A 288,358-nucleotide genomic window follows, 5' to 3' on the forward strand; every position below is an offset into this window, starting at 1 on the left:
TTCTACCTTCTGTCTAATCCATTTACTATATTCCTATTTCATGTTGAGTATATAATGTTCTACCATTTTAAATTCCTGTATACTCTTTCTGCTCTGCACTTGGCTTCAACTTCTTAACTCTCTTGCTAACTGGCTCTTTTCACTTATGCTGGCCCCTCCTACCCACACTGTCTGATAGTCAGCTGTGGGGCCTCTGGCCAACTGGGTGTTGAATGGAAGATTGAGATCTTTGAGAGTGGCCTCTCTGGCAACTGTTCTGGGCTTTTACTTGGGGGTGGCTCAAGATGGTCTGCTGTGTTTCTGATGCTGCTCTGTCTCACCAATCCATGGCTTCTCACCAGAGCCCAGGTTTTCTGTCAATGCCTGGGGCTTCAAAGAAAGAGGCTAGAGCTTAGACTTCTGCTCCTTGCCAGCACCTTGGGTACTGTGGAACTGCAAGAACTTGGGCTGCACTCAGGAGCTTGGCTGATGTCCTCCGTTCTGTTGTTACTGATGTCTCTCCTACCAAATGTCACCTTGATTAGCCTCCATCGTTTAGCTCAGGTCCAGCATCTTTGGAGCTTTGCCCAAAGTCACACTTCTTGCTTCCTTCTTGTCACGCCAAACAAATCTTAATTGCGTTCTTTGATAAAGTGACTAAATTAGCAAACCAAGGAAATGCTGTGGACTTAGATTTCAGTATGGCATTTGATAAAGTAGACCACAGCCTACTACTTAGTAAGATAGAACAGTGTGGGATAGCCAATATCACTACCAGATGGATTTGCAGTTGGCTGACCAACCATACTCAGCATGTGGTCCTTAATGGAACTACATCTACTTGGAGGGAAGTACACAGTGGGGTAACTCAAAGTTCTGTCTTGGGCCCAGTGCTCTTCAACAACTTCATAAATGACCTAGATGAGGGGCACTTATAAAATTTGCAGATGACACAAAGCTGGGGGGAATTGCTAACACTTTGGAATATAAACTCAAGATTAAGAACCATCTTGACAGACTTGAGCATTGGGTCCTATCCAACAAGATGAAGGTCAGTGGTGAGAAATGTAAGGTCCTACAAGAAAAACCAGATGCCCAGGTACAAGATAGGCAGTACCTGGCTCAACAGTAGTGCCTATGAGAGGGATCTAGGTGCCCTGGGGGACCACTGCTTAAGAATGAGTCAGCAGTGTGCTGCGGCTGCCAAAAAAGCCAATGCAGTCCTGGCCTGCATCAACAGAGGGATAGTATCAAGATCATGGGAAGTGATAGTACCACTCTAATACTGCACAGTATTCCACAATTGGAATACTGTATCCAGTTCTGGTCATCACAATACAAAAAAGTTGCTGAAGCCCTAGAAAGAGTGTAGAGAAGAGCAACAAAGATTATAAGGGATCTAGAGGCTAAATCCTATGAAGAACAGCTAAAGGAACTAGGTATGTTTAGCTTAACAAAGAGAAGACTGAGGGGAGATACTTGAAGGGCTGCCACAAGGAAGAGGGCATCAATTTATTCTCCATAGCACCTGAGGGTGGGACAAGAAGCAATGGGTGGAAGCTTGTCAGAGGGAGATCCAACCTGGAAATAAGGAGGAATTTCCTGACAGTGAGAACTATTGAGCTGTGGAACAGCTTGTCTCCCGGGGTCATGGGTGCTCCATTGTTAGAGGTTTTCAAGAAAAGATTGGACAATCATTTGTCCAAGATGGTATGAGGATTCCTGCCTTGGGCAGGGGGTTGAAGACCTCCAAGGTTCCTTCCAACCCTATGATTCTACAATTCTATGTCTACATGGTTTTCTATCTGAATGAGGATATTGCCAGAATTGGTCTTCCTTATGGAATATGTATTGTACTAAGCTGTTGAGCTGTACCAGCTGACATTGAAAAACTGGCCAATGGTTTAATGCAAAGTATGCAGCAGTATGGCTTAGATTCTGTTAACTGGAAAAAAAAATCTATTTTCTTCCATTACCATCAAAATGATCTATACATTATTGTAAGAAGCTGAGTTTTATGAGTTGCTTGGATTGTATAAAATAGTAGGAACTATATTTTCCCCAAATATCTGAAAGTACATTGAATTAAATATGTCTATATACATATACAGGATTATATTGGATAATTGGTCAGAATTACCTTTGAGTCTCTGGGGTAAGATTAATGTAATTAAAATGAATATAACCTCTAGACTGATGTACATCTTAAGAGGGATTTCTATGTCAATTCCTATTAGATATTTTACACAGGTAGTTAAAATATTGAGAAAGGTTTAGTAGCAGCACAAGACCCCTCAATTCACTCTGGCTAAATTGAGATTGACTTATGAGATGCTGTATTTAATCTCCCAGATTTTAACTTTATCATTGGATTTTTATTTTAATATCCAAAGTCATGTGGAATGAACCTTTTCTTGATTATTATCCTTTCTGAGCTCATTAACAGAGCCAGTATGTGACTCCTTTGAAAACTTGAGAAGTTCTTGGGTCAACTTACATTAAGCAAAACCTAACTTTCCCAGCTTCGAAAGCTGTTACACATTTCTGCATTAACAATAAAGCGGTTAAATTGTAATTCAGATTCACATCAGAAATTGGCATTATAGAAGATAGGATTAACACCTTGAATCAATTGATCAATGATGAGTATTTTAAGAATTTTGACAGATTATGTTTTGAATATAACTTATTCATTTACCTAGCAATATAAGCAATTAAAGCATTTATTGTTAGAACAGCATGGCCTGGATGATTTAGCAGCTTCAGAGGAACCTAAAATATTTGTATGTTTAAGAGATGCTGTATTTGAAATAACACTGGTAATTCATTTTTATGCAAAACTAAAACATATGATAGTTTATGTTACGATCTGTGAAACAAGGAATATACAGTCTTGGAAAATCAATAGGCACAAGAATTGTTAAATGCACTTGTGATTTAAGAATGAAATTAATTCATCAGAAAATTTTATTTTCTGTTTATTGGTCTCCCTGAAGTATGTATTAAAAAAAGACGGATATGGGATTTTGGGGGGTGTCATGTTCACCGTTTCAATGTGCTTGGTACATCGTAACGTTTCGCATGTCATTAGCCTGATACGTGTTTCATCTTTGCAGGTTCCGGCTGGGAGTATGTTTATCTCTTGGCTGCGAGCTTGGAATGTATTTGGGTTATCTCATGTGTTCAAGGTTGCTTTCCCAGGCTAGAAGAAATGACGGTTACCAGCACCTGGGACGGGTGGCTCTGCTGGTAGGGAGGCGGGGTTACGTTTGCAGCGAGGGTTTTTAGTTTGTATTTGGCGCGCTTTCTGTCATTCTCAGCTTTCTCTGTATTTGTCACAAGTTTCCTAATAAATCAGATTTCATTTAGCAACCTCTTGTGAGTCTGAGTATTTGGACTAGGCAACCATTACATAAAGCTGAGAATCATAGAACTCGAAATTCCGCTGGCCCCTTTCCAGGAGAAGACAAGGTTGTCCGACCCTGTGAGGGAGAATGCTAGCGATGACCGAACCTGACATCCTGCTAGTGTAAAGTGAGGAGTCGAGTGAAGGGGAACCGGACTTGACCGTGATGCGCCCCGACCGGCCTCCCCAACTGGGTGAGCTCTCAGCAATTCGAGAGGAGGCGAGTTCAGGGTCGGAGGGCGAAGCAGCGGGCATGAAAACCACGGTGGAGACCACCGTAACCACCCCGGGTGAATTAGTCACCTGGGATGAAACCCGGGGGGACGTTTCGGTGGGGGGGGGCCGTCCTGGAGGCAGAGGTACCCGCTATCCCCTACAGTAATCCAAGTGCCACCGAAAGGGGACTCTCCCACTCTGGACCGCATCCGAGTGCTGGAGTCAAAAATGGACTCTTTGGAACTTATCCTGAAACAGATGAGTCTGGACCTGAGTTCGCTGAAGGAAACGCGGGAGGGGTCAAGCCAGCGGCATTCGACCCCTTCGTCCCATGGGCAGTCCCCTGAGCGGAGAAGGGCAGCACGTCCAAGAGAAGGGGACCAGGCTGTCCGAGTGGAATTAGCGTCGCCGCCCGTAGCGTCGCCGCCAGTCCCGGAGCGGCGGCAGACAAGAGAGGTCGGACCCACCGAAACCTCAGTGGGGGGGCGCAGCCCGTCGGCGGGTGGATTGAGGGACTTCCCCGTCAAATTCGATAGGGACCTGACAAAACTCTCATTCTTCCTAACAAATGCCAAGGCATACATGGAGGAGTGGGGGTCGCTCTTTCGCTCGGAAAAAGCGAAAATTATCACCATTGCTACCAAGCTTAAAGGGAGGGCGGCAGACTGGTATGTACAGATGTGCCAGTCGGAAGCGCCCGAACTGGAAAAATTCAACGAATTCCTCTGGGCTCTACGGCAGCACTTCGAGGATCCCTTAGCGAAAGAGCGGGCGAAGCGTGCCCTGAGAGAACTCAAGCAGGGATCGAGATCAGTGGCTGATTATGCGCTGGAGTTTAAGGCGTTGGCGGGGAAGGTGGATGATTGGTCTCAAGCAACCATCATCGAGCTGTTCAAGGATGGCCTGAATACAGAGGTGCTACGCTGGTCCTTAGGACGGGATGACCCGTACAGTTTGTATGAGTGGATCCAGCTCGCTGGGAGGGCTGAACACGCACATGAGGTGTTCGCCCAGAGGAGAGCAGCGAAGTCGGGGCGAGATGGGAAACCTAGTTGCCCGCTGGGCACCGGGGGAAGGACCGGTCAAAGATCCTGGGAAGAGGAGAAGGAGAGGTGATATGCGAAGGGGCAGTGTCTGCGATGCGGTAAAGAGGGACATCGTGCAGCGGCGTGCCTGAGGGCGAAGGGTGATGAACGACAGGGGAAGTCGACGGCGAAGTCTCCTTCCCTGCCGAGGAAAATGAAAGCAGCGGTGGCTGAGAGTGAGGTGGACAGCGTACCGTTCTATGAAGACGAGGGGGAACCTGAATTATTGCAGCCGGCGGGAAACGCCAGCCACCTGCTTTAAAGGGCGCCGCAGGGCAGGTGGTGGAAGAAGGGCGCGAGCCTACGTCGGTGAGTGGCAGTTATCGCATTCTCACGGTGAAGTTAAAGTTGGGCTCCCGATCTAAGACAGTAGAAGTGTGGGCCATGATTGACTCGGGGTGTTCCCGGTGTTTGATGCACCCCGATGTGGTAGTGGCCCTGGAGCTACCTACCTTTCCATTGCAACGACCCATTGCGTTTACGCAATTGGATGGGTCCATGGCTGGTGGAAAACCGGTCACGCATTTCACTGGGCTAGTGGCCTTACAAATGGGTAGCCATCGGGAAGGGCTGTCGTTTGTGGTGGCTCCGGTGGGGGGTCCCCTAATGGTTTTGGGAGTACCCTGGTTGGTCCAGCAAAATCCCCAAATAAACTGGGTTTATCGAACTGTCACCTTTAAGGATGGATTTTATCAAGCACCGGAGGGAAGGGAATCCCCAGAGGAGGTGGTGGGGGTAGCGGCAGCTGTGACTCCGCATTGCCCGGCCCCTCCTTTGGAGGGCCTGCCGGTGGACTACCAGATGTTTGCTGATGTGTTTGGCGAGAAAGAAGCGGATCAACTGCCCCCTCATCGGAAAACGGACTGTGCCATTGAATTGGTGCCTAACACCCAATTACCTAAGCCAAAAATCTACTCAATGACGCAAAAAGAATTAACTTTGCTTCGGGAATTTGTGGACAAAAACTTGGTTCGTGGGTTCATCGAACCAGCCAACTCTCCGGTGGGAGCACCGGTCCTCTTCCGCCCAAAGAAGGATGGGACATTAAGACTCTGTACCGATTTCCGGGGGCTAAATGCAGTCTCAATATCCAATAAATATCCCTTGCCTTTGATAAAAGACATGTTGTCTCATCTGGCCAAAGGGAAAATCTTCTCCAAACTAGATTTGAGAGAAGCCTATTACCGTGTAAGGATCAAAGAGGGGGATGAGTGGAAAACGGCATTCAATTGCCCATTGGGAGCATTTCAGTATAAGGTTTTGCCTTTTGGTCTGGCTGGGGCCCCTGGGGTGTTTATGCAATTGATCCATGAGGTACTCCATGAACATCTGTTTAAAGGGGTATTGGTGTATTTGGATGATGTATTGATTTATACTGAAACTATGGAAGAACATGTATCTTTGGTTAAACAGGAGCTTCGCAAGCTCAGGAAAGCTGAGTTGTATGCCAAACTGTCTAAATGTGCCTTCCACCAAACACAAATTGATTATTTGGGGTATAGAATCTCAGATAAGGGCATTGAAATGGATCCTGCCAAGGTCCAGGCTATCGTGGATTGGGAAAGACCCCGCACCCGCAGGCAACTTCAAAGTTTCCTGGGGTTCAGCAATTACTACAGATTATTCATAAGGGGGTTCGCTGAGATTGCCTTGCCATTAACGGAATTACTTCGAATGAAAGGACTGGGGGATACTCGAAGAGTAAAAAATCCAGGTGCGCTGCTGCGGTGGATGCCGGCTTGTCAGGCGGCGTTCGATCAGCTAAAGGTGTCCTTCACCAAGGAGCCAATCTTACAACACCCTGACCCCTCCAAACCTTTTGTGGTTCAGGCCGATGCCTCTGATTATTCCATTGGTGCATTGTTGATGCAGGCTGATGGGGCAGGGTGCTTAAAACCATGTGCCTACCTGTCCCGTAAATTCTCTGAGACTGAAAGACGTTGGCATGTATGGGAAAAGGAGGCGTTCGCAGTGAAAGCGGCTTTAGAATCTTGGCGACACTTACTGGAGGGGGCGAATCACCCTTTCGAGGTGTGGACAGACCATAAGAACCTAGAAGCCCTCAGCACCCCCCGCAAACTGAGCCCGAAACAAGTACGTTGGGCTCAGTTCTTCAATCAATTTAATTTTCAATTGAAGTTTATTCTGGGGAAAAAGAATTTCTTGGCGGACGCTTTGTCCTGGCAACCTCAGGACTCCTGCGCAGCACCCGAAGTAGTCAGCACTCTGTGGACAACGCCACAACTGGGAATGCAGGCTGTGACGTGCAGCCAAACCCGTGCGCAGCAGCCAGCCGCCGGGAATGCGGGGCTGCCAAGCGCTTTGTCAATTCCCTCTCAGTTGCAACAAAAGTTTCTAAAAGAACTAAAAACTGATACTTGGTTGCTGGCCAATAAAGACAATGTTACATTTGACCGGGGTTTCGCTTGGAAATCTAACCGTCTCTACGTCCCTGAGAATTTGCGAAAAGACGTTTTGCTCCGTTCACATGATGACAAGCTTGCGGGACATTTTGGTTTTGTAAAAACCTTGCACCTAGTATGGCGGCAGTTCTGGTGGCCCACCTTGCACAAAGATGTAAAGGAGTATGTCACCTCTTGTCCTGTGTGCGCTATGTCAAAGCGTAAAGTGGGTAAACCTCAGGGACTCTTGCAACCCGTGGCCAGTCCAACTTGCCCTTGGGATGAGGTTTCCATGGATTTTATTGTGGAGTTACCTCCTAGCCAGCGCAAAACAGTGATTTGGGTTGTAAAAGACTATTTTTCTAAACAAGCCCATTTTATCCCATGCGTGTCAATTCCTTCCGCCCGCCAGTTGGCCCGCCTTTTCCTGGTACACGTGTACCGGCTACACGGATGTCCTTCTCGCTTGATTTCGGATAGAGGCACACAGTTCACCTCTCAATTCTGGCGGGCGTTCCTCAAACTTTTAGGGACTAAGCAAGCCCTGTCCACGGCGTGGCATCCACAGACGGACGGAGCCACGGAGGCGCTAAACTCCACCTTGGAGCAATATCTGCGGGCGTTTGTGAATTACCAACAAGACAACTGGGTTGACCTCCTCCCTTTTGCTGAGGTTGCCTACAACAATGCAGTTCATCAAAGCACCGGCCAAACCCCTTTTCGTACTGTACATGGCAGGGACTTTGTGCCCATTCCTGATCTCCCGCAGCCCTCCGTTGGACCGGCCTCGCCGGCCGATTGGTCTACACAACTAGCGGAATCCTGGCCGGTCATCCAGAATGCCTTAGCAGATGCACAGTCGGATTACAAACACTATGCTGACCAGAAGCGTGCACCTCACCCGGCCTTTCAAGTGGGGGACATGGTCTATCTGTCTACTAAGTTTATCAAGTCTTCTCAACCCTCTAAAAAATTGGCACCTAAGTTTGTGGGTCCTTTTCCCATTACCGCTCAGATAAACCCTGTGACTTTTAAGCTTGATTTGCCCCATAACCTAAAACGCTTACATCCTGTTTTTCATTGCAGTTTGCTCAAACCCGTTACCCGTTCTGACCGGTGGCATGATCAACCTCCAACTCCGCCCCCCATCATGATTGATGGTCAACAACACTTTGAAGTTAAAGAAATTTTAGACTCTAGACACCTTCGCAATACACTACAATATTTAGTTCGCTGGAAGCATTTTCCTCATCCTGAATGGGTGCCCATGACGTGGCTTCTCCTATCCTTGTTACCCGATTCCATTCCGCCTACCCTTCGAAACCGGGTCCCTAAATTTTTTTGGGGGGGGCGGTATGTCATGTTCACCATTTCAATGTGCTTGGTACATCGTAACGTTTCGCATGTCATTAGCCTGATACGTGTTTCATCTTTGCAGGTTCCGGCTGGGAGTATGTTTATCTCTTGGCTGCGAGCTTGGAATGTATTTGGGTTATCTCATGTGTTCAAGGTTGCTTTCCCAGGCTAGAAGAAATGACGGTTACCAGCACCTGGGACGGGTGGCTCTGCTGGTAGGGAGGCGGGGTTACGTTTGCAGCGAGGGTTTTTAGTTTGTATTTGGCGCGCTTTCTGTCATTCTCAGCTTTCTCTGTATTTGTCACAAGTTTCCTAATAAATCAGATTTCATTTAGCAACCTCTTGTGAGTCTGAGTATTTGGACTAGGCAACCATTACAGGGGCTGTTGTAAAAAAATTAACTCATACGATTTGATCTCAAGTTATTATATACATTAACAGAATCCTGGGGAAAACATAGTTGTTAAAAGTATAAAACATGATGCTGTTATTCCAAAAATGTGGGATCTGATGCTTTATGAAGAACTTTGGCTCTATTGAGCCAAGGAATTGGGTAAGAAAGCCATTGTGTGTGGGTGGAAAAAAGACAGTGCTCCTCATATCTGTTCTTCACATATCAAGAGCAGATATGGATCCAAGATATGTGTTCTTTGTTGATTTCTGAAATCCCTTTGTGTTGTAAATATAAGAAGATGGTTCAGTAGTTTCTAGATTTCATAAGAAGGTAAAGGATTAGGCTAGTTGTATATTAATATTACATTGATATTTTTCTTCTTTTTAAGTTTTAATTTATTTGCATCACTATTCTATATACTTGTTGGTTATATTGGCACTGTTGTAGTTTTGTTTATTTTTGTTAATTTTGGTAATAAAAAAACATCTGACTATGAGAAACATAATGCTGGATTTTTCTGGACAGCTGTTAGCTTGGTTCTTCTTGGTGTCTCTTAAGTTCTTTTCCACCTTGGTACCTCTTCCATACTTATTGCCATTAAAATAAACTAGATTGTGTTGCTTGTAATTGTGGCAGTCAGCAGAGATGACTGCCTGTGAAGATGCTTTATTGTACCTCTGATTTTAGAGTGGTACCTTAGTAAGTGCCAAAGATAATCAGTATGCATGCTTATATTGTATTAAGATAATTGTTTTTGAAAAAGTAGCAATTCAGAAAGTTCTTTTTTGAAGAATTTTTTAAAGCCTGAAACCTGCTATATGCCAAGTACCACATCTATGAAAGATATGAACTCATTCAGAACTAATGAGTTCTGAATATTTTTCTTTGAATACCATTTTGTGTTTATTTCCATTTTCAAGGATCAAATTGTTAAGCACCACCTATCCCCAATGTGGAGAAGCATCACAGATGAGATAGTATCAGCCTCTATGCATGCAGACTGCCATTGCATGGGAAATATACATGCAAAGATCAGATCTCTATTTGAAGGTTTTTCAGTATTACAGCTGAAATATCCAGATTTAATGAAAATTTCTAATTAGTTTGAATGGCAGTTTTTTTACATTACCCCAGATGAAATCATTTCAAAGTACAGCTAGAACAAGTAGAAACCATTTCTTAATTACATGTGTTTAAGTTAAACATCTGAAAAACCCAGATGCTACGTTTTTGGATGGCTCCTCTTCTATCACACAAGCCAAAATGGAATGTTTCGATCACCTATTTAAATAATTTAATTTAATAGGAAGAAAGCAGAAGATGATCAATACCTTGTGAAATAGGTTTGATCTAGTGAGCAGAAAAGCCTTGAGACAGCATCTGGTGAGACTTCCATTTTCATATTCTTTACAGATCCTCCTTACTGCCCCATCAGTGTTACAATCCAATCCCTTTCTTCTCTTTCTCTCTCTCCTTAAGGATCCAGTTGTGAGTCTGGACATTCCTGGTTCTCTATCATTAATCCATTATTGCTATGAAAAAGGGAATGCTTATGTGACAAGAAGCAACATTCCTTAAAAATATCTTGTGGCATCTTTAAAACTAACAGATTTATTATGGCATAAGCTTTTGTGCACTAAAGCCAAGCTTAATCAGATGCATCTGATGAAACAGTTGATATTTCAGAACAGACGTAATAGATGATGTTTTAGAATGTGAAACTGAAATAAATAACTAGATCTCAATTCCAGTTTTCAGTTGTCCTTTTATTCACCATTTCTGACCTTGATTATTTTCTTAATTGAAAACAGTTCTAGAGATGATAAGAGGTACTCTTTAGATCTTAAGAGTATTTTTAACCCTTAGCTTTTGCATGTCTAGTTCAGTTATACAGCTGAATAAGGTTTTGGATATTACCTATTCTGGCATGTAGTTTATCTACATCAAATATAGGGAAAAAAAGGAAATCTGGATATATTCTCTATCTGGTCAGCTTCCTGGGTATAGATGCTTTGTAAGAAAAATATGTTAGTTTGTCTGTTTTCAGATATATTCCTGAACTTCACACACATTCTGAGGTATAGCTGTTAAGAGACCATCAATATTCACATTGTGAATCCTGGCACATCACCAATGGCTCACATCTCCACCAATTTCTTCAGAAAGAAATTCATCCATTAAACACACCCACGAGCAACAATCAAACTGTTTGGATGATTACTTTTTTGGGGTGGGGGGATTTGTATATAAGTGTTTTAATGGAACCTGATCAAAGGTCATGTTACCGAAACATTTATTCAGTTACAGAAAAAAGTGGCTAACATCCTCACCTCTGCACTGGAATAAAACTTAGATAAAAACTTTCTTGGCGAGAGTACATGGACAGGTCCATGTTGTTTTCTTGGGAATAACACAGGAGTGGCTTACCCTAGCCTTCTTGCAGGACCTTTGTTGACTTCACAACCTAGTTTGTACTATTGGAATTACCTGCAGGTTTTTCATCCCACTACTAACCAGATCTAATCCTGTTTAGCTTTTTTGAGATCAGCCATGGTCTGCTAGGTGCTGCCATCTGCTGTGACTTGGACTGGTATACTACTTCTAAATATCTTAATATGAAAGAAGAGAAAGAAAATGGACACCGGCATGAAGGGAAAGGGATATTAGAGAAATAGTAGATTTGAGCAGCTATGGCAGTTGGTATGCTTGACTGCTGGTGAAAAATAAATGGGAAACAGTGAAGACATTCACAGATTTAGAAAGGAGAAACAGCAGAACTGGTTCAAACTATAGCTGAGTTTCTCACAAAACAGGACAAATAAAGAGGGAACTGTTAGAATGGGGGGGGGGGGGAAGAACCTCAAGAAAAATAGTGCAGAAACTGAAAAGTACTTTTCCAAGAATCCCGTTGGACCATTCAGAAAATGCAGCTGGGACACAGTAAAATAGCAGGGTGATGATCAAAAATTATACAGATGAAGGCTTCTCCTTCAAGCCAACCAAAGTTGCCCAAAAATAATTTAACCATAATGACCTCAATCTGAGTGTCCCAGAGAAATCTTTTCCCTGCATTTTCATTAACAAGTCCAAGCTCTTGTTAGGTTTACATCCTCAGTGCCCAATTGCTCATTCCAGAGGACTCTCTTTCAAAGATTCCATTGAGCAGTTAAGGGAGGTGCAGCTTGCAGAGATACTAGGAAAAGAATTCAGGGGTTGTTTTGGCAACCATCTCTCAGGGATAATGTCTCTGGGGATGATACTGAGAGAGAGAAGATTGATCTATTCATTAGAGAAAGTTTGCACTCAACATGCTAAAAAATAGCAATAAAGCAGTGGATATACTGGGGAATATACATGCATACTTAATAGTATTGATGCTCAGCGGTAGTAAACCGTGTGTGTGTGTGTGTGTGTGTGTGTGTGTAGAGAGAGAGAAAGCCAGTTTGTTCTAGTGGTTAAGGCAATGGGCTAGAAACCAGGAGTCTGTGAGTTCTAGTCCTGCCTTAGGCATGAAAACTGGCTGGATGACCTTGGGCCAGTCGCACTCTCTCAGCCCAACCCACCTCACAGAGTTGTTGTTGTGGGGAAAATAGGAGGAGGAAGGAGTATTAGGTATGTTCACCACCTTGAGTTATTTATAAAAATAATAAAGGCGGGATAAAAATAAATAAAAATTAAAAAAAATAATATATATATATACACACACACCCCTTGGTGGTAAAGGGACAATTCTAAATATCCAAGTAGGAATAAGGTATGTCTAAAATTAGAGAGTAGAGCACACCTGATCTCACATTGCCTGTGATCAGTGGGGCCAGGTGTATTTTCTGCCACTAATCATAGCTTCCATCTGTGAATTGATGCTGATGCTGATGGGAGTACAGTCTCTGAGTCCATGTGATCTTCCCCGAATGGAATTTAGGCAAGCACTAGGCCAATCTTAGTACTTAGCTGGCACTGGACTACACATGAAATGTGCTTAAGCTAGAAGGACAGAAAGACTGACAAGCAGTGTTTGGATTCACTGTTCCCAACAAGAATGACTTGGGCAGGGATGGAAATACAATAGTTTTTCATTACATTTCAGGACTCTTTATATCCTTGGGTGCATTTGCCAGCAGAGAGTGACTTTTAATCAGATTTTTCTTTATATCTTGTCTTAATCCATAGAAGAACTTTCTAGAAGCTTAACCAATCAAATTTTGCATCAAAATGTCAACATCAGTGAAATCAACAGTAATAAGAGAGTAATAAGTGTAGTGGTTAAGGTATCAGGCTAGAAATCGGGAGATTGTGAGTTTGACCCTGGGCCAGTCACTCTCTCTCAGCCCTAGGAAGAAGAAGGCAATGGCAAACCACTTCTGAAATCTTGCCAAGAAATCAAAATTCCTGGACCTTAATTCAGATTTTTCACTTCTGAGCTGTCCTTCCATAATAAACATGGAAACTAAAGGAGGACCTAAGCCAAGGTCTCTGAATGGGGGCAAATAGAGAAAAATACATGGGGATAGATTAACTGATTATGTGTCATCAAGTCAGTTGCAATGACTCTTAGTGACCACATATATTTTCTCCAGGAAGATCTGTTCCCAACACACACACATCACCAATGTAATTGAGTCCATCCACCTTGCTGCTGGTCATCCTCTTTCCATTGAGCTGGGTCATTTGTGTCTTGAGTGAGAACTCTGGCTTGATATAATTGAAGATCCATCTGCTTGGTTGTATATGGTATTTTCAGGAGTCTTCTCCAACACCAAAAGCATTGTCAATATTCTTTCTATCTCACTTCTTCAGACTTCTGCTTCCATAGAGTGTCCCAGGGAAAACCATTGCTTGCACTATTCTGATCTTTATAGATACATCCCAGCATCTGAATATCTTTTCTAAGGCCTTCACTGCTGCTCTAAGTGCTAATCTACAGTATATTTCTTGACTGCTGGCTCCTTTACTCTTGATTTTTTTTTTCTGTTCAATTGTGTCCAATTCTCAGCAACTGCCTGGACTAGTCCTTGCAGCTTTCTTGGCAAGATTTCAGAAGTGGTTTGCCATTGCCTTCTTCTTCCTAGGGCTGAGAGAGAGTGACTGGCCAGGGTCAAACTCACAGTCTCCCAATTTCTAGCCTGATACCTTAACCACTACACTTATTACTCTCTTATTACTGTTGATAGTTGATCCTAAAAGGCAAAAGCTATCCACCACTTCAATATCAAAACCTTCACTATCACCTTGCATTCAGACAGCCAGTATATCCAAGGTTCACTGCCCCTATTCTATATGTACATTTGAATTACAGTGGAAGCCAATTACCTGAAATAGAGGAAACTATCTCAAACAGCCAGAGGAAAAGTACTCATAGAGAATAAGCTGGATCGAATAAGACGTTCTGTGTTTCCTTGCTTCAACCAACTGTTTAATCCATCATTCATCTAAAACTGCACTCAAGTAAAGGGTAATGCTAAGTGACAGCAGTAATTTTGTGACATTTTCGTTATATATTACACTTTTATTAAATGCTATTTATATTGTAACACACTTTGTGAAGGCTTTTTTTCTTTTGAAAAGGAGGACATATATAAACAAGCAAGCGAATAAAATAATAGATATCTATAATAAAGACATCAAATCAGTTTAGTACTAATTTATATAAATAATTTACCACAGTAATAAAGTAATGCATAATAAAATCACAATATCTCAGAGCAATTAATTTCATAATTGTCTAATTCTTTTCAGTACAATATTTTGGCTTCTTAACTGCTGTATACACAGCCTCCACCATTCTTATTTCTTTGGCCTTTTACACAAGAATGATTGCTTATGTAGCTTGAACTTTATTTGAGTCTCTATTATACCTGCTAGAGTTGTGCACCTTATCTGGACAATCTCAAGGCAATTTGGAGTATTTCTAAACAGGCCATAATGTACCTGAGGTGGAATCCATGGTTCCAACTCACCCTCTTCTTAACAAAAATCCCTAAGAAGCTCTGCTCCTGATCTGTTGTTCCAAAATCTATTTTTTTTTAACCCATGATGGCCTTGCAGCAGCTATGCCTCCCCACCATTTATCATGACAGAGAATGATAGGAGAACAGACCTCCAGCCTAAGCTATTGATCAGATCATTGTTGGTCATTCCAGCCCATAATCCTTCTGACCAGATATCATGTTATAGAACATTGGCTTGCTAATGAATTCATGGGGAAAGGGGTTCTCAGGAGCTGACTGGCCAGTGTGGAGGCTTTTGGAGAGACTGAATAAGATCATGACAGGTCCAATTCTAATTTAAATCACCAGTACAAATGGTTATTAGGAAGAGTTGTGGGAAATGGAATTATTGGCAAATGGTTGCTAGACAAAACTCTCTCTCAGGAGTCTCACAAAAGTCTCATATATGACATATAGTTATTTTAAAGAACTTTTGCACTGGATTCATACTAAATCCTATGCCCAATTACTCTGAAAGTACTTATTATTTTATTCGTTATATTTATAGCCTGCTTTTTTTCCAGAAGCTCAAGAAATCTAACATGGCTATCTCTTTGCTTTTTATCCCCACAATAGCCTATTAGGTACAGTAGATTGGGCTGATAGTGACTAACCCAAAGTCACTCAGTGAATTACCATGACTGAGGAGGGATTGGAATTTAGGTCTCTACAATCTTAGTCCAACAAACGCAAAGTGGCGTTTCAGGATCCGAAAAGCAGACCTTGCGATAGCGGGAAAATGCTAGGAAGAAGAAGAAGAAGCATCTTAGTTCAACAAGATCTACTGAATTCAATGAGAATTCTGAGTGGACTCACATGGCATTGTGCTATTACAGGTAGTCTTCATTTAGCAACTGCCTCATATAGCAAACATTTGCAGTTATGATAGTGATGAAAAAGTAACTTTATGACTAATCCTCACATTTACAACCTTTGCAGGTCTGTAAAGCAAAGCTGAAATAAGATTGTTAGCACAGTCATGGTTTCACTTAGTGACCACTTTGCTTAACAACCAAGTGACCAATCCCAATTGGGGTCACTAAACAAGGACTACCTGTATGGGCTTGTGACTATGGTTGGGGCTCATACACAGCTTCCAAATTTGTCATCTTAGTTTTTTTTTTGAAGGAAATGCTAAATATAACAATAAACAAGAAAGAAATAACATTTGCACACTGAGTGATTTTATATATTTATGTCATAACTTTAATGGTTTTAATTTGGGATCAAGAAGGCTTAAAATGATAACTAACATTACGGTATATTGAATGTATCACAATTATGCTTATTTTTCAATTTTTGCTATCAAGCTAGCTTGCTTTTTGTTATGCTTTAGGATTATTTTATTATGCTTTATTTCATCCTGATTTTAATTGCAGATTAATTCCATTATGGTTGTATTTTTTTATGGATGCCAGAATTTTAGCCTATCCATTGTCTTTCTACCTTAGCCAACTATAAGGTACCTGGAAGTAAATATCCATATAGTGTTTAAAGTTACAGTGCTTGACCCTTCTCATTCTTGCCTATCATTAGTGCCATGGGTGGTTTCCAGTATAGATAAGGATAATCCATTTAACTTCATGTATTGGTAATGAGGAGGAAATCTACCATAATCTGCAATAATTAAAGAATTAATAATTAAAGTTGCTCTCCTACATTCTCTGGAAAATCCCATTAAACCCAGTAAGGCTTATTTCTAGAGCTACACAAAATTGCACTCGAAATGTATTTTCTTAAGAAAGTCCATTTTATTTAACACCACATTATAAGTTGCAAAAAAACAGGCATTTTTTTAAACATTTGAAAATGGTTTTTAAGACTCACTGCTACCTGTGGTGTTCATATTCATTCTGTTGGTCCTAATGCTGCCTCTGGGAAAAAGTTTTCTTTTTTAATGTAAAACTCTGAAAAATCTGGTTCCAAAGCAGTATTGTAGCTGCATAAAGTAAGCACACAAAAATTAGGCTGGTTTGGAGGTAATTGTAAGCAATGACCCCTACATAGTTCCTTCCTTTGGAAAGATGACCGATGAATATTTCAAACTGTACTTCTTAATAAAGTTAGGGAGAAACAGATGAAAACTGCATTTAACCTTGGTTTAACATTCCATACATGAATGCCCCTTTTCTTTTCTATTTTCTTCTTTTCTAAAACTGTTCTATTTTACCCACAGATGCAGTATTGTGAATAGTTTTTTAAAGTCTAGACAAGTACCAAAAAGCACAAAGTTTTATTGGCATTATTATTAGTTATGATATCTGTTGCCATTCCAATGATAGAAATTAGAAATTTAAATTTTATTTCTTTTTATTTCCCTCAAATAGTTTTTCTGGGATTTCTTTAACCATTAAGGACATTTGTTTCTCATTCTTCCAAAATCTGACTGGTCCAGTTTTTAAAGACTTGATAAATTTAGATTGGGATCCTCTGCCTAGTTACCTGAGAGTAAGTCCCTCTAGAGTAACATCTGAGTAAATATGCTCAGTATGACTATATGGAACACTGTATACAGTAGCTTAAAGGTCTGTTACTAGTTACAGTACCCCTTTTAGTAATGAAGAGATGATCAAGAAAAAGTCTTATTTTTAAAAAGTTGCTTCCTAACACACTTCACAAAAGATTGAGGATATGTATGACACTGAGTTATCCATTTTCATTCCATTCCATTCCATTCCATTCTGTTCCATTTTATTTTATTATTTAATTTTTCAACTGGGGTTTTGCAGAAATGCTCTAACTATCAGAGAGCAATTTGAGGCAGTCCTGTATACATCAACACAACGGGCAAATACATTTGCCTCTATATAAATGTATTTTCTCATCTGCTTACATAAATATATTTTGGCTTAGCATGTGTTAGTATTAATTTTCCTTGCTGTAATCCTCCTGCTAATATTACTTTTTAAAATGCACCTTGTTATATTTCTTGTAGTGGGGGGAGGGAACCCCACCATGGCACGATTAATTAAGATGACGACCTAGTGAGTGAAAAACATCGAGGCATTCTGATGATTTGCGCGCCTTGGGTCTCCTATTTAATTTTTCAGGAGGGCAAAAGATTCGCCGCGGTTCGGCAAGGGATGCTGTCCTTCCTTTTTGGCTGTGAGTGTGGCGGGGGGGGCAGTGAAGTAAGATTCAACAGCAGCAGGGAGGAGCTGGCTGGGTGTGCGCGCGTGTGTGTGTGTAGCGTGCGCGCGTTGGCAGCCCTGTTTCCTGGTGCTCTGCTCCCTGACCCCAGTGGCAGTCCTTACTCACTGCACTGTTCCCTTCCTTCTTCGCTCCTTTCTCTCCCTCTCTCTCTCTCCCTCCCTCCCTCTCTTTCCTTCTCGCTCTCCAGTTCAGAGCCAGGACTGCTCTTATTTTCTCTCCCCCCCCATCTTCTTTTCTTTTCCCTTCCTCCCTCCTCTCTGCCTCTCTCTTCGTTTCCCCTCCCGGGATCCTCGCGGGTCGAAGGTTCTGCCCTGCCTTACACCAGCCGCCCACCTATGCCAAGGTCTCCCTGGCTCTTTCGCTCTCTGTAGCCAGCAGCTTCTCGGCAGCGTCGCCCCCTCCCCTCATGGATCGGCTCCTTCCCCAGCACTGAAGGCATCCCTAGGAATACACCTCAACCTCCAGGAAAATAAAAAGAGGGAGAGAAGGTAATTCATCCGCCCCGCTCAGACAGAAGGGGAGAGGAATCCAATGGAAGAAGGGAGAGGAGAGAGAATTACTAATAACAAACACAAAGCGCTGGGTTAGAGGTGCCTTGTCATGTACAAGGAGATCAGAAAGGGCAACCACAGCGGAACAATAATCAGACTCAAAACTGACTGCTTATTTGCCATTCGCTGTGGGTACAACGGGGGGTTTAAAGAGATTTTTGAGAAGGAAACCTAATTTGCTGATCCGCGCGAGGGTCTGTTTCTTTGCCTCCTTCTTCCTCCTCCTTCCCACCCCCGCTTGCAATGCCCCCATCTCCTCCTCGTCCTCCTGCCCCCTCCCAGATTCAGCGTTCATTCTTGCCTTGCGGGGGGGGGGTGCGGGCGGCGGCGGCGGTTGGGGAATAGATTTGGCAGCGGAGATTAATTTTGCTTGCTGTTTACTAGAAAGTCTCGGGTGATCGGGGTTATAATGTTAGAGCACGACCGGGGGAGGGTAGGCCAAAGGGAGCATTGTGCTGTGCAAGGCTGCCGGAGAAAGCGAGGCGAAACGGTAGATCGAGGGAGTGAAATGCAAAGTATAGTTAGCCTGAAAAACTGAAACGTCTGACTGGCGGGAGAGAAGGACGGCGCCGGGAGGGGCGGGGGGAGAAATCGTTTGTTCTTGCCGTATTCCCCGCTTTCCAACAGGCATTTTTTTTCACCTCTTCCCCCCCTTCCCCAGTAATTTCCATAGGGAAAGAAAATCAGTGGGAGAAAAAAAAGTAGCGACTGCAAATGGGGCTCTTTACTATTCGTAGCTGGAGTTTTCCATGTTTCTTTCACATTCAAGACAGCTACATATTTTTCCTCTTTCTCTCCTCCCCCCTCGCTTCTTTTCCAAAACATACTTTGAAATCAATGATCCCTCGAGGCCTAAGCGCGCTTGGAAACCTTTGCATTTTATTGGGATGTATTCGTGTCGCAGTTTGCATGCTATTAATCGCAATTATTTTTTTTCCTCCCTTGCTGTATGATTATGTCATTCCCCCCCTCCATCCTCAACCCGACCTCCTGAAAGTGTTGTACTGTCGTGAGAAATAGGACGATTGTCTTGTATTTGCGGGGACGGGGGTAGGTTTTGGTCATTGCAGAGATCTGAGCAGAAAAAAAATATGAAAACTTTAAGCGCGCGCGCCCAAAGCCATACTCGTGCAATACACCGAAAAAGGGGTTTCGAGAAGAGGAGATTTCCCCCCCGCCAAAAAGAAACAATAGAGAAGTTGAACAATGTGCAGCTTTCTGCGGAGTGCGTTTGTTGTGGGTTACGGGATTTGATCTGGGTTATCGTGCCAGCTTGAAAGGAAGAGGAGAATCAGGTTGGGATGAATGACGTTGGGAAAGGGGGGGGGGCGATAGAAAAGGCAGGATGGTGCGCAGTCAAAGCTATTGGCCGCTGATCGTGATCAATCATTCCGAGCCCTGGCAAGAGGGAATGGGAGAGGGAGAGAGGAACCAGCCCAAACACCCAGCGTGGATTCAGAGGAGTGCAGCCACCCATCCTGGCAAGGAGGGGGGAGAAAGTCCACCCAGGGCCGCTTAGATGGGCACGGACTGACGGCCGACAAGAGGTAGTGCGTGCAACCTGGGACGACTTCCTTGCTCCCGGGTGCCTTTCAGCTAAAGGGGCCTGGGGAAATGCATCTTTGCAACAGAGGGAGAGGCTCTTCGCTGTAAGGGTTTCCTCAAGGGAAGGGTTCCCCAAGTGCTGCGGTGCGCGAGAGGGAGTAGCGGCGGTTTGGCTAGTGGAAGGGAAGCCTGACTTGGTTTCTTTTACAGGCCGGATGTTTGGGGTAACATTTTTCTTAATAGTTCTTCTGATGTAAGTCGTGATCCGTCCCTCCCCCAGTGACAGTTTACCTGGCATTAAGAATACAGTAGCATGCTGATTCTGATCCGTTGGTGTTGCACAAGATTGCAGTGAGAGGGTAAACTTGCGCTAGAAGAGGTGGGAAGTCAAAAAGATGTTGGGGAAGAAGATAGCAGCCAGCCACTTCGGTATCATACCAAGAAAACTTCATAGATGTGTCCCTGTGAGTCAGCAAGAGTCAAGTTGGACTGGAGGCTTCTTGGCTTTTTTTATACAAACACACGCCTTATTTCTCTGAGGTTATTTTGAGTTTAGCGGTACAGTTCTCAGAAGTAAGTCTCAGTTTAATGCATTGCTGCTTGTGCTTAAGCAAATGTGTATGGCATTGCAATTTATAGCATTGGAATAGTATATTTATTTTAACCTGCAGTCCTTACACTGATGATGGAGTAGGCTCCAATGAGAATGAGACTTGTTTCTGAGTAAACATGCATTGATTTGCACATTGTGCATTTACTGCTTTATTTTGTATCAGTATTAGAGGTAATTGATGTGAGTGTAAAGAGATCTAATATCAGTGTTTACTCTTTCCCCTTACCTCAAATATTTCAGGATTCTTCTGGCTAATGCTAGTTAAAAGTAAAGGAAAACTAATGCTCCCAGATGATGAATTAAATGATGGGTTTCTCTTTTCACTCATATTATGGATGTTCTTTTCCTATCAGCAAATAATGGGTTTGGGTGTTTTTTTTTTTTAATTTTCTCTCAATTTCTATCTTGTCATTGACAAAAAAAAAAGCAATAATATCAAAATCCTTCACAGTGCTTGGTGGTGTGAGGCAAAATTGCAATATAAATGTTATCAGTATCCTGCTTTTATAGACTTCAAACTGAAGTAAATTCATTTTTGCATTTTTCCATCACACCAACTTTATTATTGTAGGATGTTTATCATCTTTCTCAGATTCTCCTCTGAATTCTATAATCATATATGAGATAACATGGTAATTCAGGTTTTGTTGTTGTTGTTATACTAACTCCTGCATTGAAATGAATACCAAGGTCAGAGCTATTCCACAGTATGCATACTTCCTTCTTAAAGGAATGGTTGTTGTAAAGAGAATAAAAGAATTATATAGTTAAAACAAATCCTTGTGGGGAGGCTAATACCAGCACGCATGTGAAAGTTTTGAAATAGTTGGCTTCTGCTTTATATTTTCTTCAAAGAGTTCTTCATTAAAGATCACAGTCAGGCTATTTAATATGAGAGCTGTTTTGCACTAGAAAGATATTAAAAGAAAATAAAATAAGTAAAATCAGTCTCTTCTGACGTAAAATGTGATCTTTATTTTTGAGTTTGATAGTCACTGATGGACATTTAAAAAGTGGTATACAAGAAGTTAAATAGAATGAGAATATGAATGAAATGGTTCACTTTTTAAGATCTCAAAAGTGAAGTTCAAGATTTCTGCATGTGTATCAGTATTCTTAAGCTTTAACATTTCCCCCTTCATAGTTGAAAGTTACACAGAAAATAGGATTGAATTAAGATCTTTCATTTTCTTCAGTAAGCTTATTTTCTTTGGTTTTTATAAAATGTAATATTTCTGATTTCCCTCAGTTAATGAAAATACAGTGGCTTATCTTTTTTTTTAAAGGGCAGAAAAAGTACGGGATTGTATTTCATTAATGTTGTCTTTTATCCAATAGAATCTGCTTTGTGTGAGAAAAAAATTGCTATGCCATTTCAGCATCACTGCCTAATCCACGCCAAGACTAAAATTCTCACAATACAAAGTGTGATTTTTTCCCTCTGAGCTCTCAGGGCTAACATTCTTTTTTAATGACAGTCATTTCTCTAGCAGGAAGATGTTTTCATTTGTATTTACTTTTCAGTGCAGTGCAATTATGCAGCTCCACACTGCACACTGCCTTCATAGTTAGTATCTCAAAAGAGAATTACAGTCTTCACTACAGAACTGCAATTGGAAGCAGGTGTTGTATCTTACTGTTATGCAAAATAACAGTAAAATATAATTGTGGTGGAAATTAAGGAAACAGCTGCAAAGTTGGTATGGAGGCTCCTTCATTATAATTTGTAGGCAGTTATCTTGCACCAATAACTGGGCAAAGATTTTATGCACTCAATCTTATATATAGATATACATGCAGTCAGAGCTGAAAACAAAGATCTAACTTACTGAAATACATTAAAGTACATTACAGTTTGGTCCATACCTGATTGATAGGATTAGGACTTTATTTCATCATAATGGCTTTTCCTAATTTGCCACAAGCAATCCTGACTATAGAAGGAGAGTTGTGAGATTTCTTAACTTGCCTGCCATATGGAAGCCTGCATAGGCCTGAGGTTGTGGAACAATAAAAGGGAGCTGCCCATGGCAGGGCATCTGTCATTTGGAAATTTGTTTCTTGAATTTTGTGCTGAAGTGGATTTTAAAGTTGACTATAGGCTCTCACGCATTTAATTTTCTATTTGGATTCAAAGATAGCATCATTGCAGGAAAAGAGCCATACGGTGTACAGTATAGGGCTTTCTGGCTGTTTCCAACTCTAATCAGTTATAGGAAAGTCATATTTAAAGTCTGGAATAGTATAGGACTCCAAGCGTTAAGCCTCCTGCAGTTACTGAAAATGCACAGATATTTTGGGTGTTATATCTTAATCCTAGCCTAGAAGATTTAGGGTGGATTACACTGCTTCCGGCAACACTTTTTAAAGGTAATAGGATAATGGGTTTTTTTCAATTGCTAGATTTGGAATCAGAAAATGTTATCTTTTAGGTTTTGTGCTTGATTGTAACTTGGTTCAATAACCAAGATTGGAAGCAATTTGTTCTCTGATAGCAATGGGGAGAAAAAAAAAATTAAATATGTGAAGAACAGGATTTACAGAAGTATGTATGTAGTTGGGAGTAGAAGGTGGGGTGTAGAGAATGCATTATTATATTATAAGGTATCTGAATGCCCAACTTTATATACCTTTGAGTGGGGAGGATTATTTTTAATCAGAATGGTTTGGCAAAAATTAGGATAGAAAATACTGTTCACATCATGTTACCCATATTGACCTGAACAAATATATGTGAGGAAGGTATATAAGTGAAGTAAGCAGATATAAATGTATCATGTAGTTTAATTAATTTAAGATAAAATGGCTCATAGTAATAAATTACAGTTTTAATCTAGAGTATACAGTTGAGTGTTATAGCTTCCAATAGAAACATGTTGGAGGAACACGAGTGTAGGTGATAACAAATTTCTCCCATGCCTTTTAATACTTTTCATTTTGCATTAAATAATTAAAAAGAAGGAAGCTCTAGTAGGATGATAAAAAGTAAAGAGAAGTACATCTACCTTATACTCTACAGATCAATTCAACTCACATAATTCACCAACCATAGCCAAGTTAAGTCCAAAGCACCTGGAAGGCAACAGATGGATGAAAGCTGCTCTTAGACCATATGCATTGCCTTGACAGATGTATGGATCATATCAAGGTCCATCTGCTCCTTCAATCTGTTTCTAAAACTTGTCTTGGTACTTCTGTAAACTTGCAAGTGGTATATAATGAGAATAGCCATACTTGCTTGTTTTTCCTCAGTCTGGTATTGAAGAGCATATTACTTCTGAACATGGATATTGTGTTTAACTTAAATGACTGATAAACTGAATATTCTTATTTAACCTTTTAAAAGCCATTTTAGTGGCAGTCACTACAACTTAGTGTTATATATTACACTCAGAATACATAATGTTTGCCTGTCTTGGACTCCTTTCCAGTGCTTTTTCTGGAAATCTGAGTATTATCCAGTATTATAATCTGGAATTTGAGTATTATAATAGAGAGAAGAGGGCGAAAATACTCATTTTTTATCCTTTTTTCAAATTATAACTTACTAAATCTTTGCTACATTTATCATTAGATTTTTTAAATTAGAAAATTTTATTATCAACTTTTTTTGTGACAGATACTATATCTTGATCACTTTATTTGCTCCCTTTTTTAATTGCCCCATTTCCAGCTCTGTAGCAACTTACGAGATGGAGTCACTGAATCTGATAAATGGCTATAATTGTATATGTGAAATATGGCACATGATTCTGACAGTACATTATTAAAACATCAGTGTGAAATGTAAGGGAAATAAAAAATGAAGAGTATGGCTATGTTTTATTTGTTTTACTATAATGTAAGGTAACTTACCCGTAATGGAGTGTTTTGACGTTTGCCAAAATGAAACTATATTTGCACGGTATGTTTGAAGGAAGAAAAAGAGGGATGGATGACAACTGTTGAATGACAAGATATTTGTATGCTGGAAGTTTTAAAAAAATAAATAGTGCAGTTCTCATTAGAACTGTTAGATTTAAACGTACAAAGAACATGATTTTTAACATCAGTGTAAAAATACAATAATTCCCTAAATGTTTTTAAACAGTTCTGGGAAGAAACTTAACATTTTGTTGGAACTAGTAGGATATGCTAGTTGCAGCTTGGCGTACCAGCCAGCAAACCAGCCCTTTTGTAAGATACTCCATTCCATTTCCCTTCCTCCCTAATTTTCCATTATTTTCCCTAAGTAGTTAGTCTTCAGTCACGATCACAGCAACCAAGTTCAGTCTTCCTTCAGAAAGATTGTACTTTTGCATGCCTCCTGTTATATTTACGATGTGGACAGTTTAGTTTTTGCTTACATTAAGTATCCATGTTTGGAGATTGAAAATTTACTAGAGTATATATGCTAATGTGATATAAGGAAGAGATCAGTACATGCATCAAGGGAAATTATGGGGTTAGGTTGGGCTTAATATTTTTAAGTGGAATTTCAAAATGATAAATGTCTCCATATTGTTGTCCAGAATTCTGCAGAGTTCATGAGGACATCTTTGGCTTCTGACATTGGCTGAAACACAATGCTCATTCCTGTCCTTTGCTCTGGAAAGTTGTAAGTCGCTCATGTCTATAAAGAGGAAGCATGGCACATGGAATTCCTTCACAAGGCAAAGTTTCCATTTCTGTGGATGAATACAGCTCAAATCCAACCCAGGCTTTCACACACTACAATATTAACCAAAGTCGATTCCAGCCTCCGCATGTACACATGTAAGTACAGTTGAGCCATTCATGTTGTCAAACATTGTGTAACCACTTCCACTTAAATCAAGCGATTGTAAAAAATTATGTCTACTCTGCATTAGATTACATAATTTACCTACTGTATGCTTACAGTGAGGATATGGATTTTTCCAATAGATATTTTTCATTTACTTTTCAATATTTTAATTCATAATAGTTAACTAAGCTAGTCTAAATACAATGACTTAATGATCATATGAGTATTAAAAAACATAACTAATTGAGCTTTAAAAATAACTTGGCAGATTTGTAGCTTTTACCAGGATCATGCCTTCAGGCATCTTTGCAATGATAAGGACTAAAACACTTCTTCAAAAAAGAAAAAAGGTTGAAACATTAGGTATTACATTGTGTGAACTGCAACCAAGTTGTTTCCAACCCCAAGGATAGGCATGTGGCAATATTGTAATTATTATTGCCCTCTGCTATAAATAAGTTGTGCAAAAATGTCCAAAGTGGGTTACATGGTATATTGGATTCAAAGAGCTCCAGATGTCAGAGACTGGGTAGAGCTCAGCACAATTTTGTATGTGAGCTGCAGGCCTTGTAACTGACTTGTAGCTTTATTGATTTCACTGGAACTTGCCAGAGGGACATATTTCGTGAAAATGTGAGCACCCTTCCCCCACTCTCTGCACTCAGCTGCGAAATAGGCCTAATTGGGACTAATTGTCTCCTGATCACTGAATCCTTTGTCCTCCTTGTTGTAAGGGGAACGTGTGCCGCATGCTGCATTCTTCTGTCAAGAAAGACAAAGGATTCCAAGAGGGCTGAACTATTAGTCCCAAGAAATACAAATACTGCATTAAAATAATGTTTATGTCCCAGACTTAAACCAACAAAGGCAGAGCAAAAGGTCTTTTCCTTAGCCTGCTTTGGTTTTGGTACTGTGGCTTCGGAGATCTTGCTGACAGGAGAAGGACTTACACAGGCCAAGTGCTGTGTAGTGTTTGTGTGTGTGTGCCCCCACAAACACACACCCATTTTAAAAACTACATGAAGTCTTAAATTCCAGATTTCCTTCCCATTGTTTGGTGAATTGTGATCTTTATCAGGCATTTTAGCTAAGCTCCTTTTTTTCCTCTGGACTAATGGATAGGTTAAATTATAAAACAAAGGGGCACCTCTTGACCTCACATTGACCCAAAACGAATGGGGTATTTCATTGTGTGGATAACAGCTTTTGCATAGTGAGAATGCTAAAGCATGTTGCTACTTTGAACTCTGCTTGGGAGGAGGCACAAAATACCTGATAAGATGTTCTCTATTGAGCAATCTTCTGTTGCACTGAGGGTGGTATGCAAGGCTTTGAGAAATGCAGAGCTCTTCAGTAATTGGAAAGCTAGCATATTTTCACCCATACAAAAAGAAAGAAAAGGTCATTGCCAATGCAAATATTTTAAGCCCTTTAAAACACAGTTGCCTTTTCATGGATTGGTTTAAAAAGGGTTTGGGGCATGATGTAAAAAAGCATGTAGTAAGTTTCTACCTTAGGAGTATTTCTTCTATCTCTGGGGTAAGCTCTGTGACTTTTAGAAGCATTTGAAATAGATGTAGTGGGTGTTATTGGGGAATACAGTTCAAGAGAAAAAAAATCCAGCTTCTCTTCATGTTTTTCTTTCCACATGATTTAATAGTTTGTGCAATGAGAAAGAATTCCAGGTGTTATTTTAACAAATTACTCTTATCTGATTTTTGAATTGAACTGTAGCTACATTTGTTGCACAAAAACTGATAATTCAATAAGTTTTGCAGTTCATTTGTATTGTACAGATTTTACATGTGGTTTGTGGTGTTCTCTTTAAAGCTATGGAAAATACAGAATACTGAAATGTTGAAATCCAATATCATTTAAATAACTAGGATGCTATTATTCAGTGGAAGTGGAATCAGATCAATTTTCTCTATAATTAATTGCAAACTAACAATAAAAATCACATTTGTTTCTAGAAATTAATGGCGATTTTGATATATCTGTAAGTGACATTTTACAACTTTGGGGATAGATTTTTGTTTCTTTCAGGTTAATTAATGAAATCTGTTGAATCTTAGAAAAGGTGATTTGTCTAGTAAATTTCATGAAGTTGCTTAAGAATAAATAATTGAGGAAGACAAAATGTACAGACAATTTCCAGCAGAATTAAATAATATACTTTTTATAGCTGTTAGGGCTCTGAAGGTTTTCCATTTCTTTGTACATGCTTCTTTTTGCTTAACGGACATCCGTGCAGAGGTGCACATAAAGCAGTTGTGTGGCTGTGCTTTATTGCATTTGAGTGCAGAGCCGCAGGGCCATGGAACGCTGGTAGTTTTTGTTGCAGGTTTTCCTTCAGTGGCGTTCTACTGCCATATTTACAGAGGCACACAACTGAAACGCCAAAAGGGGCAAAGCAATGATAGATTAACAGAGAAATTGGTGGTGGTAAATGAAGAAAGCTAGTCAGCCTATTGTTCTACACAAAATAATTTCCTCCCAAAGCTGTATTAGTCTATAAAATAAAAGTCCAGAATTTGATTAAAAACGTATATTTTGCCCCTGCAGTGTTGCCCTGTATTCCAACATGCTTTCTTAATCCTAATTAAGTTATGGTAGTGGACTCAGAATTTGAAAAAAGCTGTTGCTTTCAAATTACAAGTGTTTTTTGGTTGGTTCCTCTGAATGTCAGCTGTCACCCCTGCTCTTTAGGTTTAAAAAGTCTCTTGTTTTTTAGTCTGTTTCTTAATTAATTCCATGAATTATGTATGAATTTTATCTTATTTTAGACTCATTCTTGTTGTTATTTCCATATTTACTCACTTATGTACAAAATTTATATCCTACATCTCCATTGCTAAAAATATATAAAATTAACTCACAAAGGCATAGAATTGTGTGGAAAAAAGATTGTAATACTGTGGGCTAGGTTTCTGTTGAGGCCTCGTGTGGTACAGAGTGGTAGGCGGCAGTATTGCATCCAAAAACTCTCCCCGTGATCCGAGTTCGATCCCAGCAGAAGCTGGATTCTCTCTCAGGTAGCCGGCTCAGGTCGACTCACCCTTCCATCCTTCCGAGGTCAGTAAAATGAGTACCCAGCTTGCTGGGGAAGGTGACGGCTGGGGAAGGCAATGGCAAACCACCCCGCTATAGTCTGCCAAGAAAACGTTGTGAAAGTGGCATCCCTGCAAAGGGTCAGACATGACTCGGTGCTTGCACAAGAGACCTTTCACCACCTCAGGTTTCTGTACTTTTTATTAGGTGTGATGGATACATGTGTGGATTTCCATAGAGATGCATATTGTTGTATAGTCTTGAGCAGGCTTGTTACAGTTGGGACCCATGAAACATACTGTACCCTACCAACTCTTTTGTTATAGATGCCTATGTTTGCTAAGACTCTAAATGCTAATGGTTTTCCAATTAATCAAAATTATGTATTGCTAGACTACAGTATACATCTTTAAACTATGTTGCCTTTTTAGATTAGTGTTTCTCAACCGTAGCCATTTTAAAAGGGGTGGACTTCAACTCCCAGAATGCCCCATTGCTAGCTGGGGCATTCTGGGAGTTGAAGTCCACACATCTTAAAATGGCTAAGGCTGAGAAACACTGTTGTAAGTTAATCATTTTAGTTTAGTCTAACCTATCTCATAGACTTGTGGTGGAGTTATTGCAATATCTCAGCCCATGGTTGCTCTAAGCCAGGGTTTATCAAGCAGGGTTCAGTGAAACCCTAGGGTTCCACAAGAGCTCTCTAGGGGTTCCCTGGGAGATTACAATTTATTTAAAAAAATATTTCAAATTCAGGAAACTTCACATTAAAGAGTTAAGTCTCATTCTTTATTTTTAGTTTAAGATCACTGTTAATGCATATATGCAGGGCTACACGTGAAATGAATATAATAGTTTTGTAACTTGTGGCCTATATGGAGCTTGAATACAGGGGTTCCCTGAGGCCTGAAAAATATTTCAAGGGTTCCTCCAGGGTCAAAAGGTTGAGAAAGAAGGTTGAGGAAGGCTGCTCTAAGCTCTTAAGAGAGGAAAACTAAAATAAAGGGCAATAAATACCCACTTAGTTTATTCAAATATAAAGCATTTTCATGTGCATGTGAATTTGGGTAAATTTTAGGAGAAGATATAATAATAAAAAGGTAGGCAATAAAGCATGCAATATGGGTTCTGTATGTTTTTCCCCCCAATTCCTTACCAGCAGTAGCTATAGAAGGGCCCTGTATTTTTTCTGCAGCAGATGAATGTGTTGCATATATGTATGCGTCTTTCTGCTGTTCATTTATGTTTTGCGTGTGTGTGTGTGTGTGTATAAGCAGGAAGGACAGTGTGAGAGCTGCTTATACTGTATTATGAATCATATGTCCAGGTTTGAGAGAGCTTTGAAAGGAATAGTCAGCAACATTCTGAGGTGTTATCAAACTGCCTCTTCCATAGGGATGCACAGGGGTAATGTTTTCTGGAATGTTTTTCTCCACAGCCTGTAGCCTGATCTGGCCCATTTTCAAACTTGGCCTTTCTTTTGTTAACTTCTCCCATCATAACAAATCTGATCCCTTAATGTTCAGTTTTGAGACAGTTGTGTGACAGACAAGAGTCCCAAGCACCTTTACATAAATTTCTTTTCAGTATTCTGTTGGGTTGGAAAAATATGAATGATAGAGAGACAGTGCACTTTGATTAGAAATTCTTGTATCTCATGTAAAAAAAATTAAAAAATGTTTTCCGAGGATGAAGCGATGCAGATAATGCAGTTGAACTTCAATCAAGGGTATTTCTCTCTGTAAGTATGCTTGTTCTGTACTGTCAATACTAGAATAATTTCACTGGTTCTGATGAGACATGTGCACTACCTTTTTCTTCTGTAGAGAAATTTCATGTTTTTTTTCTTTTATGATGAAGAATTTTGTAAAGATAATGATGAATTTTGTAAAGATAATACAAAATACTGAGAAATCAGCCACTATGTATATATTTGTGCTGTACATACATAGTATGCTGGATTTGGTACTGATAAATAGAGCAGTGGAAATAACTGTGTAAATAAGCAACACATGTGAGATTGATTCTTACATGGTTAAATGGTAAATATAATCATAGCATCTACTTCTCATAGGTCATATTGTAGTGTAGTTGCCCAAGCCTGAGAAACTCCTATAATAAATTTATTAATCTCCAGTGACTTTGAGATTAAGATAGTTATCAGCAAAAGATTGTGAAGCACTCAGTCCTGAAATTAGAAGGGTGATTTGACCTACTAGAAGTAAGTTACTATCACCACTGTTTTTACCAGTTGACAGCATTAGGAATAAATAAGTCATAATTCATGTCAAAAAAATTGAACTTCTTTAATCCCTTAAAAGTGTTCCACTGAAAAAGGAAGATCGTTCTACTTAAAGTGAACTAGAAAGATGGTTCCATTTGATAGGTTTGATGTTACTCTGTATTTTACTTCGCAGTTTGTATATTACTTGGTTATTTATGGCTGTCTTAGTATCTTTACTGTTTACACTATAATCTTCTTAAGAAAGATTTCAGTTCTATGTGCAATGAGAACAGTTTATGCTGGATGTTGGATATAATATATTCTGTGTTGTTTAAATTTTTGTACAATATTGTATTTTGTGTCAATTTGTTTAAAACTAGCATGTTTCTTCTTGTGCATTCACACTTTTTGAGTTTGCAGGTATTAGTGGAGTGGAAAGGTCATCTGACTGGTTTGTTGTGCACTATGATACATTTTTATTCATATTTTCCCTGCTTGTCATATTGTATATTTAAACAAGATTTGCCCACAGGGAAGAATCACCATATAGCTGTCCAAAATCTATGTGAGCATAGCTTGTATAGATTTTGTTTAAGTTTGGCTTTTAATTTTTGTTGGATATTTTTTTTTACTGTATTTTACTCTTCATCCATTGTGTCCACACTAAAAAAGGCAAGTAATGCCCTTAAGTAAGAATAATTCGAACAATATCCCTTATACTGAAATTAAATATCTTGCAATAACTTATAGATGAACACATCTTGCAGCTGAATGAGCTGAGGCCTTAATACATGTAAACTGTATATAAATGTTATCCTCAGCAGGTAACATCTGCAGGACAAGTTGTACCTAAACTAAGATAATTATTTTCTGTAGTCAGCTAGCTATTCTCAGTTAGTTGGCTCATGTATACTTCAGTACAGTAGGTTTTGTAAAATGATTTCATCCTTAATACTAAATAATCATTTCTGCTTTGGCTAATGCAGTGTAAAAGACGTGTGTTGCTAGATTATTGTGGCCTGACTAGCAGTAGATGAGCCTTTGATTCTATAGTATCTTTATAATATAATTTTGGTAAATATGTTGATGGCATTGAAGCTATGGTATACATAGCAAAAAACAAACCCAAGCTTTCTTCTAAGATTTTTGCTACTGGTTTGGATCTAACTGTAAACAGGCCTCCATGGATTTCAGTTCTCATAGAAGTCTTGCATCTTGGTTTCTCCGGCTTAGATATCTATGCTTAGAATATGCATATCAGGGCTGAGAAAACATGTTGGGAGAGACAAGTCTGCTACACTTAATGCTGAAGCTGGAGTGATTAAACATTGGGCTGGATGGAGTAGGGAGATTTTCCAAACAGCTCTATTCTATCCACTTGCCATTTTCATTTTCTAGTGATATCTCTGGAGACTGTGAATTCATTGTTGGTGCTATGCTTTGCAGCATTCTAGTTTCCCATTTATTTGTTTAATTAAGATAATTTTAAAAATGGGGCAGGGAATCCATAAGCATCAGGTTAGTGCCCAGAAAGTATTTAATACATTTTGGTAGAAAAAAGAGTACCTGAAACAAAAGCTAAGGACTACTGTTTTAAGACATATATAAAAATACTGGTATATTATCATTTGTGGGTGAGGACAAGGTTGTAAACCTCAATGGTGATGCGTGCTGTGGTCTCATCATGCAATACAGCCCGTTTTGGTGTATAACACTTACAATACTGGCCAGAATAGTGTTTTCAGAAGGCTTACCAGTGGACAGTGTTTTCTTCCAAAAGTCACATTATCTCACAGCTACTGTGAGATTACAAATGCTTAAAACAGGAGAAGTGGGAAGACCATAATTTCCTAATCTGTGACTCTTAAGTAGAAGATCAACTTGATTGGGGTTTTCTGGGCAATTGATTTATTTATTGATTGATTATGTGATACTAGATCAGTGTTGACTCTTAGAGACCACATAGATAGATCTATTATCTATCTCCTGGTCTTCCAGTGGTCTTCCAGTGGCCAATAGTTTAGTTTAGTCTTCTTTATGTTTAATCTTAATTGCATTTTTTTCATTGTGCTTCTTGATTTTCATTAGTAGAGCTTGCAGGTCATTTGCATTTCAGCTGTCATAGTAGTATTATCAGCATAGTGTGGGTTATTAATGTTTGTCCCTGCAGTTTTAAAGTCACACTCATCTTCTTCCAATCCAAGCTCCCTCAATATGTATTCTGTGCATAGATTGAAAGCATAAGAAAAGAGTATACTGCCTTGTCTCACTCCTGTGCAGACCTGGGCCCAGTATGTTTCATTGTGTTCAGTCTAGACTGTGGTTTCTTGTCCTGGGTAGAGATTTTTCATGAGGACAGTGAGATATTCTGGAATTCCCATTTTTCCTCGGACATTGTACAGCTTGACATGGTTGACACAATCAAAAACCTTTCTATAATCAGTGAAGCACATTCCTTGGCCTCCCCATCTTGAAATCTGGCATCTCCCTTTCCATATATGTAGGTCTCTAATCTATGCATTATTTTGATAGCATGTGAAATTATTATATTGTAAGACAGGGTTTCTTAATCAGGGTTCTGTAATCTATGAGATCCTCACTTAACGATGGCAATGGAGACTGCTGGGATTGCTATTATTAGGTGATGTGGTCACGTGACATTGCGCTTTAAGGCTACATTGCTTAACAACGGAAATTCCGGTCCAAAATACCATTGTAACCTCAGGAATATCTGTATATAAAACCCATGTACAACACCTGTATACAATAGCAATGAATAAATTTTTGGATTCTCCTTCATTTTGGTCTCCTTGGCCATACAATCCAACTACATTTTCCTCCGAATTTTTTATTTTTATGTTCCCACTGTAATTCTGTCTTTGCAGCATTGTATTTTCGTTTCCTGAATGACATCAGCAACTGGACGGTGGGAAAGGGAAGGTTTTAATTTAGGCACCTCATAGAAACCATTACTACTCCCCCAGCTTTTCCTCAGGAGCATGTTGAGTGCCATCAGACCTGAGGGGCCAACATCTGGCATTATATTTTCAGTCATTTTATACTGTCCATCCATGTCGTTTTATACTGTCTATTCATGTGTTTCTTTGTGAAATACAGTACATAAGTGGTTTACCATTGCCTTCTCCTGTACAATGAAAAGGTGCTTTTGCCATTGATACTAAAGAGATCATCTGCCTCCAGCATCGTCTTGTATCACTGGTGTGTGATACAGGTGCCTGTTTTCTTTGTCTGGGCAGCTGAGATGACCTTGACACCCATACACTCCCAGAGGGTTTTGCTGATCCCTCCCACGATCATCCCCTTTCCTGCCACAGTGAGGCAGCTTATCAGGCCTTGAGAGGATTCTTTGCAGTAGCTGTGTAGATATGTTCCTTTTCTTTTATGGATGTTTTCTCAGTGGCTATTTACTCTTTTGTAGAATCTAAAAATCAACTTTTTAGATTCTACAAAAGAATCTAAACTCAGCTTTAAAAAAAAGATCTAGTCAGCTTATGATGATCTCCTTTGTCAGTTTCTTTTATTATAATGTTAAAATTCTTTCAAGGAATGTGGATGGTGTTAAGCACAGCTGAGTTTATTTCCAGAGGAATATGGAAGTAATGAGTCTTGTGCCATTTAAGGATATTATTATTTAATTAAGGATATTATTATTATTATTATTTTAAATAAATTGGAACTTCTAAGATGCTTAATACATTTGATAGCCTGCAATATACCGTGAAGTTTTTGTTTTGACAGACAGCATGTGGTGTAAGGCAGAGTTCAAGTTTCTAATGGTGGTTTGGATTTTTACAGCCCATATCTAATAGCCATAATGATGTAGAATATATTATTTAAAAGCCTGTGTACGATGAAGTCTGCTAGATCATTGATTTGTCAGCACATGGTAACTTCCTTTGACTTCAGAGAGAAACATCAGGCATGAGTTGCCATTACTTCATTCTAATATGATTATATTAACTAGAGACTTCACATAACACAGAATTAAGAACAAAGGCCTTCTTATGTAATATGTGTATTCTTAACCAGGATTACTAGTGTTATTTTTTAACTAAACTATCTCAGTACTTAAAACCAGTCAAAGCAAAACATCCTTATGGGCCTTCCAGAAAACATTATAGAGGAATAAATTCCAGTGAGGGTGACAATTCCTAGAATACTCCTGTGTGTGCCAATGTGGTACATATTTCTGAACAGATGGTGTAGTCAAGAAAGCTGATTTTGCAGGTTACCGTTTGTTTGCTAACATGATGCTCACAGTTTCCTCAGAGCTCCTAGACGCTAAAGCATCCTGCCCATGCAAGTATTGTCGTCATCGTCATCACCATCATCACCATCACCTTCAGTGTATAGGAAAGCAAAGCACTACTCCTCAGCTGCTGCAGCATCCTTTCCTTTATTTTCTTACAAGGTTCCAGAAGCTGCCATAGGAGCAAGATGAAAGAAAACAGAAGGGTAGCATTGCAGGAGCTTAGTTTTCAGTCAGTCCGTAATTTCAGTGAAAATAAAGTTATTCACCTATACTGTTCTTCATTTGGAGGAGAGTAGTTAATAAAGGGGAAACCTCTTTCTCCTGGAAAAAGTAGATTCTACCTGAAATAAAAAGATGGGCCTATTTCAACTTCCATAAAGGAACATACACTCTTTTTAATGCTGATTATTCATCAGGCTTATTAATTTATGCCTGACTGAATATTTTCAGTTCTAGCATTGACATATTTCTGATTTTCTGCAGAGTGGATAAAATTGATCCCTATATCTGGTAGGAGCTGTTTGCCCTTAGTAAGGCTGACTTGAATTCCATTCTTAGAGGTCAAGTAGAATTGCATCTCTCTATTTTATAGTGCTTTGTGATGTAGTTTTCTGGTTTTGATCATACCTGTTTTTAATTCATTCAGATTTTGAAGTGTGAACAGCTGATATTTCCAGTATCAAGAACGTAGCCGGAGATTTGTCACTATAGATGACATCAACATCAAAGTCATGTTAAGTCTTGAGTACAACAGCGTTTTCTTGAGGAAACTACTCCCATTATTTGGGGGCAATTCAAAGTATTTAGTTTATGAGTGTAACTTTGGTAGAGGTTTTAGAGAGAGTACTTTGGTAGACAATATTAAAGATGGATAGAAAAGTTACTTTATTTTGCTGTTCTGTTTCAAGAGTTACAGCACTCACATTTGCCAATACTAAGCATTAGCACAGTTTCAAAATACTATTTCTCCCTGAGGGAATGAAAGAAGATAGTGCTTGAAAAAGCTCCATCCTTTAGGCCTGGGTAGGTTGCTTGAAATGGTTGAAATAGAATGGTGCATCTCTTGATTGTGTAGCTTGCAAGACTGCCGTTCATTAGGGATGTGCAGAACTTACCATTCTGGGCGTGGAACATTCCAGGAAACACTAAAGCAATCTGTTTTGCTTCCAGAATGTGTTTGGATCTGGCTGTTTTGGATGTAGTTTGGTAGATTTTGCAAGTAAAAGTTCTAATTTATGGCTGGAATACTTCAGATTGCTTCAGGTTGTAAATAATAAGATAACATTCAATAACATTGAATATGACATGTAACATTGGCCTATATTATTATTACATTACCTTGATTTTTCCCTTCCATGGGTCACTTTAGTTGTTCTGCTCTGATGATTATTTGGGTAGTCACTTTCTACAATTTAGCCAACTCTCTAGAACAGGCCTGCACAACATGTGGCTCATCTAGCAGCCTTGTGCAGCCCAGCAGTGTTTTTTAAAAAGTGATGAATTTGTTAAACCTCTCTCTCCATGTTTAGTAATTGGGGGCGCTATCACTGATCAGTTATTGGTTCAGGTGCCATTAATACAGGCTATGTTAAAATCAGAACTTTTGCCCTAAATCTGATTTATTTTATATCTGCTTAAATAGGAGCATATTTGCCAATTTAATGCCCATTGCTCCAGTTTGGAGGGCTTTTTGACACTCTTTGTTGTCTATATAATTATCCTAGATAGTTTACTATTACTTTCATCAGCTACTAAATTCCAAATGGTTTGATAAAAATATTTTTAAAAGAGATTAAATGTAATGTGAGGAATTAGAACTATTTTCTTTCTGAAGAATGGGGGAGAAGGTTGATTTGTTAGAGAATTTCAAGAGAGTTATAGTCATGACATAATAATAGTACTATGGAATTTCATACAATGGGATACTGTACAGAAGGAAGAAAGGCAGGATTCTGGAATCTTGAAACAGTGCTTGCTTATACTTGAGAACAGCTCTAGAACAGCTATCAAAATAGATTTTTTTCCCCTTCTGTTGAGCAAAGCACAGTTAGCATTGCTATCCTAGGATTATTCACAGTCAGACAAAAAAATTACGCTGAATGGAATAATAATACAAATGCTTAAGTCACTTGTTTAATTTTTTTTAGTAATTGTCTTAATTTAGCAGAATCCAGGATATCAGGGGAGAAGAAAATGAACAAGGCTGAAATTTTAAATTATGTTCAAGCAATAGACAGTGACCTCTTAACTGATAGCAGTGACCTACAACTTTCAAGGTATTACTTTTCTAGGTAAAATATTAATAATCCCATTTCAATCAGTCTTGAGGACAATACGTTTTGTTCTCCTTTTGATATATGATTCTTTCCCATGGTATTTCTTTATTCTGAAAAATAGATACTTTGAACTATTTGTTTAAAAAGAACAAGTATTCATAATTGACTCAGAGCAAAGCATTACAGTTCTGTCATTAAACACATAAATTGGATAACTCGGTGATCATCCACCCCCAAGCATATTTTATGGGTCATGGCTTAAAGAAGACAAAAGGTTTGTGGGTAGGAGTGTATTGGTAGGGCACATTATATTGAATACCTTTAAGAGAAGACCTTGCTGCTTTCTGTTTGTATGGTACCAAAAAAAAAAAAAATTGAATTAAGTGGGTAAGATCACCAAGGTCAGCACATCATTCTGAAACGTTTACCGCTGTATCAAGTTTGTGGGGAAGTAATAGCATTATCACTGTACATCGGCTTTCAGTCTATAATACGGAGACTACAAGGCTAAGCTAGCTAGTGTTGTATTGTTTTGCGGCTGAATGCAGTCATTGTGGTCTACCAGGTAATTGACAACTCTCTATCTCATTTTTGTAGACCTAGGCAGTCAGCAAAACCAGGAGGTTTTAATAGCCTCTTTCTGTTCTGCTAGCGGACCACGAGTTGTTCAGGCCTGGCAATGATATAATTCATCATAATACAATATTTGTGTGACTAGCCCAGATTTGCCACAAGCTTTTGAAACTAAACAAACCTGTTGAAGGTGCTATCTTTGTAAATAGAAATGTATTTTTTTTTGTCTTTGCCTTGAGGCATAGCTATATCTAGTTTTATAAACACTACTAGTAATCGGTAATTCAGGTTTATTGTTAGGATTCACTGAAAAAATTTCTGCAGAACCAATCTTGAAACAAGCAGTTCCAGGTATTTAACGAGAGCTCACACTGCCATCACAAGCTTTTGGATTGTCTGAAGATTGCAGTATATATTTGTATGAAGTATCTAAACTACTTTGTCTCCTAGCAATGCTGTCATTATAATGAAGCAGCATGAGTCAGATACAGCAGTAGAAATTTTTAGACACACTGTGAAAATTAAAAGATAATAATCCTCTGGAGTATTATTTTTTGCACTGTGACCTTTGATTGTGTTTTGCCAGACTGCTTTGCATTGCTGCATCTTAACACAGCCACAGTGTTAATGGGGGAAAAAAACACAGTCTTTGTTTATCTCTGAATTTGATATGTCAGCTTGGCAACAAAACGAAGACCTTTAACTCACAGTGTTGTCACTATTTGTTTTTAATTATCTGCTATTATAATTTCTGTGTCTTGAGGGAAAAAATACTATTTGGACACTTGTTCATAAATAAATACAATTTTTTACTGATGCGAAAGGAAAAAAATCAAGTCATTTGTCTTAAGGAAGTAGACTTACAAGTATGTTCAGCCTGGAGTTGGCTAAATCTCATTATTGGGAAGAGAATTGGGAAATCCCCTTAACAATTTTGGTATGGTCAGGATTGAAAAAAATGCATCTCAGTTTTCATATAAAATTTGCTTTATAATGAAATACTTGTGTGCCAGTCTTTAATGAGGAGTATGCATTTATATGACCCTCAACTTTTGCTTTGAGACAGTTTATTTCTAAAAAAAAATAAACTTAACATTATTTCTAATTTTAAATGCAATTGCTTCAGCTCTCTGTATTTTGTAAGATATTTATCTTGCTAAGGATAAAATTAAAGTGTTTGATCTGGAAGCCTTTGAAGTCAGTAAAATGTTGATGTTCAATGCACATTGTAGACAGAATATCTTTCGTGGAAATGTAAATAATTACATTTTCTTCATTTCTTGAAGGATGATTTCCACCCGGCGTCGCATTAGACAGAAATACAGCTGTTTCATTTGGTGGTGTGTGGAAGGGAATAGAAGCAGCTCCCCCCTCCTGTGTAATAAAACACTAAAAGAATGTAGTGAAATAGCAGGTGGACTAAGCAAGAAACAATATGAACAGAAAATAAAAGATTGAACAATTGATGGTAAAAAAAGAAGAAAACAACCAGTGAGAAAAGAAGCACTAAATTTAATGACCTACCCAAATTCTGGCAGCAGTAATTTGGGATTATTTTATTGCTTGTAAAGGAATCTGAAAACAAATATTTATTTATTTCTCACATTTCTGCACTGTCCATGTCGCAGGTGACTCTGGGTGGTTTACAATTCAATTGAAACAACAAGAGATTAAAATAATAAAAAACATCATAAAAATATAAATATAAAATATAAAAAATATTTAAAATTTATATAAAATATAAATTCCTTGGGGCTACATCACGGCACCTACCACCCCCATGATTGACTATCCCTCTCCCACCCCAAGCAAGGTGGCAAAGCCAGGTTTTCACTCCCTTTTGGAAGGCTGGGAGAGTGGGGGCTTGCCTCACCTCTGGGGGTAACTTATTCCAGAAGGCGGGGGCCACAGCAGAGAAGGCCCTTTTCCTGGACTCTGCCAATACACAATCTCTCATGGACAGGGTCCATAGCATGTCTTCTTTGCCAGACCAGGTGGGATGGGTCGATGCAATGGGGGTGAGGCGGTCCCTCAGGTAACCTGGACCCATGCCATGTAGGGCTTTAAAGGTGATAACCAACACCTTGAATTGGACCTGGAAGCAAACTAGCACCCAATGCAGCTTGCGCAGCAAAGGTGTTATATGTGCCATCCTTGGGACTTCTAAAACTGCTCGCGTGGCCACATTCTAAACCAGCTGTAGCTTCCGGATGCTCTTCAAAGGTAGCCCCATGTAGAGCACATTGCAGTAGTCTATATGGGAGATGACTAGGGCGTGAGTGACTGACCGGAGGGCCTCACGATCCAGGAAGGGATCGTAGACCTTGCAGCAGATCCTGGGTATAGCCCCAAGGTCCCTTTGGGACCCCATCGGGTCCATCAGTCGCCGTGGGCTGACCAATCAAATGTGTCCTGCCTCCCTGAGGACAGAGACAGCATAAGAGAATCTCAAGGACACCAGGCATGATCTGACCATGACAAAGGGGACAGATTTAACTCTTCCCCTCAGATCACATTGCCACTGCTCTGACAAGAAAACCAAGTCTGGTGTGAGGCCACTGTCCCGAGTCAGGTCCCGAATAATCTGGTACAGGCCCATGACCGCCATGGTGGCCATAAACTACCGAGTCACCTCTGAGGCATGCCCTAGGGACAGTAGGTTGAAGTCCGCCAGAACCATAAGCCGGGAAACTCAACTACCAACCCTGAGATGGCCTCTAGCAGCTCAGGCAGGGAGGTGGCTACGCGGCAGGGAGGCTGGTACAATAGCAACAATCCCAACTGTTCTTGGGAACCCAACTTCAGGAACGGTCTCACACCGACCATTTGCGGAACAGCGTCCCTGAAGGTCACCAGAGATGCCCGCATGACAACAGCCACCCCTCCTCCCCCGCCCTGGGATCTTGGCTGGTACTATACCATAAACTCAGCCGGGCACATTTCTGAGAGGGCTATCCCCCCTTCAGGGCCCAGCCAGATCTTGGTAATACATGCCAGGTCTGCCCCTCCTCATTGATCAAATCATATATAAGTGGGGGCCTTGTTAACTGACCTGGCATTCAAGAGCAACAGCCAAAGGCCAGGGCCTCCATGGGTCTGCTATCCAGGGCCTGGGTCTGCGTGTAGAGGGCTGGAACAAGCTACTGGTACCAAACACCGAGGGTGTCTTCCCCGAAGATGGCCTGCCCTCTGACTCCCCCCTGTCACCACCTGAATGGAGTACCCCCGCCAAATCCCCCAGAGCTCCCATTTTTATTTCCCCCCAATCCCAGCCCTCCGGATTCCCTGGTGAGGGGTCCCTCCATCCAACCATACAACAGCAGACACACACCAAGTAGTCATAGGTGTGTGTCTGTTGTTTACCTCCCGCTCTCAGCACTGCAGGCACCCAACCATCACCCCCACATCTACCATGCCCGCTTCACTGGCCTCTCTCACTAGCCGATGGGGGCACCCCACCCACTTCTGCTCCTTGACTCTCTCTCAAGGAAGGAGGATCCCCATATACATACCTCATCCACTCTTGGGCTCCTTCCCTGTATCTCACACTAGGGAGGGAGTGTCCCACTCATCACACTGGAGGGACCCCAGCAGGGCACTTGGCCCCTTGCTCCAGGGGGCTCACTGGCCCACTCGGGTCTTCACTTCAAGGGCTCGCTTGCCCACTCAACTCACTGTGGCTCTCTATTGTGGACCACGCTTCTGCTGCTCTGGGAGACTCCGTCCCAGCCTCTGCTGTCCCAAGGGGCTCTTTGGCCACCCCCTGCCAGGTCACTCCTGTCAGTTGTGGTGCTTGGCTCCATATTCTGGCGGGTTCATTGGCCTGCCTGGCTCCTCAGCCCAGGGAGTTTGCTGGCCCACCTGGTTCGGCCCGGTACTCAGTCTCTGGGCTGGGAGCTCGTGGGAGACTTATAGTCAACCTGCTGGGTCCACTGGGCTGCCCTAAGGGTTCACTGTCCCTCGACTGCTCTGGGGTCCTCCATGCTGGGCCTACTGGGCCACCCCAAGGGTTCGCTGCGCCACCCGGCTGCCGCGCTGCACCTCGTGGGTTTGCCGCACCGCCTGGCTACTGCACCATGTGTCTGCTGCTCTGGGGGGCTCTATCTGGGACCGCTGGGCTGCCCTCTGGGCTCCATACTGGGTCTGCTGGACCACCTCAAGGGTTCTTTGCAGTGCTTGGCTGCTGTGCTGTGCTTCCTGGTTTTGCTACAGCCATCCATGCTACTTGGCTGCTGTGCCGTGCCTCTGTTGCTCTGCCGCTCCGGGGAGCTCCGTGGGGCTCTGTCTCCTCCAGCCCCCAACACATTGACCATGGGGGCCGGAACGACCCGGTAAGGTAGGTGAGGAGGTGTCTTCAGGCACCTAACAGGCATCCCCCTTAACTCGGCAGTCAGCATCTGCTCCCAGTCACCATCTTGGATATTACACTTACGCCCCAATGCCAAATATGTCATACATTTGAGCAAGTGATTGTGGCTTAATATTAGAGACCTGATATTTAAACCTGACCTGATAGTATAATGTAAACTAATGTGGTTTTTCAGTAACCTATCTAAAAATCTGATACTATGTCATAAAGGAAACAGATATCTCAGTATATTGAACAGGCTGATATATTACTGATTCAAGATATGGTGACAGAACATGAGCTGACATTGCATGAGGTAACAACTTCCTGAACTAAGCAACTCGATTTTGGTAATTTCATCAATCTGAGGCCACTGGACAAATTTATGAACATGGGAAGATGCCATGTATTTAGGGATAGGTTTATCTTAGTGTTAAAACAGGGAATGCATTTCTTCTCCAAAGATGTCAAAACAGAATAAATTCCAAAACTGAAAATGGTGGCAAGGAAGATTGTATTGGCTCTACACACTTTCTTCACCAGGAAGATATGTAGATCTTGTGTAAGGCTGGCTTTTACTGCCAAGATAGACATCTTTGCATTTTGTCTGAATGAATACTTTATTAATATTAAAATTAGCAAACAAAATTATTAAGGCAAAGCTGTCTCGATGTATGTTTTTACCTCAAAAACCTCTGCAGGAGGAAGAAGTATACCTCTGACATGTTTCAGGTCCCGTGTGGAGCAGCTCTGGACCGTGTGGAATGTTGGAGCATTCGAAAATAAGTTCTTCATGCCTCTTCCACCAAGATTCACAAATTACTGCAGGATTGGGCATTAAACACCTGACTCTTGAGCAGCTTTTAGATTTAGTGAGGTACTTGAGCTTTCTGCTCTCCTTAATTTGGGGTTATGAAATTACTAAACTGCAGCACCATCAAGGAGTTATCACTCAAACTAAGAGTTCAGGGAGGTTAAATATAAAGCGGTAAAGTTCTTTGTTTCCTCATTCCCAGGTACTTTTGCTAGTTTGCAAAAGTGGCAGATGTAATTAAAACACTTAGTAGATGGGTAAGCATTTCCCCTAATGTGAGACTTTCCCCTTTGTAATGGGGAGGTTGTATGAGCCCACGTGTGCAATGTAAATGAGCCTGTGTTCCACTTATAAATATGCACTGGAAGCAGGAGAAAAAACCCTGCACACTCTCTCAGGATGCTGTTAGGGCCAAGCTGAATCTCATTAGAGATGACTTCAAAGTTCAGTTCTGCATGTCCATAAAAACAAGTGTAAATTATCTTATGTGAGCCTGCTGTTAGCAGTTGCACTGTTACATTATGCATGATTCCAGACTACACATAGTATAAGCACACTGCACTATGTCCCATTAGTGTTTTTCATTTTTATGCTAAGCCTTGCAGCTTAGCATTTTATTGGTATTATTTTGGTACAATACATTATTTCAGATATTATTTATTTACTTTTGCACTTGCTGTTAATATTGAAACTGTGCATATATAGGACCAGTAAGATTCCTTAGTGGTTACAATATTAAAAAGTAATAACTCAAACAGGGCACTCTGCTTTATTGACAGTTTGACCTACTTTCTCATTCCATTTTAAAGATTGCTACTTTGCAATGACTATGTTCAGGCTGAATCTAGAAATGCTTCCCTTGACACCACATTGAATTTCTTTTTGTATATTTATGAAATTAATAAAATAGCAGCTAGAAACTTAGTAATGCACATTTTAACTAATGTACCGACTGCTGTCCTTCAGTAACCATGGAAATGCTTGAAAGCAGAGTTCTTGAAATTAACATAAGCGTAGAGTGATTTTTAATGTGAAACTTTTAAAATCTGAAGTTTGTGGACCACACACACACAAACACAGATTTTTTTTTTCAGGCCTACCACCATTTTATTTAGCATTTTACCCCTCAGTGACATTTTTCTTGTATTTCTGAAACCCAAAGTCACACTTTATTTATTTATTTTAATTTTATTTATTTATCAAATTTGTCACCGCCCATCTCCTCCCATACTATATGAATAAAGCAATTTAAAACAAAATACAGTTTAGCTGTTTTATCCATATGTAATTATTTTTGCTTTATTTCCTTTTTCTCTTAAAGCACTAGTTGCTATACAGCTTTTGGAAAGCAAATTTATCTTAGAAGTGATGCTTTATGGCATTCTTCTCACAATAACTTTAAAAAGATTGGTCAACACATGCAGTCTTGCACATTATTTTTCTTATTTCTGATTGATGAATACACATCTATATTATTTATGATTAACAGATAGTTAACCATGTTATTCTGCTGAGTTTCCTCTCATTGCCATTTTAAATGTTTCCTCTTGGCTTGGTTTCCCAAAGGTTTCATTTAACTGAGGAATGTTTTTACTAAGAATTGAATGACCCAGGACAGAACAAGTCATACCTGTAGTTTCCCACCAGACCTACTGTACTGTTAGGAAACATAGAATCATAGGGTTGGAAGGGACCTTGGAGGTCTTTCCTCTGGAGCAAAAGAAGAACTCCCAGCCACTGTTTCAGTAGCCAGGGACCTCCTGAGATTGCAAATTTATAGCTGTCTTCTGGTTTTACTCTTGATTACGTTCAGTGCATCCTTATTCTTTTATATCTCGCTTGTTTTTTTTATAGAACTTTATTAAATTTCAAAGTATAGTTAAAATACAAAATATAGAATGCAGAAAAGCTTGAATACAGAACTAAAGAAAAAAGAGAAACAGTCAGAAACAGAAAATGTGGAAAGAGACTTCCAACACACATATAAGAGCATATTATAATGGTAATCTCTTACCATTAATTAAACCTTAAGTAACATTATTTCTATAAAATCAAACCATTTAATCATCAAAACCAGAGTTTCATTTTTCTCAAATACAAGCAAATAGTCCAAAAGTGGTTTCCAGGTGGAAACAAATCCAGACATGGTATTTTCTCTTACCAGTGCTGTTAATTTGGCCAACTGTGCCAGTTCCATTAATTTAACCATCCATTCTTCCATTGTGGGAATTTGTGGATCTTTGTGCGTATAAAAGTCTTGCTGCTGTTACCATGTATAAAAGCAAAGTCCCATGCTGCTTCTCAAGCTGTTTATCCATCAAACCCAAGAGAAACAGTTCTGATTTCAACTGTATATCTACTTTAAGAATCTTTTGGATAATAGCACCTATTTGGTCTCAGAATTTCTTGGCCTTTTCACGGGTCCACCAAAGATGATAAGTTCCCTCACCAAGAGAACACTTCCAACAAACATTTGTTACCCCATTATACATTTTTGACAACTTATCAGGTGTTAAACACCAATGATGCATCATTTTGTAAAAATTCTCTTTTGTAGACATATGTAACTTGGAAACTTGTGGGTTCTGCTTTTTGTTGTTTGTCTTTCAGATTTATATAGTCTTCTATATTGACAGCATTGATTAGAGAAAATACCATGACTGGATTTGTTTCTGTTTGTTTTTATAGAAATAATATTAGCAAAGATTTAACTAATGGTAAGAGATTAAGTCTGTATAATAAGCAGTTATATTTGTGTTGGAGAAGTTTGGAAGTCACCTTATATTTTCCTGCTATTTCTGCACTTTCTTGGTTTTCTTGTTTCTTTAGTTCTGCATTCAAGCTTTTCTGTATTCTTTATTTTATATTTTAATTGAAATGCTAATAAAGTTCTTACTGAAAACATTATTGTATAAAGAAGCATTATGTCTTTATATTATGAACCTAATAATAATATTGCTTTAAATGTTCAGACTTCTCTGGAGGAGAAAAATAGCGTGCATCTGTTTAGTCTGTGTTCGATAGAAACCTGTGATTGTGGATGGTGTGGTCAGGTCCCAAACCACTCAGATATTGAAAATTCAGTTTGTTGGACACTAGTGTTGCTTCTGGTCAAAACAAAGTATTTGTGGATTCCACTAATCATATTGAGTTACCTGGATCTGCAAACAACAGAAGGTATATTAGGATAAATGTTAATTTGAAATATTGAGCAGTAAATATAATAAGATGTAACAAATCCAAATGTAATGCGTTCTCTTTGTGGTGATGTCATGAGCGGAAGTAAGGGCTTCCAGTCTATTGAGATATAACATAAAGGGGATAAAGATTTTGGGGGCATGCTATAGAAAATCAACTACTTTTATTAGAGATAAGATAAATGGAGTAGATGACTTACATAAACAGAAAAATGCAGCCTTTGTTATAAATTCCATTTCTATTTTTGTCGTAACACTAGAAGCCGCAATTCCTAGAATAGCTCAAAAGAGGAAATAAGTAAAGTTTCTTAAATGAGTTTTATTATAAAGTTGTGGTAATTAGGAGTAGCAGGATTGATTTAAGTGATCTTTCCATTGTTATAAGACCAACTTTTAAAAAGAAAAATAAATGCACATTTGCTGCCTGACATACATTTTGAAATGTATGCTACTTACATACAGCAGCTCCAGTCATGCCAAGTGCCTCTCCCTGATTTTGGGGAAATCTCACAAGCCCACATATCACTGCCAACACTGTTGAAGAGGTTTCTTCGACCCTTGAGAGAAACTGCTGTGCAGGAAGGGGATGGACCATCTTTCCTCTGGAGTTGACTAGGCTTTGGCTTCATACCATCTAGAACTTGCTTCTTGCAAATAACAGTTGACAGAGTCGATCTTCAAATTACCAAAACTTCCATATATTTATGTCAAATAAATGCATATTCAGATTTATTTAAGATAGCTTAATTATGTCTTATGTGTTAAGAGATCCTAAGTATGTGTTTGGTATTTTATAAATGTCAAGTGTATCAGTGATCATGGACATTCTAGTAGAGAGAGAGAGAGAGACATAGACAATGCAAGACTAGTCAGCCTCCCCTTGAGGAAAGCTCATTTAATAGTAGATACCCACTAAAGTTATAAAATCTTACTTAAGGGCACAAAGCCCCTTGCAGAGATAGGGGTTTAATGTTTTTCAGAGTCCCGTGATTATACGGCTCAGATTTATTTATTTGGTCTAGATTTGGGGGGAGAGGAGAGGAGGCATTTACTTACTTACTTACTTACTTACATATTGTATAAGTATCAGATATGTTGTTCCAGTAGTTCAAGGCATTGGTGTAAATTATTTTTTCTGGGATAAACAAACATTGCAGGGTTTTAATGCAGTTCAAGGAAATCCCGACTTTTGTTCAGAAATTACTTCATCCAGAGAAGTTAAATATCAAAAGCTGACAACCAATATCAGACCTCCCGTTATTTAATGAGGGGAAAACACATAAACATGCTGACATCCCAAGACCAGTGCATATAGATATATGAATTTTCTAGATTAGGTGTATTTAGACTAATAGTGTATCTGTTTTGGTTGCCAGTCTGAATTGTATTGGGCTCATTCATAATTTTACTGTTTTATGAAACAACATATTACTAAAAGTGAAATCGCTTCACAGAAAAATAAAGTGTCTACCAGGTCTGTTATGTTACATATGTAAAACATCCTGTAGTATATTGATAAATACAGCACTGGATAGCTTTTATTCTTTATTCTGTAATTTAAACATGTTTTTTGATTCTATACAGATTTGTTCCTTTGTAGTTACTACTTTTAATATATTTCAGTGGTATTGTTTATGTCATTACATTAAGTAAGTCTGGAATAGCAAGACAGATACAACAGATAATACGTAGCTGATATATTGATGCTGTAGGATTGCTAACAGGGCATGAAATAGCATCTGGCCAGTGGACATTGGAAGTGAGATTCTCCACTGCAGCAATTGATTGAAACGTTCCTATTCCAGGTTTGGCAGGTCATGTGGCATTCGTGTCACACTGTCTCTGGGGTGATAACCCACGCAGTTGTAAAGTGATTCTGCTGAATGGAGGGTACAAAACTCACACTGTGCAACTCTTAACTTTCATTCATGGTATATATGTAAAACTTTACAAGTTACCTTGCAGCCCACTTATTGCTATGCATCCAGCATCCTTAGAACATTAATTGAGGACTTTTTGCATCCCAGGCTTATTGACAAAAATGTCCCCCCCACCCCCACCCCCCAGTGAGGCCTTTGTGACTGATGTAGTTCAGGCAACTTAGTACAACCTTTTTTATACTATTGGTTTTAAAAGTATCTATCCATCTATCCCCTATGATTGGGAGTGACAATCATGCATTGGTAAAATGAATTAGCTAAAATAAGATACATAGATATTTTGGGATTTAATCTTAATCTTTATGCTCTCTTTGACTGCATCAAAAACATTATCAAAAATTCTGAAGGCATTTGCAAGCAGAGCAAATGTGATTAGGAATTAATCAAATTTCAAAGATTCCAGTCAGAATTGTTCCCTGCTTTCTTCCTCTCCTGTCATACTGAAATAGCAATGTTAACTTTTTCCTAAACATTGGGCTTCTATGAGCATAGTAAGGCTCTGTGCTCTTTAATGTTTTCAGCTCAGTATGTTGCATGGCCATGCTCATCAGACAGGGAATAATAAGATAAAAAGTCTGAAACCCTTGCTATTCCACAGTCATAGTTTATTTATCAAAGGTCAAGGGGAAAGTAATGTACTGGATCATGTTTATATATATTCTGTCACTAGGCTCTACATGAGTAATTGTCAGGGATGCTGCTGGTGGTGGTGTACTCTAGTTAGCTGCTTGTAAAGAAGGCTTTATGTTTATTGCTGGCTGCAGTTAAGTGCTAGCCCATATTTTAGCAACCAAATAAAAAGTCTACCTGAAATTCACAGCACATGTGCAGGTTTTGAAATTGTCCATTGTGTTGCATATACGTAAGAACTAAATAAATTATATATCTTGGGAAATCTGCCACAAACCATGCAAGATTAGAAGAGTTTGGCATATATATTCTGTGGCCAACTGGGCTACATCTACCATACAAGTAACAGAGCTCCTCTTGTTTCCTATTCCCTTACCTCCTAGATACCCTCTGCAGGGTTCCTCAAGATTACAAAGCAGATTTGTGTAACCAATGGGGGGAGGGTACAAGTACAGGACTTGAAAGTTTCCATTCTGCTGGTGGATGGTGGTCCCTGAGTGAACAAACTACTGCATACATGTCAAGTGCCTGGATATTTCAGCTTTGTATTAAGGTGGTAACTTTCAGAAATATGCAATGGAATATTTGTATTACTCATATATATAGTCAAGTTTCAAGGCTAGTTTGAGTGGGTGTTCCTTTAATTTTTTCCCCAGACTTAGGACAGCTCATAATTTTTTAGGGTACTCATAACTTTGACCATATTTGTTGAGTATTTCTATCTAGTAGAAATCAAAAAGACTTCTAAAGGTGGCTGATTATTTTCTTATGCCACCCCACTCCGCAGGGAGGCAGGACTCATTCGATTGGTTCGCCCCCGGTGACTTATGGACCCGGCAGGGTTTCAGAGGGAACTGGGGGTTATACCCGGTGATCTGCTGCACGGTCCAGTGGAGGCCCTAACTGCAGCCTGGAATAGGGAGGCAGCCGGGACCTTGGACAGGATCGTTCCTGTGCGGCCTCTCTTGTCCCATCGAACCCGTCCCTCCCCGTGGTTTACAGAGGAGTTGAGGGTTCTGAAGAGGGTTAAGAGACGCCTAGAGCACTGCTGGAGGAAGACAAAGACTGAATTCGACCGAACACAGGTAAGAGCCACTATTAAGGCCTACCTTGTGGCGATAAAAGCGGCGAAACGTCAATACTTCTCTGCTCTTATCACGTCCACAGAATGCCGCCCGATGGCCCTGTTTAAGATCACTTGATCCCTTTTGGGGAAGGTGGGCTCAGTGACCCACCTACAGGGCCATGCAGAGGAATTTGCTGAGCATCTGCAGGACAAAATTGCTCAGATCCACTCCAAGTTAGATTCCAGGTGTGAGGCTTGGTCTGGAGAGATACCAGGGGAACAGGCTTACCCAGTTATCTGGGAGCAGTTTGATCCTGTTGGACCTGAGGAACTGGACAGAATTCTATGGACAGTAAATGCCACCATGTGTCATCTAGACCCATGCCTCTCCTGGCTAGTAAAAGCAGCCTGGGAGGTGAAATGTGGTTGGGTCCATGAGGTGGTTAATACATCCTTGGGAGAGGGGGTATTCCCGGCTGCCTTTGAAGAGACGCTGGTGCACCCCCTCCTCAAGAAGCCATTGCTGGACCCTACTGTTCTGGACAATTTTTGTCCAGTCTTTTTGGGAAAGGTGGTTGAGAAAGTGGTGGCTTTGCAGCTCCAGAGGGTCCTGGAGGAAACAGATTATCTAGACCCCTTTCAGTCAGGTTTCAGGCCTGGTTATGGGACAGAAACGGCATTGGTCACACTTATGGATGATCTCTGGCAGGAGCGGGATGGGGGCAGTGCATCCATCCTCGCTCTCCCTGATCTCTCAGCGGCTTTCGATACCATTGACCATGGTATCCTTTTGGGGCGGCTCAAGGAGTTGGGGGTGGGTGGCGTAGTTTTACACTGGTTCACCTCCTTCCTCCAGGGCCGATCCCAGTTGGTGTTGATAGGGGAGGAGAGATCGGCCCCACGGCCCCTTCTTTGTGGGGTGCCACAGGGATCAGTACTCTCTCCTCTCCTTTTTAACATCTACATGAAACTGTTGGGCGAGATCATCCGTCACCATGGGATGAGGTATCATCAGTATGCTGATGATACGCAATTGTATATCTCCATCCTGCGTGAAGTAAGTGATGCCATGACTACCCTCTCTGAGTGTCTGGGGACTGCGAGCCTGGAACAACAGGCTTCAACTGAACCCTGGTAAGACCGAGTGGCTGTGGGTTAATGGTTCTTCCATATCCAGGACATTAACATCTCTGGTTCTGGATGGGGTTGCACTGCCCCAGACAGACCAGGTATGTAACTTGGAAGTCCTCCTGGACTCACAGGTGGCAGCCATGGCCAGGAGAGCCTTTGTACAGCTACGTGCTGTGCACCACTTACGCCCCTTCCTGGATCGTGAGGCCCTTCGAACAGTCACTCATACCCTTGTTATCTCTCATATAGACTATTGCAATGCACTCTACATGGGGCTACCCTTGAAGAGTATCCGGAAGCTTCAGCTGGTCCAGAATGCAGCCATGTGAGCTGTTTTTGATGCCCCCAGAAGGGCACATGTAACACTGCTGCTGCGCAAGCTGCATTGGGTACCAGTTTGCTTCTGGGTCCAATTCAAGGTGTTGGTTATTACCTTTAAAGCCCTATATGGCATGGGTCCAGGTTACCTGAGGGACCACCTCATCCCCATTACATCAACCCTTCCCACCCGATCGTGCAGAGAGGGCATGCTGCGGATCCCATCTGTAAGAGAATTCCATCTGGTGGGGTCCAGGAAGTGGGCCTTCTCTGCAGTAGCTCCCGCCCTGTGGAACATGCTGCCCCTGGAGGTGAGATTGGCCCCATCGCTCCTGGCCTTTCGGTGGAGTCTGAAGACCTGGTTCTGCCACCTTGCTTGGGGTGGAGAGGGGAATAGATCTACATGGGGATGGTTGCTATAGATCACTCCTCCCAGACTTGGACTGTTTTAGATTCTTTCGCCACTTGGACTTTTTATCTTTACCTTTATTTATACTATTTATAATTGTATTTTTATACTGTGTGTTTTATGGTTGCTGTTTTTAATCGATTGTTGTAAACTGCCCAGAGTCCCCTGATGGGAGGAGATGGGCGGGGACAAATTAGATAAATAAATAAATAAAATTCACTGCTTATATACCTCTTTGTTTTGTAAGTGCAGCCGTTGAAACAATTTAGATTTCTCAAGTTGCATTTTTTTTTTTTTTTTGCTGACCAAGGAATGTCCAATATTCTAGTCTTTGGTTATTTGGAAAACTGCCAAAGAATTTTAGGCTTTCAGAGAATTCCGAATAGGTGATGGTTACTAAAATTGGATTTTTACACGATATCAAGTGATTTTATAAAGAGCTAAGCAAATAATCAGATGTCCACTATCTTGAAAAGAGGATTAAGCAGTTAAGAAATTTAGGACTACAAAGCTGCACCAAATAATATGCTGTCAAATATTGTAGAAATCTATATAACAGAAATACTTCAGTCTAGGTACAAGGTAACAGCACTGATCTACATTTTCTGATTTAATTTTCTAGAAAGCAACATAAATAAATTGACATATGTAGCAAAATGTATATAAAGTAGAGCCCTTTTAAAGGCATGAATGCATTGATACACTTACTAGTCCAGCATACAAGATCATTCTCCCACATCATTTCCAGAGTGTGGAATATATTCTCTTCTAAGCTACCATTGGGCTTTTAGATAAGATGTTAAGATACTTAAAGAAACTGGACTTTTAAATAATTGTTACAAGGCAAACCCAATTCTTTTATGTTGGGGAGTCTGAGATACCTTCAGGAAGTGAGGAAAGAACAACCCTTTTTTATTCTTTTTGTTTCATGGGTAGAGGGAAATCTGGTTAACAAGAATTCTCTGTAGGATTGGTGCTCATGTGCATGCATGGGAAACCTGTGGCTCTCCAGTTATTGCTGAAATGTAACTCGAGTCAGCTAAAGTTATCTTGGCAAATAGAAAAGAATGCTGGAAATTGTAGTTTAGCAATATCTAGAGGACCACATATTCCCCACCTCTGAAATTTGGCCTGCATTCATGAATGGATACATCCCAGAATGCTTTAGAGAATTTTCCATTTGAAAGGACTGGGCAATCCATTGAAGCCTCAGTTAATAGGCTTGCTCTTTAAATTCCTGTTCTATCCAGTAGAATGTAGTTCTGTCAAGAACCTTAGGGCTGTTAAATGTGAGATTCTGCTGCTCTTTGATTGAATAATGAAATATGACTATATTTAAATGTTAGATGGCTAGCTAGCAGAAAACCTCCTACAAAGACTCAAGAAGAAAGGAGGGTTAAAAAGGAAGAGATTATCTAGACGTTGAAGGTAAGTATGTACAAGACCTAATATGTTAAAAGACAGTGGTGGCCTTACGCTTTCTGAACATGCTAGAAGTAACTCACTGCATTCAGTGAGTTTATGCACATACATACATAGAATTTCACTCTAAAAGTGCTTGAGTAATTACCAACCTTTTTGATTTTGAATATAAGACAAAATCTCATTGGTTTCCTTCTGTTTCAGAAGAGGGGATAGCCATGATGTTTCCATGGTTAGAAATTGTATTTAAACAGATCCAGTCTTTTGTCTGAAAATGCAATTAGTGAGATTTTGTGGCAAGTAAATCACATAAATGAAATTACACTCCCTGCATCTCTTTCTGCATCATAAAATGTTATATCATACAGTTTTTCTCTCTTTCAGTCTTCGAATTTCTTATTTTGATAGTTTTCTTCCACTCTCTAGAGGAAGCGAATGCATGCTTAGTTTATTAGAGGAAAAAGTGATGTTTCTAGCTCATAGCAGCATCTTACTTGCAGACCAACAAAATGAGATTTGCAGAAGATAAATTCAGAGAACATTCAAATTTTCATATATTCAAAACCTCATTGGTGCTGTTTCATATGATTTCCTCATTAGGGGTAGCTTTTGCTCCATAGGTAGTAAAGCTTTAACTTTGATTTGTGAATGTATACAGTAAAACATTTCACTGAGGTTGATTCCCAAACTGGCTTGAAGTATAATTGCCAACTTTATTGGAGTGTGTGTGTGTGTGTGTGCGTTACAATACTGCGGGTGAAGATTTTAAAATTGACTTTTTGAAAATATCCTTAAGGCGCATTTTTATCTTGACTATAATTCATTTTTGTAATTCACTGAAAAATAAATGACTTAACAGAGAAAGAATAATTGTCAAAAGCATAACTGGTGATAAATGGATGAATGCCCAAGTATTTCCACTGAGATTTCTTTTAATACATTAATTTTTGAACATAGAAATATAGAAACAAATACAGGTTTGTGGAGAATCCAGAATGGCTGTCCATAAAAGTTCAATTTAATTAATTATCAATATAAAAATCCTTTTTCTTCATGCAGTAGATTTTTGTCACAATTCAGATGAATCACACTTTATAATGCTTTCTTCAAATTCTGTGGAGAAATTATAAAGTAGAATAGTGTTCATGGTAAAGTGTTACATTCTTATTTTATGCCAAGGAAATGCAGTTCTCAGGGTGTAATAGTGTGAAAGAGATTGTTAATAAAGTAATTGCTGCTTAAGGCTACATTATAGGACAATCTCAAATAAAGGAAGTGGTTTTAAAGATTTGATAAAATCAAAGAGGTGAATTTAGCATCACAAGGTACTTATTTCTGAAGTTTAAATGAAGATTTTACTGTCTATTCTCTTGAAAATTTTGTCTGTTAACCTGGATTTTTTTTTCTTGCATAGATATTCCATTACTTAGAAGATATGAACTGCAAAATTCTACATACTAATAGCACGGTATTAAGCAGATGGTACAACAGGTGCTGTATGTTATACACAGGTATAATGAAAACACTGGTACTAATCAAATAGGAGCTCTTTGGAAATAACTAGTTAAAATTCCCAGTTCTAAAAACTAATAGCCAGATGCCACTTTTGAAGAATAAGGATGCATGTAAACTAATTTCTTCAAGGTCTTATCTGTGGCACTTCCTTTCCAGAAGATTCTGTCAGGATTATATTGGCTTAACTAGCATTGTATTTTGACTCCATGAAGCGTTTGAGTTCAGACTTTTTTTTTGCAGCTTTGACATACATCAATATGGCATCAAGTATTCTTGACAACTATTAGTCTTAGCTAAAATAATGGTGTATTATTGAAAAGTTGAATTTTGTGATTATATGAAACTTAACTCATCCAAATGTAACGTTATTGTGATGATAGAATTATTATCTTAACAGAAGGATTTGTTTTTTAAGCCTTTTTGCTAAAAAAAACAGAGCTTCTTTTGAGTCTATTGTCTTTTTTTAAAGTTCAGGTAAAAAAAAAAGAATTAACGTAATAGATTTTATTGCCAACCTCCAGTTTTTCCAACATTCAAAAACTAAGGTATAAGTTGGGAACAATCCTATATTTCCTAGGAAATTAGCAGAAATGGAACAAGATGATGCAGGGAGGGGGTTCCTTCTCCATGCAGACAGTAGGGTGTGTCGACTTAAAGGAGGGTCTGCTGCTTGAAGTTTCTGGGATACGGTGCTAGAAAGGCCATGAATATTCTACGACCTTAAACTGCCTTATTCCCCCTCCCCCCTGGCCTAAAAATGGTCCCAGAGCTATACCATCTTTAAGGCGATAGAATAAATTTCCTCTCATTGGAGCCAGTAGGAGTGAGAGAAGACATTAAACAAAAGAAAAATAAAGCTGCCTCTAGCCTTGGTTATTTATAATAAACCACTGGGGCTTCATTTGCAGAGCAACTTAACACTTGTTTTTTGAGTATATTTGTGGTGGTTGATTGAATAGTTTATATTTCTTAAAAGTTTAGAAATATACAAGTAGCATAATGTGACAGTATAAAGCTGGCCACCCTAGGGCACAAGTGACTTCCCCCAAAGTTTTTGATTCTGTCCCTAGACTGCTGACGTTTATTTTTTACAGAGATAGGAAGTTATTGAATAGTTATCTGAATAGTAAGCATGGGGAGGGTCAAAAGATTTATATAAATTTGGAAGGACACATCTGCATATGATTTGTGGCAGTAGACTGCTGATACATGCTATTTGTAAACATTTAAATTTGTTTACAGCAGAGTGGGAAATACGAGGATTTTTGAGAATTGGCAAGGAATTTAATTTTCTGCCTTTATGAAATAAATATTTGCTTTTCTTAAATTTTAATTTGATTTCATGCTTTTGTCTATAACTATACACACAACACACACAAAGTAGAAAACTTGCATTCATAATAAGCAGGTTAATTAATTTCTTTGATACCTATCCTGTTACTGCTTTCTTTGTGCTGATCCTGCTCATTTTTCGTGGGTGTCATTGACATATCCCTTACAGACTGAATGTGGCCCTTGGTCCAAAAATCTGCGCATTTGTGGTATATCTCACAGGGTTATTGTTGTGGGCAAAATAGGACATGGGAGCATTATGGATGATGCCTTGAGTTGTTCAAAATATATGCAGAATATAAATATAACAACAACAGTGGATCACAATCACACATCCAAGGTTACTTTTACATAGGGAGTGTATTTACATATATAATGACCAAGGCTTTCTAGAGAAATACTGAAGTGAAGTATTTCCTGTGATGTTACCCCTCAAAAATTTTTTAGTACAACATATGTTAATTAGTAATTATATATAAATTAGTCATTTCATTTGGTAAACAAATCTGCCTTCCATTCAGTAAACAACTTTTTAAAAATCGTATGTTAATTTTATTCTTGCGTATTCTTAAGCATTTGTACTGAAATACTAGATTATAAAAATAAATAAAACATATGGCATAATTCTGTTTAGGCTATTTCATTCAGCAAGAAGTAGTGTATAAACTGAACAGATAAAAGTGTCTTTTCAAATATTTACACAATTCAGTGAGAATAAAACTTAGCAAATATGATAGCAAAACACATTTTAAAGGGTTTTTTTTCAATGTAATATTTGTGAGCATAATTGCATCTAGTTTACCACTTCTAATCCCAACTTGGTGCTCTCTAGATGTATGAAATCAGAGGTGCTGGCTGACATAACAAGAATTGTGAGGATATTTTCTGCCTGATGCAGATGTATATGCACTGCAAAGCAGTGTTAAAGAGGATCATCAGGATTTGCTTTTCCAGGTGTAATGAACAGATTTAAAAAAAGAATGCTTGATTTAATAATTTGAATTGTTATTCTATAACTTGACTTTCTGATTTATATAACCTGAAGATTTTTTTTTTATTCCACTGATGTGGCATTCTATTCTGTTCTGCATCGTAAGAAGTCAGTTGCTTGGATTAAATATCCCAATCTCAGTGGAGTTTACTGTATGTGTTGCAATGTCGCTTGTCAAGTATACACATGGTTGCTTTCTGATATGAAAACTTCCAGCCCAGGAAGAAAAATGAGAATGCCATTGGAAAAAGCTATGCTGATTTTTTTTTCTTTGGTGTGCTAACTTTTAACATGCAAGAAACTTTGTATATGGGTCTCATTCACAGTTATAAATTACTCTGCCATTTTCATTTAAAACAGTCTGGTGGTGGATTCAGTTATGAGCCTCCTAACTATATCAGCTCTAAATTTGATGGCCTTCTTATCACTCTGAGCTTTGCAATTGCCTGATTTTAATGAATGTTCCAAGAAAATTAATAGCCTGGTTTGGAATTACTTCCGAAAAAGAACATCCCAGTAGCATTAGAAGTGATATAGAGCCTGGCCTTTAGTTGTCTGTAGGCTCTGGTGCCATTGTTTCTTTTCTAATTATCTTTTCTTTTTGCCTCTAAAGCACAATATAGTTCGTGAAAATTGAAACTTTTAGTAAACCTCTGAAGCTTATCAAATGAAATTAAGCTTATTATCATTTTGATATGTAGAAGATATAGATTAGGATTCTAATTTATTAATCTGATTAGTTAATAATATTTTAAAAGTTTTTAATTGTTTACAGTAATTCCTTTGCAGTACAATGCATATTTCCATTAACATCTACAGTCAGTCTATAAATCAACCCCCCCAAAAATTGACGTATTGCTTGGAAAGTTGAACTTCCATACCTCTTTGTTGAAAACAACTAATATCAGCAAATCTGCACATCAAGTGTAAATTTATTTCCCATATTGTATGATCTTTAGCCATCTTCCATGCCCAAATATCCACAATTTTTCATCTGCTGATAGATTCAAAATAATGGGGCTACAACCTCATATAATTGACAAAAACATGATTGATCCTGTTAATTTTATCCCAAACTGGCAATAACAGGGGAAGTCCAGACCTTAGGAGTTAATATTCCTCCTCCTGAATTTATCTCTAGCAGCAAGGTGGTTCTCACCAATCCTTATTAAATCTTCTCTGAAGTATCTAGTATATACAAAGCAATGCTTTTGAGTTTGAGTTTGTGTTAAGTTTATTTTAAGAACTTTGTGTGTGTGTGTGTGTGCATGCGTGCGTGTGCGTGTGCGCGCGCCTGCGCGCCTGCCTTCAAGTCAGCTTTTGACTCCTGGTGACAGCCTGGACTAGTTCCTGTAGTTTTCTTGGCAAGGTTTTTTGGACGTGGTTTGCCATTGCCTTCTTCCCAGGGTTGACAGAAAGTGACTGGCCCAAGGTCACCCAGCATGGTTTGTGCCTAAGGTGGGACTAGAACTCACACTCTCCCAGTTTCTAGCCTGATGCCTTAACCACTACACCAAACTGGCTCTTTAAGGACATACAAATTTAATTTTACAGTGCTACTTAAAGCGAGCCCCTGCTCCCTCATTGCTTTACCAGGGCAGGAGTGTCAAGCTTGTAATTCTGGAAGTCACAGGAATGACTGATAAGGCTATGCCAGTTTTGAAAAGGAAAAGATTCTTAAGCAAACATGTTACACCTGCTGGCACTGCTGTAAATCAAAATTAAAGAGTTGCAGACAGGTGCAGTGTATGCAGTCCAACTCTCCTTTTCCCTTTCAATTCCAGATCACTGCACGTCTCAGGTAGCTACTATCAGTTGCATCAAGTATCTTCCTATAAAAAAAGATTATTAGCTTAGGAGTCACAGTTTATTCCTCCAAAACCTCTGACTACAGTCCATAGAACTAGAAGGCAGCAGTAGCATTTGGATGAAATAAACTAAATAACAAATGCTTACATTAACAAATGGTTAAGTCAAACTTCTAAGAAGCACACTAAGGTAAATCTCATTTCTCTAATAAGATAATTTGGAATTGTATTTCTGTCTTCAAGGCTATTTTGTGACATCTACAGATTTCATATGCATTTCTGCAAAATCTTCATCCAAGTTATCAATAAAATACTGAAGAATAGTAGCAATCCCAGGTCAAAAACTTGTGGTACCTTATTCTGTTTCTCAAATGTAATGGATAACCCCTGATAAATACTCTTTGAGGATGGTTTTAGAGTGAATCTACTAAAATCTGCTTTTTTGAAGTCCAAGGTATGTGCCTGATTAGGTTCAGTTTTAGTGTTTAGTAAGATCAAGAACTCCAACATTAAATCTCCTTGCCACTCGGTATTGCTGCTGTATCAATAACATTCTCTATCAAATAGTATCAGGCCAAGGGTAGCTGATTCCCCCATGCACCTTCTATTACCTTCTGAAAGAGAAAGTTGTTAACAAGAAAAACCAGGAATTTTCTGGGGCCGGGGGAGACATGCCTGGTAGAGTTTGTTCTATGGCATGACATTTACTGTAAACTGTCCAGTAACTATGGCTTAATACATTTTTGAATTATTTGCAGTTTGCTTTTAGAGTATTAGTTGGCAAGAAAACACCAGCATTATTATTGGAGTTACTTGTTTCTCTGCTTACTTTAACCAAGATACTTTCTGCCAGCACTGCCAAGTTTATTCATTTGGATTTTTTAGAAGGCATGGGTATTTTGAACATTCAGTTCAGTAACAACTGTTTTGCTATCACTTGTTTTCCTTTTGAACAAACTGTATCATTTAACTACTGTATTTCAGATATGGCAGTCAAGCCACTTGGTTTCTATTATACCCGCTAAATTTTATTTGCCTGTGCTGAGAGCTTGAGCTCATCTTGTTAATTCCCATATTGTGAGCATTAATGTACAGGTATTGAAGGATGTCTTCAGCAAAGGATCGTTACCTTGTCATGGTGCTGGAGCTTGAGCACCTCAATGATGCCATGAGCTAAACCGTGAAGGGCCACCCAAGACGGGAAGGTCGTGACAGAGAGGTCAGATTAAATGCGATCCCTGGGGAAGGTAATGGCAACCCACCCCAGTATTCTTGCCATGGAAACTAAATGGATCAGTACAACCAGAGATATGTCGGTATACCATTGGAAGATGAGACCCCCAGGTCGGAAGATGGTCAAAATGCTACTGGGGAGGAACAGAGGATGAGTTCAACTAGCCCCAGACGTGATGACGCAGCTAGCTCAAAGCCGAAAGGACGGCTAGCGGCCGACGGTGCTGGTGGTGAACGGCGAATCCGATGTTCTAAGGATCAACACATCATTGGAACCTGGAATGTAAGAACTATGAGCCAGGGCAAATTGGATGTGGTTATTGGTGAGATGTCAAGATTAAAGATAGACATTTTGGGCATCAGTGAACTGAAATGGACTGGGATGGGCCACTTCACATCAAATGACCACCAGATCTACTACTGTGGACAAGAGGACCACAGAAGAAATGGAGTAGCCTTCATAATTAATAGTAAAGTGGCTAAAGCAGTGCTTGGGTACAATCCAAAAAACGATAGAATGATCTCAATTCGAATTCAGGGCAAGCCATCTAACATCACAGTGATCCAAATATAGGCCCCAACCACAGATGCTGAAGAAGCTGAAGTAGAGCAGTTCTATGAGGATCTGCAACACCTACTGGACAACACGCCTAAAAGAGATGTTATTTTCATCACGGGAGACAGGAATGCTAAGGTGGGCAGTCAAATGACACCTGGAATTACAGGTAAGCATGGCCTGGGAGAACAAAACGAAGCAGGACATAGGCTGATAGAATTTTGCCAAGACAACTCAATGTGCATAACAAACACTCTCTTCCAGCAACCTAAGAGACGGCTTTATACATGGACTTACCCAGATGGACAACACCGAAATCAGATTGACTACATCCTTTGCAGCCAAAGGTGGCGGACATCTATACAGTCGGTAAAAACAAGACCTGGAGCTGACTGTAGTTCCGATCATGAACTTCTTATTGCACAATTTAGGATCAGACTCAAGAGATTAGGGAAGACCCACAGATCAGCTAGATATGAGCTCACTAATATCCCTAAGGAATATGCGGTGGAGGTGAAGAATCGATTTAAGGGACTGGACTTAGTAGATAGGGTCCTGGAAGAACTCGACAGAAGTTCGCAACATTGTTCAGGAGGCGGCAACAAAATACATCCCAAAGAAAGAGAAAACCAAGAAGGCAAAGTGGCTGTCTGCTGAGACACTAGAAGTAGCCCAAGAAAGAAGGAAAGCAAAAGGCGACAGTGATAGGGGGAGATATGCCCAATTAAATGCAAAATTCCAGAGGTTGGCCAGAAGAGATAAGGAATTATTTTTAAACAAGCAATGCGTGGAAGTGGAAGAAGACAATAGAATAGGAAGGACAAGAGACCTCTTCCAGAAAATTAGAAACATTGGAGGTAAATTCCAGGCAAAAATGGGTATGATCAAAAACAAAGATGGCAAGGACCTGACAGAAGAAGAAGAGATCAAGAAAAGGTGGCAAGAATATACGGAAGACCTGTATAGGAAGGATAACAATATCGGGGATATTGAGCTAGAGTGAGTCAGTGAGCTAGAGCCAGACATCCTGAAGAGTGAGGTTGAGTGGGCCTTAAGAAGCATTGCTAATAACAAGGCAGCAGGAGACGACGGCATCCCAGCTGAACTGTTCAAAATCTTGCAAGATGATGCTGTCAAGGTAATGCATGCTATATGCCAGCAAATTTGGAAAACACAAGAATGGCCATCAGTTTGGAAAAAATCAACTTATATCCCCATACCAAAAAAGGGAAATACTAAAGAATGTTCTAACTATCAAACAGTGGCACTCATTTCACATGCCAGTAAGGTAATGCTCAAGATCCTGCAAGGTAGACTTCAGCAATTCATGGAGCGAGAATTGCCAGATGTACAAGCTGGGTTTAGAAAAGGCAGAGGAACTAGAGACCAAATTGCCAATATCGGCTGGATAATGGAAAAGGCCAGGGAGTTTCAGAAGAAAATCTATTTCTGTGTTACTGACTATTCTAAAGTCTTTGACTGTGTGGACCATAACAAATTGTGGCAAGTTCTTAGTGGTATGGGGATACCACGTCATCTTGTCTGCCTCCTGAAGAATCTGTATAACAACCAAGTAGCAACAGTAAGAACAGACCACGGAACAACGGACTGGTTTAAGATTGGGAAAGGAGTACGGCAGGGCTGTATACTCTCACCCTACCTATTCAACTTGTATGCAGAACACATCATGTGGCAAGCTGGGCTTGGGGAATCCAAGGCTGGAGTTGAAATCGCTGGAAGAAACATTAACAATCTCAGATATGCAGATGATACCACTTTGATGGCTGAAATTGAAGAGGAACTGGAGAGCCTTATGATGAAGGTGAAAGAAGAAAGTGCAAAAGCTGGCTTGCAGGTAAACCTCAAAATAACCAAGATTATGGCAACCAGCTTGATTGATAACTGGCAAATAGAGGGAGAAAATGTAGAAGCAGTGAAAGACTTTGTATTTCTAGGTGCGAGGATTACTGCGGATGCTGACTGCAGTCAGGAAATCAGAAGATGCTTAATCCTTGGGAGAAGAGCAATGACAAATCTCAATAAAATAGTTAAGAGCAGAGACATCACGCTGACAACAAAGGCCTGCATAGTTAAAGCAATGGTGTTCCCCGTAGTAACATATGGCTGCGAGAGCTAGACCATAAGGAAGGCTGAGTGAAGATCGATGCTTTTGAACTGTGGTGTTGGAGGAAAATTCTGAGAGTGCCTTGGACTGCAAGAAGATCAAACCAGTCCATCCTCCAGGAAATAAAGCCAGACTGCTCACTTGAGGGAATGATATTCAAGGCAAAACTGAAATACGTTGGCCACATAATGAGAAGACAGGACACCCTGGAGAAGTTGCTGATGCTAGGAAGAGTGGAAGGCAAAAGGAAGAGGGGCCGCCCAAGGGCAAGATGGATGGATGATATTCTAGAGGTGACGGACTCGTCCCTGGGGGAGCTGGGGGTGTTGACGACCGACAGGAAGCTCTGGCATGGGCTGGTCCATGAAGTCACAAGTCGGAAGCGACTAAACGAATAAACAACAATTGAAGGATGTACACTTCAAGAACCAATTTTCTTTTTATTATCATTGACTGGTTTAGGAAGCCTTGTTTCAGCAACAGTTCTGTTGTCCACAGTGCACAAGTCTTTATGTGAGATCATTCACACATATACCTCAGATTCAACTAAAGCTCTCATTACCAGGATTACCATACTTTGGCCAAATAAATTTTTCCTAGTTTTTGGAGATGCAAGTAGTCCATCTAGTTAATTCAGACTGTTGTCCCAGAAACCATATGTTTCTCACTGATACCATTTTTTTAATCAATCATGTAACCAGACTTTTATTTACATTTCTTTCCTCTTCCATAGATTGAGTTGCCAGGCTTCCCTGAGCCCCTGGGGCCTTGGTTTCTTCTGAGATTTTCAAAGTCCATGGTGAAACAAAGCTAATGCATGTTATCCCCTCTCCTGTCAGCAGCTCCCAGTTCACCAAAATCTGTCAAAAATATCTCTAGTCAGGTAGCATCATATCTAATGTTAATGGTAGTCTGAGAGAGGAATCAATTTCTCAAGGAAATGGTGGGCTCTCCTTCATTAGAAATAGAGACTGGACAACCATAGTTAGGGACACTTTTAGTTTTGTATTCCTGCACCAAGCAGTTAATTGTATTTAATAAGTATAAGAACGGTGTTACTGCATTTATCACTTGCAAAGAATTGGCTCTTGAGGAGAAACTGAAAAGTTCACTTCAAAAGTTTGAAAAAGAAAATAAATATATGTGTGTGTAGGCTTTATTTCTTTGTCTTCTCCAGTGCACACAAGTTGTTGGGAAGCAAATATGAATGAATGCAATGTAGCATTTTCATAGTAAGAGCACAGAGACAAATAAAATTCCCATCAGCCCTGATTATTTGCCATGCTGGCTATGGCTGAAGTTGTCCGAAGCATCTGCTGAACATTCCTAGCCTATATAAATCTTTGTTTTTATTCAATTCGTAGTCTATTCAGAGGTTTATATTTCTTTTCCAGTTTTTCAGGTGGCAACAATAAACAATATATTGACTGCCAGAACTTTAGACAGTGCCTTCTATTCTTGCCTTGGCTGATTAGAAAGCTCTGTGCTGTACAGATTCCAAGGAGCTGTATACAGTACCACAGTGTCCCACATTCAAGAGCTTTATAGATGTTAAAATACAAATCCTAAAGTATGGCCATGCTAGTTTGGATGATGGAAGCTACAGTCATACCCTTCTAGAAGGCATCTAATTGTGGATGGCTGCTCTGGCATGTACATTTGGCTTTTCTATTGATTTATTATTTGATTTATATACCACCCTTTATTTGTATAACTCAAGGCGTCATGCATTATGCTTCCACCTCTTATTTTCCCCACAACAACAATCTTGTGAAGTGGGTTGAGCTGAGAGAGAGACTTGCTCTCAGGCCAGTCATTGTATTTCATGCCTAAGGGAGGACTGCAACTCATGGTCTTCTCTGATTTCTACTCCAGCACCTAAACCACTGTACCAAACCGTTTATCTTGGAAGATGCTGGCCATAGGTGTGAATTTCTGAACCTTTGGCCATAAAGAAGAATTTCTGAGAAATTATTAAATGAAATGTTCTAATCTTTGCTCTATGTAAAACATTTGTATACAAATTCCTGTTTAAAAAACCTCAGAGTGATTTTGGCGTAGTCCTAAACACTGAAATGCAAACTGGCATTTTCTCTTCTGAGTTATATTGGATTGTGTCATTAATATTTCCATTGCTGCTCACACATATAAGAAATCATGATTATCCAACATGGAGAAATGATAGAACTAGTGTTTATTATATGTTTTGCACAGAAACTGTTTTAATAGGTCCATGCTATATGCACAGTTGTTCACTAGCTTCAAACCCTCCTGCATAAAGATTTCGTATACAATCCTGTGCTAATTCTTAACTCTGAAATTTTAAATGATGATCTGAACAAGCTCTTATTATCACATCAAGATTATGAATTCTTTTGTCTTTTTATTATCCTCAGTTCTTTTGGTTTAGGGTACCAATTCTAGTGCCAATCTGTAATCAAGTAAATGAAGTTCAAGTCATAATCTTGAAGTCTCAATTTCATTTTATTTCTCTCATCAAGGCACTCTTATGACTGCAGTACTTACCAACAAGATGAGGGTTAAGTACTTGTCAGTATTATTCCTCTAGAAAAAGTTATCTTTTTCTTGTAACTTCTAATTACTTGATTCTAGTCATTAGAATAATATCAAAGATGAAAAAAATCTTCTTCAAAAATGTGATTTCATCTTCAGGTCTGTTGCCTGAAGAATTCTGTAAGTCTATGGGATATTTTTCAACTAATCTTTGTAGTTAATCAGGAAGGCATTGGCTGACCTAGTTTATAGTAAGAGAATAAGGATCACACTTATTTGATTCGGTTTCATAAAATCATAAAGGGGACCATTTGGGCTACCCTAATCAGGACAAGAACCCATCTTGGTAAGCTTTTTGTGTAGCCAAATTGATTTCTCCTTCTACCCATTTTTAATAATGGGAAAATAAGTTAACTTTTATACGAATCTGAAATGTGTTTTAATATTTAACTGATGAACATCAATCAACGTGATTAGAATTACTGCGTTAACATGTTAGTGTGTGAAGTTTTAATATAAAATTTTCATTAATAAACTATCATGAAGAACTTTCAGTAAAGATTTATTTATTGCCTTTCATTAAAAAATAATCCTGAAATAAATGTTACTTTTCTTTTGAAGGTAAAAATCGCTAACATACTTAAACTGAGTCACCAAGAAAAAAATGTGGGCTAACATTATTTCTGAAAACAGGAAACTCCCATATAAGAGTTTTCTGTTTGTGGTAGGTGTTCATGATAGCTTTTATCTAGGGTATGGCAGAGACACAGTCATCCTGTGTATGTGTAGTGGAGGAAAGATATTCTGGAATATTCACTTACTCTGAACAGTCTTGACATGACAATATTATCAGCATCCTTTCTACCTTCTGTCCTTCCTTGGGGGAAAAAGAAGTCTGGCCTTGGTCTTTTTTTACCTTTAAGGCAGGCTCACTCCTGTTCATTCCACTTGCCTGTGAGTGGAAAAGAACAGTGTGAAAGAAAGCAATTGACTGATTTCATAAACATGGAGAGGGCACAGTCACTCCGAGAACAATATAATTCCATGGAGGCAAGAATGATAGGAGGTATAACCTCCCTTGATGTTGATTCTCACCTGATATTTACTGACCTCGGTAACCACCCATCCACAACTTACAATCATAACTGTCCCATGTCTTTTCTTAATTTTTCCTGATTCCTTCCTGAAGGGTGCTTTTTGGGTGATTCTTTCCACTTTTCCTGCTTTTCTCAGTAAAGCAGAAAATGAAATCAGAGTTTGTCCTGAGTCCCCACACTTGTCTAAAGAAAATATCCTTTATAAAGATATAAACATTAGATTACACATTAGATTATTAATATATATATTTACATATGTATATATGTAATTTATATTTTCTTTAAATACTTATAGTTACATAAAATTTTAAAAAATCTTACAGGCCAGCACAATATTTACTTTTTGTTTCCATGTCTGCTGATGTCTCTTTCCATCCCCAACTTTCAGTGGTCATGGACTGCCAGTGCCCAGTTGTCAAACTGCTTATGGAATCCCAGTCCCATTGCAGGGGGAAAAAAGTCTCAGCCACACTGGAGTTGTAGCAATCCCACAGCCTCTCCAACAGTGTATTTTCCATTCTTTTTTTTCAAATTAACAAATAAGTCTACACAACAATCTTGGAACAAAATGCAGAATAAAACTCCACAGACATCTGAAGAATATGTCCGTTACTATTCCGAAGGCTCAAGAAACGAAACTACCTTGAAGATAAAAGTACAGCTGTGGAAAAGGGGAAATTCATGACCTGAAAATTCTATCTGTGACAAAAAAAGTAGTAGATTATGTATTTTCCTCATGCATATTTGCCTTGCCACAATGGGAATTATTTGCATGATTCCTAAGTTAGTAGTCACATCTCCTAAATTTTATATCTGCAGACAAGAATATTAAGAGTGTGTGTGTGCATGTGCATACCCACGGCCACATCCTTCTCATAAATATGTGAGAATTACTGCATTTTTGGCAATGCTGTCTCACTTAATCATTTTTGGTGCCTTATAATTGTATTCACAAATTTTGTGAAGTATAAACAAATATATAATTTTAAATATTTCACAGTTTCAAAAGAAAAAAAGACTCAGATTTTGTTTAGGTTAGCTGTGACACACAATAGAAAACTGACTGCACAGCTGCTGGTTTTAATATTTCCCTTTGAAAACAAAATAGCAAATATGTTGTGGGATAAGATGGAGCAAGTGCTGGATATATGGTAAAAGTATAGGTCTGATGAATCTGTTCATGCTTAATGCAGACAGGCCTCAGTAATATTCTTTCAGGCAAACACAGAAGCTCATTCTCTGGAGAAAGCACTCCTTGAAGCAAATTGAGAATGATATAACCACAAAGAACCATAGGCTAATACACTGATACTGTTTTATAAAATCAAACAAAGCACTTACCCTGGTACTACATCGTAAAGAAGAAAGTCACTAAATAAACATGTTAAATCTGTATACATCAGTGCAATTATATCTAGGTTGCCAATTCAGTTTTTGATGACACTGCTACTAATTTAAGAACACTAAAAGGAAAAAAAAAACTATTAATTGCATGCTCTCGCTAAGATTTTCTAAATGATGATAGGAGTTATATAATTCTGTATATTCATTATTTTTGTAGGGTTAAGTACAGGAATAAGCAAGGTTTGTAATAAGCATAGTTCATTCAGCTGGTGTCTGAATGGAAAAAGCTAAAAACCAAGTAGAAAAGTAAAAATGCCATCTCTTAATTCCCTTTTAAACTGTTTGCAATAATTGGTCTGCATACTGGTAATAGGGAAATGATTTATTATCTTTTATTTTTTTTAAATATTCTTAGCCTACCATATATTTATAGGTCTCAGGATGAATACAGTCAGTAAAACATAATGCCTTATTCAGCAAATCAACCATAAACATGAAGGTCTTCTATAAGCATGGAAGTGACCAGAATAATCATCAGCATGAAATGAATGTGTCAAAAGAAAATGCTACTAATCTCCACTCACAAAGATCTCAAAATCTGCATTTATAACCAGTTTTTTACGAGGTGCTGGAGCAAAACCAATTTTGGTGCAACTAGATATCTGAGGGAGAGAATTTCATAAGAAAGCTATCCGAGTGAAATTGTGTTTTCCTATATAATGCACAGTTCCCAGTTTTGGGAATAAGGCTGTTCAAATCTTTCAAAAAAAATGTTTCACAGCATATATGAAACACCTCTCTTTGAAACAATAAACCAGCTCTATCCTTTTCCATGCACACGTGGCTGTTTTGTAAACTGCTTTTGACTGTCTCTGCATGTATATGTATGCACAACCACTCACCTTTGCTGGGGAAGAAGTGAAATGAAATGAGACCTGAGAGGAACTTACTGCCTTATAGATGTAGAAAAAAACCTGTTTGCTTTATTGTTTCAAAGAGAAGTGCTTCATACAGATAGACTTGTGTAAAGCACTTTTTTCTTAAGCATTTGCAGAACACTAATTGCCAACCAGAAAAGCAGCCACGCAGAACATATATGGGGGAGGGGGAAAACAATCTTTTGGTGCAAAGATGCTTTATACTTTTTTACTGGAGCCATAGAATGAATTAGAATAACATCTCATGTGTGGATGTGTTCATTAGATAGGTCCGTCCTTCCACCTCTGTGATGTGCCTGTTACAGAGCTTGTACTAGAGCACTGGTTTTCAGAGTGTGGACTGGGGACCCCGGGGGTCCTGGAGATCCTTTCAGGGGGTCCACGAAGTCAAATATTTCAACATTTCTCAGTTTTAATTTCTCAGTACATATTGATAGATATAACCCACATAAACCAATGCTCTTTGGAGTCCTCAATCATTTTTAAGAATGTAAAGAGATCTGAGACCAAATGTTTGAGAACCACTATACTCGAGTTTTCATTGTTTGCCCCCATGAAATGGCAGGAACCTGGGCTATCCATTTTTAGCAATAGTGCTTAGAGGAAACATACTTTCTGCTGATATAGGCGTTCTATTCTGATCAATGAATTCCAAAATCAATCACTAATACTGGTTCTAGTCTTCCATCTCCAAGTAATAATTAACAAGCTGCCACACTTTGCACTAGCTGCAGTCTTTGTGTCATCCTTAAGAGTAGCCCCATGTTCTGTTTTCTGACCTCTTAGTGGTATATGTATATACAAGGAGAAAGCTAAGCAAAAATACAAGTAAGAATAATTTCAAGTGTAAGTGTATAATCTCACAAAGCTTCATAATTGTTTTTGCTTTAGCTTTTGAATATTGCTATGGCCATCATATTTAATATCTTCCTACCCTTTTCTGAAACATTAGTAAGTATTAAATCAGGCTATTCCTTCCTCTTCATAACAACATCTCTAGAATGCTTACGGACTGACTCAATATTATACACCTATGTTAAGATTGGAAGCCGGGGGATGACAGTACATTCGGTGTATTAAAATAGAGCTTTTGCATATGTAGATTAGAAACATTGTTTTAGTAGGCAAGTTAGTAAGATTACTCATGTAATGGTGTGTGATGATGATGGTACAGACTAGCTAGATGGCCAACCTTGTACAAATACGTGGACTGGTGTCTACTTATGCTCTTGTCATCCAGATGAATGGTACATTTTTATTCTCTTAATAAATGACGTCTTCTAATAATTGAAAAGAGAACTTCCAGACCTAGAGGTGACACTTCCAAAACTAGTATTGCCAATTATATATGTAAATATTGAATTAAACCATGAGTGTAATGCTTGAAATACTTTCATACCTAGTTGACTCATATAGATATATATATAAAGGTGCTCCATAAACAATTTACTCTGAGGTAAAATCTGCGAATATATTTAATAACCAAAACTCACCAAAATGCTAATCTTCTATTCTTTCTGAAGAATGCATTTGTCTTATGAATCTTTACATTTATCCTATTTATATATAGGCTGATGTACATAGAAACACACTGACACGTACACATAAATGCACACAGATTGTGCAGCTCTTTAGATTCAAAGGAAACATGGTTTTTTGAGTGTGCAGGGTGCTTGTCTAACACCTGATGGCAACTCCTTTAAGCTGCTGCATCTTTTCCCTAGGTTATGCAGCTGCCCTGCACAGTTCATGCACTACCTCAGGAAAAGACATTAAGCAGTGGGTGAGAGATGCTACATTTATACCCTCCGCGCTCCAAAACTCCTATTTTTCTTCAAAGCCAACTTGCTGCATGATATGTGTATGTGTGCGTGTGTGTGTCAATATAAGTATACCATTAGAACAATACATGGAAACAGATGATTGCAACAGGACTTTTGTCTTTGCTTATCTGTCAATGTATGTCATGTGTCATGTACATAGCATGATGCAGTCATATAGGAATGGAAAGACCATACATGCTTATTTTATTTATTTCACTTTGATGCTGCCTGACTCCAACCAACTCTTCCTATATTCCCATCTGTAATTCCTCATATTTTGATAATAAAAATTACCTTGTGTTAGAAGCATAATAACTTGTATTTGCCAAGATAGTTGACTAATAAAATATATGGTCTTCTCAGATCTTTATTCTCCTAATACCCAGTTGTGCTAAAAACAAATAAAAAAAAGAGTTTGTGTGTTACAAGGCTCTCTTTAAGACTGAAGATCTACATGTAAGTATACCTAATGCATTTAATGTATGTAGCAAGTTTAATTTTAATGGAATCTCTTACGTTTGTTTTAGGGTCGACCCTATTCCATACGACACCCCAAAACCAGCAGGCCACACACGGTTTGTCTGCATCTCAGATACACACTCCAGAACAGATGGAATCCAGATGCCTTATGGGGACATCTTGCTTCATACAGGCGATTTCACTGAGTTGGGGCTGCCCTCTGAGGTTAAGAAGTTTAATGATTGGTTAGGTAAGAAATCACTGCATTTTGATGACCCTAATTAACCTTTGCTTTCCAAGTGTCACTTACAGCCTCCTAATTGTGTTAGAGCTTTGAAAAGCATTCACCTTGCAACCTTGTCATCTTGTTATATACCCTGTGCAACCAAGATATGTTTCTGTTAATTAACATGGATTTATATGTCTGATCTTGTATTTTCAGCAACATAAGCTTTGTCTTTTGGCATCCCATGATGACAAAGGCTGAATAATTACTTGACCTAAAGGATACCTGAGTTTTGGGCCATTGCAAAATAGGAATAATAAAGATGTAACAGCTTTTTCTACAGTATGCAGTAGAAAATGTGGTTTGAAAAGGGCTGTGCATATCTGAATAACATTAGGAGATGGATATGTATTTCAGATAAAGGGGTACAGGCATATTAATACCTTGATGACTGAAAACTCTTTTTTACATAGTCTTCAAGGAGCAGAATATCTGTTTGCAGGGCTGAATTTTACTAAGCACATCCTAAGAGCCCATTAGTTAGTGAGCCATTAATAAGTTGATAAAAGCGTTCAACTAGTAAAATAAGAGACAGAAAGACATAGTTATATATATCACTGGCCTGCGTGAAATTTGAGAGCTATGGTATAGAGTTAGAAAAGGGGAGGGGAAGTTATTTAGAAAAGGAAGAACAGAATAGTAAGAAGATTAATATAGGAATATGACTCTAAGAGAACAAATTGGCCTTCTAAAAATTCTGGTTGTGTAAATGAAATTGCATAATTATATAAAACATCTTTTAAGGCATGGCTGTGACATTATTTACACAGACATCCATACCTATCCACAATGACTAATAATAATAACAACAACGTGTGTTGTGACGTTACAATGCAAACCCTGCCCTTTTGCACCGCAACATCAGATGCAGGTATGCAAATGATGAGCTTTGTGTCATGATGTCGCGATGCACATTTCATCACTCACCCTCCCTGAGGGTGTCAATGCACTCCTACAGTTTGTATAGTGACCATGTCTCTAAAGCCCCATAATGACACTGTTCAGATTCTCTTGGAAAAATACGTTATTCTTTTTCTTAGGGGAAAAAAAAAGTCTGTTTGGATGAGTGGTTTGCACTTTTCAGAATCCAACTCAATTTATGTATTTAAAGCAATTTGATCCTGAATTGCGTCCACTGTTAATCACAATAGGACATTGTTGCTCTTCACAGCTGCAGATTGAAAAAGTAATTAATCTTTCCATCATCTCCAGGACTCTCCAAAGCAGGAGTGAGCTTCTGTGCTGTTTCTTCCCAGATTCATGGGATGTATTTTGTCTGATTCATTCATAAACCGTATCTTTTGCACCCACCCCTGTTTACTAAAATATTTATAACTCATGTTTTGATCTAAAAAGTTTACAGTGTGGTTTTATAAATCATTTAAAACACACAACAAAAGAAAAACAGGAAAAGGTAGCAGTCTGCCAGAAGAAAGCAGAGACAGTGCCCAGCTCCCAAAAATCACAACACAAAACAAAAACAGAAAAACTACAGTTGATGAATCAGCTGCAGCAAAGTGAGCAAGGACAGCTTCAAGAAGCTGGTCCCTTCAAACGATAAGCATACTTGAAGGTCCCCACAATCTTTCTGAACTCTGAACTCTCAAGAATTATTTTAGTCCCATGTCTAAAAACAGCAGGAAATGGGATAAGCAAATTTCCCCTGAAAAGGAATCCCACAACCTGTTTTTTGCTGTATGCCAGATGACAAAGGAATCTGAAGTTTAAAGGACAGAGCCTGCATTCCTATTAAGTTTGGAAACCAGTTGGAAACCAGTTTATCCTAGGTTAACATCATAGGGTCTCTGGTTACTGTGGTCAGAATTCTTGCAACTGGATTCTGCTTTGGTAATCTAAGCCAGCTTTCCAACCCATCTTTTCCAACTCAGTCCCCTCTAGGTATGTTGAACTTCAATTTTTGTAGTCCCCTTTTGCAGATGAGCTCATCTTTAAATTGCTAGTTGGAAAGGCTGCTTTAATCTAATGTCAGACCTGAAAAGCAAGATGCATCTTAGAGCTAGCTTTTCCTGTTGGTAAAGAAGTTCCCATCACCTTCCAGGGCAATCATATTCACTGCAGACGGTTGATTCCACTGAACCACATTTTTATGTGGTTGCTCCTTATTTTTAGCCAAAATTTGCTTTTGCTAGAATTTTCAATATTGATTCTAGTCCTCTGGAACAACCAAGAACAAGTTTGCTCAGTATTTTTCATGAGAGTTTTTTCCATCGTTTTTTTCCATCGTTTTAAGACTACTAGTATTTTTCCCTTCATTTTCTCTTTTCTATGCAGAATATGTCCTGATAGCAAGAGATAGAACAAGAAATTAATGGGTGTGCATCTGAAATGCCTGTTTAAGTGGCTGAGTTTATCAAATGCTTTAAGACCTCACCTTCACTGTAACATACCCACACTAATTTTTGTTTTTCCCACTTCTGTATCCAAGTTTGTCTTTTTGCATTTTGCCTTGTGGTTTCTTTTATGCAGTCACTATCAGCTAACTTTTCCTGTGTGTGTGTGTACGTTTTTTCCTTGACTGATAAATTTTTATTATTGGTTTTTCATGGAAGTCATCTGGGCTTGTACACTGCCTGACCTTTGTGGTCACTTAGTGATCACACACGCCTGCTGGGGTAATTTATTCACTTTGTTTTGGTGTGAACATATCCCAGGGGTCTTGTAACTGCTGTAATCACTTGACCCTAGTGACTGTTAAATGCTTTAAACACAGTTATTTTAAATTTATAATTGTTTTCATTAAAAATCCCTTATAGTAACTTAACTGACCTTGCAATAAACACAGCATTACAGACTGAGCAAAGAACTAAAATTATGCGATGGCTAGTGTACAATACACATGTTTACTCATTGCATTCAGTTGTGTATAGAAGCAGAAACAGTACTGCATTTGGGCATAATTGTTGCAGATATTAGTTATATAAAACTAGCTGAAACTATTTGCATTTTGAAAGAATCTGAAATGTAAGGATTGTTTGTTAACATGAATTACAAGGGACTTTGAAAGGTGAAACTGTTACGTAATTGCAAAGACCAGATGCTGTGGTCCTTTATTAACTCCAGAGGATCACTAAAAGTATCTTCTGTGCAATTGGCTCCCCGTGGATACCTTTATGTAACCAAATACTGAAATCATTGGTATTGGGTAGATATCTCAATAGGAAAATGATCATTTCTGCTGTCGGTGTTTATATCACAATTTATTAGTTTTTCTGAATCGCAGGTTACTGTTCTGATTTACTTTACTGCCACAATTTCTGAGGATTGGCCAAAAAATGTGTTCCAAAAGTAATATCTTCTAAACTTACAGCTCATCTCTTAGATTACGCCCAACTCTGTTTACTCTCCATAAATACTTCTGCTGAAAATAAATGTTGGCATTGCTTGTACAATTGGGCCAGTCCTGAACTTTTTAGATCGTTATAGTCACTGCATGGGATGTTACTTGAAAGTCATTTAGATTCAGACTCAAGTACTTTTGCAGTACAGCTGTTTTGTATAATCTATGCAAGATGAAAGTACAGTGTTCCTGTAAAGGTAAATACTCCCTCAAGCCAAACTTGACTCCAGGTGTTTGCATAAAAACATCCATATAATTTTCCCAGCAATACAGAAGGAGTAGTTCTATATGCATACTCCGACTTGCTGAATAACAGGAAGTCTATACAATTACTTTTTCCATCAGGGCAATTGTGCTAAAGAATCAAGCCACTTTTCATCTTTAATTTTTGTCTTAAAATTGAATTTTAGATATATTTAGCAGTATCCTTTATCATCTTTGCCATAATCTGGGTATCCTGTTATTATCATAAATACGTATAATCTCTAGTAGATACGTGTAAGCCTTCTGCAAGATTTAGCTCATTTATAATGATTTGTACAACTTGATTATATTAAGTATAATGATGTTGTCAGATGTAACTCACGAGTTTTGTGTGTGTGTGAAATGTATTCATTTATTAGATTGACTACTACCACCCCTTTGATTAAATGTTAACCTTCCATGTTGGCTTTAGTACAAATGTGTTGATGTAAACAAAGGACAAAGCTGCTCTGAAATTATATTTCAATTGTGTACTTCAAAGGGAATTTAAAAAACGGTTGCATCTTTTGACTAACCTAAAGTAAATGATAGCATTCTGTGGTTTTTCTGTTTCCATCCTCATTCTTTCCCCCTTCAATATAGTATGTTTATTTGGGTTTAAAACTAGATTCTGTATACTAGAATATACTTTATGGGATGTATTTTGTTTATTTTATTTATTTTTCGGATTTCTTACTTGACTAAATGAAGGAAATGGAATGTATACATGTTTCATATTAAAAGAAATGTTGCTATAGATATTAGAAATGAATACTGTCTTTAGTGCATACTCAATTCATTTTGTTTATTTTAACATTTTGACCTGCATTTTTTAAGATACGAAATACAATATTTTGTTTTGTTCTAGTAGAGGCATCTACTTTCAGTAGGATCAAACATCTAACAAAAGTTTGTTTAATCCGTAACAAATATGGAAGACACTGTAGAACTGTGTATTTCATTTATGGGAAGTGATGAAAGGTCAGGTATCTGTGAAACTGTGTGGGGTTGCCCAAAAGTGAAGTGGGACAGTGATAAACAAGAAATTGCTCTTCAGGTCAGCATATCTACCTACTTCATGCTGGATTTTTTTTTAAAGTCCATATTCACAGAAAAAAAGGGAGAAATGTATTCCTACAATATTCCTAGTTGAGTTAAAGCTAATATCTTACAGTGAAATAAAGGACTTTTTTTTTTTTAAAGCAGGAGTAGTTTGATTTGTTTTCCCATTTTGGAGCTTACCATCTGGCACTTAATTTTACATCATATTGTTTCAGTTGTTAAGTCTGGAATAAAGATTTATTATAAAGAGCCATTTTCTACTTCTTGTTACATATTTTGCATGTTTTCAAAAGCTGTGATTGAATGAAAATGCTGATTAGGTTTAAATGTCCTGGGGGCCTTAATTAGTTTGGCAGCATCTTTAGGAACTGCCTTCTTAGCTTTAGGACTGGATGGAGGCTTTCTCACTTTGAGGACCTTGCTGTAATAATTGAAATATTTAATAGCCCTTTGCAACAGTAAGAATAAGAAAGGTACCAAAAAAAAAAGCCACCTTCCTTATTTCTTGACTCTGGAAGGATCTATATTTGTAGGTTAGCTCAGGAATGGAAATTCTCCCCAAACTGTTGTGTTTAAACTGCATTAAGAGGCTGCCTGCACATAATTCAGTTCTGCACATTTTCAAACATCACATTTGTATGTGCTCTATTTTGCTAATATTTGTTGACTAGCAATGCTCAACCAAAGCTATAAATACAGTGCTGTAACTTGGAAGCAATTAACTTCCCAACAGCATCTTACCTGTGTTCATCCACGACAAGTCTTATCAGTCAGAACAATAAGCCTGCAGAAAAAAGATTCTGCCTTGGAAATCTCAGATTCTTTTTCTACCTCTCGTTATGTGCCCCCTTCCCAGACTCATCTAGCAAGCAGAAGAGCAGTTGAATTATAAAGATGCCCTTCCTCTTCCCTCCAACCTGTCTCTAGTGACCTAGCTGTTTCCATGCTTCTTGACTTGTAGGGGGGAAAATAAATAAAATAATAACTTTTTAAAAGCTGAACACAAAATAGAGACTTCCGGGTGTATTTGTGCAATGTGACTTGTGGGCGTTTGTGGGTGCTGTGTTGCCAACCCCCAGTATTATGACTTAAAAAAGAAAAATCTAAATATGTTTGTTGAGTGAATAGGTATAAGGAAAAAATAAACCTCTATATTCCCTGAAAAATTTTATATTCCATTTTTGCCCATTAATGATAAATAGATGCCACTGAAAGACTTCACAGCTAAAATACCATATTCCTTCATTACACTACATCTGGGAAGAGAAATGCTGAGTATCTTTGCTGGATATATGCCTACCCATAGACAGTAAGAATAAAATAAGGAATAGTTTTTCATTTGTTACAGCATTTTCCAGGCAGGATAGCATAGCCTGAAACAGAGGAGTGTTGGACTGGCAGAGAAAGCACTGCAGATTTTAGCATAGTGTGTAGTGTTCAAAGTTAAACTTTAAAAGTTTAGTAGGCTGTGCAATTCAGTTTAGAATTGACTGGCAATGCCCCATCTATGACAGCTTTTTTATTTTATGTTGTCTATGACTATAAGGTCCATCTAGGTGACAGGCAATATTTAGGGCTCTCCTGTTGCTCCTGTTCTCCCCCTTTGGCTTAGCCATAATTGTGGGGGAATGGAAGCATTATGTTAGGGAAATGTTTTACTCAATTGAATGTTGCTTGGGCTTGTCTTGTGTGCTGGAAAATGAACTTTTTGTGGTCAGGCAATCACTGAGCAAAGGTCTGGTGAAACCATTTGCTGCAAATGTGGCTTGAGCCTCAAAACTCTGAGAAATGTTATCATTTCTTCACAGAACCAGGCAAAATACTTTGTCACCAAAAACCAATATGCAGCAACTTATGTTAATACGAGGGTGGCAGACCTTCACCGTAATGTAATTATCCAGACTAGATGGGTTAATAAAGGTTCTTAGAATTACTTCTTTATTTTCTTTATCTCAAGAAAAATGAGCAGCTTTCTAAGCCATGCTTCCTACGGACTATTAGCATCCTGTTTGACTTGCTCATTAATTCTTTGGTGCTGTTGGGCCAACAGCCAGCTTTAAAGTTCTGAGATTTTTGCTTTTAATGCTGAATATGCCTGATTTTTCCCCTAGGGTCACGGAAAAGTGATACAATACATCTTTTGTTTTCTACTGGATTTCTTAAAAATATTATAATTTGTGGAAATAATTTATTTTGAGCACATTGTAAAAAGTAGTGTTCGGCATTGGTGAGTTCTGTGGGAAACTTGTAAAAGGTTCCTTTTTAATTTCAGCTCATAAACAGTATTTCTTATAATGAATAATGGGAAATAAAAGTATCTGCATGGTAGGGCAAAGTGATATTCTTTGGGAAAATGTTGCTTTCCATAGGGAAGATTAAAACATACAAACACAAAGGATCAGGAGCCCGTAGGCTTAACATATTTATACCCTCTCATCGTTTAGTGACTGCATTCCATTCCAACAACTTGATCATGAAGTGAAATGGTCATTAACTGAGCACATGACAGAGAGAGAGGTGCTGCAAAGATCACTAGTTAGTGCCATCTCATTCAGATAAAGTTCTCTTGTGTGCAGTCTTCTGTGCCTGACCGGTTCTGTTCTTTTTCCTTTTGCCCCTTCGCAGGACGGAGAAATTGCTTAAACAAGCTATCTCTTTCTGAGCTGTTTTTGTCCTCAGTGCAGCACTTCCCTGAAAAGTGCTAACCACAAGTTAACAAGCTCAGCTCTGTGACCTTAATTAGTTGATTAGAACCCTCTGGCTGGCTCCCACTGTTGCCTGAGACTGACCAGACCGTAATCAGTTTTACACTGAAGTCTTTCCTTGTCATGCACAGGAAATTTAGTTGTGAATGAGTGCATTGATTGGAAAATGATTTTTTTTATTACTGTCATGTTTGTGAATGGTTGCTAAATGAGGAGTGTCTATATTATGACATATACTTTCATGGAGGAGATCTGCGTGTTCTGATGGTACAGTTATAGAGTGGAGAGACTGGGTCAATTAGAGTGAAATACAGAATATAGTCTGTATCAGGCGGGATCCTATCAGGAAGTTTAATGATTGATTTGATTTGAGTTATACAGCCACCCATTTCACATACATGACTCTTGGTGGCTGACTGATATTATTAATTGCTCGCATCTCCATATTCTGTACCAGCTGAAGCTTCCAAATACTCTTCAAGGGCAGCCCCATGTAAAGTATGTTGTAGTAGTCCAATCTGGAGGGCATGAGTGAGCAAGGCCCCCTAATCCAGGCATGAGTGCAACTGACACACTACCTGAAGCATTGCAAAGGTCCTCTTAGCCACTGCTGCTACCTGTTCCTCAAGCAGGAGCCACAAGTCCAGGAGGACCCTCAGATTGCACACTGGGTCTGTCTGGGGCAGTGCCACTCCATCCAGAATCAAAGATGGAACATCCAAGTGAGTTTTGGTTTACTGAAGACATCTCTGTGAACAGCAGAGATGACCACTGTGAAGAATCTCTCCAGAGAGGGAAAGAACAGGAAATCACCCACGAGCGCTCTGAATGGTGGCTCCTTGCGAGATGACCATAAAACAGCAGACTCCCATGGGTTTGAGTGCCAGGAACTGAGGGAGATGACATCTTTGCTCTCAGCAGCAGCAGAGCCTTTAATAAGGACACAAAGCCAGCTAAACTTGCTTTCTAATCACATTCAGAAATGTTCAATTTAACTACTTTATGGATAGTAGAGACCTTCAAAACAGTGAGCTTAATTTGATGCCTAGTGAGTTTTATCTTCTTTGGATTTAAGGAATTTTAAACAGAGATTTAGAAGTTTAAAATAATACACAATTGGTAAAAAGAAAAAAAGATTCTGATTTAATAAAGTTTTAAATGGATTGGGAGACCAGAGATATTTAGAATACTGGTTATTTTTGCTGTCAGATTTGAAAAATAAGTATCTAATTAAATAATATACTTGTGGGAAATGACTGAAACTGAACTAAACCCATATTAGGAACTGAGACTTGTTGCAAATGGACACTAGAAGGAACTAAAGGATCAGACAGAAAAGAGTTAAAATGGCTATGCCAGCTATAATTTTTACTTGTCTTAAAGAATCCTTCAAAAAATGGAATGAGACATTAATAACTGTTTCAAATTATGTGGATTTCAATGTTTAAACTTTTAGTAGATGATGAGAAAAATTTTAAAAAACAACTACACAGACATTATAGAATTTTAAGGCATAGAAGATAACAAAATTGAGATTACCAAAATAGAAATACAAAAGACAAATCAAGAATGGAACAGTTGCGACAAGAAATACTGGATGATGCCTCTTTATGGGATTTACAAAGTAGGCTGGTGAAAGCTTTGAAGACTCCTTTTGAACGTCAAAGATTGATGAAAGATCAAATCCTGTGATGCCATTGGAATGGTTTAAAGGTCAAGTTTGAGAAGAGCAAAAAGAAGGAATATAAAGTTAGACTATTTGATCAGGGATAAACTATTTGTTCGATATTTCTAGTAATTCCTAATGGACTTTTTGCTGAACCAGAATTGAAAAGATGACGATTCGTGGATTGTGCATAGATAAAAGTTAGGCTATTGGAAGAGTTTTTTTGTTTGTAATTTTAAAAGAGGGTGAAAAGTTACTACATTAGCTTTTGCTTGGTGTGATGAAGGTCCTTCTGAACTTTTACTTTTCTTTTTTGCTTCTAGTTTAGTTTGTATTAGTTTTTACTATATTTACTAAAAACTTCAATAAAATTATTAAAACAAAACAGAACTAAAGATGGAAGCTCCCTGGAACCAGGAAGTCCAAAAACCCAGAGCCACTTGGTCTTGCTTGGGTTGACCAGAAGTCTGTTCCAACCCATCCAGGCCCTCACAGCTTCCAGACACTGAGAACCTCCACGGCATCACTCAGGTGGCCTGGGGTAGGGATGTAAAGCTGAGTTTCATCAGCATAGCGATATCTCACCCCGAACTGTCGAATGAACTCACCCAAAGGCTTCATGTAGATGTTGAACAGGAGGGGAGAAACTACTGAGCCCTGCAGCACCCACAAAGTCTCTTTGTGCATTCCCCTCTCAACACCAGCCAGAACTGACCACGGAGGAAGAAGGAGAACCAGTACAACACTGTTGACCCCCAGCTCTCGGAGCTACTCCAGAAGGAATACTGTGATTGATAGTATTAGAAACAGATATCAAAAACAGATATAGCCTGTTTACACATAACTCTAGATCATAGTTCAGTTCTACATAGAAGACCATATCTCAACTAAGGAAGTGATAGGTATGCACATTCTGTTACTCTTTCCCTGAGGTCTATGCACTTACTAGAAGGAGCTAGACAGAATTTAGTTTCATTTTTCGTCAACTCTTCCTAGACTTGTCAGTATAGTGCCATTGTTTAATGCTTTTGTACCAATCAGTCCTACCTGACCTAAGTAGAAACAATAGTTTCTTCTTTATTACAAATGTGAACACAGCTGGAATATGTTAGATTTTTATTAGTTTGTTACAGATGATAATTGCAGTTCTTTCACTCTAGTCTCATTTTTTCCTTATGTATGAATACAAATTGAAGAATACAATACAATACAATGAAACACATGATGATAGGAAATTATTTCAGAATTCTAGGCAAATAGGCCAAGAGCACTTGAACACTGCCACTATATTATTACTATTACTAATACTCTTATTATTACTATGCGACCAGACTCCCAAAAAATTGGGCAGTTAGAAATAATAACATTCAAAGCAAAACTAGTAAAAATGGCAAGGATGGAAAAAAATCAGGAATGAAAAGGAATAAGCCTACACAGTGTAAGAGGCTTCACTCAGCCCTTCGAAACACCAGTAGGGTGGGGGCCATTTGTTTACTCAAGGGAACCTGGAGCATACCAACCCTGCCAGTTGAATCACCTAGGCAGATACTATGGGAGACAGGCGGTCCCTCAAGTAACTAGGCTCTGCGCCATATTATTTTCATCCCATAAACTTCCAAAGCATTTTGAAAGTGACTTGTAGTTGTCTTCAGTGTTGCCAACCACGAAGTAGAAGAAACATGTTGAGATTACCAATCAGTGAGTGCCCCTTCCACCTGACGAGCGAAGGAGAAAGCATTCAATGTCCTGTTGCTCAAGTGCTGAGAGACCTAGAGAAACAAAAATTTCATTTATCCTACCTAGCAAAAAAAAAAAGGGGGGGGAATAATAGAAATTGCCACTGCCACCACCACCCAAATCCATGGTGGTGTAATGGGAAAGAAGGAAGAAAAAAATCAGTCAATCTGAGCCACCTTGCCACCATCACCATAGTTTCCCCGGTATCTTCAGTCCTGCTGTGCCAACGAAAAGGGTAGATAAGTGATAAAAATGCAGAGGTTCCAGCAAGTCCACTCTATAGCCAGAGTTGATCCAGGCCTTTAAAACTGTTCTAAGTGCTTTACAGCTCTTTCCCTCTGCTCAGGGAAGCCCAGGCAAAACAAGCAGGAGTTAAATTGACAAAGAGGTCTGTCTGTGCACCCTTCTCCAGGGGGCATGCATAGAGTTGGAAGGGGGCATGTTGGTCATTTAATCCAACTCCCTGTTCAGTGCAGAGATCTAAATCATCCCCATCAGATAGCTGTCTAGTTTGCCCTTGAACACATCCTATGAAGGGGAGCCCAGTTCCTTTCTGGTTCTACTGTTGAACTGCTTTTTCTTGTTGAGAAGTTTTCTTCCTAACATTCAACCAAAATCTGCTTTCCTGTAACTTCAGCTCATAATTCCACATCTTGGGATGATACAGGACAAAGAATAGGGATCAGTTGGCATAAAAATGCTAAACATTATATTAAAAGACACATTAACACTGAGTCAAGTTTGTAGTAAAAAAGAGCTTTTGCTCAACTTCGAGCTGGGCACCAGTTACGCCTGTTCCTGGAGCGAGAAGCCCTCCAAACATTCACTCATGCCCTGGTCATCTCCGGTATAGACTGCTGCAGTGCGCTCTACATGGGCTATCCTTGAAGAGTATCCTGAAGCTTCAGGTGGTCCAGAATGCAGCCGCGCAGGCTATTTTCGATGCCCCTAGGTCGGCCCGTATAACACCTTTGTTGCGTGAGCTGCACTGGGTGCCAGTTTGCTTCCGGGTCCAATTCAAGGTGTTGGTTATGACCTTTGAAGCCCTACGTGGCATGGGATCAGGTTACCTGAGGGACCGTCTCATCCCCATAACATTGACCCACCCCACCCGATCACGCAGAGAGGGCATGTTACGGACCCCTCTGTAAGAGAATTTCATCTGGTGGGGTCCAGGAAGCGGGCCTACTGTGCAGTAGCCCCCACCCTTTGGAACATCTTGCCCTCGGAGGTGAGGCAGGCCCCTTCACTCCTGACGTTCTGGAAGGCCCTGAAAACTTGGTTCTGCCGTCTCGCTTGGGGCAGAAAGGTGGGTAGCCATTCTTGGGGGTGGCTCGCACCTTAGAGCCCTTCCCACCAGATTGGAATTTTTATAGCCACTTGGATTCTATATTTATTTGTATTGTATTTTATATTTGTAACTTGTTTTTATTTTTATGGGATTTTAATGTTTATTGTCATTGTATTGATTTTGTTGTAAACCGCACAGAGTCCCTCTTTTGGGGGAGATGGGCGGTAACAAAAATGTGAATAATAAATAATAAATAAATATAGGCATAAAAATAGGTTCTGTGTGCTGAAGAAGACTATTTCTTTCATATCAAAATGTTAGCATAAGACACTGCCTTTTTTCTCAAGGTAAAAAGTGAATATAACAGTGTTGCAGCATAATATAGCTGGTAAAATCTTCATGGATAAAATGTCTGAAAAAAATGCTTCAAAGATTGATGGATCCAACATAAAACCAAGTAAACCGTAAGGTTATTGTTCAGTTAATGCTGTTTCAAAAAAATCTAATTTTAACACAACAATCAAATTCTATATATGAAAGATCTATTATTATTTCTCTTGGGAATCATGCCAAATATTATTCTTCTTTTAGACTTTCCCACTAGACTGTCTGATTCTGCTGGAATGAGAATAAGGTTTTACCTCATCTACAGTATATGTTCTAAATAATTTTCAATAAATACTGGCATGGGCTTTTGGTAAGACAATATGTTTGGCACAAAACACTGTTTCCTTCCTTTCCTGGCTTGCTTTGGAAGGAAAGCAGCAGTACAAACTGGAGAATATCTAGTAACAGGAATGCAAGTTTTGAGAGCCAAAAAGTCACTATTATCTAGGTGTGCTTCAATAATTTTCAGAAGTTGTCTGAGTGACTAGAGAGGAGGACAGTAGTCTGCAGAGCTATTAATAAACAAGTATTTCCATAAGACCAGCTGTTAAAACAGTAATGGCAGCCATTGAGGTTAACATGGCAAAACTTTGCTGTTGAGAATGTAAGTAAGATACAAATGGGAAGGACTTCTGAAACGACTAAAGTCAGAATTATATTAACTTTCACAATTAGATATCAGTTCTTACAGTACTTGAGATTTGCAAATACATCTTATAATTTGAGTGTGTTGTTTTAATAAAACACGAACCAAGGTTTGAGTGACAAGTAATCACAGAAATCAAGGGTTACACAATTGGTTACTTATTGATAAGACTGCTTATTCATGACTTTAGCTTCAGAAACACTTTTACCATATTGCTTGGATATGCAGAAATTCTTGATAACCTACAACATGTGACACACTGCATTATAGATTGTGCAAAAGCAATTAAATATGCAAAAAATTATCACACCCAGTCACAGAATTAATACTCTATTTTAGCAACTTTCCTTTTTGTATATCAGCCTATTTAATGTTATGGGAAGAGGTCAAATTAAAAATATACTCGAACATTTATTTCATTTATTTTATAACAAAAATAGTTTGTAATAAAATATTTACACAGGAAAAATATACTGTTGAAGTCAGTATTAGAATATGGGAATACATTTTAGCGTCATTTTGTTTATTTAAACATCTGAGCACACACATGATGAATCAAATCTTTCTCTTAGTAAAGATTAGTATTGGTTGTATTCTTCTCTGAGAGACAACTAAGAAGCTAAGCTGATAAGCCCATTTTTGGTTACGTTTCATTTTTATTTCTGGGCTGAGCTGGACCCTGGGCTTTAACAGGATCTACAAATCAATGATATGCTATAGATTTATTTTCTTTAGAAGACAGTAATGTATATGTTCAGGCTAATATAAGAAGCTATGTATAGGAGGAGAAAAAGGAACAAAAAGACTTTAAAAGAGCCATGTGGGATCAGACCAAAACCCAACTTCCTCTCTACGTTGTCTCATGCAGTAGCATAGGAAATATCATTGGGAAGCCTACAAATACCTTAAGGCTCCAAAGCCTTTCCTCCTCTTGTTTTCCTGGTAAAGTGGTATGGCTAAGCCCGTGGGATGGTGGGATGGAAGGCTGAAGGTCTGGAAACTCCTCTCCCAGAACCCCTTGATTTTCATACCCTGACTGTGCCATTCTGCCTTAGTGGCTTGGTAGTTGCTGCTGCCACCACTTATATTCCAGGGAGTTCCTCACCTAGTCTCCCCCTGAACCAGGTATATGAGAGAGAGAGGGTTCCCTCAACCTTTGATGCATTACTGGTAATTAAAAATGTAATAATGGAGGGGAGGAAGTAGTGTAACCCCCTGACTACATAGCTTATAGACTTGTGACTAGACGTTTTAGCTCTTCATTGAGAGGTAGGCCAATATAAGAGATAAACAAAATTGAACTTTATTTTTAAGAATGCACACACAAAGAAAAAGAAAATGCATCAAATACAAAACCCCGTCTAACTTTAAGAGTAATGTATATAGCACACTATGTCATTTGGATGGATGGATGGACGGAAGGACGGATGGACAAACGAAGCTCATACTTACTGCAATATTCCTGGCAGACCACAAGAGGGCGAGGATCTCCTACAAATAGTAAATTCTCTTTTGGCAACGGAGGTTTTCTTTAACTGAACAATACAGACTACAGAAAGTTTTCAAGTGAAATTAATAACTTCATGCACAGTCTGAAGAAGCAATGAATGAAAGCTGAGATTAAGCATCTAACTTCCTAGAGTGTTGAAAAATAGAGAAGTATAGCAAAAAATAGGATTTGAAAAAAAATCTCAAAGGGCTGACAGAATTCTAGCACAATTTCTACAGAAGTAGAAGACCCTTGAGAAAGCTATCCTGCTGCTTCAGTTTATCTGGAAGTTCCTTTTCTGTGGAACTTCTACTTTAATCAAAGTCTGGTGCACACCTTCCTGTGTTTCTCTCAGAGTTCTGCCTCAGGATGTTCAGATGACTAAAGCTTTTTTTTTCCCCCCTCCAGGAGAGGGAAGAGCTGCAGGGAATCTGCCTTTCATATATGACAGAAAGAATATCTTTGCCTCCTGAGGAAGTGGATTCACCCTCAGCTATTTGCTATCTGTGAATGTGGGGGATTTGCAGCTTGCACGGTGACTATACTGAGGAACTGATATTATGATGTATTATGTAGCCATTCTGACTACTAGTCCAGTCATCCATAGCTTTATCTTAAACTAATTTGCTGATGCCCTTTTAAAGTCTCTGAGTTTGGGGTTATCAGCACATCTTGAGGAAGCAACATCAAAAACTTAACTATATGTTGTATGGGGTACTGTTTTGAACAAAGATAGGAAAATTGTAAATTCATTGAGTACACATGAAGTAGTGTGGTTCTCTCGCCTTGGTACACATAAATACAGTTTAAATAGTACATATTGTAGAGATCTTTTAAAATTTGTTTTACCAAATATTTTCATACTAATGTCATTATCTCAGAAATCCTTGGTGGGCAAAATGCTCAGAGTTTTATCTCTGCAAATCCAAAATCCCTTTCAAAGAATCCCCATCCATCCATTAATATGCACAGGGATACCTTATTTTCTATTGACAGAAAGTACTCAATGTGTTTGATGCATTAAATAGCACCAGAAAATATACACACATTTCAAATTACACATATTAGACTTCCAGAGCAGATCCACTGAAAAATAGTGTGATACATTTATGTAGTTTGTGTATTTATAGAGCATAGGCCGCTTACACAAAATGGACTTGAATTCACAAATAAAATGCATTATTTCTGTTGTAATTCTTGATGCAATAACCTGAAATTTTAAACATTCTGAAGAACATTGTACATCTTCTATTTTTACATACAGAAGCTCACATCTTTAGGATTTCTTTTTCTGTCCATGCATAATTGTTCTCTTTTATTAGAAAACATTTTCATATAACTCGGGGAAAATGGGGTGTGATTCAGCACTTTTTAATGTTTGATTCAAGGACTTTAAATGTAAGTGCCTTAAATAAAATTAAATATTCACAATACCCTCAAGTGAAATCAGTTTATCGCTCTGTTTCCAAGATTTTCATACAATTGTTCTTTCTGTATTATATTTCATAAGATTGTTTTCATCTCCACATTATTATAACAGATCAAAACATTAAGGTAAAGAAAACACTGATTAAAATTATTGGATTATATCAGTTGATTTTTATTTAAAATATTTTGTCAAAAACTGGGCACTCCATATTCAGTTTTCTTAAATAGTTCAATAAATCCTTGTAAATGTTGGTCCAATCTGCATTTTGCAAAACAGACAAGATTGTGTTTGAACAGTTTCTGGCTTTGATTTAGTCAGAGTGACTCACTTGAAACTCATTGATTTCAATGGGAGAGTTAAGCATGTTCTTGGCACTTTCCCACTTAAAGCAATAGGACACAAAAATACTTAACACTGCATGGATCACACCATCTGTTTTGGGACTGATCAAGTCCAAAACTCCCACCATTTTCAAAGCAAATGTTTCATGAATAAAATATGCAGAGTTAAAGCAGTACAGCTTTTAAATACATTCTAGCAGTTTCACTGATCTTTGAAAAGTCGTATTTACTGAACATTTATGATCATCCTTCACTGTTAATATGAAGGTGATAATTGGCTTAATTATGACAGAACAGTTGTTTCACAAGATGACCTTTCTTCTCTAGAAGTCTTTTATTTTCCTTTAAAATAGAAGAAACAGCTTCATTTTAGTTGTAGGTTGCAAAAACAAAGCAAGTAACACCAGAAGTGTAGCCAGTACAGTTTGTATTAGATTCATTGTGTTGGATCTGATATGTCCAAGCTTTGAAGTAGAAATGATTAAAGTTGACTTTATGGCTTTGTGCAAGGTAATTATTTGAAAGAGAAGATATTCACACTGATGATTCGGCTAGTGATTATTATATCAGAGTCAATTTAGTATAGTGGTTCAAGCTACCAGGCTAGAAACAGGAAGACCATGCATTCTAGTTCTGCCTTAGGCACAAAGCCAGCAGGGAGACTTTGGGCCAGTCACTTTCTCTCAGCCCTAGGAAGAAGAAGGCAGTAGTGAATCACTTCTGAAAGTGTCAAGAAAACTGTATGAACTTGTTCAGGCAGTTGCCAAGAGTCAAGAGTGACTCAAAGCCCCCCCCCCAACCTAACAAAACCACCTTCTCAGAAGACATTGGCATCCTCTTTGTTAAACTGAAAGTACAGGAGAAAGCCAGAATCTAATGGCCTTGAATTGCCTCTATAAAGAGATTGTGCACCTGAAAACAACATTACTTGCCAGAATATTTGTATTTTCACTTCAAGTTTTTCCCTACTATTAATTAGTCTGAGCTCAGAGAATTGTTCTTTGCTGTGCTTCTGCAGCCTGTGTTGTTGCTAGGGTAATTTGACAGTATCTGCTTCAGAAGTTCAAAATCTGGAAATTAGCTTGTATAGTGAATAAAGATTCTACAAAGAAATAGTTTTTTGTATTGTTGAGATAGTATTTGACAGCAATAAAATATCTTCTGAAATTCCATCCTACTTGGAGAAAAATTGAGTTTGTTTGCAGTAATTTAATTTCTAATCATTTAGTTTCTCACTTTCCAATATAAGTTAAGCCTTTAAACCTGTGATTTGGTTTTGCTCAGAAGCAAAGAATCATTTAAGTTGATTTGTGATGTGTTTCTAGAAAAGGCTTTCAAAGTTTTGAAATCTGGGTGAACGTGTTACTAGATTTTGGTAGAATGGGGACTCTTTAACTAGGGAATTGACCAAAATAATTCTTTTCCAATTTGGCCTTAAACTAATTCATGATACTTATATCTGTTTAGGCTTATTGGTGGTATGAATGGTGAGACTATTGTATAGACAGGGTTCGGTAAGAGAAACCTTTAAAATCAGATTGGAATTAGTAGTACAATTTGTCCTAAAATATCAATAGTAGATTCTGACATTCAAAGGGCAGCCCCTAATGTGCTCAGAGTTTACATCCTGGTCCTCCACTGTTTATGTGCTATGATATACACATGGAACTCCTGTTTATTTAGGCTTCTGTGGAAGACAGCTTGGGACACACATGTGCTTCCCCTTATGAAGTAAACACAAGGAAGATTTGGGACATAAAGAATCTTCTCTTTTCTCCCGTTTTAACATTTTTTAACACTGCCATTGAAATGTGATTTCTTTCTAAAAAATTGCCTCAGCCACTTGAGGGACTGTGATAAGTGAGAAGAAGAGTTTATTCCCAATGTACTGCCACTTCGACAAGAATCATTCCTCCAAAGTAGCTATCTGCAACTGAAGATGACAAAACTTTTCCATGCATGCAAATTGCAGCATGTTTAACACCAAATAAATTTAACTTTCTGACCCCAGTACTATACCAATGATACCAATAAAACCATCAGGGTAATATTCCAGTGTAATTTATTAATTGTCATCTGCAAGTAGTGCATTTCTGCTGCATAGATCAGTTGCTGTGCAAATGTGCCTTTTAAGCAACTTCGTCATTAGGTTCACTATTATATCTTCACTGTGGGACCATAGTGGAAGGAAATCCTCTGGAGTGTGGTGAGTTGGTTGTGGATATGTTGTTTGAAGATATGTATAGGTATTCAGAAGGCAACTGGAGCACCATGCAGACAGCTGCCCCTTGATGATTGGTGTGTTATGTGGGAGGGAGGTTAGTCAGAGAGCAGTTGTAGAGTGCTACCCCCTCCCCCTTGAATGTTGGTGGTACGGTGGGTTGTGCTGAGGTTTGATGGGCCCAAGCGGGGGAGGTTGAGGGGAGGAGGTTGAGTAAACTGAAAGATGGTACTGGTGGTGAGTATCTCTACAAGAGGCTGGGTTCTGTGGTTGCTCCAGTGTTGGATGCTGCAGTGCTTATTCTTCTTCCCTATGCTGTTTAGTGTTTTTATGAAGTACACCAATGATAGTCAGCCAGGCATGGCTAGGCCAGCGATGTTGTAGAAGGTTTGACCTGGTTCCTCAAGGCTGTCAGAAAGTGGACGGAAGAAAACAAACTCAGATTGAATCACAGCTTGGATGTGCTACTTGTCTGGAAAATCAGGGCTCTAGATTTAAATCTCTTCATTACTCTGGATGAAATGGCACTTCCACCAAAAGAGTTGCTTTGCTGGTCTCATGTTCTCCTAGACTCATGGCTTCTAGTCAGGAGACACTTTGCTCAGTTTAGGCTGGTGTACCAGTTGGAGCCCCATTTGGATCAGGATGTTCTGGTGACTGAGGTTCATGCCCTTATCATCTAGCTGTTTTGACTCCTGTAATGCACTCAGATGGGACTGTTTGAAGGCAAATTGGAAACTGTACAACTAGTACAAGATGCAGTGGCTCAGCTGTTCATGGATGAAAAACACTAATATAATACGTTTTGGGTGGCTGCAGCATTGGTTTCTGAATGCGCTTCAAAGGACTGCTTTATAAAGCCTTTTATAGCTTGGCCTCTGTTTTAGTGTTTGCTTCTAGAGGTGGGGTGTTTAAGGTCTTACCCCTGAGATCAAGGGGAAATGGAGTAAGAGGCAATCTTGGTGTGATGGCCTAAAGATTGTGAATGACCTTGACTCCAGAGGTTCACCTGGCTCTTTCCTTATTGGCATTTTGAAATGGTATCGAGATGATACCATTTGACCAGGATTTGGGATGATGGTTTGATTTGGACTAGGTGTTTTGATTCTTGGAAATGCTTATTCTTTTTTGCTCTTGGGCAGTGCTGGGTGGTTGTTTTTTATCCCACCTTGTAATTGATGATGTTTTTAGCATCAGGGCGCCATGTTGTTCCTCTGTTGCTATACTGTGCTATGTTAGGTTAACTGTTCATGGAATTTCTTTGGGAATTATTTTATGTTGTTTGTAAATTGCCCAGAGTCTTTGGAGCTGATTAGTAAAAAGATATACATAACAAATAAATAAATTTTATTTATAAATGAATTAGTTTATTTATAAGTTTATAAATTTGCTATACACTCATACACCAAATTGGTCTACCTTTGGTAAAGGCACTGCTTGGATTATTGACTTGCACACTGCAGTCATCAACTGGGCACTTTTTGTGGGCTCATCACAAATACATTTGGCATGGATGATCAATTCTGCCTTCTCTGTGATAGGGCTCTTTACTGAACAAATATCTATTGGAGTGAACCCATAACTCAAAATAGGTTTATTTAACCAGATTTTTTAAGGTTACTCTTTTAGGTTTGTGTTTTACATCTGTTATATTTTATGGTATCTTGATTAGCTGTTAAGGAAATGGCTAGTGTATGAAATAGTAACACTTGGAAATCAGCGAGAGAATATTACATATGTGTGATCCCAAAACCTGAAAATCACCATTCTTCAGCAAAAGAACTTCAAAGGAGCTTTAACCAGCAGATATGTGCTGAACTAGAATTTATCATCCGTTTCTGTATCTTTGGAGCGCAGTAGAAAACTCTTTAATTTAGTTAAATAAGCTTAAATAAACTATGGAATGTACGTCATCATCAGCTCCTAATGATGTGAATTTTCATTGTCTATAAGGATCTTAGCCTTAAACAAAAATGTTTTCTTTTATACTACCATTTCTCTGTGTGTGTGAGTGTGTGTGTGTGTGTGTGTGTATGCCTCCCACATGAAGAAAATCCTTCCCGCATCTGAGGAAGCACTTACACTCTACTAAAAAAGCATGCTACAGTCAATCTGCTGATTCTCCTTATGCCATAAGAGCTTTTGTTGTTTATTACAGTCTTGAAACTGCTGATTATGGAGGAAATTAACAGTGCTTGCTTGTAGCTGAACATTTTTTTTCTGTGCAACCATAATGCATAGGGAATAGCTGCCAAAAATTCATCCATGACCCAAATGGTATGTCATCCTTTGAGGTAGGCTAGGTCAGGAAAAAGAGGAACAAGAACTACTGGGACTCCACTGTCTTGTTGTAGGGTATTAATAACAGAATCTTGGAAAGCCTGACAGAGTTTCTCTGCCCCCAATGATTCTCTGGTATGGGAGAATCAAGATGGGATAATCTTGAGTTTTCCACCTCTTCCTCATTCTCAGAGCTGAGCTGGTGTTTACATAACTACTCTCGCAATCCTTCAAGGCTTTCTCTATACTCCTCTACACTGAAATATATTCTCATATATTTCCTTTCAAAATACTGACCTATTTAAAATTGTTCCATTTCCTTTAATTAAGTGCCTTTATTTGCATGACACACTTTATATCTATTTATTTGAATACTACAATCAGAAATTAGTTGGGTCTGCAAAATTTGCAAAGGTGGGTAATCTCTACTGGTCTGTTTAGTCTCATTTAACAGTGGTACAAATGGACTTTTGTAGTCAGTTGAAGTTACTTTCTCTTCTTTTCCCCTGGAAACATCTACTTATCTGATAGATTTTTCCCAAGGAACTCCCTTTCCCCTACAGAAAAGAGATTGCATTGGGAGGCTAATGTGGTCAATTGTTGAACTAGTGAAAAAATAACTTTGAATGAAATTCAAAATTTGACCTCATTGACCAACATCAAACACTGTTTAAAAGGTGGATTAGCTATTTATCTGTACAAGCTTTACCTTAAAATACTAAATATCTTTAAAATAAGCATACCATACCTTGTGAAAGTCTGGATCCTTGGTTTCAGGTCTAAAGTACCATTAAATCTTCTAGCACTGGTCTGAATCTAAAATTCCCTTTCTGTAATAAAAAAGAATCCTAGATTATTTCTGTTGGAAGGGAGACTTAAAAAAAGTTGATAAACTGGATAGAGTTTTATTCATTTTTTTAAAAATATGACTGGTAACAATATAAAATGCTTGTTAGATTATCAGGGGTCATTGAGGATTGAAAGCTGCAGTCTTATGCATGTTAACATATGAATAAGCTTCATTACATATACTCAGGCTTGTGTGGAGATAAACATGGACAATTGCTACATAAACGAAAGACAAATATTGAACACAATTGAAAATATATTGATGGAATCTTATTACAAATCTTTATAATTGATTAGAAAACCCATGATAAAAAGAAATAGAAATCATGTCAGAATTTTTGGAATAAAATAATTTCTCATTTATGTAATTTGCTTCTTGTTGCTGTTTAACAAAAGAAAAAGGGGTATTAATCACAAACAGTTACATTAGAATAATGTTATGGTTGAGACATAAATTTGGAGAACTAATTCCATTGCTAATTGCTATTGGAGCTTTAAATTAGCCCCCATGGGGCAGTGGATTTCCTGTCTCCTATTCCAGGTGGTGATACCAAGTTATGTAGATCTGAAATGAATCTGCCATTGGGCAGGTATGTATGCTATTGTAAGCCAATAGTTTGAGAATAACCTACTCTGGCATTGAGGACTCTAATGGAGATCAATATATGCCTTCGCCCATGCAGGCCTGTTAGGAATAGGCAGGGCTCCGTTAATTTCCCTGCTTTCATGGGTTTATGGCTCAACCTTGGCATTATTGTAACGTAGTTTTTTGTGTTTAATGTTTCTTAGACTTGGTTTTCCATTGCCAGCATGGAAGGAACCCTAATGCATGAGTTTCAGAGGAGAAAGTAGCAGTCTGAACCTGCTGTGTGGCTCGATCAGCAAGCGTGAGTATTAACGCTAGAGCTGTCAGGCCTTGTGAAAATTAATGAAGCCTGACGGTTACTCAGTGAAAGGTCAGAGGCAGAGCTTGCTTTTACGTAACATTTGTGTTTTGTTGTGTCTAACAACAGTTTGAACAAAGGACAGCTTTTATGCATGAGCCTTAGATTTATCACAGGACTCCATAGGTCTTGGCCTTCTCTTTTCCTTGTGTTGTAGCTTCATGTTTTCCTTGCATAAAACCAAAGTATTCAGCTGTTTGCTTTTTTGCCTATCTTGATTGATTTTTCTTAACTGTCTTTCCAGTCTCTGTCCAAATCTCTTACCACTTTTGAAAAGAGAGCAGTTAAAGTAGCAGCAATGATGAAAGTTTTGTTAATAAATTTTGAGGAATGCCTGATGTTAGACCGTGTGTATGTGTGTGTGTGTGTGTGTGTGAGAGAGAGAGAGAGAGAGAGAGAGAGAGAGAGAGAGAGAGAGAGAGGTTAGGGCCATCATACTGTTGCATTGCCTTTTTCAGTTTGAGATTATATGTGAAAGATGAGAATTACATTTGGCTAATTTAGAGAATATATCAATCATTTCATTGAATCAATAAAATGCTTCAAGTGGTTCTTGCTTTGCCTTAGACTCCTTGGTTGTATTCATCAGGAACTCTATTGAAGTCGAGCATGTTGAAAAGAAAGAAGCCTGAACAAACCATAGGAGGTGGATTAAAGAGAATAAACATTCCATTCCTAGCAATCATTCTGAATTCTACATATTGAGTATGTTGGGGATAACACTGGAGGGAATGGTTAAATTACAGAAAAGGAAGACCACTGAAATGAATGGGAAAGTTCTTAATCCTTAGGCATGTCAAAACATCTGCTTGTGAAAGAGTATCTTCTGTTGCTTCCTTGCTTGATGTCTGGTCTTAACCAAGTTACTTCACCTTTTTGCTCTTTTCTCACCTCCAAATAATCAGTCTTGTGATGTTCTGGGAAATCTTCAGCCCAATATTCTCTATTATGCATTTATCCACATTTGCGTAAAAGTTGATTTTTTTTACATGAATAGAGGCAACCTGGAGTTTATTTGTGGAAAATTAGACAACATTGTGAATGAAGTACTCTGGTGAGCAATAGTCCATGACTAACCATATCATCCAACCAGAGCCTTGTATTTAGTTCAGAATGAACTAATCGGAATATCCTGTCCTCACTATTTTTATAAAATTCTTAACAGAACTTTATATAAGATACTGTCAAGTTAAAAACACAGGCCAGTCCCTGCCAATATACAATCTAAAAAGTAATTCTTTTCCTTTCTTCATCATGGAAAACAACAAAGTGGTTTATATATCTCCAGTTATAGGCTCCATTCTTTAGAATACTTTGGTTACCATTGGATTGCGTGCATGTGCTGTAATGATCATTTCACTTTGAGCCTTTTTCTGACTTGTACAATTGCAGCTGCCTGGGATCATTCTTTAATTGTGTGTGGTACGTGTTAAAATGACCCAAATTGAAAATAAATTTATTATGTCCGTTTCCTAAAATTGGATGCCAGTCCGTAGGTTTTCTTTTTAATTTGCTTTTACAAGAATTTTCTGAGAGAAATGAAAAAGGAAATAATCCTAATAGGAACTGATAGGAATACATGTATAAAATAAGACACACAGACATACACATGCATGCACACAACACATACATACGCACACACACACAAACGTACATATATACCAATACAAGCAACAGAATACAGGAAGATAACCAACAAATTTCAAATAACCAAAAAATCTAAAACATCATGTGGCTAATATATTCTAATATACAGTTAACAATCAAGAGCATTCTAAGACATTTCATGCCGAGTTTCTAGTCAAAGCATATCTCTGTTGAACTGTAAAAAATTTTGGTTAACACAATTAAAATCAAAAAGAAGAAAAAGAAAAGCTATAAATAATAAACAGTATACTGAAAGAATAGTGTCAATAATATGTAAATTATATGTCAGATTAAAATATAAACTCTAGGACCCAAATTTGGAATGTGGCTCAATTCCATGTATAGAATTGTAGTCCAGAAATGGTTTCCAAATAAGATTGAATTGTACATCAGATTTACTTTTCAAATATGAAGTTATTCTACACATCAGAACACATTCCACAATTTAGGAAACCATTCTTCCGTAGAGGGGATCAAAAATCTTTTAGAAATAAAAGATTTTTTTATTAAAAATAAAAGGATTTATAAAATCCTTACAGCTGTTATGAAATGCAATGCTACTTAAGTATATACTGAAGAAATATATAGTTTAGTGAAGTTTAATAAAAATATATCAAGATAAGATGGAGTTATGACTTTCAAGATTTCTTCCATTCTGTGATGAATTGTTTTCCAATGTTGTTGAGCTTTACAGCATTACAAGCACATATGGAAGAAGGATCCAATCTGTTGAATGCATTTTCAGCATTTTGCAGAGAAGGAATTAATCAATTTAGCGATCATGACTGGAATAGTATATCAGCAGTAAAACATACCAACTCTTTCTAAAATTTTTAAACTGCAAAATTTGGGGCCAGTCTGAAGTCGACTTCACTAACATTCCTGTGGTTGTAGAAGTGATCCAAGCTGGTGTGGTATTACAGTGATAGCCTAAACTTAAGTGGCTATCTTGACATATGTATATAAATTGTTAAAGAGTAAAGTTTATTCTTTACTCTAAGCTGGTATTGATTAAAAAACCCCAAAGTTATTATTAAAAAGGTGAAGTATTCTAAGGGCTGACAAAAATGCATACCTAATGCAGCCCACCTGTATCTTTTTGGCTCAGTAATATTGAACAGGACTATGGACTATTTGAAATGTGCTTAAGAATGGGTCAGTGGTTCCTTCTGTTGGTCCATTTGGGTGACTAACCAAATTTAATGGGTTGTGTGGGATGATCCAATATATTAGACAGTGGTCCATTTTCATTTTATTTCCTTTTTTTAATGTTGAGATTGTAGTCTGGAGAAAGCAGTAGCAGTGAATTGTTGGCAGATCTTGCAAGCAAGGCAAACATGAGAAGAGGGGGTTCATGAAACTTCTGAAAACTTTTTTTTTCCTCTGAAAATGTGGATAATAAAAATCGTGATAGCAAATATGAAGAAGATTGGGGAGAGTACATAATTAAGAAAGAGAAAAAAGTTCATTAGAAAATATAAGGCAAGAGTTAACACAACAGATCACACTTTTACAGTATTAATCTGGCATAATGTATTGTTCTCCATTGCCATGATAGATTGTGTGCCATCATGTTGGTCTCTTCTCTTAGCAACTACATCGATGGGTTGCCTTTGGAAGGATCTGTCCCCAAAGTGGCCCTTCATATCTTCCAAAATTATACCTGTTGCTGTTATAATCTAGTCCATCCACCTTGCTGCTGATTGCCCTCTTCTTCTCTTTCCTTCCATCTCTCCCAGAATTACAGACTTCTTGAGAAAGCCGGGCTTGTATATAATGTGTCTAAAGTAGGCTAATTTGACCCTGTCTGCTGCCATATTCACAATGTTTTGTGGATAAATTTGCAAATTAGTGGAAAGTGCTCAGTTTCCTACTAAACTTCAGTTGAACCTTTCTCAATCTGATGCCCCCAAGATGTGGTAGATCTAGGCCTTTGGTCAGTTGGGGAACTGAAATGCCCAATAGATTTGGAGGGCACCAGATTGGAAAGGTGAGTCTGAACCATTAATGATTACAGCAAGGGCTGAATGCCATACATGGCCTTTAAATGGAATGCTGGAGGCCATTGTTCCAAAGATGGTGGAGCTGTCAGGATTTAGAGTGAAGAACCATGCTGAGACCAGAAGATCAAGCCCTAGTGTTTATCGTTCTAAGGTAAAGGTAAAGGTTTCCCTTGACGTAAAGTCCAGTCGTGTCCGACTCTAGGGGGCGGTGCTCATCTCCGTTTCAAAGCCTTGGAGCCGGCGTTGTCCATAGGACACTTCCGGGTCATGTGGCCAGCATGACTCACGGAACGCCGTTACCTTCCCGCCGAAGCGGTACCAATTAATCTACTCACATTTGCATGTTTTCGAACTGCTTGGTGTGCAGAAGCTGGGACGAGCAACGGGAGCTCACCCCGCCGCGCGGTTTCGAACCGCCGACCTTCCGATCGACAGCTCAGCGGTTTAACCCGCAGCGCCACCGCGTCTCTACTCTACACAAAAAAGCCCTGCTAAACTGAAAAGGCACTAGCAAATCCTGCTATAAAACCCCAGAAAGCTAAGGTGGTTCTCTTCTGGTCCTCTTGATTGGAAACCAGAGAGATTCAGTACTGCTCATGGGCTTTTCCCCCTGGAGAGGGCCCCCCTCCTCTTCACCAGCAATCTCCATAACAGGAGCAGAGCAAGGAACACTGAGCACAGCCGTGACAAAAAATACATTTGATTTGTTTTAGTTTAAATTTAAAGCTTAATTTCATCAATTATACATAATTAACATGATTACACCCTACATATTTAATAATTTTCCTGTTCTGCTAGGTTAATACTAACAAATTAGCAGTGAGTTTTGGAGGGACTCTTGGAGGGTGGTTGTGACTCTGGAGTCAAGGTTGCAACTTCTCGATAAAAAGATGTCCAGCCACATGAACTATTCCATAAACTCTTGCTCAATTCATCAAACGCCTTAATAATATTTGTCAGTATGCCTTTCTTTCACATGATTTTTCTGAACAAAATCTGTCCAATGTGAATTTAAATGTGAGGTCTATGTTTGATTTGGGACAGCAGCTTCTTGAATAATTAAATGCTCTGTTTCTGTATTGTTTCAGGAAACTTGCCATATGAGTACAAAATAGTGATTGCTGGGAATCATGAACTAACCTTTGATAAGGAATTCATGGCAGACCTTGTAAAACAGGATTACTACCGCTTTCCCTCTGTATCCAAATTGAAACCAGAGGACTTTGACAATGTTCAGTCACTTCTGACAAACAGTATTTACTTGCAAGATTCTGAGGTAACAGTCAAAGGATTCCGAATATATGGTGCCCCTTGGTAAGTGTAAAATTCAGCTACATATGAATAGATATATAATTAGTTCAGCTGTCTGTGAAGTTCTTATCTTAACATACTATGTGATTTCTACCAAAAAGGAAGGCATGTAATGGATACTCCATAACTCAAAATCTTACATGTTTGTTAGAAACTTGATGCTATGAGCAAATTTTGGAATAATCAATTATTTTGGATAATAGATTTGAAATTCAAAAGTCCTGGTTTTATTTATCTAATGGCTGATACTCCAGAAGTTGTAACAGATTTTGTGTGTGTTTTTAAATGATCTGAAGTGGCTTAATCACAGCATGCTAAGGTGGGATATATATTTTAAAAGAAATAAAATCACAATGAATGCTACAACAAAAAAGTCCCATAACTTTCTTATGTCAGAGTGTAGAGATTGAGTAAATGGGTAGAACTGCCCAAATAACATCCAATTAAGATTGATGCTGTTCTCTTTACTTCTTTGCGTCAGGTTTCATATGAAAGCTAAACTGAGCTCATTTGATTAGTATGATCTTTTCATTGCAAGGAAGAGAAAAGTGTTCTTTGAAAGACACTGTTAATGATGGTTATTGTAAGCCTGCTTGTTCTCACAGTTCTTTTGTTAGTAATCTGCTAATTAGATACTGCACATAGTTAAGATCTCTGATGTCCCTACCTATGTCTCCACTGATCATGCTAGGGTTCCTGTTCATTTAACTCCTTGTGCACTTAATAGCAAATGTTTACTACAAGGAAATATGACAGTATGCTAATTTTCTCAAGGAATTTTTAAGCTATAATTACGTTTTCCTTCTTTGTGCTTGCATTTTATTGTTGTGTAATTGAAGAAAGAAATCTACTTTTTCATACTTCAGGTCTATTTGAAAAACATTAGAAATATGCTGTATGTACACATAATGCACACATATATACACACATGCATAGCCAGAGACCAAGAATATGTTGCACGCACATGCACACACACACAGAGAAGTATTATCTCTACGTAGTACTTGTTTGATGTTCTTGGTCCAAAACATATCTGCATGATTTGGAGTTTAGATTATGTCATCATGTCTTGCAAATAACCTAAATGGAACGGGTCCATTAAAACATGGTTTTCTCATTTACATCCATACTAGTTAAAAAGGTATGAATCTTACTTTAAATGCAAAAAAGAATACAAGAGAAGAATTCACCTTACCTCTGGTGCCCTCCAGTTGTTTTGGACTTCACCTCCCATCAACTGCATGCCCAATTTTAAAAGATGATGGGAATTAATTCCCAAAGTTTGAGAAGTTGCTCTATCCCCATTTCTCATTTCAAACATGTTCCCAGAATGGTAGGGACTGTAGGGTCCCTCCCTGAATTTCATGATGGATAGCATTAGTTTCTTCACGAATGATGTTGGTGTGAAAGGGCCTCATTTTGTCCTACCATAAAAATAAAGAAGAATAGAGACAGATACATACTTCCGTGATTTTATGCATGGTGTTTTTTTTAAATAACAATCACAATATATACTATTTTATACAAATACATTTGAGTTTTTAAAAAATATTTAAATGCTTAACATCCATCATTATTGGAATGTTGATTTTAATTCACCTCAACAATCCTTTTCAAAGACATTTAACGTTAATGAAATATCTACATGTCATTTTAGTTAACAAAAAACACTGTCAGCCAAGTGGCCAAAGTGAAATGGTTTCATTTTACAAGTAAGTCTGCATTGCAGTTAAGTTTTTTTTTTTTAATAAATAATTCACTTACATTTACTGTCATATAATGATCCTCTTCATTTTTAAAACGTTTTGATTTACTAGAGATTTCTTTATCAGCGCGTGAAAAGGCTTCAGTATTGCAGCCCTCGAGCTAATGAATTAGTTCTCATGGGGCACTCATGATGGATTTGAATTTGAGATCCCTGAGGTGGAACAAAATAATTAATAGATTGGTCCAGGAAGTGGATAGAAAAACTCAAGGAAATTCCTGGACACAACTGAGTTTAAAACAACTTTCTTCAGGACCGGGTCAGTTTTTCTTTTACACTAAGTTTCTGTATTGGCTAGTTTATAAGAATTCTTGTGGATTAATTGGCTGCATGTTTGCTTGGTAATCAGACTGCTATCAGCGGTCCCTAGGTGTAACTAATGTGCTTAATAGGAAGCATGTAACTCTCTTAAATCAGTGGAAGAAATAAATGATTAGCTCTTTTTCACGCTTCCATGTGAGCATGGAAAAAAGATAGCTGCTTACATGGAAGTGGGAGAAAAGACCAGCTGCTTTAATAAACATCAGAAGGCCTGTGCTCTTTCAAAGTTTGAAGAATTTTTAAAATGTGAATAGCCCTACTAAAAACTCTGAATTCGGTCACTTGGAAAATCCAGTTTCAGCTAGTGGCTTTACACTAAGGGGAAAGGGCTTAACCTAACAATAATGGCCACAGTTCTTAGAGCTTTAGATTCAAAAGAGTAATTGCCACTGAATTGAAAAACTGACCATATCACATATATTTAGACGGTGTAAATTATCAGCTTGAGAGCCAGTCTGATGTAGTGATTAAGGCACCAGGTTAAAAATCAGGAGACTGTGAGTTCCAGTCCTATGTTAGGCACAAAGCCAGCTGGATGACCACTCTCTCCCAGCCCTAGGAAGAAGGCAGTGGCAAACTTGTTCTGAAAAATGTTGACAAGAAAACTGAATGGACATGTCCAGGCAATTCCCAGGAGTCATCACTGACTCAAAGGCACACACAAACAATTATCAACTCACTATGGCTATAATAAAGAAATATCAATCTGTATTCATGACTGGTGATTTTTCTTTATATATCTGAGGACTTTTTGAAGACCAGGATAAGAAGTGCACTGTAATAGAATTTGTACTTAGACAGTAACTTAGAACATACAAGAAAATTCATGCCTGTTTGCAGTTGGGATACAACAGTGCATATCTAACATATCTAAGGTATATAAAATGTAAAATTTGTTTGATATGATAATACTATTTAATGCCATGACCTGCAAGTTGGTGAAAATTGGGGAACAGTTCCTAAGAAAATGGAGAATCTCTGTACAATTAACTTGTAATGTATTTCTTTTCATTACATTGTATAGAATCAAAGAAACACTTAACACAAGTGTGCTTATTTCTATACATAATTTACTGAAAGATTGATCTAAAGTTGAATGTCTCATCAGCTTACATTATAGTTGGCTTTATGTTGGTCATTTGTATTACTTTACTCCTTATTGATCTATAAGCCATTGGGGAAGGCTTTCTGGCAGAAAAGCATGGGGAAAAATTTAAATAAACTGTATGTTGTAATGAGATTTTGTGGTAGGAATTTGTTTTTTGGATTTTTGTTCAGCTAGCTATTGTGGCTCTTATGACTAGCTGGACAGAAATATTTTGTATGTTGAATTACTTTCTTAACTATAAAATGAAAGACTCCACTGCATGGCAGCCACATGGTCAGTTCTTCCTGTACTATTCATAATATATACACACAAATAAAAATACACATACAAGTCTTTATCTAGATGAATTTGTATGCGTATGTCAGTGTGTACGCACACATGCACATATTAATTACGTAGCACATTCTCTTTGTAACAAGACTCACATTATGCATTGTGTAAATCAGGGATGCGCCATCCAGGGACCATATAAAGTCCGTAACTCCCTGTTTTTGCCTCCTGGCATCCTGAAAACTTGCTGCTGAAATTTGGTGGCAAAATGGACACATTTTGTAGCACTATTTTGGAATTCTTTTTGTTTTTTGGAAATGTTAGGTTATAAAAGGAATTTAGATCTGGGGATGGTACGAACAAAATGTTACAGAGACACTTGGAGAAGAGATTACAAAGTCCAGAGATAGAAGGAAATGTGAAAAAGAAATTAAAAATAACTCTGCCTTGATTTTATTTAATAAAACATGGAACAAAGAAAAACTTGGACTCATGCCCTGGTCATCTCCTGCATAGATACTGCAATGCGCTCTTCATGGAGCTACCCTTAGAAGAGTAGCTGGAAGATACAGCTGGTGCAAAATGAGGCTGCGCAAGCTGCATTGGGTGCCGGTTTTTTTCCCGGTCCAATTCAAGGGTTATCACCTATAAAGGCCTACATGGCATGGGTCCAGGTTACCTGAGGAACTGCCTCACCCCTGTTACATCGACCAGTCCCACCTGGTCTGGCAGAGAGGGCATGTAATGGACCCTGTCCATGAGGGATTGCCAATTGGCAGGGTCCAGAAAGAGGGCCTTCTCTGCCGTGGCACTCACCCTCTGGGGTAAGACAGGCCTCCACTCTCCCGACCTTTCGAAAGGGAGTAAAAACATGGTTATGCCACCTGGACTGGGTTGGGAGGGGCGACAATTACTCCTGGGGGTGGTTGGCCCCGTGAGGGTGCCAGGATAAAATCTTATTCTCATTTTGAATTTTTTATTTTATATCCAATATTTATACTTGTATCTATATGCTTTTATATTTATTTTTATTTTTTGTAAGCTGCCTGGAGTCATCATGTACGAGATGGACGGCAGAGAAATTGAGTAATAAATAAATAAAAATTCTTAGTAATGTTACTTGTCTGTGTAGATAGATAGTTAAGACGTCTTTGGCTCTTTTAGCACCTAACTTGTGCTAAAGTTTATTTCTCAACAGGAATAAAAGCATTGTTTAGAAACCATCAAACCACTTTTGTCAAGTTTACGTTACTAAGGTCTTAAGAACTCTTGCTTCCAGAAATTTAACCTACTGGGTCGTTAGAGTAAAATTTCTCTTGAGTTGAACTCTTGTTAGATTTATGAAGACTTCCATGTTGTTTTTTCCTGACAACAGTATAAACTTCCTGTCCACATAACAACCTAGTCCAGCCCTTCTTGGCTTCTTGAGACCAGTGAAGATTAGCTAAGCCCTGCCATCTACTGTAGGCATTGATAACCAGAAAACAATCAATAATTTACCTCTGAAATCTGCATTCTTTTTATGATGAACTTGCCTTAAAACAGAGCAACTGATCATAGGGATCTGGTACAAGTCACAATGAGGAAAACAGTGGCAAAGGATGTCCCAATACAAACCCCAGCCTTTTGTACTTGTGTCTCAACACTGAATGCTTTGCACCCTCAGGCAAGAACCATCAGCTTCCCAGCCTGCAGACACCTATGCAACCTATAATATAATTTATTTGCAATGTTGAAATACTTTGCAGCACAGATTATTTCAGCTATGGCTTTCAAGATGCAAGTTCTTTCTTTTTCCTGTTTTCCTTACTTTATAGCTTAGTCTAAAATGTCCAGTTTTGCTTAATTATTTGTCATAATTTTTCACATCATTTCTCATACTAGGAGCTAAACTAGAAGGCTGCAGTTTTTTCCTACTTCGTTTAAAATTACGTTTTAGTACAAATAGCCATAAAGTTGTTACTGCTTTCTGCTCTTATCTTTCTCTTTACACTGTCAGAAAAACATCATTTTTTTTCCAATTATAAATTGTGTAATGCATCATGGATTTTGCTGACAGTCTTCATGTTCTCGAAATAGAAAGCAAATTAACAGTAGATATTGAGTTGCTGGATTAGAAAAACCAATTGGCAACTCACACAGTATGGTTTCAGTTATACTTGATAGGGAGAACGGGTCCCCTCTCTTTTATTTTCATAGTCTTACTTGGCAATTAACTGAGGCCTTTTAAAATAGAAGCAGATATTACCAGGTTCAGCAATAATGCTTTTCATATCTGCTAATCTGAAGGGGCAAATAATGTTTCTTTACCACTTTGTCAAAAACTGGCATTCTTTAATAGAAATCAACAGTTCAGGAGAAAAAAGCATTGGGAAAGAATGAGGTCTTGTGTCTCTCTGTTAAACAAATATACATACACTCATAGCATAGTTATGTTTAAAGGCCCAGGGTCTTATTTCATTTTTCTTGGCTTTTGTCCTTCAGCCCTCTCATTATAAAATTGAAGATTGTTATTCCCTCAGGTCTAAAATTACCAGCATTTGTTGACATTTTTTTGCCTCTATGGGAATGTCACCGACTCCTTTTAAATCTTGCTGAGATCAGTTGACTTCTAACTTACCAGTCCTTCTATTTGAAAATGAAATGAAAATAGAAATTGTAAATAGATGTCTATTCAAAATATCATTCATCTTGGTCCAGGTTTTTGTATATCCTCTAGCGCATACGTCGACTTCTTTTACATATGCTTTGCTTTGATTAGAAGGATTCAGAGAAACACATACGGGGTTTGCATCCCTCATGGAGTCAAAAGACATGCATATTAGATCTCTGAAACAAAGTGCTTATTAGCCCAGTTATCATCATATGCTTAACTGGGAAATAGTGAGCAGTGGGGTACCTGTTCATAATTCCTGTGTTTACCCCAAAGGAAGACAATGCTGCTTTAAGATAGCCCCACCACTCTGAAATGTGGAGATTAGAGAGGAAAAAAATCTGCCCCCTTTACTGTGTGCTAGAGAATCTAACATCATTCTTCTGTTTAAAAGCAAATTATCTGGGGGAAAATATTTTCCTTTCAGGTAAATATGTATTATTAAAAACGACTTGAAATATATCTAGATTCACTATGACGAGTGTAATCCAGGTGGTGCCTCATAGGAACCATATGCATGAATGCAGGTCCAGATACATTGGGAATGAAGGCTGTCGCTAATCGGGGGGGGGGATCTCTGTTAGAACAAGGCAATTATTATCAATTAATACCATGACTTGACTGCTGTAGGAAAGCTCTCAGTCACCTCAGTCCAGATAGTAACTGCTTTATTATATTGTGACCTCTCCATGCTGATCTTTCCTTTCTTAAACATTTAAATTGCAGTCTTATATCATAATCCTTCAAGTAGGAAAAATCAGATATAATTCATTCCTGTCAGCTGCATAACAGTTGCTGTTTATTAACTTCTGAGTTGGATTGGGGTTATTTTCTCATCTTTTTCTTTTTGGAGGGGTTGGGGGGCCTTGAGTGGCTGAGTTCAGAGTGTACTGCTCTTTAAATATCTTGTTTATAGTATTATTTATCTCTGTTGTATTGTTTAAGGTAGCATCATATACAGATAGTCCTCACCTAACGACCATCGGTTCATTAGATGAGGACTGTTCAGTGACCATTCAGAGTTTCAGTGATACTGAACAAATGGTAGTTATGACCAGTCCTCGAAGTTATGGCCGTTGCAGTGCCCCCCCCCCCCCAGTCACATGATCAGAATTTGGGCACTTCACAGCCCGCCTGCATTTACAACCACAGCATGCACTTTAACTCCTCCACTCACATATCTCCCCCCATCTCTGCCCTTTTGGCCACCCTGCACTCTGCTACCCCCACCACCTTTGGCTGACCTTTGCTGTCTTGTTCCCGTTTTGGACAAGCCACGCCCGACCAAGGTAGCTACTGGCCCTTTCTGAGGCCTCCCCAATGCCTTCACACAGCCTCGCAAAGGGCCAGCAGCTGCCTTGGCCAGGTGCATCTCTTCAGCAGCAGGAGCAAGAAGATGGCAAAGGTCAGCTGGGGATGGCAGGGGTGGTAGAGTGCAGGGTGGCCAAAAGGGCAGAGATGGGGGGAGATAGGAGGGTGGAGGGAGTTGAAGCAGAGGCGAATGTGGCAGGGCAGGAGAAGCATGAAGTCCTTACCTCTTGACCACAGCTGGGACAACTGGAACTGCCACTGCTAAGCCGTGCAGTCACTTGATGTTTCACCTAATGACTGCTTCACTTAGTGACAGAAATTCCAGTCCCAATTAGGGTCATTAAAGTGAGGACTACCTGTATGGCTCCTCTGGTTTTTAAATTTCTGATAAATTGTAAATGTACAACACCTTTATTATACTTGATGTATGATAAAAGCAGATGGGGGAACTATACAATATAGGTTTTTTTAAAAATAAAAAATGGACAACTTTGTTTTTGGAAAATATAATCCAATACATGATATTGTGGCTGTTTTGAACTTTTAGAGCTTTACTGTGTATTACTTTTGGATTCATTTCTTTCTTTCTGTTCCTTCTCCCATCCCCTCTTCCCCTCCTCCCCCTGGCTAGGTTTTTTCTTTGGTGGGTTTTTTTTTTTGGCCTTCCTATAGACTCTTCTTTCTATTCTTTTCTTCATTTATCAGAACAATATTTCTTCTGCATTGATTCATTCAAACTATGTCTGGAAGCAAAGGCAATCAAATTAACTAATATTTTACTTTTGCATGAGATTAATGCTAATGCTTACAAAGAAGGAAATACACTGTCATGATTTAATTTGTATTCTCCAGTTGATTCTCAGTGATTTAATTTTGCAGAGTTTTGTCTCTCTACTTACTGTTTTTGGAGCTTATATTGGAGAAGTAGAGATTGAAAACTCCTATTATGCTGTCTTCTAAGTACTGAATGGTTCTCAGTACTATCATCTTAAGTGCTTGTCCATTCTAATTTTAAATAACTCAAGCAATGTGGCTATGTAATTTCCTCTTGGAGACTGTTGCTCTATATAATCAGTGTTACTGACAGGAATTTTCCATGATATACAGCCTACAATTCCTAGCTTTTAATTGGAGCCAGCTCTGGCCAGGATATGGGCTCCAAATGCAGTTCTGATGCTGTCTCTTCAAGAAGACAAAGTCCATCCAACTCCAGCAGCAATATCACATGTCAGTGTTCCCCAAAATGATTTCCAAATACTTACTTCATTTAATACTTAATAAAAATATTTCTAATTTGCCCTCAGAGCCTTCAATGCTATGTATAATGGGTTTTTTTTAAATTACTCCCATAGTACAATCAAATCTCAATTAAAATATGAAAAGGGGGATAAATCTTTAACACAGAATTCCCTGATACTGAGCATGTCTTCAGTGTCATTCTGCTGCTGTTTGCAATAATCAATTTCCTTGGTGTTTCCTCAGATACCTTGGTTTTGATATTTAATTCCTTTAAAATAGTTTATGCAGTCCTTTAAAACAATAAGGAAGGAGTATAAAACAATAATTACAGTGTAGATCAAAACCACATAACCGTATAGGGTGTCCAAGTACATATTTTTTTATACTCTTTCCTGAAAGTAGGGAGTGGAGACTTTCACAGTGCCAGTGTTAGAGTGTTCAACAATTTGAGAATGTCACAAGGGAAAACCCTTTCCCAACAACCTCTGGAATCAGGGAATTTTCAGAAGGGTCTGTCCTGCAGACCTTGCTCCAGGCAGGTTCATAAAACAGCACTGTCTGCTAACTTTGACCAAATCCTGTTACCGTTTCTGTGGATGTTTGTATTCCTTCTTCTAAATGTTGTCTAAGATAATTATTATTAATTTTATGAGGTAATCATGTTCCTGTTTTAATGTGCATGTGTGCATGCCATAGGCATTCACATACACCCGTAATAAGTAGTCCTTTGGGAAAAATCCATCTATTGTTATCACATGGCTTTCAACTTAATTTATGACGTTCTCTGTTTTCTAAGGTTCTTAAATAAGACTTGTTAGCAATACAGTATGTTTCCAAGGACACTGTTCATCTCTTTCTCATTCTATTGCAGTAGTTTTTTTCTTTCTGTTTTCACTTCATGTGATATTTGAACCTCCTAGCCAACCTGAGTTAAGCTTTCAAAGATAGTCTTCTGAGTACAATTTCAGAAGCTTGATAAACCCAATGCTTGATTTCATCCACTCAATTTCTCTTCCCCATAATTTTATTTTAAAAGTAATCAGATTGTATTTGTTGTAAACATATATACGCTTCACAAATCTATGTTCCTTATTGTGGCTGTCTTCTCTAGTTAATTAGGTGTAAGCTGAATTGGAGCATTATTAAATTTTTATTTGCTTAGAATGCGGCATTTCAGTTGTTTTGCGCTACCAGTGTCATAAGGCCAAGCCAGCATGGCCAGTTATGGACTATGGGAATTGCAGTCTAAAATATCAGAAGAGGTTACATATATCTAAGTTACTTACATATTTGTAAACCTTGAAGTGGGATGAGATTTAAGCCACAATTATACATGAAATTTGTTTAACACCATCCCAGTTGTATATGGATACTGATTTTTTTCCTGGAAAGTGTTGTGATTTAGCATTTTCCAGAAGATCCACATAATTATTTCATGCTCATTCATGCAGCAGTCATTAATATTCATTCATTCATTCATTCATTCATTCATTCATTCATTCATTCATATATAGGTTTGTATATATAATGGTTTGTATCCAGAGTTATATGGTTGTGCAATAGGGCTTCCCTACATCTGCTCTCCTCCACAGCTGCCTATGCCTTTCCTTGAAAGGATCTAAAGTTTGCACTAAAATTACTAGTTTGGAAGATGAACTCTGTTGCATTCCAGTTTAATCCAGTAACTTCCATTGCTCACATGAACAGGCGTTTATAGCCAGGAATCCTAGGCTGTGATAACTATTATACACTGTAAATGTTACTTCTTACTTAGAAAAAATGTTGATCTGAATTTTGTTAGCGATATCTCGAGCATATCTGGTAGTGGATGGACCAGGGAGCTGTTCGAATACAGCACCTGATAGGTGTAGTATAGTTTCATTTGTTAATTGAGCTAGTCAGCTGCTGCCATTAAATTAGAGCAAGAGTTTTATCAACACAAGGTGTTTGCACAAGAGCCCAGTGCATTTTTGCATTGTCATCTGCCTTAAATATTATATTTCACAAGGCAGACATGTACTATTGGTCATCTTTACATAATCAGCTTTTAGGCTGAAAAAATACTTCATTTTTCTTGTTCCATCACATACATAGAAGCCAAAATCTTAAAACTTTATATAAGTCTATAAAGAATGTTACGTTTCTGAATTTAATTAAAAGTGCTATATTTACAGTGATTTGTATATAAAGCAGGGTTTCTCAACCAGGGTTCTATGGGAGGTCACTGGGGATGCCCTGGGAGGTCATGGTTTATTTAAAAAATCATTTCAATTTCTTTATTTTTACATTTTTTCTTATAAGAATTTTATTAGATTTAAAGCAAAAATAAAAACTACAGAAAAGTAAAAAAAACTACAAGAAAAAACTAAAAAGGTGTGAAAGCACAAGAAAAAAAGAATTTTAAAGATTACATAAAGAGGTGACTTCTGACCTTTAACAACAAGAATATACAGCAACAATCCATAATCAATCCCATACTCTACATTAGACCAAAATCACATTATTTCTATAAATAATTCCATTTGTTGTTTATTTGTTCAGTTGCTTCCGACTCTTCGTGACTTCATGGACCAGCCCACGCCAGAGCTTCCTGTCAGTTGTCAACAACCCCAGCTCCCCCAGGGACGAGTCCATCACCTCTAGAATATCATCCATCCATCTTGCCCTTTTCCCTTGCCCCTTGCCCCTCTTCCCTTTGCCTTCCACTCTCCCTAGCATCAGCATCTTCTCCAGGGTGTCCTGTCTTCTCATTATGTGGCCAAAGTATTTCAGTTTTACCTTTAATATCATTCCCTCAAGTGAGCAGTCTGGCTTTATTTCCTGGAATATGGACTGGTTTGATCTTCTTGAAGTCCAAGGCACTCTCAGAATTTTCCTCTAGCACCACAGTTCCAAAGCATCTATCTTCCTTCTCTCAGCCTTCCTTATGGTCCAGCTCTTAGCACATTATAAATATCACTAAATGCAGTTGCTCCTTCCCCTTATATTAAAAGAAAAAGAAATATATAAACCTCCTAATCAACTTCCCCCCAAAACAACATCTATTTGTTTCCTTCCTACCATTCTGTACAAATTTGTCTACTATAATAAAAATCAAACTAAAAAACATATAAATTGTCTACTATAGCAATCTTAATTCTATTAAACCTAAAACCAGCATTTATTGTTTATATATGCTGCTTGGAAATGATGATATCCAGGCCTCCTGGCAGCTCTTACTGGATTAGCGCAAACACCGTTTGCAATTCTCTGGCTGCAAGTCGCCGTCCTGGAGGGCAGGTGGAATGGTTCCGGACATTTTCTTTATTCATGAAAACACTTCTGGGCTTCAGGAAAAAGCCTGCCTGAGCCCAAAAAGCCGCCGCATTGTCAGTTCTGTCCGCAGAGCCCGCGGGCACAGCTGTTCAGTCGGCCATGCCCCCACCGGACACGTTTACGTTTTTAACTTCCATGTTTTTAACATAGAAATATTGTAATTTGAGCTGTGTTTTATTTTCTAAATTTGTTATATCCTCAGTTTGGGATTGTTTTGAACAAAGAAAATATAGGCTATATATTTTGTAAATAAAATTGTTTCCGAAATAATATTAATGATATTAAACATATCTCCTGCCCTCTGGGTTAACTAGTCTTTGCCATTTAAGTTTCAAATGATCATCAGTATTATCTTTTTTGGCAATATCTAGTTGAACTAAAAGAAGCTATACAAGATAGGAAAAAGGGGAGAGCGCTGCTCCGTAGAATCACTGAGAATTGGACATGATTGAGCGGATAGCAGAATCCTCATCAGTTGATTTATCCTTGAAGTTAGCATAGCGTGCACACACACGCGTGCACACACACACCAAACAATATTTACATAAATCCATACTTAATTAAATGTGAATGTAATCTGAATCTTTCACCAGAAGAAAATGATCCAGTGTAACATTTCATCAGGTTGAAATACTTCCCCCCCCCCCCGATTCCTTGGTCGTCTTGAATCTTCTGTATTCCATTAACAGTAGAAACCCTCTGGAATAATGAGGGATAAGTTATTAGAGACTGAAGGCTGAAAGGGCTTTGGTGAAAATGGACTTCCACATCATCTGGCAGCAAAATGACATTTTGCTCTAAGTTTTTCCTGCTGATAGAATACAATTCTAGATCCAAATGATTGCTCTTGAAGGAGTATTAGTTTAACTTAAAAGTTTGGTTGGAATGTTTTTATTATTCTGTATTTAAGAGCAGTGCTAATACATGGCCATTTTTGTAGCAATCCTGTTTTGAAATACTAATTTGGCCAGGTTTACTGTATGTTTCTATCTAAGCATGTAATAGCAGCAGCTGATGTGATTGGTGTTCCAGTATCAATTGTAATGTATTGCTAAACTGAACTCCAATCAGGCTTACAGTTCAACTGTTTAGAGGTGGAAATGGACTCATTCATTCTTGTACATTTACAGTTCCCATATGCAGTCATATAAATAGCAAGCTTGTCGAATTTGTTTCTCTGGTTTGATGAAAGAAGCAAACCAGAATCCCCTTGCGGGGTTTTTGTACTGAATGGCTTCTTTCCCAAATGTTTCATTGAGAAAAGAACGTGATAGTCTAGGCAGTGAAAACCTACACTCTTCTTCTGTTTCTATCAAAGCCTCGCTGAGATGTATGGCCTGCTATTGTATGTTTATTCGGGCATCAATCACAATCAAGTCTCTTGCCAGTTCATCTGTAAGGGCATTGTAATCCTATTTTTATCAGTTCCTTCCTGTTCACCAGACAGTTAAAGTAGCATGAGCAGGAGTCAAAAATATCTTAATGGATTTGGTTCCCAGAGATATCAGTGGCCTGAGGAAGAGTTTTGTTGAAATTTCTTCCTGACCTGATAATTCTGAGGAGCAAAAAGCAAGGTGTAGAAAGAGGGCATGCAGTGCAAGACAGAGCATTGGATGGCAGATCCATCCTAGTGATGGAATGACTAGGCTTTAAAGAAAATAGGACTACTAAGAATAACATGTAATATTTGCAGCTTCATTATTTCTTTGAATTATATATTTGTTTGTTGTGCTTCTCTACTGTGCATTTACAGGCATTCTAAATAATAAATAATTTTATTTTTTATTGGCGTGACTTTATGTAAAGAATAGATTAAGGTTCTTGTTAAGGAGCTTTTGTTTAAACTGAAACTGTATGCTTATGGTAATCAAATATGTGTTTGCTGCACCCTCATTGTATATATAGAAAACTGCATTATATCAAGGGTAACTATTGGTGTTGTTGTTGTTTATTCGTTTAGTCGCTTCCAACTCTTCGTGACTTCATGGACCAGCCCACGCCAGAGCTTCCTGTCGGTCGTCAACATCCCCAGCTCCCCCAGGGACGAGTCCGTCACCTCTAGAATATCATCCATCCATCTTGCCCTTGGTCGGCCCCTCTTCCTTTTGCCTTCCACTCTCCCTAGCATCAGCATCTTCTCCAGGGTGTCCTGTCTTCTCATTATGTGGCCAAAGTATTTCAGTTTTGCCTTTAATATCATTCCCTCAAGTGAGCAGTCTGGCTTTATTTCCTGGAGGATGGACTGGTTTGATCTTCTTGCAGTCCAAGGCACTCTCAGAATTTTCCTCCAACACCACAGTTCAAAAGCATCGATCTTCCTTCGCTCAGCCTTCCTTATGGTCCAGCTCTCGCAGCCATATGTTACTACAGGGAACACCATTGCTTTAACTATGCGGGCCTTTGTTGTCAGTGTGATGTCTCTGCTCTTAATTATTTTATCGAGATTTGTCATTGCTCTTCTCCCAAGGATTAAGCGTCTTCTGATTTCCTGACTGCAGTCAGCATCTGCAGTAATCTTTGCACCTAGGAATACAAAGTCTTTCACTGCTTCTACATTTTCTCCCTCTATTTGCCAGTTATCAATCAAGCTGGTTGCCATAATCTTGGTTTTTTTGAGGTTTAGCTGCAAGCCAGCTTTTGCACTTTCTTCTTTCACCTTCATCATAAGGCTCTCAGTTCCTCTTCACTTTCAGCCATCAAAGTGGTATCATCTGCATATCTGAGATTGTTAATGTTTCTTCCAGAGATTTTAACTCCAGCCTTGGATTCCTCAAGACCAGCTTGTCGCATGATGTGTTCTGCATACAAGTTGAATAGGTAGGGTGAGAGTATACAGCCCTGCCGTACTCCTTTCCCAATCTTAAACCAGTCCGTTGTTCCGTGGTCTGTTCTTACTGTTGCTACTTGGTCGTTATACAGATTCTTCAGGAGGCATACAAGATGACTTGGTATCCCCATACCACTAAGAACTTGCCACAATTTGTTATGGTCCACACAGTCAAAGGCTTTAGAATAGTCAATAAAACAGAAATAGATGTTTTTCTGAAACTCCCTGGCTTTTTCCATTATCCAGCGGATATTGGCAATTTGGTCTCTAGTTCCTCTGCCTTTTCTAAACCCAGCCTGTACATCTGGCAATTCTCGCTCCATGAACTGCTGAAGTCTACCTTGCAGGATCTTGAGCATTACCTTACTGGCATGTGAAATGAGTGCCACTGTTCGATAGTTTGAACATTCTTTAGTGTTTCCCTTTTTTGGTATGGGGATATAAGTTGATTTTTTCCAATCTGATGGCCATTCTTGTGTTTTCCAATTTTGCTGGCATATAGCATGCATTACCTTGACAGCATCATCTTGCAAGATTTTGAACAGTTCAGCTGGGATGCCGTCTTCTCCTGCTGTCTTGTTATTAGCAATGCTTCTTAAGGCCCACTCAACCTCACTCTTCAGGATGTCTGGCTCTAGCTCACTGACCACACTGTCAAAGCTATCCCCGATATTGTTATCCTTCCTATACAGGTCTTCTGTATATTCTTGCCACCTTTTCTTGATCTCTTCTTCTTCTGTTAGGTCCTTGCCATCTTTGTTTTTGATCATACCCATTTTTGCCTGGAATTTACCTCCAATGTTTCTAATTTTCTGGAAGAGGTCTCTTGTCCTTCCTATTCTATTGTCTTCTTCCACTTCCGCGCATTGCTTGTTTAAAAATAATTCCTTATCTCTTCTGGCTAACCTCTGGAATTTTGCATTTAATTGGGCATATCTCCCCCTATCGCTGTTGCCTTTTGCTTTCCTTCTTTCTTGGGCTACTTCTAGTGTCTCAGCAGACAGGCATTTTGCCTTCTTGGTTTTCTCTTTCTTTGGGATGTATTTTGTTGCCGCCTCCTGAACAATGCTGCCAACTTCTGTCCAGAGTTCTTCCGGGACCCTATCTACTAAGTCCAGTCCCTTAAATCTATTCTTCACCTCCACTGCATATTCCTGAGGAATATTCGTGAGCTCATATCTAGCTGATCTGTGGGTCTTCCCTAATCTCTTTAGTCTGATCTTAAATTGTGCAAGAAGAAGTTCATGGTCTGAACTACAGTCAGCTCCAGGCCTAGTTTTTACCGACTGTACAGATGTCCGCCACCTTTGGCTGCAAAGGATGTAATCAATCTGATTTCGGTGTTGTCCATCTGGTGAAGTCCATGTGTAAAGCCGTCTCTTAGGTTGTTGGAAGAGAGTGTTTGTTATGCAGAGTGAATTGTCTTGGCAAAATTCTATCAGCCTATGTCCTGCTTCGTTTTGTTCTCCCAGGCCATACTTACCTGTAATTCGAGGTGTCATTTGACTGCCCACCTTAGCATTCCAGTCTCCTGTGATGAAAATAACATCTCTTTTAGGCGTGTTGTCCAGTAGGTGCTGCAGATCCTCATAGAACTGCTCTACTTCAGCTTCTTCAGCATTTGTGGTTGGGGCGTATATTTGGATCACTGTGATGTTAGATGGCTTGCCCTGAATTCGAATTGAGATCATTCTGTCGTTTTTGGGGTTGTATCCAAGCACTGCTTTAGCCACTTTACTATTAATTATGAAGGCTACTCCATTTCTTCTGTGGTCCTCTTGTCCACAGTAGTAGATCTGGTGGTCATTTGATGTGAAGTGACCCATTCCAGTCCATTTCAGTTCACTGACGCCCAGAATGTCTATCTTTAATCTTGACATCTCACCAATAACTACATCCAATTTGCCCTGGCTCATAGATCTTACATTCCAGGTTCCAATGGTGTGTTGATCCTTAGAACATCGGATTCACCATTCACCACCAGCACCGTCGGCCGCTAACCGTCCTTTCGGCTTTGAGCTAGCTGCGTCATCACGACTGGGGCTAGTTGAGCTCATCCTCTGTTCCTCCCCAGTAGCATTTTGACCATCTTCCGACCTGGGGGTCTCATCTTCCGATGGTATACCGACATATCTCTGGTTGTACTGATCCATTTAGTTTTCACGGCAAGAATACTGGGGTGGGTTGCCATTACCTTCCCCAGGGATCGCATTTAGTCTGACCTCTCTGTCATGACCTTCCCGTCTTGGGTGGCCCTTCACGGTTTAGCTCATGGCATCATTGAGGTGCTCAAGCTCCAGCACCACGACAAGGTAACGATCCTTTGCGGAGTAACTATTGGGCCATAAACCAAATGGACAAATTGTCAAATTTGGTATTTTCAGTGCAAGCGATACTCCACGTTCTCTGAACAGATGACAATAAGAGGACAGTGGAAAAGAAAAAAAGAAAAATGCATAGCATAGGAAAGAAAAAAGGTCTTTGTTATTCCTGCTGAAAGAATATAAATATTGGTTATTCTCACATTATCTGCTTGTTGATACCCTTATATACGATACTGGAATTTCTCTTATATTTTGTGATATGTATTTGGGCATTGCTATCTTTCATTCCTTTGAACAATTAGAGGAACCTAAACTAAGCCTATTAATTTCAGACTACATTGCATTGAAATATTAATAGATAAACCTTACTTCTTAGATTTGCTTTTTCTTACTGAATTTTGAAAATACTATTCTGAGCATGATTTGAAAACATATACAGTTGTGACATCTAAATGTGAATTTGTGTTTTTAACTTAAAAATATCTTGGCCATAGAGCTGTGAATTATTCAGATCCAAAGCTGAAATTTGCTGTACTTATTGGAGATTCCTTAAAGAAGGAGCTTCTTTTCTTGGGCTTGCAGAATAGCTGTGCAAGCCCAGGAAAATGGATGTTTGAGCTGAGGAGGCAGTGCAGGGTGGTGACATGCAGCCATGCCCTATTGTTGTCTCCTTATTGCCTCCTTAAGTCAAACGTGTATTTTTCTGGAACCCAGGAAAAGCCACGGCTTCTTTAAGCAATCTCCAACAGGGAGAATGAACACTCAAGCCAGAGCCAAAACATATTTCCTACTTGGGAGTCAAATAGTTCACAAGTCTAGTTGATTGTGTCACTAAACCTCATAGATTTCTTAGATTTGTTTAATTTCATTAGCATTATATGAACAATTAATTCACTTAAATATAATTATTTCCTGTTGACTGTCATTGAGGATATATGTTTATTTATCATGGAAACATAATTTAATTGGTTTTCAGTACTGTGTGAAATTATATTAATTCTTTACAGAATAGTCTATATTAAAATGAAAAATGATAAATTTATGTAGAAGGTAAGCTTAAACAAAAGGTCAAGGTATTTAACTTCTTTTTAATTAGGGACCATCTTCCTTTAATTTCAGTGAAGGCAGGTTTCACTGATGGCTAGAATTCAAAGGCCTTATGCTAGCCCAGTAGATTTCAAGGATTTTTTTTCTTCTTGTGAATAGGCTATTTCCAAGAAATACCACAATCTGTTTTTGAAACTATGTCTGTCTCAGAACAGTTTGTACTATTTTATCACGAATGGGTTGAGTTGGCTGCTATGGGAGAAACAATAAAACTAAAAGCTTTCCCACCTTTCTTTATATTATCTCCAAATTTAAAATACATTTAAACAAAACTTAAATTACATTTTAAATATGAAAAATCTATACATTTGACTCTTATCTTTACAATATATCAATAAAGCCAGCATGTATAAGAGCACAACTTAATTTGCTTTCAGAAGTGAGCCCTGTAAAACACAGCATAGCATAGTGTCCATGAGAAGCATCATCTCTCATTGAATCCAGGTTGATACCTTGAAGTTGATCCCTTATGCATTACATACTTGTGTGTGTATCACAGATTGCTAATGGTACTAAGTTCACAATCCAGGCCACGTGGGAGATGAGGTGGAAGTCTTGGCCCAGTATTTGGAAGCCATAAGGGTCTGGATGGGAGAAATAGGTTTAGGCTTAGCAAGACAGAATGGCTGCTGGTTCAGAGCCTGTTTAAGTCTGGGACAATACCAGTTTTAGCTCTCAGTGGGATCACTTTCCCCCAGAGAGAGTTGGTGTACAACCTTGGGTAATGTTTGGATAAGTGGAAGCAGATGGAAGCTGTGGCCGGGAGGGCTTTTATCCAGCTGCAGCTGGTGTGCTAGTTGTGAGCATTCAACAGCAGGAAATGCTTGCAACTGTCACTCATGTCCTTGTAACCTTGTGGCTGGACTACTGTAATGCACTGTACTTGGGACTGCTTTTGAAGGCCAGAAAGTACAGCTGGTATAAGATGCAACTGTGCATGTGCCAACTGGTTTAGACATATAACACTAATATTGCAAAGCTGAATTTGCTGCCAGTTTGTTTCTAGGTGCAATACAAGACCAAATTATCATCTTTAAAATCATTCATAAATTTCTATTTTCAGGAAGCTATTAAAAACCTGGCTCTTCCAGTGAGCATTTGGGACTGTGGAGTGAGAGGTAGTTGTACGTGAGGTAAATGTTGGCATGTAACTGCTGACTAAATAATATGGATGGAATTTACGTTATTTGTTGTAAATTTATTGCTTCTTTATATATCTATTTGTACATTGTAATTTTTTTTTTCTGTAAGCTACCTAGACTGATAGAATATGCATAAAAGCACCTGAAATAAGTTATCTCCCATTACTGCACAGATGTTATAGATCAATACAGAATGCATAAGTGATTATTTGTAGCACGATTGTTAAAGAATACATATATCATTATGTGAGACTTCCTTTTTAGTTGTAGCATTTCTTGTTACTAAAAATATGAGTTGCAAAGAGTAAGCTTAGTAATTTATGGCAACTGTTGATTCCCTAATTTTCATTCTTAGGACTGCGTTCTTCAATAAACATGTCAGTTTTTCAATACAGTAACCCTGAGGGTAGCTGAGAATGTTAGCTTCAAGCGGTACATCTAATTTGACTATTCTGTGTTTCCCACTGGAAATATTCTGTAGTAAGATACTCAGAATATGCTAGTCAGACTTGCATAAGTCCATGGAATTATATTTCAAGGCCCATTGTCCTCTGGTTTAGGATCCCAATAAGCAGTGAAATTGCAGTGTTTGTTGAGCTCAGGCAGGTTTAAAGTTAACACTACCTGTGGCATTATAATAAAGACTCACCTGAAGAAAGCCAAGAGGGAGGGAAAGTTTCTAAATTAAAGACGTTTCATTCTTTTCAGTTATTTTCATATTATTGCTGTAACAGAGCACAAGAGAATTTCCTGTTCTCTTGCACATGCTGCCTTCTTTAAAATATTTTACCATACTACAGCAAGACTAAATTCAAATAAGACTTAGATAAATGTTCCAAACAATGCTGGTTTGTGTGAAAATATTTAACATTTAATAATATATCAGTGGCCATTGCAACAAAAGTTTAAAAATAGTACACTCCGTAATTTTATTGCATGTACTTATGTAGTGCTAATATAGTGTTAATATTCCCAATTCATAGCCATAGATTTTGGAGTGGGAGAGAACTGTGAGATCATGCTCTCACCTCCACATAATCTCCTCATAATATAAATGGTATTTCTTCAATTACCAATGGTTAATAACTGTCCATATATTACCCTTACTCATGGTTAGGGAAGGCATGGGCAGGATGGCAAGGATTAGCAGGGGAAATAGGAAATATTCAGGGACAGGAATGGCCTCTGACCTATTCCTGATCCATTGATTCTGTAGGGGATATGTAATATTTTAATTTAATATTTTAATATCAAGCATATCCAACAATACTGCATCAAGTGTATTGCTGGGCCTGATTTGTGGGGAATGTATTCAATATGTTAAATACATATGAATGCACATCACACTGAAAGTAAGGAGTGTGCCAATGTCCACATTCTCTGTTTCATCTGGCTGTCAATAGATAGGCATTTAGAAGCTCCCTTCCTCTACAGTCTTATCTGTTTGACCCAGACATTCTTTCAGAAAAGAGAAAAACTCTATATGATGAGAGAAAGTAGTCTTATGTAATTATCCTTTGTTTCAAATAGAATATAAGGATCATCAGGCTTGACTTAGACAGATCCAGGTAGTTAATCAGTTTCCGGAAAAGTTCTCTCTTAGATATTGTCAGTGTTTGTTTCTATTTATCCAGCACCACATGCGTAGTATTTTTATTCCTGAGTAGAACTGAATCTGTGAGTGAGGGAGAAATGATAAATACCAAAGAGCCATTATAGCAACTGCTCTGACCGGAAGAAAACCTCACAGTTATTTTACTTTTTGTGATAGTAAGTAGATTAACTGCAGCACTGTATTACACATATTTACTTGCTTTTTTTGCCATTCTTCCAACACCTGAAAATATCAATTGTTTGCAATTTGGGGTATCTCCAGTGGAGCTTTCTTCTAGCTTTTTTTTTTTTTTAAAGTAATTTTAAAAGTCAGTTAAGACAAACAAAAAATAGAGAATGAAAGTACATCAGTATCATAGATTATTAAGTTAGCCTTACATAATACTAATATCATTGTATAATTCATTTGTTTATGTTTATGTCATTGTAACCTAACTTTAAAAGAGAGAAACAACCCCCCCCCCAAAACCATGTGGAAGATTATAGAGTAGTATATGCAGACCAAAATCTGAATAGTGCTTCAGTTGAGAATGCTGATTAAAGATACCTGAAATGCATTATTTCAGCCCATCTGTAGTATTTCAGGAAAACAGAAAACATGGACTCTTCTCCACAGTTCTCGTCTTTCACACCTATTTAATACAGTATATGCCTTTGTTAGTTTTTGTCTGGTCCTCTGATAACAATTTTGAAATTGTAAATTACAAACTTGTAAATTACAAAACTTGTTGTGAAGATCTGTATTATTCAGATGAATTTCAATGTCTATGATTTCTTAGATGGCAAAGTTCAAAAAGTTACATGTTTACGTTTCACATATTAGATTTGTAATAAAATTCATGAAAGTTTGGAGATCAGAAGTAGGCATAGTATCAGCTTTGAAAACAACTTGGGCAAGTTGCTATAATCCTCTACAAACACCGTTCTTGAAATTTACCCACCAAGTGACATGAGAGACAGATTATACTCTCTGTATTGTTTTTCAAAAATACACTCATAAGCTGTGGTGTCTGACCACCCATAATAAATTTTAAAAAATATATAAAGTGAAGGATAATAAATTCACTGTAATTATAGAGATTTTGCAGGATATTGCTCTGGACTTCTTTCAAATGGCCTTGCAAGGTGAAAATCTGCATGCAGTGTTGATCCTGATAGACTTCACAATTATTTTCTTCTTAGCACGCTTTTTATTTTTCATTAAAATCATGTTTAGTTCATACACTAGAGATTTAAGAATAAGAGGATCCCAGATCCTTTGCAAATGGTAAATGTTAAATGTTTTTCCACTTTTGCCACATTTCAGTCCTGAGAAAGGTTGTTTTCTTTGCTTTTACTCATCTTTCACAGTGGCAATATGCAGTGACATTTCTAACTGCTAGTATGGAAACAAGATAAAAAGCATTTGGGACAACTGGGAAATTTCATTTAGACAGAATGTCAGACCTTAGTCTCCAGTATAAATACTGTAGTTTTACCATGTCCAGTTTTATGATACCATCTTATATAAAACTATATCAGAGTCTGGCTATGAGCGGGAAAACTATGACGCTTGCTGAATAAACTTCCATTTATCCTATAACTTAGGAATTCTTTCTGCAGTTGCCATTTTATAATGTGTAATATATTTTAAAAGTTGTCTGCAAATATAAAAGCTCAGGGGCTCAAAAGAATGTTTTAAATGTCTGCCATCACAATAACTTTCTGAAAGTTGTGAAGGTCTTCAGCCAAAGTACATTTTGGCCCATTATATTCTTATAGATCAAGTTCATGCTACATAATTGCTACTTAGATTTGCATAGTAACCTAACACCAATACTTCAGGACAAACGGGCACCAGCATGGCCCCTCGATGAGCTAGCTACGCATATTCCTAAGCCATTCCATTCATTTCTCTGACATTAAAAAAGAGGGGGCAGGGGGAGGACAACTTTCATCCCACTGCCAACTCTTTTATCTTTAAAGCATTAGGTTTCAGGAAATCTTTCTGCCTGGGCACAGTTTTCAAAGACTTCTCAGGACTACTCAGAAACTTTAACAATTTTGAGTGGATGTTTCTTTTTCTCACAGAAAAAGAAAATACCTTAGCAAAAATGTTTGTATTCTGAGTTATTTTACTTCCTGCTATTGAGAGCTTTGCATTGTTCAAAAAGAAGCTGTGTTTATATACGTTATGGTTAGGGATATGTCCATGTCTATTGTTAAAAAATATTATGCAGCCATTTATCACAGTGTGTCAGCCAACCCATTGTAAAAATGTCTTAGTTAAATGAGACTTAGTTTGAATGGGATTATAAGAAAGAAAGAGTTTCTTTTATCATACTGTAAATAAAGGTTCCTATACTGATGTCGTTAGGTTAAGGTACAGGTTCCTTGACAGAACTATTCCTATACAACTAATGAAATAAGGGTACGACATATTTTTGGCAACAATTGTGAAGAGTGTATTACTTGCTCACATTAAGATTTCATAAACATCAAACAAAAAGATTACAAAAGAATGTGAATATACAGTCTGAGATACATTTCATCAGGCCATACAACCAATACAGCAGGGTTATTCCATATGTTATGTGCTTTTGGGACTGTAGAAAAGCTTGCTAGGAAGGGATTTAAATAGCTGAAGGCCATGCCTGCATTAGATGTTGTTACCTTACTTCCATAGAATCATAGAAGTGGAAGGAAATTTCTTTATCCTATCTATATGTCCATTCCTCCATCTATCTGGAATGCTTAATAGCATCTGAATAGATGTAGAGCCTCTGTAAGTGTACTTTAAGGACCAGGGGACACTGGGAAGTAGGCAGGAAAGACCTAAAGTTATGCCATTACATTTTTCTTTTCAAGGGGAACTGGGTTCCTCTCAAGAACAAAAACACTCTGAAAACAAAACAAAAAATGAACCAGAAAACATTTATTTCAAGAAGCCATGAAATGATCAAATAACTATTCTTGTCCCTATTAATCAACAGGGAACAACAATGAGTAGCACTGAACTTGGCAAGGATGATGCACAACACAATTCTTAGGAGGAAAGTATGGGAAAGAGATCATGGAATACATTTTTCAGGAGGGTTCATGCTCAATCATTATCTACAATCTTGGCCCCCAAAATTATTCAGTCAACCACTCCATAGTTTCAGAAAATTAGAAAGGCCAAGGAAAACACACTACAGTGTGGACAGAATAATCACAAAAGAAGTAAATAAAGTACCACAGAATTTCTCAGTTCGTTAGAAACCATACTAATTCAAATTAAAAAGGATTCAAGCTTTGTAATACTTTTAAGAATACTTCTGGTGACAGAAGAAGAAACTGGGACTCAAGTACTTTTAGCAGTTCCCTCAGAAATAAAATTTTCTTTCAAAATATGAATAATCCAGTTTGGTCTAATGGTTGAGGCACCAGGCTAGAAACCAGGAGACGGAGAGTTCTAGTCCTGCCTTAGGCATGAAAGCCGGCTGGGTGACTTTGGGCCGGTCACTCACTCTCAGTCCAGCTCACCTCACAGGGTGGTTTTTATGGGGAAAATAGGAGAAGGAAGGAATATTAGGTATGTTTGCCGCCTTGAGTTATTTATAAAAATAAAAAGGGATAAAAAATATTTAAAAAATTGTTTTCCCAACAATAGTAAATATTAAGAATGGACAGTAATATTAGGTTCTATCTGCAAAAACCTGTATCCCTTTATGGACACTGTATGCAAATATATACAAATCAGATAATTTGAATATTTGGGAGGAAAAAAATTGCCAAAGGGCCATAAGGAACATTTACTGGAAAATAAAAACTTTATAGAGTGTGACACATTCAGTAAGTTGTTAAAAAATAGTTCGTTTAGTTTATATGTTGAAACAATACATGAAACCTGCAAAGATCTTCTGAACATTTAATTTTCCTTAATACTTCAGTGTATCACATCATTGTAGCCAACATCTGTAAGCTCTTCAACGTTTTATTTATTTATTTACTTACTTACTTACTTACTTACTTACTTACTTACTTACTTACTTACTTACTTGCCCACCCACCCACCCACCCACCTTTATTTGTTGATCAAAAGCTTTACCAATCTGATATTTCACTTTCTGTTGCCATTGCTCTATCACCAATATAAAACATGGGATTTTTTAGTCATTATAAAAAGCTGTATCAAAAAAAAAAAAAAATTTCTGCAAACCAACCACATATACAGCAGTTCTAATCTCAACTCTTTAAGAGAATCCTCCAGATATAATTGGGCCTTTAAGTTTCCATTAACTTTACAGATACTTGATTCTGATCATCAATGCCTTACATTTCAGAAACCCTAAGTCTTCACGTTTGAATTATCTTGGACCAGCTGGACTGTATTGAGGACATACAAATATGTTTATTTTTCATCTTCTTGTAAAGGGTGTTTGAGAATTCTGCATTTCTGGGGATGAAAAAAATGTAATTTCATAGCCACTGAACCCAAAACCATTTCTCAACTAATGAGACGAATAAGGGTTTCTCCCAGACATCACAGTGAGTCTAGTCTAGAGAAGGGTAATGGTGCTTCCTAACATCATGCTGCTCTTTGGTGGCACTTGAAAGAGGCAATTCTCAAGAGGCCTCCACAAACTCAAGGAAAGCCTATCCTTCTCCTGAATCAACAGCCAAGGCTGATACTGCATTGAGCTTCAGAGAAACTCAGAAGCAATCTTCATGCTCTTTCCATAGTTCCTCTGATATTAAATCCAATTTAAGGAGGATGTGTTGCCAGTGCATTTACTTCAGGCTATTCTAGAAATATTATGTGTTTGCAATTTCTGTTCAACATTATCTTACTGCACCCATTTTCAGCTATTTACCTTGCAAACAGTGATAGTACATAAATTGCCATTTATGCCTTAGATAAAAGATCACCAGATTTGTGGTTTACTAGAAGTTTTAAATCAAGTAATTCAGCTGATACCTACAGATAAAAATAGGAAGATGTCTTAAGGAAAATGATTGTACAAATTGGACAAAAACATTAGCTGTGGTAGTTGAATCATTAAACTGTATAAAGGCAATTTATCATTATTTTTAACATTGTGAACAAGGATCCTGTATTATGGAGTTAAGGCCAGTCCACAAGCCACTGAGTAACACTACACAATCTGATTTGCACATTCAAATGACTGAGAAGGAGAGGAAGAAGCAGTGGTGGTGGTGATATACAAAGAACAGAAGTATTTACAAAAACAACCTGTGGCAATATTTACCAAACATATGTGCTTCTTCACACAGGATGCATTCATATTATTTCATATGTATGATGCCTAAAGCTGGATAGCATATATACATATGCAATATCTTTCATGGAAGGATAATGTGTTTATTATTTAAATAAATACTCTCTTTTCCACATGAAAACTTGAATACAGTAGTAGCTCTGTTTATAGAATTCTCCTATTTAAACAGCAGTCTCTCTGGATTCCATTGATGGTTGCATTTCAAGGAAGAAATAGGAGTGTGCATGTAAGCTATTTTGAAAATATCTCTTTGTTTTCTCAAAGATTTAAGGTCTTGTGAGATCTAAATAAAGGTATTATTTAGCTTTAGAAATAACTAAAGTTTTATCAAGAGATATATGGGGTTAGGGCCAGTCTCATCCCACCACTAAATAATACTACTCAATGTGACCCCATTTCATTTTTTTAAAATCAACACAAATACACTGGTTTTATCCTACAGCCTTCTGCCAATATCAGCCTCTAGTTTCAACTTATGAATCTTAAAATGTCCTTTTTCGGGGTTCAGTTGCCATTTTATTTACATTTACTCCATTTATTTAGTGTGCTTTAAGCCACTTAGAACTGATTGTCCCCTCAAGTTACTTTACATTCATAAGTAAAACCACATAAAAGTTCACAAAAAAGAGATTACAAAAATGATCACATTACAACAGAAGATCATACGAAGACTGACAGACCACATAAATCAACAAATCAGCCAATCAAAAGAAGATATAACTGGAATCTGGAGTTTACTGTATCTGTTTGTCAGCATCTAATCATCTGGATTTTTGCAGCCCAGATACAGTAGTCTTAGCTGAAAACAACAGCAATAAAAACATTAAGATAGCAGCAATGATAAAACAAACAGCACAACAAATCATTCAGAGTTTGACTGTAATGAAAAGCCTGCCTAAAGGTTAACAAGATAAGGACCAAATATATGTCTCCAAGGGAGTATTCTACAAGTTTTTCATTTTATAGAAGTGGCTTCTCACTAACTTTTTCTACCTATAAAATAACTTCCTAATATTACCTATCTGTATTCAAGGATTGGAATGGGTACCCCTAGCCACACAAGTTTGCATTAAGTGTCACCCAGCAAGGGCTTTGCTTTCCTTCTGAGGGAAGACATGAGTTAAGACATTCTGCTTCTCACTGTCACCCTTTGCAAATCATCTTGCTCTCCTTGCAACAGATCTTTGCCTTTTCTTTCGCTTCTGATGTAGCCCCCCCAAAAGCATTTTATATTGTTTTTGTCACAAGCCTCAGCTCATTCTTTGCTATAGCCTTTGTGACAGAATCCCAATAGTTTCCGGTGGTTATTTTGTTTCCTTCTTCCTTTGATTTCCTATAGTTGCCCTTTTTTTCCTTTGGCATTTTTAGAAAGCTGTGTGTGTATCTACATTGGTCTCTTGAGGGTCGTCATTTTTTCTTCTGATAGGAAGTGTTTGGGATTGTGCCTTCATTTCCCATCCTTTCCAGATACTTTTCACCGAGTTCACTGAAATCTACACTTCTGAAATCCAGTATACAAATCTGACTCTGTTCCTGTCTGCTGTGTTGATATCATAAACTTAAGAGTATTGTAATCCCTCTATTCTTTCAAGTTACCTTCATTTCTTCAACCAGTTCCTCTCTTTTGTTAAGATTTAAATCCAAGGTAGCAGAATCCCTTATTCCTTCATTCCAAATGAAATTGTCAGTAAAAGATGACAAGAATTTCTTGGGCCTCTGATTCTTGACAGTTTTAGATTTTTAGCATACGTCACCAAAATCTCTCATTATCACTATCATATGTCTCTTTGAAAGTTTAGTCACGGGACACAGAAAGGCTTTGTCAGTATCATCTGCCTGTGCAGGTGGTATATTATAAACTCCCATGTGATAATATCACTTTCGTTTCTGTCGCTTTCCATTCTTAGCCAAACAGCTTGATGAGGATTTCCATGCTCTAATGTGTGTATTTCTGTGCAGGTATATGCCTTCTTTATGAATAGCATAACACTTCTTTCTTTTCTCTGGAGTGTATTCCTTTTGTATAAGCTTTAACTTTAACTTTCCAGGGTTATGTTCCAATCAATCATCCCAGCAATTTTCAGTGATGCTTAGGACATCATATTTCTCCTCCTGTGTTTGTTTTCTCTACTCTGTGCATTGGTGTAGAAGCATCTGAGATTGTAAGTTGTACCTCCTATTGGCTTTGCTGTTGTAGTTTTCTGCCAATCTCGATATACCCCTCCACTCTCCTGCATCAGGGTATGTTGCAGTTTAGAAATTTTCTCCTTGCTCCCCTTTACCTTCTCTTCCAAAATGGTACTTCCAGCAAGTATACTTCGGGTTCTCTTCCAATAGGAGGACAAACATCATATATACCTTGCAGATCACCACATCCTTCATGTTCCATACTGCTTAAAACTACAGCTAATCCTCGCATAATGAAGGTAATTGGGACCGGAATTTCCATTGCTAAGCAATGCAGTTATAAAGGCCGATACCACATGACCGTGCCACTTAGTGATGGTAGTTCCAGCAATCCCCAGTTACTGTCATTAAGCAAATCTCCATGGGTGGTTAAGCAAGGAAGTCACGTGACTGCAACTTCCAGCTTCCTGCTAGCTTCCCTGTTGATTTGCTTGTGGGAAGCTGGCAGGGAAGGTCGCAAATTGCAACCATGAAACCATGAGACACTGTGCCAGTCAGAAATCTGGTGTGGTTGCCAAGCACCCAGATGGCAGTCATGTGACTGCAGGGGTGCTGCGATGGCCGGAACTTCGAGGACCGGTCGTAACTACCACTCATTCAGCACCGTTGCAAGTTCAAACAGTCATTGAATGAGTGGTCATTAACTGAGGACCACCTGCATTGGAATCTCTTCCACACATTCTCACTGCCAAACACCCATGCAAAACTCCCGTTTGCTGATCCTGTTCACTCACTCAGTAAGGTCTTGATAAACTCTAATCAATAAATATTTATATATTTTTAACAAATTCTAATAGATATTTTGAAGTCATAGGTTTTGGGGGCTGCAATCTGGTGACATGCTCCTCCACACCGACAAGCAGATACTAACTTAAGGTGCCCTTGTCTTCTTCTAGTAACAGAAAGAGGAAAGATTTTGCTTCTTTTGGCCTTGCTCTTATAACCATGGTTGAGAGGAAAAGAAGCTGGTAGTACCACCTGCTGCATCTTCATGAGCTATAGTGGTAAAATGGTAAAATGAACATGACTGGTTTCCAGCAAGGGGAATCCAGTAAGCTTTGGAGATGCATACAGACCTGTGATCTCAACATATGTGAAAATATGTGAAACTATTGAATTGGCTTATGGTAAATTTGCATTAAAAATTAGCCTGTAGTACATACAGGTAAGTAAGCATGATATGAAAGGAAAACTCTAACCCTGTTTTGCATCTAGCACAGAAGCAGTGAGCTACCAGAGGAGGAGAGTCTACCCCTGTGTGTCTTGGAACAGAAAATTACTGTTCTTTTCTGTTTTACTAACTCCTAATGGGAGAGTAAAAATGTTTACAGGAAAGGATTTTTGAAGGATTTATTTACAAGGCAGGGCTTAATGACAGCAAATGAATTCACATGTCATGCTAAACCAAAAGCAAACAAGCCATAGTATGGCTTAGTCAACAACTGTGTTTAGAATGGGCCATGACTTAGTGTGATGTATTTTGGGTCAGGATTTGTATGTTTAGAGGGTTTTTTTATGTTACAGAGAATTTGAAAAACTTCACCATGACCTCCCCACCCCCACCCCTTGCTTTAAAACCACAAAATAGCATGGAATTTACTTTTGAATTAGTAAGTATGGGCTTGTACTGTTACGGCTGACCAGATTCTGCTTTTTTTTTTTTTTTTGGTCAAGCTTTCTTTTTTCAGTCCAAGATTTCCCCCCATTCTTCTTCTCTTGTAGTTCTCATTATAAAGAATATAAAAGCTTTTATATTTAAGCTGTAAGGCTTTTAGCATGGTGCTCTTTTGTTTTGTTTGTTTGTAGAGAACCAATAAAAGCTGGCTCTATATAAATAAAAGAAGAGAGGTTGCTGTATAAATAATAGTAGCTGAAGTATAAGGGACATTGCTCAGTTTAGCCTGTAGAAAAGACAGGGGTCACTTGTTTTCCAGCAGTTATGACAACACTATTGCCTGCAAGTAAATGATGGGCTAAATTGAACTCACTAGTATATAGCTAAATAAAATGAATTTTAAAGCTTTACAAAATAATATCATCACCTTAAAAGCCACACTCGTTGAAGTATGTCAAGTACTATGACCTAAAGAATAGTATACAAATTCTGATTTAAATATCTCACCCTTGAAATCTCCTGGTTATTAGTCCCACTTCAGTGCTGTTTCTTCTGGAAATCAAATAGGTGAAACCTGTTGCCACAACTGAGACAGCTTTCTAGCCTACTTCATTATTCTCACTTCCTTCTCTAGGCTGCCCCAATGTTCTTCAACTGCCCCATCAGCTTGGCTTGCAGTGCTGGTGACCTATGTATTCTCAAGAAGCTGGTATTTGTAAAACACAGTTCTTTGGGGTTGTTTTTTTTTTGTTTACCTATCGAAAGATCTAGGATAAACAAAACAATTAAAGTGTGACTGCAACATATTGATCTATCTAGAAGGAAGAGCATTGGAAGTTATGTTGTTCTGGGGGGGAAATGTAACAAGCTACCTGGCTGTGTATTTGGACCTTGAGTGCTGTTTATCAGCTATCAATATTATACAACTCTTTCTTCTTGTCAGTCTAATTTCTGGTGCTGCTGGCTCCTGACACCCCGCACTTCATCAAACATACAGCATGCTGCTTGGCTTCTATTACTACTGATCGCAGCATTGCTAATAAACAGCAACACCAAGACTGTATTTTCTGGTTCCTGTCAGACTGCTGCTTTCCAGGGTAAAATAAAAGTCCTATTAACATGCTCCTCCTCATTGGCTCTGACAGCTTGATTAATTAGCCCTTCTTTTTAGATGACCTCTGCACTAACATGACAAGGAGGTGAATATAAAATGAATAGTATGTCCATATAATAGGCTACTGTAAGTCTCAGAATGTTATCAGATCAGAATGCCTAGAGTTAAGGACCTGGAATATGAAATCTGTAGTCCTTGTTTGTAGAGCAAAGGTGCACAACATTTGATTCAAGAACTGAAAAGCAACTGTTGGCTGCCAGTTTGGTAAAAATGGTTTTCTTTGCACTCTCATGTCTTTACATTGCAAATGTAATTCCTTTTCATATCACCAGGTAACATTTGCATTAAAACGTCCAAAGTAAAGGCAGAAAGCCTCCAATAAAACAATACTAGAAATGCCTTATTGCAGTATCTCTATAGTTAAATGAGATTCTATGTTTTGTTATGTATTCTGTCCATAGAAATTGACAACAGTTCAGACTTGTTATACAATGCCCAGCACCTTTGTCCTTTAGTCCATGCAAACATTTTAAGAGAAAATGTATCCATTTTTAAAATACCCCTGGTATTTTTGAGAATTTAAGAGTTTACTCCAGAGGAGATACATGCAGTTTCCTAAATACCAGGCGGAGCTTGCTTCCTTATTTATGTATATTTATTTTTGTGGGGAAACAAATATCTATTTTGGAAATCAATAATGTTTATTAGTCCTTTTTATAAATCAAATTTATAAGTGTGGTTTTCCCCACAATGCTGCAATTGGATAATTTTAGATACTGACTTTTAATGTTCTTTAGAGGGAGTCAGTAGTATCTACCAGAAAACAAATAAGCCAAGGCATTTTACTCAAAAGTAAACATGACTTCCATAAGGCAATTGGTTCTCTGTTAAATGAAAGTTACATCTTACAGAGTGGGGCTGCAAAGCTGTAATCCTATGAATACTTCTATAGAAGCCTGTCCGGATGCATGTAGCTGTCCTTTTTAAAATACAAAGCAAAGGGATCAAAATGTTAGCATGTGTTAGTTGCCCTTACTTGCAAATTACCTGCCTAAGGCACTCTTATCTGATATTTGGTATATTTAAATGTACAGTAGGGTTCACTGCTGGAGACATGTTATATTTGAGAGTAAGGATTAGCAGTCCAGGGAAACTCCGTCCCATTTTTCAATTTAGATAAAGATTTTTGAATTTGTTTATTTCATTTTATTTTTATCCTGCCTTTATTATTTTCATAAATAACTCAAGGCGGGGAACATAGCTAATACTCCTTCCTCCCCCTATTTTCCCCACAACAACAACCCTGTAGGGTGAGTTGGGCTGAGAGAGTGTGACTGGCCCAAGGTCACCCACTCGCCTGCTTTTTTTTTTTATTTTAAATTAGATTAGATCCTGGAGTAAACGGAGTTTACATTTTGTAAACTTTACAAGAGTATTTGATGACATCATTTTTATATTTTTTTTCAGCCTTTAGAAAGAGTAAAGAGAGCCAGTTTGGTGTAGTGGTTAAGGCATCAGGCTAGAAACTGGGAGAGTGTGAGTTCTAGTCCCACCTTAGGCACAAAGCCAGCTGGGTGACCTTGGGCCAGTCACTTTCTGTCAACCCTGGGAAGCAGGTAGTGGCAAACCATTTCTGAAAAGCCTTGCCAAGAAAACTGCAGGGACTTGTCCAGGCAGTCGCCAGAAGGCAGCACTGACTCGAAGGTGCATGAGCAAAAAAGGAAGAGTAAAGGCTGTTTCTGGAATGGCTGAATGCAACCAATGTTGTGTAGTTACACAGCCAGTTCAAAAAGCATTGAATTAGGTGCACTAGGCTTTTAAAAATATTTAAAGAAAACTGCAGGGACCTGTCCAGGCAGTCTCCAAGAATCAGACACGGTTGAACGGATAGGTAAAATAAAAAAAAGGAAGAGGAGGAGGAAACCTTTTGGTTACCTCAGAAAGATTAAACAGTAGGGGGAAAAAATTGTTCTGCAACTAATGTGGAGGTTTCTGAAAAAGAATGGAATGTTTGCTGAAGATCTAGCCAGTATCATCTTCTCCTAGTTTGCTAAAGGCAAACTATTTGAAATTACTCCTACTAGAATTCAAAGTAGAATTTGTTTTAAACCCTACTTTGGGGTAATTACCTCTGAACTTAAACCATGCATAGAATCTGGTTGTATACCTGAACACTTACATTTAAGTGAAGTTTACAATTATATCCTAGGCCTGTTTCCTCACAATAGAGTTCTCACAATTTTATCCTTGGCTATCCCTGTTTACTTCCTTCCTATTTAGGCAGACAGGTTCCAAAGAACTGGCGTCTCCATTGTCTAGAGAAGCCTCTGTTTATATCTTAAGCAAGAGCACCAGGTTGTTTGCTTCTGGACTTGCTAATCAAACCAGAATGAATGGTGAGCAGCAGTAACCTATAAAGTGTAGAGGAAAGAGAATATTGAAAGGTTTGCAAGCTGGGGTTTTGCTGCTTTCACACCTTCAATGCTGCTACTCCATCCACAAGCATCAGCAGTAGCTGTTTCAGTTACCTATTGTTCCCAGGAAATAAAAAAGTTACTGGCAAATTTAGTACCAGTGACCTTCTTTCTGTCTCACCCCCCCCCCCCAGTTGCTTTCATCCTTGGCCCTGAGTTCATTTTTACCATTGCTATGTGTCTGTTTCCAATAATCTGCAAGAAACAGCAGACTGAATGAGAGGACTAGACTTAAAAGAACGTGGGAAAAAATCTACTGTATGGAAAAGTGAATCATGGTACTTAACAGTTTATTATAATTATTGTTCAGAAGGACAGATCATGGAAATAAATAATCTAAGAGGGAATTCCAAACAATGCCATAGCCTTAAAATTTTAAACTGTATCTTTGGAACCAAGTTATTCTCGCTAATATGCACCTGACATACTCATTAAGAGCAGTTTTATTTCTCTGCTCGGTTTCTCATTACAATTAAAAACAAAACTCAGATACAGAGGCTAATGGTAATGAAATCTAGCAGGCTCCTGTTCTTAACATTTTTAGGCAAATTCTGAAAATGTATCTTAGAGGGGTCTTTAATGTGCAGCTCCTCAGCACAATTAATATAAAATGTAAAAATGTTCCATATCTTACAAAATCTCACAGAACATTTAAACTATCAAAGATCTTTGTGTTCCTGCATCAAATACTGGAAGACATTGCCCTTTGGAATTTTGTTAAATGTAAAAATTAAAAATAAACAGTTTCTTTTATTGTGCCTACGATATGAACACAAAGGCATCTGATGTCCACCACCTAGAAAGATTACTGACCCTAGTATATATCTGTGTTTTGCTAAGTAGTGCCAATCAATTACATACATGTGGTGCTTTGATTTTATTACACAATCAATTAAATACTATAATAGAGATACAGTAGAAAAGTAGAATATACCAAATTGTATTGCTTTCTTTCACTTAAATATTATTTTCGTTGAGGCCGCTATTGCATAGAAATCTGGAATCTGTATATGACGTATGGTATACCATTATATTTTAAATGTTTGTTTAAATCTTCCAACCAAAACACAGTTTAACCATAACATCCTGATCCATTAGGTTGACATGCTGATTGATTGGTTTGATGTGGTGTTGCGTTATCAACCCTTTTAAGTGATTAGGGATACTTGAGGAGGTTGTAGAAGGAGTTGATATGCTATAACTGACATGAATATTTACTAGCAAAAAAATACTGCATCTTTTATTAGAAATTAGGGGTCATAGAACCCCTCCCCCTTTTGATGAACTCTAGTCTGTATAGTAAATTTGAAAAAGTACAGTTAATCTTTCCATTCAACTTCAGTTTTAACAGCTGTCTTTATTCATTTTTATCAGATATGTGGTTCTCAGGCAGTCCTAGGAACTATGAGGTTAAAGGGGACATATTTCAGACAAGTGAATGAAGAGGTAGAATAAAAATTAGGTTTTATACAAACCAGCCCTTGTGCAAACTGACCTCTTTGTTTAACAATATTGAATATTTAGACAGTTCTTTTTTCAATTACATTACAAACCGTCCTCTTAATTCAGTGTTCTTGCATGTATAGCGTCAGAATTCTTCCTCCAAAGTTCATCCTTTTTTTTTAAAGCTTATGTATTATTGTTCAGCATGTCCTACTAATTAGATCTTGCCTGGCTGCTGATGGAGTGACTTCATTCCTTGGTTTGAGCCTTCAGTTTATTCATAATTAGCCTAGAGTTACTATGTAAGTTGAAAATCCTGGCTTGCTTGTAAAAGGATGTGTTGCTGTATGCTGTGTTCACTGTAGGTAGAGCCCACAATATTGAATATCTCTAGATTTCATACTAGTTCTCATAAGAGATACAAAAACATTTTCTAAAGCATAATTTCTGCTTACAAAAAAAAAAAAAAATAACATGATGGTTAGATAAATACAGAGCCTGCTTGTGATTTTGTGGGCAATCTAAATATATTCAAAATGATCAGGAGAGGTAGATTAGAAGAAAAAAGAAAAACCAGTTTGATCCTGGCTGATTGGAGTGCTTACAGTTTTAAACCAAACTATTGTTTCCACTATCTCCTACTTTAGCTTGTGGAAATGGAGGAGAGAGGGGGAAACAGTTAAGCTGAAGCATGTCATAGGCCATTCTTATGGGAGACAAATACTGTATAGGTAGTCCTTGCTTAATGACCAGTAGTTCAGCAACCAAATTAAGACAGCACTGAAAAAAATGAACTTAAGACCCGTGCCCAAAAATATAGCCATTGTAGCCCCCCCCCCTGCGGTCACATGATCAAAATTCAGGCACTTGGCAGCCCACCTGTACTTAAACTGCAGGGGCACTGCAACTCCTCCCACCTGTCTATCCTCCTCCCCCCCCCCCAATCTATGCCTTTTGGCTGCCCTGCAAAGCAGCACTCATCAGTGGCAGCGCTGGGACTGGGGTGGAAGTCAAGGCCCAGAGCCTTCAGCAGTCCCAGCCAGCTGCCACTGCCCCAGGCCTTGACTTCAGTGCCACCACTGCCCCTGAGAAATCCTGCCTCAAGCCCCACACTGCGACCTGCCATGCCCAGCTGACCTTCTCCATTTTACTGCTGCTGCTAATGAGGTGCCCCCGGCTGTATGCGAGGCAGCTGCTGGCCACACCAGGCCTTCTTCCCGAGGCAGCCTCACACTGTTCCCGGATTCTCTAGTTTCTCTGTTCTCCTCGCATCAGTCTTCTCTTATAAGGGTTTATTGTTTATAAATTTATAAATTTTATTGTTTGTATTCATAAGGTTTTATTGTTGATGATGATGCTTATAATTAGAATAAAAGCAACTATGAGGTGTTACTGTCTAACTCATCTACTAGAGATATTCTCAACCTGTGGATTTGAACCAGCTCTCCCCGCTGGGTTTTTTCTCCACCCCCCCCCCCACTCCCACATGCTGTTAAGTGTGGCATACTGATCTATTACTGTTCCAAAAGTTTTTAAAGTACCAAGGAAGAGCAGATGGAAAAGGAATTGTAGAATAAAGAAAAGCTGATAAGGAAGACCCTTGTTTCTCATTGTTATCCAAATACGTGAGTTTTCTATGAGTATACTGCTTAGTATAGTAGGGCGGATGTATTCATTCCTCAGCAGCCTTTAGCCTTGTTTTAGTATTTCTCATGGTTAAGTATTCTTTTTGAAGTACTCTTAGCCCCCAATATGGAAGAGAAAGGTCTTTTTCTGCTATTTTCAGAGAGTGGAAGAATTGAGGTGATTTGATTGATTCGAAGGGGTATTGTGGGTTGTCTTGCTTATTTACAAAAAACATTACCAAATGTGGTTAAACTTTTTTTAAAATTATATCTTCACCCTAGTAGCAGCACTACTAGTCTGTAATGCTTCTCGGGTTCTGGCACATCCTAAAGTGTTGATGTAGGATATCATGTGACAGTGTCCCACAAACATTCCAGGTAGTGTTGGTAGACTGGAGACATCCACAGAATACAAAGGCATTTTTTTAAAAATGAAATAATTATACCTTCCCCCCAAAAATGACACTGAAGTTTTCAAATCCATTTTTTCATTCCCCAACCTTTCATTGTCAAATTACACAAAAATCATCAGGAGGAGGGAAATGATTGAAAATATTAGCACTAGACTGTCCATTCATTATGTGCTAGAGATGCCCAGAATTAGGCAAGATGGAAAAAATTTGCACATTATTCAGACTGGAATATGCATACAGAATATGGGGTGCATGAAAGAAAAAAATATTCTGTGCTCACCATGAAAAGGCTGCACTCAAAATACTGTGTTGGAATGTTCTGTGTGTCCAGCGTCCCAAAGGACAGAAACTCGGAGCATCTCGAATGTTCTGACACAACAAGAATTTCATTACGGGAAAGATGGTAAATTCAAAATAAATCTTTTTTTCTCTCATGTTTGTTTGTGGATCACATGAATAAGGTAATAGTACATGCTGACTGGTACTTACTACCCAATTTATAGAAAAAAAATATCAAAAGTGTTTGATTTTTAAAAAAAAAAAACTTCTCATAGCAAGCAGTGAAAGAGAAAGTTAAGTGTTTGGGTTTGTTTGTTCGTTTGTTGGCAACCTGCCTGCATAATACCCACAGAGCTGAGCCCATCAGAGAAACAAATAACAGCAGTGAATTCATTTCAGCGAAGCCCATGAACAACATAATGGCAAATTTCCTTCGTTGCCTGCAGAGTTCAACAATTAAAAAAGCCAAATTTTTGCATTTGTAATGACAAGCACAACAGCATAGCAGTATCTCTAATGCACATGCACTGTGCTTTTCCATTTGGCAACCTGTCTGGAAAAATAAAACACAATATGCAAAGAGTCAACAACATTACATTACCACCCACAAACTCCAATCTCCTCATAGCAAAGAATTCAAAATACTGTAGCACTAAATTTACTTTCCAGGCAGGCAGCATTAGTTTTTAATGACCAACATGCTTCACATGCTCGTGTCATACGTATTTTTAACTGTTCTCCCTTACCCTCTGATCCTGTTTCAGCTAGCTGCAGTCAGTGGTTGCAGGGATAGAAAAACTGCCTATTGTCACATTGATTAATGAGTGTCCGAATGTCCATGGCTTGTAGGAATTTAGAAGAATCTCAGAATTGTAAGACACCCTGAGCCAAAAGTTTTTTTCTTCAGAACATGCTGCAAACCCACAGGGTGTTTGTTTCCATGTATCTGCTATCAGCCCTGCCATGAAGCCAAAGTTAATGCCACTTCATTGCTTTGAGTTACTAAGGTTTGTTTCTTGCTTTGTTTTTCATGTTAGTTTGGGTTTTTCATTTGATGGAAGGGTCTCAGTTTGCTTGTGAAGCTGCCAAACTCAGGAAACAAGAACCACTTGGATTTATGGGAAGATATTTATTGCTAGTAAAGTAATGCAACAGAATCTTGAAAACCCACCAAAGTAATTCTCTTGCACACCTTATACCTACTGTAATTAAGGCAGAGTTACTCTGAGTCTTTTTTTCACACTGCACCCCCTTCCTCAGGACTCAAAACTTTCTTCTATAATGCCCTCTTTCCTCTCTTCCCTCTCTTGCTGCCTCCTCTATGTCCCTATGATCTGTTAGGCATTCCATCACACAGTTCTCCAAAACTGAAGATTTTTATTTATATGTTGTGCCAGCTTGATACTGCAGATTTTTTTAAAAAAGAGAATATTCCAAACTACATTTTATATTAAAGTGTATCTATGTGTGCACATGAGTGCACAGTGTAAGAGACACATAAAAAGTGCCAGCAGCACTTTGTGAAGCAGTCACACAAACCTGGAAACAGACTGGGCTGCTTTTAATAATTAGAAGTGGGTTATTTTGTACACACTCCTGGACATTGCACAGTTTGTCTTGGAAAGATTTTTGCACACCCCTAAAGCTTAATATCTGTCAGCACCAAAAATGAAATAATGCTGCAACTTTGTGTTCCCTCTTAATTTTAAGTGATCTAAAATGTGCCCTAGAGTCAGGCTTGAAATTATTTCTATAATTTTGCAGTCTTCAAATACATCCCACAGCTCATTAACTAGATTGCAGTATAATTAGGGGCTAGGAAACCTCAGAAGAGCTGAAGAGTTTGTTCTTACCATACAAGCAATGAGGAGTTGGTCATTATATAGAACTTACTTTAAACTCAAATTTAAAATGAAAGAGATTTCATTTCCCCTCCCATCACCTAATGAATATTTGTTGGCTAGAATGGACAGCTTGGACATCTTCAGCCAGAAGCCTAGTTTTTATAAATATAAACAACAGAATTTGAAATTTTGTCACAAAACTTGTACATTTTGAAATGCTGAATTCTAGATCCTCTCCCTTCCCTTTTCATTTCTATGAATATTTGAAATAGCAATACAGTAAAGTACCAGTATATTAAAGATTATTGTGAGATAAGACTGCTCTTGAAAAGATTGCAGACATTTATATTCCATGACATGTTGAAATCAAATCATACTGAAGTCAGAGGTGGTGAAATCTGAATATATTCATCTCTTGATTTACAGACTGCTTGGGCATCTTCCCACCAGAAGCAGAAATTTTGTCTTGAATAAGAACAGGTTGAGAAGAGGAATAAAAACAGGAAGTGTGGGTTATTTATGCTTTTTGTTCCTCTTGCAAGATTTTCATATTTGAAATAGCTTTTATCGCAAAATAACCAATTATATTCAAGCGATGAAACGGTATTTCATAAATAGACTATTTAGAAATAACTCCTTAAAATTAAGAATGACTCTTGATATTACATTAAACATACTTTAAATATACCTTAATGGCATAATGCTTCCCAGTAATAAATTATATACATAAGAGGAGCCAAGTTCATAAGCACTATTCTGTAGAAATGAAAAACCAAATAGAATATTGTTCATTTCTGTTCCATGTACAAAGTGCCCTTTTCTGACCTTTCCTTTGCTAACAAATTTTTAACAGTCTGAAATCCTTTTGCACCAATGGAAACAAAAACCAATAAAGTAATGGCAAGACATGATCCTGATGAAAGTTGTGAGGAGAATGAGCTTGTATGTTGGCCTGTAGATGGGACTGTGCAAAACATTGAAAACACATATTTCCCAGAGTACATTAACTTGAGCAAAATGCCCCTAAAAGTCTGTAAGTAACTGTTTTCACACGGTCTTGGCATGGAATACTTAAATATTCTCCAGCTGTATTTGTATGTATGTATGTATGTATGTATGTATATATACAGCTGTTTCACTGGCAGTCTCAGTGAAGGTGTTACTGTTTGTACAGACATAGAAACAAAAAATTGGAAAGTACTTTTGATACAACCATGTCTATCCTTGCAAAGGTTGTGGCTGCTTTGGCATTCTGAGGAGGCATATTTCATTTATTCCGACATGCTTTGCCAAGTCCCCCCTTGCAAATGCTTTGTACAATGATTCAGAAGATACCATCAACGGCCCAATAGAACTCTTCATTTTGTGCATGGTTTGGAGGAAGGAATTCAACTGAGAGGAATTCACGTTGTAGTCTAATGATGACCAATTTGCCTCCGAAAACAGTTGTTGAACACTGCTGTGGGGAGCCGTGCTATGGGGATATTTAGAGTCTGATTCTTTGAAGACCTCCTCCAGGAAGCGAGTTTTAAGGAATTGGGAACATGGACATCCAAGGCAAATGACACAAACTCCACCTTTTTTGTACTTGCATCACAACTTCGATTCAAGTACCTAAAGGGCAGAGCTTGTGTTGTGCTATATCAATCCATGTTTATCATTTTGAAATGCCTCATCACTTTGGCTTGTTGCAGCTGCCCCTGAGAGACTATCTTGGATTTTGTGTGTGTGTAGAGAGGGATTGAAAACAGAAGGCCTTCAAAATCACCAGAAGAGAGGGGAAGGCATCCAATAGCCTTTTTTCTGTTCCCGACTTTCACTGTGGATGACCAAAACTGATACATGATGATTCTCTTGGATTTTCATTTTTATCCTTCAACAACCATGAAAATTAAACACTTCTTGAACAATGGTAGCTATTACAAGACATCAACAATAGTTGAATTCATGCAAGCTTTAGGGTCTATCCATACATTTTCTGTCCCATTTTTGAAATAAATTTGGGATCACTTCTTTATTTACTCGGTTACTATGAGCAACCACTTGCCTTTTGAGCCCTAGCTGCTCATTTGATCATTTACTGAATTTTAGCCAAACTACCTGAAGTCAACATACGTATCCTTCATGCTTTTCCCTTTTGGGATAAGCCATGTTATGGAAAGTGTAGAAATGGAGAATGAATAAATAGATGAAAAAATTGGAAGTATGAGATGAGGAAAGGCAAACACCAGCATCATTATTTGTACCATACATTTTTATCCTTGCAAGCTACCTGTTTCCACACGGTCTGGGCATTACTTCATATATTGCCTTTTGTTCAAGACTTTCATCATTCTGGGTCTTTGTTTACCTGAGTTTTCATTCATCCAAGACCTCTGCTCTACTAACGAGCTTTAGTCCTTGAAATTCAATATTGCAATCATAACTACTTTGGAGAAATGTATTCGATTTGCATGTTCATAGATTTGGACACAAAGTCTTGATTAAGCATATGCCTCTGTAGCCTTGTAAAAATCAAGCAGTCACAAGAGCAGGAGTCTTTGTTGCTGACTCTTAAACGTTATTCAAGGCACTCTGAAAAACACAGGATTTTTTTTAAAAAATTAAAGGCTGCTATTTAATGCATGGGTTCAGCTTCTACAATAGTTTTCTGTCTTAACAATGTGCTCTTTCCATTCTCTGCATTAAATAGAGAAAGGGCACAGATGCATGCAAATATTTGTGTGCTCTGTGCTTTATGGAAAGGCTCTTCTTTATTTTACAAAAAGGTCATGTGTTCCCTTTTCAGTTCATTCAGTTCAGGACATTCTCTGTTATTACATCCCAAATGTAAAACTGAAATAGATACTCTCAGGCCATAGTTACAGGGCAGTGCTGTAATTGAACAATCCTGAAAATGCATATTTAATGCTCTGTCCTGTAATTTTTGCTCTGCAAATGGAATTATCTTCCTCCCTAGTAATCATGAGTGTTGTGCATTTAACTTTGAGTGGTGATGATTTTTTAAAAAAAAAACTGGTTTATTACTGTTATTACATGAGAGTGTTTCTTTCTGAGATGGGTTTGAGGCATATATAGGCTGTGGCAAGAATATAATTTGAAAATGTTATTCCCAAGTTATTTGTTCAAAGTATTAAGAGAAAAGAACTGCTTCTTTTCAGAGGTCTGCATATGTAATATTTGTATGTGCTTGTAAGTGTATATGTAGTTTAGTGGAATATAAATTACAAAGAATAAGGTATTTATAGTCATATGTACTGGTGAATGTAAATACAGTTTCAAAACAGAAAATGATAATTGAGTGCATGAAAATTCTTACATTATGTCTGAGATGTAGCTGATGATTTTACTATATTTAGTAACCTTTGTACTATTAATTTGATTTTCATCTTCTAGGTATGGTGGCTATTAAAGAATAAACACTGTTCCAGACACGTACTGAATTTTAGTTTTGTAATGCTTGCCTGATGATAAGCTTAAAGTCCTTCAGTAAGGACTCCCATTTTTCTGGTATATGGAGTCCATTTGGGAAGTATGGAGGAACTGCAGAAACAAAATTATCCTTTTGTCATTGTATTGCTTTGCATAATTGAATCAGAAGAGGTAATTGAATCACTCCAGTAATTACATATGTAGAATTTCCTTATGAAATAGAATAGAATTACATATCTAATTAAAAGCCATACACACACACACACACACACAGAAAGAGTACTGATATACAGTTTGGCCCATATAAAGCTGTGACTTAATGTTGGTCATGTAGCTTTCCACTTTTGTAACTGAAAGGTAAAGATTTCCTCAAGTTAAGTTCAGCTTGGTGACTACAAGGCAGGTTTGTAGAAGTACTGTTCCATTGCAGGATAATATTTTAGTCTCCCTATGCAGATAAACAAAGTTAATGGCAATTTGTGGCAGTAGCAGTAGTATCTCCAATAACTGTTCATTGTATCTACTCCTTTGCCCTTTCATTAAATAGCACATAATCAAAACTCCAAGTTTCTAATGATTGGTCATGACATACCTACTGTTGTTGTTGCATTTGGTTTAGCAAAATGGTTATATGTCTTGAATCATATGCTTGAAAATGGATCCATGTATTTGAGTTGACAAGGATATTTCCAACATAATATTCAGCACTTTGATTTGCCAGTAGAAATTCACTTAGGATTAATTTTGTTTCTTGTGATCCTCTCTAGTACAATTCTTTTTAAACTTGTGATTAACCCCCTTTTCCTGAGAGAGAACTTTGTTTCTTTTGTTTCCAAAGATGGGACTTATTTCTTTACAAAATTGACTTTGGCAACTTTTTACATCTTGGAAGGAAACACACTCTGCATGCCAGTTTCTGATTTTGAAGGCAATAGTTTTAATAGTCTACATGAAACTTACAATTTGTTAGATACAGGTAGTCCTTGGTTAACAACGGTAATTGGGACCAGAATTTCTATCACTAAGCAATGCGGTTGTAAAGCGTGACATCACATGACTGCACCTGTTAGCAATGGCAGTTCCAGCAGCCCCCAGTTACCGTCATTAAGCGAGGACCACAGAGGTTGTTATGTCAGGACCCCACGTGATCATGTCTTCCTGCTGGCTTCCCCATTGACTTTGCTTGTGGGAAGCCAGCAGGGAACATCAAAAATCATGATCACCTGGGCACTGCAACAGCTGGAACTTCAAGGACAGGTTATAACTACCACTTGTTCAGCACATCACAAGTTCTGAATGAGTGGTTGTTAAATGAGGACCAGCTGTACACACACTTAAGATAATGAGAATTGTCATTGTTGGCTACTAATAATCACACCTTTTAAATCAAATTATTTGGTATCCCAGGTTCCAAAATAACAAATTTATCCATTCAGTCTCCCAATCATCACTGCTAGAGTACTTTCAAGGGGAAAAAATATATGCATAAATGTTGGATTTAAATTAGCAATTTTAGAGGGTAGATTATATGCAGTGACATTCAAATCTTCCATTGCAACCCAGATGTCAAGTTTCCACCCTTCCTGAAAATAGTAATTATAACCTGTTTTTGATCTTCTTATTTTGTTGTTTAACTGTCTGTATAATTTTATGTCACTCAACTGCTGTCTGGTTTTGCCAGCAACTCAACTTCACTTGGCTAATGTAGTCCTCCAGTCCTACATCACCTTCCAAGTCCAATTTGCTAAGATCTACAACCTTTCCCTCTGTTTTTTTGTCCTTAGGTTACTTAAAATTAGCCATCTACTGTTAAACTGAATGATTTTCCCCCCATGTGTTCGTGTTTCCTTGTGTGTGTAAACTTGTTAATCTGAGTGAATGCTAATTTTTATCTGAGCTAATTCTTCATTGCTTATGGATGTGATTCTGCTTGTTAAGCTAATTTTATTCCCTATTATTTGTGAATTTTGACTGCAAGTTTGAACTAATTTACCCTGAATTAGTGAGTCAGAAATAATTACTTTCTTAAGTGACAAAACCAACGGTGCATAAATCTGCTGTGTATGAGCTTCATCCCAGTTAACAGACCCTTTAATCAAGCTCCTGGCTCTACAGGTGTAAACATGTGGGTTTGCATACACATGGAACGGAGGATCTTGGACATCACCGCAAAGCTTATAGATTCGGTCTTTTTGTGGTTCTTGCTCTACCCACTAGCCCCTTAATCAAATGAAATATTCAGAAAAAGCAAGCATTGTCAACAGAAGAGAGAATGATAGAACATAAACAATTCACCCGGGTTTTGTTTCCAGTCTCCTGTGTGTCTAATACCTGGAAACTACGCTGAATATAACTATCCGTGGGGGCTGGGGAACAGTTTCATTTGAGAAATCAAATGTCTTGGGATGGGGTGGGTGAATGTAGAGTTTCATCAGCTTGAGTAAATGCAGAAAATAGTCCAAAACAGACAGAAGATGGAAGAGTTTATGATTAACCACGAGTCACCCAAATGGTGGTCATTTATGTCCAGAATTAGTCCTGAGCACTACTTGTTTCTGCCAGTATAGCTTTTCTGTTATGAGCTGGTTGGATTGATCATTAGGCTAAGAATGCTGTAGAGCAGGTTATCACCCGAAAGTGATGAATAAACCAAGTTTTGTAGCTTTTGTTGTTTTAGTTCTCCACAATCTTAAGCTATACTAGCTGTTTCTTATACTATAAATTGATACGAGATTGTAAGAAAAAGGAATGCTGTAAGATAGCAAACACCAGGAGTGAGCAACAACAAAGGGGGGTGGGGGATGGAGACTAACTGGTGATGCAGTGACATCATTGGAAGGGGCAGGACCAATTTTATTTATTCCCACATTTAAACACCCTTAAAAATAAATGGCACAAAACCACACCCAAATTTGGGTGCTGTGCGATTGTAAATTGGATCTCTAGGCTCTTTTCATCTGGAGGCTCTTTTCCCTCGCATAGACAACAGAATGTATGACTTTGTAACTGGGAATGGAGCCATATTTTAAATGGCAACAGGGGTGTTTTCCTCAAAAAAAAATTTTTTTTTTAATGAAATTTAATACATGCCACAGATTCAGCAGAAATTCTGCAGTTTGACCCCCACCTCCCAGACCTTTCCACTATTGGTAAGCTATTTGGGGAAACACAAATTTGTTTCCAGTTTAGTTCATTTAAATTCTCACCAAAAATTCAAGAATGGCACAAGCCAGCTGCAGCTTTGAAAATATAGGTTAGTAATAGTGAAATTGCCTATGAATACAAATTCACCATCAAAGGTTATAGCTGGGGGGAAAAAACCTCCAGTACTTCACAGAAGAACCTTGTGGTACTTGTCAGGGTATCGCTCTTTCCAGGCTGTTGTTCTGCTATCTCTCTCCAGCCCTTTCCTATCCCTCAACCTTTTCTTTCCTTCCCATTCCTTCTGGGTCCTTGATCAGCTGCTGTCACTCTTGTCCAAACTCTTGCTGGCCACCATATTTCCTAGCAGGAGTAGCAGCTGCTGCCTCCAAAATAGAAGTCTCTCTCCTGCTATTTTCCCGGCTGATGTCTCCACCAGAAAATAAAAGAAGAGCAAATGAATGTTAAATGACTTTGTGCGTTTAAACAAATAAATGGTGGATATAAGTGAGAAAATGGCATTTGTTTCTGTATATGTCATGGGTTTGAATGTATAATGCAATGTATGAACACAGGATTGAGAGAGATTCAGAATTCCTTCCAGCATTTGTGCAAGGTGTACTGTGTTCTAGTGGTGATTTATGGTTTAATCAGGGGCATCTATATCAAGCAGTTACAGAAGTTAGACCTTTGTACAGGTAATCCTCGTTTAATGACCACAGTTGGGACCTGAATTTTGGTCGCTAAACAATGTGGTTGTTAAGTGAATCTGATCTGATTTCACAACCTTTTTTGCGGTGGCCATTTAGTAAATTGCCACAGTTGTTAAGCGAATCACATGGTTCTTAAGCAAACCACATGGTTGGTAAGCAAATCACGTGGTTCCCCATTGATTTTGCTTGCCAGAAGCCTGCTAGGAAGGTCAAAAATGGCAATCACATGACCGTGGGACATTGTGATGGTCATGAATACAAACTGGTTGCCAAGTGCCCAAATCACAATCACATGACCGCAGGGACACTGCAACAGTCGAAAGTGTGAGGACGGTCTTAAGTCAGTTTTTTCCAGTGCTATCATAAGTCCAAACTGTCGCTAAACAAATGGTCATTAAGCAAAGGCTGCCTGTTATTGCCACCCTACATATCGATGTCTCCTGCTGTGGTATTCATCTGGAAAAGCCGTGATAAGTGTGAGTACAGAGACCAAATAATATCGTGCACTACTGCAATGTACTCTATATGGGGCTGCAATTGGCTCAGAATGAAGCAATATGGGGAATTATAGGCATTTCTCAATTTGCCCATTGTATGCCTTTGCTGTGTGAACTGCACTGGCTCCCAACAGGCTTATTAAGGTGCTGGTGGTCACCTGTAAAGCATTCATGGGGTGGGGTGGGACCAGGATACTTGAAGGACTGCCTCTCTCTGATGGACTCTTATTTGCCCTATTATATCTGGCAGGAGGGGCATGCCTTTGGTCTTGTCACTTAAAAAATTCTGTCTTGTGAGACCCAGGAAGCATGTCTTTTTGATTGCAGGGCCTGCCCTCTGGAACACCTTGCCCCCTTGAGATTAGATTGGCCCCAACCCTGCTGGCCTTCAAGAAGGCTCTTAAGGCCGGGCTGTTTGCCCAGGCATGGGGGTCATGAAATTAGTGAAGTAAGGATGGTTTGTCATTACTTTGAGGGGTTTGGGGGCTACCATTTCTTTTTCTTTGGATTATAAATCGTGTGCTTTTACAGTTACTTATATTGTTGATTTAGTTGCATCTAATTTTAATCTTAAATTCTGTTTGCCAGCCAAAGTTGCTTTGGTGAGAGGGGTTGCCATATAAATAGAAACATCTAACTAGCTAACCAAACAACTAACTAACTAATATACCATAGTATAAAACACTGATAAAAATTACAGAAAGTGTTTGGGATACTATCAGTAACATTAGCATTCATTGCTGTATGTAGAAACCTTTCAGGTCTATCTGTTAGAAGTAACTGTGGATGGATCATGGCTTTGGGGAAGTCTTGTATAGATACAGTAGTCATAAATTCAACAAAGCCTTCTCTATTAAGTCATTGGGGAAGCTTGAATGTCAGCATGAACACCTTTTTCTACAGCCCCAGGTTGACTTAAAAGATCAATCCAAAGTATGAGTTCAGGCCCCTTGACTTCTAAATCCTTCATGGCATACTGTGGTGAATAAAGCATTTATAGCTTATGAGTTATGTAAGACTAGATCTCTATCTAATTTGCCAATTTCCTGGCTTTTTGAAGCACAACTGGAATTGGAATGATACTATAGTCTCACCTTAAACCAAAGATTTTGGGATGTGGATCTTATTTTTAGCTCATTTCTCACATAGCACAAAAGGTTATTCTAGTTGCTTAAAAACACCTCCCCCAGATGTAATCAATCAACAATTGCAATTGTAGTATGTATAATAATGAAGGAAATAGTCTTATACAAAACTAGCCTGTAAAAAAAATAATAGCAACTATGTCAGAGGCCTTTGAGCACAAAAGAATTATACATATCCTGGAGGGCAGAGGGGAAATTACCTCTGTATATTCATAGGCAGGCAGATTTATCATGGGAATGTCAAATTCTTCCGCACGGTTACACTTCTATGATACAAGTCAGGGACTTTTGCCATATTTTTTGGTAATGTTACACTTTTTGCTGCTATGTTTGTTTAAAAATATAAAAAGTGAGAAAATTCAAGCCTGCTTTCCATGAGCAAGGACATGGCTCTTCAGCAGCATTAGTCCACATTGTTTGTGGTGCATTAAAGCTCTTTTACTCATGGTTAGCGCTGTGCTATATTAATCTTACGTGTTAACACATCCTGTCTTCAGCCCTTTGTTTTGTTGGTAAGCCATGGGTTTACATTATTGATTGATACACTGGGACAACCATCTCCTTATAATAAATAGGACCAAGAACCTTGTCTGGACTAGTTTCCTCAGTTAGGATTGTTGTAAACAATATGCATTATCCCTACAAACAAGAAATTCCAGATTTCCAAATTTCTTTTATCCAGAGTTTCTTGTTGGCATTTTGTAGAGATTGAGATAGTGCCTCCATATTTTTTTAACATAAGCACATTTTCCCCATTTTTGCACAGATCACAATAAATGCTTAGCAATATTAAATCAAAATCCATAGTGTATTTTAAATGTGAATCTATGATGAAAGTAATTCTAGTGAAACTTCATTAGCAATTAACAATAATTCTTTACAAATTTGAAATTGTTTTGGAGCAAACAGCTGTTAATATATCTGTACAATACTGTATAATAATTGTGTTCCAATGTGAAGAATAAGATGACCTGTTCTTTGTTCTCACTGAAATCTAAATCTGTTCCAGAATCTCAGTTTTACTGCCTTTGTTCTGGGAGAAAAATACCATGCTGACTTTCTAACAAGCTTCTTTTTCTTTGCAATACATGAGAACAGTATAAGGCAAATGTCTTTAATTAGTAACGATACATAATCATTAAGAGCAACCCCAAATGGCCTTATTTTAATCTCCGGGTTCTTTGGGTTGTTTTCATATACAGTATTTTGTAATTGTTCATGAGATCGTTGCAAAAGATGCTTTATTATTTATATTCAGGGGTGTGCACAAACAGAAAAGCTTTTTAAAGAAATCTGAAGCAAATGAACACTCATTTGGATGATCTTCCAAACTATTTCAGATAGGCTGCAGTTTGGCAGAAACAAAACTTAGAATGTTTTAGTTGTTCCAGGTTGTGAATCCTGGAGTAATTTTGCAGAACAAGGCGGTCAAAACTAGTGCATGTCACCCCATCCTGCCTCCTCCTCTCGTGGGTTGTGCACCACCCTCTGCAGAGGTGATCTTCCTGATTCATTCCCTTCTCTCCCTCCAGTCAGCTACTATCTCGAATACTTCAGCACTGCACATACCACTGGCCCACCTGGCCTGTAATCTTCCTAGTCCCCTCCCCTTCATCTCTACAGGCACTGATGTCTGCACATAACATTGCCCTCACCTTTTGTTTGGCAGGAGATCATGCACAGAATGTTTTGTATCTCCACAGTACTTAGCACATCTTACCATGTTAAGAGGTCCAGCAGTATTGTTCTCGTATCAGAACTAGGGATAAGCAACTATTCTTGAGCTGGGCAGTAGAGCTCCTAGAAAAACAAAGTCTCCTTCCAGTTGAGTTCAACTCCTGATGATTTCATAGACGTGTCCATGTAGGGGTTTTGGCAATCATAGGATTCACCACTGTCTTTTTCAAAACATGGTTCAGGATGCCTATAGACAATGCTGAAACAGAATAAATTAGCTTCAACAGTAACTGGAACTCCACTTCACCATTTTGTGCAGCTCGACTGCAGGTTTCTGCTTAAAACCCTAGCAGTGTTTGTCTGCAGTAAAACTAAAATGTCTTGATTAGAAGCAACAAATGCCACTGTCCTTGTTTTGTATTTACGTTGCTACAGAGTGATCTGACAGATGAAAAGATGAACTACCAATCTGCAGTTTGAACTTTGAAAATTATTAAAGTGAATTGAGCAGTCTGGCTAATTAATTTGCCAATAGTTGAAGGAATTTTCAACTATACTGTCAAATCTATATGTAAATTGTGGGTCCTGTGTCAGTGTAAAAAATAAATGCAAGGAAGTGGAAAATAGAGCTTCTAATACACTCTTGCAAATATACTTAGAAAATATATTAATCTGCAGAAGTGTTCAGTTATCTGAGTTTCTGGACTATATTTCCATGTTGACTGCTTGGCAAGCTGTTTTAAGGCATGCTTTCTATTAGGTGCATTTGTGGAAGAGACAATCTGTCTCTCCTTTCCCATCCAAGCAAGTTGTCTCCCATAGTCACAGAGATGACCATCCTTCTTTTGCAGTTAGCATAGAGTCAAACAGGGTGGTAAAAGGACACAGCAAGTTACCTGTGCTTTTTCAGCCCCTACATGGAATTTCTGCTTACCTAAAGCGACTGGCTGAATCATGAAATATAATAGTGCTTTGGCAGATCAATTTGTTACGTTGGAAGGTTAGATTTAGAGCAGATTGATGTTATCAAGAGCTTAAATTATTTCAGCCATTGCCCTGGGATAAGAAATTACAATTAAAAAGGCTTCCTCTCTCTGTCATGCAGAAACATTTACCGCAAGAGATTAACCCAGGGCAACCCAACTCTGCGTTTTCAGAGTTGTGGGTGCTTATGGAGATTCTGCAAGATCTTCTATTGCCTACCATTACAATACCAAATCGAAACTCAAATGCCAAATACAAATTTAAGATAAACTTTTAATTACTGTAAGATTAGGTATGTATCAACGCCTTATGGATAAATAGACATGATAATTTATCTTGTAATCTTTATTGTCATAATTAATGTATTATATTACAGATTTTTTTGAAAAAAAAATCTATTCTCTGATAAAAGAAATGTTTAACATCCATCTTTTCCCTCCTTAAAGACTGGCAGTCATGTTGGATTTGTATGACTATGGTTTAGAACTATTTCAGTATCAGAGTTTTTCTTCTACTCTTTAGCTTTCATTCTGAATGAGGACCAGCTACAGAAAATATGACTTGTTTCATAATTGTAAAACATAAAAATAAACCATTCTTCCACAGTGGCACAAATTTATTTTATTTCCTTCATAGGACACCATGGTTTAACGGATGGGGCTTTAATCTACCCAGAGGTCAATCTTTGTTGGACAAGTGGAACCTTATTCCTGAAGGCATAGATATACTAATGACCCATGGACCTCCTCTTGGTGAGTATCTCAATTAAACTAAGATCACTCTGAGTGTGTGTGCTTTAGCCCAGACATTAAAGGGCATTCAGGTAGATTGATAGATTGATATAGATAGAGTGATTGATTCAAGGGCATATGGGAGAGAAATAGATTGCTTTTCAATTTGACAGTGTGCAGTTGTATCCGCAACTGCATTTTCTAAGTACTTTCCAGTAAAACCTGATTCATGCATGCATCAGTTCCTTTTGCTGATTAGCAGTAACATTCTGGAAGGCAATTAAGTCTCCATTTTAAATGCAGGGATATAGAAAATAACTTTAAAAAAACCCCTATTTATATGAGGTTTTGAATTCCTGTCCTGAACATGATCTGTGAAGAGGTGGTAGTGATGATAGAGAGCACAATAAAATCCATGTGCTCTAGGGATGCCAGAGCTCCCACTGCTGACCCTTCCCTTGGCACTGTTTATACCAGTGTTTCTCAACCTTGGCAACTTTTAAGATGTGTGGAGTTTGACTCATGCTGGCGAATTCTGGGAGTTGAAGTCTACACTTCTTAAAGTTGCCAAGGTTGAGAAACACTGGTTTGTACATTATGGGAATTGCTTTGCTCTGGCGTCCTTCCTTATTGTGCTCCAACATTTAAAAGCCGGCGTCAAAAGGGTGAGGTCAGTCATAGAAAATTTTCCAGGTCAGTGGCCCAATTGGGATTGAGAAGAACAACTCTGTCAGGTTAGAAGAAGCCACACTACCAGCTTTACTTCTATGAGGCCAGACCTTTTAGAACATCAGAATGAGAGAAAAGTAGCTTCTAGACAGCCACTGCAATGTATGAATGGCAGGTATGCCATCAGCCAACATTCCTTTCCTTTTCTCTCTTTCCAAAATAGCATTCCAGTACTGCTTTTCCTCCTCTTCCAAGCTATCACCAAGCCCACTTATTTGCAGTCACCTTCTGCCCTCCCAATATCTGGATCATTTGCTTCCCTTCCCCTGGAGCTGACTTGTAAGATGTCAGGGTAGTTGCACTTCCATTGTGGATATAATTACTAAAGAGAAAAAAAGTTGGGAACTTCCATCCAGTCCCTCTTTCTCAGACCAACCTACCTCACGTGGTGGTTGTATGGAAAAATGGATGAGGGAACACTCTGTACAGGACCGTGACCTCCTGAAGAAAAGCCAGCATATAAATTTAACAAATAAACAAATAAATTATACTAGTTATACAGTTCTTGGCAAACTGGATCATAATGTAAGCATTATGCTGAAATTTGTAAAACTGTACACCCGGGTTAGATTATTTATACAAGAAATGAACCATACAAACCAGCTGAATGAAAGTTTCACTGTGATGTAATAGAATTAGCGAAATTTGACCCTGGTAAGACACCTCTGAAGTTGATTAAATAATATTAAGGAGGAATGTGCAGCCACCATTCATATTTGATTTAGCTCTTCCCTCTCTTAGATCTTTCCACCCCTTTGATCTTTATAAATGCAGAATTCTAGACCTCAAACTTCTGCTATAATTGATGTCCGATTTTATAGATTTTTCTTTTGCATTACCTGTAGACCTTAATGGCTTTCTTTTTAATAGTGGTCAATTAATATTACTTTCCTAAGAGTCTTTTTACTATTCTCCTGTATTACAGTTTTACGTATAGTGTTTCAGAAATAAGAAGGTATTGGTAGAAGTTGTCCTTCTGGAAATGATAGTTATTGTCCTTTTTAAAAAATATACATATTTTATTAGAATTTTTCAATACAATAAAAGTAGAAAAAATTAAAGGAAGAATAAGAAAAATAAGAATTTAGAAAAAATGAAATGAGAAAGAAAGAAAAAACAGAATTATGACTTCTGCCTTTCCTTCTACCGAGTTAATTGACATCTTAGAAGAGAATATACATAGCTCAGGGTTGAACTGTGGAGTCCTTGGTGCTCTCTGACCTTGGTTGTTTGCTTGCCAATGTCTCAGTACCCAGCTAGGTAACAACTTCAGTACAAGCAAGTGCGGGATTTGCTCCCTGTTTATATACAGTAGTTTGACCTGTCCATTTTGGTGGAGATGTGGTTTTCTCCTTGGTAGTTGCTTGATTAGGGTATTGTTTTCTGCTTCATTGTTTGCATGGTGTTAATCCCTGCTTATCTGGGTGTTGGCTGCTAGAAAGGTTGTGTTCAAGTCTTTTTGTTTCTTTAGCTTTTTTATTGTCTCTTTTGAATGGTGTGAAAATATGGTTTATTTCTATGTGTATATTAATGACTGATTTATCTGAATGCCAAGCTTTCAGGAATTTCCTAGCGTTTTGGGATTTAGCTTGCTAACAGTTTCCCAGTTGAAACTATGGTTGATTCTGTCCACGTGTTGTGGGATTAAGGAGTTTTCATCGTGTCTTCTGAGTGCTGGTTGGTGTTCATGGATGTGCTCTGCTAGTCTTCTGCCTGTCTGTCCTACATAGTGGCTATTCCAGTCCTTACACTGTATGTTGTACAGTAGATAATTCCCGTTTTTTCTTCTTGGGCTACTGGGTCTTTAGGTTTACTTAAGATGTTTTGGGAGGCTTTAACTGGTTCGTGCACTAAGGTAAGCTGTGTGGTTGTAATTGTTGGTTGTTTCTGAGATTTTTTTGATGCATGGTGGTGTTATCCTTTTCATAGCTTGTGTTGGTTGTGCTGTAGTGGGTTGGGTGGTCAGGCACTTTCTGATAAAAAGGGTATCCATTTTGTTGGAAGATGCTGTATAGGTGGTCTGTTTCCTTTTTCTGGTCTTCTGGGTTGCTGCAGTGCGTTCGTGCTCATCTGAATAATGTTCTTACACAGCTCCTCTTGTGGGAGGTTGGGTTGTTTGGCAATGGAGCACTTGGTTAGTATGGGCTGTTTTTTAATAGATTTGCATTTCTAATATATTGTTGTTTCTTCTGCTGAGGAGGATATCCAGGAAGGGTAGTGTGTTGTTTTCTTCTTCCTTTGTGAATGTTATTTCTTTGAAGATGTTGTTGATAGTGTCATGTGTCTTCTTTAATTGTTCCTTTTTTATTATGACAAATGTGTCATCTACATACCAGATCCTTACTTTTGGTTCTATGCATGGGAGTGCTATTACAGTCTCTGCTATGAGTCCTGAGAGTGGTGATCCCATGGGTGTTCCTCTGATTTGTTGGTGTATTTGTCCATCAAACTGAAAGTAGGTAGTGAGGCAGAGGTTAACGCAGTCCATGTTTCTGGATATTTTGATCTTAGTGTGTTTGTCTGGGTCGGGTATGTTGTGTGGTACTACTGCCGTGGATTCTCCCACTATGGACGTAAAGAGTGCTGTGACATTGAATGAAACCACAAGTTCATCTCCTATTTTTAGGTTTTTGATTTTCTGGAGGCACTGTAGTGGGCAGTTGATAGAATATTCACTCTCCTCTGTGAGATGTCCAAGCTTTTTGTAAGTTCTTTGGCTCTGTGGTATGTTGGGGTCCCTGGTAACGATACAGTTGGATGAAGAGATATTTTGGGCTTGTGTATTTTGGGGCATCCGTAATAACATGGGAGGATGGGTCCCCTGCTTTGCATCCATCACTGTTCTTCTTCTGTGATTTGACCTTCCTTGGTTAGGTCGTTGAGGGTTCTCTTGATCAGGTGTTCGAGTTTCTGTGTTGGGTTGGTGTTTACTGAGATATAGGCTTCTATGTCTTCCAGTAGTTCTTTGGCTTTTTGCATATATTGTGATCTGTCCATGACAACCGTGGTTCAGCCTTTGTCTGCTGGGAGGATGGTGATGGTTGATCCTTCTTTAGGTTTTTGAGGGCTGCTCTGTCCTCTGCTCTGAGCTGGTTCTGCTTCTGTGTTCTTCTGGTCCGTGGTATGATTGTCTGCCTTAGGTTTCCTTGGGTCTCTGTGGCAAGGCCTGTGGTTTTAAATGCTGCTTCTGAGGCTGCAAAGAATTCAGAATGCCTAAAACAGGCTGTTTCACATTCAGAGCAGAACATGTGAAGTTTTGTACAGCCTTAAAGCAAATAATTAATAGCAATATTTATAAGATGAGAAACAGTAAAGAAGAAAATTAAATCAGTGATTTGCAGTTTTAATGGCTATATTTAAATAAGTGATTGATTGCAAGCTATCCAAAGTACTACCAATAGTTCCTTATATATCGAATGCCTTCCTTTGGTTTCAAGAAATAAATGCACATGTGCACATATAGACACCTCATTTATAGGAGTTATTGGGCACACACTTAAATGAATTTTAGCTACCTTAGCTTCATACAACTTTTGAATTATTCATTGCTTTTTTGTTTTTTGCTTGTTAAAGACAGAAATTCCTAATTGCTGATTTACCAGGGTCTCTTTATGTTGCCACATGAAGAGTCCATTCATGTAGCGTAAGAGTGATTCTGAAGCAACTATCCTGTGCACAGGAAGTGGAGAGAGATTGAGGTTATAAAACAGATCTGTATTCTATGCTGCCAAATGTCTTGTAAAGCTGTAACCATATAAGCGGTAGTCAATCCAGATGGCTGTGCCTCTTCAATTCCCCTCTTCTTCACCCACCCTTTCCATACTACAGTGAGTATTGGTGGTGCAATAAGACTTTGCATCCCTGAATTAATTCTGCTATAGAGATGAAAGCCACACTCCCAAATGCAAACCTATTGGGGTTTAATCTGCAGAAATCAGCAGATTGAAAAAATACGTATAAAAATGTGCACATACATGCACCTATGTAAAAAGAAAGAAAATAATGAAGAAGGATTCATGTAAAGTAAGATGGCAGTTCCCCCCCCCCTTTCTTCTCTTTGGAGAAATTTAAAGGGCAGTTGAGTGCATCCACTTTCACACAAGGAGTGTACAGAATGGTATTAGTATTATCAGCTACAAAGCTGTGAAAAAATGAGATAGACAGATTCATGACAGAGCTCTGTGGAAACATAACACAAAATTATAATGGCTGTTTGTATCACGCAATCCTACCCAGCCTGATATATACAGCATTTATTTTACCACATTTTAAACCACCCACGTATCAAAGTCCCTTCAGTAGAGTACAAAAAGACATTTAAACTATACCATATTAAAATACAAGAGGAATATCAAAAACCAATATTAAATCACAAAACAACAATAGCAACAATGCAGAAGCATTGAAGTATGTATTCCACAACTAATATCACTATTGAAAATAATATCTCTTTAGCAGATACCCACTGCATTTCATTTGTTAGGAGCATTCAGAAAAGGGTCTGTGAAAATAATGGTAAATCTGGATCATTATATGTGGGAGAAGACAATCCTTTACATACTTTAACCACAGTATATTTAGGAATTTAAATATTAATATTCATACTTCAAAATCAATGGTATACTGATTGGGGGAGAGATAGGAGGGAGAGCCACAGACAGGATAACCAGCATGTAAAAGATGTCTCAGCCCACAGAAGGGGGGTTGGCGTGGGAAATGTTTTAGAAAGGAACCTTCCTAGTTTTCCAGAGTAAAAGGAGAGGAGGGAAGAAATAATTCCAGTCTTGCAAGATTCTGTTAATGTAATCTTACAATAAAGATAGAGCTAGTACTCCTGATTGTGTTTCTTGTCTGGACTACCTCACAGGGCTAATAGCAGCCTTGGAGTCTTGGAAACTGAGCATCCTAGACCGAGCTAAATCCCAAAACGCTAGGGAATTCCTGGAAGCTTGGCATTCAGACAAATCAGCCATTAATATACACATAGAAATAAACCATATTTTCACACCATTCAAAAGAGACAATAAAAAAGCTAAGGAGGAAACAAAAAGGCCAAACATCCCCTCCAGCAATCAACACCCAGAGAAGCAGGGATTAACACCATGAAAACAGTCAAGCAGAAAACAATACCCTAATCAAGGAACTGCCAAGGAGAAAACCACACCGCCACCAACACTGGCAGGGCAAGCTACTGCATATAAACAGGGAGCAAACCCCACACTCACCAGCACTGATGATGTTACCCAGTTGGGTAATGAAAGGTCTGCAAGCAAACAGCCAAGCTCAGAGAACACCAAGGACTTGACAATTGGCATCTTATTCCTTCTCCTTCCTCTTTTTTAATCCCCAAAGACATAAATCATCAATTCAGTCTTTTCTTCTTTCAACAAAAAGCCCATATAAGGCTTCCAGTCTTTTAAAAAAGTCTTAACCATTTTTTCCCTGACCAAACCAGCATTTCTGTAAGCTCCATCAGTTTTATAATCTAATCTTCTACTGTGGCTATTTCAATATTGTGGAGCCAGAACTCACATATGGAGCCAGTTTGGTCTAGTAGTTAAGGCAACGGGATAGAAACCAGGAGACAGAGAGTTCTAGTCCCGCCTTACCCCTAAAAGCCGGCTGGGTGACTTCGGGCTAGTCACTGTCAGCCCAACTCACCTCACAGGGTGTTGTGGAGAAAATAGGAGGAGTATTAGGTATGTTTACCACCTCGAGTTATTTATAAAAAAAATAATAAAGGTGGGACAGAAAATAAAATAAATAAATATAATAATATTCTTCCGTTTTTGTGTGTACAGTAATCTTGCTGCAGTTGCCATATACAATATTATTTTCCCATATTTCTTTCCTAGTTCATTGTCTGTAAAACCCAATAGGATAATTAAGTTTCATTGTAATATTAATCTGCAACTGTTGCGTCATTGTATTAATTTGCACCCAAAATTTCTTTGCGTTTTCATAAGTGGACTATGCATGATAGAAAGTTCCCTCTTCCTTCTCACACTTCCAACACTGGTTTGATATTCCTTTATACATTTTTGACAGGTTAACCAGTGTCATATACCAATGATACATCATTTTATAGAAGTTCTCTCTTAAATTATGACACAATGTAAATTTAACACCAGTTTCCCACATTTTCTCCCATATATTCATATTATAACCAAAATTTGTAGCCCATTTCACCATACAGCCATTAACCTGTCTCAAATCTTAATAACAATTTATACTTTTTAGCTATTATGTGATTATCATTTGTCCGTAACTCTACTTCAAATTCAGTTTTCTTCTTCTTGATTCCAATTGTCCTTTTGTCCACATTAAATCTCTCTCTCATCTGATTATAAGAAAACCATTGAAAAAATGTCCTTCTGTCGCTAATTGTTCTCTTGTCTTCATCTTAATTTCTCCTTTATCCTGTATTAATAGATTCTCATATGTCAAACATCTTTCTCTATCCGCTGTTTCTCTTCTATAAAAAGCTTCTTGTGTGGATGTCAATAATGGTATCTTTGGACACAGTCTGGGTTTATATTTATTCCATATCCTTAATAACATATGTCTCAGGTAATGATTTTTAAAATCTACATTTACTTTCACTTTGTCATACGGAAATGGTAGTTATTGTCCTGATCCTGTAGTTTCTATCATTGTGCAAGTCTCCATATGCAAAACTACTTTAATCACTTCAGGAGGGAGCCCACTACATTCGCATAATACAGTCACATAAGGATACCTCCTCCTAGATCAGTGTTTCTCAACCGTGGCAACTTTAATATATGCGGACTTCAACCCCCAGAATTCCCCAGCCAGCATGACTGGCTGGGGAATTCTGGGAGTTGACGTCCAAACATCTTAAAGTTGCCAGGGTTGAGAAACACTGTCCTAGATTCTTAAAATAAAAGGGCCACAGTAGAAAGTAGCCATCCCCCAATCTGGCACTCTTTAGGAGGGCAACATAAGGGAGACTTTCTAAAATGCAAAGGCCAGGCAACTCTTCTTGAAAAACTGATGTGGCTGCATCCTCTAGGAGGCTAGGGACAGTTGCTTGGAGAGCTGTTCCTGGTTGTCTGTATGTACAGAAGCACAGACAACATTTCCATTGGGATTGCTGGCGAAGTGCAATTGCTGTGCTTGCACACATATGCAGAGGCAATCTGGAAAAGCAGCTGTGCCAACCCTTCCAGGGGACTAAGCTGTCTCACTGTTTTAAGGAGGAGTGCTTTGTCTGAGCTAACATGCTATGCAAAGTATCTTTTCAAATGCTTTATGCAGCCCAACACTTTAAATACTGTAGGTTGGATCCACCCTTCTCATTCATTGGAGGAGGTCAGTTGTCCATCAAGAATTCTGCCTAAGGAATAATCATATCAGGGATATGATACACAATATTTCATTGTGCCAAGAGATAGGGCCAGTTCACATGACCTCATGCATATGTGAATTTTGCACTGAGTTGCTTATATGTTGGATATTTGTAATAGGTGGCCTCTCAGGTTCATGGGGAGTGTAACTGTGATGAGCAGTCATTACCTGATCAGTTGGCAAAGGCCATAAAGAAAAGGCAAAGGAAGGTTGAGAAGATGCACCACTACCAAGAATACATATCTGAGAGCCTCATGTTATGTAGATGAATCTGTGCAATTAGTTAAATTAAATTAATCAAAATAGGTTATTTGGGAAGGCAGAGACAGAGTTCAAAAAGAAAAATACCTATAACTAAAGGAGTCACTGTAGCAATGAAAAGTTTCTTAAAAGCCAGTGTATGTTGTAATGGTGATAGAATTACAAATAATGCAATAGACCCTCTGTCAGTTATTGCTTCCTGAAAGTCTGTATAAAACTTTACCCGAGCAAAGAAAATTAAGAGAATCAATTATATCACGCTTTAGGATTTCGAGACTGGGTTCCAAAGGAGCTGCAAAGGGTTGGCTGTGTGGAATTGCTGAACACTGTACAAAGGCGAGTAAGACCCAAACTCCATGTCTTTGGGGGTATCCATGAAGGTAAGCAATCCATGAGATAAGATGCTTTTGCTGAGAAAATATTAGAGTCAATCTTTCTGGTATTTTATGTCACAGAAGGCTTTTCAAATAAAAAGAAAGGTTTTTTTTTAATTGATCATTTATAAGGTAGAACATTTGACATTTAAACCAGTATTAGTAAAGTAGGAGATGAAGCAATGGGAGGTAGGGAGAATTGTGCATCACAGAAAGTGACACGATGCCATTTGGAGCCAAGAACAGGAAAGCATAAACTTGATTATACCAAGTTATTTACCATCCTGATAAATCCTAAAGCTTAGTAGACAAGTGCATTGACCACTTTATGATTTTTCTGTCCATGTTGTTCTGGCCATTGAATGTTCCCTAAGAATCTGGTATGATTTCCAAATATGAGGAACATCTTTAAACCATTTAGAGCCATTCAGATAAAAGAGACCATTTATAATGTTTTTATGTGCAGCAAGTGGCTTCATTCTGCATGTGTTTTTTATAGAAAGTTCAAGATGTGAACAACATAACCCAAATATCAGAGCAGATGAAGAAATAAAATAACAAGTGAAATGTGTATGTCTATGTGTATAGTTATAATCTGGTTTAAATTTCAGATGTTTTTAAATAGCATGTATATTTTTCAAATAAGCTTTTCAAAATATCCTCCTTTAATGTTAAATTAAAAACAGGGACATTTCTGGCACACAAAGCTTCCATAGCTGGTTAGGGGGTAATGAGAGATTCCTTCAAATAAACTAAGCAGAGTTTTAAATATTTAATGAACTTTAGTAGCCTTTATATCCTAGTGAGACAAATACTACAAATGCTGCCATAGAGAGGAGAAAGACATTGTGACCCTGGAACTAAAAATTATATATTTAAATGTTTTACATTTCACACCTCCCTTTTTTTCTGGAAATCTCTTGTGGTCTCTAATTAAGCTCTCTGTAGACACACAGCTTTGGAGAACTTTATAAAACACTAGATGGCCCAGTTGATTGGCACTGTTGGTTTTTCCCCAAGTCTGCATGATTTTAAAGCAACTAGATTTTTATACCTGTGTTATATAAAGCCCTTTAAATAAGGAATGCTGATTAGCCCTTAACCACAGCAGCATCCATGTGAATAATAAGCTAAACTGAATAATTTTGTATAAATACTGATGCTTGGGTATTAATGTTAAGTAAATGACGGAAGAAACAAATATTTTATTAGAGCATGGAAACTGCCTGCAGCTTTTGTAGTTCTGTTCCAAGTTGAAAGTAATCAAACTTCCACTAATAATAGAATTAAGCTGATGGAATGCAAAGAGAGATCATTACGAAAAGCTACTGTGAGGCTCAGCATTATACAATTTAAGTTTATGACTAGGTTGGTAATGCACGCTTTAAATATAAAAGAGATTTAATGAGTATTCAGGAGCATTGAGATGATACAGATTCTATTTATATGAGTAGGTCTCCTTGAACATAATGAAACTGCTCATTAAAATACTATTACTAAATTATTATTCTTAAAGCTTAAGCATGAAATGTCCCATTGAATCTTAAGATCCTCCCCACAGAGAGATATGGTGTCACTAGCTGAAAATAGAATCATGTCCACAACGGACAATATGGATGGACAGGAGTGATTCCCTAGCCTAATTGAACAGCCCAGTATTTGGGAAAGAGAAAAGGAAGGGGTGGGGCTAGGAGGGTGGGTGGGTTTTGTTTTTTTAAGACCACACATGTACACCGTCTATATTCAGCACTCTCTCTGGATCAGAAACAAAATGTAGTATGGGGTTTAATGAGAGAAAAATTACACTTCATTTAATTCAGTTCATAGTCAACCTATAAATGTTCATGCATCCCCTGCATTATTTAGGGCAAGCATTTGCATACTGTTGAAGATTTCACCTCTTCACCATTTTATTGAAAAGCAAAATAATAGACCTCATAGAGGACCTATTTTAAAAACAACAACCCAGAAGGATTTTTTTTGAGAGGGAGAGAGATTGCTTGCACAGCAATTGTAAAATGATTGTTCTCAGAAGTACAGATTTGACCCTCACTATCTTAATCACCAAGATTTGCACTGAATGTATAAAATGAGTGATCTAAAACAGTATTTCCTACAGTTTCACTGATTCATTGAAAATTTAAACTTATAACTTAAAGTCAAATTGTGCAAGACCATTTTCACATGAAAAGACAGAATAAGAATGTGGCATCACTAAACTCACTAGCCTGGCTTTTGATGAGTAAAATAGCAAATGTCTTATTTATTTATTTAAATTTGTATGGCCACCCACTCAGCATGCATCTCTAGACAGTTACAGAATGTTAAAAACATTTAAAAACAGAACAGAAAACATGAAAATACATTGCACAGGATTGTGGAACACTTGGTCCTGGGACAGCATCTTGAAAAGAGGTCCAGAACATTCACTCTCCCCCTTTATAGATCCAGTATCCTGACATTGCCACCAGTATTGGAAGAGAAACATAGACATGATCTTGGCCTCTTCACAAAAAATACTTCTCCCTCCCTCCCTCCCTCCCTCTATATATAATGTCTAAGTTACTGTAGAGTCTTCTGATGCCTAGGGTGGCATTGTGGGAGCTTTAAAGATTTTTCAGATCTATCTTCTGAAGATGAAGAGAGTGGTTTGATCATGGAGCTTTTAAGCCTCCTTTGTGAGCCTGCAGAAAGATCCAACACTGAAGAGGGTGAAAAGGGAGCATGCTGGGAAGAGTTTCAACAGCATCCAACATTGTCCCATCCTGTTGACAAATCTCAGAATAAGTAGAAAATTACTCCAGTCCACATACTGGTTCCCTTTACCCTTTGTAATCAGCAACAAAGCATAACAAAACATCACATCACCACATTCCACACTGCCAGGAGCTTAGGAAAGTAGTGCTCTGCTCTGTTTCTCCCTTTCTTGCCATTTTCCCACCAATTTATTGATAGCCACATACTGTGTATTTGCCCTCCTGCATCAGTACAGGTGGTTGAGCAGAGGGGGACATACTTACGTTCTATGTTCATTACATTTTAAATAGTATTATAACCCCCCAAAATCCCCATGAAGTACACAGAGAAGAGTGTAATGGATTTGTGGACAATCTGGATGAAGTTTGAATAAAAAATGTTTGGAGGGCAGTGGGAAGGACTTTTTTGACCACTGCTCTTAACTGACTTCATGATATAGCAGGTAGCTAAATTTGCCAAGTGATGAAAGCATTGTTACACCAATTAAGTTAACCATTGTTTTACATCATGGTTGTTCTTTAAAATATGATAAACCCTAAAATCAAGTTAAAAAATAATTCCTGTATTCATATAATACGTAAAATGAAGACATCTTAGTGTTCCTGACTTTTAAAAAATTTCTTTCTAAAGCAAAATACTATTGCTTAAAAATTTCTTACTAAAGCAAAATTCTATTGCTCTCTCAGGGAGAGAGACTTATGGGTGACTTTACATTACTTGAAATACATTTAAAATTTTAACCAAATGTAGTTCCAAAAGTCTGCTAAGAACAAGTTTTTTTTCCCCCTTTTGTCACCCTGAGGGTCTTATACTGTAGGTCAGTGTTTGTTTACAATACAGTAAGTGTGACACATTTTCTCTACAGGTTACGGCATTATGACAGATGGTTACACAACGTACATTAATGCCTCGACGTGTACAGTCAGCTTTCAGCCAACCAATCCACCAATTATATTTGACCTGCCAACCCCACAAGGATCATGAAAGACCACTACTCCATTGGGGAAGGTCTATAAACTGCAATTTTTCTAATTACAAAACATTCATTCTCTTAACATGTTTCTTTACAAATAATGTAGGACTTTTTTGTAAATTGTTGTTACAAAGAAAAAAAAGATAGAGGTTGTGCTTTTTCTTTTCTCTCTCTCTTTTTTTCTTTTGGAAATGCAGCATCCATTTGAAATTGATAAAACATTGTGAATTTGTAAAATGAAGTTTTATGTTCTCTTAATTAACTTGCCATTGTAAATTGTTAGTGTTCTCAAAAGGACAGCCAAGCTTTCTTTTAATGAGTGAGACACCTTATTTTAATATTATTAAATAAGATTATAAAAGGCAGTGTTTTAAAAAAAAAACACAAACACCCAAATTTGCACAACTGTTGTTGTTTGATGGGGGGAGGGGGGATTTATAATGATAAAATGCCATTCTCTCCTCATTTTTATTAGCATGTATATGTTCCATGATCCAGAGGTTGGGGTATGTTCCTGTGCAAATACAGGTCACAATCCAATGCTGAATGAAATGTGCTGAAAACTTATGGAATGGATGGTTCTAAATATGCCTACATCTCTGCTGGGTTGTAGTCATGGAGTTACTAAACTGGAGGTGGATTCTGCATTCGTTTCAGTGAATCATCTCCCTCTGTTGAAAAGAATTCTTGATCTGAAAGAGATTTGACCTATCAGAGCTCCTATGTCCACAGCTGATTGCTGGATCGGGGATCAGTTACTTTTCATTGATACATATGCATTCTATGAAGTTCTGCTTATTAATGGTATTGCAGTAGTGAGGGGAAAATAGCCTTCTAGGTTTAGTTTGTCTGCCTGCTTTAATGATCAATTAGATAGCAACATCCTGTATGTGATTATCTAAATTGTCACAATTTGGGTGAGTTTCTTAAATTATTTTAGCTTTAAAAATATGGGAATGAAAACTGCAATGAGCAGGTGTTCCATGCAGTAAAAACATGTAAATGCGGACTCCTTTTAAATATGGATTTTTATATATATTTTTTGTGCATTATAACAAAGCAAGGCATATAATATTGCCATGTAGCATCTGCAAAATTATGCTGTACAGCACATCTAAATTATGAAGGATGTGACCCCTTTTTTTCCAAGTGCTCAAGGCCTTCAAGAACTTGAGTTTAAAATCCTTGTGCAGTTTCAGGCATGTATAGAATCAAATGAATACAATCAAGCCTAACTAAAATAAGGCTTTGTTGTCCTTTATATTTAAAATATTATTGAATTGTCTTTCCATTTCTTTTTCTCTTATTTTGCACTGTGTGTAAATGCAATCTTGCTAGCACAAAATACTGTTGCAGATAGTTACTTCTGTTCTACCACTGTAAATGCTATTGAGCTTCTGTTTTATGTTATCTTCATGGAATTTAGGAAAGCAGGTGTTTCTTTAAATTTATTGCGATATTATATATATCTAGCAGCCTTTATATGCAAATAAAATTGCAAGATTTTTAAATACTTCCTTTTTGGGCATGTTTTTATGGCTTGGAGAAATTAAATACTTAGTTCTAATAGATTCATTCAGCATTTTTCTAACTTTACAAAATAACACTCTACCTAACTCAGCAATCCTGTCACATAGAACGCTTCGATGCAGTGTCCAGGGAATCATGTACTCTGCTCCTGAGAGACCAACATAGCATCATTGAGCAGAAACAAGTTCCTCCTCCTCCTCTTCTATGCCCCTTATCTATCACATTGTGATAGATAATGCACATCAAGCAGCCCACTGGGTGGACTAAATGGGTCATTGGATTGGGCGTATGTCAGAGGACTGCAAAGTCTTCACATTCTTTGTATCTATAGGCCCAAGTTCCTCACACCCTGTTTTTAGCTTTCCTGACATCAGAGATTCTGATCAGAAGAAAAAGCAAGCTTTTGCAGGCCAGCATGGGAAGCTTACATAACTTAAAAATCTTTGGTTGACCCAATCCACTTAGAGGCTACACGTGCACAGATGGAGGATGCTTCAGGCACATTTCTCCAACCCACTCCAATAGCCAGGGCTCTGCAAAAATGTGGGCAAAATTCCAATTAGCTACAACTAGGGAAGCAAGAACTAAATTGAATTTATTTACTGATTCTCTTACATAAACCACCTCTCAATTCTTTTCCCTAAATCCTTTTGTCTCAAGGTTGCAATAATTGGATCCATATAAGATAGGGACTCACAAATAACAGTTGAATCTCAGATTGTAGGTAAGAAGATGAAAAATACCCATTTTCCAACAGTTACCCATACTCAGGATTTTGGTATGTCAGCTTTTCATTTGCATTTCTTTTATAAAAACGAAGAGTTTTCTGAATAAGTGATTTACCTAAAACCATAAATGATAATCTGTTAGATGTTTCCCCTCTGAAAATGACTTGAGCAGAATGGGTTGAACGGGTAATCAGTTACTCACTTACTGCCTTTGATTTCAATAAGGTATCCTTTTCTTCTAACTTTCCTACAGTGAACACATGAGAAATATTGCGTATAGTCACAAGTCGTTCTAAGTTCTATCAGTTAGCAAGGGAGAGGTATGTTTAATTATCTTACTGAAATACTGATCTTGTTAGTTACTGGGAGTTTCATGAATTGTACTAAAAGGACTGCTACTAGACATTAATCCACCTCCAATGTAAACAATTGCATCCAGTTTTCTTGTTAACTAAGTAGAACTGTGCTGAAATCAACACTATGTACATTTTAAATCCCTTTTCAGTGGAAAAGATTCAATCACATGCATAACTTGTTTACGATAATCAAAGCAACATAAAAATAATAAACATTCATACTGCAATACATCCAGGAATATGACCTCCCATGCTACAATATCGATAGTTTCTGTGGTAAAGTGAGCTTTCCATGTGAATAGTTACACATTTTTCATGGAAACCGCCTTTCGTGTGGATGTAAGTGTGATGACAGGAAGAGGGTTATGCCTCCCACTTCTAGTTGATAAGAGCTGGGATGTAGAATAATAAATGTAATTTTTGCTAAATGATAAGGCTGATCAAATGTATTTTCTAACATAAAACATACTGTTCTTGGTCACTAAAATGGAACTGACATCTTCAGTCAGAAGGCAGAGCTTCGACTTTCACATCCAGTGGAGGAAATCTTCAGTATTAGTTCTGCCTTCTAGAAAAGAAGGGCTTTCTTCCCAGGCCTGAGAATTTTTGTGGCCTGTTTTCCATCCTGTTCACTGTCAGAGAACAATGTACTTGGAGAGCCATCCTAAACCTCAAGTCACTAAAGAAGTTCATCAGGTATGAAGCCTTCAGAAAGAAGATACTGTCTTAAGCTACAGCAGAGGCCATCATAGTAAGCATTTCTAGCCTTGATAAACATGTAAAAGGCCTGTGTTCACATCCTCATCAGTTCTGTATATCAGACATTTCTCAATTTTGCATACGAGAAGGATTAGTTTCAATTCAGATCTATATCATGCAGGTTGGCCTCAGTGTCAAGAGTTTTCACCAAAGTGATGGTAGCCCTGATGGCACTTAGGGGATCCACATCTATGTCTCTTTGGATGACTTACTCATCAGTGGTCCCACAAGGAAATAGTAGTCAACAGAATCAAACAGACTATTTCCAGTGTCTGCAAAAACATAGCTTCATGGTGACCTTAGTGAAGAGTTTATTAACACCTTCAAAGCAGGTTGTACAATTGTGAGTTACCATCAACACAGAAGACAGGAAAGTCTTCCTGTTAGTAGAATACATAATCAAACTCCAGAATGCAAAGGGGGTAGGGGATGGGGGGGAAGAGATTCTGGCATCCAGAAGACATCCCTTATAGCACTATTAATGTTACAAGATATTATGATTATGGCCCTGAATATGGTACCATGAGTCTCTTTTCAGTCAAAACTGCCTATCTAGTTGAGACCAGTGTCATTGATGTTGAAAGGTCTGGTACCTCTCATGACGGGGTAACATAATAATTTGGTCAGACAAAATCAGTAAGGCTATAATCAACAGTTGGGCTGGAACAAGATTAAGGGCCTTCAGAAGGAGGCTTTACACCTGATAGAGTAGGTAGAGATACACTTGGTCTTCTTGTCTGTGGAATATATAAAAGAATTTCTAAACCCACCAGTAGACTGGCTGACTCAACAGAGCTTATTGCAGTGGGAATGAACTTCACCTCAGTACTTTCAGAATGTCTTAGAGGGGTAACCCATTTGGTTTATCTGTTCACAACAGTGAGCAAAAGACAACATTACTGTTTCTAAGATGATAGGGTAGAGGGAATGGCACCCTGGTGGGACCGCAGCCAGACGTTCTACTCTGTGCCTTTCCACCAGCACCAATACTGTCCAAAGTGACTTGCAAACTGAAGATTCTCAAAGAACAAGCATTTTTAATCGTCCTCTTCTGGCACATGAGAGCTTGGCTTTCTGCCCTACTGGAAATGAGGGAGGGTCTATATGGCATCTACACTCAGAATCAGAATGCCTAAATTGAAGCACTGACCTTCCAGTTTGAGCAATGGAAGACTTTCTTGATATCCAAGTGCTCAGATACTATCATGAGTTTCCAAATGACTTGTACAATAGTCTGAAGATCTACTGTAGATGCAAGAGAAAAATATGGCAACAACATCTGGTGTCAGGAAACTTAGGTTTTCTGTTGGTGGGTCTAGATAATTATCTAAAGGCCAATACCTTCTACAGACTCTAGGCTTCATCTAATTGGACAAACAAGAGATCTCTGTGTTGGGACCCTCTTAGGCACACCATTTTTTTTCAGATGTGCTCACCTCTTGTATCTCTAGTTATATAGTGCTTCTCTTTATGACATTTTACCTTGGCCCTCAGGAAATTGACTATTATTCTATATGAATACATCAGGCAGATTTCCATCAACGTCCTCACATGGAAGATGGCCTTCCTAATTGCTTTCATCTCTTCCAGGAGGGTTGGGGGACTAGGGTTCTGCTCAGTGAGAGGAGACCTGTATGAGCTCCACCAAAACAGGGTGGTTCTAGGCAAGATCGCTGTTTCATACCCAAGATTCATTTTAATTTTCATAGAAAAGTGATCATAGTGCCAAATTTCTGTTAAAATTTGGCATAAACTAGACATGCATAGAACTTAAAGACTATATCTCAAGCATAAATAGGGAAGCAGAGGGCTGATACCCTACTGGTCTCCTATAGGGCAGGAAATTCAGGGAGATAAATAATTGGATTCTCCATAAGCAGGTGGGTCAGTTACTACATCTCACAGTCCTATTGTGCCAGCATCAGAGTAGCGACTGCTTCAACCACTTGTCAATCAAGATCCTATTGCTAAATATTTCTAGGGCTACAACTTGGATGGAATCATCTACCTTCATTAGCCATCACAAGGTAAGCAAATTTGCCTCAGCAGATTTAGCCTTGGGTGCTTTATTCTGCAGAGGCTGCTTTAACTCTTACTGCATCTCACCAGGATGGTGCTGTAATATATCATTTTCCTGTTAGATTCAGTGTCCTAGAACAGTACTTGGACTTACCAAGAGGTATCATTCTGGTCATCAAAAGATGGACCTACAGTCCCATCCAACAATAAGAAACTATAGATATGTCCATGCAGACTACTTTTTCCATATATGTGTGTTCATTTTTACCACACTAGTAGCAAGTTTTTAATATGTGTATTTCATGAGATTGATTAATAAAGGATGAGATTGATCAATAAAGATCATTAAAATATTCTCAGCTGAAGCCAATACATGTGATTACAGAGCATGGATTTCCTCCACTCAGTAGGAAGTCGGCCTTCTGACTAGAAAAGGTGGATTAACTCTTTCCTCCATCAAGTCCATTGTTTGGTACCCAGAATGATGTCTCATGGTAAGTCCAAAAACAGATCCACTTTCTACAAGTACCATAATATAATAATTTGGTTATTCCAGGGATAGACAACCTGCTTTCTTCTAAATTATTAGATCAATTCCTGTTGGCCCAAATAAGCATGTCATGTGTAAGGTGTTGTGGAGACTATAGTCCAAAATATCAGGAGGGTACTAGGGTGCCCACTCCGGGCTTGTTCTATCTGTCTTTTAAAAATAGATGAAGCTATACCTTTATGGTTAGCTTGTTCCTGTTTAACATTCAGTTCTCATGGTTCGATCATATTGTGTAATATAATTCTTATTATTTCTATCTTTGGAGTGTTATATTCAGACCATTTTAAATAACCATTACCGTCAAAGGGGATTTGGCTGAGGCATCCAGAATCAGAATGGATTATCTGTTTTCGTGTGTTCTTTAAGCTGTGTGAGATGTTCCCGTATGACTATACAAGAATCTCTGGCTGGTAGAAGAAGCTACTAGTGTTCAGTCTTTTCAAGTGATTGATTAACCACACTGTAGCCAATTAACCTTTTCACTTTGAGAGAGCAGCTTTCATCTAGTCATCTTGAAAAGGTTGAAAGCAGTCAAGGCCTTTATCAAATGAGGGCTGCAGAATAGGATGTTCTACCAAGGTGATTGGTTCCCTAGTTCTCCTGTCTAGTGAATTCAAGAGACCTAGAGGTCAAGCATTTATTAGAGTAAGAGACTTTCAAATCAATCTGATCTACTTCTGACGTATTCTACCAGGATTATGCCAAAACAGTGTTTTTAAGGCAGAGTGATGAAATAATGAACTGTTGGTTGTAACTAATTGTATTATATTTAAAGTTACCAAGGAAAAAGTTCTACTGCACTTCATATTATGCAAGTATATACTGAAAAAAAAAGCTACAGCATATATCCTTCATTTTGTTTTGTTTTGTTTTGCTTTGTTCTGTTTGGGAGGGGGGGTTGGCACTTTTGAGTCAGTTTTTGACTCCTGGCAACTGCCTGGACAAGTGTCTGCAAGGTTTGGCAAGGTTTTTCAGAAGTGGTTTGCCACTGCCTGCTTCCTAGGGCTGAGAGAGAATGACTGGCCCAAGGTCACCCAGCTGGCTTTGTGCCTAAGGCGAAACTAGAACTCACAGACTCCAGGTTCTAGCCTGATTATGGTGGATTTCAGTCATGCTGCTGGTTCTTAGGAAGGAGGGAGCACATTCCAAGGAGGAGGACAAGATAAGAGGAGAGACAGTCCAGGAAGCGAATGTGGGAAAGCTCGGAGGTTCAGAATAGCCCCGCCCTAGACTTTTCCCAAGTTATTTCCCTTAGGTTAGGTAGAGTAGCTTTAGTCTGGCAAGATTCTGTCTATACGGTGTGAGCAAATGAAGAACTGAAGTTTGACTGGATTGATTTGTCATCGTTCTTAGGCTGGGCCTAACACTGATGCCTTAACCACTACACCAAATTGTTTGGTATAGGGAGACAAAATAAAATCTAACATCACTTCAGTAACAGATATAATTGTATTTGCTTGTCTGCAGATTACTCCAGCATTTACTCAGACACTGTAACGTGAATCAGATTTGATTTAAATACAAGTTATATTTGTTGCCTGGCCAACTCTCTTTACTTTCTGCTGTATGTTTAACCTTTTTGCCTGATTAATAGTTCTTGGAAACTCAGAAACTTGCAGGCTGTTTTGTGAACCTTCAGTTTGCCTAATAGAGATACTGCCTTAATATGGATTTTGGATTCTTCTAGTCCAAATTGCTTTCCAAACCTTTACTACATTTTCAACATTTCATTGCAGTAGAGAACAAAGTAAAACAAACATTCATGTGACCAACACAGTTCATAACTCTCCGCAGTTCATTCCTGTGTCCCAAATCTGTTTCAACAATTACATATCTGATTATTACATTTAAAGGTATTCTTGGAACTTAAGAAGTTGCCTTTCATAAAACGTCAATACATTCCATCAATTATGACCAACATACTTAGTTCAGCCTATCATTATTTCATTTTAACTATGAACAAGTTTCAAAAATTCTAGGAAATTAAGGCTGGAGTGGCCAAAATGAATTTTAGTTTGCTTTGTGGTTCAAGTCCTAACTTGGATTTAAGCTCCTCATCCAGAACAAGTCTCCTGTGTACAATCCCAACTCCTTATATCTGTTCACCTGTGATTCAATTTAGAAACCTATTAAACATTATAATTTAATATCAACCCCGCAGCCATTAACCTTCATCAAAGACCAATCCATAGATTGGCCATGTTTTCATCAGTAGTTGAAAACATTTGAATTCATACCAAGTTTTCTTCATGACATGCCACCTGAATTCTTTGAAGTCTTGATATGAGCATAACTTACTGTGCGTGATGATCACATACTTTTCATCATTTCCCCATCTTTCCCCCCACCCCACTGCCTGACGTTGATGCCCAGAAAAAAGTTAATGGTCTGGTTCTTGTTAAAATGCTAAAAACTCTTATCTGATATTATTTGACAGCAACAATTTCTTGGCAGTCCTCAGGTTACAATCCCATAGATTAGGGTAAGCCTGTGAAGTTTATTGTCTAGCTACATATGAAATTTGATCTATGGCAGTCTACTCAGACAAAGATTACTTCTTTCCCAAACTTCCTTCTGTATAGCACTGTGTTCCCAGCATGTCTCCTTATATTACAAATATCCGCATAAAAAAAGAGAATATCGAAGTATATAAGGCCAAAATTGTGTAGTCCAATAGTTTATTGGACTTACACAGTTCTAACAAGCATCCCTCACGGAAGAAAATAAACTCTACTAAGATTAGATGGAATTATGATTCCATCATTGATCTTACAATAGCTGAAACATTATGGCAATTCAATTTTTACATAGGAATTTTTTTTATTGGTAAAGATTGACTAGAGAGCAGTATGTAGTCACATATACATGAATACCAATCACACTACTTCCTTTCAGGGTAAGCAACATTATGCAAAGTGCAGAAAAGGAATAAGATACAGCAAACAAAAGAAAATAAAGATATGAGATACGAAAAGGGAAAATAGCTAAACCTATTTCATACCAACTCCATTCACTACCTTTCCATCCTCGCAAACAATCCTTATTTGCATCACATTCATTCACTATGCAAATTTCGTTTAACCTTTGAATTCCACAGCCAACATGGTCATTGATGGTCATTTTGGGAGCCCACACACATGGAAGTTGCCAGGGCTAGGAAACACTGATTTAAGACTATCAATTGGCTCCCTTAAGAGTTCCAAATGCACTGCATACTGATTACACGAAGTTGTCAGATTGGAGTACATTATAGAGAGTTGCTCAAATGCCTGTGTAGCATTTCAGTAACTTTATTGACTTTGTCAGAGGGAACTCAATATTCAGGTAGGCAAATGCTGATTCCAGTGCTCAGTACTTGTCTTCAATGAATCCTTTTGTTGCATTTCATTAAGTTCTTCTGCACCAAGAAGGACTGTTTTTCAAGTTCCACTGGCAACAGTTCTCTGACAATTGGCAAGAGAAATAGACCTTCTGGCCATTAGGCAATTTTCAGCTGATAAAGTGCTTGCAACACTTTTCCCACAGCAAACAACAGGACTTCAGATTAAAGCACTTTTTGGTTGGTACTGAGTAGTTCCTATTTTTATTAGGGTTTTTATATTTGAATGGCAATATATAGTGCACCTGATTCTAGATCTTTAGTTAATGTTTAGATTACTATGATGCACATATTATCATTATGTGTTCAATATGAATTTTGGTGCAAGACATATAAGACCAAACCATCAGTAAGCCATACTATTCTATGAATGTGTGTTCCATAAACATTCTGCTCTTTGGCCATGAGTTCTTCAATAAACTTCAAACATCTCAGTTACTGAATAGGAACATTAATGCATAATGGGAAACAAAACCTTTGTAGTGGGATAAAATTTATTTTCACACAGATAGAGGTGAACTGGATTGAGGAAGAAAAAAAAAATCAGTGCATTACATTCATGGAAACATTAGCCATAATGCAGAAATGTAGCTCCCATTCCAGATCCATGGTGGGTATTCTAAGCAAACTGTTGATTTCTATAACCACACATTTTCATTTGTACTTGGTTGTTCCAGAAAAGGAAGAAATGGAGTATGTGTGTCCACTTGGCAGTAAGGTTTTTAGAAGTCATAAGCTGAATGGTAAAAACCCATGTAGGCTCTACCTATTTTTTGTAACTTTTCCTACTACACAGTTTTAGAATATGTCCAAGACCTGGTTTTTAGGTTCTCCAGTATTTTTTTTTTCTTTTAGCAAGTGACTGGTTTGTAGGAGTGATATAAATGAACCCACACATCTCTGTTGCAATGTATTTTTTCATGCTTGAATACCTTTATTACAATGGCACAATATTATTTTCAAATGAGGTAGTCACCTGGGTTATTTGAAACATTTAACAGCAGACATTTGAGAATGAAGCTTAATGTTATTATAGCTATGTACAAGCAACATAGCACACCCAGACTGTTTTAATAAGGTGAGTTTTAAGTAACTATGATAAATAGCCAGTGCATAACCAGATGGATTTTTGTTTTGTTTCAAGTCTACAACATAGTCAAGATAGCAAAAAGAGAGGGGGACAGGGAGAGAGATTTCGATAAGCCAGGATTTTACTTGTCATTTTTTCATGTCTCAAATGCATTTCAGTTTTGCTACATTAACATCCAAATGGTGCAACTGGTCAACCTGGGTTATGGACTCTTGAAACACAAAAAATAAGAAGAGTATAAATATCTTTCACAATTTTTAAGAGGTGTTATTTATTCAGCAATATTTCCTTGGGATGCACATGCTTTATGTTGAAAGCCTAATCCTCCTTTTAATTTTTTAGACTCACTCTGAAGGGCTTTTAGATACCATGTAATAAATTTCTTGCTTAAACTATGTCATGATGGATTTAGTCCCTGATGTAAAGACATGCTTGAATGATGAGGGCAAGTAAGTACCATGGCTTTACTGATGATTTAAGATTGCTAGCTTTTATAGGGAATGAGAAGGAAAGCTGGCCTGGTGTCAGCAGCCATTATAAACCTCTAGGATGTGTTTTTCCAACTACAGTGGTACCTGAGAGATTGCTTCATAACAAGATTGCTAGGAAAACAGACTTTTCTTGGAAAATGAGTTATGTATCCCAACAGCCCTAAAAGTATGTGGGCAACCAAAGCTGGGGCTGCAGATTCAGCAATACGTTTTTAGTGGTATGAATATTTACATAAATGCAGGATATGCTAAAGAAGCAATGCTTCCTGTGAAGGTCACAGAATTGTCTTCCAAAAGTCTGACCAAATCTTTCATCCTAGTTCTTCACAAAAGTTTATAACGTTTATTATTTCTGGATGTATATTTACAAAAGATGGAAGTCCATCCTAATAACCAAAAGCAGTTCATATATTTTATAGCAGTTGGGGGGGAAATGTATGTTTAATCTCTTGGAAGTGAGCTCTGGAAACATTTTTTCTTCATCAATGTATGACAATCATCAATGCACCACCACACCTTGACATCTTGACTGATGCAACACCTGAAACCTGGATAGGCACATCTCTGAGAGGAGAACACCCCCTCCTTGCCTATCCAGGTTTTGATGTGCTATTTATTTGTTTGTTTATTACATTTATAGGCCATCACAACTCTAGATGGCATATAATATAATAGTTTAAAACAATACTATGCAAATACTGTGCAAATAAGACAGAAAGAAAACACCTGGATAAAATAATAACAGAATCTGACAAACCAATCATCCTACAAGGGGTCTGTAACCTCCTGTAGCTGGGGGAAGAGCCAAGTTTTAAGTGCTTACTCAAATAAGGTCAGGGTGAGGGTGTAGGGATCTCTGACATAAAAGAGGGCCTACATTCTACCCTCTCATTCAAGATCAAATCATGAATGAGAATAGTTTTATTACAGGCAGAATTTACTTTAATGCTATTAAAATCAGAGCTTTGATCATCAGAGCTTAAGGTACTTCACAGCCCTGGTTTCTGAGATAAGGTCAGGGGGCTAGAAGAACCTTCCCCAAGGGCAACCCATTCCCTATCTTGTGCTTATCTCTGGGTGCTTATCACAACTGCTTTGCTACCCTCTCATTTTTTATTCTCCCTCCCAACAGCCCAAAGTTTGTTTGTTTATTTATTTATTTATCACATTTCTTCACTGCCCATCTCAACAAATGACTCTGCTCAAATCCTCCACTTTCATGGATAAGAAAACTCATTATTCAGATGCGACAGGTTTTCCTGAAATCAATACAGCCAATAAAGTGCTAATATAGTAAAAACGTGATTTAATCATCAAACTTTAATCATTCAAAGGGAATGGAGGTGTCTGTAAAATCCAGAAGCCTGTCAAATCCAAATGTATGTCATCTGCATCAATTTGCATAATTACATGTAATTACATAATTGATGTAATGGCATCATTTGTGGTATAACCTTGATTAACAGACAGCCCCTTGATTTAACACATACTTGTCTGTTAAATGGGAGTAAAGTCTAAATGAAAAAATTGTCTGTTATAGTCCATTGAGCCTTGTTAAATCAAAGTTTTACTGTATAGTCAAAGCCTCCATACATATATCCTCTAATAGTCTTAAGAAAGTCTTAAGGAAAATAAGAGGCACTATACTTCGGCAAAGGATCATTACCTTGTCATGGTGCTGGAGCTTGAGCACCACAATGATGCCATGAGCTAAACCATGAAGGGCTACCCAAGACGGGAAGGTCATGACAGAGAGGTCAGACTAAATGTGATCCCTGGGGAAGATAATGGCAACCCACCCCAGTATTCTTGCCATGGAAACTAAATGGATCAGTACAACCAGAGATATGTCAGTATACCATCGAAAGATGAGACTCCCAGGTCAGAAGATGGTCAAAATGCTACTGGGAAGGTACAGAGGATGAGTTCAACTAGCCCCAGCTGTGATGACGCAGCTAGCTCAAAGCTGAAAGGATGGCTAGCGGCTGACGGTGCTGGTGGTGAACGGCGAATCCGATGTTCTAAGGATCAACACATCATTGGAACCTGGAATGTAAGATCTATGAGCCAGGGCAAGAGGATGTGGTTATTGGTGAGATGTCAAGATTAAAGATAGACATTTTGGGCGTCAGTGAACTGAAATGGACTGGAATGGGCCACTTCACATCAAATGACCACCAGATCTACTACCATGGACAAGAGGACCACAGAAGAAATGGAGTAGCCTTCATAATTAATAGTCAAGTGGCTAAAGCAGTGCTTGGATACAATCCAAAAAACAATAGAATGATCTCAATTCAAATTCAGGGCAAGCCATCTAACATCACAGTGATCCAAATATATGCCCCAACCACAGATGCTGAAGAAGCTGAAGTAGAGCAGTTCTATGAGGATCTGCAGCACCTACTGGACAATACGCCTAAAAGAGATGTTATTTTCATCACAGGAGATTGGAATGTAAGGTGGGCAGTCAAATGACACCTGGGATTACAGGTAAGTATGGCCTGGGAGAACAAAACGAAGCAGGACATAGGCTGATAGAATTTTGCCAAGACAACTCACTCTGCATAACAAACACTCTCTTCCCACAACCTAAGAGACGGCTTTATCCTAGAGGTGACAGACTCGTCCCTGAGGGAACTGAGGGTGTTGATGACCGACAGGAAGCTCTGGCGTGGGCTGGTCCATGACGTCATGAAGTGTCGGAAGCGACTGAACGAATAAACAACAACAATATAAATATACTGCTTTTTCAAGACCCTCTTGTTATACAGCAAGCCTCTTTCTGTTTATTTCTGTAACTTTTCTGGTGAGAATCCAGATACTTCAGGTACCACTCTTCCTTGTTAAGCTTAGCTCTTCTCTGTTGCATCTGCCCTTTCCTTTCTCTAAGTTGACAAACTTCCAGCTGTTGTGTCTGCCTTTTGCTCTGGAACAGGAAAGGACTGTAACTAACCCTCCAATTCTCTTTTTTTTCCTTCAATCCCTTACTCTTCTTACAAATCTTGGTATGAATCCACCCACTTCCTTCCTGGAAGCGAATGCACACAGCAGATCCCTACTGCTCACTCCATTCTCTTCTTCCACATATTTATTTATTATAAAATTATAGGCTGCTCTGTCAAAATAAATTTTTCCCAAGTTGCTTACAGACTTTTAAAGAACGACATAATTGCAACATTGTATACTCTGATTTATGTATGTTGCCCTCATTTGAGTATGTTATTCATGCTACCCATACCTCATGCAAACTTGGCTCTCCCATTTTGATTGAAATATGTTACCTCGGAGCAGCTTTACCATGCAGACTTTGCCCTTAACAGAACAAGGCCAGGTTATCAGTAGGTTTGAGCTAAATAAATTCCTGCACTTAGACATGCTCTGAACATAACCTGTTATGCATGGTAGCTGTATATCATTGAAGGGATCCCATAGGCAATTCACATACCAAATCTGAAATGGTTCTCAGACTTTGGACTGGTGGGCCCACATGGAATTTGGAATATGTAAACTCTTTTAGAAAAAAGAAAATTCTATTCCTAGTTCACCCTCCTGCAAAACACTCCTTACTATCCTTGTGTATCTTCGTCCATTTTCTGGGCAAGTTGGCATGCTCTCAGAGCTTCCCCTGTACTACTACATCTTATCATCATCATGATCAACAACATCTAAGAAACTTACAGGGCCATTTATAAAATAAAGAGGAGGAGGAGGAGGAGGAGGAGGAGGAGGGTGGCTTTGCTATGCAGCATGCCACTTTTTAATTAAAATAACTTTTTAAATATGCAAAATGTCTAGTGAGAGAAAGCGCCTGGAAGGTTCCAGAGAAGGCATCCATGGGCACTTTGGTCACCAGGGGATGATATGCTGGGAATCATAGGGTACAAAAATCCCCCTAACTGGTTGGTTGTGATCTAATAAAACTTGCAGAAATGTACGTGCTCTCTGGAGCTTATTCTTGTACAGTGGATGATAGATGATATGAATATGTAAAGATGTTGGTAGATGATTGGAGGCTTGCTAGGCATTTCTAACTTTCATTCATTTGACCATAGTAATTTACAGAAATAAAATAAATGAATGGCTTTTTACACTAATTATTTTTTTTCCTAGCCTCACCTGTATGAATCATGCAACATATTTTAAAGTAATCTCTGTTCTATTGAAGGTCAAATGTTTATGTATGGAGGGAAACCATTATTTATTTATTTATTTAGCAAATGCGGTTCTACAGAATCAAAAAAAGAGGGGAAAGGGGCAGCATATCGCTTTAGGTTGTCGATCCCTGATATTGTAAACTGGCAGAAGATCCATGCAGAGAAAAGTCTGTCTGTCTGTCTTGCTCTGTCCATCATCCATCTATACTCTATCTATCTAGCCAGCCTGCCAGCCAACAAGCCATCAAACTATTTATATGCTGCTTTTTTATTGATTCTACATCCAAAACCAATAAAAACATCAAAAATCAACAATCCCAAATACGATTGTCATTCTCAAGTGAGGCTTTCCTCTTGCAAGGCCATGTGGAAGGGCACTTCTTTTACTGCACTTCCAGATGATGAGTCACTAAATTGTGATGGGGTACAAGTTTTATAAATCAACTACAGCTCATCCAGAATGCAGCAGCACAGGCAGTAATGCCTCAATATGCCCATGTGGCATTAGCCACATTGGTTGCCAGTTGATTTCTGAGTGCAATTCAAGGTGCTGGTAATTGCCTATAAAGCCCTTCATGGCATGAGGCCTAATTATCTGAGGGGCTGCCTGTCTCTGATAGTTTCTGGCCATCCTAGAAGATCAAGCAGTATGGATGCACTCCAGACCTCTTCAATCAAACAATGGCATTTATTGACCCAGCAAGTGTATCTTTCTGTTGCAGCACCTGCCCTCTGGAACAGCATCTTTCCTGCCCCCCAAGATCCATATGGCTCCCATCCTGATAATGTTCAAAAAGGTATTGAAAACTGGGCTGTTCCCACAGGCTGTAAGAGCCCCTGTAGAATTTTATCCAGTTAAATTCCTTCTTTCTTCCTTATACACACAATCTTTGTTCCCATCGTTTTCTTACTGTTAATGTTGCAAGCTGCCCAGAATCTTGTGGAATTTGGTGACCGCTAAATTGAATAAGTAAATAAACTGACAAGTACAGGAATGATAATATTAAGGGTGGCCATGCCCTTAATTTTATGATTTTGCAGGAGCCATGAGCTAGGAGAAGCCCCAAATTGCATACCTGCTCCTTCAAGGAAAGTACTACCTCACTCAGAGCTCAAGGTGGAGCTTTGTTGGTACCAGAGGGCCTCTGTACAGTGGTACCTCGATTGTGCTGGGGTTCAATCTGAATATGCTCCATCCCATCCAGGTCTAAGGAGACTCCTTTGCATCTTCTGCATGGCCTGGGGTAAAGATATAGAGCTGTGTATCATCAGTATACTAATGATTACTGGAAAGTAAAAGTAAAGGAGGGGAGAAGTGCAAGATTAATAAAGTAGGGGGGGAGTGGAAGACTTGCAAGATTCTGTTACTGTAACAATAAAGGTAGTGTTAATACTCATGGTTCGTGCTTCTTGTCTCGGCTGCCTTGAAGGGCTGACATCATACTTTCCAGAAAACTAGGCAGGGTCCTTTCTGAGATGTTTCCCATGCCCTTTTTCCTTCTATGGGCTAAGATACTTTTTCAGGATAGTTGTTTAGGCTGCAGTTTTTCCTCCTGTCTCCCAAGTCATTCCCACATACCATTACAACTTTTTCCCACAGTTCATGTGAATTGGAGTCTCCTCCCCTACCACAGCTGATTCGTAAGTTCGGGGAGCAGGGTGGGCAAAGTGAGATTTGATCTTACCCCTGCCAGCCCTCTTTGGGTTCCCCAAATTGGGAAAATCTTAAAAACCAGAGTGTCAGACTCCTCGACTGAATGTTAACATAACATCTGATCGAACTCACTTCCATTTTGAAGAATCCCAGAAACCTGTGTCAGCAGACTGCGAGTTGCCAGCAGGGAGGGGGAGCAAGATTGGAGCGTGAATTATATTGATTGGGTTAGATGCCCCTTGCCCAAGGTCAACAGGCAGAAACCGTTCGAGCCATCTGCTGGTACCAGGGAGGGGGTGCATGCCTATGCGGGGAGTGGGGGAGGAATTGGAGGCTTTGTGATTTTAAACTGTAGAATGCGCGGGAATTGCCATTTGCAACTTTTTCTTTGTATCGGATGCTTCGCTTCATTAAATAGTTAACTGAGCACAAAGTCTCTGGACTGTCCTTGAGTGAATGCTTGAGCGTTCTGGTCATTACAGAGATAAAGCTGGACTAACGTGATCCCCTCTCTCATAGTGTGCAATGGGACAGAATTTAAGAAATATTTTAGTTAGGGGGATTTTCTATGAGGAGAAGAACAATACATGAACTCTTTTAATAAATAAATGATGAAGCAACTCATATTTCCTGTTGTTATTCTAGGTGTATATATCTTCTTGTTAGTATGATAGTTCCTGGCAGTATTTACTTCTAATGTAAAACATCAAGAAAACTTACGAAGAAAACCAAATTTTCTGATCATACACTGATCACTATGATAATATTCTTTTCACTGGGGCAAGGCTTAATGCTCTGTCTTACAGGAGTAGGTCACCATATGGCTCACATCTGGCCTAGTGGAAAGATTGTATTGCATTTTCCAGCTCATAGAGGTGACTGTTTAAGGAAAAATTCTCAGGACAGCTAGAGGCAGCCCTAACAGTGCCAATAATTTGGCATTAATTACCATCACAAGAACCTCACTCACTTAATTTGGCATCCCTACACATGTGGTCATTAAGGAGCAAACAAAGGGACCTGTCCCTCAATTCAATCCCTCTTTGGCATAGAAAATTTTGAACTCAGAATTATTTCTGTATGGTTAAACAATGCCACGACTCTTTTTAAAGAAAGAAAAAAAAATTGAACTAATACTGATTGTATTTTAGAAATCCTAGAGATGTTTCTAATTAAAATGCTGAAGAATTTGATAGACTTTACTGTCTATATTTAAAATTCTTTGCCTTTAGCAGATTCCTATTAGAGCTGAAGAAAATGCTTTTCTATAATAGCGCATTATGTCTGACAGTCCTGCCAAGCAAGCATTATGCCATTCACTCCCAGTTTCCAAATAACATTTACTGATGGGGGGGAAAAGGTGAGTTTCCCCTCTGCAACCTCAGAAACGAGCACTTTGTCATGTGTTTCGTTTTTAATGATATAGAAATGATGGCTTAAAATTGCATTGATTTTTAACAAGTATGATTTTTAAGTCATGAATTGAGCAAATCTGGTTTGCATATTATATTCTCTCTCTCTCTCTCTCTCTCTATATATATATATATATATATATAAATAATTTGATAAATAAATAAATATGAATGAGTCCATGTGTTGGTTTTATCAGGTTTAGACTGTTGCAATGGGTTCTAAATAGTAGCTTATCCAGAAGCTTCCATTTGTGCAAACTTGAGTTCCTAACAGCTCTGTAGCATCAGAACCAAAGTACACTAATCTTCATAGTCATACTCTTCTTTCCAATACTATCTAGCTCAGTTGAAGGAGCTGGCTTTATTTATAACCCTAAGGCTATAAACTTATGGTCCCTGAAAGGGCAGTAATAGCCTGCAATATAGCCTAGATTTTCACTGTTGGACAGAGAACTCTGCACTTGGATGGAATAATCTGAAATTAGAATCCACCTCCCACGGCAATCTCACTTTACCTCTAAGGCTTATTCTTTTTGAATCAAGTAAGTCTGAAGTTAGAAAGGACCAAAAGGAGGCATAGGCATCTGAACTTCTAAGACATTTAATGTCCTGAAAATGTGAGTGAGGAAAAAGTAACATTTCCATTTCCTGCTGACTGTCTTCCCCCCACCCCCACCCCGATTTTCCTTGCCTCATAAACCAAGTTCAGAAGCAGATAGAATAAGCAAAAGGTTTCCTTCTCCATGGACAGTCCTCTCTCTGATCATCCAGGGGGAATCAGATGCATCCTGAAATCCCAGGAATGCTCTTCCACGACCCAGACAATTTTGTCCACCTAGAGGAAAGGACGGATATGATTCCAAGAATACATTTAAGAATTTTTAGTTGCATCTGTGCAATTAAGGTTGGGTTGAAGGATTCTTAGCAGTGTGGCAATCTGAAGAGAAGGGGGGTTGATGGCTTTGTCTCATGATTGCTATCACTGATTGTTCAAGCTGTTGAAAAATATGCTGGAAATCACGAGGGAGAAGTATTGCACAATGAGATTGGGATGGATAGCTGATGACTGGTTGGATCTAGGGCAGTGTTTCTGGCTGGGGAATAATGGGAGTTGAAGTCCATACATCTTAAACTTGCAAAGGCTGAGAAACACTGATCTAGGGAGTTCTCTAGAAACTTCATAGCATTCCTCCAATGAAAGCAGTTTGTTGTTGTTTATTCGTTTAGTCACTTCCGACTCTTCGTGACTTCATGGACCAGCCCACGCCAGAGCTTCCTGTCGGTCGTCAACACCCCCAGCTCCCCCAGGGACGAGTCCGTCACCTCTAGAATATCATCCATCCATCTTGCCCTTGGTCGGCCCCTCTTCCTTTTGCCTTCCACTCTCCCTAGCATCAGCATCTTCTCCAGGGTGTCCTGTCTTCTCATTATGTGGCCAAAGTATTTCATTTTTGCCTTCCTCCAACACCACAGTTCAAAAGCATCGATCTTCCTTCTCTCAGCCTTCCTTATGGTCCAGCTCTCGCAGCCATATGTTACTATGGGGAACACCATTGCTTTAACGATGCGGACCTTTGTTGTCAGTGTGATGTCTCTGCTCTTAACTAACTAACTAACAAAATACACCCCAAAGAAAGCGAAAACCAAGAAGGCAAAATGGCTGTCTGCTGAGACACTAGAAGTAGCCCAAGACAGAAGGAAAGCAAAAGGCAACAGTGATAGGGGGAGATATGCCCAATTAAATGCAAAATTCCAGAGGTTAGCCAGAAGAGATAAGGAATTATTTTTAAACAAGCAGTGCGGGGAAGTGGAAGAAGACAATAGAATAGGAAGGACAAGAGACCTCTTCCAGAAAATTAGAAACATCGGAGGTAAATTCCAGGCAAAAATGGGTATGATCAAAAACAAAGAGGGCAAGGACCTAACAGAAGAAGAAGAGATCAAGAAAAGGTGGCAAGAATATACAGAAGACCTGTATAGGAAGGATAACAATATCAGGGATAGCTTTGACGGTGTGGTCAGTGAGCTAGAGCCAGACATCCTGAAGAATGAGGTTGAATGAGCCTTAAGAAGCATTGCTAATAACAAGGCAGCAGGAGACGACGGCATCCCAGCTGAACTGTTCAAAATCTTGCAAGATGATGCTGTCAAGGTAATGCATGCTATATGCCAGCAAATTTGGAAAACACAAGAATGGCCATCAGATTGGAAAAAATCAACTTATATCCCCATACCAAAAAAGGGAAACACTAAAGAATGTTCAAACTATCGAACAGTGGCACTCATTTCACATGCCAGTAAGGTAATGCTCAAGATCCTGCAAGGTAGACTTCAGCAGTTCATGCAGCGAGAATTGCCAGATGTACAAGCTGGGTTTAGAAAAGGCAGAGGAACTAGGGACCAAATTGCCAATATCCAATGGATAATGGAAAAAGCCAGGGAGTTTCAGAAAAACATTATTTCTGTTTTATTGACTATTCTAAAGCCTTTGACTGTGTGGACCATAACAAATTGTGGCAAGTTCTTAGTGGTATGGGGATACCAAGTCATCTTGTCTGCCTCCTGAAGAATCTGTATAACGACCAAGTAGCAACAGTAAGAACAGACCATGGAACAACGGACTGGTTTAAGATTGGGAAAGGAGTACGGCAGGGCTGTATACTCTTACCCTACCTATTCAACTTGTACGCAGAACACATCATGCGACATGCTGGGCTTGAGGAATCCAAGGCTGGAGTTAAAATTGCGGGAAGAAACATTAACAATCTCAGATATGCAGATGATACCACTTTGATGGCTGAAAGCGAAGAGGAACTGAGGAGCTTTGTGATGAAGGTGAAAGAAGAAAGTGCAAAAGCTGGCTTGCAGCTCAACCTCAAAAAAACCAAGATTATGGCAACCAGCTTGATTGATCACTGGCAAATAGAGGGAGAAAATGTAGAAGCAGTGAAAGACTTTGTATTTCTAGGTGCGAAGATTACTGCAGATGCTGACTGCAGTCAGGAAATCAGAAGATGCTTAATCCTTGGAAGAAGAGCAATGACAAATCTCGATAAAATAGCTAAGAGCAGAGACATCACACTGACAACAAAGGTCTGCATAGTTAAAGCAATGGTGTTCCCCATAGTAACATATGGCTGCGAGAGCTGAACCATAAGGAAGGCTGAGAGAAGGAAGATTGATGCTTTTGAACTGTGGTGTTGGAGGAAAATTCTGAGAGTGCCTTGGACTGCAAGAAGATCAAACCAGTCCCTACTCCAGGAAATAAAGCCAGACTGCTCACTTGAGGGAACGATATTAAAGGCAAAACTGAAATACTTTGGCCACATAATGAGAAGACAGGACAGCCTGGAGAAGATGCTGATGCTAGGGAGAGTGGAGGGCAAAAGGAAGAGGGGCCGACCAAGGGCAAGGTGGATGGATGATATTCTAGAGGTGACGGACTCATCCCTGGGGGAGCTGGGGGTGTTGACGACCAACAGGAAGCTCTGGCGTGGGCTGGTCCATGAAGTCACGAAGAGTCGGAAGCGATTAAACGAATAAACAACAATAACAAACAATCCGGCAGAGCCGAAAATATAACTTCATGTGATGCCTCCATCAATTTATCTATTTATTTATTTATTTTCTATCCTGCCTTTATTATTTTTACAAAGAACTCAAGGTGGGGAGCATAGCTAATACTCCTTCCTCCTCCTATTTTCCCCACAACAACAACCCTGTGAGGTGAGTTCGGCTGAGAGTGACTGACCCAAAGTTAATTGTCCCCTAGTCTACAAAAGGAGAAAAGTAACTGTTTGGGTCCAATTTATGTTAATACTCAGAAGAACTTCCTGCTAAAATGTGTCCTTAGCGGGTAGCCATGTAATTGAGAACAGCATTTCTGGAGTCAACTCACAGTGGTAGTTTGGACCTTTGCCAGATCACAAACACGAACAAGAGATATTTAAAAATCTTTCAGGGCTGGGGGAAAATGGCCATTCCCACCAGATATTATTAATCTCAGGACAACAAAAAGGAAATGTAGTCTTACATGCTTGGGCCTCGGGGGTTAAACTGCATTTTGAGCTTTGCTATTTGGAGGTGTGGGGAGTTAGTTGCTGTTATTGTCAAGCCTATGCTAAAGCAATTATTGTCTGTGAAGGTCACAAAGAGTTCAGTAATACTGAAAACTTAGAGGACTGGGTGTTAATGGCATGAACTGCTGAGCAGCCAGAAAAAGTTGGCCTTAAAAAGGGACACACACCAGCCTGATTCCAATTCTGGGTTTGAGTTTAATTCCAAAGAGCCATTAACAGTAACTTGTCTTGCTGCTAAGAAACGTTTTGGATGGTTCCTTGACTGCTACGTATTCTCAGCTGATCTCTTGATCCTTTTCCCCACTGCATCTCTCATTAACTTAAATTACAGTCATCTCATCGCCCCACTGAAGCAGTCTAGCTTTATTGGTATATATTCATCTTAAATACGGTAATGTTAAATGCTGCTGCTTGGGCTAGTTGCATGCCCAGGAACACAATGTATTTAGTTCAGAGCAAAAGGCGACCCACTACAAATGTCTGTTTTCTCCATTTTCATAGAATCATAGAGCTGGGAGGGACCTCTGAGGTCATCAAGTCCAACCCTCTGCACACTGCAGGATTCATTACACCATCCCCGATGACTATCCAGCCACTGTCTGAACTCCATTTCTTTCTCTCTCTGATTTTCTCTTTTTGAGCCCTCCCATTTATCTTTATTTTTTTCCTGCACAATCAATTCCTTTGTTCTCCTCCTTTTTCCTTCTTAACAATAAAAAACCTTAGTTCAGCCTTCCCTAAGGAATATCTTCCAGACCTCTTGTGAATTCAACTCTTAGCTGGTTCAGAACCTGGGGATTTCAGTCCAGCTTGTCTGAAGGATGCAAATTTGGGGAAGGCTGGATTAGGACGACAGATATCCTTTGACATACCCCTTGGAAGTAGACCAGGTTGTAGACTGCAAAAAATTAGGGAATCACCCCCCCTACACACACACTACTACTACTACTTCTACTACTATTTAATGAATTTATATGCTGCCTCTTACTGCTAAAGCACTTTCAGGTAGTTTACAATAAAAATAGCAGTAAAATACATAATAAAATAATATTTAATACAATGTCAAATAACATTTTGTGTGTGTGTGCCTTCAAGTCATTATTGACTCCTGGCAATTGACTGGACAAGTCCCTGAAGTTTCCCTGGCAAGGTTTTTTCAGAAGTGGTTTGCCATTGCCTCCTTCCTAGGGCTGAGAGAGAGTGACTGGCCCAGGGTCCCCCAGCTGGCTTTGTGCCTAAGGCAGGTCTAGAACTCATGCTCTCCCGGTTTCTAGCCTGGTGTCTTAACCACTACACCAAGCTGGTTCTTATCAAATAACAACGCTAAAACAATAATTAGTAGCACATATATTGTACATTAGAAAGGTGGGGGAAGAGGAAAAATAACATTCTTCCAACATTCTCATGTGGAAGAAGGAGCTAAATGGCCAACGGGTACCTAAAGGATAGTAGAATAGGTACCTCCTGAACTTAAAAGAGGGAATATATTCCATTGCATGAGTGCCACCAAGGACAGGCATTCAGCAGCTCTTGGGGCATGTAGCAAGGCCTCTCCCAATGATCTCAGTGACCGGCCAGGTCCAGAATGGCAAAATCAGATAACTACTGTATCTTGATCCCAAGTTGTTTAGGGCCCCCTATGCCATATCCCACTCCTTAATCAGTAGCCAATTGGCAGCCAGTAGAAGTGCTTCGATAGAGATGCTATGGATGTGGCCAGATGCCCCGCTCAGCAACTTGGCTGCCCCTTTCTGCACTAGATGTAGCTTTGGATCTAATGGCAGATTCACACAGAGTCATTATAGTAAACTAAAGGTGAGATGACCAGCATCTGAACAACTGCAGCTACGCTGTCTCCATTCAGAAAACGTTATAGTTTGTATACCAGCCAAAGCTAGTTCTGGGTACTTCTAATCTAGCTGAGCCTGTGATAAAGATAACTCTAGGAGCACTGATTAATTTTTTTTTTCTTTCTGAGGGAATTTTCCTGTTCTAAATTTCAGTTAGGTAAATTCCCAGCTGGGATCACTGTAATGACCCCCAACTCATAGAGACCATCAGATTCCTATGATCAATAGTATTTAAACCATTGAGAGATCCAACAGGATCAACATATTGTTACATTCCTCCTTTTTCTTGCAAGAGATCATCTATCAGGGCAACCATGACTGGTTTTCCTTAAAACGTTGTCTGAACACAGACTAAAAGGGATCAAGAAAATTGGGGTCTTGATCTGCAGCTATCAGTTACCACACTCTCAAGCACCTCCCTTCCCCCCAAAAAAGGATATTTGTAATAGAAAGTTAACAAATCCTCTAGGAATGTGTAGACCCCTGCCTCCTTCAAGGCAGGCAGTAACATGCCCTTATACACGGCTAAATAGTCTACACATCTGGCTGCTGGACCTCACAAGGATTTCCCAGCAAGAAAGCAGCATGAACACCGAACTGCTATGCCATGCAATTAAAAAACAAACAAACAAAGATTCAGTCACTACTCTCAGGCTGTACGTAGTTAGTCCCCCTTGGCTACCTTGAATGAGCCAATATGGGCAGGAGTCAGAGGAACATGTGCTAGTCCAGGTGGCTATAGCCATCTTGGCTGTGTCCTGGGGCCTCCTGAATGGAAAGTAATCCCACACAATTTGACCAAATGTGGAGCATACCTTATATACCAGGTCGGTCTATTTGTTCACCGAGCCCAGTCCTATCTACTCAGACTAGCAATGGGCTGTCCACAGTCTCAGCAGGGAGATGCTAATTTTTTCCTCATCTGCTACCAAAGCCTCATTTTAATTGAGACCTTTTGCATGCTAAGCATGTGCTCTATAATTGAGCTATGAACCTTCCCCATTTGGAGCAGATTTATTTCTTTTATAAATGGATTTTTAAAAATATGTTGAAAGAATTTGGCTAAAAATGTCTCAGTTGTCCATAAAAGAACATTGCATAGTATACTAGTATTATTTCCTTATCCATAACGCTCTAAATAGTTTGGGGCCTGGAAACCTGATGGATTGATTTCTCTCTCATGGGGCTTCAAAGATATCACATTCAGATGTTCTCTTCAAATTTCTCCAATTTAGATAGAAGACACTGGGGAGATGACCTTTTCCATTGTGGCAACCTATGAAAGCTTGGCATGTTGCCAATTGTGATATCATTCCCACATCAAAACCTCACTTTACCTGCAGCCCAGCAGTTCCATTGTGCCTGCATGGATTTTAGAAGCAGCTGCATGAGGTTTCCAAGGCTGTTGCTGCTGTAATATTTTGAGGAGGGGAGCTTTGCTCGTATTAATATGCTGCACAAAGCACCCTTTACTGATAGATGTCCCAGAAGGTTTCTCACCCACCATTGGCCAAAACTAGTGAAGTTTTAGTGGATGCTGAGCTTCACTATAGCCTTTTTATCAAATATCTGGAGACCACAGTCCATGTGTCCAGGAAAAGAGCAAAATCAAAGGTAATTTCTAACATCTCAACATGAATATCTCCTTCATTATTCCTGAATATATTCAGTGAAACTTTCCCTGGAACTCATGAAAGAAGCCAGTTGATTAAATCAGCAAGAAAAAGAAGACCCATTTGCAAGTAGCAATGAAGAATATATGCCTAATTCTCTCTGGTAGCAACCAAATGTCACTAAAGATATTTGGATATGCACATGGAAGGTAGTTAGTATACTGTGTAACAGATAATGGCATTTCACCTTAGTTTTTAAAGAGAAAATATGACTATTTTTATTCCATTCAGTTTTGTATATGATGCCAGTTTTTGTTTATTGATATTTTTATATGACTAAAACAAAGCGTATTTGAACCTACACATTTTTTTCTGACTTATACTTTTAATGCCACCTGAATAACTGCATGTGGTAACCACTGTACTGCTGCAATAAATCCGATATGCATATTCTTCCATTATTGTGGCAATACCTATGACAATCATAAATCCCTCAAGCTAATTCCCTAAAAAATCATCAAATGTTCTCCTTTTCTCTTTATCCACCCTTAAGATATATTTTTAAAGGAACATGCCTGTTTGTATTCTGCCTCCAGCCTTGTCCTTCTTGTTTTATTCTTACTGTATCGCTTTATTTTCATCAACTGAAAGAATGCCCAACTCCAGACAATTCTGGGTGCTTAACATCTTAACATCTGCAGCAGTTTCATGCCATTTGTCTATTTTTTTAATTTCATTTGCTGTATTTTTATATTACAGTATTTCCCAAGTGTCCCTCACTGCTCTTCCGCAGGGCTGCAGAGCATAAGGAAGGGCAAGAACGGTACAGCCATCTGGCTAAATAATGAAGGAGTAGAAATGGCATCCTCACCATCTAACCACCTTGTTGTTTTCTTGCTGCATGTCCTCTCATACTGAAGGGGGGAGGAATAAAAACTGGTGACTGGGCGGGAAGACTGCCAAAGTTGCTCCTCAGATAGCTACTAATGAACAGCAGGTAGGGTGGCCAGGCATTCTGGCTTCTTGGCTTCCAGAAGGAAAGGAAAATCCCAGGAGCAGAAGTTTTCACTATTGGGCAACCATCTGCTCTGCAGATTCTGAGGAAATATTACAAAACTGGCTTGGTATCATCTGCACTGGAGCAGGAGCTGAGTCATTAGTTCCCAAAATCCATGGTGTTATGAAGACATAGGGGGTGCACCAGCCTCTGAGTCCCTGAGGAAAAGAGCAACCAGACTGTCTTCCGGGGGTGCTCCAGTTGTCATTCGCCAGGTAGAATAAAGTACCTTCCTCTCCCAGAGGTTCAGGCAACAGGCAGAGGCAAAGGTGGACTCATCGTGCTCTGAATCCTTCAGATGAGTGCAACTTCATCAGTGTTATCTCTTTCTGCTGTTTCCTTGCTTTAAGCCGGCAATGGCTGCTGATGTGTCCCCCTCCTCCTTTCCATCCTCTTCTGGCTAAAGAGAGTTGACAAACCACTTGGAGGGGAAGAGGGTGTGCTGATGGTATTTCAGACCTGGTGCTGTGGGGTGCCTGGTTAACCTTCCTCGGCCAGGGGGAAGATGGCAGCAGTTAAATGGAGAGAGAGAGAGAGAGAGAGAGAGCAAGCGAGCTGGCTGGGGAATTCTGGGAGTTGAAGTCCATGCATCTTCAAATTGCCAAGGTTGAGAAACACTGGGCTAGCAGCTTATTTATCAACTAGCAAACCTAACCCTACAGAAGATCTCAAGAACATCTGATCAATCCTCTTCCCATATATGGTCTGTCCTGTGGGTCTCCTGAGCTGTCAATCTGCAGTTTTTCTTTCTCTGAGCAGCAGAGAAACCAATGTCCAATTGGGAGTGAAAAGCTTCCTGGGAAAAAACAGTAGCAAACTATTCTATCACTACTTTGTTATTCCTGAGTGTCCTATGGCTGCAAAGCAAAAAGTTGCTGGGAAGAATTTCACCTTGCATATTAGGTGCTAGGAAGAAGGATCTTTGGCTTCCAATTTTGTTAAAATATGTACAGGCTTGGGGTGCTTTGATGTTTGAATGTGAAACCACAGTTTTGACATTTTAATCTCATTGCAACATCACATTAAGGATTCCCATTAATGAAGCAAATAGAAAAATGCATTGTAAGCATCCAGAAGGACACATTGCCACATGTTCTTTCAGCTCATGCTGAAATGCAAAAATTAGCCAGTATGGAAGTGGTTTATGAAAGAAGTCTAGTTTGAGTCTGTTTCTCAGAGGTAGTCAACCTATTTGTGCACCTTTTCTTCAGCCTCGAAAGCTGCAGCTGGGATGATGGAGTAACATCACTACAGAGGGCTAATCTGAAATGTTTGGCCTTTTAAAAATAATTTTATAGAAGATTTTAATTGCAATAGTAAAAGCAAATACAAACTAAACTCAGAGAAAGGTGAAATAAAAAGAATAAAAAGTGCTGAGAAAGAAAAGAAAAAGAAAAAGAGAAGAAATATATAAAGAAGACACTTCTAATCTTCATCACAACAAGTATAAACAAATTTAATAATTCTTCACCCCCTATAAGGTTACAAACAAATATCTCTTCTTCCCATAACCTATCCCTTATCTATACGCAAATCCATAAATCATCTTCAATCCAGGTGTCAGCAAAGAGTCTGTAAAGGGTTACTAGAGCTTTATAAATACATGTCTTATTTTAAGCTTGGTCAAACAAACCAACTTTATATTCCTTCCTTGTACTTGTGACAATCTTGATCTTTAATTCATTCAGATGTTGTCATAGGATTTGGTCTCTCTTCAATTTTTATTTTTCCCATCCCAAAGGCTTCTTAGAGGCTTTGGCAAACCTTTTTTGTAAATCCAATACAGGTAGTCCTCAACTTATGACTACAATTGGGACCAGAATTTCTGTCACTAAGCAATGCAGTCATAAAGTGTGACCGCATTGCTTAGTGATGACAATTCCTGCAGTCCTGGTTGCCATTGTTAATTGAATCCCACAGTCATTAGGCAAGGCAAAATTCTGCTGGCTTCCTATAACCTAAGTCAGTGGGGAAGCCAGCAGGAAGTTGTAAGTCCCAGGCTGGCAGGCAGGTAAGTGGCTGCTGCCAGGTGGAGGAGGAAGTGAGGGTGTGCGAGGCTGCATGAGAAGTGCTGCACAGGTCAGGAAGGTTGTGTGAAGGTGTGGCATGGGTCAAGAAGGGTTCATGGAGATGCACAAGAGGCAATGTGTTGGTCAGGAAGGGTGTGCAGTGGTGCAGAGTGGGTCAGGAAGGCTGTGTAGGGGTGCGTGGGGGTATTTCAAATGTTATAACATTTTGTGTCATTTTGTAAATTCCCATACTAACCAAAAACCAAAGGCACATTTATACTTTTTTTTCCCTTTCCCTTTTCTGCCTGGAATCATTACTCCCCTCTAGTGTTCAATTTCTGAAATTATAATGTCTCAAATCTCTGTTATGACTTAAGATAGACAAAACAATTTGGTTCCCACAAAAAGCTGTTTATTTTATATAATTATTTCCAAAATATTATAGTAAAAAGTCTCAATATTCAAAATTTATTTCTTATTCTTTAAGTTTTTAAACTTATGGTTAATTTTTCTTTTGTTCTAGCATGAAGAATAACTCACCAAGTGACTTTTCAAACTTGTTATTCCAAAGATCTCTAATAGCCTTAAGACAGTTAAATAAACAATTTCCAAAAGTGATTAGAAAGTGAGGTTAGTGTCCTTTAAAAGACTCTGCTGAGGTTGTGAGCATGACGGCTGATCCCTTCATCTCTCAGTGTTCATACCTGTGGGAAACTGCTGCTCTGTGGTCTCCTTGTGAGAAGCAACCATCCAGAGCACATGTGGATAATCTCCTGTCCTCTCCTTGTCTGGAGAGGTTCTGAAGAACCGGTCTACTTGCCAGTTGTTGGGTCTTTGCTGCAGTTGTCGTTTCCACTCTTCTGAAGACATGTTTAGTTCGGCATGGCTCCCCTGGAAGTCCAAATATTTGGCCCCTTTTGAATGGCTTGATTTGGAGAGGGGCTTTGGAAGGAGGATTAAACAAATGCATGAACCCTAGCAGATACATTATGTACATAGGCATACGGTACAAGTCATGTAACATGTTGTGGTTCATGACATTCTTATGGAAATTGCGTACTATAAATCATTTGTTCAATGACATTAAGACACGTATGACATCACTTGCTCCCTTACAGATGCCAAATGTTAAACAACTGTTGGGCTTCTTATTTTTACTGTTATTTTAAAAAGAAAATGGAAAAATCATACCACTGGATTTTGAGGATGCAACCTTGGGAAGAGAGCTTCAGGAGCTGTAAAAAGGAGGCTGAAGAACTTGAACAGCCAGCAGACACAGTCTGCCCCCCTGATGAGTTGCAGCAGGTTCTTATCTGAATACAGAGACCAAAAGACAGCCAAGTTAATCACTGGGATTTCAAGGAAGACATGGCTAGATTTGTTTGTTTGTTTGTTTATCTATCTAATTTGTCACCGCCCATCTCCTCCCACCACATTTATCACTTCTTTTCACACATTACATGTCTGCTGTCTTTTAAGTTGTAATTCTAAGTTATTCAGTACTGAGATCTATTGATCTGTTGACATGCAAATGGAGGATCTTTCCTATTCTTAGTATTAGAATATTAAAGTAGGCAAGTTTTCAAAATATATTGCCAAGCATTCAGAGGAAAAAGTGATGGGTGAGGAAATGGTTTACATCATCCACTTGCTTCTCCGTCTATCCACAAGTATTCTGAAATGGTTCAGTACAAAACATGGACAAGATTTTACATACTGCCTGGGATTTTCTCTGTCTCTGCAGAGTAATTTGAGGAGCAACAGCATTGATCTGTAATATCAGAAACAAAGATTTCTTGTGGAACCTTTAAAATGTTCTTTCTCCTGGGCATTCACTCAGGTCATACAGTATGTGCTACTTCCTCCATTCACATAATGTAAATTAATGGCCTTTGAAGTCTTCAAGAATTGTAGCAGGGAACATTCTGTGAATTAAGTGCGTTTAAATACTGTTCAAGGCAGAAACAATGAGAACGACCTCAGTCGGAGTAACAGCCCCCAAACTACAAGAAAATCAAGAGTGTCACTTGGATCTTTCTGGAGAGTTTTGGCTGACTTCAGAGTGAGTCTATCAGACTCAAAGACGAAAGGGTATCACTAATGTTTTCCAGAGAAGGACTGTTTTCTCAGAAAAAGTTCGTAGAACTGAGACTTCTTTTATCTTAACAGAGCCTGTTCTGATGGCCGAGCTGTTTCCTCATTCTAAGGTTATTCCTTTCTCTTAAAATCCAACTCCTGCATACATTGTTTGGGAGATTTGCAGTGGACCTTCAAACACTTGTATTATTTCAAAGGTAGCAAGAGAGATCTCAAAGTTTGGCTGGTGAAGCAGTTTCCATTCCACACTACTTTCCTCACGTAAAGCATTTCACCCAATGCTGAAATCAGGCTCACAGGGGTCAGTGGCGTGGGATGTCCTTTTCAGACCACCACTACAGCAGGTAGTAAAAAGTAACTTTACACAACCCTATGTGTATTTACTTAGAAGTGATTCCACTGCATACAGTGGGCTTTATTACTGTACATAAGTTTGAAGTTATGTATACTACCTATAATAAACAAGGACTCTGCAGTAGTAACCTGTGGAGCACAGAGATTTCAAACAGGATTATATTATAGTAAAAAACCGCCTGGCTTGGTTTTCCCTGTTTGTATAAGCAGCACATGTCAAACTCTGGTCTAAGCCCGCCTTATAGTGTTGAAGCTCAACCCACCCATTTCTTTCTCTTTCTGCCTCCCCCCCCCCACCCTCACATATTGCTGTAACCTACAACTAGGCTGTAGTTGTTTAGAAAAGTGCCTCTGTTGTATCATCATTGCAGCTTTCAAAGTGAATTAGATTCAGGAGAATGACATCTTGACAGCCAGGCAGCTCTTGTATGCAAGCCTCAGGCATGAGTTCATCAGAGATATTTCTATGACATACCTGGAGTAATTGCACTTCTTCTATCACTGTTTGGACACATTCCTCCCCAACCCAAACTGAACCTAAAATAAAAATGCAAACATGACCAGAGGGAGTGTCACTTCTAAATGTATAATAACATATGAGCTATGGCATAGTGATAACAATTATAATTCATCCTAAATTAAGGGAAGCAATAAATAACGATTAATTGTGGAAACAATATTGCTTTGGGGGAAGGAGAGATCCTAAATAAACCATGAGACACAGGCTTCTAAAGTTCCAGAGAAGGTTTGTGAGGCTCCGTTGGACATGGCGGGCCTTCCTCTCTGCCATAAGTATATGAAGGCAAGGGTAAACCCTTTTGATACATACTTTTTTGAGGGTGGGGAGGGCTGAGGATTGTAAAGTAGGAGGAACCACAAACTAACCAAGGTTAGTTTGAGGAGAGTTTCCAGATATTCTTTTTTTTTTAAGAGCTTATATTACATTAAAACAGTTGTCATCTGTTTTCCAACTCAAAATGGTCTGTCATTTTTTGGAAATCATGGTCAGAGGGGGTCTCTGTGCGTTGCAAAAAGAAGAATTCAGCACCTTCCCCTCTTTTAAGGAAAGTTGCAAATGAGAAGGGATTCTAAAAGTAATGTTTAATAATACGTGCTCATGCATAAAATAAACTGGAATACTATCCTATTAATGCAGACAACAACATGGATTCTGTTGATCTATCTGTGTGCTTTTTGGCAAAGTTCAGTAAGTTATAATTGCTTTGTCTGGACAAGACCTAATTATGGGATTGTTCAGTTTTTAAACAGTACATCATTTATTGTGGGCAGATTTTAAAATTGAAGACAAACTCTTTCAACTCATAAAACATTCTGCAAATCCTTCTTATCACAAATAGGGCTGCTCACTAGGGTAGAGGACAAGAAGAATTAGGTATAGCTTGTATATTTTGGAGAAAAACAATAAAACAATTCCTTTCATTTTTCCCAACATTGATAATACTATTGTAGGCATATGTGGATAGTTTTCACATGGCAGTGCATTGGAGGGAGAGGGTTGTGGATCTCAGCTAGGTAGACCTTGGAGCAAATAATCTGCAACTGATAGTGTTGGTAATACATAGGATTGGCTTTGAAGCATACATGTATGATATTAACATTGAAGAATTAGATACTTTGCTTCCTCCTCAGTTCCTTTCTCCATTCCCTATACTCTCTGAATTTTGATTCAAGTATTATACATTGCATAGGGATGCGGTGGCGCTGCGGGTTAAATCGCTGAGCTGCTGAGCTTGCCAATCGGAAGGTCGGCGGTTCGAATCTGCGTGACGGGGTGAGCTCCCGTTGCTAGTCGGAGCTCCTGCCAACCTAGCAGTTCGAAAACATGCAAATGTGAGTAGATTAATAGGTACCGCTTCAGCGGGAAGGTAACAGCGTTCCGTGTAGTCATGCCAGCCACATGACCATGGAACTGTCTACGGACAAACGCCGGCTCTTTGGCTTTGAAACGGAGATGAGCACCGCCCCCTAGAGTCGGACACGACTGGACTTAATGTCAAGGGAAACCTTTACCTTTACTATTATACATTGCTAATAAGAGAAGGTATATGTGGTCATTAAGAGCTGACAATGACTTGATGGCACATAATCAATTCTTCAAAAAAGTATTCTGTATTCCCCAGTTCTTAACCAGAGAAATTTTCACATTCATCCAACTCAAAATGGTCTGTTTAGGGATACCATATGGGCTGCAAAAATTCAGCTGGCCACTAGGTGGAAATAATGAAGTAGAATTTCCTGACTCTCTCTGCTGTCATTAAGTGGTCATCTGAATTTTTGCAGTCCAGATATGATATACCTAAAATTGAGGAAAGATGACATATGGATTGAGAGAAAGCAAGTATCACAATGTCTCCTTTACTTGTTTTTATACCTGCAAAAGTATATTGAAAGTACAGTAAACAGCAAATGTCAAGTGCTCCATAACTCCTTACATTTAGAGCATCAATCAAAATAACTGCAGAATGGAAGTCCTGTGCTGCTGCAGAGCTTTCAGGATGGGTTGCTGTGACCACTGCATAAATCTGCAAAAGGCTGGTTCATAGATGTATTTCATTACTTTCTAACAGCGAGATCAAGAGATGACAGAGATACAGAAAGCCACAGCAAGAACGATCAGTACATTCCACTTAATTCAGACCCATTGCTTTTCGGTGGAGTCTGTTCACATTCAGCATGATTCATGATTACATTATATAATCAGCTGCTTCAACTCAGAACTGTGGCCTCCCAAATGTTACTGAACTCTATTTGCCAGGTAGCATGGCCAATTGTTAGGGATAATAAAAGCTGGAGTTCAGCTACATCTGAACAGCCAGTGGTTCCCCATGCTTAACAGTTTTAATCAGATCAGACTGAAATATGCATCTCATTCAATGTTATTTTATTTTTTTATGTTAGATGGTCTTAATAATTGTGTATGAAACTATTTGGAAGGAGACCAAAATAAATTAGGCACATGACAGCATGTCTGCATTTTTCACATCAAGGACTTTATAAGAAGGGATCAGATTCAAATCTGTCGTCCAACTGAAATGTGTGCCTGTAAAGAATTACCTTCCTTTATTGCTTGCAAGGACACTGTCAAGATAAATAATGATTATGAACTTCAACTCTGAGGAATCAAAGGTCATTGTATTGAAAGAGCTCTATCAAAAACTTAGATGGTACTTAATTTGATAAGTCAGTTCCCTAGAAAAACAGAAACATATACACAAAAATGCACACATAATCAGTCTATCAAATAACAATGGTAGTTATTTTAATTCAGTCTAACCAAAAGATTGAAATCATCTTGCAGAAGAGGCACTCTTACTAGTATTAGGGAACAAAGCTGCTGCTAAGACTAGTTTAAATTGAAACCAGTTAATCAGAAGCTCTAAAATGAGTAGGAACAGATGATGAATCTCCAGAGGCAAACCAGACCCAAATTAGTAAGACTTTAAAGGGTCTTTCTTCTTATGTTCCAGTGTGATAGCAACCAGCTCCTGTTTCAGGCTTCCTCATGTTTCTTATTCTTATCTGGATAGTTTGGAGTGATGTCTGCTGCCTAATCGGCAATCTCTGATAGAATTTATTTTGTTTTCTGTGAGCTAGAATGTCTTGGAATTTGTCTGCTTTCTGGTTTCATTTTTATCTTACAAGTGAACCATGCCAAAACACTTAAACTATTCTCCCTTACTCTGTTTGGTTTTTTAAATCAAAGATTTTAAAATCCTGTAAGCTGTCCATTTACAGTTTTTTTTTAATTACCTCCTTTCCTGCATGACCATATTGTTACTGGTATTACTGTGTGGTAATTATAGATACATTGGTTTGTAGCTGTTGGATATGTGTCGGTGGTGTGTACCAGAATGAAGATCTCTAATAAGATTCAACATTTTGGAGCCATCACATAGAATGAAGTATCATGCTTGCTTGGTTCATTTCTTCTGGAGTGGCTAGTCTGCTGGACTTGGAGCTGGACTGCACATGCACATTCATATGTGCTTGTATAAGAATGAGTAAGGGAAACTTTTACTTCAGAAAGTTGAACATAAGTTGTAAACCTGCATTTGTTTCCACATGTCCTGAGTCTCCAGAGAAATAAGAACAAGTAGCACTGGATGCATTATAAAACAAACCTGTGGTGACATTGGAGGCATAACTTTGGAGGGCTCATCGGCAGTAGGAGTTTTACAAAAAATGTACTTGGTCATCTTTAAAGTTCCCAGAGCGACTTTAATAGATCAGTTTAGGTCACTTTTAAAATCTCAGGATTAGGGGATTTGGGAATGCTTGAAACCCCTTTGGTGTGAAAGGTCCCCTGTGCAAGCACCGAGTCATGTCTGACCCTTTGGGGGGATGCCACTTTTGTGACATTTTCTTGGCAGACTATAGCGGGGTGGTTTGCCATTGCCTTCCCCAGTCGTCACATTTCCCAGTGAGCTGGGTACTCATTTTACTGACCTCGGAAGGATGAAAGGGTGAGTCGACCTGAGCCAGCTACCCGAGAATCCAGCTTCCGCTGGGATTGAACTCGGGTTGTGGGGAGAGTTTCGGTTGCAATACTGCCACCTACTCTGCACCACATGAGGCTCTTGAAACCCCTTTAGGATGTCTTTACCTTAAAATAAATAAATAAATAAACATTGGCATTTAAGCTAGGGAAGCCTGAGTTCTGATCCCTTCTCAGAGAGTGGGCTCAAAAACTGATCTTGTATCTGTTGGAGTAAAAACTTTATAATAGCATTTAGATAAAAAGAAAAAGAAGTTTAAAATATCTCATTGTGGAAGTACAAGATTTTCTCTGGCATAGTGAAGGCAAAGGAAAAAATAGAGTGCTTTGTTGTGATGATGTGAAACAAAGAAATCATTATCATTTACCTATCTGTTCTTAGTAATAAGATGGTCAGTCCTAAAAATATGTAAAGAGGCACCCACATCTTTTGATTTTCATATATTGTAAGTTTAAATAATGAGTATAATTTGCCTATGCAGAATGAAAACAGATGGCCATCTGTTGACTACAGTATTATCTGAAAGGATCTTTCCCCCTTAAAAAGTCATTAACTTTAAAATGGGAGTGTTGTCTTAGATTCATTAGGAGGCAGGAAACACTTTCTGTCTATCAGTCTTCTTTTCTGGAGGGAGAAACCCTTAAATTCAGGGTCATCTTCCTTTTGGGCAACTCCAGTGTATTAGTACCGAACAGATAACAGCAATTTCTTTTGGTTATTAGCAAAATTGTTTTGCTGTCTTCATAATTGCTAGAAAAAATCCACACAAACAGCAACACAAAATTCTGTTCACATGAGTATTCTATTAAAAAAAAGTTATGTCTAAAGTGAACTCCCTGACTTGTGGAATATAGTACTCTAAAGAAATACATTTCTTTTCCTGAATTTAACCCAAGCCACATAAGGTACACAGAAAGCATTGGCTACATTAATCAAACTTTATGCATTGAGAGCCGTCTGTAAATTGTCTCCAATGTTAAACAAAGATAGTTTAATTTTCTATAATAACCCAGTTTGCCTGGTGTGGTGTGAGTCCACAGAGCAGATGTTTCACAAAGTGAAATAATCCTGCACTTCAGTTCTTTGTTGTTACTGCCAAAGCTATCATCTGTGGGAAGATCAGGGGGACTCTGGATGTTTGTATTATTTCCACCCAGCTTTGCTTCTAATTATCATTTCCAACCAGCTTTGCTTCTAATTCCAGCTGCTTAATTCTAACATACCTAGTCCTCTCTCATTGTGTAGGAGAACACCATGCAAAAGCAGGAATGCACCAAAGCAGGCCATGCCTGCCAGCCTTGAGTATCAAATCTTTCTTGAGGCTCCCTTAGGGACTATTAAATTACTGTCAGTTTCCAGCTGGGACCACAACAGCTTCCACAGTGCCTAATCAAGCAGTGTGCATTATTCTCACACTTTGGGAACATGCCCTTCTCCTGCCAAGTCTAAAGAAAGAGCAACTGTAATGTGTGTGTGTTGGGGTAAGATAGATAGTTTATATATATTGAAGGTACTCCAGTACAGGTCTTTCTGAAAGACTTTCACGATAGGATTATTGGCCAAAAAGCAAATGCAAGAGCAAGTATTAAATATCGTGGTCAACATATCTTACCCATCCTTTTTCCAGAAGAAATTATTGTATAGCAGATATAGGAATCCAGTTTAGAAAAAGTAGAGGCATGTCATATTGAGGTCTTGCTCTAAGGACTCACAGTTCTTAGTTGGTCTCAGCGTTCTGACAGCAGAAAAGTAAAAATGAAAATAATAACTCTAGGGAGAAAAAGTAGCAAAGTAGATAGCTACATGGCAGTTTATTATGGCAACAATGCTCACTATTGATGTATACATTAATCATGGAAAGACGTCACTGAGAAACATGGAGTAACAACAGTAACAGGTCCATATCCTGCTGGAAAGCAAATTGTGGAATCCAGTCTACAGTATTTTTTCCCATTTACCCAATGCAGGAGTACCTACAGTATCCTCTTCCTGATCCTAGGTCTCCACTATTTCATGATGAGGACTCTTGCACAAATAACCAGGGTGACAAATTTTGTTCAGATGAAACTGCAGTATGGACAATGTCCAAAGAAGTACATATACCTATATGGCTAAGAGGACATGAAAACAATGATTTTGTGATAGAAATAGCACAGGTAAGGGATGTGACACATATAGGCAAGAAGTGTACAAGCATGATCACTTTCAGTGACAAAGTTACATTTTAATTCCCCTCTGCAAAAGGGTGCCTATGTCCTGGAAGTTTTTCTTGAAAAAATAATTTTGGATGGAAAGGTGAAACTAGTAAGATTTAAATCAATGCCTCTCTCTACAGAGAAAAAAAAAATCTCAATTAGAATCCTAGCCTCAGTCTTACAGATAATTAGTCATTATAAAAGCCCCTTTCTTGCTACTTTTTCATACACAAAAATCAGGAATTCCTAGTCATACAGTCACTGCTAAATGGAAGCAAATTGCAATTATAGGTCAATACCATAGCAGTTATTTAATATACAAGGGATCTAAAGTTCAATGTATCTTGGCTGTCAGAAGAGGGAGAAAAAGTAACCATTGGTGTTAAATATGGGATTATGACTAGTTTTCTGGCAGAACATAGGCCTTTTCCATCCAGCGCTTTCTTTTTCTAGCAGGTAAAATGAAAGTACAATTTGATATGATTAATTTATGAGGTCCATACAGGAAAGGTACAGCCTAGATATAGACAGACAGACAGACAGACACACACACACAAGTTTGTAATAATAGCAGATGTATAGTCAATACAAGGCTGAAATTTCACAATAACCGTGATCCATGGCTAACCTGGCTATGGTTTAGTCAATCCAATTTTCTGGTTTTCTGAGTCATATGCTAACCACACAGTTTAAGTTTGTGCAAGACAGCAGGTTAAATTATGGTTGGTTAGTTAATGGTTCAGTGAGTTGTGGCAAATACAACCAAAGTTAACCGGTTAGGAATTCATGAAGTTATAGATCAATAGATTTGGAGACAACCTAGCAGGGGAAGGCAGACTTGGAGAATCTATAGAAATAACTTCCCTGTATAAAAGATTATGGCCATGCTGCAATTCACCATGTTTAAGTCACCTTTATCTAAAGGAAAGCACTATTAATTAAGCTTTTAATGAAGTGTGCCAAAAACATTAGATCACTGCAAATATGTAGTGCTATTATGGGATTTAGAGGTTTGAATGAAATAATTAATACAGCCTCTGTCTGAACTTTTTTTGAACAGTGAGAATAAAATTCCTTCATAAATGCAGAAATCTTGAGAAGTAGAAGGCAGGGACAGCTATCATATAGACTACTGCATTCCTCTTCAATCTCTAGAGAGATTTCTTGCATTTTGGTGCATCATTTTGGCCTTTTTTTTTAGCTCAAAAAGTTTAATTGGAGTTCAGTGAAATTTTGCTGGTGGATCAGGTTTTTTTCCCCATCTATGTTAACAGCAGTGAATCAGCTATTGAAGTCTATTGAATGTGGTTTCCTTCCATGTCTGGGGTGGCCTGTACTTTAGGTTTCTTTTACTCCCATGTAAAACTGCTGTCTTACTGTCTAATCACTGATCAGATTAAAGGCCCTTTAATCAGCTTCCATATTGCAAAGTCCAATTTATCATTTGTTGATAATAATCCCTTTTGTATAGTTTTATGACATCTCCATTCCACCAAGTCATGTTCTTAAGCTATTGTTAGGAATGGCCCATTTTTTCCCTCTTTTGTTTACACTCATCAGATAGACATTTCAGTTCTGCTCTGTGTTGCCCTTTACAACTTAGCAGAAAAGGTATGCATGTATATTCATACATGTGTTTGTGCACCCTTTTCCTAATGTACATGCTTTTATCTCAATGTGCCACTTTTGGTCCACATTTTTCCTACAGGAACCTGCAATGCCATATGGACATTTTAAATATGTGCATATTTATACTCACTGTATTTCCCTTACTTTAATGCATTTTTCTGTGCATCTGTTGAGCTGCATACTGAATCACAACATTCTAAGACCTGCCCATTTCAGCACATTTAATTAAAGTGCTTTAGGTTCCCATATATATTAGCAGGGTTATTTGTGCAAATATTCTCATGCAATCGATTTCTCATCCATCTGTAGTTTGCAGCTACAAGACTTCCTTGGTAACGTTCAGTTTCTCCTACAGGAAGCTTACTAGCTTTTTTTTTCTTTAATTTTTCAAAAGGTTAGCTAAAACCCACTTTTTCAGGGATGAGACTGCAGTCAATTTAGTTTTTAATGCTGATTTTATAGCTGAGTTTTATGTGTTTGCAGTTGAGTTAACTGTCTTCGTTGTCTTGGTATATTTGATTGTTTTTGCATTTGGCTGTTTTGTGAATTGCTTGTGTACTATCCAAGAGCAGAAGAGGAAGTATAAATGAAATAATATTAATTAGTGCAAATATGTGATACCTTCTTTGTGCAATCCATGCAGGACAAGAATGTAAGATAATTTGATTTTGCCACCAATGCACAGTATACTAAAAATAGACCTATTGTAACCATTCTTCACTTCAACAAGGCAGTTCTCTTTTCTCCATTCTGAAGCAGAACTTCCATTATTCTCAACATTTGTACTGTATCTAACTTGATAATTTGGACTGACCACCTCCTCATCTCGAGAATGTTTTTTCTTCACAGTTAAAGGATCTGACATTATTCAGATTCTTGGCCTTCAGTCATTTCCTTCTTGTAGGTTACTGAGTAATTTCAGTGTGATTAGTTCTTTCTATCATTTTGTATTTCATTTGGGAAAAAAACTATCAAAGGAATTATATATATATATGAGAGAGAGAGAGAGAGAGAAAACCATTGAATGTGTTGATGTGTTGATGTGTGTGTGTGTGTGTATAGGTCCAAGATTCAATGATTCAGTAATAATAATATTTTACCTTGAAAATTAAAGTGAAATGTCATGAAAGTATCTTTTCAAATATGTATTATCTCCAGCTTCTCTATCTCCAAATATCTATAGCTATATTAGCTGTGCTTCCCTTTGTAAAGAGAAGCAAGAGGATTTGTGAGTTTGGGGCATCCATATTTCACAATGCAGTAGTGGAACACTTAGGTGGGTGGAGAAGGAAATAGTTTGCACTGGTGCTTCAGGGGACAATCACCTTTCATGCCTGTGGTGATCTCAATCAAGAGCTGGGTCTTCCACAGGCACGTTGGAAGGACAAGTCAGAGAGCAGTACTCTGAGTAATTATTGGCTGTTTTAGATGCTGAAAGTCAGCCAAATGCATGTGCATGAGATGGGAAGAGTTGAATCATATCAGGATGGCAGGGTCTTTCTCCAACACAGGTGTGCCTATTATAGCATATAAAAAGTCCTTGTGTACTCACCCAGATATTCTTTACACACATACTAAATAATCCCTATATGATCATGGAAAGTTGGGTGCTGCTCTTGCCCTTACAAGATTTATGGGTAAAATCAATAGTTTGAAGCATGGCAGCAGTGGGTGGTAATTGGGATGTCTATACCTATCTTCCCAAAATTGTGCTTCTCATCCCATAGGCTGATTTGGGGAAAAGAGTTAAGATTTTAACTCATTCTTGTCTTTGTGTGTTAGGAGAAAAACAAGAGAAAAATTAACAGTTTTCCTAAAGCAAACAGAACAAACTTTCCTGATAATTAAGTCTTCTTTGTGGCATTGGGGAGCTCAAGCTATTTTTCTGAAATTGTTTATGACAAGGTTTTAACAATCTGTAGAGGTTAATTATTTATTCAGCTTGTAGTATATATCTGTTACAATCCCATTGACAGCCCTGGTATTTTAATTGTTGGATTTGGACAAGGACAGATATTATCCCATGGCTGAACAGCTGTTTTTGATACTGGAAATTTATCAGCCTTCTTCTTGAGAACTAGTGAATGGTTGAGTGGCTGAAATGAGAACACTTTTATGTTTTTACACATATACAGTCCTTGCCCTTCCCTCACCCCCCTCTCAGTGTCTGTTGATAAACTAAATTGTACATAAAACACATACATTTGCTCTATCGGTAAGCCGGAAACATTCCAGACTCCCATTATATTTACTGGCTCATTCCGAAAAAGTGCTTGAAAACTCATTTATGATAAAAGAAAGTTAGTATCTTACATTACTGCCTTCCATATGGCCTTCAGATACTGGTGTTTTAACTTCATCAGAAGACTTGGAGGCTTATTGAGAAAGCATAAACAGTATTTTATTATAAATTAATCCTTGTTCTAAAGAAGACAATTTTAATTAAAAAAGCTTGTTAGCAACATCTCAAGTAACTTTCTGTGAATCAGGTATCACTCATCTCAAATTCATTGTATCTTAACAAACATGAAAAAAAAATCCCATATGAACTTTGGGAACATTAGCATAAATTAAGGTATCTTGCAATTTATTCATAGACAATGTTTCATAATAAACCTTTGATCTCCTGATCCAAGCAGTTGTAACTCAGTATTCCCACTCAAAATGTCAAATTTATATACTTGGTTGCCTGTCTAATTGTTTTTAGAGAAGTTATAACAGATTAAGCATATGTTTAAGGTTCTTCTGCCATAGGTAACTGAAAAGCCACATTAGTTGTCGCTTTTCCAGGTAAGGTCTGTTCAAATGATCTATGAAATATGGGCAACCACAGTTTTAGACGGGAATGCAGTCTGAGGTGAATGAATTAAATGAAGTTTTATTCATTGGGTTGGCATGCCACTGCTCCAATCACTCTAGGAAGATTTATAGTAGCAGAGCCAATAACGATCTAGTCCTGTGGTACGATACTTACTATTATTCCTTCACCACAAGCAAATTGCATTATTTCCCACTTTTGGACACCAGGCAGCCATGTACTCAATCTCTGTTTTACTATTAGTCCAAAGAGGTTACATCAGAGATCTACTGTTGAACCTTCCATTATATTTATGTATGCATTTATTACTTTAAAGCAGCCACAGAAAGCTCTTATTTTAATTCTAGAAGAAAAGTGGGTAAGAGGGTAGTGTTAAATCCTTTTGCCTGCATTCTCTCTTCTGAGGAAATTCCACTGGGGGAAAAATAATCACCAATTTCTCTATTGCACCTGTATTTTTTCCCTTGGATCAAAGGGCATTGGCAATCTCTGGATGCATCTGATTTGCATTGGGAAACTGGTACAGGGGACAGATTCTAAATTCTCTGCAACAACTGTTCAGGTCATGATTTGAGCTCCATTCATAAAAATGGTCAAGAGGTTTCTTTATGGATTTCCAAAGATCTATATTTTGCATTTTTGAGTTGATTACTGTACTCCTGTACATCTTTCAGAGATGTTTGGTTCTTTTGTATGTAAGCCAAGTCTTCATATGCCTCTCTCAGCTCCCTTCTTCTTTATTTCAGTCAATATAAAAAACCTCATTCAGAGCCAATGGGCTCATTTTAGTAGCTTTGCTCTGAAATCTCACATGGTGCTGATCTGCAAAATTAGGTGACCAGATTCAGTCTTTTAGACATCCCATCCTGCCTAATAGTATCTCTGTGTGTGTGTGTGTGTATGTATATATACACACACACACACACATACATACACACACACAAACACATACACATACACACGTACATACACATACACACACATACTAGGCACATGTCCTTCTACTCCTCTCCTGGTTCTCTATGGCCACAGAACACAGCAGAGGATAACAAATGGCCCAAGAGCCATATGGCCAGAAAGGTTAAATGTAGCCCTGACAGATTTCCACAACTTGCTACAAGAGTTGTTACCAGGACAAGACAATTAAATATATGACTATACAGCCCTTTATGTGTGGGGTGCCTCAGGGCTTGACACTCTCCCCTCTCCTGTTCAACATCTACATGAAAACCCTGGGTGAGGTCATCCACTGGTTTGGGGCCCAGCCTTACATCTTAACCCAGAGCTGCCCAGGTGAAGCTGTTGATGCATTGACCCTGTGTCTGGAGGCTGTTTGGGTCTGGATGGGGCAGAACAGACTTTGGCTCAATCCTAACACGACTGAGTGGCTGTGACTGTTTGGCCCCCTGGGGTCAGGGATGTGTGAGATTCCAGCCAGCCTCTGACTCAGAAAACAAAACTCTTTCTGAGTCGGGGGGGAAATAGAAACTTACCAGGCTGAAACTGGGAAAGCAAAACCCAGAGATGAGTCAGCAGCACAGGAAAAGTCACAGACTTTGATTGGTCAGTCTTTGGAGGAGGATTTGAATCCTCCAATTAGCGTGCGCAAAAGATGTGCCGAAAAGCATGCGAAGGAGAAGGCAGCCCAATTGGCTGCAGAAGGGAATAGGCGCACAAAGGATTGGCATAAAAGGCAGATGCACAAAGAGCAAGCAGCTGGAGACAACCAATCCTTTGAGCTCACAGCCCCAGCAGAAGAGTCCTTACCCGCGTGGGAACCTTGTCTGTTGCCAGAGTGGAATCAGCGCCAGTGTTTCCTATTGGAGAGGACTTGGATCCTGCATCTGCTGCCACCGAGGATCTTCTCCTTGCTGAACCCAGCAGCCTCAGTTTTGCGTCCAGCTTTGGACCTCTTTGTTGTCCTTCTGCATGTTCCAGATGCGCTTCCAGCCTTGCTTTGAGTTTCCAGCTGTGTATAGAGTTTCCAGTCCAGCCTCATCGTGCTTCAAGTCCTCAGCCTTGCCTTGAGTCTCCAGTTCAGCCTTGTTGCACTTCTAGTTCCCAGCCTTGTCCAAAGTCTCCAGTACAGCTTTGTTGTGCTTTTGACCTTCAGCCTTACCTTGGATCTCTAGCCCAGCCTAGCCACTCCCTGGTTGCCTGACATTGCTCAGGAACTTCACATCTATCTTGTTGTGAATTGGGTTTTCAACCTTGCCTAGAACCTGTGATCCAGTCCAGTTGTGTTTCCAGCCTTTCACCTGTCCAGAACCTCCAGTCCAGCCTAGTCATGTTCCTAGTCTTCAGCCCAGTCCAGTATCTCCAGCCGAGTCCAGACTTGCTTCAAGTTCTCAGCCTTGCTCCGAGTCTCTAGTCCAGAGTATTCAGCCTAGCCCAGTATCTCCAGTCGAGTCTAGCCTTGCTTTGAATTCTCAGCCTTGTTCCGAGTCTCCAGTTCCAAGTCTCCAGTCCAGCCTGAGTCACCGAGCCCAGCCCAGTCCTGTCGTTAGAACCAAGACTTGTCCAGTAGGTCCAGTTCAGCCTCACCCAGCTTCTCGGTGCCAGCCTAGTTCAAGTGGTGTTCCAGATCATGGGCATTCATTCCCAGTTTCAATAGTGCCACGTGCCCTAGCTTCTCCCAGCCTTCCAGCCTCCATCAGTGAATCCTGATCCGCTGGTTTACCACAGTTTCCTCCTTGCTACCCAGTTGGTCTTGATCGAAACCAGTCTACCTCCTGACCATAAGGACTTACTTATTGTAAATAGTTGTTTAATAAAGAGTATTTTTTGATATTAAATCTGCCTGGCTGCCTCATAGTCTGAACAGGACAGGATGTTACCACTATTGGTCTTGGATGGGGTTGCAATTTGGGGGTCCTTCTAGACTCGCAGCTATTGCTCAAAGAGCAGGTGGAGACTTGCAGCTATTGCTCAAAGAGCTGGTGGCAGTTGTGGTCAGGAGGGCCTTTGCACAGGTCCATCTTGTGTGCCAGTTGCGCTCTTTCCTTGACCAGGAGTCCTTTCAGACAGTTACTCATGTCCCGGGCACCTCCCAATTGGATTACTCCAATGCATTCTACATGGGGCTGCCCTTGAAGACCACCCAGAAGCTACAGATGGTTCAAAATGAAGCGGCATGAGCAGTAACAGGCACCTTTCAGTATGCCCATGTGTCACCTCTGCTATGTGAGCGACATTGGCTGCCAGTCAGCTTTTGAGTGCAATTCAGGGTGCTGGTTATTACCTATAAAGCCCTGTATGGCACAGGGCCTGGATATCTGAGGGACTGTTTGTCTCCATCTCTGCTCACTTGGTATGTTCTGTCAGAGTGGGTGTGCTCCAGGTCCCCTCTATTAAATGTTGTCATCTTGTGAGACCAAGGAAGCGTACCTTCTCTGTTGTGGCCCCCAACCTCTGGAACAGAGATAGGGATTGCGTCCTCTCTCCTAGGGTTCCAGAAAGCTCTGAAAACCTGGCTTTTTGTCATAGGGCTGGAGTTGATTATTATTGTTTGTCTAGGGCCCCTATTTTGTTTTGTTTGATTTCTGCCATTTATAAGATTGTTTTAGTCTGGTATGTTTGTTTGATTTGATGTTTTACCTCTTTTTATGGATTTTCCAGTTTTGTACACCATCCAGAGTCCATTGGAGTTGGGAGGCTCATAAATTCAAAGAAACAAACATAAAGTAATCAGGGAACTAAGGTAGTTGCAAACACTGCGAAACATTTAATAAAAGCTGGTTAATTTGCTATGTTTCATCTTCTCCTTCTCCTTCTCCTTCTCCTTCTCCTTCTCCTTCTCCTTCTCCTTCTCCTTCTCCTATCAACTCGACCTGAAATCCAAGTGAAGAACTGTCAAGAGAATATTTAGAGATCTATGAGAATGCCTCAGAATATTTTATGGCAGACTTGAAATAGCTATCTGGATTTTAAGAGAGAGAGGCCAAGAGAGAGAACATAATTTCAAAATCCTTAGCTTGTTTTTAATTTATGGTTCTTGAGGAAAAAAAAAGAGTGGATAGCCCAATCATTTATATGCCAGGGTAAAAGCAATACATCTATATAAAAGTACAGTGATATATTTCTGTTGCTAGTTTAATGTGCTGCTCTGTGCCCCGTGTGTTCTGATTCATTGAAGAGCAGCAATCATGTCGACAGGAGCTGTTCTTCAGTTCCCATCAGTGACAACTAAAGGCCAATTCAAGGTTGTGGATGGGTCATGAATCTAACATAGCCGCTGAGAGAACAATTTCCCTTCCACATGGCACTGACAGTGGGACACACCTGGCATATTCAGCTGCAGGGACCTATATCTTCTTGCTCTTTGATTTCCCTTTGTTTTCTCCACCCATTTCCCTACTGCCAATCCAAAGTGGCCATGGGAAAGCAAGGTTGGTAAAAGACTGATCAACAAATCTCCTGTTTACTAGGGATGCCATATGTTTTAAACCTCTTCTTCTACATTTAACAGCAACTTGTCATACTTGTTCTGGCTCATGTTAAGGTTTATCTTAATGCCAAGCACATTGATCGAACATAAGAGCACAGAAGCAGAATGGATAATTTCTTCTGCTTAGGTGACTATCCAATGAAAACAATTTCCCAGTGCAAAAACATATGAAATAGTTGTACTGAATATGAAATAGAAATATGGTTGGACGCAGGGATATACAACTTGTGGCCCTCCAGATGCTGAACCTCAGCTCCTATCAGTCCTAACTAGCTTGGCCAATGAAAAGATTGTGAGAGTCCAAGAATGCTGGAGAGTGACACATGGCTTATCCTTTATCTAGGCTTCCAGAGTCAATACAGTGGTGGTCACAATTCCTTTACAATGCCACAGAAGCTAAAAAAACAACTTGTGGATATAATTTTTGCTTGTGGATATAAACTGTTATAGTTTATCCCAGAGCAACGATTGTTACCATATATTTTCATCTACATATGTCTAATCATGGACACATTCAGTATCTGAATGAACCGACAATTGGAGAAACGATGTGGTGGAATCACTAGAGAGTCTTCCATCAGAGTAGTCGTATCTGCCATTATCTATTTTTTAAAAATTATCTATTCTTTATAAATATTTTTGGGCTGATACTTAAGCATCCCAACCTTTGAAAAGATTTTACAAGATAAAAACATACAAAAGTAAAGCAGAAATCCCACTCAAAAATGGTAAACCGACCAGTAAAAAATATTGAATTTGATCTATCACTTGTCATGTTAAAAATACCTCAGAAAAAACTCCATGCATGTGGATATGTACACACACATACACACACTCCATACATACGGTATTTTATCGGCAGGACTTAGGACACAAGGATAGGATGAGAAGAATCCAATTATCTCAGTAAGAAGTAGCTTTTCAGCTACTAACTGCTGTGTTAGTAATGGTTTCCCATCTTATAATTGTGTACATATACAGTAGCTTACACTTGCTCAACATACAAGGTATAATGTTGTAACACCATTCTGAATTCAGAGGTTGAAAACACATTTCCTCCATTCACATCTCATGGGTGTATATCAAAAAATAAGAGAAGAAAACCTTGCACTGGCATCTTGGAGAACTTCATAGACAATGTTAGCTTGCTTGAGGAATATTTGCTTAAAACTGAAAATCAGCTTCATTTCCTTGATTTTTTTCCTGACAAGATAAGCTTAACAAGAAAATAACCAAGTATTATGATGTACTATGGTTCTCACCACAAATAGTAGGTGTATGAAAAGGAAGCTACTATTGGTTTCATATACAGCACCCCCAATAATACATGTATGAAGAGGAAAAATAGTCCACTTATGTCTTATACCAGGTGTCAGGAACACGGCATCTATATCTGGAGCAAATATATCAAAACCATCATGCAAGATCATGTGATTGTGCCTAATGTCTGGAATTCTGAATTTCAACTCCTGAATTACACGTTGTTGTACCTAATAAATCCACTTCAAAGTAAACTTCACTAGATTTTGGATTAGACTCTAAATGATGAATTTAACTAATGTCTGGTCAGCCCTGTTTTTATTTGTTTTTAATGAAGGGGCTTTAATAAAAATAAAAATACACACATACAAATATAAAAATAAATATACAAATATACAAATATACACATGAAATGAATAGAATGAACAAATATATAAATCATATTAATACAGTATACAAGATGGAACTTTCATTGATAAGCTGGGGAGATCCCAATCTTACTGGGCTAGTGAGCATATCTGACTTTTTGAGAACATGTTAGGGGCACTCTCCAAAGATGGATGCCATAAGAGTGTACTGGGAATACAGGAAAGGACAGAATAACACCTCTTTATTTATTACATATATGTCCTTTCCTCCAGCAGCTCAAGGTGGCAAACATTGCAGTCCTTTCTCCTATTTTTTTTCCCACAGAAAAAGAACCCTGTGGATTAGGTTAGCTAGGAGAGAACAATGGCCCAAAGTCATCCAGTGAATTTCAATGCCTGAGGTAAGACTACAACCTGGGTTTCCCCAGGCCTAATCCAATACCTTAACCCAGTGTTTCTCAGCCTCAGCAATTTAAAATGTGTGGATTTCAACTCCCAGAATTCCCCAGCCAGCCAAGGTTGAGAAACACTGCCTTAACTAGTATCTACACTGTCTGTCTCTTAAGATGGAAGGAGTACGGCAGGGCTGTATACTCTCACCCTACCTATTCAACTTGTACGCAGAACACATCATGCGACATGCTGGGCTTGAGGAATCCAAGGCTGGAGTTAAAATCGCTGGAAGAAACATTAACCATCTCAGATATGCAGATGATACCACTTTGATGGCTGAAAGCGAAGAGGAACTGAGGAGCCTTATGATGAAGGTGAAAGAAGAAAGTGCAAAAGCTGGCCTGCAGCTAAACCTCAAAAAAACCAAGATTATGGCAACCAGCTTGATTGATCACTGGCAAATAGGGGGAGAAAATGTAGAAGCAGTGAAAGACTTTGTATTTCTAGGTGCGAAGATTACTGCAGATGCTGACTGCAGTCAGGAAATCAGAAGACGCTTAATCCTTGGGAGAAGAGCAATGACAAATCTCGATAAAATAGTGAAGAGCAGAGACATCACACTGACAACAAAGGTCCGCATAGTTAAAGCAATGGTGTTCCCCGTAGTAACATATGGCTACGAGAGCTGGACCATAAGGAAGGGTGAGCAAAGGAAGATCAATGCTTTGGAACTGTGGTGTTGGAGGAAAATTCTGAGAGTGCCTTGAACTGCAAGAAGATCAAACCAGTCCATCCTCCAGGAAATAAAGCCAGACTGCTCACTTGAGGGAATGGTATTAAAGGCAAAACTGAAATACTTTGGCCACATAATGAGAAGACAGGACAGCCTGGAGAAGATGCTGATGCTAGGGAGAGTGGAGGGCAAAAGGAAGAGGGGCCGACCAAGGGCAAGGTGGATGGATGATATTCTAGAGGTGACGGACTTGTCCCTGGGGGAGCTGGGGGTGTTGACGACCGACAGGAAGCTCTGGCGTGGGCTGGTCCACGAAGTCACGAAGAGTCGGAAGCGACTAAACGAATAAACAACAACACACTGTCCGTCTCTTAAGATGGAAGCTACACGTTGAAATTAATAGACAAGGGAGTGACTCTTTCTCTTTGGAGTGTAGTTACAACACACTGAATCACCAGAAGGTGAACAGATGAACTTATTCCCTGCCTCAGCCTTTAGCTTCCCAAGATGTTCTCTATCACTTCAGCTGGTCTCTGCCTTTCTATGGGCAGGCAGATGCACAGCCTGAAGCAGCACCAATTCCCCATGTTCTTTTCTTTTGTGGATTATGTGAGCCCATGAGACATTATGGGAAATATAGGCTATACTTGAGACTAGTGCTTTACTTTCAGGCAAGTGAGCTTTTGTTTTTATTTTATTTTAATTAAAATCATTTTTTAAAAATTAGTCAGACAGAGCTAAGAGCTGGGGACCAAGTGAAGTGCCTCCGGGGATACTGACATCCACAAATACCATCCTGGGAAGCCTGAGATTAATTACTTTATTACTGATATTTATAGATTGGGTGCCAATCCTTAAGGCTGTAATACAGTAATACATATCTACTTATAGCAGAACCCCCCCACCCCCCGCTGCTGGTTGTCTAATGACTAATAAGTTGATGAATTACATCTATTACACATAAATCATTGTGTACCTTTTACAAAGGATAACATTCATGCCTATCGAGAGCCAATATCAGAAAAGTGTCCTATATAAATTATCTTTTACTATACACACTGGATTATCTGTAATTCCAGTTTATACCAATTGCCGGCATTTCATATGAGAACCATCTTCTCAAACCTGGTGTCCTTTGGATGTGTGGGCTGGGAACGATGACAGATAGTCCTGCGCTATCTGGAGGGGCCATGTTGGGAAAGGCTGACTTACACAGGCCTGTGTTGTTCTGAACAGGAAATCTTACCCAGACCTTTGGTGGGAATGCCTGAAGCCTCTTTTTAACCTAGGTTGTTTTCTTTCATTTCCACCCTGTTTGTTAGGCTGCCGTCTCTACCCTTTCTTGTTTCTTGGTGTTTTTATTGTTTTATTTTCATGTTTTAAATCATTTGTAAACTGCCCAGAATCTCTGGGAATCGGGTGGCATATACATTTAATTCTTTAATTCCTCCTCTTCCTCTCACCGCCTTGTATGTCTCTATGGTTAATTAGATAAAAGGAACAGCACTATAGGAATTGCTGTTCTAAAAGCAGCATGTGTCATGAGTAAGGATGGCGAGCAGGGGGCTCCCATCCAGACTGTCAAGCGCATGCGTAGCACTGAGGAACTGTTCAGCCATTCGAAGAGACACAGATCGGGACCGCCTTAACCCTTGGGGGTTATATGGCTGGGTTTTTCCCACGCTTCTTCAGTTTGTTAGGATTCCTGTTAAGTACTAGCAATAAATATTAGAGACCAATTCCTTGTCTCAGTGTGTTTCCTGGTTGTTAGGACATCATGCCTTAATATGTACATTATTGTCTTTTATACAGCATGCTTTGGCTTTCCCTTCTCTCCCCACCTCCAATTTTTAATTTTTATTTGTAATGATGAAAAGGCCATTGTGGGAAGCTTCAGTATTGAGTTAGACACTTGTGCCACAATGAAGTTACCTCCTTCTTTCCCTTTTTGGTATTTTTGCAGCTGGATGCCTGCAAACCCAGGTAGAACCAATAGTCCTGAAATGTCAGAAATGTCACAGGAAGAGAAGTTGAAGAAGTCCCTCGCTTCCAATATGTCACTATTTTTGTATCTCCCATTGCTGCCTCTTAACAGTAAGTCATAAACATTTGCAGCTATAATTCAATGCTTCCCTTAATTCCACTCCTCTCCAAGTGCCCAGACTAAATTTTTAACCTTAGTTTCTCTATGTTTATTCTTATTTATTGGTTTATATATTGTAATTTATATTTTTATGGTTTTGATTTTATTGTAAAATTTTGGGGGAGATGGGCAGTAATAGAAATTTGAAAAATAAAATAAAAAATAAAAATAAATAAATTTACCTGGTTGTGTGGCAGCACCTGCTTACTTTCAAGTAAATGCAAAGAGATATGCCCTACAGGTATGTCCATCGACAGGGAGAGGGCAGGTTACTTTAAAGACAGTTGGGGTGAGAATAGAATGTGTGGGCCTGTGCCTGTCATGCCAGTTGCTACATTCTGTTGAGAGATGATAGTTGAACAGGGCTGTGGAAACATGCTGTTTTTTTCCCAAGTGTCCCTTGCTCAGGCTCTCTTATCTACGGTATCTTGACACACATTTAGAATGTGCAGAGACATTTTCCCCCCCACCTCAGACCTGAGACATGAGAAACACTTCTAGGTTCAAAAAACGAACAGCTGGGATTAAGGAGAACCCCTCCTGAGAACAAATGAGGTTTTCCCAAGGGGATGGAGTGATGCCAAGACTCTGCTAGTCTCCTCTGTTGTCAATTCTTCCTAGTTCCTGATGCCTGTTTGTCCGCAGTGGCTGTGGGAAAGAGGATGGGGGAGCTTAAAGCACAGAAAACCAATCAGGGGAAAGGCCACAGGTGCTATGGGGAATGGTTAGGAAAACAGATTATAAAATGGATTCTGAGAATTCAAATAATGGTGCAAGACCCCCTAATAAAATGATTTGAAACGTTCAGGTAATTCATATGTCTTGTGTTCAGGTAATTCATATGGCTCTTAGGCTAAGAGTTTAGCTTAAGGTTAGTGAATTCATGACAACTGCAGACTTGGGGCCAAGATATTTTGCTTTCAATTTAAAAAGCATGAGCTACTGTCAATGGCATCCTTGGCCTAACACTACCTTGAAGTTATGTTCTTGTTTCTATTTGTATTAGCTTCTCTAGAATATCAAGGCTTGTCTTTCTCTCTCTGAAGAGATATGAAGCTCACTCACTCTATTTTTTAGAGATAAAATCTTGGTCAGGAAAAAGTTGCTATTTGAAGATCACATGGAACTTCTGCTGCTGTGGCTGGGCCTTTGTTACAGGTGTGCCCTCAGGTGTGGTTAAAAAAATGTCAAGACAGCAGCTGGGATGAGGTGATCAAAGCTCTGCCTGTTGTTTTATTTCTGTCATTCCCTGATTGGCTACCTGCACTTGTGCCATGCAGGTGCAGAAGTAAGATTGTGGGCTGGGCCAGCATACAGTCCCTGTGAATTGTTTTTCTCTTCAAAACTCCTGGACGTGTACAGTTTCTAGGCTATGCACATCTTGTCCAGGTTTTGAGGGAACAGCTAAATTTAAAACATAGTTCTGACTCTATATACTTGTGCACATGTAAACACTCTGGAAAGATTCTGTGTGGCCCTTTAAGATCAGGAAATATGAAGACTCTTGTAAATTCTTTATAATCTTAGCTGAAAGTGAAACAACAATGGATCAATTTAAGGGGAAAAAAAGACCAGTCTTTGATATGAACTAAATATATCTTCATAACCCTCAACTATATACAAAGTAAATTCAGATATCTAATGTATTGATACAGTCTCCTGGTATTCTACACATACATTCAGAGGTAATTAGATAATTTTCCAGTTAATCCAAATGAAAGAAAAACAAAACCTGAAGACACCCTGCACGTACAGAAGTTATGAAATAATGCCTCCTGTAAAATCAAGCAGTTTCCAATGCATAAGTTATTTTCCTTCCAAAGGAAACATTCAAAATACCAGTCAGATTTTGGATAGTTGAGAGTTTCTAGGGTGCTAGCTAAATCCACAACTGTTCCCAGTTCCTTTCTTGGGACAGAGCAAGCAGAGTCTTTGAGCACTGTGGCTGCCAGTGCAGGAATTTCAGAACAGGTTGCTGTATTTTCTAGCTGGGTATCTGTGACTTCAAATAGGAGAAGTGTTTGTACAGTGATAAATGACTCTCCAGCGCTGGTTATTACAGAAGCTTTCTGAAGCATGGAGAAAAAACTCTTTTTCTAGTGCTATATTATAGGGGCTGCCTAATACAATCAACTTCAGTAATCATGATCAAACTCTGGATATGATTTGTGGCCATTAGTATGACACAATTCAGAGAACTGTATGTATCCAAATGACCAGGCAGAAGAGGTGAGTACTCTAACAGGTGCATATCAGCCACCTGCAGATCCAAAAGGGAGGGGGTCTACCTATGTTAGAAAAGGTGCTTTCATTATCTGACATAAACACCAGATTTCAAATACTTCTTGGATAAATCGTATTTTTATTTTTAAAGAAACATTTATTAGGTCACACTAAGATGTTTGCCACTGTCTTCCTCCAGATTTTTTTTTTTTTTACACCATCATCCAGCCTATAGCCAGGGAGTTCCTAATGATCTCCCATCCAATTGCTTACTAGGTCAGACCTTGCTTAGCTTTCTTGAGATTAGCCAAACCTGGCTAGTTGCTGCCACCAAAGGGGGGAAAGAAGTGATAGTGGGAAGTGATAGTCCTTGGACAATTATTTCATCAGCAAAACTCTGCAAAATTTGATCTGGTTGTTTATAAGTTTTTTTCCTTGTCCCTTTGTTTTAAAGAATAACTGCAGATACTGACAAATAACACATATCAACAAGTCACTGCTATGAGAAAAGCATAGATTTATCCTCCTGGTATTGGAGGATAATTCTTGTGGTCATCTCCCATGCATAATATGTTCACAATTCTTAATGTCTTAATTGATTCCAAATACTAGGAACAGAGCCAAGAAAAATATATATCAATGATACACAGCTATTGAGCTAAAGTTATTTTAACAATCCTAGAGATTTCAGCTGTAATATGGCAATATAGTAGGCCAAGTCTTAAATCATGTGAATAAATGTTCCAGCTCCTAAGCTGCATCTCAAACAGTAGGTGATTGCAACCAACCCTTAAAGGATGTTCTCTGGAGGGGTTCAATATACACAACTTTTTTGTTTTATTTTCTTCATTTTAAGAGCAACTACACTTGTAATTTTTAAAGTGAGCTTTCACTGATTTATAAGAAGAGGGCATTTCTACCTCATTATTCTAAAGATTGAATATCAATTTCATCATTTTTAAAAATATTCTTATAAAAATGGATTAATTGCTAAAAGCCCCAACTTACTATTCCAAAACACCTAAAAATATGGAACTGACATGTCAAAATAGCAATAGCATAGAGACAAAATGTCCAAATATTAAATATTTGTTAAGTAAACTGCCAGTATATATTCCACAATGATTTTAAAACCCAGTTCTAATTTCTAAAACACTTTTAAACACTGTTAATCAGAATTGAGTTGATCCAAGATAGTATTATAAAAATTGCTGATTACTCACACAAAGAAAAACTCTGAACTAATAATCATAATTACTTCAAATTCTTTTGTAAATTGTCAGCTTTAGAACTCACAGACTAAGCTTTGCAATTTATCAGCCAAACCCTGTGGATTCTCTCAACAATCCTGTTCTCCAGAGAAAATAATGATGCACTATTCCCTAACTCCAGTAGTGTTTCACCTGTCATGCTCCACAAGGCCAGGCATTAACCAGCTGTGCTCCCAAGGATTCAGACAACATGGCTATGTACTAAGTCTTTATTCAGGTATGACAGCCATCTCAGTTAATGTGTGTATGAGGGCAGAAAGCTGATTCAGAATTAATATCCTACTTCAAATCCAGCACGATATTTTCCCACAGTTCTCTATGTAATGAAGTTTTACCTTTCCTTTCCTTATGTTTACTCACTCGTGGCAGCTGCATGTTTACATTCTCTGTATTCCTGCTCTGAGAATTACTTGCCCTTAACGGAACCCTGGCAATACAAATGCAAAGTGGCTTCAGAAGTTACAATTAAGTAGCTTAAAAGCATGCACAAGGATACTTGTATTTGTTTTCTACTATTTTGTTGAAATATCAACCACCTGACAAGAATATCTGTATATGGAATTACATCCACATCCACTCTTGTCATTGGATTGTTTCAACTAAAACAACAATTGATAACTGTATTATCAATTTCAGATACATAATTAATGGCATCCTTAGAATGATGCACAGTGGATAAGCATATAACTGCAGGTTTTTTTTACATTGCCTTCAAGGGCATTGTGAGGAAGGTAAAAAGGTCAGGTTGTTGGCTGTGAGGATGGGACTGAATCTCCACTTTTTTAAAAAAAATGTGCATAATGCATGCAGTGCATTTAAAAAGGAGTGAGGCTTTGTTCACATGATAATGGCTGCCGTATTGACTTTTTTTGACACACACCCCACCAGTCATTCATGGCTGTCTTAGAGCACTCTTGTCCAATCTGGACCTCACCAGATACTTTGGAATGCAACTCCCACATTTCCATGCAGTGGAACTGGCAACAGTGATGTGAGATGTAGTCCCCAAATATCTGCAGAAGGCTGAGTTGGAGAGGTCTGCTTGTGGGATGGTACTTATCATCATCACATGGAGACAACAACAGAGTAATGAGAATAGATTAGATAAACAAACAGGAGGACTGACTGCAAGGCAAGAATGAGAATGAAGCGGTTAATAATAATTAAATCTACTCAAGAAAAGACGAAGAAGAAAAAGAGTGTTTTTGATATGAGAAGGTGTGGGACTAGTTCTGGTAGAGTGAGAGGCTACATCAGGCACACATTCTGGTGGCAAGGATGAAACATCAAGAACAGAAACTAAAAATGGGAGTGCAGACTAGCTTGAGCAAGGTGAAAGGAAAAAAGGGCCAAAATAGAAGAATCATAAATTTATGCGGTGAATCATAACTACCAGGAGCTTGAAGGTGATGCAGAAAATGAAGAGACAGAAAGCTAAATTTGGAAAAGTGCATAGTGCAAGCTGAGAGATTATTTTCCTTTCTAGCACATTGGTGAAAAAGGAAGTGGAAAATAGTGCAGTTAGTTTTAAAGCTGCATTTCTTTGACCTTTTAGTCCAGAATAGTTTCTGAAGGACACATAGCTGTCTCTGGATTGCATTGTTTAGTTGCACTCTTGTAACTATTTTCCCTTACATGAAAATAATTACATGAGATTTTTATTTGAATTAAGTGATGTTATTCAGGAGTCAACGATAGCCACCCTGCTCCTGTTGATAATTTAAACAAGCCTGACAACTCTGATGAATGAACACAAATATTTGTACTAACCTAATTATAAATGTTCAGGTTTTCAATGGGAATATTATATAAATGTGTAAATAAATAGCTGAGCACTGAAGCACTCAAAGCATTATTCAGAAGCATATTGGAGAACAGTCATTTGGCAGATATTTAGATTTTAAGAGGACAGCACTCCTTTCTGGTTTATAGAAAGCAGAATAAATTTAAATTGCTGCTGCTTATTGATTTATGCTCTTTATATTGGACATGCCATTTTATTAAAGAAAGCAGATATTCAATAGTGTTAACTGGTAATGAGAATTGACTTTTCACTAATTGCACAGAGGCTGGCATTAATACACTTTAATAGAACCTGGGGCTTGTCTACTTCTGATCAATTCTGAAGGGTGTTTTTCCCTCCCCCCCATCTCCATTTGTTCTTTTTCTGTTGGCAACATGCTGTGGTCAAAGGATTCCAGCAACAAGATTGCGGGAGATATTTTTCAATCCTTAAAACATGCACATGCATCCATTTAATAGGACAAGGGCCATTACTTGATGGAATAAGCTAGTTAATGCTGAAGCTTCATTTTATGGCTTGACTGTTGATGGATCATTATTCCCAGATGGTACGCCACACTGGCCTCCATCTTTTCGCATGAGAAAACATTGGCCTCATGCCTTTACCCATTCCTAGATTGCATATCAATGGAATTTGTATATGTAGCAGGGTGTCCCCTGGCCCTGATTGGACCAGTCACTTCTTTGCATTGAACTAAGTTTCCCTTATTAATCATACAGCTTCATGTACTATTGTGAGCAGTGAGGACTTCTTTTATACATGAAATTCTGCACTGAAGGCTGAGTCTTACACTAAATGCTGCTGCTTGTATGTTTTCAATTCTTTTTAATTATTATAAATTTCACTTTTTTATATATATCCTTCAGTCTATGACCACTTACTAAGTAATTTTCTCCTTCTCTCAGATGGAGTTCTGAAAACAGATGTTTATTGTAGATTTCATTCAAAACCTATATATCTAGGGTCACTGTCTATGTGACTAATTCCTGCTGAGTTATATTCTTTCACATGGCTCTTCAGACCCAGAAAGACTTTAGGGCTGGTTCATGCCATCACTGTTATGACCATGAGTTAAGTTTTGCAGACAAAATTTCCTTACGCTAAGCTTATCTTACAAATAGTCAAAGCTCAAGTTGAATATATCTAGAAATCCTTCAAAAATGCATGTATACACGTCAACCATTCATACATATGCATACCTGCATATAATATTGGAATGCAGCGTTTATGCAATATTTTGGCACATGAGAAGTATAACAAATACTTAGCCTCCACCAAATCCAAGCAGACCTGTTGCTGAATTTCCTACTTTAGCATGGATTATGTATTTGAGTAGCAGGCTAGCCTCACAGTGCTGATTCTAGGATATGCCCATCAGGGGTGGGGCGGAGATGGTCTTAAGCAATAAGGGTGCCTTAAATTGTGTTACTTTTTTTTAACTTTAAAAAAAAGTTATGTCTCACTTATGAAAAGGGCTTGTACTAATGTATTGATCATTTTATAGTATCATTGTTGTTGCCGTTGATGATAACAATAACAGTATAATTATATATTAAAAATTGTACTTGATCCAGGCCTCTGGGGATGTCTGAGAGATCCTAGACACAGATGTTAAGGGATGGATAGGATAAACACAAATATTCAGTATCGAATAATTAACCTGTGATCACACTATTTGGAACGCAGTGATGTTACAGCACTGACCTGTGGATGAGAGAAAAAATTAAGACAAAGAGAAATGGGACAGATAGAAAGAACAACTAAAGTCAATATTGTTTAAAAGGAAATGAACCAATAAAGAGATTGGCATTATCTTTGCATCATACTACTAGTTTTTAATATAGCCACCTCACATTCATTTTGATAAAAAATGGCATTGTGTCTTTTAATATGGCCATATGGTCCACAGAGGGATGGGGTGGAACAATTTAGATAAACCAATGTTTCAAATAGCATATTTAGTCACATGGTAAATATGGAATTAATGGAAACCATTTTTGTAAATCTCTGTAATGTGTAGTCTAATATGGATGGGAATACAGAGAATAGGCTGGATCTTAGTGATACCTTCAGAAGGATGTGTGCTTGTGTGTGTGTGGTTTGATTGGGCCTCAGCTTCATGGCTTACTGATATCATCTTGCTGGTGCCTCATTTCATCAAATGAAAGATCAAGCCCAGCTTATTACTCAGAAGATAACCTGTCAGTGACTTACTATAGGCACCTATTTCAACACTTGTTACGTGACTGGCAATAAAATGTGACTAATATACTGTTAATTAATTTCATGTCCTCCAGCTAATTTATCACATTATTAATCAGAGTGAAAAAGCCAAGAGAAGTGAGGTTACCTACAGTTAATTCCAAATCCATCCTAGGCCACCCCAAAAGGGCACCTCAACCAGAACTAAATATTGGAAAGCTTCCAAGTATAGGTATTGTATTTGGCAGCCCTTTAACTTGTCCCACTGGCATATCTTATACAGAGAGACAGGATTTAAAGTGAAAGGGCAACCAATTCTGATCATAACCTTGGCTTTGCACTTCAAGTAATTATCCTTTAATTGCATTACACTATGTGAAATAGAGCCATAATTGGAAAAAAACAATTTGACATTCCCTGATGCTTTCTCTGACATGCGCTATTTGCTTTTTATTCAAATGTAAATTTCCTCTATAATACTGTCAAAGAAAAGGAGGGGAGAAAGAAAGCAAAATTGAAATGTCAGTAACAATTGCTGACATGCAGAGCACATCATCAGCAAGTGCAGGATAGTAGGCAGGATTTGCAGTTTAGTGTTTAAACAAATCAAAATGTGGAATGAGCAAAAGAAGAGGAAAATAGGGGTGGAAAAGCACAGAAGTTATATCTATTCCTTTGGCATGCATGTCAGTTTGGTATCATACTATCAAAATATCAAATAACCTTCCAGCTGTAATTGTGTGATGAATGAGCTTTATCGTTTACACTGAAGGAATAAAATAGGAAAAATCGTTTTCATATATTGTAGGATTTCACCCAAATGCTTTGCTACTAAGGACAAGCCTGGTAATTTGGACTGTCAGCATATGGGTCTAGTTCATAGATTGAGAAGAAGATGGCAAGTAGTTCCAGCCCTGGCTATAATATTTACTGACTGGTTATTATCATTAATGGTATTGGAAACTCATCTTATCTCATAGAATTTCGCTGTCCATTAGGGTCCTCGTTGCTCTTGTCCCATAGAAATATAATAGGAAAGAATGCTGGAGACAACCAGGCATATTTGGGCATCAAAACTATGGACTTCTCCACCATGGCTGCTTGTAATTTGATCCTTTCTTTTAAGACACTGAGATGGCAGACCGATATCCAAGTATTTCAAGCAGACTGGATGGTAGATTGACTATTGATAATATACTGCTGATTATATATTTTGATATTTGGTTTGGTTCTTTTTAACGGCATTGTAAAACTTAAAAAGAACCGTACATGCTATTGTTAGTTGCTTCATACAGCTTGTTACGAATTTGAAAAGGAAATTATAATGAAAAGTTTATCTTTGATAAAATAACTTGCATTTAGTAGGACTACCATATCTAGACTGCAAAACTCTGGACAACCTTAGATGGCACCCAAGAAATACATAATACTGGCATCTAGTGGTTGTTTAAATTTTTGCCAGCTGAGTGGTAGTTAATGAAGCCCTTCCATTACAACTCCACCTGGGTATTGAGAGAATAGCTAAAAACTAATATTTACAGTATTGTAAGGTCAAAAGCCTTACAATTCATATTAAAACTTTAAAAATATGTCATGCCACTGAAGAAGAGGAAAAAATCCTGTTCCCGAGACAACTGTTTGCAAGGTAGGAGTGAACATTTGTTTCCTCGCATCACATGTCAAGTTTCATCTGCAGATCAGTGAGTATCTAGTTTCTTTACAGTTATTCTAGCTAAATCCCATGGAGATTAACAAGAAAATGTTCCCATCCTCTTTTATGAATTTTGTTCTTCTGCCTCTTCTGTTTCAAAGAGAAGTGATAAAAGGGTCAGCCAAATTTTTCTGTTTCTAAAATGTCCACCAGATTATGGGGAAATATGTTCCACTGAAATCAGTAGGTTTTAGTTCCCTATTTTGGCTATAATCCAGCATATAATTAAGGAAAATGCATAATATCCTTAGCTACTATTGACTCCAATGATGACAACTCAGGATCTCTGTGTCTCCGTTGTGCATTTTCCTTAATTCAGTTTCCATGAGCAAAGCTGTTGCTTCTTAAGTAATGTTCAGGACAGTATCACTAGCCGAAGCAGGAGAAGGGCCAGTTCTCTTGCCTGAGAGAAACAAATATTTTCTTTAGTTTATGGAAGTTTTCTGCAAAAATTTCTGTCCCATATTCAGAGTGAACTGGAGTGATATTATAGGTCAGATGTCCAACGTCCTGAGCAAACCATTGCACAGCTGTGAGGAATAAAATGGCTGCCTGGAGGATAACAATTGTGTGAATTTTCCCTCACTTAGAAGCTGAAAAAAGTAAAGTGCTTGGAGTTTATGATATAACATTTCATCTATGAACTAGTTAAGCATCACACATGAGTGATTTAGTTAGTGACCTGGGCAACAATGGCAATTGATGCATTAAAATAAGCCCCTCCTGATTAATCTGGCTGATTAAACTGGTCTTGTAAGTTTAAGTGGTCTGGAATAGGGGAATAGAGGCTTAAAGACTTGAAAGCAAAATAGGCAGTTACTTTGCTTTGTTATCCACATACTGAGCCATTAGATTAATTTCAGCAAAGAATAAGATGACATCTGAAATCAATTTCATTCCAAGAAAGGTTGGAGAGTGAGCTGAATTATTTGTGCTCATAACAAATGCTTTGCTATAAACACATGCATCTGAGTCCGTTTCAGAGGGAATATAAAAACCTGACTGGCTGATCATTTACTCTTCTTCTCCATACTTCATGACAATGGATATTTCAATATATTCCTTTTTCTTTCTCTTCCACTGTTTCCATTCCCCAATCTTTCAAAAGCAGTTTGAACCTGACTGGCAATAGTCTTCATGCCACCAACATCCAAATGTTCAGGGCTTACTCCAGATAAACAACAGGAGAGTAGAAAGCCAAGCCTGCCCTACTCTCTACCACATTTTTAGTTCATATTGTTGCATTTGTCTGATGATGTGCAAAAATGTCTGGGGGGTGGGAGTTATTATGAGGGAGATCTTCAGAATCACCAAGGCATTACCTCTCTCTTGCATTTTAAAGAATTGTGAAATAATAGCATCTTGGCATGATACTGACTTGAGCCCAGGAGTTTGGAAATATGATGAAGGTACAGTTCCTCCCAATAGAAAAATGGTCCACCTACAAAATCTGCTGAGTTTCAGCATTTCAAATGGAAAGACATTTATTTATTAAATTCATGCCCTCACCTTTTTGTTTATATCAACACTGAAAATGACTTAATAAAAAAAAATCCAGAGTACAAAAAGATAACAATAAAATTGTCAACATTTAAAATCAAAATCCAAAAGAAAAATAAATCCTTCAAATAATTAAGTTTTAAAAGCTTGGTAAAGGCAACACATTTTTGCCATCTTCCTAATTCCTGCTAGAATAGAGTCACACACCTCCTTCAGCAGTGTGGCCTATAATCAGGTATTTTCCTGCATATATGATAGCTACGTTTCTGGCAGAGGGAGCCTTTTCAGAAAGCCTTCTGCTGCTGATATAAGTAATGGGCAGGTTCATAGTGGTACAGGCAGTCCATCAGATAATCAAACCCTAAGTTCTTTAAGGACTGAAAGGACAACACCAGCTCTTAAATTATGTCCAATAGGCAGCTGGTAGCCAGTGCAGATCTTTCAGTACCTTGCACCAGTAAGCATCCTAACTGCAACATTTTGCAGTTTCCGTATACTTTCCCCATGTAAGTGCATTGCAGTAGTCAAGTTGGATTGTAACCAACCAGGTCTGGATAATCATCACTAAGTCTGAAGAACTCAGGAAAAGTCAGAGTTGGAGTACTAGCCATAACTATGTAAACATACTCTTTATCAAATTTGCCATCTACAAACCTGGAGGTCAAAGAACATTCCCAAGGTGCAAATCTGGTCTTTCTAGGAGAATAGACCCCCATCAAGACCAGGCTTTGATCACCAAGTTCAGTTTTCTCTTTCCCCACAGTCTTGTCTGGAATTAATTTCTGCCCATTCTCCATCATTAGTGAGATTAGGCAACATTCAGGGGTATGGATTGTTTTCTTGGAATTAGAAGGCAAAGAGCAGTAGAAATAGATATCAAGGCATACTGATGACATCCCCACTGAAAAGCTCCAAGTGATGTCCCTAACAGTTTCAGGTAGATGTTAAACAGCACGGGAGATGACTTAGAACCCTCTGAGACACTCAAGGTCAGTTATCTAGAGGTCAAATAGTAGTGCTCCAGCACTATCTTCTGGACACATCTTGATATAATGGACAACAACTATAGCAACACAGTGTCCTCAAAGCCCCTAAACTCTTCTCTAGGATTGTGCAAAGACTCACCCAGAAGTGCTCTCCCACACACAAATACATACATAAAAATCTAATTTAATAATATACACTATCAGTATATAGTAATTGCAACCTAGAGGGTTTTTAAAAATGTTCTCTAGAAGTTACGTTCTTTCAGATTAAGAAAGTCACCAAACCCTTGAGGAATAGAATTACACTGTGGGTACATAAGATGACATGGCAAAAAAAACAACAACCCTGTACATCGTACTTTCCTTACAGAATTTGTTCAGTTCTAAGGAGTAAGAGATAGGATTCAGTGCCATACTTTTAATGCTGCTTTGTAGCATAGTTAACATATGGAACAACTTATTATCTTTTATATGTGGAATATCCCTTTCCTTCAAATAAGTGGAGATGGTAATGAGGATAGGATAACTAGGGCAACTCTTTTCATTTACATTTGCTTGATTAAATATAAATATGATTCCAACAAAAATATTAATGTATAGCAAAACTAATTCACTTTATTCTGACTCACCTTAGCCTGAATGTCAAATAAAAAGATAAAATAATATCCTGCCTATCATAATCTTGTGAACAACAGTATCATGATCTTAGGGCATAGACTAAGATATATGTTCTAGGTTTTGTTTTTAAATAAAATTAAATAGAAATATAATTTTCACTGTTTTTCCTTTCTGAGTAATACATGTTAATTTGTTTGGATGTTTCTAAAATAACTGTCATTGTTTTCTTTAACTTTCTCACATGTATTCATTACTCAATGACTGGCTGATTAGCTTTTGATTTAGAGAAAGTGTATGATAAAGTGAATAGGGTTGAAATATGGGATGTTTTGCAGAAGTCTGATGTTGAAGTTTGCTTGCTAACTGTGATAGTAGCAGCATATGGTGGAAGAGAAACATGAATGAAAATAAATGGAATGCTTAGCAAATGGTTCAACACTAAGCAGGCAGTAAGAAATGGATGTATGATGTCCCTTTTGTTCTTTAATGTATTTATGAATAAACATATAGGGAATGCTTGTGGTAGAAATAGTGGTGTATTGGTTGGACCTGTGAATGCACATATGCAGACGATGCCATACTGATTGTTCTTGTCTAAGAACCCAAATATTGGGCAGTCATGGGCTAGATAGAGTGTATGATGCAAAAGTATGACTCTGAAAATTAATATACTAAAGACCAAGGTAGTTGTGTTTGACAGGGAAAATAAAGTGAAAAATGGCAAGTTATACACAAATGGGGACAAACTAGATCAAACAGATGTATCTGTGGGCCATATTGACTAAAGATGGGGAAATGAAAGCAGAAATTTTAAGATATGCTAACGCTGGTTGAAAGGTAATGCATAGTCTTTTGTGAGGAAGGAAAATTTGTAGAAGAAATGGTTTGGAAGTGAGAGTTAGTTAAGTCAGGGGAAATATTATTTATTTATTTATTTATTTATATTTATTTTCTATCCCGCCTTTATTATTTTTATAAATAAGGTGGGGAACATACCTATTACTCCTTCCTCCTCTTATTTTCCCCACAACAACAACCCTTTGAGGTGAGTTTGGCTGACAGAGAGTGACTGGCCCAAGGTCACCCAGCCAGCTTTCATGCCTAAGGAGGGACTAGAACTCAGGGTCAGGTATGAATGGGTCCTCCTATGGTGCACTGAAATTAAAGAAAAAAGAGTGAAGTATGGAAGAAGCACTTCACGGTGGTTTGGTGATATAAAGAGAATTAATGAGGACTGAATCACAAAACAAATACGTTAAAGAATGGGGAAGAACAGACTGAGAAAGTTGTAGCTGAATGATGTTAAAGCATTGATGAAATCCTCAAAAAGAGAGAATTTTAAAACACCAACTGCAGTATATAATGCAGTGTAAGGACATGGGCAGTCAAATGACATCTGGAATTAGAAGTAAGCATGGCCTGGGTGAACAAAACGAAGCAGGACATAGGCTGATAGAATTTTACCAAGACAACTCACTCTGCATAAGAAATACTCTCTTCGAGCAACCTAAGAGACGGCTTTATACATGGACTTCCCCAGATGGACAACACCGAAATCAGATTGACTACATCCTTTGCAGCCAAAGGTGGCGGACATCTATACAGTCAGTAAAAACAAGAGCTGGACCTGACTGTAGTTCAGATCATGAACTTCTTCTTGCACAATTTAGGATCAGACTAAAGAGATTAGGGAAGACCCACAGATCAGCTAGATATGAGCTCACGAATATTCCTAAGGAATATGCAGTGGAGGTGAAGAATAGATTTAAGGGACTGGACTTAGTAGATAGGGTCCCAGAAGAACTATGGACAGAAGTCCGCAACATTGTTCAAGAGGCGGCAACAAAATACATCCCAAAGAAAGAGAAAACCAAGAAGGCAAAATGGCTGTCTGCTGAGACACTAGAAGTAGCCCAAGAAAGAAGGAAAGCAAAAGGCAACAGTGATAGGGGGAGATATGCCCAATTAAATGCAAAATTCCAGAGGTTAGCCAGAAGAGATAAGGAATTATTTTTAAACAAACAATGCGTGGAAGTGGAAGAAGACAATAGAATAGGAAGGACAAGAGACCTCTTCCAGAAAATTAGAAACATCGGAGGTAAATTCCAGGCAAAAATGGGTATGATCAAAAACAAAGATGGCAAGGACCTAACAGAAGAAGAAGAGATCAAGAAAAGGTGGCAAGAATATACGGAAGATCTGTATAGGAAGGATAACAATATCGGGGATAGCTTTGACGGTGTGGTCAGTGAGCTAGAGCCAGACATCCTGAAGAGTGAGGTTGAATGGGCCTTAAGAAGCATTGCTAATAACAAGGCAGTAGGAGACAACGGCATCCCAGCTGAACTGTTCAAAATCTTGCAAGAAGATGCTGTCAAGGTAATGCATGCTATATGCCAGCAAATTTGGAAAACACAAGAATGGCCATCAGATTGGAAAAAATCAACTTATATCCCCATACCAAAAAAGGGAAACACTCAAGAATGTTCAAACTATCGAACAGTGGCACTCATTTCACATGCCAGTAAAGTAATGCTCAAGATCCTGCAAGGTAGACTTCAGCAATTCATGGAGCGAGAATTGCCAGATGTACAAGCTGGGTTTAGAAAAGGCAGAGGAACTAGGGACCAAATTGCCAATATCCGATGGATAATGGAAAAAGCCAGGGAGTTTCAGAAAAACATCTATTTCTGTTTTATTGACTATTCTAAAGCCTTTGACTGTGTGGACCATAACAAATTGTGGCAAGTTCTTAGTGGTATGGGGATACCAAGTCATCTTGTACGCCTCCTGAAGAATCTGTATAACGACCAAGTAGCAACAGTAAGAACAGACCACGGAACAACGGACTGGTTTAAGATTGGGAAAGGAGTATGGCAGGGCTGTATACTCTCACCCTACCTATTCAACTTGTACGCAGAACACATCATGCAACATGCTGGGCTTGAGGAATCCAAGGCTGGAGTTAAAATTGCAGGAAGAAACATTAACAATCTCAGATATGCAGATGATGCCACTTTGATGGCTGAAAGCGAAGTGGAACTGAGGAGCCTTATGATGAAGGTGAAAGAAGAAAGTGCAAAAGCTGGCTTGCAGCTCAACCTCAAAAAAACCAAGATTATGGCAACCAGCTTGATCACTGGCAAATAGAGGGAGAAAATGTAGAAGCAGTGAAAGACTTTGTATTTCTAGGTGCGAAGGTTACTGCCGATGCTGACTGCAGTCAGGAAATCAGAAGACGCTTAATCCTTGGGAGAAGAGCAATGACAAATCTCGATAAAATAGTTAAGAGCAGAGACATCACACTGACAACAAAGGTCTGCATAGTTAAAGCAATGGTGTTCCCCGTAGTAACATATGGCTGCGAGAGCCGGACCATAAGGAAGGCTGAGAGAAGGAAGATAGATGCTTTTGAACTGTGGTGTTGGAGGAAAATTCTGAGAGTGCCTTGGACTGCAAGAAGATCAAACCAGTCCATCCTCCAGGAAATAAAGCCAGACTGCTCACTTAAGGGAATGATATTAAAGGCAAAACTGAAATACTTTGGCCACATAATGAGAAGACAGGACAGCCTGGAGAAGATGCTGATGCTAGGGAGAGTGGAGGGCAAAAGGAAGAGGGGCCGACCAAGGGCAAGATGGATGGATGATATTCTAGAGGTGATGGACTCGTCCCTGGGGGAGCTGGGGGTGTTGCTGACCAACAGGAAGCTCTGGCGTGGGCTGGTCCATGAAGTCACGAAGTGTCGGAAGCGACTAAATGAATAAACAACAACAAGGACATGATGGAATCAACGATGGTTTGTGAGGATTGGAAAGTATGGATAGCTGTAGTGAATGTTATTGGTGTAAATTAGATTTAGCTATATTTCATTTTTCTCCTCTTTTCACATGACTTTAATTTATTTGGTTTACTATTTCTTATTCTGTGATTTGCATAACTTTAATTATCCTGAAAGTGAATAGCATGGTGGGTATGTATGTTTATTTTAAAAAAGGTGTTCTTTATAATAAATTTGAAAACAATTTCAACAATATTGACTAAATTAACCAATAATCAGTACCTTCAGAAAACAGGAGCTCATTGGGTGATTCTATCTCAGTAAGCAGGTAAGACTCAAGAGGAATCAAGAGATCAAGAGATCTACTGGAGCAGGACTTCTGGTGGGGACATGATGGACTGCCCACAGGCTCAGTGGGCAGAACTGACAACACCGCAGTTTTTTCAGGCTCAGTCAGGTTTTTTCTGAAGCCCAAGAGTGTTTTTCCAGAAAAAGGAAATCACCTGGAATCAACCCATCTGTCCTCTGGACAGCTGCTTGCAGCCAGAATATCACAAATAGCATTTGTGCTTGACTGGTAAGAGCAGCCAGGAGGCTGGGATGTCACCATTTTCCAAGCCATGCTGTAGCCTTAAAGGGACACTAAGACCGGCCACCCCATTTCTAAATCACCCAATTTATATTTCTTTTAAGTATGCATACCCTAAGAGAGGCTTTTTACAGCAAGGAGAAACAGGTTCTCTTGGTGCTTATTGTTATTTTTTGGATCAATTTTTTAAAAAAAATCTTTTTAAGTTTTGGACTTTGTTTTCCATCCAAATATTAAGGAGGATTGAGAGTAAATAATTGTCTCCCTATTATTATTTTTGTACTAAATTTGAAGATATTAGCATTTTCCTACAGATTGAATTGGCTGTTTTGAACTTTTAGTTTTCTGCTTCTACTTTCCCTGGGGAATTGTCTGCATATCTCACTTTCAGTTATGTAAACACATTCTGCAATTCTTTTATATCTTCAACTTTTTCTGGTTAATCTCCTAGGGGGCGCCATAATCTACTGCTTGAGACATGGAGAATTTTAAACAGACTTTCTCGGACTTCCACCGAGATTTTAACAGATTCTTTCTGATTCCTACCAAATTTTTATGGAAGACATTTAGGATATTGAGGAAAATATGAGGTCTAAAATGTGTCATCTGGTTGGGGATGTTGGGGATAAAACTGAGGAATTTAACAGCAACAGAAATGTCTCTTCGACTTCTGTTGAAATCCTGGATGAAGATCGGATAGTTGAGTTGCAGAAATTAAAGGAAGAGACTGAGTTGCAAGCCATAAGTAAAACTGATCTTCTCATGGAGCGCCATGGAGAAGAAGGGGTTATTATGTATGGGCAGTCTCCTGAAGAGAAGTCAGAGTTTTTGAGGGGGGCAGTTGGGCTGTTTGATTTTTTTTTAATAAAAATGCTCTGTTTTATTCTGAAGGGGGATAAGGGTTTAAGAATATTTATCTGGACTGTTTTTAGGGTTTGGCTTATTTCACTTATCTTTAATGATTTGGATTAAGATTATTAAGGTATAAAAAAAGAAATAATAATAAATGTTTGGTTTTGGGTTTAATACAATTAAAATTATTATAATTGTTGTATTATTAATTACAATGTCAGACAATTTATGTTTTTTAGTTTGATATTATAGTAGACAGGAATGTATAGAATAGTAGTAGGAAGGAAATAAATAAATGTTATCTTTGGGGGGAAGCTGATTAGGAGATCTATGTGTGTGTGTGTGTGTCTGTTTGTGTATTCTTTTAATATAAGGGGAGGGAGCAACTGTATTTAGAGATTTTTATAATGTGCCAATGGAATGATTTATAGAAATAATGTGATTTTGGTTTAATATAGAGTAAGGGATTGAGTATGGAAAATTGTTGTATATCCTTGCTGTTAAAAGTTGGAAGTCACCTCTTTTTGTAACTTCAAACATTTTTTCTCTTGTGTTTCCACACTTTTTTAGTTTTTTTCTTTTTTTTGTTTGTAGTTTTTTGTTTTTCTGTAGCTTTTATCTTTGCTTGAAATTTAATAAATTTTTTCTTAAAAAAGATCTACTGGAGGAGATGAGCAACTGATGGTTTATTTATTCTAAGAAATAATCATGGTTTGTATATGTCTGTGTGCTACATTTAACAAATCAGAACAGGCATTCACCCTTGGTTCATATCTACAAAATGAAATGGACAACTTAACTGGAAGACAGAATAAGTGGTCACCCAACATTCATAAACCCAATTGTTTTTTCCAATGAATATATATCTCAAACAGTCTCAAACAGAATCACATGGGTTTTTGACAAATTCCCCTTATCCTTCCATTTCTGCTAGTTAGGGAAAAAAGTTTCTCTTTTTAAAAATCAAGCAGAAATTGCTGGATGTCAAGCTGGAAAACAGGATTTAAGCTGGAATTTGCAGGAAAAGTAATTTCTCAGTTAACAAATTGACACATCTGTTCCAAGAGTTGAAGGAATAGGAAAAAGGAATAGGAAAAAGTTAGCTAAAAACTGTGCTTTTGTATGTCTGCTAGTTACTGCTTTAATATCTCAGGTGATTAGTGTCTCTCTACAAGCACAGTTCTCATATGTTTTATATAAAATAGCACTTCTTCATATCAGAGTTGTTTCCACATTAACATAGATTAATGGCATTTTGTGATCTGCTTAAAGCCTCATATTATCCTGATTATTTTTCTATTGGAGATTCTCTTCAGATTTTGGCTGTGTTTTGAACAGCCCTGCTTTTTTTTCTCCTTTGCCATTAAATGTTTTATATCTGAGCGGTTAAAGCTAAAAATGAATTTTTCCATTCTCCTTTTTCCTTTGTTTTAGTAAAATTTGATACTATGTATCTCTTGTGAGATTGGCCTTCTTCCCCATAAGGGAGGGAGGGCGGGCAACTGATTTCTCTACTTATAGACCTTAGTGCCACAAGGCCAGGAGGTGATCCTATACAGTAGAATTTGTTTCATTTTTTCCCTTTTATCTTGCCAGAAAGAAACTGTCAGCTCTGTGAGGGAGATCAAATCAGAAAACTGACTCCACTGCAAGATTAGAACTATACTTTATTGATATTGACTACAATATATCAGAACAGAAACTTGCAAATCTGCCTCTGCTTCCTCTTCCTGCCTTCCCATTCCAGAGAATTGGGGGAAGTCAGTCTGAGCCTGTCTGTAGACCACCAGGAAGGCCACTCTTAATGATCCACTTGGGGATGAACAAAGGATCTAGGAGTAAGACGTCCCAAAGGCAATCCACACCTCCATGGCACAATTAACAGCCATTCAGGTGTAGGGACAACGCAGCCACCCTGGAAGACATATATGGGGTCCCCTCACCAACCTTTGCCCAGACTGAAGAAGCTGCTTGGACAAGCAACAAAACATTTCTACCAAAAAGAAAGAAATCCAGTTGCCATGACTCAGCCTACAGGCAATTCCACATGGATGACTTCATCGCCATATCAGTCTGAGCCTGTTTATCTTATCTTCTTGCCCCTCCCAGGTTTAACTCATGCTTCTGCATCTGCTTGGTTCTAATGGCTTCTGACAGCCTTCTCGAAGGTCATCTCCATGGCTTCCTACAGTAACATGGGTGGAAAGCTTATCTCTCTCTCTCTCATACCTAGTTAGTGGAAGGTGCAGGTAAGGTATTCTGTGACAGATAGCTGGTGGCAGTGAGAACTACCAAGTCACTCTCTGTCAGCCCTATAAGGTAGACCAGGCTAGGACACCAATGCCAGATAGGTCAGGACTACTTTTATTTTAACAGCTATAGTAACAGAATATTGTTTTCCCCCTCTCAATTTATCTTTGTGTGAATTAGGGAGGGGCTTGTCTAAGATGTTTTCTCAAATTAGTTTCTTGGCCTGGGCTTAAGCCCTGCTTATCTGACTGTTGCCTTAGTAGCAGCTCTTCCTCCTGACCTTCATGGTCATTCTCTACGTCCTCTACACCAACCAAGGCATAAGGCAGAACTAGGGTGTGTAGACCCAAAAGATTTCTGGAAGTGTAAGACCTCTAACCTTTCACTTTATTTACTCAGCCCTGCCACTGGTCACCTGGGTCTCAGTCCAGAGGAATTGCACTGTTTCCATGTGATGGTTTAAAAATTAAAATTAAATTAAAAATTGTGAATCACAGCAAATGCATTCACTCGCTACTAATCTCAATTTCAGACGGAATTAGGGATGACAACTTTTTTTCTGAATGTAGGTCCAGAACTTACAGGAAGGAACTGAGGAAAACAACAACTATTTGCCATGGAATATTATAAATATAATTACTTTACAAATCATTTTCCCTAGGAATTGGCAAAGGACAAAGGGATGGCTGCCCGCTCCCCTGTCCACACACTGAAACTAACTGGCAGTGGTAGGTGAATGCTGCTTTCCCACTGAAGATGGGACAGATAGCTTGGATGTGGGTAGAGAGTAGTCTACATGGAGATGTAGAGCTATGTCCTCTAGTACTTTGCCAGTGGTCAGGCCTTCAACTAATCCACAGAAAATAAGGGTTACCTCATTTTGTCTGATGGTAGGGCTGGCTCTGAACATAGGGCATCGATATTTTGCTTAGCACATTTGCACAGGGAGACAATACCTTCAAACCAAAAGTTCCCAGGTGGGCAATCAAGTTCTCCAAATTTTTTAATTAGGCTGATTATTCAACAAATGTAGTGTGTAGAGGGAGAGGTGGGTCGGGCTAGGAGAAAAACTAGGGCCCTTGTGGGCATACCAGGTGCCCTTGTGGAGAATTCAACGTGGTACCACCCTCCAAAAAGCATTATCTATATCTATATCTACCTATATCTATCTGTAGTATATCTATATCAATATCTATATCTACAGTATTTTGATATCTATCTATATCTATATCTATATCTATCTATATCATCTATATCTATATTTAAAATATTGTATCTCCTACTCTTTCTTGGATGTACTGCATGGCTTTTGATTTTTTTTTTTTTTAACATGCAACTGGTTCCTTCCCTCCCCCCACCTCAAATGTGGTACCCTTGAGTAGTGCACAATTTCTACACCGGGTTGTAGTGATCTTGGGAAAAACCTTATGTATTTCCTACCCAAAGTCTGCAGTTCTTACTCTTTATGGCTTGTGTGTGTTGTTCCATAAACTCTGTAGTTTGTGAGTCTTAAAATGGAAAAAAAAAATGTGTGAGAGAGGTAATTTGCAGATAAAATTTGAAGATGTGCTCAGAGCCGTTAGGGTAAAATAATAAAAACAGGCTGTTTTGGAAATACAAGATCTTAGTATTACTCAGGTCTCCTTACTAGTGCATTAGTAAACAAAACAATAAAATATGTTCCCAGAAAAATATATGGAAAATTTCTATAAACAGAAAATACATGAAGCAACCGGGTGAAGCAGATGGGTATGATTTACTTCTTTTATGATTAAAATACTGACTTTATCCTTAACATTTATTTTTAATGTTCCTGACCTTAAAGCTTTGGCTGTATGAATTTAATCTAGTTTTCTGATTTATTACTTAAAAGAAACTGTGAACTCCTAGTGTGAATGTCTGTGGCAGTAAGAAGCCCCAGTGGCTTTTTTTTTTTAAAGAACAGTTTAGGATCTTTTGAAACTAATTTTCAGAAGGATATAGACTGTGTTTGTAGGAAAGTGGTGCCCCCTTCTGGATGGACTAAATAATTCCAGAATTCTTTCATTGTACAGTTTTACCTATTGGTAAAAATACTGATTGTGTTGAACTGACAAAATATTCAGACTGGCAAATTATGTGTTCAAATTAGGCACCTTCTGAAATAAGTTTCACTATTTTGCTAGTATTTAAAATGTAGACTGGACATACTCTTCCATCATCAATCCCTTTCTCCCTCCCTCCTTTTCTTTCAGCTCTGACTCTAAATTAGGCAACAACTGGTCCCAACAACTGGTTCCAGTCTCTGATCTTCCCCTCCCTGCCTCTTGTTTGCAATGGAATCACAATAGTTCACAGACATGCACATACCATGCCCCATTAAACAAAGTCAATCTCCTCCTGTTCTCTTTTGTCACCCACCCCTCCAGCACAGAAGACCAACTGCAGTCCTTATTCCCTCCTCACATCCCACATTTAATACTTAACTAGAAAAGGACTGAAAGCTCTTTGGTAACCCCAAAAAAGCATAGTTACTCCAAGTCATCAAAAGGCACCCTCCTGCAAAGGGTAGAAGAGGGGCAGGAGTACCTGGGCTCAGATGGGTGTGCCGACTCAGCACCAGGATCAAGCATCTTACAGTTTAGGAAGAAGGAAAAAATGAGTCAGTTCATGAACTGCACCAAACCAGATACATAATGTGCTTGGCCCTCTGGCCTTCTTCCCTTGATTACATTCAGGTAGAATATAGCCAGGTCCTATCCTTCCTTTCTAACCTCTCCTGCTTTTCCAGTTCAACCCCTTTTAAAACATTCCCTCCGTTCCGTTCTTTGATCCTTCTGTTGAGATTATTCCCACTGAAGATCTGATCAAGTTGACCATGGCAGCAAGGGACTCTGCTTGTCATAGTCTCCTTTGTAATGTAAAGAGCCTCGATCCAGCTGTCGTCAGAGACTTTACTACTTACGGTAACAACCACAATCACTACCACCATAAGATAATACTTTTATTTATTTTTTATTTATTATTAAATTTCTTTGCTGCCCATTTTTCTTTGCCCATCTTTCTTTGTCGCCCATCTCACATATGATGACTCTAATACAAAATAATACAAAAATTACAAGATGTTACTCCATCTCTAAAAACATATGCTTGAAAACATATGCCCACAGTGTCCTTTGCATTTGGAGGCCTCAGCTCTTGGCGGGGGCTACTATATCTGGTCTGAAAAACATCTGGATGACCAATTTCTGCATCTCTTTGCTGGCATCTAGTGGTGGTTTAGATCCTTGAAACCCAGATACAGAAGCCCTAGGCTTGGTCTCTGCAATGTCCCCTTTTAGCTCCTCCAGATATCATTCCTGACTTCAGAACTCAAGAGTCCACCACTGGTTTCTCTTCTCTATAGCCAGAGCTCCTCAGTAGGATGCAGATATAGTTTCAGTGTCCGTTTTTTGACACAGATGTGTTATATTACACAATCAGTGAACAATATTGATCAGTGCAAATTAACAATCTGCTTTCTAGAAATAAACTGCAATCAAATGTGCTAATTCAGAAAGAAAGGTTTTCCCCTTTTTGGTGCTTTCCAGGCTAGTGACCTTGAACATATTGCTTTAGAATGATAGGAATTAAAGGACATTTAACAGCCATATGATTTTGCAAATCACTGCATCCTTTTAATGCTAATACAACAGATGTATTATTTATAGAAACTTTTAACCTTTGAACTAATTATATGCAGGTGTAGAAATGATATTACATTGTCTGAATAACTTTAATTGATACATTTCCCAATGTGATCAGTTAGTATAGAGAGAAAAGTTTTAAAATCGTCTAATAAAAATAAATCATTTAGAAAATCCACCGTTCTGAATTAAGACAAAGCTGTTTTTTTATAAGAAAAAAACAGCATTCTGTAATTAAAAAAACCTGTAAAATAAAAAATTATTTTGGGTCAGATGAAGACACAAAGTCAACTGAGTATCTGATCATCATGAGGTGATTGGAAGCAACCTGCAGGCTTGGATATACCTCTCTGCTTCATGTAGACAATATTTTTATCCTTTGGAGCAATGCATACTCAGGGTTATGTTTTTATTAATTCTGGTTATTAATATCAGGCCATCCTCTGCACCAGAGTCTAGCAGCAACATCACAAAAGTGATTTGAGCTGTGATCAATATGTAAGAACAAATAGCATTCACTTTGAAATGAACAGGCATGAAAGGATGCCCAGAAAACAAAACCCAAAGCACCACTTCTGATTGCCAAGCTAGTTATGGGGAGGGCGGTAAATTTACTGGTCCCAAGAGAAAGCCAAAGAGTCTTGTGCCACTTTTAAGACTAATACAAGTCTTATAACATATGGGTGGTGGCGGTGAGGAAACTGCACACTGAGCTTCTTTTGTAATCAGTGTAGAAGAGAAGCAGGCTGATAGAGGAAGAGGACCCTCTGGTGTGCATGGCCCTTTTGATGGTTTCTGATAGGGCTTTTGATCTGAGTGCATGTCTTTTTATACTTCGCATAGGGATGCAATTATAATTATTCATTGCCAGTCATCAGAAGACTTTTTTTTTAACTCAGTCGTTTCCAACTCTTTGTGACTTCATGGACCAGCCCACGCCAGAGCTTCCTGTCGGTCGTCGCCACCCCCAGCTCACCCAAGGACGAGCCTGTCACCTCCATCTTGCCCTTGGTCGGCCCCTCTTCCTTTTGCCCTCCACTCTCCCTAGCATCAGCATCTTCTCCAGGGTGTCCTGTCTTCTCATTATGTGGACAAAGTACTTCAGTTTTGCCTTTAATGTCATTTCCTCACTAGCATTGTAAAATTTCTGACAGACGACTGAGAAAATATTGAACATGTTTACTGAGGGTTAAAGATTGTCTGCTTACTGGAATGACTCAAGGACACATCCAGAAAACCTAAGACCCTTAACTTTATGTACGTATGAACTCCACCCACACCTGTAAATACGTTTAGCTAGCTACAAAACAGAACACTAATATCTATGGAACTGAATCACACAAGTATCAATTCTTCTGAAGTCCAAAGAATTGCTACCTAAATTGACAATCAGTACCTCTGAGTGTTCCTAGGGTGCAGCTGCTGCCAAATAGCCTAGGCACTTCACTTCTGAAACGGAGAGAGTTGTTCCTGCTAAGAAGTGGGTAGTACTTGGGGGGTAGGATGCTGCAAGGGGTAGCTATCCAGAGTGAGGTGGGAGATTAGAGTTCCAAGTTCCCACACGACCATTAAGTAACTCAGTGGGTTTTGACTAGCCAGTTTCTCTCAGCCTGCTGCAGTGGTGAGGAGAAGGAAGTGTATCACAGAGGTCATCCTGAACTGGCTTGAAGAACAGGAGGATTAAAATATAACCAAATTACTCCTTGACCCAGAACTGAAAAGCAGTAAGTTTGATAAGATTGTTTTAACATCTCTTTTTGCCCCAGACCGGACAGTAGAGGCATAACTTTGAAAGAAAGCCATCTACCCTGGGCTGGAATGGATAATTATTTTCTTCTTGCCTAGTGTTTCTCTGGAGAAACTTGCCAATACCTATTGATCTTTCCAATATCATAGCTGAGCCACAGGACCAGGTTCTGTTAAATGCCATCCTGCTCTTTCCCCTTGACCATGCTCCCTTATTCTTCAATATGGCTACCAGAGTTGGCATTGCAAAAATCAGGATGACCACCAGATGATAGCAAAACAATAAAGAATGTATCTCTTCGCTGCCATCTATCTAGTAGCTGCCTGAATTTTTGCAGCCAGCCCAGAACTGGGAGCCCTACCTTCAAAAAACCAACAACCAAATGTGCAAATAAGTCCCAGCTATTGCCTACAACCGAGACCAGTGTTTTTCAACCTTGGCCATGGCCATGCTGGCCAGGGAATTCTGTGAGTTGAAGTCGACACATCTTAAAATAGGCACCACTGAAAAACACTGACCTAGACTATTCCTATCACTAGATTGTTCCCCTTTCCAGGTTTCTCCTTCCCCAAAGCTGTTTAACCTTTCACCTCAGGAAACAGGATTCAAATTGTGCGAAGGGCATAAGGAAAATGAGATTGATGACCTCCAGCCTGCTAAGGGTAAAGGTTTCCCTTGACATTAAGTCCAGTCGTGTCTGACTCTAGGGGGCGGTGCTCATCTCCGTTTCAAGGCTGAAGAGCCGGCGTTTGTCTGTAGACACTTCCGTGGTCATGTGGCCAGCATGACTACACGGAACGCAGTTACCTGCCCGCCGAAGTGGTGCCTGTTAATCTACTCACATTGGCATGTTTTTGAACTGCTAGGTTGGCAGGAGCTGGGACTAGCAACGGGAGCTCACCCCGTCACGCGGATTCAAACCGCTGACCTTCCGATCAGCAAGCTCAGCAGCTCAGCGGTTTAACCTGCAGAGCCATCACGTCCCTTTATATATTTTTACATGGTCCCAGCCTGCTACCATGTAAAAATATATCCACATGATAAAAAGCCATGAACTCCACTAGAATAAGGAGTCTTTGTTCTCCTAGTTGCATGCTTCTGCTTAAGAGAGGCTGAAGGTGAGGCTTGTAGATAGATTTGAAAAGCAGAGATAAAAGCTGACTCGGTCAGCAGGTCTAGCTTTTGTGCAGTTAGCAGTAATTATATTTCATGAGTCTGCAAAGCCAAAGGGGCTGAGAAGACCAACCACACAGCACTTGAGCATTTGATTGGGAACGAAGCAAGAAAAAGAGGGGGCACCGTGATATTGAAAAGAAAAATAAAATTCTTTATTTTAAAAATGTCACAACTATAAAATGTGAGGGGAGATTTACCCAAACTTAGCTGTATTAGCAATGGCAAAGGGAACATAAAATATATAACTCATTTTATATTTACATATAACCTGAATCTTTCTCCTTTACTAAGTATCTGAATTGTGGGATTATAGTAGAAATAAAAATCCTCAGTTAATTAGCATATAACCATTGTTTTATCAGATTTCAGTTCATTAATATATTTTTGATGTTAATCAATTTGATAACCAAGGCACAAGTTTAAGCAACTTTAATTAGCTGTACTCTTTTTTTAAAAAATCCAAGTGAAACTTCATATTTTGGGTAGTATCATGTAACTTCCAAAGCCATGCTATAGAGTTTACATGGGAGTAGATTACTCAATGTTCAGTTCTGCTTAATACCTTGGTATTAAAGATGCACAGGATTGCAGCCAATCCTGTGTATCTTATTCACTGGACCAACCCAACAAGAAACTTTGGAGCTGAATTGGAACAGATTCATTAGAACAAAGTAAATGGTATACTTAGAAAAGGACTGTATCAGCTTTGCTATTTATTTATATTCAAAGACTAACCCAACAAACAATAAAACATATATATATATATATATGTTTCTGAGATATAAATTCTGTATATATATAAAATTGTGTGTGTGTGTATATATGTATATAATTATATACATGCACATACACACACACACAATTTTATATATATATATACAGAATTTATATCTCAGAAGCCAAAAAAATAAAATAAAGCTATGAGGAAGACACCAACTGATTCCTATAGGCTAAAGCTACAGGCACATTTTTTGCCACCATTTTTGATAAAATTCAAAATTGCCTTTTTTTAAAGGAAAGCAGTGATCTTCTCATCATGAGGGAAATTAAGCTTTGTAATAACTAGGGCTGAGACCCAGTTTGATGCAGTGGTTAAGGCACCAGACTAAAGACCGGGAGACAGGGAGTTCTAGCCCTGCCTTAGGCTCAAAGCCAGCTGGGTGATCTTGGGCCAGTCACTCTCTCTCAGCCCTGGGAAGTAGGCAAGGGCAAACCATTTCTGAAAAAGCTTGCCAAGAAAACTGCAGGGACTTGTTCAGGCAGTTGCCAGGAGTCAACACTGACTCAAAGGCACAAAACCAACCAACCAACCTGGGTTACAAGTTTTAATTGCCACTGTGTATAGAGTGGAGATTTTAGTACAACATGGGTCACAGATTCAACCTTGGTGTTTGAACATAAATATTTTGTATGGGAGGTTGAAATATCTTCTAGTTGCTGCCTTGATAGGTAGTGTATCAATTCAGGCCAGAGAAAAAGGTCTCCTATGTGAAGTATGCATGATTTTAAAAACATAGCCAGGAAGAGTCCAGGATGACAGGTCAATTCTATTATAATACAGATGGGAGATTTTGGCCCTATCTGACTGAATATCTTAAGTTCCAGACCCCCTGTTTGAAATCTCCTAAATTTTTATCAAGGCTTAATGTAAGTAAAGCTGGTATTGACAGACCACAATTCATCAGACCTTGATCAATTTGTCTTTGCAGGGTGGATACAAATCTACCCTCCAAAATGAATCAAGGAGGTTCCCCAAAGCAAATCCTGCATTAGCTTAGACTCACTAGATTTCTATTTGTTTAAAAAAGGTAATTTCAGAAGATAAGGACCACTGGTTAAAGCTGTAAGTAATACAGCTCAGAACTCTCTTCAGGCCAATAATATAAAAAGTCTAATGTGATTAAGAGGTCCAGCTTTAGTCTGTGGTTTAGTTGAGATGTATTTACAGTATAAGCAATAGTTCATTATTATGTGCACAAGCTTTTTTTTTTAATGCCACAGCTTTAAAGGCTCTTTCAGCTGAAATGGTAATAGTTAACAACAGATGCACAGTGTTTAAGTACATCTGCTCCCCCCCCCCAAAAAAAAAAAAGATGGCAAGAAGAGTATAGTAGGGTTAAAACATTTACTAACTTAGAGTCAGGAAAACACAGCATTCAATAATACATAAGGGAAAGATATTCACATTACCCCCCTAAAGTGAAGTAAAAAACCAAACACTGCAGAGTTAGCAGCTTCTTTTCATATTCTATTGCTCAGCAGGCTCTGATCTTAAGATATACATTAAATTAAAAGTGTAAAGCCATCTAATGGACCCTATTACTTCTCCTCACCAATGTTGGTCAGCTTTCTCTACAAAAGAGCTCCACTAATTCTGGCCTTTGGGATATCTGTGAACAAGAGGTTTTCTGATTCAGCTTCATGAGAATTGCATGCTGGATGGTGTAAAGCTTCTTGATGGGCTGCACCAAATAAAAAAAAATGGAGTAGCAGCCTCTTCAGTAGTGAAGGAATAGCAACAGATAAGGGACAGTTAGTTCAGTTCATTTTTATTAATTAACACTGAGTGCAGTGCCTGGAGTCCAGTTAATTTTATTTCTATATTTTTATCCCATTTGTTCCCAGTACAACCAGCCCACAATGATTCACAGTATTATTCCAAAAGAATAAAACCCAAACATCACAGACATCAGATCAGTTATAACTTCCATAAATAACACTTATAGACAATAAAAAGTTTATACTTCCAACTCTAAAATATCCAAGCAATAAACTTAAAAGTTTAGCCACACACTGATATCAGGTTATGTCTACAACTGGACTCAACATTTTCTGTACAGGAAGCTTACATATAGAACACTCCCCATTTGTGTTTATAGAGCAAGCCTGTGCACAAACTCCAGTGTGGTATCCAAGATTGCAACATTTTCAATAAATTTAATTTGGTTTAATTAACCTTGGAGGGGATTCTTACACACACACACACACACACACCCTGGATATAACACCTGCTACAGAGGGCTGGAAAATTCATTTAAACACATTTGGAGGATTAGGAGGAAGAGAACAAGGGAAATCCCATTGTCTGCCTCATACTCAATGGAATCCATTTAAATTTTGGTATTTTCTTGTCATGATTATATGCAGAAATTACATGTTCTAGTAATTCAACAAAAATTATATAATGGTAGCATAATGCAATTCCATCATCATTTCTATCCTCTTCCTTTTTTTGAATTAGGCCATATTTAGTCAATACAGTAACAGAAGAAATAACAACCAGATATTTTGTGGAAAATCAATTCTTTATTAATATCTGCAGATAAAGGAAACAAAGAAACTTCAATTTTTCTTATAAAAATTAAAAAGATACCTGGCACAAAAATCTCTATTACAAACAGAGTATCTCTTCTGCAAAATCCTGAATTTCACATTTCTATAATTTCTCACTATATGCATCGGACTAAGTATACATGCATTTTACATGGGGCGCATGGTAAATCATCTGAGTAGATTACATACATTACCTATAAATTACTACTATAAAGAGACTGTAGATGTGATGAGTCTCACTATACTTATGCTTGTATAATTCCATCAAATACATATATTGTGTATTTCTTCAAGCTAAGGTGACAGTGTCATATTTCAGCCACAAATTCTCCTTCAACTATCTATGGACTCAGTTATAAAGTTTTCAAACAAGTTATTCATAACAGAAATACTGCCTGAGGCTGTATCTTTGGTGACTTTCTCCCCACCAGCAGAAGCAGCAAAATACTGTTGAAAGCATAGAACATAATTCCTTCTTCACATGGCAACTCGTTTGCAAAAAATGTCAACAGGTTTCTTATTATTTCTTAATAAAGGTATGCCATCTTCTTGAAAGTCTCAGTCTGACATCTGCATTTTCTACTTATCATTCTCAAATCACCAATTTTCCAAAGCTAATACTGCTTATGGCTGCTAGTGCTTAAAGTTTCTGCAGGAGTAACTGTGCTCTAGAAAATGAAAATACTGGAGGACTTTCTAAAATGGGCAGTAATAGAGATACAGAGAAAAAATATGCTGCCTGGAGCACACAATGCAAACGAGCAAATACTATTATTAGCTTGTCTATTAATACATTCAGATACTCAGACCACCTTCTAATTTTTCTTCTGTACAGATGACATAAATATGGAACTTACCCTTACCCACTACTTGTTTAGACCACACTGAATCTTAACTGGAAATATGAACATATTATACTTTGTTATGTGAAAAACCTTAGAAGGAAGTTTCTTGTGACTCAGTAATGAAATGCAAAACACGGGCTATATCACATGCTTATTACGAATAATTTCCCCTCCTTCTATCTCAATTTGCTCATAGAGCCACTTGCGATCACAACGGCATTCCGGCCCACACTTGCTGGAGCCACACTTGGGGCAAGCATAGAAACACCCAAGGCAGTCTTCGTCAAGGCAGTCACACAGGTCTATCCCGCTATAAAGCAGAAAGCCTTGGCTATCGTATACCTTGCTCTTTGCTGCTATTAATTGCCTGGAGGGAAAAACACAAGCAACAAGAATTAAAAACGATTTGCAATACTGTTTTAAATAACTGACAATTCACTTTAAAGCTCCTGATAGGTGAATTTCTATAATTGGTTGTACTAAGGAGCAGCAGGTATAAACTAATATGACAACAATTGCATAGGCTGCCAAGAAACGTCTGCAGGATAAGAATTTAATTCCATACAGAGACCATTGCAGATTCAAGCAGCCAGGCATAACCTGGGTGTCCCTCCATGCCATATTTCTGACTCACGTGGCAAAGGGCTCATATTTCCAGTGCTCATACTTCGTAAGAAAAGCTTTTAGAACTTTCCATCTGGCCATTTCGGGTGGAAGTATATCTGCTATATCTAGTATAGCTACTTGAATATTATTTGTTGTAACACTAAGCAGAAATCTATTCTTTATCACAAATTGACATGCAACTGTAACAGGGTTATATCTAATTTAGGTTGCTTTGGATTTAGTATAAAGAGTACAAAAAATAGATCTATTGGTTGTTCAATATTAAAATTGCCACAAAGTGTAATATCTCTACTGGCAATTTTAAAACATATTTAGAGTTAAGGGGAAGTTAATTTATAAAAAAGATTGACCAGTGAATTATTTTAAGTTTTAACATTAATAACACTATTAAACTACTTAATTAAGTCTGATCTTAAAAAGCAACAACAAAAACACATTCCTCTTACGCAGGGTTTTGGTGTTCTGCAATCTAGACAACAGTAAAACTGAGCTTGGTCTCTCCATTGTCTATCAATGCTTTCAAGATATTTTAAAGGAAAATGGAGACAACGGAGAAGAAAGGTGATATAAAGAATATTTAAATCCAGGATAGGCAACTTGGTGCTTTCCAGAGACTATGGTCCACAAATCTTATAGCTTCTTGCTACTGCCCATATTGGTTAGGGGTGATGGGAGATAACATCCAAAACACCTGTAAGGCTCTTAGCATGGCAAACCAATGTTCAAATTTGGCATCAGTTCTTTATAACATCTGAACATACTTTGCATACATGCTGCAGAGCAAACCTGAATAATCTTAATCAGATCAACTTAAGTACAAGCATTTCTAGGACTAAGAAATTTACAATGCTACCTTTTACTGAGATAGCTGTGAATTATATTCATTATATTCCCTTTTGAACATTCATTCTTAGAGAGGCCAATGACCCGAGACAGAAAAAAAAAATCATTGAGCGGGAAAGGATATAACTAACTTGGATCAGCTAGTATTATTCTGTTGTTAGAGACATGCAGAATCAATCTAGATTACAAAACAAATCTACCGTCACAACGTATGTATATATCTCTTGGTAGAACTCTGCTTGACACAAAATTGGTATAAAACTGCTATGGAATCATAAAGTATATTCATAGATCAATATAGTCTGGAGACTCCTCTCATAATTTCAATTACTTCTTCCAGAGCACTTGATTGTTGTAGCCCCAAAAGTGCTTTAAAAATGCAATGGCCAAATAAAAGTAATGAAGATGACTGAAGTAATCCATGGGTTTAGCTGGAAGGAGGGCACAAATACTTAGCTGCTATGATAGGTAGCAAAAAGGAGGCCAATGCTGCTATGCTTTTAATCAGCTTTCTTCTCCTTCCTCACTGGAGAAGTCATATTTCCCTAGTGCAATCTGTACCGTACCAAAAAGACAAAAACTCCATGCAGAACGTACTATTTTTGTCCTGTGATTAAAAGAAAAAAGAAAAAAAGAAAAATAAAGTTGTACTAGGAACCTTTTCCCCAATCTGTGAATGAGCACAGATACCCTGACTGCAGTATTATATGGTGATTTTCCACTTTTCAAGCTGTTTTATACTAACCAAGCAATGCAACTTATCATTTTATTTCTATGCACCTACATGGAAAAAAAAAAAGAATTCCACGCATCTAAGCAGCTTTAAAATATAATCCACATGTAAGCAGAACCTTTTCCCCTCAAAGTGAAAAAGGGTGATCAATGCAGAAAATAGCCCACCTGTCTGAATTAATGGATGTGCTTTTTGTTTGCCTTCTTTTTTCTCTTTTGTTTGCTTCTGGAGCAAATCCAGTATGTCGTCCTGGATTAGCAAACTGTAAGGACTTCAAGGCCTTAGCTGTACGTCCCTGAATAAATACAGACAATTTCATTTAAACAATTCAAGGCATTTCTAATTAAGCGATATCATACTTCTGCTAAGAGACAGGCATTAAAGCCGAAGCCAAATGTTAAAATTCTTAAGTATAATTTTCGTCTGATTGACGTATCAATATAGGGGAAATAAAACAGATGCCGTCTTCACCAATAATGTCTCGCTCTTGATCAAGGAAGACTGCATAACTATTTTAAAATATAAATACATGGCTGTTACACATTGGGGTATAAAGCAACACATTCACCTCTCTCTTTTTCATGATATCGACTGTGCTCTAGGTTACTTATGAGAAACCTCAATGAGTAAAAGTAATAGTAATAGTCAGTCAAAAGAAGGCAAAGACAGTAAGTTGGACAGGAGTATATCCTTAGTGATACAAGTTAACGGGAACAGGAATAGTGAGTTGCTACTTTAATAAACAGGGTAAGTTCTTCATTTCTCTCTTTATTTCCTATTTCCAAAATAGGAAATAGCTGTAGCATGTCTTCATTAAACTTAAGACTGTGCAAAGCTGGACAGCAACGTCAGTTTTAAAGATGAAAGTCTTCCATCATGGTGCTCCTTATCGCTTGGAAGAGGTATCTACCTCTATCAAATCATGTAAGAACTTTAAGGAGTGTGCAGCTTCAGACTGCAGATGGTAATTTGGGTTTTGAATGCCCCCCTTAGTGAAATATGGTATACCTTACAGGAAAAGCACTAACAAAACAGGGAGATGATTTGTTAGAATCTCTCTTCTTGGTGCTTCTCCCCACCCTGTTTTATATTTGCAGAGTATTTTACACAGGGGAATTTTTAAAAGTGTGGTCTACCATCAGTCTGAAGTAGTACAACCCATTCTAATCTCTCAAACCTCTCAAGGTACCCAATATGTTGATAAGACCTCACTGCTTACACCAATTATGTGGTCTCATCCTGTCTGCATTCTTATAAGCTAATTCACCTTTAACTATTATGAAAGGTCATATCTTACAAACCAGGAAAGTATGGCTAACATCTTCGTGAAAAGCCACTTTATTAAAACAGCCCTTTAACTACCGCTTCCTGGTCTGAATGAAACAGAAATCTGTGTGACTGAGTTGAAAGTTATGGGAAAAGCTTCTGCACATCAGTTTCAAAAGCCGAACATAGTAATTTTCTCCCTATTCCTATGAAAGGATCTGGTTTTTTTCCCCTTAAAAGGATCAGAGCTCATCCATACATGCAACTCATATGACGACTCATCTGAGATCTTGCAAATTTACATGAAAACGCCATTTCTGGTGTTTAAACTGTGATGGCATTTTCTTCATGCAGTGCTTATCCAGTGAAAGCTATACAATCAGGAACTGTATAAAACTGAGTGTACTCTTAGTATTTTAAGGGGGGGATATCTTATTGATGCTATTCTTTCCATATTCTTAGCCTGTCTCCTATGGCACATATATTTAGAGGCACCACTTTTTTTCAATGGGTGGGACATACTGCCACATAACTGTGCAAAAGATTATAGCTTTAGTCCAGTATTTAGATAGTTGAAAAAATGGTCCCATATACATACGTCTGAATCAAGTCTCCTTCGTTGACGGTCTTCAGAGTCAACCTCTGTATTTCCATTTATTATCTGTGTACATTTGGGGCAAAGCTTCCAGCCTGGTATAAACTGACGTCCAAACTTGGCACTTAGAAAAGATGCATCATCTATGTCAATTGCATGCAAGTTTTTCCTTGAGAGTTTTTTGTGCATATTAAAAGGATCACAACATGACTTTTGCAACTCTTCGTATTTATCAAGGTAAACTTTAGCATGATGGAAGCAGATTGTATGATTTTCTGAAAGAGTTATCCCAGTCCTAAGCTGAAGAAGTAACAGATCAGTTGCTGATAATTCTTGCTTAGTCTTGAAGCCAGTTTGAGAGGTAAAGTATGCTCTATGACAATCACTGCTAGTCTGCAGCTGATTTCCAACTGAACATGGATCCATTTTACTTGACCAGTAAAATATATTTCAGTGTTTAAATTGTATCTTTTGTCGTCTTTAGCAGCTGTTACGAGGATTATCCTGGAGAAAGCAGTGAAGGAAGTAAGATTTGTGATGCATAATTTTATTTTTAATAGAGCCAAAACAAAATCAACCCAGAAATGTGCCCTGTACTCTGATATTTTTTTCAAGGATGAAGTGGAATCATAAAATACAGGTATTTCTGCAGGCAATGCCAGTCATTGTTTCATGATTCTCAGGCTATTATTAGATTTGTGTGTACTGAAATGAAACTTGGAGACTGAATGCAAGGCTAGATGCTTACCTAGCATGAAATCTAGGCACTAAAGTACCATGTTGCAACTAGAGTACATTTATATATCAGCTTTTATCAATTCCAGGTATAAAACAACTGCCATCTCATGTATAGATTTTCATAGATTAAAAGAATACCAGATACTGGTACAACTAGCTTTAAGAACTGGAAGGACTAACCTAGCTGAGAACTGAACTAGTTAGATTGGCCTCCATTCCAAAATGAAAGGTTGCTCTACAATAACAAAACACGTATTTTTCAGAATACTCATTGTGGAAAAGTTGCCCAAATGATAATAGATACTTACATTAGGTTCTTGGAATTAAGAATCTCAAAAAATAAGGCCAGGTTGTTAAGCTGTTAGCAAATTCCAAACAATCCTACTATTCTAAAGTTAGTGATTTACTTATGCAGAAGAATCTTGCAACAGATCTGATGGGAAGTTGTAAGATTTTGTGCTCAAAAAATTAGAGACTATTAGTTGAAAATTACATAGGTAAGATAACTCAGAAGTCTCAGAGTAGGCTAAGGACCACCTTTAATTATTTTCCAGCACATAATTTACGATTCATGTATAGAAGCAGCTGCAACATGACGCTTTTGTACCTTGGGAATATGTATCTTGTCCAAACTTTGCAGAATCTGCTAGTGAAACATGCACCAGATTATTTCTTGAGAAATGTATGATGCCACTTCCATTTTCAGTCTTAACACTGGAAAGAAGCCTTAAGAAATTTGAATTAATATTTCCTAATGGCACTTCAATTTAGAGTACAAGGCAGCAAGTTGCAAGAATGATGGCGGAAGCAAAGCCAATGTGAAGAATTATTAAGCTACAAGCAATATTATGAAGAGATAAAATGTTCAACAACAAAAACAGACAAAGAAAAAAAAAACTTGCAGCTTTTTTCCTCCATGAATCAGAGCTGTATGCATGCCCATTCCAGACTGATATTTTATCAGAACAGCAATTAGGATTATTTTTTTAGGGTCACCAATATTATGGGTATTTTTTTCAAACACTTGCAGAAGCCAAGATCTCAAAAAGTCCACGTATTCAGGTAAGTACTTCTACACATGCAATATTCTTTATTCAAGTTTCCTTCCAACTAAATGTCCTGGGATTGCACTGGATGCCCCATAATCTTCCTCATCATCATTTCATATAGGAGGACAAAGGGCCTAGATGAAGATGTCCTCAAAAGTCCAGATATGCATGTAGAGGCTTGTAAGCAGCAATTGGGATCCTATGAAGAGTCTCTATTTTTAGCCTGATTCTCTTGTCTTCTTGAATAACTTATTTTAGAATCTGAAACAAAAATTCATATGAGGACCTGTGCCTGGGAATACTTGAACTCTTTGCCTTTTTCTCACACAGTATTATATTTTACATGCTCTATTCTGCTCCAAGTTAGTTATGACTCCAAAAATAAAAGAAATAGATTTCAGCCTGTCTGCAAATATTTGTGTTCTAAAAACACAGCTGTACTTTTCCAGCTTAACTTCTTTGTAATTTGTATTGTCTGTTATTATATAAACAAACATTATTATTGCCTCCCTCATTTCTGTAACTTGTATTGCTTAATCATTTTAGTCAAGAGACCTAAGGTTCTGTTAATAATTTAAATCCATTTGTAACAGAAAAGAGATGTATAAAATTGCATCAGTTCCCAGACCCAATTTAAAATGACAGGAATAAGGTTTTTAATTTTTGTCAGTATAAAATATTGCCAATAATGAGTGTCGCAACATCTAAAGCTTCAGTTTTGCTTCGCTCTGATGAAACATTTTAAGTGATGTATGAGAGTGGGCAAATTTTAGTAAGAAGAGAAGATGTCAAGGATAATGCACTAATTTCATGTAGGAGCGAATCACTGAAGATAAATAGCTGCTACTCCATGATATGCTCATTAAAAAAACATGGCAGGTGGTATTAGAAAGGAGACAAGGAACAACTGCTGGTAATTACATTTAAAAAGTAACAGAAAGATTATACTGGCAGAACCAAGGCATGGGAAGAAAACAAAACAGAAGGAATAGCTTCATCAACATATTTTTCATTATCAAAGCATGCACATTACTCCTAAAAAATCTATAACTGCATCTGTAGTGGACTGATTATTCAATATATGAGATATCAGGATGTGAACTGAATTAAATCACAAGGCAAAATGGTCTTGAATAAACAAGCTTTGTCTCAAGACACACAAAAGTGTGTGTTGACTGCAATACTGGAAGTGCTCAGATATCTCAACATGTTGGGATATTTTAATTAGCATTTCAGCACCATGTAACTCAGGAGTGAGGAATCTGAGACATTCCACTACTGAAACACAACTCCCAGCATCCTTCACATTGCCCATGCTGAGAGTTGTAGTTTTGTAACGGAACTGAAGCTGCTCAAAGCTGTTGTCCAGCTGTGTCCGGAGGACCGCAAGTTACATATCTCTGATTTATGTGATGCTGAAGCAGCCACTGAAATAATTCGACATATTGACATATGTGAGCATTTCTATATAAATGCTGACTTGCTAGAGAAAGGGACCAAAGGACAGATATTATTTCCAGATTTCTGCTTTCCTGGAATTCAAATTATTCTTACACAGGAGACCAAGCAGCGAACAATTTTAAATTTTCCTTCTCATAGCACAATTCATCCCATGCTCCACAGCCTTACGCTAGCTTTGTTCTACCACTTTGAAACTAGGATAGTTGGAAAAATGATGCAATTGTGTCTTCCACTTCCAAATCCACCATCTTGGCTTATGAAACAAGAGGGAATGATGCAGGAATGGAGAGTGGGCTCAGCACACAGAGAACACCAGCCTCTGTGCTGCAATTCTGTATTTAGAAATAATGCTTGCACAGAGTTAGTACGAATCTATCAGCTGAACTGAATCTATCAATGTTTAGGATCAGTTGAAAAATAAAATGTTGGGGCTGGCTGAGGTTCAATTTGGGAAGTAAAACAGAAGGTAAGGGAAAAAGTGAAAGATACAGCTATGGAATTAAAAGCTTTTCTTCCTTGCATTATACAGGAAGATTTGCTTTCATTGACTTTAGCATTAACACTGATTCACCAGACAATTTTATTTTGAGTCTAGTGGATATACCAAAGAATGTATTTGAAAGGATGGACATCAGATATTCATTGACTCATATGATTTTGTCTTGTAAATCACTGTAATGGAATGTGAGAATGATCTCTGAGGGTGGGGGAAGAGATGCTGCCTAGGGAACAATTTGGTAAAAGGAGTCTGCAACTGGGTAATGGGCAGAGAAACTTAGAAAGTCTGAGGAATATATACCAGTTCTGGAATCTTGCTAAGAGAATCATTTTAAGAAATTGGAAAAAATAGTATTATTCCTCCAATCATTAATATTAAAGATTGGATTCAAAAGATGTATAATTTATCTGTTTTTGAAAATGCAGTTTTACCTACCAATTAAAAAATGATGCAATGTGTTTTCCTTTGGCACAGATTTCAGGACATTCTTACAATACAGTATTATCATTTATTCTCTTTAATTTAGAAACTTTTAAGTACTGTTTAATATTTGGACATGTGACATACTGTATATTGATCAAGCAAGCTATCTATAAGCCTTTCATTTGAAAATGGAGGAGTGGGCAAGCTGTAATTTCTTTGTTTACTAAAATGTATAGCTTACCCCATTCCCAAAACTCTGGGTGGCTCACATAAAACAAATAACAAAACATAACACAGAAATATAGAGACAGTCTGCATGTCCTCGTAATCACTTTAAATATATTCCACTGCTAGAAGAAAAGTATCTACAAAACCCAGCTGACATATCCAAAAATACTGTTAAAGGATGGGACAGAAGGTGAAGAACACTAAAAGGAAGAATGGACAAATCCAGCAAACATTTTTATGACAGCAATCATATGAGGAGGAGGAGGAACAAGGAAAAAAAACAAAAAACCCAGCATCCCTAATTGTAATCCTGTTCATTACATATCATTAATTTGAACTTAATCTGGAAACAGTCAGTAGCAGCATATGTGCTATGTAAAAGACATACACAGCAAAGCAAAGCAGGCTATGGCTGGGCATCTGTAACAATTTGTAAGCAGAAAGTATACAAACCATATTTTATTAAAAGTATTAATAGATTATATATTGAATATTGCAATAACAGTCATTGCTATTTTGAATTATCAAGGAAGTGGTCCTGATCTGGCATTAGCAGAGATCTTGTTAAGAAAGAAAATGTAGTATGCATGGAGGAAAAAGGCCCTCAGAACTGAAGAGCTGATTTCCCTAGTTACAGCTCTGTCTTCCATAAATGAAGGGAAGGTCAGTTGCCATAAACTATACACTGAATACAGAGATGCAAGCCAATCAAACCTTATACTTAACACATTTTAAATGTGTATTTAAGAATGTAGTGTATAAAGTGGCAAGTTGTTTCCATTCCATAAAATCAACTGGTGAAGCTGATTAAATCAGATTACAGCAACTTTAGTTACTTAGATTTACATGCAACAGCCCCTTTCTCCACTTTTTAAGGGCTACAGGCATATACATCTGAAAATATCTACTTTAAGCTAATGAAAGAGGCATGTGATTGCCATACCTCAAATATATATTAATATAATAAACTAAAAATATAAACCCAGAATCAGACAAAAATCTGAGCCCCATACATAGGGCAGGGTCTTATCCAGCACATGATTTGGTATCTGAAATGATCAAATGGGTCTATACTTCATGGGGCATTTAAAGTAATACATTGAAATACAATCCAAACTGGGTTTTTTTTTGCCATTTTTGTTTATAGGCAAATATTTATACAAACATTTTGCTCTCTCCAATGTGCACAGGAAATGTCAGGGTGCTGACCATGGCAACAACACATCTGCAATGCTGGTTTCAAGTCTCTGATAAGCAGCTGTTTCCCCCTCCCCACTTAAAGCCTCAGATCAGGGTTAACTTCCGGAGTTGTGATTTGATGACAACATTCTTCTATAGGACATAAAATATTTCCACAACTGGCAACAAAGGGAGAACTTACTCAAGTCTTTAAAAAGATATACAGGCTCTCTCAATGGAATATTATTTATTCAATTTATATATCCGTTTTTCTCTTCCAACCTACCTCTTGAGAGTGGTGTGTCAATATAATATCTGAAGAAGGAAAAATCCTATATTCTTTGAAAGAAGGGTGAAATTTAAAATAATATAAAAACCTTCCAGCTAGGGGTATTTAACTAAAATAAGAAAAACGCTTGTCTAGTCATCATCTGTGGATACAGGAAAAATGTTTGGTATAAACCTTGCGCAGTTAAAACTCGTCTCTCCTCTATGCATTCCTTCAAAGAGAAGACGGATATTTAGGATTTTTAAGACTGGAGCTTCCAAGGCTTCCCCCACACCTTCTTTCCTCACTGACTCCAAAAGACGAACAAGCAAAAAGGCATTTTCACGAATCCGCGGGGCGAGAGCCGAACCGTGAAACGAAACGACCTTCTTTCAGGAGCCAAAGGCAAGGCTTCGGCATCTCTTGCACCAGCCTTCCTCAACTCGGCGGCCTTCCGACGTGGACTTCGACTCCCATAATCCAGCGAGACCGGGATCATGGGAGTGGAAGTGCAGCACATCGGGAGAGCCCCAGCTGCGCTCCGCGAAGGGCGAGGGAGCCGCGGCAGCTCTGCTCACCATCCCCGCGGCTCCTCGCTGGCGCTCACCTTGCCGTAGGCTTTTCTTCGCCCGAGTCCCGCGGCCACCGCGGCCACCTCGCCCAGGGCTGCCATGAAGCCGAGCGCTTCCTCGTCGTCGGAAGGAGAGGACGGCTGCGAGGCGCAGAATCAGGAACTGCAAGCTTATTGGCCCCCTTGCCACACTTCCGGGTCCGGATGGCTTTGCACAAGCCTTCGCAGGAGTTGCCGGGGGGGGGGGTCGAGGCCGCGGCTGCTGCGTCTGGGTGCCTCTCACGTGTTTTTCAAGGTTGTCGTCCTTTCTGTTCCGGGTTGAATAGCTTCCTTGATGGAGCAGAGGTCATAGCTTCTTTCTGTTGCAGGCAGACGTTCAACAGGAGCAACAGGTGTCTGTTACACGAAGAGAAACCGAAGGGGAAGGTTGCATCTTTCCGGCCAATGGGGACTGAGGCTTCCTCAGTCGGGCAGTGTTAAAAATGGCTAAATCAGTATTAGCAGACTCTTCGCGCTGATGAAGAACCTTCACGTCCGCTGAAAAGGATGATGGCATCAAATGTGTATTTATTTCTGTATATACCTTACTTGCACCCTTCGGTGCCACCTTTATTTCGTAGCCGGATAATTCTTTTTTGCGCGGGGGGGCATCTCCTTCTACTGCTGTCTACTGCCATTTGTGTAATGGCCTTTCCATGCTTTATGGACATGGAGGGGACCCGTGTAGAATAAAGAACTGGGAAGCCCTGCTCCTCCTTTCACTCCCATCTGGCTGCCTCTGTTTTGTGGGGCCTGAGTGTCTGAAGAGGAGATCCTACATACTACAATAAAATGTGAATGGAGTTATTTCTAGAGGAATTCACACATTGCATCAATCTTAAATTAATCACTGTGGCTGATTTTTTTAAATAAATCAGCCGCTTCCTTTGCAGAGCAGCTGAAGGGTATATACTGTATCATTCATTTCCAATTTAGACTGATATTTTTCATGAATAGCCAACCAGTATCATGAGTGGTGATAAGAAGAGGTAGGTGTGAAATAAGGAAGGCCCTGGACAGGCTGAACATTTTGGGCACGATCAAAGGTGGAGTGAGGTTTTGGGTTGCCTGTCCTATAGACTGCTACATTAATCCAAGCATATACATATACGTGTACTGACCAATAATTCATAGTCTGTTCCACAATATGCCCATCATAAACTTAGCATTTTGACCTCCAATATTGATTCCAGTTGTCATGTCTTCCAAGCCATTCTTGCCATATTTTTTGTAGGCTGCCCAGAGTCACATTTGTGAAATGGGCAGCTTTATGAATATGTTAGATAAATAATATATATATTTGCTACTTAAGTTAAGTGTCTACGGGAACAATATGCAACACTCTCTCACCCTCTTCCCCATTCTGAAATGCTCCACATGCAGTTCTTACAGCTGCTTCTTGTTCATTCTAAAGATTCCTCAGAAGAATAACTTGGTACTGTGGCACAAGCATTAGCCTTGATATTTGGGCTACAGGATCTGGGCTGCAAAAATCCAGATGATGACTGGTATAGAAGACTAAGTCTTGACTGCTGCCCAGATTTGGTAGCTTTACTTAATATATTCCAGCTTCAGACATGATCTACATAATTAAAGGCCTTGCCGTAACTAATGAAGCAAATTTCTTATATGCTGCTGTCCTTATACGTTCCGTTATCCATCTTTGTCCGTACTTCCACCAGTAGTTGAGCTTGACTCATTGACACCTAAGTAATGTGCTCATTTAACACACACAAATCCTATTCAAGAATTGATATCTTGGCTATTTCTTGATCATATTTAGTATGAAGGGGACTACAGATGAATAAACATGCATGTACAAGTACTTCTAATAAAAACACTTGAATACTGCAACAACAATATTGGACTTAAACCACAATTAAGCAATCAATATAATGTGCAGTATGAATCAGCCTGTCATGCGCCCAGATCAAACGTTCCCAGAACATCTGATTGGACTTGCATGCATGAAAAGTCAACACGTGTCAAGACTTGCAAGTCAGTAGAAGTGGGAAGGGGACAAGCCAGGAGTGTGAAAGCATCTTGTTTGGGCTATTTCTGGCGCCCAAGGTCAAGCTGCTGAGCCGTTGGAGACATCTGCACAGAAATCTGCACAGAATGAATGAACTGGCATGAGAAGGGGGGGGGGCGCATACTGAAGAAGGGAGAGAGGGTTGAGTTCATTGGGCTGTTTAACTTGGAGACAGCACGGGAACTTCTATTCGCGACGTTTTCACTGTACTGCATACTATACTCCATTAAAGAGATTTCTACTTTAACCACGTATGAATCGAATTTAATGGTAAGCTGAGTAGGGCAGTCATCACACAGCTATTCTTTATAGCTTAGTAGCTGCATTAACTCGTGCTAAACCATGATCCATGGAACAAGCTTTAGCAGCCTAATTCACCTATTAAGTTATATTCCAGTAAATGGTTCACATTAACCTAAAACTAAACAAAGCACATTATAGTTAAATATGGTATGTGAACCCAGATGGTCACATAGTGGTTCTAAAACATTGCTTTTTCTTTGCCTATCTGAAAATGAGTGTGGCCACAGAGCTGTTTTTGTGCTTTTTGTTAGGTGCTTGGCTTCAGTTTTATGGATTATGTGATACTGTTCTATACTGCATTTTTTTTTTATTTTAAAGGGATGGAACTGTGAGAATTGTGTATAGACTTACACATAGAATTGTACTCCTAAAATGAGCACCAAATTGCATCAAACTATTTTAGCATTTTACAAATGTATTTGCTTGTAAAGGAGATTTCAAAATGCAATTTATCTGAATAGCTCCTTTTACCCAGTCATTAAAAAAGAAGAAGGAAATAAGGGAGAACTAATCAGAAGTTTCCTGCATCATATGTGAGCTGGGTCTCTGCTTGAACTCTTCAATTTTGATTCTTGTTTTTAATGGCATACCAATCTCATATATCAGTCCAAAACAAAATATCAAACTATTTTGCAAAAACGGGCAGCACAGTATGCTTTTCAGTATGTAATACTGAGATAAAAATCCTTTTCTTGAATAATTGCTGTTATGCAAAATTATGACATTTCCAATGGCTCAATCCTTTACCAGACATATTGTCTGAGTTAGGTATACTGTATCCAGGCTGTAAAAATGTGGCTGACAACTAGATGACAGCAACCAGGAATAATCCAGAATCTGGATTGCAATGCGCTGTACATGGGGCTGCCCTTGAAGACCACCCAGAAACTACAGCTGGTTCAAAATGCAGCAGCGCAAGCAGTAACAGACACCTTTCAGTATGCCCATGTGTCACCGCTGCTATGTGAGTGGCATTGGCTGCCAGTCAGCTTCTGAGTGCAATTCAAGGTGCTGGTTATTACCTATAAAGCCCTGTATGGCACAGGGCCTGGATATCTGAGGGACTGTTTGTCTCCAATTGTCTCTGCCCGCTTGGACGTTTCAGCAAAGTTCCAGGTCCCTTCTATTAAACATTGTCATCTTGTGGGACCAAGGAAGTGTGCCTATTCTGTCATGGCCCTCACCCTCTGGAACAGCACACACACACCCTCCCCCTGAGAAAAGGCCAGCGCTGTCTCTTCTGGAGTTCTGGAAAGCTCTTAAAACCTGGCCTTGGGTCCCAGGCCTGGGGTTGATGTATTAATGTATTGGGGGGGGGGGTGCACTGTTGTGATCTGTGTTGCTTTTTAGACTGTTTTAGTCCAGACTGTCTATGTGGTTTATGTTTTAATTGTTTTTACTGTTTTTTTAAATCTTGTATGTCACCCAGAGTCCATCAGAGTTGGGTGGCTATAACAAATTTGAATAAATAATAAATAATAACAGAAAACACTAATTCTTGGCTGCCGTCTAATGGTTATCTGGATTTTTTACAGCAGAGATATGGTAAGCCTAAACTGAGTAAATCTTGAAAAGGGAATAGATTATTATTACTATTTATTCAAATTTTTGCCACCGCCCATCTCTCCCCACAAGAGGGACTCTGGGCGGTTAGATCCTTAACAATATGTGTATATGTGTATATACCCACACACAACTGGGAACATATAAAATGAATAAATATAACAATATATTTTTGCAGCATTTACATTTTAATATTTTTAACGTTCCAACTATAAATATTATGCATCCAAGATGAATTCAGTGGGGTGTCATCCCAGCTAAGTGAGTAGCCCTGAGAGTAAGTTCTACTGAATGTAAACAGATAAATGAGTGATTACACTGCAATGCTGAGGTCCTCTAAATACATGTTAAAATTGCTTGCAAGTAAGTCCCCTGTATTCAATTTATTTGCTTTCATATAAGTGAAGATACTAAAAAGAGTAACACACAAAAAGAGACTTTGCAAATACTTCTGGTGGGAATGTGGCAGACTGAGCAGCTGTGCCCGTGAGCTTTGCAGGCAGAACTGGCATCATGGCAGTTTTTCCAGGCTCAGGCTGGTTTCTCCTGTAGCCCAGAGTGCTTTTCCAGATCAAGGAAAACTCTTGGAATCAACCTATCCATCCTCTGGACGGCAAGTTACAGCCAGGAGATCATGGAGAGTGTGTGCGATCAACGGGTAAGACTTCACCAGGAGGCTGGGATTTCACCATTTCTGAGCCGCGCTGCAGCCCTTAAAAGGACATAAAGTCCAGTTGCCCCATTTCTAAAGTACTCAATTTATTGTTTTTTAAGTTTCTGTACCCTAAGAGAGGCTTTGTACAGTAAGAAGAAGCGGACTCTGTTGATGCTTATCGTTATTTCTGGATTAAATTTTTAAAATCTTTTGAAGTTTTGGCTTGTTTTCCCATTTAAAAATTAAGGAGGGCTGAGAATAAATAATTGCCTTCCTGCTATCATTTTTGTACTAAATTTGAAGGATTGAATATTTTGCTACATGTTGGATTTGCCATTTCGAATCTTCAGCTTTCTGTTCACTTTCCCTGGGACCTGCTTGTTAGTACCAATTCTCTTGTGCCAATTTCATCTGGAACTTTTCTACTCATTAACTCCTATCTGGGTGAGTTAAGTATCATTAACTCCTATCTGGGTGAGTTAAGTATCTAGGGGCTCCATAATCTACTGCCTGAAACATGAAGGATTTCAAGGAGGTTTTTTCAGAGTTTTGTTGTGCGCCTGAGCAGACCTTTAAAGAGATCTTTTCAGATTGATGTCAGGCTATTCTGCAGAATATTCAGGACGTTGGGGAGGAAATTATTTCTAAAGTGTGTCACCTGGCTGAAGATGTTATGGAAGAAGATGATTTTGACAAGGATGGAGATCTTTCTACTGACAGCAAGACTGAAGTAATGCCAGACAAAGACTACATTTTGGTGTTGAAGGGGTTAAAGCAACAGTCTGAGCTGCAGCTTACAAGGACAATTGTTTTTCTGAGGGATTGTTACAACTTTCTGAGGAAATATTCCAAAGAAGAGTATCTGCTTTGTGGGAGTTTTTTTGCTGAGAGGTTTGAGTTTTTAAGGGAGCAGTTGGGCTGTTTGACTTTTGCAAGAAAAATGCCTTGGGTGTAATAGGGAGATATGTAAATGTCTTAATAGATTTTGAAGTGGGGTAAAAATTTAAGAATGTATAATTGGACTGATAATGAGGCTATTATGATTTTATTTATTTATTTAATTAATTAATTTTACAAATTTATTCACCACCCATCTCACCCCTACGGGGGGACTCTTTTTATTTCTCTTTAATGATTTGGATTAAGATTTACTGGACTTTTTTAAAGATTTGTTTGATTTGTAAGATTTATAAGGTATCTATAAGGTATAATAATAATTGTTTGGTTTTTACATTTAATAGGGTTAAGATTGCTATAGTATTATTAATTATAAAAGTAGACAATTTATATGTTTTTATAATTTGATTTTTATTATAGTGGACAGAAATATATAGAATAGTGCTAGGAAGGAAACAATTAAATGTTGTTCTATGGGAGAGGGAAGTTGTTTTAGAAATTTATATATTTTTTTCTTTTTTTTATATAAGGGGAAGGAGCAATTGCATTAGTGATTTCTATATGTGCTAATGGAAGGATTTACAGAAATAATGCAATCTTGGTTTGATACAGAGTAAGGGATTGATTATGGAAATTGCTGTATATTCTTGCTGTTTTAAGTTAGAAGTCATTTCTCCATGTAATCTTCAATTTTCTTTTCTTGTGTTTCATACTTTAGTTTTTTTTTCTTTTTGTAGTTTTTATCTTTGTTTCAAACTCAATAAAATTCTTTAAAAAAAGAGACTTTGTGGAACAGTGTTGTCTTAACTAAGGTTTTTTTTTTTAAAGGTCTTTAAATCAAATTTACAGGAAAAGGCTGTTCCTTAGCATGGGACCATAATGGAGAAACATCTCAGCAATTGTACCTTCACAAAGTCAGGAATCAGAAGCAATTTCTCCCTGGATATGCATACAAGTCAATTCTAGCTAGAAGTAGTGGTCCTGAAGTTACTTTGACATCAAGCCAACTATGGCTTTATAGGTCAATCCTCCCCCATCAGCATTTTAAATTGCACTTGGAAATCTATTGGCAAGCAGTGCAGGGCCCACAACACAAGGGTAATGTGCTTTCTGCACCTGGTACCAGTTACCAAGTTAGCTGCTGTGTTTTGTACCAATTGCAGTTTTTGAATGGTCTAAAGGCAGTGCCATGTAGAACATATTGCAGTAATCAAACCAAGTACTGATGAAAGCATGAGTTACTGCTGCCCAGTCTTCTTGCTCTGTATTTGAGCAAAGGCCTCCACCTGGTCTTCTAGCAGTAGCTGTGAGTCCAGGAAAAACCCCAAGTAATGGACCCCTTTGACAGAAGACATTGGAGCTGACATGCAGCCTTGATAGACAAGCAGCAACTGGTCTTGTTTGGGTTCAACTTCATCCTTCCCCCAGCCCATTGACCAATATAATTGTTTCTTAAGTAAGTTTTCCAATGTGACCAACCTCATTTTTTAAAATCAGTGTTACAATACTAACCTGAAAAGACTAGGACACAAACCCAGGTTACTGGAAACATTTATTCATCTCAGGCTAAAGAGAATGTCTCAGGGTTGCCTCTGATTGTACTTATCAAGAGACAATTTTGTCCTGCTTGTGAGCTTCCATGAGGCATCTGGTTGGTATTGTAGGAAGAGAAAGAACAGATGATGGTGTGGTCTGAATCAGCAACACTTTTCTTAATGCTGTTATGATTTCAGTGAGTTTAAGTGTGTGCAACTCAGAACATGATTCAGCTGTTAGTTGTGCATATGAAAATGCCTAAACATGAATATGAAATTATGTATGATTGAGAAGTAAAACAATTCATTTTGTTTACCAGCCACATTACTGGCTCCTGTTCAGTTTGTAATTCACCTAGATCCCTTTTACATCTACTGATGACAGCTAACTATTTCTCTACTCTTACATTTTTCTACTCTTGATTGTATATGTAAATTAGAAGTTTGTGCTGTCCCTATTGAATTATATCTAATTGGGTTCAGTCCAGGATTTCAGCTTTTCCAATTCATTTTGATGATTGAAACTATGGTATTTAACAATCATACCCCTACTTCCATGCACACTTTGTATCACCTGCAGATTCGTTAACTCTGGTAGGCTATCAAAGTACAGATGCAGGAATGACATTTATATACTGGAATGCTGCTCATATTTCCCTAAATACATAAGCACCATTCTGTGGACCATTGTTTCCTCACTTGTTTGCCTGTGTTTTAGAGCTGAGCAGCTAGACATGCAGTTGTATAACATTGCCTGAGCACTTCTTACCTAGAAGCAGGATTTAGTATTCAGGAAGAGCCAGCAGAGGGCATACAAAGTCTTAGTTTGGATTTGTTGGGGCAAGAAATACAGTCTTTAAAAAGCACCATGAAATATAAATTAGGAGTTGAACAAAGAAGATGATGAAGATTTATTTCTGTTTCATGTGAAAACTGATCTTAGTGCATGTAATAAATGGGGGGAAAGGGAGGACATAAAGGGAAAATATTTAAATGTATACAGATTTTATATTTTATGTATGTGTACGTACCTGTATGCACTCACACAACTGGTAAGAATTTCCCTGTATGGAAGCTATTTTATATTCCTGCAGTATCTGCATTTCTGTATAGTCTAGTCAGTATCAAAGGATATTTTAGACATATCCTTAAGAGAAGATAATCTGTGAAAAACTCTTTGAATATCTTACCTTCTCAGTTTTCCTTTACTCAGACATGGAATAATAGTTACATACTCAGTAATAATTCTTACTATTTAATGAACCTGATGAAATGGATCTCCATTTTGAAATGCCTCAAAAAAGTTAATTAATCTGTCTCTGGGGTTCCACAGGTCGTTTTATCCTGTGTGAAGAGCTAAAATAATCCATGAGAGCTATCTTACTACTTGCAGATTGGGGCTCAGTAAGGCAAACCAGGCTATTTTCCTTCCTTCCTCCATATTGCAGCCTGCACCAGTGAAAGGGAAAGATACACTTTTCTCACATTCAAAGAGTTTCCCAACTCCAACCCAATTGTGGTGGAGAAAATAAATGTAGCAAATAAAATTGAGGCTGCAACCCTTTTTCCTCCATGTCTTTTAGAAGTGCTCAGGTTCAAACCCAGTTCATCTCTTTGCCTAATCCTAGCAGACCGAAATTGACCCTCCCTGCCCCCAGACAAAGCCCCCTGCCTACCAAAGAACACAAGCCTTCTCACCAGCTCACAGAACAGCCCATGAGCAGCCCTAATGAGGGAATTGCAACATAGTAACCCCAAGGTTCCATCCTCAATCAACCTAATTATCTCAACATTCCATCTCTCTAACAGTGAACTGCCCCAGCTCTGCTGCCACTCCTGAAAAGATCACTTTGCCCAACAGTAGAAATAACCCCAGGTACAGGGACAAGGACCTGCCTAGCTTCCTCAAACTGGCCAGCAAGTGAGATCCCTGGGACTTCCCGCCTTGTATCCCTCAACTTCTATAGAAATCTTTGCTTTCCCATTGTTCAGTATTCCTCTTTCTTGTAAAGCAGGAACCCAACTGTTGCAATAAACATGGCTCTTTCTCTTCAGTGCTGTGCTCTGTACTTCTGAATTTTCCACAACACCTTTTACTTGTTCCAAACAAGGAATGGAATGAAGAGACAAGACAGTCTGGCCCTGGTGAGCTTATTTAGAAATGAACATCACTAACTTTCTTATTATCTCTTTCTAGGGATTTGTGTGAAATGAAAAAGGCAACTACATCTAACTACTCACTGCACCTTGGTATGGCCAATCATTAAAGAAAATTATTTAATTAATTGGACTTATACAATCATCCAACTCAAACAGTGTGGCTCTGGGAAGCATGCAAAAGAAAAGTAACATGTACTATTAAAACCAATGGCAGTCAGAACTAAAGTCTACAGCATCTCATTGATTGGGAACTCTACTCATCGTGATCCAAGTGCCCAGGGAAAGATCCAGCTCTTAATTGCCTTTTTAAGGCCTGCAGAGGTATCAGAGTAAGCTTGAAGGAGATATTAGCAATGGGCTGTGGTGAGATACTAACATTATGGTATCTACTCAAGCAAGGCAGTCTGAGTTTAAATCACTTCCGAAACAGCTGGCCAGGCCCACTTTCCATCAGTGCTATATTTCTAGCTTTTTCAGGTTGAGTGCTGAGTGTGGGCTTTGAATAGTCTCCTGAGGCTGCACTCCAAAAACTGAGTAGAGTCATGAAACAAAATTAAATCAATGAATTATATTTTAGATTAATATATTAATTTGGATGAGCCATGATCTCCGACCTTTAAGATACACTGGTTTCACCACAACTCTATAAAAAAAAAAAAAAACCAAGCTGTTCTTCTCACCATAGAGAATTTTTTTTTTAAGGATGCAATATATGGCATATATGTAATCACTTAAGGTAAGCAGCTTTGTTTGTCTGAAAGGAGTTTCACCACTCTCATAGCTTGTTTGTTGACAGGTGAATAGTTTCTAGATCAATGTTTCACAACCTTGGCAACTTTAAGATGTGTAGACCTTAACTCCCAGAAGTTGAAATCATGGTGGCTGAGGAATTCTGGGAGTTGAAGTTCATACATCTTAAAGTTCCCAAGGTTGAGAAACACTGTTCTAGATTATAACATTCCTCTTTATTTACAAGCAATGCATTTCCTGGAATAGCCTCTTTGTGGCACTCTTCCCTTTTCTATGGCATGCATGCTTGCTGGCTCTGGAGTATTGCTCCTGAAAGCATTCCCTTGTCACAGAATCAGAGTAGGTAGAAATGAAAAATAAAAGTTGCTTGTGAAACAGAAAAAATATGATAAAGAGCCATTGGGAATGGAAGGCATGTAAATGAAATAAGTAAAAATAAAGTGCCCTCACAATTCAGTTAAAATTAAGCAACTATATGTTTAGTAACCATGTATCCCTCAGGGTCTAAATGTACTGTATTATATTATTATGATTTTCATTTTTAAACAATTTCAATGACAGCAAACCACAGTGTGAATTTATACATACTTTTAATGAGCCAAGCAAACTAAAATTATTAGCAGGGTAGTGAGTAACAGCCAGCCTTCTGCCTCCAGTGCAACAGAGTTGAAGTGGAACATGAAAGCAGCTGACACCCCATGCTTATGCTGAACAAATTAGCAATGTCATTGCTTTGATCAGTAGCTGGAGTTAAGTGTTTAAGACAGCCTCAAAGCAGTTGAGTAAAGTGACTGTGATAGACATGCATCCAATCATGGGTGTCCACAGAGGGATTAAAACAATCAAGATGGGGGCCACAATCATACCATTGAAGCCCTGTTGTCATGAGTACTGATGGTGAGCAGGAGGGGGCCTCTATCCAGGGGGGAAAACGCATGGGTAGTACTGAGGAGTTAAGCAGCCATTCAAAGAGACACAGATCAGGCCTGCCTTAACCTTTGGGGTTTATCTGTCTGGGTTTTTCCCATGCTTCTTCAGTTTGTTAGGATTTTCTGTCTAATGTAGCAGTAATAAAGCATTAGAGACCATTCCTTGTCTCAGCGTGGTTCCTGGCTGTTAGGACATCAATCCTAACAAACTCCCTACTCCCATTGAAAGAGGGAGGAACAAAAAAAAAAAAAGGAATAGACATTTGGGAAAATGTCTTTGGAAAACCAGGAAATTTGGCAGGCTGTCCAACAACTGGCAGCAGCATTGCAACAACATCAACAACAAGTAGATCTCCAGATCAACACATTACAAGCAGCCATGCTACAGCAGTTACAACAACCAGCTCCGATTAACCCACAACCGGTGCCAGCAGCAGCAGCGGCAGCTCCGCCAGTAGTCTTGAGATCCCAGGGCAGTCTGCCAGAGAAGTTTGGAGGAGAAGCAGGACAGTTGAGAATTTTTCTCACACAGTGCACAATGTTTTTCGACAGCAGACCAGCAGAGTTTCCCACAGACAGAACCAGAGTCAGCTTCATTTTAAGTCTGCTAAAGGGCCCAGCAGCCAAATGGGCTATTCCCATGGTGGAGAACACGACCCAATTCTCAATGACTACCAGAATTTTCTGGCAGGGTTCCAAGCACACTTTGACGACCTGATCAGAGAAGTCACTGCCAGCCGGGAAATTCGGAAGCTCAAGCAAAGCAACAAGAGGGTGGGGATTTACATTGCTGATTTCAAGCTGTTAGCAGGAGGTCTGGACTGGAATGAGAGTGCCTTGAAAGACCAATTCAAACAGGGGCTGGATGAAGAAATTAAAAATGAATTAGTGCGCCAGGGAACACCAGCTACCCTAGAAGGTTTATATCAACTGTCTGTGGTCATAGACACCAGGCTAGAAGAGCTCAGACAGATGCAGCCGGGGAGAAAAAGGGGCCTCAGAGCACTTCCAGGATTTCCAGCTCTCTCCGCACCTTCTCTTTACTCAGGACCAGAGGAGCCGATGCAGATCGGGGCAAGCAGGAGGCTTACTTCCGAGGCTGAGAGGCAGAGAAGGAGAGAGAGAGCCCTCTGTTTCTACTGTGGAGTCCAGGGGCACATGGTGAGAGCTTGCCCAGCGAGAAGCCAAGCAAATTCCATAAGAGCCCCAGGGCAAGCAGCAGAACCAAGAGCCACCTCCACCTCGACTTCCAACCAGGGAAACTCTGTCGGTCTCCCTCTACAGAGCTCAGGAGGGAGGCCATCAATCTATTAAGAAGGGCTCATTCCGAGGATTCCAGACACTCCTTTTACTACTTACCAGTAATAATGCATGTAAACCCAGAGCACCAGGTCAAACTAGAGGCTCTCATGGATTCCGGAGCTTCAACCAATTTTATTGATCTACAGACCGTACAAGACTTCAACATCCCAACCATAGAATTGCCACGTCCCATAGAAGTGGAGACCATTGATGGCCAGCCCCTCAAGGCAGGGCCGATAGAAGGTTCACAGAACTGGTGCAACTAACAACGGGAGACCACACTGAGTGGATCCAACTTTATGTTACTGCATCACTTAATGTGCCTGTAGTCCTAGGGACACCTTGGCTGAAGATCCACAACCCATCGCTGAACCCGACTATGGGAGCAATCTCCTTCCCAGCTAAGGAATGCCAGCACCACAAGATTCAAGCCACTCTCCTCTCTTCAGCAACCAATGCAGTCACGGAAGCAGGGGGGATCCAGTTGCCAGCCAAGTATGCAGATTTCCCAGATGTTGCCAGCGAACAAGAGGCCACAACATTACCCCCCCATAGGGACTGTGATTGCACCATTGAGTTGATACCAGGAGCCAGGATTCAAGCAAGGAAACAATATCCCATGTCCCCCAAGGAACTAGCCACCTTAAAGGATTACTTGGATTCTAATCTCCAAAAGGGTTTCATCCGACCATCTACTTCCCCAGCGTCTCCTCCTACCTTCTTCGTACCAAAGAAGCCTGACCCATTGGCACTGGCAAACCAGGAGGCACCCATGAGAGTGGTGCATGATTTCAGTTCCCTCAATAAAGTCACGGTCAAGGAAAATTATCCACTCCCCCTAATATCTGATCTGCTGGATCGCTTACAGAAAGCACACATTTTTACTAGGTTGGACCTCAGGAATGCATACAATCTGATCCAGATGAAAGAGGGGCATGAATATCTGACTGCCTTCGATACCAGGTTTGGTAAATTTGAGTACCTTGTTTTGCCCTTTGGCTTGTCTAATGCAGGAGCCATATTTTCCCGATTTATGAATCAATTTTTCTCTGATTTACTAGATAAGTATCTGGTCATTTATCTAGATGACATATTAATATTCTCTGAGGATGCTACAACTCATGTAACCCATGTATGTAATGTCTTACAAAGACTGAGAGAGAACAAGCTGTTCGCCAAGCTAGAGAAGTGTGCCTTCGATTTAACTGAATTACATTTCCTGGGCTATAAAATATCAACAGAAGGCATATCCATGGATCCTTCTAAGGTCCAGGCAATTCTCTCTTGGCAACCCCCCAAAATGTGAAAGAGGTACAAAAATGTCTAGGGTTCTGCAATTTTTACAGGAGATTCATAAATAAATTTAGTGACAGGGCTAAACCCCTCACACAGCTTTTGAAGAAAGGATCAAAATTCATTTGGGGGGAGAGAAAGCAAGCAGCCTTCCAAGAATTTAAGCAACTCTTTGCATCCCAGCCGCTTTTAAAGCACCCTGATCCCATGAAGCAATTCATAATGCATTCAGATGCTTCAGATATTGCTATTGGTGTGGTTTTATTGCAATATACAAACAAAACAGAGAATACATTGCTCCGTTGTGCATTTTTCTCCCACACGCTCTCACCAGCAGAGAGAAACTATGATGTTTTTAACAAGGAATTGCTAGCAATTAAAGCAGCATTTCAAGCACTGGCTAGAAGGTACAACCTTTCCTGTGAAAGTTTGCACTGATCACAAGAATTTACAGCATCTACAAAACAACAGATCCCTCACCCCACGCCAAATCAGATGGAGCCAGTTTTTCTCCCATTTCAATTTTGTTATTTCCTATGTTCCTGGGGCACAGAACCGTTTGACAGGTGCCCTGTCTCGATCCATTCAGGCAACCCCTGCTACTCACCAGGAGGTACAGGCTACTATATTACAACCTCACAACTTTCAACAGTCTATGAGGGGAAACCAGACAGAGGTTTTAGCAGCAGGCAGACAAGCAGAGGACCTATTTACAAGAGTCAGAGCTCAGTAGCAACAGGACCCATATGCCAGGGCCAGGATGGATGACCTCCAGAGGGACCCACAAGACACTGCCTCCCCCTTTAATGTGGAGGCAGGAATCCTCTGGCATAGTGGGCAATTATATATTCCCCCCTCATTGAGGGAAGAAGTACTGAGACTTAGCCATGACCGTCAAACGCAGGCCATGGAGGTGTTTTCAAAACTCTCCATAGAGCTCTGAGAGACTACTGGTGGCCTAAGATGACTGCAGACACAAAGGGTTACATTGCTTCTTGTCATACCTGTAGATGAGCCAAGCCTCTCCCAGGGAAGCCCACAGGACTCTTGCAACCCCTACCTGTTGGCAGATTGCTAGGAAAGCCTTTGGCCCAGGAGAGATCAGAAAAGTCACACACCAGGCATTTCTATAAAAATAATTTTATTTACAGAAAGCAAAACATATTTAAAAGCTTCTGCATTCTTACAGGCTCTCAGTGAGAGCTGCTTAACTCTCTACATGCCTATACAGAAGGGAAACAGAAACTAAAACAAGCCCAGGCAAGGTCTTCCCCCCAGGTGCAAAAATTAACATCCAAAAAGGAGACAATTAAATTCAACCTCTTCACCCAGCCAAAATGAATAGTTACCATAGTAACCTTAATCTGTAGTAGAAAACATTAATACTCCCCTTTTTATACTACAGAATAAGATGCAAACCAATTTGCTTTGTTAACTCTTTGTGTCTTGGTACAGCAAGAGGTTTGGTTAAATATCAGCAATCATGTCTTTTGATTCACAATATTTTAACAGTATTTCTCCTTTGCTTATCATATCTTTGATATATTGATATCTAATATCGATATGTTTTGTCCTATTTTTGCAGGCTTCAGATTTTGCCATAGCAATGCAAGCTTGATTATCCTCATAAACAGTTATAGGCTGGTTCACTTCCATGCCTATATCTTTTAACAAATGTTTAAACCATATAACCTCATTATAGGTTTGTGTTAGAGAATAAAACTCTGCTTCTGCAGTGGAAAGAGCAACAGGTGTTTGTTTTCTAGAATGCCGGCCTAAGCTAGATCCAGCAAATTGAATTAAAATCCCAGAAGTGGATTTCCTGTCACTGATGTCTGCTCCCCAGTCAGAATCGGCAAAAGCCTGCAATTTCTCGGTTCCAGAGGCATTTAGCTTCAGGCAATAATTCTTTGTTCCTTGCAAACACCTCATTAACCTCTTCAATGCTGCTTTTCCAGATGTAGGCTTCTCTACCTGTCTACTTAAAATGGCCACAGAATTTGAGATATCTGGGCAAGAATGATTTGCATTGTACAGTAAACTTCCAATTGCAGATCTATATTTCTCTGACTCAGTTAATTGAGTTTCTCCTATATCTTTCTGAAAATCTCTTATCTTCGGGGTAGAGACTGGTTTACAGTCTTGCATATTTAAATCCTCTAGGAGCTTTTGAATTTTACTACGTTGGTTTAACAGAAAGCTCCCATCCTTCTCCCTGTGTATTTCCAAACCTAGGTAATTTGTTACAATTCCAAGGCTTTTTAATATGAAATGGCTTTTCATGCAGGCTTCAAAATCAAGCCTTTGTTTTTCTGTTGGTGTGAACAGCAGCAAATCATCAACATAAATGCACAGATACATACAGTCTTGTTTGTCTTTCTTTGTATATACACATGGATCTGCTTTTCCTTTTACAAAACCAAAATTCTGCAGTTTTTCATCTAATTTTTGGTTCCAGGATCTAGCAGCTTGTTTTAACCCATAGATTGACTTCTGCAGTTCACAGACTAGATTCTCCCCTTTTTCATAGCCAGGGGGTTTCTGCATGTATAATTTATGATCTAAATCATCACAGAGAAATGCAGTTTGAATGTCATAGTGGTGAACTGACATTCCTTTTGAGTGCAGCAATTTTTAACAGTAATCTAATTGATTCACCTTTAGTAACTGGTGCAAAAGTCTTGTCAAAGTCTAAATCTTTCCTTTGAGTGAACCCTTTTGCAACTAACCTTGCTTTATATTTTCGGATTTTGCCATCAGCATCCCTTTTCAGTTTGAAAACCCACCTACAACCTAGACAGCGTTCATTGGGAGGTAGATTTACCAGTTTCCATGTTTTATTTTCTTTCAAGGATGCTAACTCCTGTTGCATGGCAGAATGCCAATTTTGTGCAATCTCAGGTGGTAAAGCATTCACTTGTTCTAAAGACTCAGGTTCTGTGAATATGTGAAAAGCCTTTACTGTTTCAGCCTGAAAATGTGATGGAGGAATGCCTTTATCACTTCTCTGAGATCTGCGAGGTAATACAGGGCTTAAATTTTAACTCCTATCACTTTCCTGAGAAGCATCTGTCTCATCAGACAGATCTTCAGTTTGCTTTTCTGGTTTAATGTCCTCATCAGGCAAAAGATCACCATCAGCAAGTCCTTGCTGTTCTCTTGTGGTGGTCAAATCAACTGGAGAGCTAGAGTTTAATCTCCCCCAGTTTTGTTCAGCAAAAGAAGCACTTTTGCTAATTATTAATTTCTCTCCCACTATGAACCTGTAGCTCCTTTGGCTTTGTTCATAGCCAACAAAGATGGCTTTCTTTGTTGTGGGGCCTCCTTTCCTTCTCTGTTGTTTTGGAATATGAACCCAAGCAGTGCTACCAAACACTCTAAGATGGTTTACCTTTGGTTTCACACCATAAAACAAATGGAATGGAGTGTCCTGAATCACAGAGTTATACAATCTGTTTTGTACATAACAGGCAGTAGATATTGCCTCTCCCCAATACTTAAAAGATAAATGTGAATCGTTAAGCATGCATTCTATCGCATTTTGCAAGGTTCTGCCCTTTCTTTCAGCAACACCATTTTGCTGAGGGGTGTAAGGGTTCGAAAGAATTTGTTCTATCCCCTTTTCCACTAGGAACCTTTTGAATTTGTGAGAAAGGTACTCTCCTCCTCTATCACATTGGAGTGCAGGTACAGGCCTAGGGAATTTTCTATTTGCCCATGTCACAAAACCTTTAAATTTCTCAAATGCCTCATTTTTGTGTTTTAAGATGTAGATAAATGTGTATCTTGAGAAATCATCAGTGATGGTCATTGCATATCTTGCTTGTCCAAGACTTGGAGCAAAAGGACCAATAATGTCAGAGTGTACAATTTCCAAAGGTCTAGTTGTAACTGTCACTGTGCTTACTCACAGGAGCTTCTAGTGTTTTGCATTCTTTGCAAACTACACAATCTAAATATTTATCACAGGGTTTTATCTTTAGATCAGCACACAGCTGTGGCATTTGTGCTATATACTTGAAATTAGCATGACCAAATCTCCTGTGCATCAGGTGTACACATTGGTCATGATATGGCATGTTGCCAACTGCAGCCTTGCAGCTTGACTTCCTTGCATTTTGCACAATGTACAAGGAGTCTTTTAACATACCAGTAGCACACAATTTTCCATTTTTACGTATCTCACAACCATTTTTCTTAAATGTTATGACATACCCTGTGGCAGCCAATTGTGCCACAGATAAAAGGTTTGATTGTAAATTTGGCACATACAACACACCTTTTACAGTTTCTTCCAAGCAGGATAAATACAAGTCACCTTGTCCCATAATTTTGGTCACAGACCCATCAGGCAAAGATACACTTTGTCTTTCAGTTTTAGACAGTGACACAAAATAGCTTTTACAAATACATAAATGACAATTGGCCCCAGAATCTAACACCCATACATCAGAATTACCCTTCTCAGCAACCTGTGCAATTTGGGTTGTCTGAAGAGCCTTCTTCTGTGTTGGCCTTGTGTTCTTCTTCTCTGTCTTTCTACTCTTGGGTCTCAAGGCACAGTCTTTCTGGAAATGTCCAGCTGAACCACAAGTGAAGCATCGCTGGCTGGCTAGTGCTGTGGCCTCAGCTTCCTTTCCCTTCTTTTCCCTTGTTTTCTGATACTGCAGCTTTCCAGAAGAGATGGGGGGGGGGGATCTTTCCTCTCTCTTCTCCCATTCAGCGAGTAAGTGCTGTGTAACATACGATGGGGTGAGGTCTGCTTCAGGCATAGCCTCCAGGGTACAAATCAGTGTGTCCCACGTTTCATTCAGTGAGGACAGGAGGATATATGATTTTATGAGAGGTGTAAATTCCATTCCTCTCTCCTGCAACTCAACAAACAGCTGCTGAATATAATGCAGGTGCTCAGGAAGGCTATCTCCTTCTGCAAGGTAGGCTTTGTACAGCTTTTTTGTCAGGGTAACTTTACTCCCTGCTGTTGCCTTTACATACAAGTCTCTTAAAGCGTCCCAAAGTTGCTTTGCAGACTGCATACCTCGCACGTGGACTAGTTGATTGTCCTCAACTCCCAGGATAATGGTGGCTCTAGCCCGCTCATCCTGTCTCAGCCATTCAGCACTGGGATTTTGGGGGGTTTGCTCACCAATTGGCAGCCAAAGATTCTCTCTGCGAAGATACATCTCCATCTTCAGGGCCCAATTCAAATAGTTGGTCTCTGATAGGCGCTCCAGAGGCATTGCTGAGGGCTGGGAGGTAGCCATGGCTTCTTCCTTCTTTTGCAAGTCACCTCAGTTGGCTTCTTTGTCCTGTAGACTGGCAGTTGCTGGAAAATCTCCAGGTGGCTCCAAAGAAAATCTTCACAGGTCTTTGCTACCTGCCTTTAAATTGTGCATGAGGTGTGAAGCTGATCTCTCTATTCTCTCTGGGTTTTACTGGGCTTACTGGGCTGTTTACTGGGCCCATAACCTGTTGGCAGATTGCCAGGAAAGCCTTTGGCCCAGGAGAGATCAGAAAAGTCACACACCAGGCATTTCTATAAAAATAATTTTATTTACAGAAAGCAAAACATATTTAAAAGCTTCTGCATTCTTACAGGCTCTCAGTGAGAGCTGCTTAACTCTCTACATGCCCATACAGAAGGGAAACAGAAACTAAAACAAGTCCAGGCAAGTTCTTCCCCCCAGGTGCAAAAATTAACATCCGAAAAGGAGACAATTAAATTCAACCTCTTCGCCCGGCCAAAATGAATAGTTACCATAGTAACCTTAATCTGTAGTAGAAAACATTAACACTACCCACCCCCAGTAGGCCTTGGGATACAATCTCCATGGATTTCATCACTGATTTACCCCTGGTCCAGGGGCTGACTTCCATACTAGTGGTGGTGGACCTTTTCACTAAAATGGCACATTTTATTCCTTGCAAAGGCCTCCCATCTGCACAAGCCACAGCGCAGTTCTTCATGGACCATGTTTTTAGGTATAGAGGCATGGTGAATCACTTGGTGAGTGACAGAGACCCATAGTTCACTTCCAGGTTCTGGAGGGTGCTTTTCCAGTCATTAGGGGTCCAGATCCACCTGTCATCATCGCATCATCCTGCTAGTAATGGGCAAGCTGAGAAAATTAACCAATGGTCACAGCAGTATCTCAGGTGTTATACCACTTATCAGCAAGACAATTGGCCAGCCCTGCTCCCCATGGCAGAATTTACTTATAACAACTCTGTGCAATCCTCGACCAAGATGTCCCCTTTCCAGGCACTCTACGGGGTCAACCCTCGGGTGTTGCCCACCTCCTCCCAGCAGGGAGCTGTTCCAGCCGCAGCTGATTTTCTTAAAGAGCAACAAGCCGCACAGGAGTTGTTAAAGGAGCAGCTGAACAGGGCAAAGAGTGCTTACAAGAGAGCTGCAGATGCTCACAGACAAGAGGGGCCAGCAATTGCGGTAGGAGACAAAGTGTGGCTCTCTACCAAGTTTTTGACCTCTACCAGGCCCTCCACGAAGTTGGATTCTAAGTCTGTGGGCCCTTTCACTGTGGTACAGCAGATAAATCCAGTGGCTTATCGCTTAAAGCTGCCAGCGTCCATGAAAATCCATCCAGTCTTTCACAGAGCCTTGCTAGCCAAGGACCCTCCCCCAAGTACCTTGCGATCACAAATGCCCCCCCCCTCCAGTAATTGTGGAGGGGGAGGAGGAATATGAAGTCGAGGAAATTCTGGACTCTAGGAGGAGGGGAAGGGGCATCCAATATTTCATACACTGAAAGGGTACCCTGAGGAAGAGCGCACGTGGGAGAATGCCAGAGATGTGCATGCACCAATGCTGGTTCATCGATTCCATGAGCTTTTCCCTCACAAGCCCAAGCCTCGCACTCTACCAGAGATTCCTCACTTGGCTGAGCAAGCAGAGGAATCCCAAGCAGAGGAGTTCGTAAGTTGGCAACCTCCACCCCCGCCTGAGGCTCTGAGGCCAGAGAGAGAGGAGGAGGGAGAGCCGCAGCCCTCCACCTCGAGCTTGCATTTCCCAAGGGGGAGGGGGGAAGAATCTTCTAATTATCTAGCTATTTTCCAGCAGCAGCCACCTGGGCCAGAAGCATTATCAGACCTGGAGAGCAGCACTGATTCATCCTTGGAGTTTTCCTTTGAAGAATTTCCATCATTGCCCAGTTCCCATGGGAGCTTAGAGGGGGAGATGGACTGTTATGAGACATTCTGGAAGGGAGGGGGCTGAAATGGAATGTGAATCTGGAGGGGAGGGTGATGTCATGAGTACTGATGGTGAGCAGGAGGGGGCCCCTATCCAGGGGGGAAAACGCATGTGTAGTACTGAGGAGTTAAGCAGCCATTCAAAGAGACACCGATCAGACCTGCCTTAACCTTTGGGGTTTATCTGTCTGGGTTTTTCCCATGCTTCTTCAGTTTGTTAGGATTTTCTGTCTAATGTAGCAGTAATAAAGCATTAGAGACCTATTCCTTGTCTCAGCATGGTTCCTGGCTGTTAGGACACCTGTCCTTTTTTATGTGCTTTGTATGGTTAAGCTGCCATCTTAACTTGCAGAACCCCCTGTATCCAGTTTTTTGGAATTAAAAAGCTGGAAATTTATCTCAACTGAGATAAATTTGTCTAAAAGTAAATGTATTGTAAAGCCAAGATATGCACTATTCTCAAGTGATGTGCAAATCAAAGGATAGTGAGAACAACCTTGGAGGTATGGAAGAAAAGAGAACATGAAAGCCATGAAGACAGAAGACTAGACCTGGTTGGAAGGTGCTATTTACAGGAATGACTGGAGGAAGCAAAATTGTCCCATGTAGGAAGGTTACTGGCAGTGAAACCTGGGGTAGTGACCTCTTCCAGGGATGTTGCTGTCATGTCCAGGAATAGGTGAGCACATAGACCCTGCCATTTGAAGTCTTCCATTTCTAGGCAGAAATGGAAGAGGAACGGAATAACACCCACCATTAGAACTGAGATGGCCCTTCTGCATCTATCTTGGAGGAGATGGAGGTAACTGACAGTGGAACCATGCTGGAGAGCCTGGAAGTGAAGAAGTTCTATACTAGATTGGTTGTATTAGTTCCAGTGTGTCTTAGTTGTAGGATCTGGCCACGTGCCTCCTATGGTTTAGCTTGTCAACTAGGAATAATGGGCATGGGACAGGAATAACAATTCCATGGATGAGAGGTAGAAAATGGAAGTGGAGGTCACCTCCTTGGAATGAGAGTATAAGGGCAGCATATATAGCACTCATTTTTTCAATACTGACCCATAAGAACAATCCTATGAGATTGGTCCAAAGTTACCTAGTGAGCATCTGTGGCTGAGGGTGGACTTGAACCTGAGTGTTCCCAGTACCAGCCCAACATCTTAATCACTGCACCACACCAACTCTCAATTTTATAGCACTTGTTGCCAATATAACATTTTTCACCCCTTCATAGCCCCAAAACTGCTCCAGAGGAGCCTCCACTACCCTATAGCATATCTGGAGATGTAAAAGGTGATGAGGGAAGAGAGCTAAAAACATGAGAAAAATCCCCCATGTAACATTGGATGTAGCTCCATGAAATGGCTAGCTTGATTCCTTGGATGTGATAAAACTGCATTTGAAATAATTTAAATGGCTTTCTGTTAGTCAAATATCAAATGAATAATTAACACATTCTAGCTTGTTTTCAGAAATTCATGCTTGGGGTAATGGGTTCTACACAAGGCCCTCTCCTGAGACAGTTCAGGGCTCAAGATTGCTTTTTATTAATTTTATGATGGAATGGTACTGTAAATGCTCATGGATCATTTGTTTTAGACGACTGAATTGTTTAAATTACTTGTAACTATAATCATGTATTAATCACTCTTCATTTATAACATTGAAATATTGCCCATTGACTCAAGTAGAGAAGAGGAATGTACACGAAAGGCTTAGTCTTGCACATGATTAATTGCAGCCTTCTTCAGAAGTTGTTTGGGTCCAACATCCAGTATCTCCAGCCAGTGTAGGTTTTGAAATCCACCACATCTGAGGGTCAGCAGATTGGGGAATGCTGATATGTTGTTTCATAATTCAGTGTAATGCACTATAGGACAATAATCCTTTGTCTAGGAGATATGTTAAGAACCTCTGAGCATACCTGATACAGCGAATGTTCTGGACATGAACACAATCCTATAGATTACACTTGTTTTTTAGAGGAACCAGTTCATATTTCACAGAGAAGAGGACAGCACAAAAACCTTGCTACCAATGGAAAGTGTAGGCATTGGCAGCGGGCGTTAGAAACAGTCCCTTCTCGTGTTTATGTGTACAGAACGTGTACTCTCTAAATACACCACCACTGAAATACCCATAACAAGCATATGAGACAGTGAGCCTTTCAGAATAAGCAGCTTTTGCAAACCTTGAAGGCAGTGCATTATCCATCTGGATAGTGGGAAGAGATGTCCCTGTCCTACCAATTAAATTTCTACTTCCTGAACCTTTTGGAGAAAAATAAAACAAAGTGCACATTGTGCAATGCTACCAGCTGTCTCTAGACTTCCTCTATAAGGAATCAATGTTGTCATTTGCTGTTAATTTTGGCATGCATAAACTTACCAGCATTAAGCCAGTAGATGCTTTCGGTACAAATGAAAGCAAAGCACCTCAGCCATAATTAACAGCCACAAAAAATGATTTGCCACAATACAAATACCTGTTTTCTTAGGATTGAATTTATTGTCAGTGTTTTAACACAGATTGTTGATTAGAAACATTTGCACGTACCAAATACAAATTTGTGACATTCTGGTAAGACCTCTACTTCTGAGGCTCTGTCAAGATCCTTTCATAAATGAGTCTTGTGGCAAAGAACCTGCTACTCTACGATGTGATAATAGTCACAGTTAAATATGTGTGATCATTCTACATATGGAAAGTGATCATTTTCACAGGTATTTTCCAGGTGATCACCCTTTTTCTCCTGCTGGAGTGCTGTTCAGATAATAAATATACAGTCTATCCATCCATCCCTGAGATCAACTATACTGATGAATTTGGAAAACACATTCAACTGATATGAGACTGCATGATGGAGAAGCAGTTCCCATGTAGTTATAGGTCAAGTCTATGGCTGGTTATGGCCTGGGTCAAGTGACTTTTATTTGGGGGAAAAAATATAGAGGTGAATTTCTAGTGAATTTGGAAATGGATGTCTTGCCATGGTCAGCAGCACCTAATCAATTTATGACATGAACTGGAGAAGATAGACTATCATTATTGCATTAAATGCTCGGAACTGGGCAATTGTGGTGAGTTTAGACTACATTATGATGAATGACCTCAAAAGGCAAGTGAGTGGGTCTGTGATGAAAGTGTTGCATGACTGGGTTCTGGGATTATCAAAAGAACTTCAAGTTTTCTGATGGCTGTGAAATACTGTAGATATTTTCCTGAATGTGCAGTTTACCTGCAGGAAATTAGTTTGGATACCTGCAAGGCTGGTGCCCTGCCAGTGTGGAGCTGAGAAATATTTGATTGGCAGCTTAATTTTAAAAAGAAGGTAAAAAGCTGAAAATGTCTAAATGATGGAATCAGGGAATGAGTGTGCAACCTTCTAACCACTTTGGGAATCTTTGAGAATCATGTACTTTTTATGATATGAATCAAATACACTCTGACCTAGTCCTTTAAATAGTTAGCAATTATTTAAAATATCACAAACCTTCCATGTCCTCCAAAAGTAATTGAACCATGCAGGATCCTCTCTGAACGCATCACAAGGCAACTGGAAGACTATATTACAAAGTGTTGGGGATGAGATCAATATTTCCTCAGAATGAAAGATTATGCCTGTGATTGAGCCAGAATAAAGGAATTAAGAGCAATAAACCAATCAAAAATCACAACATCTTAAAAGTAAGGGAAGGGCATCAGCATTGGCCTGAAAATACTGGAAAACTCTCATTACCTGCCAAAATAGAAGCAAGATCTGTCACATCAGGAGATAAGAGCCTTATCTAAATGGAAGATACAAGAAGTTAACTCCAGGGTGAAATCACCCTACTCTGTCGTCTTTTATAGAAAGCAAGGTTCCGGAAGACATTTCCAGGAGTTTGGGTATCAGGTGAAACTTAACAGCAGCTCCCAAGGACTCCTTGCAGAAATGCCATAGTTGATGCTCCCCTTTTTAAAAAAAACCTGAAAAGAGACACACTTGTCAGATGACATGTTATCCATTTTAGAATGGATACAGATTCAATTTTTTAAAAAACAATCAAGAGGAATTAGCAATAAAAAAAGTTAGGGGAAAGAGTTACTCCAGTAATTGCACTACAAATAAACCATTGCTATCTGTCAAAAAGAAGTCAGACAAAAGGTTTACAAGCTTCTAAAACAGAATGGAGAGCCAATTTGGTGTAGTGGTGAAGGCACCAGGCTAGAAACAGGGAGACTGGGAGTTCTAGTCCTGACCTAGGCACAAAGCCATCTGGGTGACCTTGGGCCAGTCACTCTCTCTCAGCCCAAGGAAGGAGGCAATGGCAATCCACTTCCAAAAAACCTTGCCAAGAAAACTGCAGGGACATGTCCAGGCAGTCTCCAGGAGTCAACAGTGACTCAAAGACACACACTCACACGCACACACACAGAGAATAGGCATTATTCAGCTAAAGAGGCAATGCCCAGGGGACTATAGTGAGGAGATCAGATAGGAAAAAGCAGCAGGGGCTTATGGAAGCTTGGCTGATGCCTTTATAAATACAGCAGCAGTTAAATAACCCAGGTGTGCAAAATGGTTCCAGGTGTGAGGTTTGAGCCTGCCTCTGACTCCGAAAACAAAAATTATTCAGAGTCAGAAGGGGAAAACGAAACCTATCAGCAAGGTCTTGAAGAATCTAAACCAGGAAGCAGAGTGGGAGAAATCGCAGGAGATGATTGGACAAACTCTGGAGGGAGATTTGAAGCCCCCAATCAGTGCTTGAGAGAGGAGAGCACAAAGTGAGCGAAAGAAAAAGAAGCGCGATTGGCTGGTAAAGGAAAATGGCGTGAAAAGGAGCAAATAAAAAGGCAGGTGCATCAAGAGCAAGCTGCCGGAGACAACTGCTCCTTTGAGCCCTCAGCACCTGTGGAAGATTCCTTACCAGCATCAGAAGCATTGCCTGTAGCCAGTGTGGAAACAGTGCCAGTGCCTTCTGCCTTTGTGAAACAGCCTTCTGCTCGGGTCACTCCAGTAGAGCCTCTCTCCGCCATTCCTGTTGAACACAGCCTCGTGTCCAGCTCCAAGCCTCGTTGCTGTGCTTCAATGCGATCTGGGTGTGCCTCCAGCTCTCAGCCTTGCCTGGACGCTCCAGTCCGTTCCAGTCCAGCCTCGTCTCCAGATCCGAGTCTTGCCTAGGCATCCCAGCCAAGTCCAGTCCTGTCTCCAGGTTCAAGCCTTGCCTAGATGCTCCAGCCAAGTCCAGTCTTGTCTCCAGAACCAAGCCCTGCCCAGATACTCCAGCTCAGACTTGTCTAGCTTCTGCGTGCCAGCCTGATCCAGCCTGCGTGCCAGGATGCCAATCCAAGTGTTCAGCATCTCCTTTGCCCCACACCCTAGCTCCTTCCAGCCTTGCAGCTTTGATCAGAGAATTGCCCTTGCTGCCTTGCCACAGTCTGACTCTGCAGTGCTGCCTGGGTGTTCCTTGCCACCTGGGTGGACTTGATTGAATCTGTTGCAAGAACTTGCTATTGTAAATAGTTTATTCAATAAAGAATTTTATTAGTAACTCTGCCTGGCCATCTCATAGTCTGAACAGGACACCAGGCTAAATCATCACATGCCTGAAATGTTCTGCTTTGATCTCCCTGGCAGTGAGCTACCATCATTTCCAGGGATATTATTGGAGGGGTCTGGCCTCAAAGCAAGCAGCCCACCCTCCTTTTCATGTTGAAATGGACCACAAAAGGAAAGGCTTTATTGAGGGCATCTTGCCCAAGCTCCAGCAAACCCATAGGAAACCAAGGTGCATGAAAATGGTCACTTGTTAGGAGAATGAGGAGTATACTTTATAATGGGGCTGTGCAGAGCTTTGAATCTGAAGGCAAAAAGGGCTTTGTGCACAATGATTCTTTTGTGTGTTTTGTTTTGTTTTAATTTTTAAATTGCAAATCACCCAGAGTTATTGGGAGTAGGCTGGTGTACAACTAACAATCAATCAATCAATCAATCAATCAAATAAATAAACTTCTTAAGCTAAATATGCCCTTTCCCAGGATCATGTGGCACCTGTGTGATCCCAAGAATTGGAGTATGCTTTATACAGGAGACTTCAGTGGAGCTTCCTTTTTCTTTTCACAGTATGGCCACTCCTGTGCCATCGTCTCCTTTTTTAATGTAAAGAGATTTGATGGAACAAAGCATTGAAGATGGAAACCAGAGAACATTAACTATGTCTTCTTACTTAACTGTATAAATATTCAAAAACATTTATTCTGACAAATTGCAAGAGAAACAATGGGCAGGAGTAAAAAACCTGAGAAAGGTTTAACCTCATCTGTAGGAGAAGAATGTTCCCAAGATGTAATCATTAACATCAAAATAATCCCAAAGTGTTGTTACTGTCAGAAAAGTGACTAGATAAAAATGTCACCTTCCCACTCAATATATATCTGCCCCCATGTGCTTTTGAGTCATCATCTCATTTGACTGAGAGAAACAGATTAACTCTTCGAGTACGAGGGTTTTACCCACTGAGAGGGAAGAAGGGAGTTGAAGGCTCTGACTTCTTCTCTTACTTATAGGTAGAATGAATCACCTCTCTCTACTGTCTGAATATTTTCTTCATCTTAGTGTACTGAAAAAAAATTGACACAAAGATAAACAGAATTTAATGATGAAAAAATGGACCTTTTAGAACTGGGCCAGAAACATTTAGGATTTAAGAGCATAGCGTTTGAGAAAATTTGCAAGGAGGATGAAGCCAAGTAGAAGGAAGATAGGAACTTCGTTTTAACTTGGCAGTTGCTTTATTTTGATATATTATTTTTAAAAGCAACTGTTCTTGCTGTAGAATTCGGAAGGAAGGAAGGAAGGAAGGAAGGAAGGAAGGAAGGAAGGAAGTAAGTTACTTTCAGCCTGCTATTCTCTCTCAGATGTAGACTGGATGCTCAAAAAATATGAGGGTAGCTTGAAGGTACTATTTCTCCAGCAGACATATGAAAGTAATAGGTCTGCTTGAGACCTTTCTCCTCATATTTTCATGTATAAAGTGTGTGTAAACACAAACACGCTAAAATGGATTTTTATGTTGCTCCCACAAATATACTGCTGTGAATGTGGTAATATAGCAAAGCAACCTATTTTCAAATTTTTATACACGAAGTTGTAGAGCTTTCATTGAATTTAAATTCCAAACACTGCTTTTTTGTTATGTAAAGGGACCACATTTCAATATTTCTTTGAAATAATATCTTTGTCTATTCAGTTGCAAGTGCATAGATTATATTGCTGTTATCTGTTACAAGATCCGGAGCTTTTCCTATTATTTTAAGGAGGTATTGTGATAAAGCTTTGAAGGCTGTAATTGAACTTTTCAGAGATACCTGTCCATATGAACTTTGCTTTTTTAAAACCAAATTTTGAAATGTTCAGCTGTTACATTTTTAGATATCACTTTTTGTAGTGGTCTTTGGCAAGATGGACTGTGGTAATACGCATGGCCGCTCCGATTGCCATCCAGTTAAAAGAGTCTTGGATACCTCTTTAGTAGCAGGGCTGGAGAAAAACCTGTCTGCTACCAATGAGCAGGGCATTTGGACTGGATGGCCAATGTTTCACAACTATGTAGTCTCAGATGCAACAACAAGAAGAGTAATGTTTGAATTATTACATTAGACTATAAAGATGGACAGGATGACCTGATTTAAGAAATATTAAGCCACAATGTGATTTGTTTGCATAATCTTCAAAACTAGCTATTGTGGTTTATAAACCATGTCTCTTTCTTGGGATGGCTTCCAATAGTATCATAAACAAACCATGATGACACAGCAATGATAACATGCAAATGGTTGTTTCCCAAATGCCACCCTTATACCATGTGCCAAAATGTCTGACACAAGTATGTAAGTCATGCATTTATATGATGACATAGTCATGAGTATGTTGTTATTTGTCTCTCTTCCCCCAGTCCCTCCTGATGTCTGTGATGGCTTCATACATCATGGTAAGCAAAGATATTTATGCCTTACATGATTTGTGAAAGGAAGTAAGAAAAATACTGTGGTGTTGAAAATAGGTACATTATTAAAAGGAATATGGAACCTTGGTGGAACTGAATGTTAGATACTTCCTTGTTCTTGAGGACAAACTTAATGAATCTCTACTCTCAACTTTCTGTAACTGACTATATATTAAGCTCAGACAGCCTTTGCTAGTAATTAGCAGTTATTGGTTTTTTGATATTCTGCATGCTTTTTTGTTTTAATTTACAGCATCTCATAATCTGACACAATAGTGAAATATTTGGGAATCATAAACTCTTTCGTAATCCTAGCAATGCTAGAAGTCGCTAATTCACTTTCTTTCTGAAGTTATATTTCTAAAAAGGATTAAAAGCACTGAAGTACTATCAGTTTCTTAGCCTGAGAATATTTGGAATAGGAGATAAACTTTACCTGGCTGAAAAATAAATGCATTTTGTATGCATATTCTGAGCACATCTATGTAAATTGATTGCTTTTTCAAAATTTAATCCAGGGGGCTAGGACTGGAGGCTGGACTGGAAAGAGAGGACTAAGAATATTGAGTTCTCTCTTTCACTCCAACCTTTGAAGTACTGCAGAGAGGCAGTTAAAGATAAAATACCCTCCAATTTATTTTATCTTGACAACAACCTTGTTCAGCTAAGATATTGTATGATTTGCTCAAAGGAGACCATTCAGTGAATATCATTCTTGAGCAAGTATATGACCTGATGTTTTTCTAAGGCAACTGATACTACATTAGTTTAATGCTAAATACCTCCTACTTAATAATAATAATAATAATAATAATAATAATAATAATAATATAGCCTTTTATTCAGTCACAGGGTTAATTTAAGTAATGAGTTTGGATGGTTACATCAAAGACTCTGTAGACAAGTCCTTTTCTTCATGCTAATCATTCTGAATTTCCTTCAAGACTCATACATTTACTCTCCCATTATCCTATATAAAGTCAACTGTGCCCAGAATGTATCTTTTATGGGCTGGGATTATATATTTGGCTTTTGATTAAAAAACAACAACAACCCAAACATGGCCTTGGTTAATGGAATGGAGGACAAATGTGTTTGGGATAATGAAAGAGCACAACATCTAAAGGCATTTCCAAGGTTAGGTTGGAGCAGGGATAAAATCTTCCTTGACTCAAGTTTGGTTCCTGGTGATTACATGGACATTTCCAGGTTGTTTCTGGCAGCAGTACAGAAGTGGTTTGCCATTCTTCTTCCAGAATTTTGTTTTTCAATTTCCCAGTGTAGCCTACAGCCCTGGGATTTCCAACTGTCTTCCATCTCCTTGATATGTTGCTTTGGATACCAGATTGGCATCACTTAATTTTGTTTCCCTATCCTAAGAATATAAGTAGTGCCCTGCTGGATTGGACCCCGTTATAGCTATGTTATGCTTTCATGCTTAATAGGAGGCAAATTTTCCATTGTTCTGCTTACTAAGATCAACAACTGCTTAGTGCCATTACACTGGATCTTTTGATCTACTTTGCTAAGAACATTATAAATACAGTATGTGCATCTTACTGTAACTCACCTTTTATTGTATTATCTGTTATGCAACTTTTATCCAAGATGCCCAAGTCTTCAATTCCCAGTGGTTTCTTGCATACAGAAACTGATCTTTCAAAATCTGTCAGCCCTAGGCAGAGAATTGATTTGATATTTATTTGAAAAATGGACATTTTCTACCTAGTCAAAATAAGTGATTTATATGGATTACTTTATGAGACCTTGGGACTTTATTTGAGCTTGTTTAGATGCAGCAATGTTTTGGAAATGAAAAGTGATGCACAGGAAATCCTGAAGGTATATGAGTTGGTGTATATCACATCTCTGACTGTAAACTATGAATCAAGAAGCTTATATTACAGCATAAGTGGCTTTAGGAAATCCCCAGCCTTGGCTTCCACAATGTGGAAATAATTATTTCAATCATTTTAAAAAGCTGTTATAACTAATGCTGCTGCTGCTGCAAATGTGCCATATAATTATTGGCATAATCCAAGAGTGCTTGAGTCAGGTAACTCCATGGAAAATGGTAGCCCTTTTAGCTCCTCTAGTGACAGTTCTTAATCTTGTTGATCCCATCCATTACCTGTATCAGTTATCTTCTCCTTTTGTCTCCCTTGACTTTATCATGCATAATGTTTTTGGTAGTCCATCATCCACCTGCATCCAAAGTTTTGAGTTTCTGCTTGCTTATTATCATAAGGAACAGTCAGACTGAATTTGGTCTAGGGCTGATTCTTCTTCTTAGAATTCATGGTACCAATTTCCAGATCCTTCTCACTCTCTCAATGGCAAGCTTTTCTAGCTGTACATTAACACTGGAAAGACCATTGCTTTAACTATTTGGGACTTCGCCATTACACCAATACACTTTTCCTTCATGATCTTGTCTAGGTTCATCATTGCCTTTCTCCCTAAGAATGATCTATTTACATTTCCAGCATATTTTCCATCGTTATCTATGCTTGAGCCCAAGAAAACAAAATTGTGTACCTAATTATATTATATTAGGTATAGGTTCATCAAGCATGCTGATTGATATTACCTTTGTCTTCTTCATATTTAACATTAATCCAGATTTCTATTTTTACTTTAATGAGTTCTTCTAAATCTTCTTGACTTTAGGCTAATGAATTGGCATCAACTGCTTATCACAAATTATTTTATTCTGAAAATTATTTTCAGATGTTGTTTCTTCCAAACCTACCATGCTTTCAATATATTTGCTATATAAATTAAATAGATATGGTGAAGATATGAATCCTTCACTCATTCCCTTCCACATTTTTGGACCATTTTTTACTTTTCAAATTCAGTACTTACAGTGCTTTTGGTCATTGTAAAGGTTCCTCATAACAATAATCAGATACTGTGGCATAACTGTTAGCCTTAGCAGATTTCTTATTCTGGCATGCTCTGCCCAATCAAAGATCTTGCTGCAGCTAATGAAGCAAAGACAACCCAATTCTTATACTTTCTTGATTTCTCCATTGTGCATTCCTTATGAGCTGCCTGATCTCATGTCCCTCTGCCTTTTCTGAAACACTTGGAGCTGCTCTATTTAACAGCTATTCTATTGCCTGTCATACCTCACTTCAAAGTAGAATCAGTTCCTGGGTGTATTCTCTCCCTGCAAATGTTTTTGCCATTTTCTAACATGATTTGTTAAAAGTTTCAGTATAGTACTTCTGTCTTCCTTTCACCCCATTTGCCTTTATTAAATTTCTTCCATGATTACTCTTGCCTGAATCTGTTCTTGCCAGGCACCTTCTACTCTGACTGTTTATCACCTCAAATCTTGCTAGAACAGCACTCTTTATTTTTCTAAGTTTAATCTGTGTATTTGAAACCAAAATTTAATTATCTTTTCCACAGGCTCCATCTGAAAGGGTTCTGGCTAACTGGATTGTACTTCTCCACCAGCTGTTTCCTAGTGTGCAGTTGCTTTGACTCAGAGTGATCTATATAGTGTCATGACCAGGGTAGAGTCTGCTTTTATGCTGTTGAAGAATGTGTTGGGAAGGTGGGGGGGGGAAGCTCTTCCCAAAACTGTTATCCTATCTTGCATTCTTTCATTTTTTTCAATCCAAATTTTCTTTTAATTCCAGGTTTCTCCATTTCTCCAGCTTCTGCATTTCAATCACTCATTAGTAGTACTATGGCCTTTCATTGTTGTTGTTGTTATTTGCTTTTCAGTAAATTTTTAATCTGCATTAACAAGTGTGGTACATTCCTTTATGATTTTATACTGCTATTTTCCTGGTGTTTAAAAGTGACTGAGTAGGACTTGCAATTGGACTGTTTTACTTTTTTTCTCTAAGAATATATTCCCCTTTGCCAACAATCTTAATAAGAAACCAGGTGATTTTTGAAAAACCAATTGTTAGCCATCATTGATCTGCTAGTTAGTGCTCTTTGGTGCTGGAATTAAAAAGCTAGAACAAGAGCAAAATCAATAAAACAAACTACTTCCAGGGCTCCGCCTCCTAAAGTGACTTTCTTCTTTCTCAAGTAGCACCTTCTGCCATCCTGCCTGATTGCTGAGATGGCCTAAAAGCCAATCACCTTGCATATAACAAAAAGCACATTTCTTAAGATAATGTTTCTCTGCCTGAGTTCCATAAGGAATGTAGGGATCTATGCTCTTCC

At 38.8% G+C, this 288,358-nt stretch overlaps 2 protein-coding genes across 5 annotated transcripts; one reads left to right on the forward strand and one right to left on the reverse strand.

The window, feature by feature from the left end:
- Positions 1 to 18,097: 18,097 nt before the first annotated feature.
- Positions 18,098 to 164,300, forward strand: MPPED2 (metallophosphoesterase domain containing 2). Of its 2 annotated transcripts, none has more exons than XM_063289538.1 (7): positions 18,098 to 18,466; positions 25,199 to 25,442; positions 70,928 to 71,109; positions 98,532 to 98,757; positions 150,231 to 150,346; positions 158,950 to 159,063; positions 162,680 to 164,300. In XM_063289538.1, the coding sequence occupies exons 2-7, from the start codon at positions 25,315 to 25,317 to the stop codon at positions 162,796 to 162,798; spliced, it is 885 nt and encodes a 294-aa protein (XP_063145608.1). In that variant the 5' UTR covers positions 18,098 to 18,466; positions 25,199 to 25,314; the 3' UTR covers positions 162,799 to 164,300. The 2 variants fall into 2 exon arrangements, with proteins under 2 accessions (XP_063145608.1, XP_063145609.1); XM_063289539.1 differs by lacking the exon at positions 18,098 to 18,466 and adding an exon at positions 19,955 to 20,076.
- A 79,082-nt stretch (positions 164,301 to 243,382) lies between these two features.
- Positions 243,383 to 255,663, reverse strand: ARL14EP (ADP ribosylation factor like GTPase 14 effector protein). 3 transcript variants are annotated; one of them, XM_063289541.1, is made up of 5 exons: positions 255,544 to 255,662; positions 250,437 to 250,536; positions 249,095 to 249,595; positions 247,398 to 247,525; positions 243,383 to 245,394 (listed from the first exon to the last, which is right to left on the reverse strand). In XM_063289541.1, the coding sequence occupies exons 3-5, from the start codon at positions 249,515 to 249,517 to the stop codon at positions 245,166 to 245,168; spliced, it is 780 nt and encodes a 259-aa protein (XP_063145611.1). In that variant the 5' UTR covers positions 249,518 to 249,595; positions 250,437 to 250,536; positions 255,544 to 255,662; the 3' UTR covers positions 243,383 to 245,165. The 3 variants fall into 3 exon arrangements, with proteins under 3 accessions (XP_063145611.1, XP_063145610.1, XP_063145612.1); XM_063289540.1 differs by lacking the exon at positions 250,437 to 250,536 and having other exon boundaries at positions 255,544 to 255,663; XM_063289542.1 differs by lacking the exons at positions 250,437 to 250,536; positions 255,544 to 255,662 and adding an exon at positions 254,955 to 255,037.
- Between the last annotated feature and the right edge of the window lie 32,695 nt (positions 255,664 to 288,358).

The sequence above is a fragment of the Candoia aspera genome, chromosome 1 (genome assembly GCF_035149785.1).
Source record: "Candoia aspera isolate rCanAsp1 chromosome 1, rCanAsp1.hap2, whole genome shotgun sequence".
NCBI lineage: Eukaryota > Metazoa > Chordata > Lepidosauria > Squamata > Boidae > Candoia > Candoia aspera.

Coding starts and splice junctions, on each gene's coding strand:
- MPPED2 (XM_063289538.1), top strand. CDS start 25,315: ATGGCACATGGAATTCCTTCACAAGGCAAAGTTTCCATTTCTGTGGAT. Junction 150,347..158,949: donor GACCCATGGACCTCCTCTTG/GTGAGTATCTCA, acceptor ATCACGCTTTAG/GATTTCGAGACTGGGTTCCA. Junction 159,064..162,679: donor CTTTGGGGGTATCCATGAAG/GTAAGCAATCCA, acceptor TTTTCTCTACAG/GTTACGGCATTATGACAGAT.
- ARL14EP (XM_063289540.1), bottom strand. CDS start 249,517: ATGGATCCATGTTCAGTTGGAAATCAGCTGCAGACTAGCAGTGATTGT. Junction 247,526..249,094: donor GAAGGAGACTTGATTCAGAC/GTATGTATATGG, acceptor GTATTTATTCAG/GGACGTACAGCTAAGGCCTT. Junction 245,395..247,397: donor ACATCCATTAATTCAGACAG/GTGGGCTATTTT, acceptor TTTTCCCTCCAG/GCAATTAATAGCAGCAAAGA.